General features: G+C 41.2%; 2 protein-coding genes and 2 pseudogenes across 5 annotated transcripts; 2 read left to right on the forward strand and 2 right to left on the reverse strand.

Moving 5' to 3' along the window:
• Positions 1-107,848: 107,848 nt before the first annotated feature.
• RNF144B (ring finger protein 144B) lies at positions 107,849-236,487 on the reverse strand. Of its 4 annotated transcripts, none has more exons than XM_054721436.1 (9): positions 236,421-236,487; positions 184,402-184,556; positions 169,925-170,125; positions 138,076-138,180; positions 126,141-126,201; positions 118,610-118,814; positions 116,563-116,707; positions 109,520-109,609; positions 107,849-108,363 (listed from the first exon to the last, which is right to left on the reverse strand). In XM_054721436.1, exons 3-9 carry the CDS (start codon positions 170,087-170,089, stop codon positions 108,223-108,225), a joined length of 912 nt encoding a protein of 303 aa, XP_054577411.1. In that variant the 5' UTR covers positions 170,090-170,125; positions 184,402-184,556; positions 236,421-236,487; the 3' UTR covers positions 107,849-108,222. The 4 variants fall into 4 exon arrangements, with proteins under 4 accessions (XP_054577411.1, XP_054577412.1, XP_028008145.2 ...); XM_054721437.1 differs by lacking the exon at positions 236,421-236,487 and adding an exon at positions 179,304-179,403 and having other exon boundaries at positions 184,402-184,664; XM_028152344.2 differs by lacking the exons at positions 184,402-184,556; positions 236,421-236,487 and adding an exon at positions 166,119-166,318 and having other exon boundaries at positions 169,925-169,982.
• Positions 236,488-238,611: 2,124 nt separating this feature from the next.
• Positions 238,612-239,076, reverse strand: LOC129150324 (40S ribosomal protein S24-like). The gene has a single exon (XM_054721330.1). The coding sequence runs from the start codon at positions 239,074-239,076 to the stop codon at positions 238,612-238,614; it is 465 nt and encodes a 154-aa protein (XP_054577305.1).
• A 10,397-nt stretch (positions 239,077-249,473) lies between these two features.
• LOC129150360 (glyceraldehyde-3-phosphate dehydrogenase-like) lies at positions 249,474-250,879 on the forward strand (annotated as a pseudogene).
• Positions 250,880-254,636: 3,757 nt separating this feature from the next.
• On the forward strand, positions 254,637-255,655 carry LOC103290214 (annexin A2-like; annotated as a pseudogene).
• Positions 255,656-288,358: the final 32,703 nt, after the last annotated feature.

Below are 288,358 nucleotides of genomic sequence, written 5' to 3' on the forward strand. Positions count from 1 at the left end.
TTTATAAAGATTTTTAATGCAATTGCTTCAACAAGCTGGAGGGACATTTAAGACTTGAACAACTCGGTGCATCTGGTTTCATCCCCTGACAGAAGCCCATTTTGACGAAGTGGGAATTAAATTCACAAATGTAAGAAACTAGAATAGTTTATCAAATTTCTTCCTGCTGTTATGAAAAATAATGTTGTGATAGGGAATGAGATTAAATCTCTCAAAAATCAAATTTACCTTTAAAAGAGAGAGAGTGTGTCAGGCTAACTGGTCTACCGGAGGGAACAGAAGTATGAAGTCTAATTCTCAGAAAATGGTTTGCAGAAAGAAGGTCTGATTTTTCATGTCACTGAAAAGGTACTAAAATTAGATAAGCTCCAAGCATTTGAAAATTCTTAGCCTATAGTCTCTTCCCAAATTACAGGCATAATGCATCCAAAAACTCTGGTGGTCAGGTTGACATCATTGGAATAATCTTTGTCTTAGTCAACCTTCATTGAAATTCCACTGGGAACAAAGCCCTGTATATGTTTAATCATGGCTTCTGAATAGTGTCACCATGAATAGGAAGAGCTTTTAGCTAATAGGAAGAAAGTACACCATGTAGGAAGCTAAGTGATTTGAGGAGACTTGACCAGAAACCTCCCTATAATGCCATAAATCTTATTCCATTAATTTCTAGCTATGCCAGTAAATTATTCAATAAGGAAATAAAACATTAATTCTTTATCTCCAGACACTGGTGCATGTGTCTTCCATTAATCTTTCTCTAACTACTATAGCACATACTGACCTCTTCTTTCTCTGAAAATTATTCCTATGGCTGACATAATATAATTGACCCTTCATTCCATTTTTTTGTGATTGTTTATGTAGGTAAATTTTGACTAAAACTAGAGGGTAAATTCTGTAAGCATTAGTTCTAAACATTGGAATAAGACAAAGCAGACACTTAACATTTACTAATTCATTGAGCACAAGGGAATGGAAATTTTAATGGAAGGATTAAAGAGAAGGAAATAATGAAATGCAAAGCACGGAGCATGTTGATGAAGGGGAAGCCTTCATGAAGCATTACAGCAATGGATTTTGGGCAGACAGAAATTTACAAGGAATACTGGACACCTGGGAGAAGGGAAGGTAGAAGTAGCAATAAATAGAGGAAGACATGAGAAATGTTGATTGGTGTGTCTAACTATTTGTATGAACTTAACTAAACTCTGAATTGAAAGTCATCCTCTCCAATATCCTCCTGCATAGCTCCAGGAGGAAGAAATATAGCAATCAAAGAAAGAAAAACATAGGGTCAACCACAGGGGTTAATGTAATGACAGTTGTCAAAGGCAAATTACTCTTTTATCCCAGGAAGGAGTATAGGAATATACCAAAGACAAATACAATTTGTCCAATAAAATAGAAATCAAACCTTGGTTATATCTTTAGACCACAGAATTGAATGTGTTGTCTTTTCCTCATTTAATTTACTCCATCCTTCATTGTAGCTTCTAGTTTCCAGGTTTAAGAAAGAAAAGTAGCATTTATAATTGGTGTAAAGTGAATATTAAAAATGGCGGCAGAGTAGGTAGATGCTGCATGGACATGCTCCCAGGAACAAGCTGGAATTACAACTGAAATATGGAAAGGCTTCCTGAATAATCAATGGAAAACTCACAGTAGAGAACCATAATACCCAAGGACCGAAGGTGGAGACCGCACAGAGACTGTTAGGAGGGGCAGAGGCACCAAAGGGCTGGCTGGGCACCCACAGACAGCAACTGAAGTCCTGGAGAGATATCTCAGCTGGGCGGGGGGGAGCAGGGCAGGGACCACTGAGAACTTTGGGGTCTAATCCCCAAGCTGGCCTCCCTAGCAGAGAGCACCAAATCTGAGGAGGGTACCCATATAACATCTAGCTGTGTAAATCATCTGCGTGCTGTCTGCCAGGGAGTGGCAGGTGAAAGTTCGGGCACCCTCTTGAAGGGACAATGCACAAAAATTCCTTGTGGAGCCACCACCTTGTGTTCTGGCAGAGGGAGTGTGAAGTGGACTGGAGGTGTGAGAGCAGAACCCAGGACTGGGGATTCAGGGGATCAAGCTCAGAAGGAAGACACCCCAAGTTTCCTGGGCTGAGTCATTCCCTCATGCAGCAGAGGATATCTTTCCCACATAGACATTTGCCTTGCCTTGAATGAAGACAGTCGATACACCCTATTGGAAAACACCTTGCCCTGAGGTCATTTAAAATATTAAAAGTAAAAATTAGCCTCCAGGCGGAAGCAACTACCTCACCCTGTTAAAAAACTCTTGCTATACCTAAGGACGATGGTCTGGAAACAATTCAGGTCAGAATCTGATTAGTCTGTAGACAGAGGCGGTCTCTGGAGGCTTTGAGTCTTTGCTTGATCCAATTAGTCAGTAACATCCTTTAACACTATCCTACACTAGAGATTGAAAAGTGTAGAGGATCTACCTAAAACATACTCACAAACCCAAACAGACAACCAAAATGAGGAGGCAAAGAAACAACCCCCAAATGAAAGAACTAGAAAATTCTCCAGAAGAAGAGATAAATGAAGAAGAGATAAGAAATTTATCTGAAACAGAGTTCAGAGTAATGATGGTAAAAATGCTCAACAATATGAAAAAAGATATATTAACTATGAAAAAAGAATAGTCTGAGATAAAGAATGACATAACACAAAGAACACATTGGAAGGAATACACAGCAGATTAGGGGAACTGAGGATGGAATCAGTGAATTAGAAGACAGGGTTGAAAATATCACTCAATCAGAGAACCAAAAAGAAAAAACAATTTAAAAACAGGAGGACAGCTTAAGGGAGTTGTGGGACAATGTGAAATGTAACATATTAGAATAGCAGGTGTGCCAGAAGAGGCAGAAAGGGAGAAAGGAATAGAGAAGGTGTTTGAAGAAATAATGGTAGAAAACATCCCTAACCTGGTAAAGGAAAAAGTCACACAAGTTCAGGAGGCACAGAGAACCCCAAACAAGAATAACCCAAACAGATCCATGCCCAGATACATCATAATTAAAATGCCAAAATTTAAAGACAAAGAGAGAATCTTAAAGACAGAAAGAGAAAAGAAAACTGCTCCCTGCAAAGGAGTTCCCATAAGGCTAACACCTTATTTCTCATCAGAAACTCTACAGGGCAGAAGGGAATGGCATGAAGTACTCAAAGTAATGGAAATCAAGGATCTGAGACCAAGATTACTATATCCAACAAGGCTGTCTTCCAAAATAGATGGTCAAATTAAAGAGCTTCCCAGACCAAAAAAAAAAAAAAAAGGCTAAAGGAGTACATCACTACCAAGCCAGAATTACAAGAAATGCTAAAGGGATTGCTATAAGGGATTGCTGAGAAGAAACAGAGAGAGAAACCTAGCCATACAGAATTACAATGGCTATAAATAAGTATCTCTCAATAATAATCTTAAATGTATATGGATTAAATGCGCCAATCAAAAAGTGTAGGGTAGCTAAATGGATACAAAAACATGACTCAACTATATCCTGTCTACAAGAGACCCACCTCAAAACAAAAGACACACACAGGATGAAAGTGAAGGGATGAAAAAAATTTTTCAATGCAAATGGAAAAGAAAAAAAGCTGGAGTAGCAATACTTATATCTGACAAAATAGACTTTAAAATGAAGGTCATAAATGGGGGGGGGGTGGGAGGGTAATGGGAGAATAAGTACACATATGTAATATCTTAATCAATAAAGAAATTTTAAAAAAATAAATAAATAAATAAATAAAATGAAGGCCATGACAAGAGATAACAAAGGTCACTACATAATACTAAAGGGATCAATCCAACAAGAGGATATAACCCTGGTAAACATATATGCATCCAATATAGGTGCACCTAAATATATTTTAAAAAATCTTCTAGAGGACTTTAACAGAGAGATTGACAACAATACAGTCATAATAGGGGACTTTAACACTCCTCTGACTTCACTCGACAGATCTTCAAGACAAAAACTTAACAAGGAAACAGAGACTCTAAAGGACACATTGGATTAGATTAATTTAATAGACATTTATAGAACATTTCACCCTAGTGCAGCAGAATATACATTCTTCTCAAGTGCACATGGATCATTCACAAAGATAGACCACATGTTAGGACACAAAACAACTCTTCACACGTTCAAGAAGATAGTAATCATATCAAGCATCTTGTCAGATCACAGTGGAATGAAATTAGAAATGAACTACAGTAAAAATATTCAAACACATGGAGGCTAAATAGTATGTTATTAAACAATGAATGGGTTACCAAGGAGATCAAGAAAGAAATAAAAAACTTCCTGGAAACAAATGAAAATGAACACAAAGCAACCCAAAATCTCTGGGACACAGCAGAAGCAATTCTGAGAGGGAAATTCATAGCACTACAGGCATACCTCAAAAAACAAGAAAAGCCCTGACCAGTTTGGCTCAATGGATAGAGCATTGGCCTGTGGACTGAAGGGTCCCAGGTTCAATTCTGGTTAAGGGCATGTACCTTGGTTGTGGGCACATCCCCAGTGAGGGGTATGCAGGAGGCAGATTATCAATGTTTCTCTCTCATCGATGTGTCTAACCCTCTATCCCTCTCCCTTTCCTCTCTGTAAAAAATCAATAAAATATGTTTTTTTAAAAAAAAAAAGAAAAATCAGTAATAAACTATATAACCCTACAACTTAATGAACTAGAAAGAGAACAACAAGAAAATCCCAGAGTAAGTAGAAGGAAGGAAATAATAAAGATTAGAGCAGAAATAAATAAAATAGAGACTAATAAAACAATACAAAAAAAATCAATGAAACCAAGAGTTGGTTCTTTGAAAGGATAAACAAAATTGATAAACCATTAGCCAGACTTATAAAGAAACAAACAGAGAGGACCCAAATAAATAAAATCAGAAACGAAAGTGGAGAAGTAACACTGACACCACAGAAATACAAAGGATTGTAAGAAAATACTATGAACAACTATATGCCAACAAGTGGAACAATGTGGATGAAATAGACAAATTCCTAGAAAAATACAATCTCCCAAAACTGAATCAGGAAGAATCAAAAAACCTGAATAGTCCTATAATAAATGATGAAATAATCAAAAAACTCACAAAACAGAAGTCCAGGTCTGGATGGCTTCACAGGAGAGTTTTTCCAAACATTCAAAGAAGAACTAACACCTATACTCCTCAAACTATTTCAAAAAATCCAAAAGGAAGGAACACTTCTAAACTCTTTTTATGAGGCCAACATTATCCTAATTCCAAATCCAGAAAAAGACACTACAAAGAAAGAGAATTACAGGTGAATATCCCTGATAAACATGGATGCTAAAATAATCAACAAAATATTAGCAAATTGTATCCAGAAATATATTAAAAAGATCATACACCATGATTAAGTGGGATTTATTCCACAGAGGCAAGGCTGGTACAACATTCAGAAATCAATAAACATGATACATCACATAAACAAATTGAAAGACAAAAATCATATAATCATATCAATAGAAGCAGAAAAAGCATTCAGCAAAATCCAACTCCCATTTCTGATAAAAACTCTCAGCAAAGTTGGAATAGAGAAAGCATATCTCAACATGATAAAGGCCATATATGACAAATCTACAGCCAACATCATACTCAATGGGCAAAAACTAAAACCATTTCTCCTAAGAACAGGAACAAGACAGGGATGCCCACTTTCACCACTCCTGTTAGACATAGTACTGGAAGTGCTAGCCATAGTGATTAGACAAGAAGAAGAAATAAAAGGCATCCAAATTGGAAAAGAAGTAGTAAAACTGTCATTATTTGCAGATGATATGATATTGTACATAGAAAAACCGAAAGACTCCATCAAAAAACTACTAGATTGAATAAATGAATTCAGCAATGTAGCAGGATACAAAATTAGCACCCAGAAATCTATGCCTTTTTTATACACCAACAAGAAGCCCAGTGCACAGATTCATGCATGGGGGTAAGGGGGTCCCTCAGCCTGGCCTGCACCCTCTCACAATCTGGGATGTAGCAGTGCACCAAGCAGCAGACAGTGAGGGAGGAGCCTGAGCCAGGGCCAGGGGCCATGCTGCTCGTGCTCAGCCCAGCCCACTGCTCCTGCCGCCACCACTCGGTAGCACTGCTGCAAAGTAGGGAGAGGCTCTCACCACCACAGTTGCATTCGGCAGCCATGAGTTCAGCTTCTGGTTGAGCAGCGCTCCCCCTGTGGGAGCACACTCACCACCAGGGGGCAGCTCCTACATTGAGTGTCTGCCCCTTGGTGGCCAGTGAACATCATAGAGACTGGTCAACCAGTCGTTCTGCTAGTTCTGGTCATTAAGTCTTAATGGTTGCTTAAGCTTTGATATATATAGACTAGAGGCCTGATGCACAAAATTTGTGCACTTGGGGGGGTCCCTCAGTCCAGCCTGTGCCCTCTTGCAGTCTGTGAGCCCTCAGGAGATATCTGACTGATATCAGTCGGACATCCTTAGCCACTGCGCTCGCCAGCCATGAGCCCAGCTTCTGGCTGATCGGCGCACCCCCTGTGGGAGCACAGTGACCACCAGGGGGAAGCTCCTACATTGAGTATCTGCCCCCTGGTGGTCTGTGTGCATCATAGCGACCAGTTGTTCTGCCGTTGGGCCGAAACCGGCTCTCCGACATCCCCCAAGGGGTCCCAGATTGTAAGAGGGTGCAGGCCAGGCCAAGGGACCCCACTGGTGCACAACTGAGGCTGGGGAGGGATTTAGGAGGTTGGCCAGCAAGGGAGGGACTGCGGGAGGGCTCCAGTGTGTGTCCAGCCCATCTCAGTCCCAATCGGCCGGACCCCAGCAGCAAGCTAACCTACCGGTCAGAGCTTCTGCCCCCTGGTGGTCAGTGCACATCATAGCGACTGGTTGACTATCTGCCACCTGGTGGTCAGCGCAAGTCATAGCAAACAGTTGAGTGGCCTTAGCATATCATTAGTATATTACGCTTTGATTGGTTGAACAGATGACCAGACACTTAGCATATTAGGCTTTTATTATATAGGATAATGAACTCACAGGAAGAGAAACTAAAAAAACAATCCTATTTACCACTGCACCAAAAAGATGAAGATACCTAGGAATAAACTTAACTAAGGAAGTAAAAGACCTGTACTCAGAAAACTATAGGACGTTGAAAAAAGAGATAGAGGAAGACAAACAAATGGAAGAATATACCATGTTCATGGTATAATCAACATCATTTAAAAGTCCATACTACCCAAAGCAATCTATAGATTCAATGCACTCCCTATTAAGATACCAATGAAATATTTCACAGACCTAGAACAAACTCTCCAAAAATTCATATGGAATAAAAAAAAGACCCCAAATAGCTGCATCAATCCTGAGAAAGAAGAACAAAGTTGGAGGGATCTCAATACCAGATATCAAGCTATATTACAAAGCCACTGTTCTCAAAACTGCCTGGTATTGGCATAAGAACAGATATATAGACCAATGGAACTGAACCAAGAACCCAGAAATTGACCCAAGCCTTTAATAAATGATGCTGGGAAAATTGGTCAGATATATGCAAAAAAAAAAAAAAGAAATGAAACTAGACCACCAACTTACACCATACACAAAAATAAAGTCAAAATGGTTAAAGGACTTAAATGTAAGATGGGAAAACCATAAAAATCTTAGAAGAATCCATAGGCAGCACAATATCAGACATATGTCGTAGCAATAACTTAACCGATACAGTTCCTAGGGCAATGGAAACTAAAAAGAAAATAAACAAGTAGGACTACATCAAAATAAAAAGCTGCACAGCAAAAGAAACCATAAACAAAACAAGAAAGCCCACTGCATGGGAGAATATATTTGCCAATGTTATCGCCGATAAGGTTTTAATCTCCAAAATTTATAGGGAACTCATACAACTTAACAAAAGGAAAATAAACAACCCAATCAAAAAAAATGGGCAAAGGACCTAAACAGACACTTTTCAAAAGAGGACATAAAGAAGGCCAAGAGACATCTGAAAACATGCTCAAAGTCACTAATCATCTGAGAGATGCAAATCAAAACAACAATGAGGTACCATCTCATACCTGTCAGATTGGCTATCATCAACAAATCAAAAAATGACAAGTTGCTGACGAGGATTCAGAGAAAAAGGAACCATCTTGCACTGCTGGTGGTAATGCAGACTGGTGCAACCACTGTGGAAAACAGTATGGAGTTTCCTCAAAAAGTTAAAAATGGAACTTCCATTTTACCCAGTGATCCCACTTCTAGGAATATATCCCAGGAAATCAGAAACACCAATCAGAAAGGATATATGCACCCCTATGTTTATAGCAGCATAATTTTTAATAGCAATTAGGCTGTTTCCAAATCAGCCTAAGTGCCCATCAGTAGATGAGTGCATTAGAAAACTGTGGTACATCTACACAATGGAATACTACGCTGCTGTGAAAAAAAAAAAAAAACTCTTACCATTTGCAACATCATGGATGGAACTGGAGAGCATTATACTAAGCAAAGTAAGCCAGTCAGAGAAAGATAAATATCACATGATCTCACTCATTTGTGGAATATAATGAAAAACATAAACTGATGAACAAAAATAGAGACAGAGGGAAAAAAATTAAATATAATTTGCAGATTTTTAATATTTTCTGTAACTTTTGTGATATCATACTATGTTAGTACAGTTTTGGTAATATTATTATACTTAACCTTTTTTTCTTGAAATATTAATGTTTATTGCATGTAATGTTATTATATTTAAAATCATTTTTCTTGACATATTAATGTTTATTGTACGTAACATTATTATATTTAAAATTGTTTTTTCTTGAAATTTAAAAAAAGCAAAGAAAAACAAAAACAAATGGTGTAATGTGAAATTTCATTATATACACACACACACACACACATACACACACACACACCCACAGCAGGTCTTCAAATAACATTTTTTCATTCAACATCATTTTGTTATAACATTGATGAGATGCTGTATGAATTTAAGTCTTTATATCAATTAGCCTATGGTAAAATTGGTTTCATTATATGTTGTTTCAATTAAAGTCACAGGACTTAACAAAGATATTGAGGACTTACTGTGTATGTGTTTATAGCAAATCATTCTCCATTTTCAAGATTTTTTAATCACATAACATTAATATCACTTCTGTTAAGTGAGCAAAAATGCTAAGGAGCAGACAAGTTAGACCATATGGAAAACAATTTTCATTCATAAAAAGCCTAATCATTACAAGGAACACATTAGAAGATAGATGTATTATGAAAGCTCCAGATGACTTTAATTTGTCCTCTCTAAGCCTCTTATTGGCTTTCAAGGGGAAAAGGCAGTCCATGATAAAGCTTTTAAAATTGAATAATGCTAAATTCTGTTTGACAACTCTATACTTAATATTTAGAAATTCTGAGTTGCATTGCTGAAAGGTGGTGGAAAACAAATATGAAGCAGGTAATCAAAGGTAAATAACGGGCAAGCCTGGTTTCTTTTATTCAGTTTCACCAATGTCTCTAGATGTTTTTCTAATTTAAAAAATGTATCTAACTGGTTACACCGGAGCTGGGGAAAGGAGGAGAAAGAGACCTGTGATCTACTAAATCTACACTCAGAAAAATGAAAGTGTATCTCTCTACTTTCCAAAATGGTGCCTACTCTCTGTTTACTTTTTCTCCTATTCATTTAATCAATATAAAAATTATTGCATATCTGACATAGGTAATGGAATCTGAATTACACAATGAACCTAAAGGAGCTTATCCTATCTAATAAAAGAGTAATATGCAAATTAACCATCACTCTGCGACAAAAATGGCGGCGCCCATAGCAGACGCTGGTGGCATCTCCACGTGGAGGGAGGGGAGGGGCATGTGGGGACGTGAGCCCAGCCAGGGGCGACGCGGGCTCAGCGTCCATGCCCCGGCAGCTCCGTGTGAAGGGAGGAGAGGGGCCTGTGGAGACGCGAGCCCAGCCACCATGCCCCAGTGGCTCCACACGGAGGAAGAGGAGGGGCCTCTGGGGATGCAAGCCCGGCGTCCCCGCACCAGCCGTGCGGAGAGAGGGGAGGACCCAGAAAAATGGATCTTTCCAGTTCCTGATGCTGACAGAGCCCTATGGGTGCCGGGGTCCTCCGCCTGAAGCCCCCAGTCGCAGCCCAGCAGCCCCAGTCGCTGACTGGAAGCCCCCTGCCCACAGTGCAGATGCGGCCAGTGTGGCGCCGTGGCAGGGGGTGTCTGGCGGGCACGCTACAGACATCAAATCACTGCCGCCGCGGCCGCCCCCTCCCTGCGCACTTGCAAGTAGTATGGTCCAAGGGGGCGACTCCTGAGGCGCGGCTCCCATGGCAGCTGATGCACACCATGCTGGGCAGGGAAGCCAGACCTGAGAGCCCAAGCCCCCAAGTACCCAAGCTGCCAGGCGTCGTGGGCCAGGCCCCTGAGGAGGCCCCAGTACAAGCATCTTCCCAGAGGCTGCACGGAAGGAGGGGAGGAGCCTCTGGCTAGAGGCCGGGGTGAGTGATGCTGGCATCGTTGCAGGCCAGGCTGAGGGACACCCCCACACACACACCCCTGTGCACTGGGCCTCTAGTAATCAGATAAAGGAGAGATTCTGAAAATAATCTATATATAAAAAACCCTAATATGCAAATAGACCAAACGGAGGAACAACCAAACAACCATTCGCTATGACATTCACTGACCACCAGGGGGCATGCGTGAAACATGGCAGTCGGCAGCAGGCGTCAGAGCACAGAACATGGTGGGTGTTTGGCCGTGGCAGGATGGTGAAGCAGGTGAGCGGGGGCGCCAGACCAAGGTGGGGTACCAGTCACTGTTATCAGGGTGAGCCTCTGGTGGTTACTGAAAATTCTTTGCTCCTATGTGCCATGGTCCCGCCAGGCACAGGACTGCCAGTAGAGAGGGGACCAGGGGCTGTGGCAGGAGGGGCCAAGCAGGGGCACGGAGGATGGGCTGAGACCCACCCCTGTGCCCACCACAGCCCCCGTGGCCCACAGTTCCTTTCAAGGTGCACAAATTCATGCACTGGGCCCCTAGTTATAATATAATTGAAGGTGGTAAACACAGGAAGAGCAAGGCAAGAACAGTACTGAGTGTAGTTTGAGGAAGTACTATCCAGGGCTCCAGACTAAAGTATGAATATTTGTTTCACCGTATGGGTTGCCCTCAGTTTAATTATTTGGCAACTATCTTGCAGTTTTTCTCTTTACCCCATATTCTGCCATCCTCTGAATGACTTTGCTATCTTCAGAGCCAATCCAACTTTAGAAACTTCCTCTTCAATTTCATTTTGGCTACCCTCCTCTGTAACTGATAGAACTCAAAACTGTCCCATCTCTGAAACTACTCATTAATATAATCCCTGACCACAGACTACTATCATTCCAGCCGACACACTCAGTTACTCCCAACACACATATTCGCCAGTCCTATTAAAACCTCCCGGGCACTCACTGCTTTACTTTGTCCTTTTCCACCCCTTCCGGGCATCTTTCCTTCCTTTTTCATCTAAGAGTCTGTGATTTATAATCTCAACTCTCTTGCTAATCTTTTTTTCCATCTTTATTGAGATATAATTGATATATAATATTGTGTAAATTTGAGGCATGTAATGTGATGATTTGACACACATGTATATTGCGAAATGATTAGCACAATAGGGTTAGTTAACCCCTCCATCATCTCACATAATTACTGTGTGTGTGTGTGTGTGTGTGTGTGTGTGTGTGTGTGTGTGTGTGGTGGGAACATTTAAGATCTACTCTCTTAACAACTCTCAGTATATAATACAGTATTATTCACTATAGTCAACTTGTGGTACATTAGATCTCAGAACTTACTCATTTTATAACTATAATTTTATATCCTTTAACCAACAGCTCCCCATATTCCTCCCCACCACCTCTCCCCCCAGACCCTGTAACCATCATTTTACTCTCTGTTTCTATGAGTTCGGCTTTTTTAGATTCCATATATAAGTGATATCATACAATACTTGTCCCTCTTTCTAATCTTCAGGAACTTCCTTGCCTCTCTATCTTTTAGTTACAACTGATAACAAAATTCCAACATTAGATAAATTCCAGTATTCCCACATTTCAGTGGATGCCTCATAAGTTGATAAGTATTATCAGAGGAATTCATCCAGGCTGACTAGAACCAACCATATCAATAACTTCTCTTGACACTTCAAATCTGCCCCAAAATATTATCATCCCTATCACCAAACTTTCTCATTCTCCACTTCGATTTCAAAGTTTCTCAAGTATCCACAACACTCCACCACCACAATCTTTCCTCTATCATATAGAAGAATAAAAAAATATTTGATTATTTAAAATATTGCTAAAAAAACTAAATGAAATAATGCCTAAAAAACTAGTGGGAAGTATAAGAACAATGGATTATAAATATCAATGAAAGAAAATTATCAGAAAAAAAACAAATAGAAATTCAGAAGTTGAAAAGAATAGTAACTGAAATGAAAAATTTTCTAGTATAGGCTCTGGCCAGCTCAGGTGGTTGGAGTATCATTCCATACACCATGTAGCTGCAAATGGCAAGATTTCATTTTTATGGCTGAGTAATATTCCATTATATATATATATATATATATATATATACCAAATCTTTTTTACCTGTTTGTCTATCAATGGACACTTAGGTTGCTCTCATATATTGGCTATTGTAAATAATGCTGAATTAACATAGGGGTACATAGAACTTTTCAAATGAGTGTTTTAATTTTCTTTGGATAAATACCCAGATGCACACTATGGTATGTAAATTACATCCTATATAATAGAGAGGTGATATGCAAATTGACCATCACACCCTCACAAGATGGCTGCCTACAACCAGGCCAGCAGGGGGGTTAGTGAGGGATGACCAAATGACTGAATAAGCAGGCTGTGTGGGGCAACCAGGCCAGCAGGGGGGTTAGTGAGGGACGACCAAACTACTGAACAGCAGGCTGCGTAAGGTGACCAGGCTGGTGGGGGGGCAGTTAGGGGCAACCAGGCCAGCAGTGGGGGGGGGGGGTGCAGTTGGGGGCAACCAGGCTGGCAAGGGGGGGGCAGTGAGGGGCAACCAGGCCAGCGGGGGGAGGGGGGCACTTAGGGGCAACCAGGCAGGCAGGCAGGTGAGCAATTAGGAGCAAGCAGTCCAGGATTGTGAGATGGATGTCCGACTGCCAGCTTAGGCCCAATCCCTGGGATCGGGCTTAAACTGCCAGTCAGACATCCCCTGTGGGGTCCCAGTTTGGAGAGGGTGCAGGCTGGGCTGAGGGGACCCCCTGCATGCACGAATTTTGTGCACCAAGCCTCTAGTCTCAATAATAAAGAACTATGCTACTCAGTGATGCCATACCTACATATAAATTGTATGGAGAAACTCTCACAAAGAGATATGTATAAGAATGTTAATTCTTGCACTGTTTGAGAAAAAATAGAAACAAATTGATATTCCATCAATAAGACAATGGGTGAATTATGATCTTATTATACAGTTGAATTCTCTATAGTAGTTTAAATATGTGTTAAGACATATTGAGTGAGAAGTTAGATAAGCATAGAATATATCATTTAATAAAGATGGAAGACAAAGAAACCCTATAAATTATTATTGGCTACACATATAACTATAAAATATCCATGGGAACTAAGACTCCAGATTCAGGCCATTTCAGCATATGGCAGGAGAGAAATAGGATAGTTACAGGGACTTCAACTATTTCTGTAACATTTTAACTTGGAAGGGAGAAGGAAGGAAGTGAGGGAGAAATATCTGAAGCAGACAAGGATAATTTTGTTATATGAATGACCTGAGTCATAAATATATTATTTTTGTTATATTAGTGCCTATACTTTTCTATATGTGTGAAATATTCTATAATAAAATAAAATATATGCTAATCTTTAAACATATATTTATTTCTAGATCCATAGATATAGTTATAACCAAACCCTGAGAAAATGTAATTTGACTTTAACTCACCAGCTCTTCCAAGTGTAGAGATCAGAGAAATTAGAGCTAAAAGGGGCTTACTAAAATAAATAAATAAAAATAAAATAAAAGGAGCTTACTAGTCCACTGGCTTTATCTTGCTAATTAATTTTCTATAGATCTCTATAGAGATTTCCTTTTTATCTTAAGATTTCTTTACTGTTTGAAAAATCAATTTATGAACAAAGTATAAATAATGCAACATAAAATTTTACATAGTCATACTGCAGAGAGATAGCCACTGTTTATATCTGGGTATATATTCTTTCAGTCTTTTTTCTATGAAGACATATATTTTTATATAAAAACTAGAGGCTCGATGCATGAAAATCATGCAAGAATAGGCTTTCCTTCCCCCCGGCTGCTGGCACCAGCTTCCCTTTGTCACCTGGGACCCTGGCTTCCCTCCGGCCGCCAGCAGGCACCAGGGACCTGGGCTTCCCTCACAGCCCTGGCTTCATCCAAAAGGTTGTCCAAAAGGATGCCCAATCTAATTAGCATATTATGCTTTCATTATTATAGATTAGAGGCCCAGTGCATGAAATTCATGCACAGGGGGGTGGTCCCTCAGCCCGGCAGTTGAACATCCCTCTTGCAATCCGGGACCACTGGCTCCTAACTGCTCACCTACCTGCCTGTCTGATTGCCCCTAACCACTCTGCCTGCCTGTCTGATCACCCTTAACCTCTCTGCCTGTCTGCCTGATCTCCCCTAACCACCTCTGCCTGCTGGCCTGATCGCCCCTAACTGCTCTCCCCTGCCAGCCTGATCGCCCCTAACCACTCTCCCCTGCCAGCCTGATTGCCCCTTACTCCTCTCCCCTGCCAGCCTGATCGCCCCTAACTGCTCCCCACTGCCGCCCTGATCACCGCTAACCACCTCTGCCTCAGTCCCCACTACTGTGGCTTTGTCCGGAAGGACGTCCAGTCTATCTGGTCTAATTAGCATATAACCCTTTTATTAGTATAGATGGGGTCATGTTACTCACATGTAAATTCTATGATTATTTGCCTGCTACAAACATCCAATGCCTTTCTAATACCCTCATGTAAAATCTATACCCTTTACCTCAGAGCCTCTAAATGATCTAGGCCTGCTTGCCTCATCTCCTCTCACTCTGCTCCATAACTATTCCATTTAAAGCTCACTATCCTTCTTGTTAGACCAAGCTTGCTTCCAACATAGGACCTTGGTACATCTCTCTCTTCCTAGGATTACCTGGACTATTATTCATCTAATATTCATTCACCTACCTTTCCTACTCTAGATAGAATACATTCCCTGGCCCATTGATATTGGACTTGTCAGCATCATTTGCTTTGGAATTTGCAATGGAATGTTAGCAAACATTTATCTTAAACCACTTAATTTTGAGATGTTTTTGTGCCAGTATTATTATAGCAATAGTTCATGGATATATCCCATTTTTTGCATAATATTCTTGCACTTCATTCAGATTTTGATTCAAGTGTTACCTTCATTGAATCACTTTCTATCCCCTTGGCTTTTCTTTATATTTATCCATAATATTGATCATAATCATATATGTATTTGTTTGCTTGTTGTCTCCCCCTCTGGAATGTAAGCTCATGAGAAAAAGACTTCATATTGTTCATTGCAGACTCTCCAATGCCTAGAACAGTGCATTGTACATTGTAAGTGCTCTAAATAATTTTTTAGTGAGTGAATATTTGGCCCTTCTAGTTGTGAGAAATGTAATATAATGTCTTAATAGACTTTTCCTCAGTTATTCCCATTTCCAGATCGTTAGATATTTAGTTTGCTTCCTACTTTTGCTATTATAAATAACAATATGATGATAAATATCCTAATACATAAATCTGTCAGTATACCACTGATTATCTTCTTAAAATAAATGTCTAAATCAGAGTTTCTGAGCAAATTTGGGATTCTAAATATATTTAAACAAATTTTTCTCTCTAAAGTTTGCATAGAACCTCTGATGAGAGAAAGATTTTCACCAAACTTTTGCCAAAACTTAGTGTTATAATTTTTAATCAATAAAATAGTTGAAAATGCTATGCCATTGTTTTCATTTGCATTCTTTGTATTATTGATGAGATTAAACTTTTTCCACATGTATGACACATTGTTATAAATTCTTCAAGAAATAGGTATTCTATTAGTATGTTAACTTCTTCACTGATACTAGAGAACTCTTTATATTTTTAAGTTATTAAGTTTTGTGAGTTGTCTCAAACATTACAAATATTTTTAAATGTTCTTTTTTCCCCCAGTTTAAGTCATTAAATATAGCTGATACAATGTTGGTTTTTGTAGTCAGGAAAAACTGAATTTGAACCACCAGTCCTGCCATTTCATAACATATGATCTTGACCAACTTATTTATCTTCACAAGATTCCATTTCTCATCTGTAAAATGTGAAGAATAATACCCACTATGTAGGATTGATTTGAAGATTAAGATAAATAACATATATCTAGTCATTTAAGTAAGGTTCCTTGGTCTTAAGCAACATAAACTAATTCTGACTAATTTAAGCAAAACAATGAATGCATTGGAAAGATATTGAGATAGCTCACCAAATTATGGAAGAGGTGAACAATCAGGCCTTAGGAAAGGCAACAACCAGGGTTAGCCCTAGGGGTCAGCAGCAGGAGCCCTTCCATGGACTGCCCTGCTAACGTCCAGCCACATGACTCAGCTCCATCTGCTTTTTTTGTCTCTGGTGTCCACACTCAATATTCAAACTCCTAGTTGAAAGAATTTGACTGGCCTAATCCAGATCATATGCCCCCCTCTATAATAAGAAAGTGGACTTAATTACAGAAAGAAGGGTGGTAGTATGTGAAACACACACACACAAATAACAACAAACGAAGGAGGAAGAGAATGAGGAAGGAAGGGAGAGAAGGATGGAAGAAGAGGGAAAAGGAGAGGAATGGGGAGAGGGAGGGAGGAGAAAGAAAGAAAGAAAGAAAGAAAGAAAGAAAGAAAGAAAGAAAGAAAGAAAGAAAGAAAGAAAGAAAGAAAGGAAAAAGAGAAAGAGAGAGAGAGAGAAAGAAAGAAAGAGAGAGAGAGAGAAAGAAAGAAAGAAAGAAAGAAAGAAAGAAAGAAAGAAAGAAAGAGAGAGAGAGAGAGAGAGAGAGAGAGAAAGGAAGAAAGAAAGAGAGAAAGAGAGAGAGGAAGAAAGAAAGAAAGAAAGAAAGAAAGAAAGAAAGAAAGAAAGAAAGAAAGAAAGAAAGAAAGAGAGAGAGAGAGAAAGGGAGAAAGAAAGAAAGAAAGAAAGAAAGAAAGAAAGAAAGAAAGAAAGAGAGAAAGAAAGAGAGGAAGAAAGAAAGAAAGAAAGAAAGAAAGAAAGAAAGAAAGAAAGAAAGAAAGAAAGAAAGAGAAAGAAAGAAAGAAAGAAAGAAAGAAAGAAAGAAAGAAAGAAAGAAAGAAAGAAAGAAAGAGAAAGAGAAAGGGAGGGAGAAAGGGAAAAAAAGAAAGAGAGAAAAAAAAGGAGGGAGGAATGGAGGAAGGGAGGGAGGTAGGAAGGGAGAGAGGGAAGGAGGGAAGCCAGCTACTCCTGTAAAGTGCCAAGCACTGTATCTGCTCCTTTAGTAAGCTCACGAAAGTAGTATTCATTCATAGTACCATGAGACATTTTTATCTGGAATTCATACATACTTAAAAAAAGAGAGATTTCATTGACATCAGAATCTTAAATAAGTTTCTCAAGGTAAGTTATCTTTTGCTCTTCTTGAACTCATTCCCAAGAGAGCCAGCCCTAGACTCAAACTGAAAATCTCAGCACTTCACAGGTCTCAATGGCTCCTAGTAACCATAAAGAAGCAGTGGGCCTCTTCCTTGACACTGCCTCCCTAGGATACACTAGGCATGGTTAATTGTACACTTGAAGAGAACAGGATCCTGAACGGAACAAGTATGTGAAGAAGATAACCTTTCAAAAGATCCAAAATTTCAAAACCAAAATAGAAATGCCAGAAAATAAGTTTTTAAGTTTATACAATACTAGAGGCCCAGTGCACAAATTCGTGCATGGTTGGGGTCTGGCCAGCTCGAACCCCCCCCCCCCTATTCGGGGCAATCGGGGGGGGGGGGTTGGCCAGGGGGAGGGGCCATGGGCAGTTGGCAGGCTGGCTCTGCCCCCTGGTCGAACTCCCGAACTTCCAGTCAAGGGGACAATTTGAATATTATCCTTTTATTATATAGGATAACCATGATGGAAAAATCCTCCAAAGATAGTTGTATCCTTGGAAGGGACTTAACCCTTCTTGAGACTTAATTTTTAAGTGAAATAAGCCAGTCAGAGAAAGACAAGTACCATATAATTTCATTTATATGTGGAATCTAATGAACAAAATAAACAAAACAAACATATTCAGATACAGAAAACAGACTGACATCTGTCAGAGGAGAAGTAGTTTGGGGGGCTGGGTGAAAAAGGTGAAGGGATTAAGCAAAGGGAAAACAAGAAAGACTCATGGCCACAGACAACAGTATGGTGATTGCCAGAGGGAAGGGGGTCGGGAGAGATAGAAGAAGGTAAAGAGCGATGAATAGTGATGGAAAGAGACTTGACTAGAGGTGGTAAACACACAATACAATATGCAGATGATGTACTGTAGAATTGTATACCTGAAACCTATATAACTTTATTAACCAATGTTACCCCCAATACATTCAATTTAAATTTTTTAAATAAAGATAATGATTGTATATATAAAGTAAAAAATAATAATAAATAAAATTTGAATTATAGACATTAAATTATTCATATGATATAAACATGTTGGAAAATCCTCCAAAGAGATCCATTCTAAAATATCTCTGATTTGGATAAAGTCATAACCCTAAAAGATATTTCCTCAAATTCTCTGGATTAGAGCTGAAGAAATATATATATTGCACTTATCTAACTTTCCTTTTCTTTTTTGGTAGTTAGAGATAATTTTTTCTTCAACCAGGATTAGTAAATAGAATCAATCAGATTCTTAAGGGGAACACTTAGAGGGCTTCAAAATGCACGTAGCAACACTCCTCTCTTTCTAAGGCACACCATCCAGCTAACTTCTGAATGAGGGAGGGCTCCAGCAGGATTGGCATCAGCCCCACCCACCCCTGGAGGAGTCTTGTTATTAAATTATTTTTCAAAGATTCATCTTCCCCTAGTCTTCAGAGGCAGTACAGCTGGGAGTCATTAGCTGTAATCAGTGGGCAGCCAACAAAAAGAGGAAGCAGTGGGGGAATGCTCTGTCTTTCTGTAGCAGCCATCTGGGCAGAGGGAATTTGGTTTTAAACCCTAGGGGGTGGAGGAAGTTATTGGGATCTTGTTATATTTGGACTTGACTTCAGACCCTAAACAAAAGATCTTTTTTCCCCTCGAGCTTTGGCTTCTGGAAATGGGACTAAAAGATAGCAGTGGTAAGCCAGTGGCCATCTCACAGGACATCATGGTCAAAGCAGGCAGACAGTCTGAGTACAAAAGCCAAACGCTAGCTGGTGGGGAGCCTAATTCAAGAGTGTTTGAAAGAACGGAGGAGCTCGCCCTACTGTGAGCAATCTCCTTTTCTCTTTCCTTCCTCCCCATGCTCACAGAGAAAAGCACTCCTCTTCCACTCAGAAAAGAGGATTATGCTTGTCTTTTAACTTCTCCATATTGAGAGACCATTTTTGACCCGTTTCAAAATAAAAGTACCACATTTTTCATTTTATCATGTCTCTCTCTGCTCTGAGGATGTTGGTAATGTGGTGTAAAAAAGAATAACAGCCCTGGCCAGTTTGGCTCAGTGGTTGGAGCGTCAGCCCTCAGACCGAAGGGTCACGGGTTTGACTCCAAGTCAAGGGCATGTACCTATGTTGTGGGTTTTATCCCCAGCCCCAAGTCGGGGTTCTCTCTCTCTCTCTCTCTCTCTCTCTCTCTCTCTCTTCTCTCTCTTCTCTCTCTCTCTCTCTCTCTCTCTCTCTCTCTCTCTCTCTGTTCTCTCTCTCTCTCTCTCTCTCTCTCTCTCTCTCTCTCTCTCTCTCTCTCTCTCTCTCTCTCTCTCTCTCTCGTCTTTCCCTCCAGCCCCCCTTCCACTTTCTCTAAAAATCAATGGAAAAAGTATCCTCGGGTGAGGATTAACAAAACAAAACAAAAACAAAGATTATGAGTACAGTCTGGGCCGGAAGCCTCAGTTTGATCCTGGTTCTGTTGCTAACTGAAGATGCAGCCTTAGCAAATTAGGGCAGCTCCGGCCTCAGCTCCCTCATCTATAAACTGAAAATAATAATGGCTCTTTCGCATAAGTTTGCTAAAGGAATTAGTAATGATGTATATCGGGCGCCTAGTATCCTCTCTAGAACATAGCAGGCAACCAACAATTGCTTACTATTTTTATTTGTGATATTTACACCAAACTTTTAATAAAAGTGGCAAAATAGCACCAAATCTTTTCAGAGGATTTTGAGGCAGTATCTTAACAGAATTAGTTAAACACAGTTCAAACCTCCAAGTCAGAGGTCCCTACCTTGGGGATTTATGGGACCAAACAGCACTATAGATGTGTGTGTGTTTTGGCCTCACAGGGTTTTACATTTTTTAACTTATTTTCAGCAACTTAAAATGCAGATTTCACATTAAAATGTGTATTTCCAGCTTCCCTTGAAAAACTGGAAATTTAGGCGCGCTGGGCCAGCACTTCTGAGTGGCAACAAAGGACAAGGGCTGAATTGGGGCTTTCCCTTTCAGATAGGAAATGTGCTAGTCAGTGTCCCCTCCCTCCGAATGCAGGCTTCTGACCCTACTTCACTAACAGCCTGCCTGGCCCGTGTAGGCATTTGAATCTGATGATACCTTACCTAACTCTCTGCCCCTAAGTACAGATGGTTGAGAATAAGAGAAACGAAAAGGTGCTTCATAGAAGGATGCTGAGTTAGTAGTTGCTGGGCATGGAGTGAGAGGAAGATCATGTCGCATCTTGATTAGTAGGACAAGGGGCACCAGACCCAGCGACTCTTCCAGGAACTGGGAGACTTGTCATTTAAGTTCCACAAGTCTCAAGTCCCTGACATGTAAAGGGCAGCTAATATTTACTCTGACACTTCACAAGGTGGGTATGATAATATAATGCATGTGAGAAAACTGGAAAGTGCGGTGTATAATTATAAGGCAGACTATCAAAGAGAATGGACACCATATTTTAAAGGACAAAAATTATTTTACCAGCCCATCTCCAATATTACATCTTCCTTGGAAATCACACAACTAAAAGGGATCTTTAAAATAGTTTCATCTAGCCCTCAATTCTGCAGATGAGCGATCTGAAATGCAAGAAGCAGCTTTAAGAAGCTGATGATACAATGAAACAAGACCAAAATCTATGAAGAGGGTGCTCACTGAACAGATTCCTAAAACCATGTCAGCCTCTATGAAGGCCAGGGGTAGAAATAACAAATCACCTGAAGGAGATTTTTTTAGGAAGAAAATAACTTAAACTGCTTCTGCCTTGGATTTCAAACTGTAAGGGTAACAGTACCTCCTTGCTCTGGGGAAAGGGCGTAACGGGACGTAGGTACTATAAGCAGACAGAGAGGTCTCCCCTTGTTTGCCGAGTCAGATGGATGGAGTGAGACAATTTGCAGAGAGAAACTTTGAGTCTTCTGAAAAGGGAAAAACTCAACCCAAACTCCCTAAGATTCAGAATAAGGACATTTGTCATGAAGGACCAAAAGGTCCCTTACCTAAGGTTTGCTGGCAAGAAAGGGAAGTCCCAAAGGGGAGCTTACAGGAGAGAAGAAGTGTGGGGTCAAAACAAGTCTAAGAGTCTGGAAAGTATGGGGTGAGCCTGGACATCCTACCATGTCATTTTGGATCTCCCTTAAAACAGATCCAGAGAGGATTAGATAGGCAAGAGATTCATTGGGAGAAATTCTCCTCGAGAATAAAGGGGGAAGGAATAAGAGAAGGAGAGGAGAGTCTTCAGACCATGATACAGGACGGACACTTGTGAAGGGAGAAGGAAGCAAGTGGGATTAAGGTCTGAGGAAGTCTCAGACAGGCTGATAGGGAGCACCTGAGCTAAAGTTGCCTGTTAGAAGCATCTGTGTTAGGCAGAAATGCCCCGGTTCTAATACCCAATCCCCACCCTCATCTCCATCAATCTAAAGGTGAGACTTTGGAGGCTATCAGTCAGCTATGCTCCCCACAGTGTGTTTTCTGGAGGGAGATCTGAGCAGGTCAGCTCTATGCCTGCCATAAACAACCTGGCCGAATGGCATGCTGCCATGCTGGGGGACTCACAGCTTCCACCACCTTATAGACAGCTGGGCCTGCAGAGGGATTAATCCTGAACGCAGAAGGCCCACCAGGCTGAGAAAAGCACTGACTGGGATTTTCTGTCATCTCTCTCCGCCTCTCTTTTAGAAACAAGGCTTGCCTTTTTTTAACTAAATAAAACTTTTGTGAGTTTTTTTTTTAGTTTATTTATTTTTATTAAAATATAGTTGACATACAATATTATATTCATTTCAGGTGTGCAACATAATGATTCAACTTCATATACATTTTGATGTAATCATAGGAAATATATTCAATAATAAACCCCTTTCTTTTCAAACATAGAGAAGGGGGCTATTTGAAAACTCCTAGAGAGAGAGAACAGATTTCCTGATAATAATAATTGGTGAGGTAGGGGTCTGGGGGTAGGTCAAGCAATGAATTCGAAAAATAACATGTGAAGTCAATATATTTGTACCTTGGCTAGGGAACTTAGTTGTATTGATTACATATGGATATAGGAAGTGTTAAATAACAACAGAGAGTTTTTATAGAGTCAATCATTAGCAGAGATAGATAACAGCAGTTAGGATAACTTATACCTGTATAGAACTTTATAGATTACTTTATAGACTTTTACATATATTACATTTTATTAATCCTATGACAACCAGGAAGAGGAAACAATTAAAAAAACAGAAGCCAGTGGAGATTAACACATTTTTCTGAATCCATTATACCCCCCACCCCCACACTCTTCCCAGCCTTTCCATTCCCTAGGTTGACTCCTTAGATTGCCAGGTCAATGCACTTGACAATAAATCATAGGATGTTAAAGGAGGGGACGATCTCATTTGGCTGCAGTGCTCAGGGAAGGCATTCCGGAGCAGGAAATATGGGTCTACCACTTGAATAATGGGTGGGATCAGAGAGGGGGCGGGGGCGGGGAAGAGAATGTTGTCCCTGCTGGGGAATGCAGGATATTGTAAGAGAGCAAACACAACAGCTTGACAGGTACAGAGGAACCTGGAAGATCAGAGCTGGTGAGTTGAGACTGGGGAATGTTACCCTGAAGAAAGAAGTATCAGATTTTGAAGAAGAGGCGATGCCATCAAAGCCATTGACCAGAGCCCTGTGCCTGGTGTTTCAAAGGCAGAGAGAGGGGCCTCGGGATTATGACATTAGTTTACAAAAGGACTGGGACCTGATTATTGTAATGATGAATACAGAAGTGCTGACTGTAAGGAAGTAGAAAATGAGACAATTCCCATCGCAGAAATCACAGAGATGGTTTCCAGAATGAGGGACTCAAGAGACAGGATCAAAGAAACAGATAAGAAATCACTTTAAACAGCTTTTATCGTAAGAATTATATATTCGGATCAATCCTGAGGCAAATGAGGTTAAGAAATGTTTATGTTAGAAGATTTGCATGTAGAACACTGTTTTCCTCTTCTTGGTTTCAGGGCAGCCAGACAGAAGAAATTAAGTGTAATTAAATATAAAAAGTATCAATTAGCACTGATTTTCCCATCTACAGAGAGAAATGACCAGTTGGGAATGAGTGATCTAATCTTTTCTCAGCCTCAAAAGGCACAGAAACCAGTCATCTAATCACATGGGAAGACATCATAGGAAAGTAAAGAGATCCCAATACACAAACAAAATTTTCCCCCCAAAATAGCCCTAGTTCAGCATGTCATTATACTCTCTAAAGGAATAATATTTGATGTCTTGGTAAGTTATACTCACACAAATCTAACAGCCTTGGGGAAGAAGGAATCTCAGTCCTGAGTGACATTTCACCTGCAACACATAAATATTTAAACCTTTACATATCTAACAAAAACAGCATGATTACCTGTCAGAATAAACACATTTAACATCCATTCCCATTTAGATTGCTTTTATCAAGTGGGTTCAAACCAACCACTTCTCCATTCTCAAAATGACTTTATATTTCAGTACTGAGTATAATATTTCTAGATTATAACTTCCTGTTCCTTCTGCAATCATCCATAGTGGGTGCCACCAACAGCTTTACCATTCTGCCTGTCCCATTTCTCTCTGCTCCTTGTTTAATGAGAATCACATCTATGCATCACCAGTCAATGATTTTATGGCATTTTCTAATTGGCATGGTTTCCCTCCACTTTCCCCCGTCCTTAATATCCACCCTCTCCCCCAAAACATACACTTATACATACACAGCCTTTTAGGAACAACCTGAATATAGGACAGGTGCTTTGCCAAAGAGTTATATTGAATTTCACAACATAAAATAAATTTGGTGATTGTTATAATAAGCTGATAAGTCTCCTCAGTCAAGCACTCCCAAACCCTACCCACTCACCCTGATTCTGAGTGCATCTGATTTTACTCAAGTGTACAGACACCTCCAGTCTGAATAATACTCTATTCTTAGGGGATAATTCCTCCCTTAATACCTAGACAAAGCTCCCAGGCCAGAAGTCTAGAGTCTCTCTCAGGATCTGCCCCTGCCTCCCCTGAATCAGTCCACTCACAACCTGCCATCCCCTGCTCCGCTATCCCTGGCTTTTAGGATGGATATCCTCTTGCCAACCACTTCCCCCACAACCATACTGGATACTGTGCTTTTCTGCTTTCCCTGAAGCGGCTCTAACACAAGACTGTGTAGTTGAATTTTACTGACGCTTGAAAGTAACAGAGGACAGTGCAGAGAAGGAAACAACTTCCTTTCAATGTCAGGCAAGGGTAGACATGTATTAGCCATTTTTTACTACAAGAAATTTTTCAGCAGCCATATTCCTCCATAGGCCACATGCAACCTTCTCCATGCTCTTGGGAGCTCTCACTCTTACCCTACCCTCCTCCCATCCCTCCTTCCCTCTCCATTCACTGACCCTATCTCTTTCACTTGATGATGCAGACCAATAAAGCATTATCTTTGTCTCATTTTGATTTCTCTTCAACATGCCCAGGAAGTTTTGTCCTTCTTAATCTAAAGGACTATCCGGGCTTTTTCCAAAGCAACAGAATCACTCCCCTGGGAATAATATATTATGCTATTGCCCTGGAATATGGAAACATAACAAATTTTCATTTGTTAGTAACATTTTCTTGCTCTAGTCATAATGGTTAAATATGTGGAAAGTCTTTTAATTAGGGCACAACTCCCTGAAGCTCACACTGCAGTGTCCAGGGAATGCTCTCCTGCAGTCCTGAAAGATCTGGAACCCAGAGGTAGTCAGGTGGACTAATTTCACCTGCTAGCTGTGGATTGACTTCACCCTGAAACCCATTCACAAGACCACCAACACCACTGATTGTTCCAAGGCAAGTGAAATGTATGTTACTTCCTTGCCAAGCCATCTTTTATTATTCTCCCAGAGGTACCCTGTTCTAACCCTTTGCCAGGCAGTAAGACATCCTTCCCACTACCTGTGGTGGCCTTGCTCTCCAAACAATCCACACCCACCTCTCTTTATTCTCCCACAACCCACGGCCATGAGCTTGCCATTTACATCAGTGTGACCATTATTTGCCATGTCAAAGCTCTCAAAGATTTATGTACCTCCACTTTCCAAAGCTCTCCCTAGGATGTCCTTGCCATCTGAACTTATCAGTCCTCATCTGCTAACCTTGCCCACTTCTCTGTCAGTATTCATCTTTCCTCGCCTAAAGCCTTGTATTAGTTTGCCAGGGTCCAAAATTTAGGTGTCAGCAGGACTTCACTCCGCTGAAGGCTCTCGGGGGAGAATCCTTCCTTGCCTCTTCCAGCTTCTGATGGCTCCAGAAGTTCCAGGTCAGTGGCCACATGATTCCAATCTCTGTATTCATTTTCACACAGTCTTCTATCTTGGTCTCAAATCTCCTTCTGCCTTTTCTCTTATAAGAATCCTTATCTTTGGATTTAATACCCAATCAGATAATCCAAGAGGAGATGCTCTCATCCTGAGATCCTGAATTACATCTGCAACGGCCCTATTTCCAAATAAGGTCATATTCAGATCTGGGGAGGCATTTCCTTTGTAGGTGAGGAAGCCCACCATTCAACCTGCTTCGAGCCCCACAGTTCTAAGAACCTGACGTTTGACTGTGGAGGATGTCCTTCAGAGCCCGTAGGTTCAAGAAGGAGATTCATTGCATGGACTTGAAGGAACTCTGTTCTTTGCCTTGGGCAGGTAAATACTATCTCTCCACCAAGAGAATTGCTGCCAGAGATCCAGTTTCACCTGCTAGAAATCTACAGTGGTGTACGGTGGGGAACGCAATCCATCTCATTTGACTTTTCCATCTCCCGCAGCAGAATGGAAAGTTTAACTTTCTCTTCTCTCTCCTTCCCTGGAATTTGTGCATAATATTGCATGACAGCATTTTCCAAACCATGATCTGAAGAACAGGAAATGTCACTGAGTGTTCCACAGTTTAAATGCTCTGAGTGACCACGCACGCAAGCTTATCAGTGACTCTGAGAAGCTACAGTAAAGTAGACTTTAGTAAAGAAACCTGGTTAACCTCATTTAACCCAATATTTTCAAAACTCTCTTGCTCTTAAAGACCTTTTGTTTTTTAAATATGTATTTTATTGATTTTTTACAGAGAGGAGGTGAGAGGAATAGAGAGTTAGAAACATCGATGAGAGAGAAACATCGACCAGCTGCCTCCTGCACACCCCGCACTGGGGATGTGCCTGCAACCAAGGTACATGCCCTTGACCAGAATCGAACCTGGGACCCTTCAGTCCGCAGGCCCAGGCTCTATCCACTGAGCCAAACCGGTTAGGGCCTTTTTTTTTTTTTTTAACAGAGTATCTTTTAAGATTTCATGGAATGCTAATGTCCTGCAGAACACAATTGGGAAATGTCTTTTGAAAATATTACATAAGCAACAGTAATTGTCTTCTCAAGTCCAACATTAGAATATGCAGCCGTATTTTGTTATCTTGGTATTAAGGAGCTAAAATTAAAGTCTTCTCTGACCACTTTGGGTTTTTCTACTTAGAGCCGAGTACCCTGAATTAGTTGGCACCTGTAAAGGAAGAAGGCACCAAACCAACACAGAATAACCCTCAAGATATTTTTGAAGGGTTATTCTTCCTCTAGCCTCCTCCTGATGCCGGTACCTTGCATGTAATGAGCACTCGCTGGCTGTTCTCTGAGAGCAAAGCCATGCTTGTGATGCTCCTTCTTGTATGAATGTAATGTTTATGTCAGAAGAATAAGCCCTAATTTTTCTTTTATTAAACATAGCAGGACAATATTTCAATGATTATTTATATTTTTATAAATGAGAAACATTGCAAGTTATAAAACATAATTTGCAAGTAAGTTTTCCATGAGTCATTTCAAATTATAGAACTTGATAACTTAAAGCACAGATACCACATATTGTTCAAAAATAGGAACTAACTGTGTGCCAATGAGCCTGATTCTAGGGTGAGGGGAACTACTATCTGAGAAGGTGGCCTGAATGTTGGAATGGACACTGACTCCAAGTCAGAAGACCAGGTTTCAGTTCTACTTGCAAAACTGCAGACAAGACTTTCTGAACTTGGAGTTTCTTTCTTGAGTTTCCAGATACATCAATGGACATACTAATACGGTTAATCCTCATTATTCAAGGATTCTTTACTTACCCACTCACCTGCTCGGTGATATTTATTTGTAACCCTGATATCAGTACCCCTGGTGCTTTTACAGTTATTCACACACATGCACAGGTGACAAGTCATTTGAATTGCCCAACATGTGTGTTCCCAGTGGAGGTGGAACAAGGCAACACTCTGCCTTCTGGTTTCAGGTCTCAGACTATAAACAAGTGTCCTTTCCCAGGTCTGTTTAATACAGCATTTTCACACTTTCTGTGCTTTGTTGGTGATTTTACTGTTTAAAATGGCCCTGAATGTAGTGCTGAAGTGCTGGCTAGTATTTCTGAGCACAGGCTGTGATGTGACTTAATATATGTGTTGGACACATTTTGTTCAGGCATGAGTTATAGTGGTATTGGCCATGAGTTCAACAATATATACTAAATAAGGTATCTTTAAACAGAAACACATATAGGTATTGATTAGGCTAAGTATTGATTAGTTGAAAGTGTTGTGAGCAGAAGCTCTCAGGGACTTCACCGTGTATTTGCCTTAGGAGCAATAGCTGAGTATTTACCAATTCAGGGCAGAAATAGGAGAGCACACGGAAAACGTTAAAGCTTTAAACAATATATTATTATGTTAACTTTAGGTTAATCTTAACAAATGTTCCTGGTAGTAAGACTATTTTAAAATCCTTTGCCTTCAAAATGTAGACTTCGTTTTTATAGGACCAGAAATAGATTAATAAAAATAATGTTTTCACAAAATGCTTCTAATTTAAGCCACAAAGGTAGAAGAAGAAGAAGAAGAAGAAGAAGAAGAAGAAGAAGAAGAAGAAGAAGAAAAACCTAAAACATTTCAAGAAAATTTCGTGTTAGATCTGAATTATAAAAACTTTACAATATATTACAATAGTTATTAAGCACAGAATCTGCATAGCATTTTATAAAGAGAAAAAGATCAAAATTCCCACTAGTCTTAGAAAATTGAATTTGCCTCAGAGAAACAATGGATATATAGCAAAGGAATACTGGGTTTCTGAAGGGTCACTTGGTCCTATGTGCTCAGAAATCTAATCAAATATATAAAACAAAGATAATTCTGATCGGGGTAGAAAGCTATAAGTAAAATCAAGAAGGTACAAAGGTCAAACTAAGAAGTTCACCTGGATATGAGAGAAATAGAGGCAGCCAGGACAGCCCGAAAGGTGCCGAGGCAAAAGCCAGTGAGGGTATTGTACCCATTGGGCACTTGATTGGGCCAGTTTTACCAATGAACCATCAGCTCTATTTTGAAGAATGTGGCTAAAATGTTCCAGGTGTTAGAGTGCCATATTGAATGGTTATATAGCGTCTCCCAATCTATTTTCCCCAACTCCACTAACAACTGATTGAAGGAACTTCAGGTTTTGAAAATCTAATGTGCCTCACTCCCGAGGGTGGGTATGTTGCTATGTAACAAAGAACATGCCAGTTCATCTTCCCCTAGCACTAGGAGCAGCTGGAAGGAAAGAAAAGGAAACCCATTTTAAAACATTTTAAAGCTCCTCTCTATTCCAGACTATGAGACTGCTCTGTTTAGGATCTAAAATATGCTTACTTTAACCCATCTTTGTTGACACAGCCACAAACTTCAGCAAATACTGGAACCAGACTCAACTGGATTTCTTAGAAACTTTCATATGTGAGCAAAATCCCCCTTTGATTTTGCCTAATGTTCATCTGCTATAATTTTTACCACGTTCTAAAAAGGAAATCTTCTAGCATTCTCTATTCTGTATTTTGCAGTAAAAGAAAATGCCAATTGGACAACGCTTATCCATTTCAAGTGATAGCAAATTGTGTCTCTTCATCTTCTCAAGAGCTATTTTCTGATAGTCCTCATGTGTTTCTATATTTTATAAGCAGTCCTTCTAACCTATGGAACTCTCTCTGACTTCCAAAGTACAGTACACATGTAATGAGGATAACGAGACTCACATTTGCAGGGGGGAAAAACAAACAACAAAACAGAAGTCAGTGCTTTAGGTTGGAAGAGCAAGGTTGGGTTCAGAGGACCATCTTTTTTCTCAAAGAGCCGTAAATGTATTCACAGTTGGCTGACTCTCACTGGGAGAAATGTGCTGTCCTGTGTGCAAAGCTGAGGGTTCATGAACCCTGGCCTTTGTCCTCAGACCTGCTCTCTGACCTAGCACCATACAGAGAGCCAGGAGCCTCTTCTTTCTCATGCAGCAACCAGCGATGTAACCTTGGCCCAATCTCTGGTAACTTCTCTGAGATTCAGAATCTTTGTCAGTGAAGTCTGAGTAATACATTCTCTGCCTAAAAGCTTGGAAGTAGACCTTCCCATTTTAGATCTAAGATTCCTAACCATGTTTTCAAGGTTCTAAATGTGAACATTCCTAACACCCCTTCCTTCTCCCTACTCCTCACCCCCGTCCCCCTTGAATGCCATCCTGTCTCTAGTGGGCTGGAGGACTCCTTGACCCCCAGGTATGCCCCTGTACTTACTCATCTCCATGTCCTTGTTCCAGCCTCCTTCTCTGTCTAGATTAACCTCCTTCTACCTATACTAGTCAGACCCATTTCCCTATTCCATGAAGCCTTCCCTGATTTCCTCCAGTAATAAGTTCTTTCTCTCATCCACTCCTTCCTTACAAAACTTTCCACATTTGTTGTGTTATTAGTTATTTACATACAGCCACATATTCTCTATCAGATGTAGGCAGAGACCTCAGTTTACCCATATTTCTATTTCTTCTCCTTTCCAACTAAGGCCCAGACAGTCTTGATTTTTAATAAAGGTTCATTAAATACCTATTAGAATAATAAATGAAGTTTATCAATTTACATCACTGAAAGTTTCTCTTTATATGTAAGTGGTCATAGAAAGGATTGATCATATTTGCTAACTAGCTTGAGATCATTTAAAGTAAAAGAAAACAAATATTCACTATGAAATCAACAGTGTCCTATGATAAGGATAAGTCCAGATACAGGGATATCCAAATTGTGTAGTCTCTTCTAGTCCCTTGATTCTACTGGTGAAAACTTTGGGGAAAAGCAATGAGTGTGTCTTGCAGTGGCTTCTCACATTCATCCCCTGGTGACCCTATTCTTTGGCACAGAGGTTGGCAAACTCATTAGTCAACAGAGCCAAATATCAACAGTACAACGATTGAAATTTCTTTTGAGAGCCAAATTTTTTAAACTTAAACTTCTTCTAATGCCACTTCTTCAAAATAGACTCGCCCAGGCCATGGTATTTTGTGGAAGAGCCACACTCAAGGGGCCAAAGAGTCGCATGTGGCTCGCGAGCCGCAGTTTGCCAACCACAGCCCTAGGCTAAACTTAATCAGCATGGTGCAAGGTGCTCTCCACTTAGAACAGCTGAGACAACCTCGGCCACTTTTGGTACCTGAAACTCCTCTCCCTGGCATTATAATAGAGCACATTCACTACTAGAAGTATTGGGAGGAAGGGAAGGATCTTAAATATGTGACGATATATCAACCTTAAAGTCAGATCAGGGAAGTCATACATTTTAATGGGCCTATATATGAATCCTCAAGTTTTAAAAATTGGTCTCCTTGCACATACGTAATGAAATATTCAAGATACAAGGGCTTCAAAAAGGTGTAGACTCAGGCAACCTAAATCTGAAGCCTAAAGTACACAGCACACGTTCACAATCCTATTCAAGTTCTTTGTGCAAGAGGCATAGCCCAAGAGCCCTCTCTGATCTAGCCCCAGTCACCCCACATTCCTGGGCACCTGCCAGATGGAGCCACTCACCGTTGTCTGGACATAGTGAGCATCTTCTCAGCTTTATGCCTTACGCAGGCCTGGCACCCTGTTTTCTCTTCTCTGCTAGATGAAGCCCTTTATGGCTCTGCTTCAGCTACCTCACTTCTGAGTCCACCCCGGAGTGAGTTATTTGTCCCTACATCTGTGCTCACATACAACTTTAATTAGTACTTAGATATCATGCTTGGTTAGTTGGGTACCCATCCTGAAGGACATCTTTTGTCTCCAGAAATTAACATTGTGCCTGACACATAATTGTCTATTCATACCTGTCCTCCCACTTCCCTGGGATAGCACTGTCACATTGAAGTGTCTGTTCAGCTAAGACTGAAAATTTTGAAAGCCCCCTTTCATCTACATAGGACCATCTAGGTTTTCTCGGTCCATCAGCCAGAAGCCAAGGATTCCAAGGCCTGGCAGGGTCACAAGATGGAAGGAGCCTGAGTTCCTGAGTCACTGCATGGAGGAAAGCCTCCCAAACAACTAGGAATACCCTCATTACATGAGCAAGAAATAAACTTCTATTGTGTTAAGCCACTACAAACTGGGCTTTATTTGTTACAGTTGCTTTACCCTAATACAGATTCTCAAAAATATATATTTTATTTAATAAAATAGTTCTATGGAATGAACTACGTTTAGTCCCTCTAAGGCAGGGGTCCTCAAACTTTTTTAACAGGGGGCCAGTTCACTGTTCCTCAGACCATTGGAGGGCCGGACTATAGTTTAAAAAAAACTATGAACAAATTCCTATGCACACTGCACATATCTTACTTTGAAGTAAAAAAACAAAATGGCAAAAACACCCACATGTGGCCCGCGGGCCGTAGTTTGAGGACGCCTGCTCTAAGGTCTAAGTCATAAAACATAGATAAAGGAGAGGGAAGGAAAAGAAGGATGAAGCAAAGAAAAAAAGGAAAGGAGAAGGAAAGAAAGAAGGAAAGGGAAGAGAAAGAAAGGAGGGAGGGAAAAAGAAAAGATGATATATACAATATATACACCTCAAATGTAAGCTGCCTAAATCCTCACCATCAACTGGGTACCTTAAAGCCAGCTCATTTGTTGATTTTGCTGCTGTATCCATGGTGCCTAACCATTCCCTGAGATACAGTAGGAGGTCAATAAGTATGTGCTGAATTAATTAGTGAATAAAATTATGAATGAATATCATGTATTTGTTTCCTTATAAAATGACCCCAAGAAATCACATCTCCTTAAGCCTACTATATGGTATTTAATCCAGTATTAAATAATATCACTCTTCCAAAAATTTAAGAAGCAACACATAATACTTTAATATGCACCTGAATGCCAATGAACATGAATTCCATGTGCCCCACAGAATTCATGTTTCCTGGAAACTTTTTTCTAAAATAATAGCGTATTTCTTGTTATTAAAGAGCTGAAACTTAATGGTTGGCTCTGAACTTGATAAAAGGCAGAATTTTCCTCCCTTTCTTATACTAATCTCCAACCAAGTTACTTATTATTATAAGAATTTTTAGGAAAAAAACTTCTGAAGATATTTTTGGAAAGGGAGATCAGGGGGAAGTAGAAAGAGAAAAAATAATCCAACTTTAATATCAAGTAAGGGAAGAAGAGACCACATGTGGTGATGAGACCAATTTAATCTACATCCTATGGTCCAATGGTCCAATTATTGCAGTATACATATATAATGCTAAATTTTGCCCAGTCCTGCTAATCAGACAGCAGCTCACTGTGTCTGTTTATCTCTAAGCCATTACCCAGTTGTACAGTAAATCTGCAATTCCAGAGATGGTCTAAAATAGAAACCCATGCTGGCTAAATTTGTTTTGGGACATATCAGGCAACAGCTAGAAATTTTTAAATGACCAACTTGTATTCCGCTGAGGCACTGAATGAATTGATTAGGGAAAAGCTAAAAATTGAATAGTATTTTCTGGAATAGGCTAAGGTTAGTGCTGCCAGTGAAAATATGTAACCACAAAGAGAATAGCTATCAATCAGAGCTGATTTTATAATAGAAATTTGAAAAAATTAGATTAAATCAGGAAAGGGGGAATGTCTTATTTTCCCCTCTATATGCCCCTTTCTGACTAGGTCAATGATATAAAGTTCTCAGGAATATATGCAAATTCCAACCACTAAAATTATAGTAGGAGATAAGTTTTCCCACTGGCCAGAGGTTGTTTCTCAGTTGAGACAACCTCTGATCAGGAGATGGGGACATATACTCTGGAAAGGGCTGACACTCAGTGGACCAATATCGTGTGATTGATTGGTTTCTAATATGGAGTGTGTGGTGCTGCCTTTGAGAAAAGGGCTCTCTTGAGAGACAAGCCCAGCTATTGTTTGGCTGCTCTCATGTTAGCGAGTGCCCTGCGGTAACCCTCGTGCTCTGAAATACTCATATTGGTTATTTCAAAGTTGGGTGCAGAATTGTGCTTTCCCGTGTCTGTCACTAATGACTTGCAGCTGTTGCTAATCTGTGCCTCTGATTTCCTTTGATTACTATGTGTATTGATGCCTGTGGTAAATAGGCATCTGCCAGGTGCCAGCACAATCAGGGGGAAAATATAAAAAGTTCCCTGTTTCAAATTCAATGTGACATTGTGCAAGTTGAGAGGCAGCCATTTAACTATTCAGAGGAAACAGCTTCCTGGGGCACCTCCGGCCTCCTGGCCAGGGACATTCCTCCCATTCTTCCCCCGCCCCCATGAAGCTGATTTTCCTTAGGATTGTTTTGGGACACAAGAAGAAGGTTTCCATACCACATGACATCAGCAGAGCAAAATATCTAAGACGAGTGTGTATGACCCAAGTTTCCAGAGAGCAAGTGTCTCACCCTTTGGCTGATTTAAGCTTTAAAGGACCTCACCTGCCCCATCCAGTTCCCAGAAACTTCTCCATAACAGTGGTCCTGTGTTTCTCCCCTTGAGGAGGCACCTTACTCAGGAAACACCCTGGGCAGTATTTATCACCTTCTCCTACATCTGGAAGGAAACAGCAAGGTGCAGGGTTTCCCTGGAAAGATGCAAAAGTGGTCACGATCCAAAAGCCACAGCTGCAGGTCCAATGAAAGTAGCTTCTCCGGAGCACGTTTTCTTATTTTTTGTTTTTTGGTTCTTAGAGAAGCTACAGACAAAGGTAGAGTTCATCCACTTCTTACTCTTACACAGAAATCTTAGAGAACAACATAGGAGACAGGAAGGAGCCTCTGGTGTCCCTGTGGGGGGGTGTCTCCCTCACGGCTTCCTCCACCCTCCTTTCCCTCATGCAGAGTAAGAGTGCTGTCCCCCTGGACAGCTACAGATGCTGGCTCTTCTCAGGCAAGACAGGGAGCTACTCTGCTTGGCACTGGCATCTCCTCCTCCCACCTGAATGTCATGAAGACAAGAACACTTTGACAGGTTCATCGTCATTTCCTGTTCTAAAGAGAAAATCTTCAGTGTTGATGCCCATTCATTCTTTTATCATTGCTAGAAACAGAGCAATAAGCAGGTTGTTAGTTTGCAAATTTTGGCACCTGAGGGGGTAAGCAAGTGAATCTTAGAATGTTGGGATAAAAGTCCATGAGATTCCAAGATATTTTGAATCTTTCAAAAACATGACATAAAAATGAGCACCTGACAGGTTGTTTTAATCCCTGCTTGGGCAATTTTAAAACCCAGACTGTGGTTTGGATATTGATATAAAAAAAAATCCCAAGAATGTTTGGTCTTCTTCCATCAAACTGGCAGAAAATGTCCGCTCTCAGCATTTAACCCCTAAGACTTCAAAATTCAATCCGTAAAACAGTAGAGACATACTTCGGAGATATGTGGGTTGGGTTCCAGCCCATCACAATTAAGTGAGTATCACAATAAACTGTCGTAATTATTTTGCACATGGTGGAGGGTCCTGCATTCATTTTGTAAAAAACACATCTCTGAAGCACAATAATGTGAAGTACAATAAAATGAAGTCTATCTGGATGCCCCAACAGTAGGTAAATCAGTTTGAAAATAAGTAAAAGAGGATGTCATGTCTAAGTCAGAAGAAATCACTATAAGTAAATGCCTCTTAGCCCAGTGATTAAGGGGAACAGATGTGTCAGAATAATCACCTGGGCATTGACTGTAGGATTCAGAAGGAAACCTCAGGGTCAAGCAAAGTACAAAAATAATAATAAGGGGATATAGGATAATAAATCAGCCAAATTATGAGTCAACATTCCTTGGGTATTCAGACAACAAATACTTCAAAAATATTTCACTACACTGCATTTAATTTTTTTCAAGACAATGATTTAAAAAGAAAATTCTCAGATCCAAACCAGAAGCAGCAAACATCTAAAAGAGTCTTGATAGATTGAAAAGGAAGAGTTTATTGAGATACAGAAAATGTTGGCAAGGAGACTGCTTGAAGGTAAAAACATCAAAGAGATTTGAACCCTTTTAAAGGTTCACAAAGTAAGCAAGAGCATCTCTCACTGACAGAGAACAGATGGAATGAGATGAGGTGTAGAGGTGATCATCTAGAAAAGGTTGGCTAGGGACAGGTATTACTCTCTTAATACCAGTCCACACAGCCACCTCCCCACCATCTCCATTCCCCTAAGAAAAGCGATGTCAGAAATAACATACTCAACTTCACAAAATGCATAACAGAGAAATCCTTGGTTTTCCAGCTTCTTGATGTGACCTTTATAATTACCAGTAATCTTAGTAGCTGGCTTTATGTTGCTATCAACACATCTGAACACACTGTATTCCAGAGAGACCTGTAAAAGGAGCCGTCTTCTGGGGGCTCAGGCAATGAGGTCGAGCAGAATCCTGCGCTGGCAGCAAGAGCTAATTGCAACCTAATAAAGCAACCAGCTGGGTCTTTTGTCTAGCAACCTTCCTACTTCATCCTCAACGAAACTCTCACCCGCCCGGTGACTTGGAGGAATCAGAGAAATCACAAAAGAAATCCACTGAATGTGAACTTGAAGCTGTCACCCTAAGTATCACTTTCATCATTTGGGTAAAGATATGTAAGTGCTTAGTGGTACCAGTTTCACATTTAATTCAGGTCATTAGAATGGCAAATGCCTTTTTTCCAAACATTTACATGGGAGTCTTGTGGCTAGGTTTCTAAACAGTGATACAAGGGGAGTTATCACTGTGAGCTGCTGTGCAAATTAAAATAAAACGTAAGATAATTAAAACATAAGGAGAATTTTGAAAAAATGATGAATATTGTATGTTCCCTTTTAAAGAGTCCTGAAATACATTAGCACATTATGGACTCTGAGGATCAATAAAATTGAACAATTCAATATAGAATTTTCTAAATGTATTTGATGGAAAATTTTTTTATATAGGCAACACCTATAAATACACCAGAAAAAGTATTTCATGGCCATGCAATTTTAACATATTTGTTGGTCTACATCAAAATAGGACATTTTATTATTTACAATGGAGGGAGTACTTTAATGATAGATGTCATATATATAATCTGGTCCATAACCTGGCCATAATACTTAATTAATAAACCTTGGACTGTTCATTTGAAATCCTGTGGCATGATGAGTTCACTTAGGGTCTTTATTTCTTAATTGTTTGTTATATGTTTTGTGGAATATTTCATTTGTATTAATAAAAGTGGGCAATGTTATTATTTTTGCCAAACCCCCCCCCCAAAAAAAAGTGATATCAGGGAAATTCTACAAGTGTTTTTGTAATAGCATTCATACTCTATTCCCCATTCCACCCCAAAAATACCCATGTAAATAGTTAGTAAAATGAATGCTAAAGAAGACCTGTGTGAAAACCATAGAATCTGAGGATTTGTGCTCCTTGTTTTGGAGCTTGTTAAATTTAGTATGAGACAAGATGACTATGCTAATAATTAAAGGCATAACGCTATAGATACTATAAGAGAATAAAAGAGGGTTAATTTCTTTTTATATATATTATTTTACTAGAAGCCCGGTGCATGAAATCGTGCACTGAAGGGGTGTCCCTCAGCCCAGCCTGCACCCTCTCCAATCTGGGACCCCTCAGGGGATGTCCGACTGCCAGTTTAGGCCCGATCCCACAGGCCAGCAGTCGGACATCCCACTCACAATCCTGGACAGCTGGCTTCCAACTGCTCGCCTGCCTGCCAGCCTGATCACCCCCTAACCACTCCCCTGCCAGACTGATCGATGCCTAACTGCTCCCTTGCTGGCCCAATTGCCCCCAACTGCCCTCCCCTGCAGGCCTGGTCCCCCCCAACTGCCCTCCCCTGCAGGCCTGGTTGCCCTCAACTGCCCTCCCCTGCCGGCCTGGTCACCCCTAACTGCTCTCCCCTGCAGGCCTGGTCACCCCCAGCTGCCCTCCCCTGTCGGCCCGGTTGCCCTCCACTGCTGGCCATCTTGTGGTGGCCATCTTGTGACCACGTGGGGGCAGCCATCTTGTGCAAGGGTGTGACGGTCAATTTGCATATTACTGCTTTATTATATAGGATTGATTTCAGAGAGGAAAGGAGAGAGAGAAAGAGAGATATAAAAATCAATGATGAGAGAGAATCACTGATCAGCTGCCTCCTGCACACCCCCTACTGGGAACCAAGCCCGCAACCCAGGCATATGCCCTTGACGGGAATCAAATCTGGGACCCTTCAGTCCACAGGCCAATGTTCTATCCACTGAGCCAAACCAGCTAGGGCAAAGACAATCAATTTCAACTGGTAATATCAGGCAAAGCTTCATGAAATGAATGCCATTTGTGTAGAGCCCTAGAGAATGATTTGATCATTAATAAGTAGAGATGAGGGAAAGAATAGAAAAATATCAAATGACTATTGAGAGATATCCTACCTAATAAAAGGGCAATATGCAAATTAACCATCACTCCATCACAAAGATGGCGGCACCCAGTCCCCTCAGCCTCGCCTGAGTCCTCCAGTCCTGGGGAGGCTGTCGCTGAGCGTGGGCAGTATGAGTGGCCTGGCAGAATGCTTGCTTCATTGCCACGGTGACGGAGGGCCTCTGGGCAGCAGGCGCAGAGTGACCGGGGCAGGACGCTTGCTTCATCGCTGTGGCAACGCCCCAGCTGCAGAGGGCCTCTGGAGGACAGGGGGCTGGCCTGCAGCCTCCGCAGCTGAGCACAGGCCCAGAGAGGAACGGCGGGCCTGCCTCCCGTGCAAGCAGCGTGGGTCCCTCCCGAATCCAGCGGAAGCCACACAGCTCCCATGGAAGCAGCGCAGCTCCAGCGACATGCTGCAGTTCCCGCCGGCTCCCGGGGAAGCGGCGAGCGGCCTACTGTGCGCAATATCGCATCATGGGCTACTAGTCAAGAAATAAAAAAGACAAGATGCATTTGGATTTTTTAGGGTCTTAATTAGTACCTAGGACATTTGAGATGTTAAAATAAATTTAGTAAACAGTGAAGGTCCATGAAGTTTTTGAAAGAAGAAATGCCCCTGAAATGGTTACATCCTGGGAGCAACATTTAGAATGGGGAAAGGGAGCAGTCTAGAGCAACGGTTCTCAAGGTGTGGTCCCCAGGGCAGCAGCAGCTGGGGCCTTGTCAGAAATGCACATTCTTAGACTCAGATAGTGAGGCTCAGGAATTCATGTTTTAACAAATCCTTCAGGAGATTCTGATGCAAGCTCAAGTCTTAGAACGACTGGTCTAAAGACAAGGAAATCAATGAATTACCAGTTACCTGGACAATTAAAGTTCATTTTAATTGTCCAGATAACTGGTAATGAAGACTTAATCCAAGTAAAATAATCACAGTAAGAAAGTAAAGGATAGAACAGATGGGGAATAGGCAGCTGATTTCACCAAATGATCAGTGATCTGAAGGATGCAGATCATCATGTCTCTTCAAATGCTGTCCCTAATTTCCTAGACAGATGACCACTGTTTACTTTTATTCCCCCAGTGTGCAAGTGAATTGTAGAAACACAACTGAAGAACTTCTGAGAACTAGCTAGATATAGAGAGAATTTAAAATAACTCCAAGTTTAAGCCTCAGAATCAGGCAGTTTAAAGAGGTCTTTAACAAAGAGATAAGAAAAGCAGAAGGAGATGCAGATGGAAAATGGAATGGGTCCATGTGTTTAGTTTTTAATTATTTATACCCATATCTAGTGAAAAAATAATTTACAGAAGCTTATAAACATGTATACTACACAGTAAGGTAAAATAGCATAAGATAAAATAAAAATGAGAAAGAAAAAATGAGGCCAGAGAAAAGTAAGTATAGAAAAGGAAAATTATAAGTGAGCCAGGAAAGGGACAGGAATCTACATTTAGGCTTCCTTGTAATCACGACCCTGAAAGATTCACAGGATCAGTGAGAGCAAAGCAAATCAGTTACTTAGGAAAAGCCCATTTCTTCTTTGTACTGAAACGGGGGAGAAATTTCTACCCTAGACCATAAAAAAAAGGATATGTATAATGTAGAAAACAATGTTCTTAATACTACCCTTGGAGACAAATAATTTGGTTTGAGAACATCACATGAATGTGCCCTTAGAACAATGAAGTAAATATTTCCTGCGAAAAGTTGAGAATGTGAAACTCAGGAAGAAAATCAGAAATAAAAATGTGAATGAATTTGGAATTTTTCTACATAAAAGAGCTGCCTGGTGGGTAAATGACAACACAGTAAGAAAAATAGAATTGAAAGGTCCTGTTGCTCTTAGAGTTTAAGTCTATGGTGTAGAAAGCACTGCCTAAATAAAAATATAATATTTTCACTAAGAATGTATATTAATAGGCTTCAAACATGAATGAATTTTAATTGAAAATATAAAATGTTTCCCTCTTAGAAAAAAATAATCACATTTTAAATATATAAAACAGATGAATTATTAACATTCTAAAAGATTCAACATCAAGAGAGCTTTGAGATGGTGGCAAAGTAGACGGATGTTACACTCACCTACTCCCAGGACCAAACTGGAATTATAGCTAAAATATAGAACAATCAGGCTCTGGCTGGGTAGCTCAGTTGGAGTGTTGTCCTGATACACTAAGGTTGTGAGTTCGATCTCCAGTCAGGGCACATACAATCAGCAACCAATGAATACATAAATAAGTGGAACAAATAATCTCTTTCTCTCTTTCTCTCTCTCAAGTTAATGGATAAAAGTATTAAAATATAGAGCTATAAACCTGAACAGCCAACTGGAGACTAGCTGAAGAGCAGTCTTATAACCAATGATTTACAGAAGAAACCACATTGAGACTGATAGGAAGGGTGGAAACACAAAACAGCCTGGCCCTGCTCCCACAGGCAGCTGCTGAGATTCCAGAGGGATATGTCAGCTGCTAAGTTCCTCCCTGAGGGGTGTGAGGTCTCAACCCCAGGCCTTCTCCTTAGCCCAGGGCACCAGAGCTGGAAAGAGGTACCCACATAACATCTGGCTGTGAAAATCAGCGGGAATTCTGTCTGCCAGGGAGAGAAGGAAGTCTGCTAGTGTCACAAGCAACCTCTTAAAGGGTCAATGCACAAAATCTTGTTCACAGTCATTCACCCTGGGCTCGGGCAGAGAGAAGGCAGAGAAGACTAGAGTTGTGTGAGGAAAAACTAGGGTGTGTGGCTCTGAGAAGAGAGCTGAAGGGATAGCCACCCTGATGCCTGTGCTGAGTCACTCTCCCGCACTGCAGATGCCATGTTTTTTGGATGGAGCACTCTCATCCTTGGAGCATCAGCCTGAGGGAAAGCAATAGCCCCGACCACTGGACTCCCTATCACCCTGCAAAGCTTGCTCCCTGATGAGGAGTCAGCTGCCTAGGCTGGGATGTAGAGATTAGGGTAGACTCAGGGATTATCAGTAGTGACTGAGTTTTGTGGCTTTGGGACAAGGACCATTTCCCCACACACACTTTCCTGTGAACCTGACTGGTGCTTCCCCCTTACAGAAGATCCACAAGCTACAAGCTCCCAACTTCTAGTGGTTCCAGCCTACTGAGGTCTGGACAGAATCTGGGACAGACTAAGTTGTGTGGCTCTGGGGTGGGAGCCTACCCAAAGACTGACTGGCATCTCCCCCTCAGGGGAGATCCACTAGTCCCATCCTCCCAACTCCAAGTGGCCCCACTAAGATCGGGCTCCTGGCAGAATTTGGGACAGACTAAATTGTGTGGCTCTAGTGGGGGCGGGGAGGGCATTTCTTCCTCAAACACCCAAGCCGTGCAGAGCCCACCCTTCACATCACCAAATATTGGTCTGTTTGAGCCTGAAAAACTCTGTTGGCCTCACCTTGATACCTCCCCAAGACCCTGACACAACACAAAGGTGTGTAAGCACCCAACAGGTGGCAGTTAGACTTGGTATACCCTGGGACATTTGCTGAGTGGCCTCAGACCCAGAATTAATACCAAGTTTGAACCCATATCAATCTGATGAGCACCATTCACCCCTAACTGGTGACTCACTGGACCACCAGAGGCTCCTTAAGTGACTGAGCCAGCAGGTGAGTCAGGTGAGGGCAGATCTCAGGGTGCCTTAAGACTTTTGCTGACCTGCCCTCGGGCCTTGTGTTGGTAAAAGCCAGCCTGGCCTGGCCGGTTTATCTCAGTGGTTGACCATCAATCCATGAAATAATTCACTGGTTCGATTCCTGATCAAGGCACATGCCCAAGTTGTGGGCTTGACCCGTAGTAGGGGGCATGCAGGAGGCAGCCAATGGATGTTTCTCTGTCATTGATATTTCTATCTCTCTATCCCTCTCTAAAAAAAAAAAAAAAAAAATCCAATAAAAACATATTATTAAAAAAAAAAAATGCTGGCCTAGGTGTGCAGCTTGGTTCTTCTTGAGCACACCCAGGCCCCCAGCAGAAGCATCCACAAACTGTGAATAACTTTATAACTTCAAACAGGTTGCCCATGGCCAATCACCAGCACCATCTGACATTGGCCAGCACTAGAGTTCCTCCCAAGAGGCCACAGAACCAGCACACTCAGTGGCCAGCTTCAGACAACATCAGAGCAGGATCCAATTAGCTTCACAAGTGGCATATCCAAAGAGAGATCTCAGAAGGCACCAGACTGCTGAGGCAAATTCCACTTCATTTAGTCAGCAGTTGCAAAGCAGCTCATATACTATGGTGAAGGTTAATCCTCATAGTCAGCCAGGCTGAGGGTCAACTCCATGCACAAACAGACCAGGAGCAATCAAGACCAAGAGCAAACAGACCAAAAGCAAACAGACTAAGACCCAATTACAACAGAAGGATGCACATAATCCACAAGAGGGATACTGCTGGAGCACCCAGATCAGGTGATTAAGGAGACAGCACCTCTGGGTTCCACAGGAAACCTACTACATAAGATCACCCTAACAAGACTGGGAGTCATAGCAGATCTACCTAATACATAGAAACAAACACAAAAGAGCAGCCAAAGTATGGAAACAAACAAACATACTCCAAGAGGAAAAAAACAAAAACAAAAACAGGAGTAATCTCCAGAAAAAAAGCTAAATGAAATGGGACAATTTATCAGACATAGAGTTCAAAAACAAGATTATAAGGATGCTCAAGGAACTTATTGAGAACTACAACAGCATGAAAAAGGACACAGAAATCATAAAAAATAACCAGTCAGAAGTAAAGAATACAATATCTGAAATGAGGAATATACCAGAAGGAAAAAAAAAACCCAGTAGGTTGGATAAAGCAGAGGACCCAATCAGCAATTTGAAAGAAGTACCAAAAAACACCCAACCAGAACAGCCATATGTTTATATATATATGTAATATATATAATGAGGATAGTCTAAGGGACCTCTGCAACAATAGGAAGCATAACAATCCACATCACAGGGGTAACAGAAGAAGTGAGAGGCCAAGGAATCAAGAACCTGAAATAATGGCTGAAAACTTCCCTAACCTTGTGAAGGAAAAGGACACACAGAGTTTCAGAAAGCAGAAAGCACAAAGAGTTTCAAACAAAATGAATGCAAAGAGGCCCACACTAAGACACATCATAATTAAAATGGCAAAGGTTAAAGACAAAGAGAGAATCTTAAAATCAACAAGAGACAGTCACCTGCAAGGGAGCTCCAATAAGATTGTCAGATGATTTCTCAACAGAAATATTTCAGGCCAGAAGGGATTGGCATGAAATATTCAGAGTGATGAAAAGCAAGGGCCTACAACCAATCAACTCTACCAAGAAAGGCTATCATTCAAAATGTAAGGTGAAATAAAGAACTTCCCAGACAAGAAAAAGCTAAAAATGTTTGTTACCACCAAATCAGTATTACAAGAAAGGTTAAAAGGTTTTCTTTAAGAAGAAGAGAGAGAAAAACAGTTATAAAGAATAAAATGGCAATAAATATGTGCCATCAATAATCACTTAAAATGTAAATGGCTTAAATGCTCCAGTCAAAAGACATGGGGTAGCCCCCACCAGTGTGTTCAGTGGTTAGAGCATCAGCCCATGCACCTAAGGGTCGTGAGTTTGATTCATTGCCAAGGGTGTATACCTGGTTGCAGCATTATTTACAATAGCCAAGTTTTGGAAACAGCCTTAGGTCCCATCATTAGATGAGTGGATAAAAAAGCTGTGGTACATTCACACAATGCAATACTACTCAGCAATAAAAAAGAATGAAATCTTACCTTTTGCGACAGCATGTATGGACCTGTAGAGTATTATGCTCAGTGAAATAAGCCAGTCAGAGAAAGATTAGTACCATATGATTTCACTTATATGTGGAATCTAATGAATAAAATAAATGAACAAATAAAAGAGAAACAAAATTATAGATACAGAAAACAGACTGACAGTTGTCAGAGGAAAGGAGGTTGGAGGGCTGGATGAAAAAGGTGAAGGGACTAAGCAAAGAAATTAAAAACTCAAGGACACAGACAACAGGATGGTGATTACCAGAGGGAAAGAGCAGGGTGGGTGGGAGGTAAAAGAACATAAAGGGGAGATAAATGGTGATGGAAGGAGACTTGATGTGGGGTGGTAAAACACACAATACAATATACAGGTAATGTATTATAAAACTGTACACCTGAAACCCATATATATAATTTTATTAACCAACTAGAGGCCCAATGCACAAAATTCGTGCAGGGGAGGGGGACCCTCAGCCCAGCCTTTGCCCTCTCACAATCCAGGACCCCTCACTCCTAACCACCCACCTGCTCACTCCTTACCACCCACCTGCTTGCTCCTTACCGCTTGGCTGGCCACTCCTTAATGTTGCCATGGAGGCAGGAGAGGCTCCCGCCACTGCCACTGAGCTCACCAGCCATGAGCCCAGCTTCTGGCTGAGCAGCGCTCCCGCTCTGGGAGCACACTGACCACCAGAGGGCAGCTCCTGCATTGAGTGTCTGCCCCCTGGTGATCAGTATGCATCATAATGACCGGTCATTCTGGTTGTTCCACTGTAATGGTTGCTGGGCTTTTATATATAGAGATGTTATACCAATAAGTTCAATGCAAAAATTTTTTAAAGAAAGAATAAAAATAAAGATTCAACATTGAATATCAAGACCAATTTTTACTGACTAGCAATTGCCCTTAGCAAAGTCAATTTATAAAATTTCACTTCTCGCTAATATTTTTTTTAATGTGGCACTTTTTTTTTTACTATATCTTTATTGATTTCAGAGAGGAAAGGAGAGGGAGAGAAAGATAGAAACATCAATGATGAGAGAGAATAATTGATTGGCTGCCTCCTGTACACCCCTTACTGGGGATTGAGCTTGCAACCCAGGCATGTGCCCTTGACCAGAATTGAACCCAGGACCCTTCAGTCCACAGGCCGTCGCTCTATCCACTGAGTCAAACTGGCTAGGGCTTGCTAATATTTTTAAGAACACATCTATTGCATTAGGTGTGGCAAATATATTTTAAATCTATAATCCCAAATATGTGTTGGAAAATAGTTTCTAAAATAAATGTGATATTAGATCAATAAACTCTGTTGGTCAGATTAGTTATTCTGTTATTCCATTTAACAGTAGAACTTTCTTTTTTTAATTAAATTTATTTGGGTGACATTGGTCAACATGAACATATAGGTTACAGGTGTGGATTTGTATCTTACAGTAGAACTTTCTGAAAGGACTATTTCAAAAAAGTAAATATATTCCAAAGGTCAGTGTATGACTTGAGGACTATTTTGGTTGCAATAGTCAAAAACTGATTTAGACTTTAAAAATAATATTTATGCATATATATATATCCTATATAATAAAAGGCTAATATGCAAACTGACCAAATGGTGGAATGATCAGTTGCTATGACACACACTGACAACCAGGGGGCAGACGCTCAACGCAGGAGCTGCACCCTGGTGGTCAGTGCACTCCCACAGGGGGAGCGCCACTCAGCCAGAAGCCCTGAGCCGGAGTCACGGCTGGTGAGCACAGTGGCGGTGGCAGGAGCCTCTCCTACCTCTGCAGCAGCGCTAAGGATGTCCGACTGACAGCTTAGGCCTGCTCCCTGGGAGGCGGGGGGCCCTAAGCCATCCCTCAGACATCCCCTGAGGGCTCCCAGACTGTGAGAGGGCACAGGCCAGGATGAGGGGACCCCCCCCCCCCCGAGTGCATGAATTTCATGCACTGGGCCTCTAGTATATATATAATTGGAATGATATATGAAGTGTCTCACAGATCAAAGGAAATATTGAAGAGTAAGCTCACATGATTGGGACAGCAGGATTTAATGGACAGACTGCCCAGGGTGCAATAATGTCATTAGAATGAATCAGCCTCCAAGTTTTCCACCCTATACCACTTGAATCTAGATCACTCATCCACGGACAGAGATCATTGCTTCACATGCCCATCTCTTGGCTAGAGAAAGGCAGGGCCCTTGATCAGCAGTGCCTCAGGCAGCCCTTTTCACAGAGATGGCAGGTTGTACTATGGCAAAAGATAATGGGCAGGGAAAAAATGTCCACCACATGCAACAAGTATGCATTTCTGATAGGAAAGCTGAAACACACATGGACATTTACATATAACATGAATCTAACCATCATCCAGAGCTAGAGTATTTTCACATTCACATCTCTGAATAAACCAGGCATTTGAATAAACCAGGAATATCTGAAGAAACCAGGCATTTGCTATAGGTTGTAATCAACTCACAAATACTCCTCTTTAGATCAGGAGAATTTTTTTCTAGCAATAAAAATGTGACAGGCCCATTTTGTCTTGTTCTTACATTTCATAAAAACTAAAAGAAAAAAAAAGGGTATTGTTGACCTTATGTTTGAAATAAGCCAACATTATACTAAAATATTAATGCAACCTTAGACAATGTTAATGGAAAATTAAGTCCAAATGCCTTCTGTGCTGTTTAGACAGAGCATTGTTTTGAATTCTGAGTTTTATAATTTAGAAAGGATGAGGCAAATTAAGAGGATGCTCAGAGGACATGTCAGGATAGCAAGGAACCCATCAGAATAATAATGAAGGGAAACAGAACATTTCATATAGAGAGAAGAGGACTTGGGAAGTGAATGACGCTGGTCTTGGATGTAGTATGCTGTATTGCAAAGAAAAACTGAATTCATTCTCCAAAGATCTAGAATGCAGTTCCCACTCTTTTCCTATTTTGCTGTGTGATCCAGAGCAAGTTGCTTACTCTCTCTGGGTCTTGGTCTGCACATCAGTAAGAAGAGACGTTGTGTTGTGGCTAATGGCATGGATTTTAATCAGAAGACCTAGATCCAAATCCCACCTTCCCTGCTTATTGCTAAATGACTTTGGTCTAGTCTCTGTAAATAAAGATGAACTCTCCCTCAGAGTTTATTGTGAGGATTTAAAAAATTAATGTAAGTAAGACACCTGGTACAGTGCCTAATACATAGTAAATTATAAATTTAGAGTATTCAATTACCAACATGTTATAATTGTAACTATTCAGTAATACAATTACATGAAATATTTGGAGTGTCCTTAAGAAAAAAAATAATAAAGCTGTCTGTGGTGTTGTAGGAACAGTGGGTGAAAGTTCTATGTAAATAGATTTTTCTTTAAAGAAATAACTTTTTAGTAACTAGAACTAACAAGAGAAAAAGCTGACTTGGGAGGTAGCAAGGTTCCCAACACTGGAAATACCCAAAAGGGGTAAGATGAATATTAATTGGAGTGCTACAGAAGAGCTTCCTATAGTTTGTCTGAGTGTATAAGGATATAAGGCCCCTTATGAACCCAAAGGTCTGAATTTCAGCTGAGTGCAGTACCAACTACATTCATAGATTATAATTTTAATGTACCACTGCCCTCTAGTGTATAACCTAAGAAGATAAAAATCACAGGTACCAAAAAAAAAAGAAAGAAGAAAGGAAAAAAGCAAATTGCACAAACACCATACAAATTTATTTTAATTGGCAAAAAGTTATCTCTCTAATTGAATAGAACCTTCTTGTTGTCAGATGAGAAAACTGAGGACTAGAAAGCAAAATGATGAGCCAAAAGTAAGCTAAAGAAGGGAGACTAGACTGCTGGCCTACTCACTCGCAGGTCAGGGTTCCCCGTCATATCACGTTCCTGGCACACCAGCACAGAGCCAGATCTTCCCTGGACAGCCAAAAATCTGAGCCGAAAATCCTTGGGTCTGGCCATGTAAAAAGTAAAGTTTCTTCTACCACCATGAGCCCAGCTTGCCTCAATCACAAGCTCAAACCCTTACAACTATTTTGCAGGAGAAAAAAAAAAAAAAACACACCAAAACAATGGTTAATGAGGCCTTGTTGACAAGAACAGTCCGTTATCAGCAAGCTAATGACCACTCAGGCCGCAGCCGGGCTGCCAGCCTACAATTAGGTCTGCAGTGATGTACACACAGAAAGGACTCTAGTTATAATTAAACCTGATCCTATAGTCCAATTGCTCATTAGGAAAGAAAACAAAACAAAACACAGACCCCACAACAAGGTCTAAAACGAAAACTTTGGTACAGGGATGAAATTCTAGACCATTGATTTATTAGTCTATGTCCAAGTACCTGTCTCTGAATGGACACTTAAGCTTATATTCTTATTCAAAATACTTTGTAATGAAGGGGAATATATTTTTATCTTAGAGATTTTTAAAGTTATGACATGTAGCATGGCAATATCTTTTATTTTCTTCATTTTGCTTATCAATACTTTCCAACTGTATCTATGAATATGTATAACTTATATAATTAAACATATTAAGAACATACTGAATCTAGGCAAAATCTCTTTAAGTGATAAAAAATATCTAGTTATTGCCCTAACCGATTTGGCTCAGTGGATAGAGCGTCGGCCTGCAGACTCAAGGGTCCCAGGTTCGATTGCGGTCAAGGGCATGTACCTTGGTTGCAGGCACATACCCAGTGGGGAGTGTGCAGGAGGCAGCTGATTGATGTTTCTCTCTCATCGATGTTTCTCTCTCTATTCCTCTCCCTTCCTCCCTGTAAAAAAACAATAAAATATATATATTTTTAAATATCTAGTTATTAAATACACGAACACATAAAAGAACAAATCTTTCATAATTAGAAGAAAGCAATATGCTCTATTAAACAGCAACGTGATGTAAAAAGACAGCATGGGTTCTGGAGCCAGACAGAACAGAGTTTGCATGGCAGCTTTGCTAGATAACACCTTTGGACAATTGTCTCAAATGTTTAAGAGGACAATTGTGATAAAATGAAAGATCTTATGTAAAGATCTTAGTAGATTGAAAAAAAAAACAGTGATCTATAATTATAGATTTCCTCCTCTTCCCAAAATGCTCCTGTGTTTCCATTTCTTTCTCCCAATAGTATCAAAAGTATATCTAGTCCTGGCCAGTGTGGCTCAGTTGGTTGGGCATGGTCCTATGCATTGAAAGGTCACTAGTTGGATTCCTATCAGGGCACATGCCCAGGGTTTCAGACTAGATTCCTGGTCAGGTTGTGTGTGGGAGGCAACCAATCGAAATTTCTTTCTCACATTGATGTTTCTCTCCCTCTCCTTTCCTCTCTTTCTAAAAATCAATAAAAACATATATTTTTTTAAAAGAACCTACTTAAGCCCAGTCGGTGTGGCTCAGCAGTTGAGCATGGACCCAGAAACCAAGAGGTCGCCGGGTGGATTCCCAGATAGGTGGCATGCAGGAGGCAGCCAATCAATGATGTTTCTCTCTAATCAATATTTCTATCTCTCTATCCCTCTCCCTTACTCTCTAAAAAATAGATGATAGATAGATAGATAGATAGATAGATAGATAATATTTTATTATTTTAAGTGTTTAAAATATTACATATAGTATTACAGTACATATGTCTCCTTTTTTCCCCATTGACCTCCCCTCGGCCACCCTCACCCCTCCTAGTGTCTGTGTCCATTGGTTATGCTTATATGCATGCATACAAGTCCTTTGGTTGATCTCTTACCCCCACCCTCTCCTGCCTTCACACTGAAGTTTGACAGTCTGTTCGATGCTTCTCTGTCTCTGTATCTATTATTTATAAAAGAAACTACTTAGAAGAAAGGGTATGTCTAAATCTAGAAAGACAGATGCCTTACTAAGAAAGACCTACCTATTTAAAGCCTTGGGTTGCTGAGGAAAGTAATAAGAAGACGTGGAGAGGAGGGGGTAGGTGTTGACTGGAAACAAGAGGAGCAGCTTCATTTGATTTTAACTCTCTGGAGTGTTGAGAAGATAGTGGGGAAAAGGAAGAGAGAGTGAAGCTAATGACATTGGAAGAGGCTTGTTTTCTCCATTTCTTCCCATTTAGTGCCCTTCTTTCCTTATTGCCTTTAGGTTTTTTGAGGGAAATACATGACAGTTTCTTACTTATTCCTGCCCATTCACTCTTCATCTGCAACTTCTCCTGACTCCTTAAGAAGCCTGCCTCCTGCTCCCGTGTTTCTGAATCAATCTCCGCCAGCATCTTCTGAAACCATGTGTCATAAATTTTCTTCTCATTACTTTGCACTTTCTCACACATTCCTTCAATCTGTTCGTCTCTATTGGTCTCTTATCCATCTGTCTACAAACATTCTTAGGTTTTCTCAATACTTAATATTCAATCCTGCAAGCTCTTCAATTGCCACATTCTCCTTTCCAGTAATAGAAAGGGGAAGCACTGTGAAGAATATATAATTTTTTTAACTGGTCCTATGCTCGAGGGGCTTATAATTTAGCTGTGAAGACAAGACTGCTATTTCACCAGAAACAACGGTGATCAATAAAAGGCAGTATATAATTAAGTCCTAAATTGTGTTGTCAGGCTCTGAGTTTCTACAGTTTGGGAGATGGAGTGGGCGAGTTCTGCAAGGTGGTGCAGTCAGGGGTGGCTTGAAGGAAGTACCTGACCAGAATACTGCACATAGCAATTAATAAATGTTGGTGACTTTATTTTGATTTAAGATGAAATGTTAGCTAAATCTTGGAAATAATTATCATATGATCATCAATTCTCCCATCCATTCCTTATTCATTGAATTTAAGGTGCATATTATTGTACATTTTAACAACTCTGACACATGCATCTTTTAATTAATAACTAAGCAGGTAGCAAATTAATTGGCAGTGCTTTTCGTTCTTAGTGGTATATAAGATAATGGTATAGCTCACAAATGATGGCTTCCTAGATTCCATAAAATACAATATTCATTGAGCATCTAGTATATTCCATGCTATTATTCTGACCCCCAGGATATGTAAACAACAAATGTAAAGTTTCCCTCTTATGGCACTTGCACTGTGGTGGGGTAGGAGAGATATATAAAAAACAAATGAACAAATATATAACACATTTAAGCTAGGTGCTGTGGTAGAGACTGAGAAAAAAACTGGATTTAAACCTATATCCCAACCTACTGTGTTAGAAAAGAAAATGTATCCAAAATCAAATTTTTAAAAATTCAGATTTTACATAAAGAGAAATTACAATTTTGGAGGAATTGAATAGAATGTGATAATCCTAATATATAAAAACCCTGGGTCCATCACATCCGCAACGACCAGAGGCTCGACCTAATGCCTAGGCTGCGCACACAGCAGGCTCTGGTGGGTGGGGACTTGTGGCAGCAGGGATGGGGGTGGGGTTGGGGGAGGCAGAGCCCGGCTCCCTGTGTGCTGAGGGCCTGGGAGGACCCCACCGACAGAGGTAGTCCCTCCGCCACACTTCCCTCAGTCCCAACAGCCCTGAGGCGCCCTCCCTGACCTGTTTCCTGGCGAGGCCTCTGTGAAGATCCCGCCCTCCAAGCACACCTGGCTCTGGAGGCGGCGGGCAGCCTGGCTCCCTGGGTGCTGAGGGCCTGGGAGGACCCCACTGATAGAGGTAGCACTGGCCGGGAGACGAGGCGGCTGCGGTGGCAGCAGCCCCCGTCTCAGCCGGCCACCCTCCCTCTCGCCCTCACTGCTGGCTGATCCTGGGTGCAGCTTCCTGGCCCAGACGGGGCACGATCGCAGGGACAGCCACCGTGGTAGCCCAGATTGATGTGGAGGGCAGTTGGGGGCAAGGTCAGGCCAGCAGGGGAGGGCAGTTAGGGGCGAGATCAGGCTGGCAGAGGCAGTTAGGGGCGAGATCAGGCTGGCAGGCAGAGAGGTTAGGGGAGATCAGGCAGGCAGGCTGGTGAGTAGTTAGGAGCCAGTGGTACCAGATTGTGAGAGGGAGTTCGGACATCCCCCAAGGGGTCCCCGATTGAAGAGGGTGCAGGCTGGGCTGAGGGACACCCCCCCCCCATGCACGAATTTCATACACCAGGCCACTAGTATAATATAATAATATGAACTGGATATACCAATTGAACTTGCTGATTAATGGAAAGACAATAAACTTGGCAACGCTCTTCAAAGCCATGGGATAGCCTTATCTTATTGCAATATTTTCAATGATTTGGACAAATAAGAAATTACACTATTTTCCAATTTGCAGATGATAAATCTCAGAAGGATAACAAGTACATTAGCTGATGGAGTTAAGATACAAAATGATGATGACAGAAGAAAACAATTGACTAAACCTAACTTAATTAAAAAAAAAAAAAAAAAACAGCAAAGTCCTGCTTTCAGATTAAAATTTTCCTTTGCAAAAGAACAGAATAGGAGATGTATGCTATAACAGTAGTATATATAAACAGATTTGGGAGTTTCTGACAAAATCTACATGAAATAAAAGTTTTGAGGCTAATTTTTTTAACATTGTATGTTAAATAAATCTTGTTCCACTCCTGCTGTTCTGGAGTCAATATTGTATTCAGTTTTGGCTGGCATAATTTAGACAGAAGTTCTTCAGCAAGAATCAATTGACACAGATTTGCTTCAAAGAATCTATGAATCTCATAAAATTGTGTGTAACATTTTGGATTGTGTTTTCCAGGAAAGAACCTATAATTTCCTTAAGATTCTCTAAGTGTTTAGAACCATTGTTTTTAAAGGAATGTCAACAAACTGCTGTGATTCCAAAGAAGAATGACTGGGTAAGATTAAGGATCTGGGGCACAAACCATGTGAGGAAAGGTTGAAATGGATAAGAAGAAACTACTGAATCGGGAGAGATAACTGTCTTTAAATACTTGAAGGATCTTTCTAAAAATTTTTGTATTGTTTTCAGAGAGGAAGGGAGAGAAAGAGAGATTGAAACATCAATGATGGGAGAGAATCATTGACCAGCTGCCTTCTGCATGCCCCCCCCCCACCAGGGATGGAGCCCACAACCTGGGCATGTGCCCTGACCAGGAATAGAACTGTGAGATCCTGGTTCATAGGTCTACGCTCAACCACTGAGCCACACCAGCCAGGCCAGGATAGGATCTTCTTCTTGAAGAGAGCTTGGACCTAGTTGATGTGACTCTGGTCAGCAGAACAAGAATGAAAAAATGAAAGTCAGTAAGGAGTTTCTCACTTTGTAGAATCAGGACTATCTTAAAATGTCATTGGCTGCTCTGTGAGACAGTGAGTTTCTTCCTGGAGATATTCATAGAGATGCAATGATATTGTAAAAATTCTGCATACTCTGTTTCCTTCTTGGAGATTTACAATGTATATCATGCATGTCAACATATTAAAGTCTCTGAGAAAACCTTTGGTAAAGAAGATGAGCATTGCCAGCCCCACCTGACACCTGACACATTTTTAAAAGACAGCTTCTTTAACTTTCACAATAAAAGCTGGAAAATATAGTATGGGTTGAATCCAAGATCTCATAGGTCAGCAAACTTGTTCTACACAGGATCAGACTGTCAATAATTTCATCTTTGTACATCATATGGTCTTTGACACAACTACCCAACTCTGCCATGGTAGCAGAAAGCAGCACATTCAATACCTACACAAATGAGTGGGGCTGAGTTCCTGCAAAACTTCATTTACGGAAGGAAGCAGGACTCGGGCTGATTGGCTTGGGCTGCAGTTTACCAAGTCCCAGACAGATAGCTGCTCCTAGAACTCTAGACTTCTCTCACTCTGAGATCTGAACCTGAAGACCTATTTACCCACAACTATATAAAAGCAACCAACAAACCAAAAAAAAGCAGCAATGTTTATAGTGTACTAGAGGCCTGGTGCACGAAATTCGTGCACTGGAGGGGAGTCCCTCAGCCCAACCTGCTCCTTCTCACAGTCTGGGAGCCCTCAAGGGATGTCCTACTAATGGCTTAGGCCCGCTCCCCTAGGGGGAGCGGACTTAAGCCACAGTCTGGCCTCCTTCTGCCAGAGGCGACTGGCTGATCAGGAGAAGGCAATGCCCCCATCACGCCTCTGCTGCTGCACTGCCAGCTGCGAGGCTGCCTGAGCCTCGGCCTTCACAGCCACTGTGGCTTGCCTGAGACTCACCCAGCCTTCATTGCCTGAGCCTCAGGCCCTCGCAGCAGCAGAGGCCATCGGCAGCTTGCCTGAGCCCCAGGCCGGCCCTGGGCAAGTGGCAGCCACCATGGTGTCCCAATGCTGTAAATCCCCGCCCACCCATGCCTGCTACGCACGTAGCCTGTTGATTGGTCGTTACTGTGATGGCATCTCAACCAATTTGCATATTACCCTATTGTTAGCAGAGGTAAACCCACATAAATTTTTGCTCAAAGACCTAGAATTTACACTCATCTCAACACAGCATGGCCTTCCAGATAGATTCAGAGAATTCTGCACTAAGAACAGGCCTTTTTAAAAACACAGGTAGGAGAGCAAGCAGGTGATTAGTGAGGTCCGTATCCTCAGCCCTGGCTTGTTCCACTGCGGTCAATTACCCAGCTGGTTACAAACGTGTATTTGCACCTGTTCAAGCCTTTAAGTGTGCTGATCTCACATTAATTAAACAACTCCTTAAAAGCAGCTTAAAAACAAATTAGACTCTGCCACCCTGTACCTAGTCCAGCCTTCCCTCTGTGGCCCTTCATCTACAAGGGATCATCTGCAGAGGGTAAAGAGCAGTGTTTCTTTGTAATTAGGGCGGGGCTCATTATTCTGCATCAATTAATGCTGCCACCACTTAGTGAAAACAGTTGTTGGTACACAGTGCAAATTAGTGACTAATTAATAAGGGTTTCTTAGCTAAGCTCCCTCATAAGGTAGAACAGACAGCAGCTACCGTCCACATGGGACCATTGATTGATTTATTAGAAAGAGGATATCAACAGTCTAAAATGAAAGGCAGGAATTAATATTGACCCTCATTTTTCTGAATAGGTTATGAGACAGCAATCTATAGCTAACCAGGAAGTACATCTTCCAAATGTAACATTTTCAAATGAGGTGAGCTGTCAAGGATCTCTGGCCTAGAATCAGCACGAGGGGAGAAACTGGAGCCCTGACAGATGATGGCAGGAGCTTGTCTCAGGAAGGCAGAAAAGGTGAGCCTGTACGTGTAAGACACACAATATACAATAGAGCATAGGGTATTCCACTTAGTAGCTTTAAATGGTATTTCTACAAGGGGCATGGAATAGTTGGTAAAAATAAGAGACTGAGATTTTGGATCTGATTAGTTACAGATCAAGGAAAATGTTCATGTGTCTGTTATAGCAGTGACTGGCATGCGTCAAAACGACCTGCTATATATGAATACATCACTAATACACACGAGCACAGCTTTTCAGCTGATAGTCAATAAAGAAATGTAACGACTTGCACAAGAGGTACTTTTGTGTCTTAATAACCTCATAGATTGCCGTGACTAATTTTTAAGTTTTGAAACTGTGATAGTGGAAAGCAGAGGGATTGTAGCAGGTCTGTCATTCATTCTCTACCTTTACCAGTGGCACCCCCAGAAAATAAAATGAAAAATATATAGTCATAGAGCACATGCTATGTGCCAGCATTGTGCTAAACAGCTGACTGTCTCTTGGGTAGAGGATATACAGTAAGGTTAGCGTAAAAAAAAAAACACAAAACACCAGACTTACATGTGTGTAGTTGCAAAGAGCAACTGAACATCAAGTACAGTACTCTAAATACTGCAATGTAAGTCTCTGTTCCTCCAGACTTCCAGTACCCAGGCTTCAATGTGGACTTTTTTCTACATTATATATCATTTGTACTTCTTTTTTTTTTTTTTTGTACCTCTTAATTCTCTCTTCTGTCCTCTCTTTCTTCATCAGTAATACCTTAATACAGCAATGTTCAACTTTTTTTATCTCATGGTACACATAAACTAATTACTAAAATTCTGTGGCAAACCAAAAAATATTAATTTTTTTGCTGATCTAACAAAAAAATAGGTATAATTTTGCTTCATTCATACCAGATGGCTATTGTTATGTAGGCCGTTGTCATTTTTTATTTGACAAGAGGTCAGTGCTCCAGACTAAATAGTCAGATATTATATGTTTTAGAAATTCAAGAGGAACATTGGTGCACCTCTTGTGACATATGGGTTAAAATCACTGCCTTAGTAACATGCATGTTATGTTATTATTATTTGCCTATTTGGTAATTTTTTAAATGTACGATGTCCAGTTGATAAGGGTATAAGGATACAGGTACACTAATACATTTCCAGCGGAGATGTATATTGGAGAACGATTTGAAAATATATTGAATCAGCATTTCTACCCCTAGGAATTCAGCCTTCAAAAGCACTCTCGTACTATGCAAAGTTTATGAGTGAAACTATGTAAAGAGCACAAATTTCCTTCAATACAAAGATGGTTAAATAAACAAGTTTATTCACACAGTGGAAAACTATGCAACTCTTGGACACAATGATGTACAATTAGATGTGCTCATATAAAAATATGTCCAAGACATATACAGGGTGAGCAAAAGTAGGTTTATAATTGTGAGTATGCAAAACACAGTTAATAAAGCTATTCATAACCTGCATGTCTTTTTTCTTTTTTTTCTATTTTATTTTTTTCCTTTTTTGTCTTTTTTTATGTTTAATAAATCTTTATTGTTCAGATTATTACAGTTGTTACTTTTTTCCCCCCATAGCTCCCCTCCACCCAGTTCCCACCCCACCCTCTGCCCTTACCCACCCACCCCCACTGTCCTCATCCATAGGTGTACGCTTTTTGTACAGTCTCTTCCCACCCCCCCCCCACACCCTCCTTCCCTCTGAGAATTGTCAGTCCACTCCCTTTCTATGCCCCTGATTCTATTATATTCACCAGTTTATTCTGTTCATCAGATTTTTTTATTCACTTGATTTTTAGATTCACTTATTGATAGATATGTATTTGTTGTTCATAATGTTTATCTTTACCTTTTTCTTTTTCTTCCTCTTCTTAAAGAATACTCTTCAGCATTTCATATAATACTAGTTTGGCGGTGATGAACTCCTTTAGCTTTTTCTTATCTGTGAAGCTCTTTATCTGACCTTCAATTCTGAATGATAGCTTTGCTGGGTAGAGTAATCTTGGTTGCAGTTTCTTGCTATTCATCACTTTGAATATTTCTTGCCACTCCCATCTGGCCTGCATAGTTTCTGTTGAGAAATCAGCTGACAATCATATGGGTGCTCCCTTGTAGGTAGGTAACTGTTTTTCTCTTGATGCTTTTAATATTCTCTCCTTATCTTTTGCCCTTGGCATTTTAATTATGATGTGTCTTGGTGTGGTCCTCTTTGGATTCCTTTCGTTTGGGGTTCTCTGTACTTCCTGGACTTGTAAGTCTATTTCTTTCACCAGGTGGGGGAAGTTTTCGGTTATTATTTCTTCAAATAGGTTTTTAATATCTTGCTCTCTCTCTTCTTCTGGCACCCCCATAATTTGGATGTTGGTAAGCTTGAAGTTGTCCCAGAGGCTCCTTACACTATCTTCATATTTTTTTATTCTTTTTTCTTTTTGCTTTTCCAGTTGGGTGTTTTTTGCTTCTTCGTATTTCAAATCTTTGACTTGATTCTTATGATCCTCTAGTCTGCTGTTGGATGTCTGTATATTATTCTTTATTTCAGTCAGTGTATGCTTAATTTCTAGTTGGTCCTTTTTCATATCCTTGAGGGTCTCACTATATTTCTCAGAGGTTTCTAGAAGATTCTTGAATAACCTTATAACCATGGTTTTGAACTCTATATCCAGTATTTTGCTTTCCTCCATTTCTTTCATTTATATCTTTGTCTCCACATTTTGGCTGCTTCCCTGTGTTGATAGAGTGGCTTTGTGTGCTAGGTGTCCTATAGGGCCCAGTGGCTCAGCCTCCCCAATTACCTGAGGTGGACACTCTTGGTGCAACCCTTTGTGGGCTGTGTGCACAGTCTTGTTTTAGTTAAGCTTTGATTGTTGTTGGTATCACTGGGAGGAATTGACCTTTAGGCCAATTGGCTGTGAGGATCAGTTGTGTCTACAATGGGAGAACTTCTGTGCTGGAGACACCCTTATGGGGCAAGACTTGCTTCAGTGGGGCTTTGGTGCTCACTGAGTCTGCCCCCTGAGTGTGTCCCTTATGGATCTGAGGAGTTGTAATCTGGATGGTCCCACTCTGACCTCCGGGTACACTGGCTCTTGGATCTCCAAGGAGGTGCAAATTTAGCCTCTGCCTGAGGCCACCCAGCAGGAGCTACAGAGAGATCTGCAGATTCCTCTTCTCTGTTTGGGGTTTGGAGGTGCCCAGATGAGGCCCAGCTGTGAAGCAATGCAAGCTGCTGTGGAGCCTTGGGCCTTCTTTTGGATGTTCTGGGGCTCTCTGACCCAGCTGCAGTTTGTTAGGTAATTTTAGATTGCAAAGGGCCAGGCCATTCATATGCAAAAGCCTAGGTGCACAGCTGGGGTGGAGTAAATTGGGTGGGGCGGGGTCTCAAGAAATCAACAGAGTGGAGCAAACAGCAATGGCTGACCATCAGCCCTGCCTTAAGAGGCCCCCAGGTCTCAGTGTCCCGCGGTAATTGCTGCAAGCACCTCTGAGAGAAAGTCGCCCTTGTGTTCCGGCCTGATGCCAGACAGTCCAGTTTCCCCCCATATGAGTCTGGGTCCCCAGAGTCTCATCCAGAACTGGAGTTCAGAGCAGTCAGGAGCTTGTGTCTCCCTCCCAATTGAAAAAGACAACCTTGTCCTCAGTTGCCAGTCCCTTTCTGTGCGTGCCTCCATACCTCCGCACTTTACTTCCACACCTCCTCTGAGTCTCAGTGTGCTTTTCTCTTTTCTTCTAGTTGTAGAATTTCCACTCAGCCAGCCTTCTTGTGGTTCTGGATGATGTTTGTTTTGTCTTTTAGTTGTAGTTTTGAAGTGGTTGTGCATGGCGGCAAGTTCAGGTGTTTACCTATGCCGCCATCTTGGTTTCTCCCTCCTGCATGTCTTTTTTTCATATAAACAATTGTAAATCAACTTTTGCGCCATTCTGTATATGGCTAAGTGAAAAGATAAATTGCAAGAGTGTTATTCCAGCCCTGGTCGGGTGGCTCAGTTGGTTGGAGCATCATTCCAAACAACAAAAGTTTACGGGTTCTATTCCCAATCAGGGCACATACCTAGGTTGTGAGTTTGATCCCTGTCGGGGCATGGATGGGAGGCAACTGATTGATGCTTGTCTCTCTCTCTACCTCTCCCTCTCCCTTCATCTCTTTAAAATCAATAAAAATGTCCTTGGGTGAGGACTTTTAAAAAGTGTTATTCTTCCCTAGCTGGTTTGGCTCAGTGGATAGAGCATCAGCCTGTGGACTGAAGGGTCTCAGGCTCCATTCCAGTAAAGGGCACATGCCTGGGTTGCAGGCTCCATTCCCAATAGTTGGCAAGCAGGAGGCAGCCGATCAGTGATTCTCTCTCATCATTGATGTTTCTATCTCTTCCCCTCTCCCTTCCTCTCTGAAATCAATAAAAATACATATTTTTTAAAAAGTGTTATTCTGCTGTAATACAAATAAGGATACTAATTAGCAACAACATGAAACATTAATACATGTTCCAAAAAAAGAAGATATATAAAAATATCTCAAATGATTAAGCATGATTATCTTTGGAGAATGGTAGTATGAAGGACTTCCATTTTTTATGTTATTTACTAAATAAGTTAATATTTGTAAATTCCTAAAACAGAGATTAAACATACTAAGTGTTATATAAGGTTTGTTGAATAAAACAAAAAATATATAACAGTATGAAAAATATATAATAATGTATTATGCTTGTACTAAAAATGAAAAATGTAGATCTCATATTCCTTTGAGTGGTAGACTGACTCTTTTGAATGATTATTTTGAATCTTGCTAGAAATCCTAATTATTGTTTTCAGCTTACCTCTCCATGGGAAACACCACCAAAGTATTAAGAAGGCTTTGCACACCTATACTTTACCCAAGAAATAATAGAACTCCAAGAAATGTTGTGAAAGGCAGTTAACTTATTGTCCTAGGACGTTTGCCACTCACTACTTGAGCCAAATAAAGCAGAGACAGGGTTGAATCATATATGAGTGTTTATTCCAGTACTGCCAGCAGTATGGGGAGAGCAGTCGGTCACCCTGGAAATTCTGCTCTGACCCCCCTCGCCAGTTGGCTGATTATATATGGAGGAAGAGAAGACAGCTAGGTGCAGCTGTGAGCTGCAAGTGTAACATGGAAAGGTGAAGGAACGGTCTGCAGTCCCACCTTCAGGAGCTCCAAGTCTGATAACAAGGTGGCTAATCTTCTATGATATTACAAACAGCTCAGCCTGTTCCTGGGGCCAGAGAATGGGCCAGTGTTCCTGAGAAAATTCTCAGAGGGCAGCAGGGTCCAGGCACAGCAACCAAATCAAAGTATGTCCTTCCTTGTTCTGTTTTCAAAATGGATTTCTCTTCTGAGTAATGGACCCATCAAGGCATCTAATCTTTTTACAGCCTTGTTTCATCTTCCAGTTCCCCAGAGTCTGTAAGATAACTTCTTACCTACAGTTAGTAAGGTGAACAATTATTAAACAACTGTGGCTCTATTCTTATTATGTGCCCTTCCCCACTATCAGTATCAGTGCAATCATCAGCAAAATCAAATATATGTGTATATATACATGAATACTTACATATATATACAAGGTGTGCCAAAACAATGTATACACACCTTAACAGCTGATAGCTCAATTTTGAAAATGAAATGTATTTTAATAAACACTGCCTTTATAATTATTCAAAGTGTGTGTATACATTTTTTGGGACACTATATATATATATATATATATATATATATATATATACACATATGTATACATATATGTACATAACTCATTAAATTTTATACTTTAGATAGGTGTAGTTTATTGCTTGTCAACTATACCTCAAAGAAGCTGTAATAGTAATAAATATATATATATATATATATATATACCCTAATATGCAAATAGACCGAACAGCGGAACAACCAAACAACCAAACAACCAGTTGCTATGACATGCGCTGACCACCAGGGGGCACACGCAGAACATGGCAGTCATGGGCAGCAGGCGGCAGAGTGTGGAACATGGCTGGCATCGTCCGGGGCGAGATGGTGGAGCAGGTGAGCAGGGGTGCCAGACCAAGGCGGGACACAGGTCGCTGTCATCTGGGCAAGCCTCTGATGGTTACTGAAAATTCTTTGCTCCTGCACACCGCAGTCCCGCCTGGCATTTGCACCTGCTGCCGGCACCCGGTGCCAGTCCCGATTGCTCAGTGCCATCAGCGGATGCGAGTGGTGGCTGCCAGCCCAATCGCCCCGGAGGGCTTCTCCACCTCCCCCTGCTCCTGAGGGGCAATTGGGGCTGGCAGCCACCACTTGCACCCACTGATGGCGCCAGCACCGCTCGCACCCACTGACAGCGCTGGCCCCAATTGCTCCGCGCAGTCAACGGGTACAAGTGGGGCCAGCGCTGTCAGCACATAGGAGCAGTGGCAGCCAGAGTGAAGCTGCCGGCAGACAGGGGACCAGGGGCTGCAGCAGGAGGGGCCAGGCAAGGGCGCAGACGATGGACTGAGACCCGCCCCTGTGCCCACCGCAGCCTCTCGGCCCACAGTTCCTTTCAAGGTACACGAATTCGTGTACTGGGCCCCTAGTTAAATAAATAAAATCTATGGGGGGAAAGTGAGTAAGGTAATGTTCCTGCCTTTAAGGAAGACTACAGGTAATGATTTCTCAATGTGCACACCTAAAATTAGAAGTCCTTTTACCCTGAGAGGGGAATGACCTGATTAATAAATAGAGACCTGAACTAGGCCAGAACAATTCACCTTCTTCCAATAACTTGGTATGTTATTTAGGTCTTAATTGTCGCTCTTTCTCAGTTACCTATAGATGTTAGAATTCTGGATGCTTTTATTTTATTTTTTATATTTTTGTTATGTTCCAAGTTTTCCAGAATGACCATATGATCTTTTTATAATAAAGGTATCATTTTTAAAATAAATGTAAAATGAAAAGACTAATTAAAAAGATCTTACAAATACTATCCTATCTAATAAAAGAGTAATATGCAAATTGACTGTCACTCTAAGACACAATATGGCTGCCCCCATGTGGTCAAAGATGGCTGCCCCCATGTGGACACAAGATGGCCGCCACAAGATGGCCTGCAGAGGAGGGCAGTTGTGGGCAGTTAGGGGTGACCAGGCCGGCAGAGGAGGGCAGTTGGAGGAGACCAGGCCAGCAAGGGAGGGCAGTGGGGGGGGACCCAGGCCTGCAGGGGAGGGCAGTTGTGGGCAATTGGGCAAGCAGGGAGGGCAGTTAGGGGTGACCAGGACTGCAGGGGAGGGCAGTTGGGGGGGCCAGGCCTGCAGGGAAGGGCAGTTGAGGGGGACCAGGCCTGCAAGGGAGAGAAGTTGGGGGGAACCAAGCCTGCAGTGGAGGGCAGTTGGGGGAGACCAAGCCAGCAGGGGAGGGCAGTTGGGGGGGACCAAGCCTGCAGTGGAGGGCAGTTGGGAGAGACCAGGCGAGCAGGGGAGGGCAGTTGTGGGGGACCAGGCCTGCAGGGGAGGCCATTTGGGGGGGGGGGGCAGGCCTGCAGGGGAGGGCAGTTGTGGGTGATCAGGCCAGCAGGGTAGGGCAGTTAGGGGTGACTGGGCCAGCAGAGGAGGGCAGTTGGGGGAGACCAGGCCAGCAGGGAAGGGCAGTTGGGGGGGACCAGGCCTGCAAGAGAGGGCAGTTGCGGGGGACCAAGCCTGCAGGGGAGGGCAGTTGGGGGTGACCAAGCCTGCAGGGGAGGGCAGTCGGGGGGGGCCAGGCCTTCAGGGGAGGGCAGTTAGGGGTAACCAGGCCAGCAGGGGAGGGTAGTTAGGAGCAATCGGGCCAGCCGGGGAGCAGTTAGGTGTCGATCAGGCTGGCAGGGGAGTGGTTAGGGGTGATCAGGCTGGCAGGCAGAAGTGGTTAGGGGCAATCAGGTAGAGGCAGGCGAGCAGTTGGGAGCCAGCAGTCCTGGATTGTGAGAGGGATGTCCCAGATTGGAGAGGATGCAGGCTGAGCTGAGGGACACCCCCCCCACCCCCACCCCCACCCCCACCCCGACGCCCCATGCATGAATTTCGTTCACCGGGCCTCTAGTAAAACTTATAAGTTTCAAATGCTTAATAGTTGAATATCGAGAAAAAGTTTGTGCCTAAATATTGACATGGCACTATAGAAAGATTTTAGAAGAAACCATGCTAATCTAGAGGAAAGGGAATGAAGGAGAGCTTAGCATATAATTAATTTTCTTTAATAATGCTCTCAATTCCGCTTTGATACTATTTACCACAAATCCTTGCCTTCTCCTAATATGGCATGATTACCCGGGAATGGAGGTAATGCTGCTGCACCAGAGAAAGTCAAAGCAGCCTCTTTACCAAAGAAACCCAGGGTGCAGCAGGGATTAGTCAAGCAACTGCAGTCTTGGTTATTTGTGCACTATTTTGATGGGCACTGAGGGATGGCAAGGACAGTCTGACCTTCACAGCTGCGGCAGGCAGGCTCTAAAAGCAAGCTGCAGTGCCCTGCTGCTCCCCAGCTCTGGAATGCATGAAAAATCCTCATTAACCTCTTGAAATAATATCACCCTTTGGAGACACTGCTGCTTTATTTTATACTTTCACTACCCAGGTACTGCCTGCAGACACAGCACAAACTTAATCACTCTGAATCAATTCACCTTTGAAGAAAGTTCTGGTTCCATGAGATCCCACAAACCCCTTAAGAAAAAGAGAGACACTGTAGAAAAGAAACGAGGGCAGCCTGCTCCCAACACACAGAGTTGCAGATCCTGAGCTGTTAAAGGTAGGTGGGATCCAGTTACAGCCCCGTGGATCCAGGGATTCCTTCTCTCATTTATATCTGCCTATTCCTGTGAGAATAGTGGGAGCAATACCACTGGCCTCAAGGTAACTAAATAGCCAATTCAAATTTTGAAGACTTAAAATTTTTTTCTCTTTCAAAGAAACACCCATGTTGAAAGTTAGTCTCACCTCTCAACAAATCATTTCACCAACCTTAGTTTGCCTCACCACTTCTAAAATTGAAAAAGAAATTGTACACCTCAAAGTGCTAGAAATTAGGGGATCCATATGCCCTCCTCCCTCACTCTCACTCCTCACTAATTTAACCTAGCTAACAAAGTTCACTAACCCAAATGGCGAGCTTCATTAATGGCTAATATTTAATCTCCTTTCAAAACATCAAATAAAAGCAGAGCACTAAGGCCAATGTACTTCCTTCTTGCATCTTCTCCTTGACATGAAGACAGCCAGACTTGCAGTCAAGGTCACCTTGGTAAATGATGGCAGGTACGGGTAATGAAGCTGGGTCTGATGGCGAATCTGCTAAAGAGTAGGTTCTGTTCAGTCTGCTTTGCTCATAGAGAAAGACAGTGCTAATCTTCTTTGCCCTTACAGATTTGTAAGAAAAGCTGAAAGAGAGATATAATAACTCTATATGGCTCAATAGATTTACATGCATCAATTAGCTATGTATCTTCCTTTTAGGAGGGTGAGCAAGCGATGGTCAGAGAGACAAGAACTATCAAGAACTGAGGTGGTCCTATAAATGACTGGAGGCCTGGTAGAATTGGATATCTTGACACATAAATCATAAAGACCTTGCCTTGCTAAAAAGCTCAAAGAAAACATTTTCAGCAAATGTTAACAGACAACATCAAGTTCAGAAGATGCTAGGGGAGGAGACTTCTCAACTCTCCTCAGTTTCTGACAGGAGATGGGCTCAGGCTGGTGACGATGGTATTCTGCCTGTCCAAGGAGAGATCCTGCCAGGGTGCCAGGAGGCCTGTGACTATGAAATTCTAAGTACTTGCTCTGTGTACCTGTGAGTCTAACATAGGTTAGCTACATCAGCTGAATCTACCATCCAGTTCTAAGTGCGCTGATTAATAACCCCGTTGGGGCCATATTGCTTTACTGCCCAGAGACATTACAATAATAGATGGGCAGAAACATGGCAGGTATGACATGACCAGTCCATGTGATTGCCCAGGCATCTATGAAGTATAAGAAAAACTGAGCATAGTAGACCTAGCCCCAGTTTATTATCCCCATTTTACAGATGAAGGAATTAAGGTGGGGGGGGGGGTGTAAAAAATTATGCAACGTCTTAGTGTGTTGTAGAGCCAAAAACTGAACCCAACTAATAGAGTTCCAAAGTTCCTATCAACCTTTGCACTATGCTGTATTTTAAAACTGCCTATATATGTTTCTAAGGAAAATTACCCAATGCAGATCAAAACAAAGAATGAGCTTTTCTCTGGCTAAATATATATATATATATAGCCTCCATTCATATTGTTACCTAAAGCTATAGACTTAGAATTAAAAAGAGGCTTAACCATCACCTTGTCCAATTTCCAGTCCAGAGCATAAATCCTTTCTATAAAACTCCCTTTCCTAGAACTGCCACAAATACTACAACCAATAAAAGATGGTATTTATGGAGCATATACCCTGTGCATGACTATCCTTCATTTAAGGTATCACATTTAGTCCATATCAGGTAAGAAGCACAGAATTCCCATTTTCAGATTTTAAAAAATTTAAAGCTGAAAGGATAAGTGATTTGCCTAGGTTCACACACCTTGTATTAGCAGAGTTAAGACTGGCTATTAGGAAGGGATGTATGGGTAGAGATCGGGGTTCAAGCCCTTGCTGGGAGAGGCAGGCGTGCGCTGTGCAGGGAGCAGCTGTCACTGGAGCCCTGTGTTGTGACACGTGTGCTCAGCAGGGTTGCTGCTGACATCCTCTGGGCCTTCAGTTTATTCTTTCTGTGCGCTGCCTTTTTGCCTCCTCTCATTATTTAATCTCTCATTATTTATCTTTCTTTTATTTAACAGATATTTAATGAACACACACCATGAGACAGAGACTAATATAAGCACTAAGGATAAAGCAGTAAGTAAAATAGAATTCTTTCTCTCGTGGAGCTTACAGTCCATTGGGGGCAAGAGCAGAAATACACGAGAGAGGCGGGCAGGAGTATGAAGAGAGAGAGAGAAAGAGAGAGAGAGACAGAGGAGAGAGGAGAGAGGGAGAGCGCTAAATATTTCTATCTATCCATCCATCCATCCATCTATCTGTCAGATAGATAACTGATGATGATGATGATGATGATGATGATGATGATGATGATGATAGATAGATGATAGATAGATAGATAGATAGATAGATAGATAGATAGATAGATGATAGATAGATAGATAGATAGATAGATAGATAGATAGATAGATAGATGATAGATAGACCCAGAGAGGGAGAGGAGAAGGGGGAAAGCTTTGGTGATGAGTGTTATGATAATAAAGCAGACTAAGAGGGATTGAGAGTAAAAGTATAGGGAGTGAGGTGGAATCTGATATCAGATGATAAGAAAAGGTTTTGTTAATAGAGTGAACTGCAAACAGAGACTTTAAGTATATATGTTATGTACTTTTGGTTCCTTATATCAGGGAGGGGATGGATTCCATATGTCTGATCTTAACATCCCCAGAGAAGTGCCTACATATCTTCGTTCATTCATTCATTCATTCATTCACTCATTCATTTATCTTGGGGTTTCATTATGCTAGACTTGATGGAAGACACAAAGATGAAGAACAATAATTAGTTGTCTTGAGTTGGGTTCTCTGGCAACTAGACTCTGAGACATATCTGTGTGCAGAAAGAAGTTTTATTGGGGAGTGCTTGGAGAACAAGATTGTAAGAGAGGGAAGGAAGCAGCACTGGGCAGAGAAGCATGTTGACTGGTCTTACAAGGAGTCCTGGAGCTGAGCTGGCTCCACCGAGGCCTCACCAGGACTTTGAATTCCTGTATCACCCAGGCATTGCAAGCAGCCTATCCTCAAGGATAGAGCAAACCTGGCTGGGTTGCTGCTCCCTTCAGCAAAGGGCAATTGAAGGTGAGGTACTCCAATAACAATAGCAGCCAACGCTCATAGCAACTGTGGAAATGAGTGAATGAGGCCTTGGCACCAGGAGGTCTGGGCAGTACACACAACATCTACTGCACCAACTTTGCCCAGTGCTTTCCCAGTAGGCAGTATCATAAGAGGGTTAGGAACATCTTGAGTTAGAGTGCCTGGGTGAATCTTGACTCCACCATTTATCAGTTATATGACTGTGAGCAAGTTATCTAATTTGTTCATGCCTGCATTCCTTGTCTTTAAAATGGTGTCCATTTTCTAGGGATCTCCTCTTCCTCCTCCTCCTCCTCCTCCTCCTCCTCCTCCTCCTCCTCCTCCTCCGTCTTCTTCTTCTTCTTCTTCTTCTTCTTCTTCTTCTTCTTCTTCTTCTTCTTCTTCTTCTTCGTCTTCTTCGTCTTCGTCTTCGTCTTCGTCTTCTTCTTCTTCTTTTTTCAGCCTCACCAGAGGACATGGTTTCATTGATGCTTTAAAGAGAGAGAAAGGGAGAGAGTGAGAGAAAAAAATCAATGTAAGAGAGAAACATCAACTGGTTGCCTCTTGTACATGCCTGACCAGAGATTGAACCCCCCAACCTAATGGTAGGTATGTGCCCTAACTGGAATCGAACCCATAACCTTTCAGTGTATAGGACAATGTTTCAACCAACTGAGCCACAGACCAGGGCTTAGGATTATTCTTAAGATTATATGAGTCAGTGAATGTAAAATACTTAGAAAAGCACCTTGGTAAGCATCAAACAAATAATAGAATGTACATTTTCTCTTTCACTCTTAAAACACTCCCTGTACATATTAGTGCTTCCATTTTAACAAAGAAGTTTAGATCATTCACTAAAGGAGCCTATCTATACTTGCCTATTCAGCCTTTCTTTCTCTTCTCTACTTTATAATGGGTACAGTTTTTAATGGGGCTGGTCTCACCCCTCAAGCTCTGGATTGGCACATGACTTGGGGCCTGGCCAATCAGAGCAGTGCCTTCCAGGTGTGCATCCTGGACCAGCATCCAACCTAAACTGAAATAAGAAAGCTCTCCTGGGGCTTCTGTTCTTTCATGAAAGCTTTTTCACTGAAAATCCTACCTCTAGGATTCTGAAGTTTCTAGGAATCCTCTTTTCTAAAATTTGGAAAGAGCTGGCCTAAAAAATATGTAGCCAACCCAAAAGAAACAATACCTAATGACGTGATTGAGTTCCTGGGTCGTGTTATGCACTGCAACCAATGTTGTGAGTTTTGTAAGAACATGAATCAAGAAATTCCTTTTTTGAGTTGGGTTTGAGATGGACTTTTTCACTGCCAATATTAAGCTAGGTCAGCACAGCTGAGAGCACAACCCCAAGAGAAAAATCAGCAGTACTTTCTCCATTCCTTTCACTCTCCTTCAGGTTGTATTCAGTTTATTTCCTAACCCTGAGGAAGATGGTCCTTAATGTTCCCTTCAAACTTCTTTCATCATCTATACTAATAAAAGAGTAACATGCTTATTAGCCCGGGAGACCTTCCGGACAAAGCCAGGGCCTTGGCCGGCCTGCAAACCACCCCCAAATGGCCCTCAGCCCCTCGCCCAGGCCAGCCATGCCCCCCTGCAGGGACCCTCACCCCAATGGGGGCATGGCCAGCCTGCAAACCACCCCAGGCCCTCGCCCAGGCTGGCACTGCCCCCAGTGGGGACCCCACCCCAATGGTGGCATGGCTGGCCTGCAAACTGCCCCAGGCCTCTCGTCCAGGCCAGCCCCACCCCCCAAGGGGACCCCCACCCTGATCAGGGACCCCCTTCAGGGCAGATCAGCCGGCCCCCACCAATGCACCAGGCCTCTATCTATACTAATAAAAGGGTTATATGCTAATTAGACTGGAAGACCTTCCAGATGTCCTTCTGGACAAAGCCATGGTGGCGGAGCTGAGGCAGAGGTGGTTAGGGGCGAACAGGCCAGCAGGGGGGGGGGGGGGGGCGCGTTGGGGGCAAGCAGGCTGGCAGGGGGCAGTTGAGGGTGATCAGGCCAGCAGGGGGGGGGCAGTTGGGGGTGAGCAGGCTGGCAGGCAGAGTGGTTAGGGGTGATCAGGCAGGCAGGCAGGTGAGCAGTTAGGAACCAGCGGTACTGGATTGCGAGAGGGATGTCCGAGTGGTCCCAGATTGGAGAGGGTGCAGGCCGGGCTGAGGGACAACCTCCTTCCCATGCATGAATTTCGTGCACCAGGCCACTAGTATAATAATATCAGTGTTTCTAAAGGAGTTAGCCTGAACTGGTTTCTCTCCCTAGCCTAGTTCCTTAAGTTCCCCCAACCTCATCCACACATGACTCTGTAGTTCTTAAACTTGAGCATGCATCACAACCACCTGAAGGACTAATTAAAACAGACTACTGATTCCTGCTTTCACCGTTTCCAATTCAGATAGTCTGGGGTGGAGCATGAGACCTTAATTTCTAACAAGTTCCCTGTGCATTACTTGTGAAGCAGGATAGTAAGAAGCTAGGAAAATTCCTGGGTAGTGGAATGGGGAAGCTGTTAAAAATAATTAAACAAGGCCAAACAATCTGAACAACTTATAGACAGCTAGTGAATTGCAAGACCTTATCTTCCCTAACCAAGGACACTTGAGAGCAAATGGTTTATACCTCTCCTCCCTAACCAGAGAATAAACAGGTTGGTCAGGGAGACAAAGAACAGAGGCCCATTTAATGCCATTTGTGCCAGCTAAACCCAAACATGGATGAAGTCAGAGAACAAATAACAAAAACCCAACTGGAGCCATACAGACCCAGAAGCTGACCAGAGAAAATCCCAAACTCCTCGGTACCTAGGCTCATTTTGCTAAATCAACATATTAAAGGACACCCCTGGAAAACTAATGGATATTCTGTTAAGGCCCTCCCCTGAGACCTTCCCTAGAGTTCCTGCCCTCAGAAGAGAGATGAAAACCCTCAAGACAAAGGATACCAGGGCAGGCTCCCTCTGCAGCACGCCCATGCCTTCCCTTGGGCATGAACTTTTACTTTTCTTGTCCTAAACTCTAAGGGCTCCTATGAGACCTGCAACCAGGGGAGCAGCAGGCAGCAGCTGACCCCTGAACCTGTCTCCAAGGCCCCTTTTTCTCTGACTTCCCAGTGAGCTAACAGCAGCCCCACCTTGGCTCCACTTCTTTCCTATAACATTGCTAGAGAGCCAAAGCACAGCACAGCCTAAGCTCACTTCTGTTGCTTCTTTACCCTAAGTCCTTCCTTAGTTTCACTGCTCCAGTTCCAATAAACATACTCTCAAAATCACCTGGACTCCTCTTGTGAAATCCTTCCTGCAGGAAGTCAAGAGCTACAGGCTGGCCTGAGGCAGACCGGCTCCGGCAATCCCTGTCGGGTGACACTTGGATGCTGCTGGTCCAGGACGATACCTTAAGGACCCACTGCATTACTTAACAGAGCTTCTTCATTCCACACTGAAGTGAAGAAATCAATAACCACTCAAACTCATTTTTCAACTTTATAAAGATTATCTCCCAAATGACCCCAATGTGGATTTGATGACTCACAGTTGCCTGCCTGTTTGACACATATAGAGACAGAATGCCAGCTGGATACTTGGTGCAAAAAGCTTGGTTCCATGGGATTTTATGGAATGTCACCCTGAGAAACCCGAGCTGGGCCTTCACTGGTACAGAAATCAAAATACCAATTCTATAGGGGGTGGGGAGAGAGGTGAGATATTGATTTTAAAGTAAATCCTTGAATTGAAATTCCTTTCCCAAGCACAGTATGATGTTGCTATGTGAAACAAACAAAAAAGAATCTTTGCAAATGCTTTTCAACTGCCATTAAACATGCGAAGTGCACTATTCTCCTTTTAACATACATAATTGTCCACCACCGTGAAAACCAATGGACACAGATTCCCTTCCTTTGGAAACTGGAGAAGTTGTGCAAACTCTGTAGTTTTTCATTTTCTCTTCTTACAGGTCAGTTGCTAACTTCAAGATACCAACTCTATTCCTCCATCTTTATCTTCTACATCTTACCCACTAAGTCCAGAAAAATCACTCCTCTTCTTCCTCCCTCTGTTTGTTTTAATTCTTAGAGGAAAAAATGTCCAAATCTGCTAAGTAAAAGCTAGTCTTCAAACAGAAGGAAGCTACACATTTTGATCGACTTAGATATACTAGTATGAATCAGTGCCACCAACATCTCAAATTCTTGGAGACCTTCAAGCTTTTTCTTCTTCATGTTTCTCTAACATTGCATCTGTTCAAACACCTTAGTGACAGCTAAAAATATATTTCTGTTGAATTTTTTATCACCTTTATAATTTTGAATATTTTGGCAGCATTTTTAGTTATTTAAATGATACATTTTGTTATTTAATTAGATCATGGGTTTAATAGATTTCAGAGGATTTATCTGAAATCTATTCATGATTTATAATTTTGTAAATAAAGGACATGAATTTCTGTCTTAACAAAGATCTACAAGCCAATCCATTTCTTGCTCAAGAACTAATTGAGCCCTAACCGGTTTGGCTCAGTGGATAGAGCGTCGGCCTGCAGACTAAAGGGTCCCAGGTTCAATTCTGGTCAAGAGCATGTACTTTGGTTGCGGGCACATCCCCAGTAGGGGGGTGCGCAGGAGGCAGCTGATCGATGTTTCTCTCTCATCAATGTTTCTAACTTTCTATCCATCTCTCTTCCTCTCTGTAAAAAATCAATAAAATATTTAAAAAAAAAAAAGAACTAATTGAATTTCTTAAACCTGTAACACATATTTAACAATAGAGGCCCTTCATCTTGGTCAGCTCATAGATTATCAAGTGGAAACATGTGATTATTTACTTTACAAAATTATTCTTTGCTTTTCGAAAGAATCAACCATAGTTTCCTTTAAGCATTTACTTGTAAAAACATATTTTGACTCACACACATTTTCATGCACACAGCTGTCACTAAAAGCAAATGTAGAAATGAAGTATCATCACTCTTATTTTAGGCCTGTAGACTCAGCCTCATTAGATTGACTCCCATCTCCTAACAGAAAGTCTCAAAACATTTGCCTTCCCATGTGGATGTTAGATTGAGCATTAACAGACACTGCTACAATCCAAGTAGCCAGCTAAACAATGATTAGCCAGGCAAACTCTAGGGCTACAGATGTTTAGTGATCTCTTCCACATAAGGTTACCAAGAGCAAGAATTAAAATGTCTAAAGAGCAAACTGTTTGTTTCCAACGATCTCCTCTATAGCTTATCCTTAGAAGTGAAAGTTGTGTCTCAGGACACTTTATCCCAGTGGAAAACTATTTTAAAATTAGGATGCATGCCTGCCCCAATTTTCACCAAGGGTCCTGACTCTAATCCTAATTCTAGATATTAAGAATGGGGCCTATAAATGGATTTTTAACATTCTCTCTGTTTTATGCCTTAAATGATCTAATCTTTTCATATGCCCTAATTATTCTTTTTTTTTTACTGTATGTAAATTTTATTTTATTTTTTTTATAAATCTTTATTGTTCAGATTATTACAATTGTTCCTCTTTTTTCCCCCATAGCTCCCCTCCACCAGGTTCCTACCCCACCCTCTGCCCTTACCTCCCCACCACTGTCCTCATCCATAGGTATACGCTTTTTGTACAGTCTCTTCCCGCACCCCCCAATCCCCTTTTCCCCCAAGAATTGTCAGTCCACTCCCTTTCTATGCCCCTGATTCTATAATATTCACCAGTTTATTCTGTTCATCAGATTTTTTATTCCCTTGGTTTTTAGATTTACTTGTTGATAGATATGTATTTGTTGTTCATAATTTTTATCTTTACCTTTTTCTTCTTCTTCCTCTTCTTAAAGAATACCTTTCAGCATTTCATATAATTCTGGTTTGGTGATGATGAACTCCTTTAGCTTTTTCTTATCTGTAAAGCTCTTTATCTGACCTTCAATTCTGAATGATAGCTTTTCTGGGTAGAGTAATCTTGGTTGTAGTTTCTTGCTATTCATCACTTTGAATATTTCTTGCCATTCCCGTCTGGCCTGCATAGTTTCTGTTGAGAAATCAGCTGACAATCATGCTGACAATGGATGCTCCTTTGTAGGTAACTAACTGTTTTTCTCTTGCTGCCTTTAATATTCTCTCTTTATCTTTTGCTCTTGGCATTTTAATTATGATGTGTCTTGGTGTGGTTCTTTTTGTTTGGGGTTCTTTGGATTCCTTTTGTTTGGGGTTCTCTGCACTTCCTGGACTTGTAAGTCTATTTCTTTCATCAGGTGGGGGAAGTTTTCGGTCACTATTTCTTCAAATAGGTTTTCAGTATCTTGCTCTCTCTCTTCTTCTGGGACCTCCATAATTCTGATGTTAGTACGCTTGAAATTGTCCCAGAGGCTTCTTACACTATCTTCACTTTTTGGATTCTTTTTGCTTTTTGCTTTTCCGGTTGAGTGTTTTTTGCTCCTTTGTATTCCAAATCTTTGACTTGGTTCTTGCAATCCTCTAGTCTGCTTTTAGGTCTCTGTATAATATTTTTTATTTCAGTCAGTGTATGCTTAATTTCTAGTTGATCCTTTTTCATATCCTCAAGGGTCTCGCTAAATTTATCGGTCTTTTCTAGGAAATTCTTGAAAAACCTTATAACTGTGGTTTTGAACTTTATATCCAGTTGTTTACTTTCCTCCATTTCCTTCCTTTGTGACCTGCCTCTTTGTCTCCACATTTTGGCTGCTTCCCTGAGTTGATGGATTGGCTTTGTGTGCTAGGTGTCCTAGCAGGGCCCAGTGCTCAGCCTCCTCTGTTACCTGAGGTGGACACTCTTGGTGTGCCCCTTTGTGGGCTGTGTGTGCAGTCTTGTTGTAGTTAAGCCTAGATTGTTGTTAGTAAAACTGGGGGGAGTTGACCTCCAGGCCAATTGGCTGTGAGGATCAGCTGTGTCTCCACTAGGAGAGCTTCTGTGCTCAGCTTGGATGGGGTGGAGTCTCAGGGCTGAGCAGACAGCCTTGGTTTCCCATCATCCCCGCCCTACGAGGCCCCTGTGTCTCAGTGTCCCATGGCAATGGCTACACGCACCTCTGAGAGAAGACTGCCCTCGAGTTTCGCCCACTGCCAGACAGTCCAGTTTCTCCCCGAATGAGTCTGGGTACCCAAAGTCTCACCCAGAACTGGATTTCAGTGCAGTCAGGAGGTTTTGTTTCCCTCCTGAATGAGACAGCTAGCCGCGCGCTTGCTGCCCACCCTCTCCGCATGCCGCGAGTAAGCCAGCCACGTATTCAACCACACACTTTCCGCGCGAGTGGGTCTCCGCACCTCTGTCCTCCACAGCTCCTCTGGGTCTCCGTGTCCTTTTATCTTTCCTTCTAGTTGTAGAATTTCCACTCAGCCAGCTTTCCAGTGGTTCTGGACGATGTCTGCTCTGTCTTCCAGTTGCAGTTTTGAAATTGTTGTGCGAGGCAGCAGTATAGGTGTTTACCTATGCCACCATCTTGGTTTCTCCCCCATAATTATTCTTTTAAAACAAAATTCAGCCTTAAATTTCAGAGCTCACTAGCTGAGAAGGCTGCTGGCCAGCAGAGTGTACAGCTTCTTCATCCAGATGCCACTGTGCTGAAACTGCACCATTGGTGCTGGATTGAATGCGTATTGTCTATGCCTTCTGGGCAGCAGGTGTTTGCTAGGCTAGTGGCCTGAGGATGGCCAATTGCGTACCATCCCCAAGGGACTCAGAGTCTGTTAGAGAGATCCCCTCTTTGGGGTTAATTATTGTTCTTTCTATGTAGCCCTGCTTAAAAATGCAACTTCTCCTATAGTATCTTTGGGAGAAGACCAGTTTTAAAGAACACAATTCTCACAAACCTCTAGAAATAAATACAGTGACCCACAGACCCCAGTTTGAGAAAAGCTCAACTCTGATCACATTCAAGACAATTTGCTAACCAAGAGCCACTCACCCACCATCACTTCAATGAGACACTAGATGGCACCAGAAAACTGCCGCATAAGAGTAACTGCACCAGCATCCCCAGCTTACCTCTCCTTCCTCATCAAGGAGTCAGCACTTCATATACAGAGCCTCCACTTTGCCTCATAGCTATCATTTTCCTCAAAGAAGAACAAAAGCGATAAAAATAAACTGATATTCTAACAAAAGAAGCACCCACCATTACCATTGTTAACTGTCTGATTGAATGCCGAGGACCGAGGACCGGCAATGTGGCTGGGGGGCAACTCCTTGATTTTCCAAGCAACTCCAAGTTCTCATTTCCTCCTATACTAGAGTCAGAATTTCATCTCTCTTCCCTGAGAGGAAGGTGAGAGAACCAAATGTCATAATGGGTCGGAAAGCCTTTTGTAAATGATGGTGGGTTTTTCATTAATTAACACACATTTTTCCCTGAAATCAGAGCTTGTCCTCAGGCAACACAGACTGAGGAGGGGAAAGCTGTTTCTCTGGGAAGGCAGAAGGAGCTCTGCCCCGGAATGCAGTGTTTCCACTGAGCTGGGCCAACATACTCAATGGCATACAGTGAGGGAACAGAAGTGCTATTCAGTTTCTGGGCACCGGGGATTTGCTCTCCCCGCTCTCTGGTTAAATTATCACCCTGACTTAATTCCAGTCACAGGCAGAAGCCCACCCCGCCGCTACACACACACACACACACACACACACACACACACACACACACACTCGTTCCTGGTCCTCTCAGCAAACTCCAAGTGAAATGAAGGCTAAGGAAAACGGCGAAATGAAAAGAATCTCTAAAGTCCCCCTCTTCTCCCATATCCTGATTTTAACTTTTCTTCGCTGTCAATCCTGTGCCATCACTTTTATCCAGACTGCCCCCTGTCCGGTAGGGGAATGAACAGAAAAAGGGATAGAGGGCTTAACATGTTTCCTGTTCCAGAAACATCTATATGTTAAATGAAAACGGTAACAAAAGGACAGTGGTTCATCCAAAGAAATAGATCTCTAATGGTTCTATGGGAGGCACTGTGGGGGAAGAGGCATTAAGTGACCAGAAAAGTCAACTCTTGTAGCTTTTAATAGAAGGCCCAGGTACATTTTTCTCCTTCTGCCCTCCCCAACCACCCCCCCCCCAACTTCTTCCCTCTTTTTCCATGCAACTGACCACATTTGAAATGTACCTACTGTTCTCTTTCCTTTGCTCTATGCACCTCAGCAACTACACTTTTAAATTTAGAGGCTCTTTCTAACTGACCCTAAATGCAATGTTAAGGTTGTCTTTCCATTCCTATACACACATACGCAACAGAAATCAAACTAACCACCATGTAAGCACCAGAACGTTGCAATAATACTTTAACTCTTTGTACTATTTTATAGTAGACAAGTGTTTCTATCTAACAGGTAAAAGGAAGAAAATGAGATGCAGTAAATTGCCTGAGGTCCCAGGGCTAATGCAGCAGGATTCATACCTAAATGTAGAACCCTGACTCCAGGCAGCCCCAGGAGTGTTCTGGAAGCTATGGAAGAGGAGCCTGAGGAATAGAATGATGCGCCATGGAAACAACCTAATGCTCCACACCTACACCTCCAGGCCCACAGACTTTCCAGGGGACCAAAGGCAACTCATATCTGCAGCCTGCGCTGGTATCGTCGCTATTATTGGGGATGGGAAAGGAGAGCAGAGATAGAGGTACTATCTCGGCACCTGGTCACTGTTACAACTCTCTGAGTCCCTTAAATACTTAAGACAAATTCTACCATGAGCTGCACGGGACCCAGAGTACCATTCCCATGTCCAAATTCAACCTTGTAGCTTGGATACCTTGAAAAACTGTGAGCTAAGGGAGAAAAGAAGAGCTTTACAAAGCAATCGGGGCAGTAAAACCATGTTCATGATTCCAGATTTCTTGATCCTCTCTGTGGAAAGTGCTGTCTAGGCTATTGTAAAATAGGGGAACCACCACAAACTTTTTGCATTTTTACTGAAACCTTCTACTGTGACTTCACCGTACACCCACCAACACCCTTTCTTCCCATTAGACGGTTCCTACCGAGGCTTCCTCTTTGGCTAACAGCTGAGCTGCGGGGCCCCTCCTGACACACACACAGTAAAGCCTTTGTGTGAGCTGGCGTCCTTCCATGTCTGGAGAGCCTGAGGCCTGGGAAGAGATTCCCAGCCCTAAAATCAGGAGAGAAGCGTCCAGATACCATTCAGTCCTGAGTGTTTCAGCACAGGGAAGGACGGGGATTAAGAAGAATCAAGAGAGCTACTGAGAAGGGCCTCCCATCTTCTGAGGGTGCACGGTAGCCCCTTTAATAACTCTTCACTATCATCTGAGAGTGGGGAAAATGGCCATGGCTCCCCAGGCACATCACTCCCCATGCTACCCTCGGTGATAAATCTCATACCACAGAAGGCATCCGTGGGCAGAAACAGAGAAGGCCTGAAGTGCAGTCAATCAACTTAAAAACATCTCAGGAAGCCTTGTCAGTGCAAAGGTGAGGCTGTGGTTGCTGCCACCCTGGGACTTATCAACAACTGTGGTTGAGAGGTTTCTCTGCAGGGCCTAGCACGGCCCTCTACACCCTTGCTTCCAAAGGCCCAATGGGTACCGGGTATACATAAGCATATTTGTGTATATGTGTGTATGTATATGAACAAGAGGGGTTTGGACTGCCCAGGTCCAGGCATATGGCAGTGTTTTCTCAATAAATACAGTCTGATCTTCCTATCCTCACATGTGGTATCCTCACATGTGGCATTCAACCAAGATGGGATCAAAAACAGTCTTTTTGCATTCCCAACTGTGGGTTAGAAATACTGTTTTCCATCCCAGGTTGGTTGAATCCATGGATACGAAGAACCAACTGTAGTTAAGTCAAAAGTTATATGTGGATTTTCAACATTGTAGGATCAGCACCTCTAAATCCCAAAACTGTTCAAGGGTTCACTGTATATGTTCTGTGTGTATACATACATATATACATATACATATAAAAATACACAGTCCTTCATGCATGTGACTAAATGGGACTACAAAGGAAAAAAATAATATTCTACACTTCTATAAAACTTTCTACCTTTATCAGAAACTTGCATTATTACTATATTGTTTCATTCCTAACTTATATGAGGTAGATTGGACAGATACTATTATCAGTCCTACTTGACAGATGAGAAAATTAAATTTCCAATACATTGTGCTGGTTTAAATCAAAATTAGACTCTGTGTTTAATGACATATCTGTATCACCCTACCTAACAGATATTTCTTAATAATCTATAATAATAAAAGCATAATATGCTAATTAGACCAGACGTCCTTCCAGACGACCTTCCAGATGAAGCCACAGTGGTGGGGGCCAAAGCAGAGGCTGCCGCCAAGGCAACAGGGGCCAAGCCCCTTGCACGAATTTTGTGCATTGGACCTCTAGTTGTAAAATAATTGTACGAAGTGTTCAGTTTGGGTTATAAACTTTCAATGTTTTATAAATTTAAGAATAATTTTTTTTAACCATGCTCTCCCCACTCCAGGTTGTCTTTTATCTCTATAACTAAAATTAAAGTAGGAATGAAGAAAAATTATTTGGAAGCTGCTTATCTTAAAATAGCTATTTGTTCTATTATTCTCAATCCTACCTACATATTAGGAATCAAATGAGTATCTTTTTAAAAATATCAATGCCTGGGCTTCACTCCTGATCAATTGCAGACTGTCTTAGGTTGACAGGGCCAAGTAGTTTTTTAAACTCCATGTAGGTCTTTAATATGCAACCATGGACTTAGATGGTATGGAAGTATACAATGTCATCCAAGTACCACCTGATGCTAGATCACTTTGTACATTTTGTGCATGTACATACACCATTTCTTTAATCCAAATGGCCCCAAGTTTACCAGCTATTCAGGAGTCACCCTTTCCACTAATCCTATATAATAAAAACCTAATATGCTAGGTGTCCAGTCGTCCAGTCGGCCTTCAGCCAATCAAAGCGTAATATGCTAATGATAAGCTAAGGCTGCTCAATCGCTCGCTATGATGTGCACTGACCAACAGGGGGAAGACAGTCGACTGGTCAACCAGTTGCTATGATGTGCACTGACCACAAGGGGGCAGACACTCTGACCAGTAGGTTAGCTTGCTGCTAAGGTCCAGCAGATTGGGACTGAGATATATGGGCTGGACATGCCCTAGAACCCTCCTGCAGTCCCTCTCTGGCTGGCCAACCTCCTGTGTCCCTCCCCGGCCCCGATCGTGCACCAGTGGGGTCCCTCTGCCTGGCCTGAGCCCTCTCGCAATCCAGGACCCCTCAGGAGATGTCGGAGAGCCAGTTTTGGCCCGATCCTGCAGTCCAGGCAGAGGGACCCCACTGGTGCACAAATTCATGCACTGAGCCTCTATTATTCAAATAACATGACTTGAGCCACCATCCAATGTATGGTGAGAATCCAACTACCTCCCAATATTTTTGAGGAGTCCAGGAAGCATGCTCTCTCTCCAAATTCCTGCTGTTGCTGGTTTCTCAGCCCTACTTACCCTTGCTTCTTGCAGATGCTCATCCATTTCTTCATCCCAACTCCTCTCCTTTGGCCACCCAAAACAATTATATCACCACTACTTCAGGCAACAAATTTTGCTAAAGCTTAGGTTTAATTTAATATATAAGAGGACTACAGCTCACAAAGAAAAACATACCATTGGGTATTATGCACCACTGTTCTTGAAGTTTCTCAGTCTTCCACAGGAGATTCCTACTGGCTGTTTTTTGTGTTTGTTTGTTTCTATCTTAGTTGTCAACAATTTCCTATGTTGCTGTTTCCAACTAGACTTTTTCTACCATTCTCCCTTCTCTCAGTGTGCCAGGGGTCCTTCCCACCTACAACCCAAGAAAGCTCACATTCCCTCAATTTTAATACACAAAGCAATTTAACACTTCGGACCCCATCTTCTCTTCTAGATCATTCCAGGAGGTATAACCTTTTTTTTTTCTTTTACCAAAATGGCCCATTCAGGATTTTTCTAAATAAAATATTATTCTTAGGATCTAGTGGAGGCTTTGAAGATACTGGTTTTCTTTGACTTAGCACAGACTGCCAAGTAGACAAGCTTGCAAAACAGAGAATAAAAGAATTCTTTGAGCAACATGCTTTTCAAACATCCCCTTCATCCCCAAATTACAAAATCTTTCTAATTAGTTTTTGGTAGAAGACGGAAGGCAGACTCCTACTTATGACTTTCAGTGTGTTCATTAATAAAACCGGCAATTTTCAACTGTATGTATTAGCATTTCTTGTACTATTTGGCAGAGTATACAACCAAATAAGAATGATTTTAGGGACAGGGTCACTTGCCATGAGGGATGACCTAGAATTTGGGAGCTATAAGAGAACTCAATAAATCATCTGATTCACCTCTTCATGACATTGATAAGAAACCGAGACCCAAGAAGTTGGTATTACTTATTGGGGGATCTTGGCTTCTTAGTGGCACAGCTGAGGCTCCTTGGTCTCCTGGCTTCCTGTTGAAGGACCTTTGTAAACACACAACCTGTCATAAAATATAACCTTAATTAATCTTTATTTTCCCTATTAGAGGAAGAAACCTTATGATGTGAAATTGACTATATTTCAATAACAAGACCATGATGGAGAAGAAATAGGTTTCCTGACAAAATGCCATTTCCTTTCTGGCTACACTGCCCACTTCTCCCTTTCTCCCTAATACTTTGCCCATCCTCCCAACCCCACCCAATGCACATCACAATGCCTGTAGACAGAGCATCTCTTCCTACAACTGCCTGTGAAAACTGCCTAGACAAAGGCAATGTTCCAATCTACCGCAGAATTAATTCATAACAAAATTCAGAGCCCTGAACAAAACATGACCTTAATTTTGTTGACTTAAGAGATTTTACCCCAGCATATTTTCTAAACTTCATCACCTTTAGATCTGCTACTTGCTCTGCTAAAGAGGTGAAATTCTTGCCTACTTTGCCTATTAAACCATGAGCTTATAAAAGTCCCAGCATTTTGCTAAAATCAGGTAATCCTCAAAGGAAGTCTATCTGAAACCACACACAAAAGGCAAAGACTTTCCAAGCTGGGGCATAGTGGACAGGACAGTGAATGGAGTGGGAGTCAGGAGGTCTACATACAAGGCCAGCTCTTCCACTGGCTGATATAAGACACACCCAGTCAGTGGGCATTGCTTTCTTTTCCTGAAATCAAGAACTTTGGACTGCAATCCCTGAAGTTCCTCCATCCACAAGTTTCTATGACTCCATATAATCATATGGATACATTCTGTGATATCCTGAGGGATGTGACTTAGGATGTAACTTGGGTCATCCAGAAGATAGACATACTTTAATGGGCAACCCAGACAATGCATTTTAAGAAACTGAATGTTGCTAAGAAAGATTCATGTTGGAAAAAAAATAGGGTCACCCTACCTGGAGCGTGCTTTACTTGGAAGAAAAGCCTCTGAAGCCCAGTGGCCATGGCTCATTTTTGAGGTTGTGGGATCTTTTTTACCCACAGCCCGAATGCCTTGCCCAGCACAACAGGGGCCTCTGCTGATACTGGCTCAGAGGGCACTCACCCCATCCAACAACCCACAATCTGTTTTCCTTGGGACTTTCTCTATAAACACTTAACTACAGACCAGCCCTGCTTATCTTAAATTGAGTGTAGCAGTCACAGCTCTTGTTAGTACAGAGCCGGGAAAACAAGGAGATAAACAATTCCCAGCTATTTTATTGACGTCTTTCTGGGTCAGGAAGAAGAAGAGAGGAGAAGGCTCTAATGGAAGCTATCATTGAAAATACTGGTGAAAGAACCAAAGGAGGAAAAAAATGCCAATAAATGTTGGCTATCATTAAGTCAGGAATAGGCAGTCAGTTGGGAAGCAACTGAGCAGCTGCCTGTCTACTACCCATATGTTACATTAATTACGAAAGCCAATAGGTAAGTTTTATGATTTGCCTAACAGAGTGCATGTTTCTCAAGCTCATGCATTCAAGAGGCCTTAACACTCAGCACATAATTGGGTGCATGGCCCTATGGCCTCTTTCCAACTTTACTGTCAGAGCTGCCATTTCAAATATGACAGAAATGTTCAAATCAGTATGGCCTTGAAAGAAGCGAACACATCAAATGATAGGAATACAGTATTTAGAATGCATCCTCTCCGTTGCAAAGCTCAAAAGTGGCAGAGGAAATGGAAGCTCTCTTATGCTTTTCTCTTTCTCCCTCTCATCACAGAACTTGAGCATACCAAGTATTATGGACTAAATGTGTGTGTCCCCCAAAAGTTTGTATGTTGAAGCCCTAACCATCAATGAGATGTTATTTGGAGGTGGGGTATTTGAGAGATAATTACGTTTATGTGAAGTGATGAGGGTAGGCTCCCAGGATGGAAGTAGTGTCTTTTTAAGAAGATGAAGAGAGACAAGAGCTCTCTCAAAGAAGAGGGCATGTGACGTGATAGTACCCTACAAGCCAAGAGAAGAAACCTCAGAAGGAAACCTACCTTCCTAGCACCTGGATCTTCAACTTCCCACCCTCCAAAACTGTGGGAAACATTCATTTCTCTTGTTTGAGCCACCCAGTCTACAGTAATTTGTTATGGCAGCCCAAGCTGACTAATACACCCAGACTCAGAACTCACAGTCCTTCAATTAAGTTCCTTACCAAGGCCTTAGATGAGTGATGTAGTGCATGGGGAGTCTTAGAGCCTGAGTTTAATCAATATCACAAAGCAAATCAATAAATAATCCCAAGGGTCTCAGGTTGCTGGGTAGAGTTTTCAGATAAACACACCTCTGCAGCCTCCTTGTTCCTCTCTAAGTTCCAACATAAAGGCTCCTTCGTAGACCACAGGGCAGGTCTGACTCCTCTGACTAATCTGACTATTTTGGTTTTTCTCTCATGATCTGCAGCACACCGTGTAACAATGAGTTATGGGCCATCAAGTACTTTTCACATTTTTGTTCCTTTTTTTTATTTTGCTTCTCCTTGAAGATCAATTTTAAGCACCTAGAGTGCAAAGACCTCATCTCATTTATTTTCAGCCTCCACAAAGCCTGGCACAATATGTATTATATAATAGGGAATCAATATGTATTTGATTTATTGGTCAAATAAAAAGCAACAACTTTGTGATCAGATGAGCAACCATTTGTTACAGGTCCCACCTGTGTCACGGAAAGCTGTCCATGTTTTATGAACAGGATAAAGAGCCGTGCTCTTACTCAGCATCACACCTAATAACAATAATTGCTCGTATGTGTCTAGCACTTTATAGCACACCTTCAAAAAGATGATCCTGCCCTGGCTGAAGTTTCTCAGTGGTAAGAGCTTGCACTGAAGTGTCAGTTTCTATTCCTAGTCAGGATGCATACCCAGATTGTGGGTTAGATCCCCAGTTGGGGCACTTGCAGAAGGCAACTGATTAATGTCTCTCTCTCTCTCTCTCTCTCTCTCTCTCTCTCTCTCTCTCTCTTCTCTTATCTCTCTCTCTCTCCTCTCCTCTCTTCTCCCTTCCTCTCCGTCTGAAACAATGAAAAAATGGCCTCAGGTGAGGATTTCTTTGAAACTGATGCCTGCAGGTTTCTTCTCATAGATCTAGCCAGCATCCTCCTCAGGTGGGAACCGCCCACCTCATCAAAGACCACCTACCTCTCTCCAATCCTCTTACGTGTTTGAGACCACAAAGCGAGCAAAATTTCAATGGTTAATGTAAAAAAGTGCTGTTTTAAAAGTTATATTTCCTCACAGGTGGAGTCATAAGGAAGAATCTCTATACATGACCCAGACAAAGAAATAATTTTTAAAAGCAGGCATGATCAGGTTTCTCCCATTTAAAACTCCCATGAGTGAGGGCTGGCTCCTGGGGATGAGACTACACACAAGTTAGAGTGAAAGGCTCCTGGAGATAGGTGAATAGTTTCACCTATTTCTTTTATGAACAATAGAGCCAGACAGCCTTTATGGGAAAAATAAGTCATAAAAGGGTAACATCCTGTCCTCAGTGAGGAGGGTATATGCAAAAAAGAAAAGAGGTTGTCAAATTTCTGTCCAAAGCTGCCAACAAAATTTTTTGTCCTTGTTTTTTAATTTGATTTAATTTTATTTTTTCCATAACCATTTATCCCCTCTTCCACCATCCTTCCTGCAATCACCACACAGTTGTCTGTGTCCATGAGTTCTCTCTTTTTATTTTTTGCTCAATTCCTGCACACACACCTCACCCCAACCCCTCCACCAGAACTGTCTGCCTGCTCTATCTATGAATCTGGCTCTGTTTTGTTTGGTAGTTCAGTTTGTTCATTAAATTCCACAAATGAGTGAAATCATATGGTATTTGTTTTTCTCTTCTTTTTGTTTTCGTTACACCCAATAAGTGCTTTCACTGTGCAGGCCACCCACATGGGAGGATCAAGACGAGTATTTTTTTTTTTTAATTGAATGAATAGTACAGATTACTTCAGCAGAACAACAGAGCACTTCACACTTAGTAAATGTGAGAATTGCTTCATGAAACTTTTGAAGTTTTATGTATAAAACTGTACTGGGTCTTTCTGTCATATGTATTTCTTGCTACAGCGGTGGACGGAAAGTTGGAGCGTTTGGCCCTGGCAAGGGTGCAGGTGGAGAAGCAGTATTTGCACTTTCTCCTTTCCTGGTATTCGCACAATGAAAGAGCAGCGTTGTTTTCTGATAGAGCAGCCGCCAGGAAGGGTGGCACAGCCCTGGATTCTGGCTGTGAATCACTGCTGCATCATTGTGGAGTAGATGGGCCTGGGGCAAGTTCCTTAACCTGTCCGAGTCTTGGTTTCTTCATCACTCCTTAGGATGACTACCTACTTCATCCAGGACTCCTGAGGACTAAATAAGCTATTGCCTACAAAGTACCTGCAGTGCCCCGTGGATGGAGATATTCAATAAATGTGCCATCCTGCACATTCCCCACCTCCCCCCTCCCCCCACCAACCCTTCTTTTGGGTTTGTGGGATCACTGCTGCATTTTCCCACTTTCCTTAGGCGGGGCTTTGTCGGCCCTGAAAATGTTACCTAACAATCCACAGAGGCAGCTCCCAGAGGCAGTAGGCCAGTGTACCTACTCAAGTTTTCATAAACACATATCTCAAAGAATTTCTGAAATACAAGGACTGTTATTTCTCTTGGCTGGAACAGAGTAGAGGCGTAAGAAAAATGTTTTGTTAAGTGAATGGTTTTAGGACATTCAGGGTCTCAGAAATACCGGCTTCGTAGTTTCAGCAATAAAAGCAGCCTCTGTATCTCCTTCACCTGACTCCACATTCCTGTGATCAGGGGTTTCCACGGCATTCAGGAAGGATTCTCAATAAACATTAACTCAGAAAAAACAGACCAGAAACACCTCACCTTTTCTGGCTTATCTGTTGAATTCTGAAACGTCAGAGCCCTGTGTGTTTCACCTGTAAACTTTTCTAACTATGAAACAGCAACTGTCCCACATTCCAATACCCTGAGGGAAGCAAATTAATCATGGTGTCACCTACCCTGGCAGAGTTTGTGCAAGGACATTTCCTCTCATAACATTCTAGTTCCTCATCGGAAACAATACTCTCTCTCTATTCTCGCTGTCTCTTTCTCTTTCTCTCCATGTCAGTTCTTTCCTGAAACCTTCCCCATGTTTCTGGCCAGAACACTTCTGCTGGTTTTGACATCACCTGCTGTTTTGTTTTGACCTTTCCTGACACATGGGACAATTACTTGAAAAGATGCCCACCTTCCCCCACAGACGGTGAGCAGCTGACAGCGTGGACACGGCGACCCTTCCCTGACCTTCACCTGCTGCACGATGCCCGCCCATCACGAGCATTCAACACAGGTGGTTGAATCGGCTTGAGCAGAGTGCTCCTCGATATGTTGGAAGTCCCAGGGACTCCTTTCTTTGCCATAATATCAAGAGAGAGCATTTGAATAGACAGGAAAGAAACAGAAGGGCCAGAGAAGAAAGGCAGCTGAGAGAAGCCTGAAGAAGCTTTGTCCTGAACCGTCAGGGCTGCGCATCCATCTACGCGCTGCGCTGCCTGCTCGCCTGGAGCTGCACAGCCCATTCAGTTGTGGCTGGGGGACCGGTTTTACCTGGAAAGCAGCTCACTCACGCGGAGCTTGCACAGGCTTCCTGGGTCTCTGAGAATGACACAGCATTTCAATTTAAAATCCTTTTTACCGTCATCTCAAACCATTTTCTAACTAAAGAATGCATCTTTATTGAGTCGTGTGTTCAATTGCCTCCCACGGTAATTCCTGCCTCCCTGGTCTTTGGGGGCAGGCTGAGCTGAGACCCTGAAGAAGGAGAGGGCGCTCTGCAACGCCGTGACGCCCACCCTGCTATCTTGGTAGGCCCACCCTTCCTCTGGTCACTCGCGGGCTGGACCAGTGGCTGCTGCTGTCACCAGTGTAACACACGATGCTCCCCAGGAAGCACGGCTGGGAGCCCTTTTGCAATGGCCGGAACAATGTCTCTGACATATGTTCCCACGGCCGTCACAATGATGAGGCTCCTGTCCATTCTCCTTTTTCTCCTAGCAGGTTTGGAGAATGCTCTCCGTGGGGCCTGGCTGGTCACAGATGGACACAGGGCTCTGGGATGCCCCCTTCCTGTCCTTTACCAGGAGGATGCCTCGGGCATTTGCAGGCAGTGAATCCTTCTGCCAGGCTCTTTACAAAAGCAAAAGAGAGGCATGTGTCCCTTCTGGGCTGAGGGCTGATGGTGGCTTTAACCATGAGAACATGTTCCATTAGCAAGAGCAGCCAGAGGAGATGAGACATAAAGACCAGTCTCCCTGGCAGCGATCCCACCCTGTGGTTATTTGAACGGGCTGTGTAGCCACGGGCTCTGTGGCTGTTCCCGAGTTCCATCCAGTGCTCTGTGCTTCTCAGCAGCAATGGGAACCAGGGCTATAAACTGGTTACAGACCCTTGCAGAGACCTCACCCTGACAGGAGCAACTAGAAACTGTGTGGGCATTGTCACCTCTATTCAGGTTCTCCTCATTCAATCTATATGGAAAATACACAGCACACTTCACACTCCCACATACATGTCCTCAAAAACACAGGCACGGGGATATCTTATTCACCCATCCTAGAGTGTGGGCCTCTATGCACCCAGCTGCTAACATAGCCTTCTGGGCGCTTCACTTTCCCCATGTTCCCATAACCCATCACCCACAGTGGCTTGACTCCACCTAAATGGCTCTCTCGCTCTCTCCACTCCTCCATCCTGCCATTGCTGTACCACATCCACTGGGGATCAATTTTATCAATCCAGGCAATTGTGTTAGACTCGTTGCTTTTCTTCCTGCTTCTCCCTGAACCCCTTTCCACAAAGCTGTCCGGGTAATTTTTGTAACATTCAGGTCTGATCTTATCACTCTCTTGCTCAAAATTCTTCAGCAATGCCCTATCCATCTCAGAGTTAAAAACTGACTCCTCAAGGTGGCTTTGGATTTGGTCCTTCCCTCGCTGTCTATCCACCCTTATATCCCACCTTCTCTCTAGACTCCAGGGACCCTAAATGCCTGTGGACTCAACAAACCCACCAGGCTTCTGCCTGCCTGCAAAGGTGTTCCTTTCCCTAGAATGCATCTGACTCCCGGTTTTCAAGACCCCCAACCATTCAATTGACTTGCCTAATTGCTCTCTGCTTCCCATGCCCAAACCAGCATACATGTTAGTCCATCCTTATCTCTGTTCTGTTTCTTTACTCGGCCAAGTTCAGCAGAAGTTTGAGGAGAAGTTTATTTTCCCCATCACACGATCCCCAAGCAAGAGAACCTTCAGGGGTGCCCCACAGGGTAAATCTGATAGTGAAGATGACCAAGTGGCAGTGAGAACAAAGAGGCAGAGAGGAACTGGGTCGTTAGTAACTTTGAGTGACTGAGTCAAGCCTGTCTGAAGGCCACTCTGCATCTAGACTTTTCAATTTCATCAGCCAAGAAGTACCCTGTATCTTTTAAACCTGTTTGAATTGGATTTTTCCATCTCTTGCTACAGAGAACCTTATCTGATGCAGCTGAAATTAATAGTATTCTCTCTGAAAGAAGCAGTTTTATCATTTAGAGTAAATGATAAAATAATTTTAGAAACCAAAAGGGTTCAGTGAATTCAATATTGAATAGAATGAAGAAGCTTGAATTCTAAATGAAAATTTGCCTGCATATTTTTCTATCTATGCATTGAGTCTATTCCTACCAACTCTTTTTTTTTTTTTTGTTGTTGTTAAGCCTCACCTGAGGATATTTTTTCCATTAATTTTTAGAGAGAGTGGAAGGGAGGGAGAGAGACCGAGAGAGAGAAACGTCGATGTGAAAGAGACACATCGATAGGTTGCCTCCTGCACAGGCCCCAACCAGGGCCGGGGATCAAGTCTGCAACTGAGGTATATGCCCTTGTCCAGAATCGAATCCAGAACTCTTCAGTCTGAGGGCCGATGCTCTATCCACTGAGCAAAACCAGCCAGAGCCAACTTCTTTCTTTTTTTAAAAATTTCTTTATTGATTAAGGTATCACATATTTGTCCTCATCCCCCCATTCCCAGCCCACACCCCTCCCCACAAATGCCCCCACCCCCCTGTTGTCCTTAACCGCTGGTTAGGCTCATATGCTTTCACACAAGTCCTTTGGTTGATCTCTCCCCTTTACCCCCACCCTCCCCTACCCTCCCTCTGAGGCCCGACAGTCTGATCGATGCCTCCTTGTTTCTGGGTCTGTTCTTGTTCATCAGTCTATGTTGTTCATTATTTCCCCTAGATGAGTGAGATCATGTGCTATTAGAAATATACTTATAAGAACCGAAAATGAGACAAGCAATAATGGTTATGCTGACAGGCAAATGAATCAGTCTGTAGTGAGTTTCTTTCTGGGCCAACAGTTCTTTTGAGACCCAATTTCAATGTCACACAGTTCCTTATGTACATGTCAGCCATGACATTTCAGTTCTGGATGGCGGACAAATGGTGGTAATGCTGGTCTGACCCTCTCTGGTTTGGTCCTGGGCAACCTGTAGTGATGCACAGCTGTTAACTGCTAGTATGGCAAGGCAACGTCAGCGTCTTCCATCTCTGGTCTGCTTCTCTTCTGTCTTGATGGCTGGAGTAGTCCTGTCGATTCCTCTCTGTTGCTGGAATCCACATGGTCTCAGAGTTGTTCTTTCTTAATTTAATTTATAACATCATTGATAGTAATAACTTCTGAAAGGATGTCTTAATCTGTTCGGGCTGTTATAACAAAACTAGAGGCACGATGCACGAAATTCATGCAAGAGGCTTGGCCCTCGCAGCCCCAGCTTGGTCCGGAAGGTCGTCCAGAAGGTCGTTCGGCTGTCGGTCTAATTAGCATATTACACTGTTATTATTATAGATACCACAGACTGGGTGGCTTATAAGTGAAGAAATTCATTTCTCACTGTTCTGGAGACTAGAGATCTGAGATCAGGGTTCCAGCATGTTGGGTTCTGGTGAAAGCTCTCTTCCAGATTGCTGAGCTCCAACTTCTCCCTGTGTCCTCACATGGTGGAAGGGGGAAGTTAGCTCTCCAGGGTCACTTTCATAAGGGTACTAATTCCAGTCATGAGTGCAGAGCTCTCAAAGGCCGTGCTTCCTAATACCATCACATTAAGCACTCGTTTTCCAACATACGAATTCCAACGCGCGTACTCACACCATAACAAAAGAGTTCTGCTGTTCCTTCATGATGTGTTCAGCTTTAAAAAAGTATTGAGCACTTACTATGTGCTTGGCAGTGACTATCATATACATAGAAAAACCTAAGACATATTCTAGGCTAGGGTTTGGCAAAGTATAGCTCACTGATCAAATCTGGCCCCATCCCTATGTTTATAAATAAAGTTTTATTGGAACACAGCTGCACACAGTTTTTTGCATACTGTCTATGGCTGCTTTCACAGCAGAGCTGAGTAGCTGCCACAGAGACCATATGGCCTGCAAAGCCCAAAATATTTACTATCTGGCATTTTACAGAAAATGTTTGCCAACCTCTGCTCCAGGCTACTCACCACATCTAAAAATTCTGGTTGCAATAAACCTCCTTCCCTGAAGAGCTGCAGTGAAGTATACTTCACCAACTTTTGTGCAATACAGTCCCAGATATCAAATTACACTCCCTGAAAATAAACATGGAGAAGAAAAAATACTTTTAAACATACACTAAATTGAATACATTTTGAGTTCCCAGAATTAACTGGTACCAAATATGACATGCAGGCCCGGCGAACCACCCTTAGGGTCCTCCTTGGGAGATGGTCAGAATCCACCGCAGCTGGTGTCAATGAAAACCCAAGTGCAGACAATATGACTCCTTAACAAAGAAAGGTTTATTTTTTATCTCCTCCATTCTTTCTCCAGGTGCAGTTTACTTCTCAAACAATAATCTGCTTTCAAGAAACTCTAGCCTAAAACTAGAAGCGAAATATAAACATAGGCCCATTTCTAAATATGAATGCAAAGCTGAAATCAGGTCCCTGGTCTTATTTTTCTACATTGGTTTATGGTGACTCACAGGTAAGCTTCTAACCTACCAGCCCCATTGCCATTGTGCACTAGAGGCTTTCCCCCCGCTCTGTCAGGTACTAGAAGAATCAGCACCATAGTCACTATTGTACAGTGGTGTACAGTGGAGTAGAATAGCACAGACTGTTAAATCCAACAGCTACCTGTGTGAATTTGTTTTGCCACTTATGTACACAATAGAGAACGTATTCATCATCTCTGAACCGGATGCAGAATGCTAACTCTTATTTTCTAATTGTTGGACAGCCGAGTGAGGTATCATGTGAAAGCATCTAATACCATCGCAGGCACAGAGCTGTTTTTCTTTTTTTTTTTTCTTTTTTCTTTTTTTTTTTTAGGAGTATTTTTATTTTTATTTTTTTTAATTTCTTTATTGATTAAGTTATTACATATGTGTCCTTATCCCTCCATTACCCCCCTCCTCCCCCACTCATGCCCTCACCCCCCTATTGTCTGTGTCCATTGGTTAGGCCTATATGCATGCATACAAGTCCTTTGGTTGATCTCTCCCCCTTAATTTATAACATCATTGATAGTAATAACTTCCCTACCTTCCCTACCTTCCCTCTGAGGTTTGACGGTCTGATCGATGTTTCTCTGTCTCTGGGTCTGTTTTTGTTCATCAGTTTATGTTGTTCATTATATGCGGCATTCTTTCCTCCTCCTCTATACCTGAGAAGATGACAAGCACACCCTAGTCTGAACAAGAGAATCATCACCTCCTACAATTTTAAGTCTTTCCTGTGTTAAAAGAAAAACAAAAGTTAAAAGTTGAGAGATACAAAGAGATTTAATTGTGTTCTGGGACGTTCTCCTCTCCCCATTACCTCAACTCCCAACCCCAAGATTAAAGATGAGAATAGGTTTCTATTTGTAAATGAACAGAATGCTGCAGGCATCAATCAGTAGTAACCACTAATGGAAACTTGGCCACTAGTACCCTCTCCAAGGCTGTCTGACACATTTGGATCTAATTGGCAGTCTGCTTCAGAGCAGCCAAAAAATATAGTGTCATACACATTCCAGATCAAAGCGGAGGCAAACTTGCTGGCGGCCCTGGGCTTTGGTTCCCAAAATTAAACAGGCAGGTCTGTGGGTTTTGTTTGGAAACAGGTAAGTACTCACTAGCTTATTTGGAGACCACCTCTATAAGACCCTGATTTACCTAGTTTGGACACCAAATATGAAGGAATAAGAAAAGCTTTCAGGCTAGCTAGCATCTTGGGTGGTCAGAAGGAGAGACCAACTTATTTTAATCCTGCTTCCAAATACGATGGAAATTAATTAATATTCTCTTCTGGGCTTTGATGTAATTAGTGACATGGACTTTTCGGTAAGAGATGTGCCCCAGCCTTAGGCTCAGAAATGTCAACTATACCTAAAACCACTCTTAAATCCATTACTTGCAAGAGAAAACAAACTTTTTTCTTTTAATAAAAACCAACAAAAAGGATGCTCTTTTCTAAGTCCAACACTAACCACCAGAATTTAAATGATCCATGTTCCATTGAACACTGTTCATCTTTTTAGTGTCACAGACCCCTGAAAATGGTGGAAACATCTTTCCAGAAAAATACGTACACAACACAATTTTGCATACAATTTCAGTGTTGACAAACTTCCTGAGGACCTCCCAGGGAACCCGTTGGGCTCTATACTTCCTAGGTTAAAGAGTCTTGTATTAAATCTATTAAATGGAAGGATGAATCATTTACTAAGTGACAGTTTACTTCTATGGGTACATCATTATTTATATCTAACATATACCAGTCATAGCCAATTGCCCATCCTACAAGGACCTCCAGCTCACCAGTCAAAGATTATTATAGTCATCTAATACCTTCCAGATCTCTGAACCCCTTGGAATTTCTGCTATAGAGAACTAGAAGGGCCATGGTACAAATTCCTAATTAATCTTAATATGAAATGATAAGAAGATAATGGAAAGTATTCAGATATGGGACTTATTCATTCACTCAACAAATATTTAATGCACACTTATTATGTGAAAAACACCATTTCAAGGCAGCAGAGTTACCAAATGAACAAAACAGTTATGACATCTGCCTTCGCAGAGCTTACACCTAGGTTCAGAACTCGGCATGTATTTACCATAGCAAATTATCTGAACTTTGTAAGACTCCCTTCTTTCATTAAAAATTATTATACTTTACACCGTGTAAGTAGTGGCAAATACTGTTTTAAATGGTAATGCCAAAGCACCTAGTACATAGTGGACATTCAAATACTATCCATTATAATTTTTATCATCACACTATGGGAAAAATAAAAGTATGTGGCCAGTATTAATTCTTCAGATTATGTATCACTGCTGAAAGATCTTTCAATATCCCTACTGCTACGGGATTCACACATATTACCAGAGAATTCCATAAGCATTGGAGAGAATGCCTAAGAGAAAGTTTGGGCTCAATTCTATGGTTCTGAACCCTCTCCTGCCAGCCTCGGTTGGGTTACTGTTTCTTGAATGTGCTTTCATGTTTAGCATTGGTCATTGTTTAATTGCTCCTTGGTTACAATGGTTCTTTCAGCACCAATGCCACGCTGTTCCTTCTCTAAAGCTGCCATGTTTCCTCTTCTAAGACATCAATAGTTTAGCCCCTAAATTTGTTAAAGAAAAGCCCTTTAATCAAGTTGCCAGCTGCAGATTCTCCACTTCCATCTCTCCATCACTGATGTTAATAGAAGTAAGGACATTACAAAGATTAGAGCAGAAATAAATGAAATAGAGACTAAAAAGACAAGAGAAAAGGTTAGTGAAATTGAGCTATTTAAAAAAAAAAAGATAAGAAAAATGGACAAATCTTTAGCTACTCTTACCAAGAAACAAAGAGAGAGAATACTAATAAATAAAATTAGAAATGAAAGCCAAAACATTACAACTGATATCACACAAATATAAGGGATTATGAGAGACAACTATAAATAATTACACACCAAAAAATTGGACAACCTAGAAAAAAATGGATACATTTCTAGAAACATACAACTACTAAGACTGAATAATGAAGAAGTACAAAAATCTGAATCAGTAATCAAAACCTCCCAATAAAAGGAAGTCCAGGATCAGATGGCTTCACTGGTGAATGCTACTAAACTTTTAAAGAATAATTAATACAGTCCTACTCAAACTCTTCCAAAAAAAAAGCAAAGAGGAAGAAAACTTCCAAATTCGTATTATATGACTAGAATTACCTAGGTACCAAAACCAGACAAGGAGGACACTATAAGAAAATAAAATTACAGCCAATATGACTGATGAACATAAATGTAAAAGTCTTTAAAAACATATTAGCAAACTGAATACAACAATACATTAAAAGGATTATACACCATGATCATGAGATTTATTCCAAGGGTGCAAAGATAGTTCAACATCCATAAATCAATCAAAATGATACACCACATTAACAAAATTAAGGACAAAAATCATGATTATCTCAGAAAACGCATTTGACAAAATCCAACATGAATTCTTAATACAACAAAGTGGGTAAGGAGAAAATGTGCCTCAACATAATAAAGGCCATATATGACATACCCATGTTTAGCATTATATTCAATGATTAAAAGCTAAAAGATTTTTCTTTAAGATCAGGAATAAGACAACACAGTATTGGAAGTCCTAGCCAGAGCAATTGGGCAAGAAAATGAAATAGAAGGTATCCAAGTTAGAAAGAAAAAAGTAAAACTGTCTCTATTTGCAAGTGACTTATTATTTATTTTTTAAAAACCCTGCCAACTCCATCAAAAGCTGTTACAAATAGTCAACATATTCCATAAAGTTGCAAGATACAAAATCAACATGCAGAAATCAGTTGTACTTTTATACACTAATGATTAAATATCTCAAAAAGAAATGAACAATCCCATTCACAATATCATCAAAAGAATAAAATACCTAGGAACCAATTTAACCAAGGAGGTGAAAGATCTGTATACTAAAATCCATAAGACTTTAATAAAAGAAATTGATGAAGACAAATAAATGTCCATGATTATAAGAATTAATATTATTAAAATGTCCACTACCCAAAGCAACTTACAGATTCATGCAATCCCTATTAAAATGCCAATAGCATTTTAAAGAGAAATAAAGAAAAAATGTAAAATTTGTATGGAACCACAAGTCTCCAAATAGCCAAAGCAATCTTGAGAAGGAAAAACAAAGCTAGAGGCATTACACTTCCTGATCAAACTATATATAGCTTTAATAATGAAAACAGTACACTGGCAAAAAAACAGACACATAGATCAATGGAACAGAATAGAGAGCCCAGAAATAAACCTATGCACAATATACACTTTAAAACTGTACAATTTGCCCAGACAGTGTGGTCAGTGGTTAAGTGTCGACCTATGAACCAGGGGGTCACAGTTCAACTCCTGGTCAGGGCACATGCCCGGGTTGTGAGCTCAATCCCCAGTATAATTTTCTCTCATCATTGATATTTCTATCTCTCTCTTCCTCTCCCTTCCTCTCTAAAATCAATAAAAATATATTTTTAAAAAATAAAATGAAATTGTATAATTTTATTTGTCTATTATACCTCAATAAAGCTGAAAAATAAAATAAATAAATAAATAAATAAATAAATAAATAAATAAAATTTGTACCCTTCAGAGAAAATACTTGTTGATGGACTACCTTCAATTTTTTTCCCACAAAGTAATTTCTCAGTACATTCCCAAAAGTAGAGATTGTATGGGCTACATGTGACCCTAATGCAAAAATAAACCCACCTAGAAATTTGTCAGATTTGTAAGGAAAAAGAAAATATACCTATCTAACCACATCCATTGAGTGAAAGTAAAAATCAATATGGTGATTATTTTGTAGAAAAACTAACAATGACAACATTATATATTAAAATTATTTGGATTCTATCAGTTATACTGAAAGGAAAAGTCATAGTTTTAAATGCTTTTATAACTAAACAAGAAAGAATAAAAATCAGTGAAGCATTCAACCCAAGAAGTGAAAAAGGACTATTTTAAAATACTAAGAAAAGCAGAAGAAAAAGTTAATATTTTTTAAATTAATGAATTAGAAAGAAAGCAAAATGAGATTATTAAATCCAAGAGCTCACTCTTTGAAAAGACTAAGAAAACTGACAAATATCTGGCTATTAAGAAACAACTGAGGGAAAACCAGGTAAAAGCATCATCTGAGAATCAGAGATTGTTTTTAATTTTAAAAGACTTCTTTATATGACTCAATTCTTCACCCTCTCAATACAACAAAAGTATTAACAAAACCAATAAAGAAATATTTGCATATACCAATATTTATGGAAGAATTTAGGAAAAATCTCCAAGCTCTTCTTCAAGTTTCACTTTTCCTCCCCAAGTATCAAGTTCAAGCATGCAAGAACTATGGAGGTGCTGAGCTCTCCTTCCACTATTTGTTACAAGGAGGGTCTTGTTGGTTTCTGATCATTACATGCAGCTATTCCTTTTTGTCTCCTAAAATAATGGGTATTGATTAACAGGAGGCCAAATTGCCCAGAATTCTGTATTCCTCTTCTCTCGTCCCTGGTGTCTGTGTTCAGCTGTATTAAGCAGGCCTCCAACAAGTATTGGAGCAAATGGTTTCCATGGGCAAAGGGCAGAATGGGCTAATCATCAGTTATTAAATAGAATCACCGAGTTAAGTGGTATCACTACAAGCTTTAGTTCTTCATATACAAAATGGAAGTATATAACGTAAGATTACATCAGTTTATCTTATTAAAAGACAGAGTGGCAGCTAAGTAAGGGGAAAGACACACCTCGTTTTGCTTTCAAAGGGAATTCCTTTCCAAGCAAATGAAAACAACATGGTCAATTAACTTCCTCAAAGCACTTTCAGAATTCAACTCCTTTTCCGGTCTTTGTTAAGTTGGTTGTGTACTTCAGTGCTCCTGACTCTCTCTCCCCAAAAAAGAAGGTGATTGGGTCAAACGCATTTCTTAAACACTAATGAATTCATTAATATAAGAAACTCTCCTGTGCCCTCTATTTTCATAAGAATTAACTAAAGTTATAAAACCAAGAGAAATACATCTCCCATACAATTTTTCTGCATTCAATCTGCTTCTTTCATCATGCCCTATGAGTAATTGTATTTATTCTCTGCTTTGTTCCAAAAATGTTCTAAGGGTAAGTCCTATAAGTAAGCCTCATAGTAACAAAACCCTTTCTAAGCTGGCTTTGGGTAGACGCTGATCTCAATATGTTTAAGTAAGAAAATAATTGTATAATGGAATACTTTTAGAAAGCACTTATTCTATAACCACCAAAATGCTATCAAATTATATACATGTATGTATGTATGTATGTATTCTTTCTCATTTGCTTCTGCACTCCTCACCCCTCCACCTCCCACCCCACCTTTCTCTGCAGACAGTACTCTGGACCAGGCCTTCATTAAATAATTCACTAGTCCCCTAACTGGTCATACTACTTCAAGCTTTCTCCCTTACAGTTCAGCCAACACACTTCTGTCAGACTAACCTCCTAACCTGTGTCTTTGCACATATCACCCCTCAGACTCAGAACCTTAAATGGCTACCTCCCAGCTCCTGAGCCTGGCAGTCAAGAGTCTTTTTCCTCAACCTTTCCTGGTTCTCCTCTGCCCTGAAGGACTTGGTTTCAGCTCAATTTGGCTATTCCTCACTCCCCAAGCTACCTTGCTCTCATCATGCCCCCTCTCAGTAATGCCTTTGTCTTCTTTGTAATCCCAATCCTAATTATCTTTCTAAGCCCTGATCCAATTACCATCTCTGTAAACCCATGACCAAAAAGTTCTAGCCATGTCTATCCTCCTCCACATCCCACATCCTGGCATGCATCAGGCAGGACCTATAGCCCAGTGTGTTCTTTTTCCTAAACCCAACTAAGCCACTCACTTTAGGCAACTCATTGCCACACATTTGTTTATACAAATAATACGTACTTCGTAATGAGGCTGGAAACCTAATAGACTTGCCTTCCTCAGTGTGTGCAGCTATAGGCCCATGCTTCTTAAACAGGCTTAGGTGCACCCCAGGGATCTACTGTAGGTACTAGAGGAAATAAAATTAATCTTAAGAAACTAAATTTATTTATGTAATTTACAATGTTATCTTTAAAATGAAATGCCCTATAGACTGTGAATGGGTAATATGAAAGGAATACAATCATTTCTGGTTTATTCATCATTTCCATATTAAGATGTAATCAACATAGTTTTTTTATTTACTTATTTATTTACTTATTTATTTATATTTCAGCTTTATTGAGGTATAATTGACAAATAAAATTGTATGATTTTATTTTATTTTTAAATATATTTAAATCTATAGATTGCTTTGAGTAGTATGGACCTTTTAATGATGTTGATTCTATCAGTCCATGAACATGGTATATTCTTCCACTTGTGTATATATTCCCTGTCTCTTTTTTCAACGTCCTGTAGTTTTCTGAGTACAGGTCTTTAGATGAGTGGATTAAAAAACTGTGGTACATCTATACAATGGAATACTATGCAGCTGTAAAAAAGAAAGAACTCTTAACATTTGCAACAGCTGTTGGATGAATCTGGAGAGCATTATACTAAATGAAATAAGTCAGTCAGAGAAAGATAACTATCACATAATCTCACTCATATGTGGAATCTAATGAACAACATAAACTGATGAACAAAATAGATCCAGAGACATAGAAGCAATGAATAGACTGTCAAACCTCAGAGGGAAGGCAAGGGAGGGGAGGGGTGGGAAGTGATCAATGAATTCATATGCATATATGCACAACCCATGGACACAGACAATAGGGTGGTGAAGGTCTGAGATCGGGGGCTGGGAGAGGGGTGAGAGAGGTCAATGGGGGGAAAAGGAGACATATGTAATACTTTCAACAATAAATATTTTTTAAAATGTTTTATGGGTAATAGGAATTAAGACTGAAGATTTTTTTTCAAGTCTTTGTTTTATTTCCTTGGTTATGATATATTTGTGACATTAGACAGGGATACTAGAAGTGAATTTTAGTATGACCACTCAAAATGAAATGCTTCTTCTCTCAAATGTTAAAAGCCCTAAATGGAAACATTTTGTCACAAGTGGAAGCAATTATCTGTAAGTACAATTTATTGTAGGTTTCAAGTAATACATGGAAAAGTAAACACATTTTAGTTCCAAAATCAATTTTTTTTTAATATTTAACCTTTACTTTTTATTTTGCTGTTTTGAAATCCAATAATTTTGTGTTCTACTTTTGAAAATAAAATTTATTAAGTCTGATAATTTCTTTGTACCTAAGTAGATATGCCTATCCATACACTCAACTATTCACACACACAGAGTTATATATGCAAGCCCCCTCAACAACAGGCAGCAACTGGTTAATCAAATCCATTGCATTATTGGTCAACTTGAGTGTGTGTGTGTGTCTATGTACACACACACATATATATATATATAACATACTATATACCATCTATTAACACATATGCATATTACCTTAATTATTACCTTAACTTTGTTTCAACTCACAGAACATGCAATGTGTACCAGAAAAATTAATCAAGAACAAGTAACTGAATGTTAAAAAGACTCCTTAGACTGACACATTCAGAATAGTCCATTGTGTGCTTCAAATAAGGATGCTGAGGTTCTGATGTTTTTAATATAAGTACTAGAGGACATGTCCCTGGAAATTCCCCAAGCAACTTTTGTTGTAAATTTTTTTCAACCATCAAGAACTATAAATAAACCATGAAGTTCAACTATTGTTCTTGGAATTTGTTTATTTTAAGTAAACCGGTAATATATTTCACATGCTTCTGGAATTATCCATAATTTAGCAAATGGAAGCTTCTTCTGGCAATTACCAATTTCTCACCTAATAAGAATTTCCCTTGTGCTAACTATTCTTATGGACTGGGTCACATTGTGGGTGCTGGTTATCTTTGCCATCTTACACAAAAAGTTAGATTTGCATTGGACCCAGAAAAGAATCACTTCCAATTTTCTAGATGAGAAAACTGAGACAGAGGTTAATTGTCCAAAGCCACGAGGGACTAGTAGAGTTCTCACACTACCTCTGGTCTTCCATTTCTAGTCAGAGGAATAGCCATTCTAGTCCCAAACCACTAAAGCATCGGTGAGGGTCTGTATTCCTGCACTGGGGCAGGAAAGGGGAGGAGGTGATGACCTTGACTTTTGATGCAGGTCCCTCATAACAGGCAGCAACTGGTTCACTCCATTGCTTTATTGGTCAGAAACACCAATAAGTGGAAACACCATCCTGTACTTTATTTTTATTTAGTTATTTTTAAATATATTTTTTATTGATTTCAGAGAGGAAGGAAGAGATAGAAACATCAATGATGAGAGAGAACCATTGATTGGCTGCCTCCTGCACGCCCCACCCTGGGGATCCAGCCCACAACCTAGGCATGTGCCCTGACTGGGAATTGAACTGTGACTTCCTGGTTCATAGGTCCACGCTCAACCACTGAGCCAAGCTGGCTGGGCCATCTTGTACTTTTAAAAAGCTATTGAAAGGAGTTGTCCTTCCTGAAATCACCACGAGATTCAATCTGATTCTCAATCTTCTGAAAGTTTGTTTTTTAAAAAAAAGATCAGCTCTTCATAAAGTATATAATCATCCAATCACTAGGTTGTACATGTGAAATTAATGTTGTATGTCAACTACAATTGAAAAATAAATTTAAAAAAATACTAGAATGTTTTTAAATTTAAAAAATGAGATCAGGCTTTCTTCTAAGTCCATTTGGGAAAATCTGTCTCCTATGAAGACCAAGCGGATCTCCCATGAATGCCAGCCAGAAGCAGGGTTGCTGCTAACACCTTGGCCATGCCAGGTTCAACTGAAACTTTATATCAAAGGTTCCCTTATAGGAAGCTCAATATTGCTCTTCCTTCTTCCCTGAGTTTGTGTTTTCTTCTACATGATACTATCATGTCTGCAAACTGTTAGTTTCACAGGGCAAGGAAACAGAACAGCAAAAAGTTACATTTCCTGTTGAAATGACAAACGTAAACATGTTCCCATTAGCCACTATAAATTTAAAATAATAGAGGTCAGAGAGATGTGGCAGAAGAGGAAGTCAAAGATATCTTAAGTATGAGAAGGACTTGACATGGCTTACGGATGTAGGGGGCCACATGGAGGGTGGAAGAAGGAATTAAATTCTGCCCACAACCAGTGAGCTTGGATGAGAACCTGAGCCCAAATGAGAATATACCTGGCCAACGCCTGGATCTTTAGCCCCGTGAGACCCTGAGCAGAGAGCCCAGCCAAATGATGCCAAACTTCCGATGTACAGAAGCTGAGGCTAATATAAATGTTTTGTTTTAAGTCACTTCAAAAATTTTTAAAACAATGCTCAGAGGTCCTGAGCTGGCTCATGCATCACGTAGGTTCAAATTCTAGCTTTTCCGCCAACCCACTGTATGACCTGATGCCATGTCACCTACCACTGAATGTTATCTCCCATCGTAAAATGGGGAAAGGGCACATTAACATCTACTCTCTAGAGTAATATGAAGAGCAAAATGAAATGTGAAAGTAAATGGCATCATGTAAATGCAAGTTTTATGTAAACCTCTGCCTCCCTCCAAATACTGTGTTGATATGAATTCTGCATTTTTCTCTCCATTTATCCTCCATTTTAATTGAGCATAAAATTAGCTAAATGTTTATTTGTGAAATACTTCTTCATGAAAAAAGCAACATAAACCTAGAAAGGTAACTTACTTACTGAGGTCATTCCTGCCTCAACACACTTTTACTAGTTTGAAATCTATTAGCCTCCTCGTCTCCTTTGGGATTGGTGTCTGGCTGAAAACTCAGCACCCACACTCACAGCCACAGCATGCACAGCACAATACCCTACAGTACTGCAATGGCTCCCTCTCCTCCCACCTCCTAACAAACAACACTTAGAAGTACTTTGACATTCATGATCTCATCCACTACTCCTAAGCCAGAGCTAAGATGGATGAAATGATTCTGTATGATAAATGGTTGGCCCTGGATCACACACCAGTCAAGAGCAAAGGCAGGCCTGGAACTTATTGCAAGCTGGGTGTCTGTCACCCCTACCCCACCCCACCTGTATTAACAGAGGGCAGAGAGAACAGAAGACGCTGCCTACTTGTTCTGTACCCAGGACACCAGATTTGCCAACCCTCTCCCAACACTCTGTTCACGTGCCCTTGTGGTGCCAAAGTCCCAGGGCCCGGCTGGAATTCAGGACACATGATGCAGGGTGGTGTGTGGATTTCTGGACTTGTTTGCTTTCAGTTAAACAAACTGACTTAGATACAAAAAATAAGTCCAGGTTGATCAATCATCAGAAGTCTCACAACTCACCTCAAGAAAACCTTCATGTTCATTTTATGTGAATGTGTTCAATAGCATGAAAGTTAACTACCCATCCACTCCTCCAAAAAGGACATATATCCTTGAATCATGCCAGGTCACTAAGGAACTACAAAATAAAATGGCTATTAGAATTAATTTCCTTCTCATAAAACCTAAACTCTAGTTTTAATATACAAAATAGGAAAACTGATAAACTTATAATGATAAACTGAAAAACATAAAAGCAGAAAATGGAATTCAAAGTACAACCTCTTTTTGCGTATCAGAATTTCATTATTTAGAGCCTCATTTCTTGCTGTTGAAACTGTCAGTCGATTGATGTGATGATAGGCTAGAAATACACTTTAGAGTACAAGCTGGTAACATTAATAGGAGACTTTGGATCTGCATTAACAATTGCTGCATTGTAAACATTAAAAGGAACCTGTGAGAATGTACTTTGTATTTGTGTGGAAGAGGCAAACATTTTGGCATTTGAAGTAAGTAGAATTCTATTTTCAATATTGGCAAGTCAGATACACACCATGTAGTCATTTAATGAATCACCTTCCATCTCCTGCCCTTCTCCAGCTGAACCCCAGGGAGTGACTGGGCTTGATCTCAGGGGGTGGCCATCTGCCCTAGGCACTTTGTCAGATACATCAAAACACAAAGTGACTATTCAAAATAATAAATTATTCTCTTACATATACCTCCACGGATGCAAATAATTGAGAGGGAAGTACATTCTCTTGGGATTCATAGATAAGCGAGTGAAGGCCAGCTCAGAATTACTGACGAATGAAAGAGCATTAGAGTACTGTCAAGGAGTCTGGCATTCTTTTTCTGGCTGCCACTCATCATAGTGTGACCCTTGGCAAGACATGAATACAAAACCATTGCTTTCTCTCTGAAATGGGCCTGCTCCATTTATCTCATAGGATTGTTCTCCAAGTTCTTTACAAAGCATATGTAAAATATATTAAAAGCATTACCATTACTATTAAATTATTTAAAGACCATTTTTTTCATAATGTAAATTTGTAAACTATCTTTAGGGCCTAAAAAATACCTCTTAGATCTATTATCTAACAAGTAGAAATAACAGAATGACAGAAAATCCTAATTATAATTTTTCAAATTCATTAGATTCATAATTTGCATTGCAATGAGTCTGCTGGTTAGATGTTGATTAAAATCACTGCTGTATAAAGTGATTCATTCAATAATTCTTTGGGAATGAAAAATTCAAGTTTAGGAAACAATAAGCACACTTTAAAAATGAAATAATGTTGACATTCTAGGAGATGATTAAGCAAATTAAAAAACCATAACCCAAAATGTTTTCAAGTGATGTTACTGATTCCCTCAAAACTAAAGGATTAGAAAATAGAATTTCAATTTATAAGTCAATTATAAACCTTTGTACTCAGGTATATTAGAAGCACAGAATATTCAATAAAAAGGCACTGAGGCCAGTATACGAATGTGAGCTTTCAGTTTTATAAGAACACAAGTTCTAGTTGTTAACCAACTCCTGGCACTCAACTTTCAGGGAGTCCTGCCTTGAATACTAATCAAAGGGAAATAACCTTAAATTAACACTATAATGTAAATCCTTTTTTTAAAAAACCATAACAAGGAAACACATTCCTCTAATAAACTTGTGGAAGATTAGAACTGACTGTAGAGAGCATGTAGTCCAACCCTTGTTTTACAGAACTAATGACTTTGATGCCTGGCAGCACTTTTTACTAGAATGATCAAAGACCTCAATTATTGCTTATTTCTCTGGATAATGATTAATGCTTGTGCACTGGCAGTGTGGAATATCACACATACTAGTACAACAAGTCTGCAGCAAGTGAAGGTGTTACATTTGCTCCCATTTCTCCTAAGAAACAGGGCTGCAAGAGTCACTTTTGTAAATGGTATTGCAGAGCCTAGGATTTAATAGTGACGTGGCTGGCATTTTAGATGATAAAATTAAACATGTCTAAAAACATGCAGCACAACAAGAGTTAACACACTTGATTTCCTGCTCCACATTTATTGGGGCTAGAGAGACTAAAACAGCTATTTTCCTCTCAAATCATTGGGGAAATATAATGACAGCAATTTCTTAAATACATAACAAAACTTTCTGGGTTATGAATCAACAGAGATGTAATAGCCTATAGATATCAATTGTGATAGCGTTTTAAAATATCATTTATCTAAGGCATTCTGAAATTGTCTCTGAAGCTACACATATATACATGATTCTATACACATAAAGGCATCCATTCATGAACAGAAAGTCTTTTAGAAGCACTGTGTAGGAAAGGTTAAAATAATACATACATGTTTAGATTCTGAATAATTTATAAGAGTCAATTTTGGGTTCCAAGAAGCAGTGATTTACATTTAAATAAGCACTTAGATTTTTCAGACTTGGATAGGTAAAATTTTTGTGATGCAGGCTACAAGAAAATTCAAAATCATTCCTTTTTCAAAGACCTCCTTCAAAAGAGAGACTTCAAGTCCAGAACAAATATGAACCAGAAGGATGCCTAAGATTCTAAAATGTCCTTCCATATGAATTTCCTCCTCATCTCCCTACCTAAGAAAAAGAGAATTCCTAGAAGGGGCAATGGCTAGATGTTATGCCATTACAACCAATAGTGTTTCTGGATGGGTAAGTTCTTGCATCCAATTTTGGTGAAGGATTTTTAAATTTCTATTTCAAATGGACTCTACAACTCCAAACACAAAAATATTTTGCTACAACATCCAAGCATGATCATGCAAACCCAGATTTCTTCCTAATACAGAATGAGAACCACTAGGGAAGGATAAAGCTGACAAAGGGAGGAGACAAGGTTGAACCCTTTCACTGGCAATTATCCAAAACGACAACATCAGTCTAGGTTATCAAAGTTGTCAGCTCTCTCTTTTATAAACAAACGAGAGGCCCGGTGCATGAAATTCGTGCATGGGGAGTGGGGGAGGGGGTGTCCCTCAGTCCAGCCTGCACCCTCTCCAATCTGGGATTCCTCAAAGGATGTCTGACTGCCCTCCTCTGCCGGCCTGGTCACCCCTAACTAACTGCCCTCCCCTGCTGGCCTGATTGCCCACAACTGCCCTCCCCTGCTGGCCTGATCACCCACAACTGCCTTTCCCTGCAGTCCATCTTGTGGTGGCCATCTTGTGTCCACATGGGGGCAGCCATCTTTGACCACATGGGGGCAGCCATCTTTGACCACATGGGGGTGACCATCTTGCATGTTGGAGTGATGGTCAATTTGCATATTACTCTTTTATTAGATAGGATTCTTTTGATTGGCTTACATCTCAACCCTGATGCACCAGATATACTTAGATTTCACCTACCAATCTGTTCCTGTTGATCCTGACAATGTCACACAGGCCAATTCTCTTAGCTATTAAGGGAAGAAGTCACCGTTTCCCAAGGACTTTTCAACATTTAAAAACTTAAGTCCAGTTATTTCAAGTCTGACAAACAATCCCATTCCTTATTCCCCCCTCACCTACACACACAAAAGAGCGAATTCTGCTATAATAGTATCTCTGTGAGACCATTCCTTCCATTTTTTCCAAGGAAATAACATAGATATTTTCTTCCACTTTCACTCCAAATTCAGGAGCTCTACCTTTAATAACAGTCTTTTGGGTTACTTAAAATCAGCCCATTTTAAGATTCTTTGTGGAAACAAGCCTGAAGAGTTTACTGAGTAGTACCCTGCCACTACTGACATTCTTGACACAAAAATTCAATTTCAGTTGAGTCCCTGTGATTCCCCTGAGCAGTTATAAATGCCTTTTACTATAATGAGGCAGTGTAAAACAAAGCAAATTATTCAAATATATATATATATATACATTTATACTAATATGAAATACATTGATAGAAGAGACCATTGATTTTTTTCTGAAGTGTTTTGAGTTTTAAAGGAAAATAAAGACACTTAATATTGAGAATTTTCTAATAAATGATTAAAAATGTTTTTGGTTGGCTGCCATTCAAAAGTTTTCCCAGCGTTCTCATTGATGTTCTATACAAACTGTAAATAAAAATATACATGACCAAAAGTACTATATGTATATATACATACATATATACATAGTATGTGTGAATTAAAGTTCCTTAAATATACACATCCCCACTTGGGATACATTCCATTACATAGGCAATAATAGGTCCAGGATAGCAGCAATTTAATAATGTAGTTACCCAGTTACTCAGAACATATCATAGGTCCTGATAGTTCCTGACATGGCTTCAAAGAGAGCTCTCCACTGTCATTAATACAGTTCTCATGAGGCACCAGGCTACATTGCTGATGGCAATTATGTCATCCTGTCACTGGAGAAAAGTTATCGTCCTTCAAAACCCGTTTATTCAAAATCTGACTATGGTATAATGGGAAAAACAAGTCATTTTATTTCTTACATATTTGGGTTGTTTTATCAGTGCCTTGTACATACAGAAAAGTATTCAGATTGCCTTAACAGATACTAAACCCAGCTGAGAAGACAGCTGTTCTGAACTGTGTTTGAAAATACAGAAATAACCTGGCCAGTGTGGCTCAATTGGTTCGAGCATCATCCCATACACCGAAAGGTCACAGGTTCAATTCCCAATCAGGGTACATATCTAGGTTGTGGGTTCGATCCCTGGTCAGGGTGAGTACTGGAGGCAACTGATGGATGTTTCTCTCTCTTTCTCTCAAAAAAAAAAAAAAAGGTAAATAACATGATTATCAATCAGTATTTTTACAAACTGAGATTGCATGATGTCATATTGTTTTTAAAAGAGTTATGTTTATGAGTCTATACTTGAGTAAGTTAAGAACTTGCAACCAAAATTTACATATATAATATGCAAAAAATCTTTAGGTTGCTTTATATTAAACAATATTAGTCACAGAAGAAAATACAGAATGGCTTTTACATAAACATTTGTGTGTTGTACTATGGTGTGTAATAATACACACCATTATTTTATGTATCTATCCAGGCATGCCCAGTGGACAGAAATTCTAGGTGGGAAGCAAGTTATATGGGTTCTAGATACATATGGACTTTAATACTCATATTTGGTGTGTACTTTTAGGCCTAATTCTAAATTTTTGGGTGTATGAACACAGAGCTCAAGAAAGGGCCCTACTATCTATGATGCAGGTTTTGAATCTCTGCCACTCCACCCAAATACTTCATGTAAAACAAGCTTGTAGACAGCAGCCACTGGCTCTATGAGAAGAGTTTATCACCTTAAAAAAGTTATACTTGCCAAGAAGGAGAGACTAAATTAGACCATATTGTTTTATAGGCTGAAACCCTTTTACTGGGAAGGGACAACTTCCTCTGCACAGCAGTTTCTCCTGCTTGAAGCTGAGATCACACAGGGAGAAACCTATTGTATTTCTGCCAAGTGACTGTGGGAATGCTGGGAAAGCACGCCCAGTAGCTGGCAGAGGCAGAGCCACCTTATCACCTCCTGAGATAAGCAGCCTGCTTTATCACTCTTACGAGAATTTCCCCCGAAATAGTCTCATCCACGGGTTTTCCCCCACGTTTCCCTTGGTAGTCAAATCAACACAGAACAGACTCTAGCTTCTCAATTATCATGTATGTTGCCAACCATGACAACACCTTTATTATATTGAATTGTTCATTCAGGCTCCTTGAATTTGGCTGGAAGTTGAACAGTCCCATGGGATCCTTCAGGTGATAAAATGATGCTGTGTTAGTTCCTTCCCAAGAACCCGAAGCTCCTGACATGCTCCACAGATACAACCTGGACTGCAGAGCCCGATTCTCTTTACACAGGAACACACACACCAGTGCTTGGCCTTTTCTGACGCCACAGGTGGGCAGGCAAGTTCAAAGTCTGGACACAGAGGCACTTCCAAAATTTGGCAAGAAAAAGGAGGCGAGTTCACCATGTGGGGCTTTATCACTGTGCTATGTGGCACGCGGACACAAACAGAGATCTTTAGGTTGTGGATGGGTCATGCTTTTTCTTCTTTCCCCGGCAGCACTTGCAGACACAACAGATTATACAGGGGGAAGCCAGGAGTAGCAAGGGTGAAGTCACCAAGGCAATGATGCCTAACCCCACAAGAATCCCAACCACCTGGAAATTTAAAGAAAGAAAAATATTTTAGCAGTTGAATCTTCCTTTATGTATACTACACCATCAGCTATGGATTCAAAATTCCCCTTGAAACCCTAATCCCCAATATAATGATGTTTGGAAATGGGGTTTGTTGGGAGGAAATTAGGACATGAGGGTGGAGCCCTCATGAAGGGATTAGTGCCCTGAGAAGAAGGGACACCAGACAGCTGGCTTCCTCTCTCTTCACCCTCTGCCATGTGAGAACACAATGAGAAGATGGCCATCTGTAAACCAACAAGAGAGTCCTCACCAGAACCCAACCCGAACCCTGCTGGCACCCTGACCTTGAACTTCCAGTCTCCAGACCCATGAGAAATAAATTCCCGTTGTTTAAGCCACCCAGTCTATAGTAATTTGTTATAGCAGCCTGAACTGACTAAGACGCCAACTCAGACACATAAAACAGTCACAATTATGAAACATTTTAGCCAGTCCCCAGCAGTGGTCTGAACTGAATAATTCAGGAAGATACCAGACACTAAATCAAAGGTGAGAAGAACAAACCAAATGCTAAGTCAGGCTCTGGCACGAGCTTAGTATAATCATGAAATGTTGGTGTTGGCTCTCTCTCTACCTGAGTTTCCTCAACAGCCTCCTAGGGATGTTAATAATGATTACTAGCCTATTAACACTGGCTCCTTCAAAAGAAGCATAGCCTTTAATAAATATGAAACACTATTAAAAATAAACCAGGGCTCCTTTTGAACCTGTCACATAATCACACAATGGCATGTACAGAGGGATCTAAGCCCCTGCAGGGGCTCGTCAGGTTTAGAGCACTGCCTTTCATAGCAAATGCCCCAGGAAGGGCTGTGGGAAAGTCATCCCACCATCTTTTTCAGGAGGAAAGAGCATCTGCCCTCATTCCACAAGTCACTGTTATTTACTTGGCTGCTCTGGTGCCCTGCTGCTCCACTTATCTTTAAGAGTATTGTGCTCATGAATTAACTCCAGGCAGTTGGTCCATTACTTTTCCCTAACCCTGCCCCAGAATTCCCCAGACACTCCTGGGCTAGAATGGGTAAGCAGCAGTAAAGTGGGGAGGATGAGCAGGCAGGTTTTCTAAGCCACTGTGAGTCTGGTGTATCTCATGCTCCTTTTAAGGTCAGGGTACCTGTGTTCGGTTCCATATCACTGAGGCTCTTGAATGGCCAAGCTTATTCCTACATGGCCCTTTGTCATAATGTCTGAGGAAAATGTCGTTCTGTGAAACAAAGAGAAAGGTTTCAGTAAGCATGTAATTTTGAATTGAGCGATAGATACTAACCACATCAGATCACCTTAGTGGAAGCAAAAGCTCTTTCTGGTACTATTAATAATGGCCTCTAGGAATTCCAAGCCCATGATTTTTAGACTCTATTTCAGTAGTTTTATATATCACCAAGTGAAAACAGAGGATAATCAATGAGACTCTTGACTGAGTCTAATAGAGATTAATGGCCCGACCAATTATCATCAAAAGGTAGCTCCATCAGAGGTGTGATAGGAAATGAGTGAGGCAGCTCAAAGATGGTTGTAGTAAACAAGGTGATAAAATGCCAGTGGTTGAGATGGAGAAGAGGAAAATACAATCATGAGATATTAAGATGGGTAACTAACTAGTGGGGAAATAGAAATCGCAGATGAGGGGAAAGTCACTGGGTAGAAGGTAGTGGCTTTGTTGAGAGAAACACCATAAAGATGGGTTTTGTTGGGAGGCGATGACCACAGTTTGGACATGTTGAACTTGAGAGATACTTGAGACATCCAAGCAGCACTGATGAAAAGGCAGTTGGTTACACAGATGTAAACTTGGGGGCGAAGACTTGGGAATCAGTGTACATGGGGTAGGAAAAACCACACAAGTAAATGAGATTACCCAGGGAGAGTGCAGACTGAGAGGCAAGCAGGCTGTTGAACACAACCATATAAGAATGGATCAAGATATATCCTAAGAAACTGGGAACACCAATCAGAAAGGATATATGCACCCCTATGTTCATAGCAGCACAATTTACAATAGCTAAGATCTGGAAACAGCCTAGATGCCCATCAGCAGATGACTGTATGAGAAAACTGTGGTACATCTACACAATGGAATACTACGCTGCCATAAAAAAGAAGGAATGCTTACCATTTGCCGCAACCTGGATGGAATTGGAGAACATTATGCTGAGTGAAATAAGCCAGTCAATGAAAGGAAAATAGCACATGATCTCACTCATTTATGGATAATAAAGAACATTATAAACTTGAACAAAAAGATAGATACAGAGGCAGTAAAGCATCAAACAGTCTGTCAAATTACAGCAGGAAGGTTAGGGAGAGGTGGGGAAGATAAGAGATCAACCGAAGGACTTGTATGCATGCATATAAACATAACCAATGGACGCAAAACTCTGGGGGGCGAGGGCATATATGGGAGTGGGGTGGGGGGGGGCAATGGTAAGATATGTACACATGTAATACCTTAATAAAAAAAAAGAAAAAAAAAAGAATGGATCAAGAAAAAGCCTGGAAAAGAAACTGAGAAGAGGCCAGAAATGTAGAAGGGAACCTGAAGGGGTGGAATCACTGAAACGGAGGTGGCCAAGATGTCAAAGGCAGCAGAGAATCGAGGTAAGATGAGGACTGAAGTGTTCCTTGGATTTTACCCAAAAGCAGTCACTCGAAGCCTCGGAAGAACACAGTCGGGGTGTGACTAAGTGGCAATCTGAGCTCGGCAATGACTGGAGGTAAGTAAGTGTCAACAGCTTGAGGTGAGTGTGCTTTATTGGCTGCTGAAGGGACAAGAGAAACAGAATGGCTGTAAGGGAAAGATGTAGACTTGAGAAGAGTGTTACATACCCATTTTTAAATGGGACACAGTTGAGTGCATGGATAATTTAGAGACTGGAGAGTGGAGAGTGGATGCTGAAGTTGGGAGGAGAGAGAAAACATAACTGAAGGGGACAAGTCGCCAAGGTATCCAAAGCAGATTAAGAATACCTCATCCTCCCACTGTGGACTGGAACTATCTCAACTAAATTTTTTAGATCTAATTCATACATATTTGAGTAAAAGACTTTTTTTTCACATTCTCTTGATGTTAAAATTTAACCAGCATCAACAACATGCTAGAATAGAAGAGCGAGTATGTTCAAAGATCAATAGACTATAACTTTTAAACACTATCTCAAAGCCAGCATAATTAAGAGCTTTGATTGTGAATTTATCTTTTTTAAGCAATTAGATATTTTTAATAAAGTAATCTACTATACATCTTCCTCTCACTGTGTTTTCTTTTTCTTTTTTTGCCTCTTTTCTCTTCATTAGCTGCCAGAATGTGCTTTCATAAAGGCTCAGTAGTGGCAAAAGACAGAAAATTCATCTGGGATTTAACTACTGTGACTGACACATTCTTCTGATTAATAACACTTGTCTGATGCTTTTTGTTAGTTTCCTTTAAGCTTCACAGATCCCCTGAGAGGGAGCCACTATTATTCCTCTATTTCTATTTTTTGTTAATCCTCACCCAAGGATACTGTTTTCATTGATTTTTTTCCCATTACTTTTTTTTTTATTGTCTAAAGTTTTACATATGTCTCCTTTTCCCCCAATTGACCCCCTCCCCCTCCAGCCATTCCCACCCCAGGCAAGCCCCCACCACCCCAGGGTCTGTGTACAATGGTTATGCTAATATGCATTCACACAAGTCCTTTGGTTGCTCTCTAACCACCACCACCCCCTGCCCTCTACCATTTGTCTCTGGATCTATTCTTGTTCATTAAATTATGTTGATCATTATATCCCACATATGAGTGAGATCATGTGATATTTATCTTTCATTGATTTTTAGAGAGTGAAAGGGAGGAAGGGAGGAAGAGAGAAATATGGATGTGAGAGAGACACATCAATTGGTTGCTTCCCACATGTGTCCCAATCGGAGCCAGGGATTGAACCTGCAACCCAGGTATGTGCTGTTGACCGGGAAATGAAATGGTGATCCCCTGGCGGGCAGGCCGATACTCCAACCACTGAATCACACTGGCCAGGGCTATTATTCCTCTTTTAAGATGCAGTCATTGTGCCTAGTCACCTGGTGGGAAGGGGTCAAGTACAGTGCTCCTCTACCCCACCAAGGTGCCCCAGACCTTCTAAGACGTCAGTGGGCTGATCTGACGAGCTAATTGATGGTGGCAAATGCCATACGCAACCTTTCCTGAGGCCATAGGAGAGCTTCCTGCAGCTGAGGTTTGTGTGGGGTGTTGTCTAGGTGGACACCACTCAAAGTGTGGTCCTCACTCCATCAGCTTCACTGTCTTAGAAACACAGGTTCCCAGGGCCCACTGCAGACTTCTGAAGTGGGGCATGGTATCTATGCTTTAACATACCTTCCATGTGTTTCTGATGTTCACTGTAATTTTAGAACCATTACTTTATAAAATATAGTTTAGAATGGCATTTCTCAACCTGTGTTCCATAGGAAAGTAGTGTCCTGAGATCCAGTGGTGGTTCTGGGTGTTCCCTGGCAAGGTCAAGTAAGTTTTGGGGAAAGCTGCATCGAGAAGGGGTAGAGTGTATGTTAGTGTGTCTGTGGAACCTGTTTATTTAACCTAGCCAGTCCCAAACACATTAGATTATAGATATTTTGGGGGGCAAGTTCCCTTGCGAAAGTTTCTAGGAGCTACTGGTCTAGGCTGAAGTGACCTTAGGGACAGCTCAAGGACACCCTTCCCTCCCTGTGAGCAATTAGAAGGCGGCAGTGTTAGTACTCAACTTTTACAGTCACGTCTGCCATGAAGCTTTGATGAAGTTTTAAGGTGACACCAGCAAGTACAACCAAGTAGATACCAAACTCGCTGAAACACATATTATATGAAATAAGTACTTTTAATTCTAGAGTTAGAATAAAAATTACTGTGTCTTCTTAAATGAGATTGTTTTCAGAATAGCATTACAATTACCTTACAGAGCACTTGATAAAGTGTTAAGGGCACATAAGAATGACACATATATTCATGGATTTTCAGTCACTGTGAGATTTTGACCTTTTTCATTTTCCAGTTTGGGACTCCTCCCCCCCACCCATCCCCCCCATATCTGAAATGATTGTAAAACAGTTTTTTGTGGGAGTTTTAAAAACTCTAACAAAATATTTTTGGTGCATTATAAAGCCCCATCCACAGAAGTATATATGAAAGCACACAAAACGCTACAGGTTTCACTGATTTTGGTGCTACTATTAAGTTATTCAATTTTTGCTTGTCTAATGATTAACCATTTTTAAAGTTTGTACATAAGTAACAAAGTATTCCTTTTAAGATTCATAAAGGGAAAATTGTAGGACATTCAGAGGTGAAGAATTAGGATTCTGTCTTTTGTATGTTTCTCATCTGTATTCACTTCCTGCACTGGCTTTTGTACTTGAGCGTTTTTTTCTTTACAAATGCTCTCTCACCACTCTGAAGTCTGCTGACTGTACCTCTTGAACGTGCTTATGATATTTTGCTCATTATGGAAAAAGGAAAATTTTGTAAGTTTGTGCTCTGCTAACTGTAGATATTTATTACTCTATGAGTTACCTATTTTTGTAACCACTGTGGTCTATCATATCTTACTAATGGTAAAAGGGAGGGAGCTACCAGAAGAGGAGCTTAATTTGCACAATTTCAGCCAATCTGTGAATGTAAAAACTACACTGTTGCTCTGCTATAACCCAATCTACTATAATGTGGAGAAATTATCTATCTTGAAATTCATCCTAGCAGGTGGAGTTGAGCTAAACTCCTTCTGGTTTTCCTTTGAACTCTTTAACTATAACAAGGCCCCATGGCATCGGCCCAAGGAGTGGTGAAATGCCAATGTTTTTCCATTAATTCTAATATAAGAGTTTAGTTTTTTCCATTAATTCTAATATAAAAGGTTTTTTTACTTACATGTACATTTGTTTACACACTATAGGTGGGTATCATTGAAAAGCTTGGTTTAATACACATTTAACCCCCCCCCCCCTCAAAGAAGGAACACAGATTTATGTAGTGACAGGAATACTTCATCCTCTGAAACAGCAGGGATGAGGATCAAGGCAGGAACACCCTCAATGCCTGAGAAAAACTCAAAATCACTTTGTTTGGTGTCTGTCTAGGGACTGGATTTTGGACAATCACCCTTCTCCTAAACCTATGCTCTACAACTTCCCTATAAACAAGGATCAACACCACATCTGACATGGAACACTTGTCTACAGAAAAACATCGTTACCAACAAGGCAATGCCGCTGGCTAAAACCGAGAAAATGAGGTCACAGAGAACAATGACCAGAAAACAATGCTGTGTATCCAGCCACCTGGCATCTGGGCCGTTTCGTCTCTGAGTCCTGGGACAGTCAAGTGATGGAACAGTGTGTTCTTGCAACATTTCGGCCAAAGGATGGAGAGATCTGGCGCACACATTTACTCCCTTATATTCTGGCTTCCTAAAGAGAACCTCATGGGCTCAGCCTGCTTGTGGATCTGAACCCAATTAATATTCTGGTGAAACATGGAGGAAAACAAACAAAAAAAGACTTCTCCCATTTGTAAAGCATCAAATCCTCTTCTAGAATAGCACTCCTCTGGATTTATGAGAGGTCTCCACTATCAAACTTAATGGTAATTCAAGGAGTATAATAGAATTTTTTTAAAAGAATGAAAACATTTCTCTCAACCTGAACTGCTAAGCTTCTAGAGACTAAGATATCAATTTTCTTCTCCCCAATTTATACCTCTTCTTGAAACACTGACATGAAACTAATTAAGATTCTTATTCATTGATGTCATCCTAAACAACTTACCAAATTTTCAGTTAAAAACCAGGCACATGGGGTCTAGCATGCATCCTGTATCAACTGCACACTCATTCTGTAACTGCGTATGATACTAAAGCACTACATGACTCGCTTGTTGAATTGAAGCAAACTGAACAATTAATATGGACAACTGGTAAAAGAATGGCCACCCACCCATGACTGAGGGCTTATACTGATAGGGACATATTTTATAGGTCCAAATTGCCCAAATTGGGAATACCTGTAAACAACTTAGGCTTTAAAACACTATAATTGAAAACAGTAGAATGAATTCTCAGCAATCCTTTACACCATCTTTTAACTCTGAGGTTACCATTAGCCTTAGCACAGAACTGAATGAAACTCCACCTGAATTTGAGAAGACATGCTTCATGAATGGTTAGGAAAAAGAACAATGAGACCAAACCTCTTTGTCTAGAAGGGAACCATGACAAAACAGTAGCAATACCTCTGTCATGCCAATGAATGAGACAGTTACTTGAGAGACACCGTTGATTTGAGTGGCTTTTTTCTTTAAATTCAAAAAGAGGAAAACAACCTAATGGCAGTAGGCAGCACAAGGGCGCCCCTAAAGATGCCTATGGCATTTCCCCGGAACTTGTGAAAATGTTACCTTACATGGCAAAAGGGATCTTTCAAGTGTGTTTAAATTAACACCTTGACATAGGGGAGATTATCCTGTAGTGTCCAGATGGACCCAATCTAATCTCACTGGTCCTTAACGGTAGAGAAGCTCTCCCAGCTGTGGTCAGAGGGAATGACTCCGAAAGCTATGACTATAAAATAAGGGTCAGAGGGATGTGATGTTGCAGCCTGGGAAGATAGAGAAAGAGGCCACGAGCGAAGGAAGGCAGGCAGCCTCGAGGAGCTGGACGAGGCCAAGAGATGGATTCTCCCCTAGAGCCTACAGAAGGAATGCAGCCCCGAGGACACCTTGGTCTTAACCCAGTGAGACCCACATTCGACTTCTAATGTTCAAAGCTAAAGATAAGAAATTTGTGTCATTTTCAGCCAAAATTTTGTGGTAATTTTTTTTTAAATAGCAACATAAAACGAATACACGAACAGTCCTTTACATAATAGAATGAAACAATGCCCCCAAAGCAGGAAATGTCCCTAAAACAAAAGCTTGCCTTTTAAAGCAAAGGTGACATACCCAAGGTAATCAAAGAGAGGCTTTATGGATATCTAAAGTAGCAGGCTCAGGAAGTCTCATTAAGAAAAATAAATTTTGGGGCAGGACAAAAGCAGGCTCAATATTTTGAAAGGAAAGGCTGTAGGACACTGGCTGTTGCGCAGGTACAGTATGGAGAAAGATGCTGGGAGAGAGTCTTCCACGTGGAACTTACATCCAGGTTCTGCAGACAGTACCAGCAAAACGTGTGCTTGCAGTTCTTGCACATCATCTGAGCACAGCCTTCGTTGCGTTCGATATAAACCCGGCAAAATGGGCACTGCTTAATGGGGGCGTCTGCATCTGTCCCAAAGAGGGCCCTAAAACACAGCGGATGAGAAATTATTGGGTGGGAATGGAGAATGCTGCCTGATATTTTTAAAAAGTCAGTACCACAAAGGTGTACAGTAACCAGACCCATGGTAAGAATAAGCTAAATATAATGGATAAATAATGCCCTTCAAACTCAATTTTATGGCCAGCAATTGGATCTCCTAAGGCTCCTGATGTTTAGGTAGTGAACTCTTTGTTATCTGTGCTTAATTCACCCCCAAGGAAAAGGGTGGGGGTAAAAATAGGTGTGACAGAAATTATTAGTTGTTCAGATAACCCAAAACAAAACAAAAATACCTTAATTCATTTACTAGTATCTTTGGCTTTGAGTGGATTATATCGTCGTATTTTCCACAACTGATTTAATTCATTGTTTTTGCTCAATTAGTATTTCATTCTCTGAGCACACACTGAATAAAAAGTGCAAGAAGTCTGCTACACAGCAGAAAAACTAGCTCAGGATCTGACGGGGCATAGATAATCCATCTAATAAGCTGTTTAAATAAACAAATGAAAGAGACTGTGGGGAGTCAATAATCAATACTTTAAAGTAAATGCCCAATGTCATTGAAAAGACCTGCTCCAAACAGACGGATAGGCCAATACAGGGTCACAGCTCAGAGGGACATAGAAAAGAAGGGGGGGGAGGGAGGGTGGCAGGGAAGGCTAGATGAGCCATAGCACTGGGCAGCACTTCAGCTACTGTTCATCAAAACCCACACCCAGCCCAGAGACACCCACGTCACAGTGTTATAACAACTGTGACAGAATTTGGTACTCACAATAACCTCATAGAGCAGTGGAACAGTTACTATTTTAATTATCTCCCCCTTTTTTTTTTTCAAATAGAGAAACATCCCATAGGGTCTGAGTGTTTTGCATGAGGTCACACGGATGCCAAGTGACAATGTCAGAACTCAGTCCTTCTCCCTCTGGGATCTTTACATTGTCCTGTGACACCCGGGACCTCACGGTGGTGGCAGTGAAAATGGAGGAGGCACCGGCGGAAAGGGCACATGCCTGCCCTGTGTACTGGATCTGTTTTCCCTCTTGATTCCTTTGGTCTGAGATTCAAGCACAGTATCACAGCCAGGTAGCACTGCTGTCCCTGAAGAATGGCTCCCCGCATTCTCAGGGCGCCGAGGGCTAAGCCAACCGGACTGCAACACTGGCATTTCTGTTCTTGCGGGTGCAGAACAGCCATAGCCTCGAGCAAAGCAAGGGATCAAACACAAAGGCCTCTCACTCCGGGCCCTGTGGCTGCCATAAAACCCTCCCTACCGAAAGGCACAGATTTAATTGCGTCTCATCCTAGCAGAATCTCAGCCTCGGCGCCACCTTTTCAAAGCATCAAGTGTTGAGAGATAAGCTCTTTCCCTCTAGCACCTTCGAATTGAGCACGGTACTGTGCTGACAGCTGTTTCTGCCGCTGTGTTCTCCCGGATGTGATTGGCACACCTCAGGAGCTGGCAATTTAGTTAGGGGAGAAGGTAATTTCTGCACACTTTGCAATCAGGAAGAATGAGGTATGCCCATCGCTGGCGGCTCTGACATCAAGCAAATGGCTGTGGACAAGCTAAGACTTCCAACTGAGAACCAGTGGACCATATGACTAACTACAGGGAAATCAAAACTCATACAAACTCTAATTTCAGCAGTATCTGAAAGATGCTCCGGGGTAAATAACTAAAATCCCTCTAGAAATGCTTTTGTGGGTTAGTCTTTGTTAACAACTTACCAGTCTTGAGACACTTCTCAGAAAGTGTTGCAGGCAAATAATGAATCTCTAAGTTCCATCACAAGATAACTCCTTCCCCAAGCAACATATTTGGTGTTTCTGAGAAAACCAGTGAATAATCCCAAATACCACTTTTTTTTTTTTTCCTTACCCGTGCTCTGTTGGCAAGACGACAGGCTGACTGTCTCTACAGGAGACCTCGGCGTGCCAAGCATCCTTGCAACATGAGCAGAACTTCAGGTGGCAGGAAGGGCACTCCACCAGCACAGGCTGTCCTGGGTCACCTGACACAACGGGGCACACAGTCTGACAGTCTGCGACGGGGCACCACGTTCGGTAGGGGTCCAGGTGAACTTCTGAAGCATAAAGAAAGGGAATGTGATGGTCTATCTGTCTTGCATTCAAACTCAAGGCTTTCTCCCCTTCACTTATTCTCGCTTACAAGCTCACATTTATGGAAGCTTAGTACAACCAAGGGCAGTGATTTCTTCACAATGGATCCAAACCTAAAAGGTCAGTCAGCCTTGCCACAATTCCCAGAGTAGGTGCTAATGAAATAGGTCACCATCGCCCTTATCTATATATATAAAAGCCTAAGCGACCATTACAACAGAATGACCAGAACAACCGGTCGCTATGATGTGCACTGACCACCAGGGAGCAGACACTCAACGCAGGAGCTGCCTCCAGCCTGCAGGCCCCGATCGCCGATGGGGCCTGCCAGCCAACCTCCCAGTCTCTCCCCCGAGCCGGCAGGTACCAACCACCCAATTGGGAACAGGCCCGGGCTGGGACAGGGAACCAGGGGTGGATGGAGGCGGACACGGGCAGCAAGAGAAGGGGGGGGAGGAGGCAGGTAACCTGATTGGTCCTGATCACCAGCCAGGCCTAGGGACCCCACCCATGCAGGAATTTTGTGCACTGGGCCTCTAGTAAACAGATAAATAGTGTTGTCATTAACCAAAATTTGCAACTGTTGGACTATTTCCTACCTTTCAGCACTCAAAATAATAAAAACTCTCAAGTATTGTCTACAATTAATTTGGGTACTATCTTGGAGGAAATTGGACATGAAGAACCTACTAAAGCAAAAGAAAAAAATTCATAAAAGATTCTGTCGTTTCAGGCACTCAGAATAGGTAGTGAGGTTTCCTCTGCTGTTTAGAGAGAAATTAAAGAATAAGGAGTAATCACATAATTTAGGGACCAAATGATGACTTAGCCAAAAGGTCTGATTGGCTGTCAACTTGAAATTTCTTGCTGCCCTACCAATATATCACTTAGAGAAAATTTGTAAAAGTCCCACATACTCTAAAAACCAAAGGTAGGGACTTTCACAGACTAAAAAATGATAGTTTTGTCAGGTACCTCATCGGTTAGATCCATAAGTCATGCAGGAAAGAAGACTGGGTTGGGGGATGGATGACTGTCTCTCTATTCAAATGTTTACAAACATTTGTTCAGCTTTTCATTTTTTATACAATAACAGACTTCATGTTCTTGTTATATAACATGAACTTCAGGGAACATACCACATGAAAAATTATGTTATTTGAAGGGTAGAATAGCCTCTCTTTTTCTGAACCAGTGTACAAGGTGGGACAAAAGTAGGTTTATAGTTGTGAGTATGAGGACCACGGAGTTTATTCTTGTGTTATTTGCTATTATATGATTTTCCATATGAACAATTATAAATCTACTTTTGCCCCATCCTGTATTTTGCAAATTTTGAACTTATGAGATTCTAGTTTTAAATCTCCTAAGGACTGTGATTCTTGAAAATTTCCACCCAGGAGGCAAAGAAACCCAAAGGGAGATGCAAAAAGAAAATGAAACTATTAAGTATGAGCTTGGCTTTAAAGGTAATAATTTTACAAATTCAGTATCAGAGGGAAAAAGTCCAGTCAACACTGTCACCATTAATGTCTCGCCTAGAAAATGCAACAATTGGATCTATGCTTATTACAGGTTTTCATCAAAAAGAGCATCCTTAAACGTATTTTCTTATTTAATTCTGAGGGACAGGGATTGGAGCTTGATGGGCCAAATATAATCAGAAATAGGAAACCTATGATTCATAGATCCTCAGACCCCAAGAGAGATGGCCCGTCTAAGATCCCTAAAATTTTGGGACAGGCTGGTTAGAAAACCAAGGGGATAATGACACACAGACGTTCCAAGGTCTTACCTTGTATTTCCATACCATTTATATTTTCATCCAAACTCTTATAACTGTTTCATAAATACTAAGCCCAAAGAAATGCAGGCTGGTATATAACTTAGAGCTAAGGACTCCCAGATCAAATATCCACTCACCATCCATTTTAAATAATAGGTCTTTTCAAGTCTGATGACAGAACCATGAATAAGCAGCCAACCTACACATGGTTTTGATCTGAAAGCTTTCCAATTTTTACCCAAATAATACAAAAGAAAAGAGATTTACATATGTAATAAAGCATCCCAACTTGACAAGGAGCTAAGTGAGCAGAGGGAGAGTCACAGTTGATTACTTGGGAATAGTAGATAAGGGCCTGATCACAGATTATGATGATAAGGCCTAAGCAAGATGAGGAGCCCTTGAAGGGAGAGCCATGATAAGATTCCCATTTGTAGAAGATTACTCTGGCTACTGTAGGAAGAATAGGTGCTAATGGCACAAAGTGGCAACAGAGAGATCTATTATGAGGCTATAGTAGTCATATAACCTAAGGTGATACACTGGATTATATAAAACACTCTTTATTACTATTAGGATAAATTCAATTCTACCTCCTGGCTTTTGGCCTAGGAAGCAGTAATTATGCAGAGAAACAAAATGCACCCTATCCAAAATATTGAAGGTCTAGTTTCTTCCCCCTTCAAATTTCTTTTCCAGAGCTGGCAAAAAAAAGTGAACTAATGAATATTCAACTAATTTCTTCTGCACTGGCAGTGATGAACACTTCATGTTGCTCTGAGAAGGAGAAATGTTCAGAAATCTAGAAAGAGAGAAACCAGGAGTCTGCGTAAATCAGCCTCTAACTAACAGTGCCCTAAACACTTTAATATGAACACGATTTCAAAGTGATTAGTTGTAACATATTTACCGTCAGAGATGGACAAATTCACAGACTTGCACTGGCGTGCACTTATGAAAATGACAATGGATTACTGAGGTAAAGCCCCATGACTGTTTGATCTTAAGACTCTGCTTGTTCATGCAATTTTTGCAAGGCAGGAAATGCTATTTAAACTGCTTTCTACTTCTGTATTCTGACAATTATTGGGAAGTAGAAACAGACTAAGAAAATAAAACTGCCATGAGACCTAAAGACCATATCTGACATCAATAACCATTTTCACTTTTCAAAAATTGAACTCAGGGCCCTTTGGTTTTCCCACCCGAACTGTACCACATATGTAGTTTGTTTCTTACTCTGTAGTATATTCTCTCAATTCACATGAGTAGTTTCTCTGGCATCCTCTACATTTGTGAGGCTGTGCCCATAAAGACATCACATGAGTTCTTATTATTGCGGGGAACACCATGCCCCAAAGCTAATTTAATTACCAGCTGAAATAAATAAAACTGTTTTAATTTTATGACCCACTGCATTTTTAATTATGCCAAAGTTAATTTGCTTTCTGATATCTCATAGAAAAAGGTTTTCTGAAGATAGTTAAAAATGCAATTGAATTAAACTGATCAGAATTAACATCTGCTCCAGGAAATACCCTCAAGCAGAGGTGGCCATCAGCACAGGGGTTGCTCTCAAGATAGTTGAAGACAACCACAGAATTTCAAACCTGGAAACAACTTTTTAGGTTACCTAGTACCCACAGAAGTTAGGAGTTTGTGTAATGGGGTTAATGAGTATATGATGGGGTCAGGCCTTATTTAACTCCTAGAATACCATTAACTATAATCATGCTACTAAATAGATTTTCATTTCCACTATCACCATGGGAACATTTTCTCTTCTAAGCAGCAACTTTGAATGCTTTCTCTCAAGTCATGATCTCCTTGGAGGTGGTCAGGGAAAGGGAATTCATGATTATAGTAAGTGTATACTGTAAGGAGAAAATGAATATGACAAGGTAGTGTAAAGGAATTAGCACTGATTATCAAATTTCTATACAACTCTCTAGAATCTAGGACGACGAGAAAGGAAACAGGCTGGAAAAAAATTGGGACTAAGTTGAAAAGAAAACAGAAGTAAAATTATTAATTACATTATATACTCAGCCTAAGGTATGATTCTGGAAGATGCTTTCTTATTTTAGTTCAGAAAACTGGGGGAAAGGGAAGATTTAGTGGTGGTAGTGATTAATAACGACAACAATAACAATAGCTGTGATAATTTACTGAATGCACACTGTGACCCACACACAATATTTACTTATTATCTACAACAGCCCTAGGGTAATCATTCCCTTTTATCCCCATCGTATAGGTGAGGAGATAGAAGTGTGCACAGGAAGTGGCACTTAACCATGTGCCTCTCCTTCGAGACCCCTTTAGAAACCTCATCCTACATGCAGATAAATGTCTTTGCTGGAGATAATTTAGATTTTTCCAAAGAAAACTGAAACATCGAGAGGGTGCTATGTTAGACTTACAACTGATCAACAAGGAAGAGCTGGATGGTAAAGTAGAGGAAGCGTGAAGCTGAGAAAGTGTTATCACCAGAAAGCACAAAATAGCTGAGGAAGGAAACCCTAGACTTAATCATTCACTTACCACAAAACACCAGAAAGGCAGGCTCAGAAAGAAAACACACACACACACACACACACACACACACACACACACAATAAGAACAGGCTTGTGATTAGAAACTATAAAAATGAAGATGACTAATGAGAGATGGGAGGTGTTAAAAAAACAAAACACTGAACTAATGATAAGGTCATTAAGTGTCACAGTCTTTAAAAAAAAAAAAAAAAGCCCTAGAAGGCATCAAATAACCACACAGGGACCTCTGGTAAGACAAAACCTTACTCCTCAGGCACAAAAGATGGGGTGGGAGCATTTCACCAAGGACAAATAAAAGAGTGAGATGAAACCTGAAGAGCCATATCATAAATGTTATGACTTAAAATGAAAGGAGGCTTGTGAAAAAATGCTGAGAACAAGAGGGCTTTCAAGGAAAGATGAAAGCAGCCTCTGGAACTGCACTTAGTACTTAGTGCATAATAGATGCTCACTACATAAAAATGTAGGTGACTATGTGAGTGAATATGATAGGATTAGCAGATAACAGGAAAACAAATTCTTATTTTACTTTACTTTTTTTTATAAAGAACAATCTGGCGCTTAAAATATTTGTTTCTAACCACTATATGAAAATACAACTAGCCAAGAATAGACACCTTAACCTATCAGGGAACTAAAGGAACTTGCAGTTATAGTAAGTAAAACAGGGTCACAAAAATAGAAACGGTCCTTAAGGACTAGAGATGGATAATGGATAATCAACCCAATTTCTGAAAAAAATTATTTTGAAAGGGTAGATTCTGGAAGCAAGAGTAAAGCAAACTTCTAGCATTAATCATCAGACATGTGCTTTGAGAAGCAGTAGAAAGTAAAGTAGTAAAAAAAAAAAAAAAAAAAAGTAAAGCAGTAATCACTAGCACATGCCAAATTCAGTCCCTAATATTGGAAGACTGATACAGAAAGGGAAAGCCACAAACACAGCAACAGCCAATGGAAAGTCACGGATGGATACAAAGTAGATTCACAGAATAACCAATCAGTTCCAAATGGTGTTTCTCTGCTTTGTATAAACAGAGGTGATTTGGACCCATTCAACAGATTTTCTTCCTCACAAAGACTTAGTCAAGTGTAAAGTAAAGTAGAGGACAGTTAAAATACAGGATGATGCCTGGCGGTGTAGCTCAGTGGTTGAGTGTTGACCTATGAACAGGAGGTCAGTTTAGATTCTGGGTTCAGGCACATGCCTGGGTTGTGGGCTTGCTCCCCAGTAAGGGGCATGCAGGAGGCAGCCAATCAATGATTTTCTTTCATCGCTGATGTTTCTATTTCTCTCTCTCCCTCTCCCCACCTCTCTGAAATTAATAAAAATATATTTTAAAAAAAAAGAAAGAAACAGGATGACAAACTAAAAACTAAGAAAAGAACTTGGTATGCAATACAGGTGGCCCTCGTGCAATGCCCTCATTTCATCACAAGATGGCTGCCCCCACGTTGTCACAAGATGGCCACCCCCAAGTCATCACAAGATGGCTGCCACAAGATGGCTGCCACAAGATGGCTGGCAGGGGAGGGCAGTTGGGGGTGATCGGGCTGGCAGGGGAGTGGTTAGGCATCAATCAGGCCGGCAGGGGAGCAGTTAGGGGGTGATCAGGCTGGCAGGCAGAAGTGGTTAGGGGCAATCAGGCAAGCAGGCAGGTGAGTGGTTAGGAGCCAACAGTCCTGGATTGTGAGAGGGATGTCCAACTGCTGGTTTAGGCCCGATCCCCAGGCCTAAACCAGCAGTCGGACATCCCCTGAGGGGTCCCGGATTGGAGAGGGTGCAGGATGGGCTGAGGGACAACCCCCCCACCCCTGTACATGAATTTCGTGCACCGGGCCTCTAGTAATTTTTATAATCAAGACCTCAAAATTGCCTAGCTGATAAATCTTGCATTTGAGGTGAATATGAAGTATATTATGTAACAATGACACATGTACATCTTAGAAAGAGTACCCCAATCAAATAAACTTCATTGTGTAGCACTGAATTAACTTAAATTTACTTAAAATGTCTATTTTCTAACATAATTATTCCTCCTTGTTTACATTTTAGGGGCATACTAATTAGCTAAAATGATTTCTTATAAATACACAAATGGATGAAATAGTAAATTTTATGTTAGACATATTTTACCTCAATAAAAAACTATAGAATTTTTAAAAGTTTTATAGGTGAGGAAGCTTAGACACCATCTATGTGATCCTAGGCAAATTTCAATCTCTTCAATTGTAAGTTTCTGTATCTATAAAATAGGAATAATAAAATCAATTGTCAATGCATGGGAATCTCTAATGGGGCATCTGCCTAGAACTTGTGAAAAAAAAATAAATTCCATGTATGAGTAAAACTATGTGATCCTCTTAAAATGCCTCAAAGCAGAGATGTGCAAGAGCACCTATAAAAGACAGTCTGGCTACAAAGCCTGCCCAACTTGATTGTAACCAGACTGAATACATTATCATATCTAATGAAGAAATAAGCCAATCACAAGTAGGGATGAACACTACAAGAGCATCCAAAAGTCCCAGTCACTAAGCAAAGTCTGTTGACACCTATCCATGCACTTTCTGGGGAAAAGTGAGTCTTGGCCAATGATTCTTCATGTGTGCCTCACGTATGGGAAGGTTATTACTGCTGTAAAGATGGATATGGCTGTGAAATGCATATTACCCCCTCTCCTTTCATCTCTCTCTAAAATCAATAAAAACATATCTTTAAAAACCAATATAAGGAAAGTTCTATTTCCTGCTGGTCTGTATTTTCTCTGGCTGTGGCTAAGAAAGTTGAAGTTGTACATTGCAATTACAGTTTTCCCCTTTCCAAGTATCCTCATGGCTTTGTTGACAGCCCGCAGCTGCCTTAGCCTTCCATGCAGGTTAGTGGAAAGATGACAGATGTAAAACCACATTTACCATCGGGATGAAAAGAAGAGTGCATACATACCTCGTTCAAATTTTAACCGCTGATAAAGCTGAAATTGATCCACAGGTACCAAACAGGCAATCTGAAACCAGACACATTACAAAGATGAGATTTCAGTCATCGCAGAGGCCCAAATTGCCAGCCTTATGATTTCTCCTTGTTTGGCTTACTGTATTATCTCTATACAAGTTGTTTGCAAATGTCTTTGGCGCAGTAACACAAGCAGCAATCCCTGCATCATCCCCAACCATCTGCCATGGCTAGGAGTCGCTCAAGGCACCAGTTACAGAACTGACTGATCACCTTCCATTCTTCAGTCAGCAGCTACTAAGACCAAACAACGAAATCTTTAGACTTCCCAAATTAGTTGTGTGCATATGTGAAAGGTGCTCTTTTTCTCTCTACATTCATTTAAGAAATTTTTAAAAGATTATAGTTCTAGCTTTAGAATCCTTAAATACTAAAGTCAGGTAGATAGTGCAGGAATAGTGCCTTCTCAGCAACGTACAAAGCGCTTCTCCTGACAAAAATCATCTCAAGAGGCCCTTGATTATCATGCACTGCCACCATGCCCTGGTAGAAAAAGAAAAGCCTAAGGTGTTTCTTGTGGCTAGGCTCCCATTACCACTTCCGACAGCAATGTGGACCAAAGGTTCGTAAGTAAGGATTCATAGCTAACCAAATGGCATTGCAGATTAGTCACTTTTAAGTTGCATTTCAAAGTCAGATGCAGGCAAAGCTAACTGCTCTTAATCTGGCATTCTAAAAAATAATAATACCATTGATGTCAACACGTCAATATTCTGATATGGCTTAAAATATTTATAACTGAAAAAAATCCAAGAACTTGATACAGGACACACCTTGGCAATTCTGACGCTAAAGCACTGCATATTTTTGGTATAAAACATATGTTGGCGAAAGGTGTTGCAACTAATGGAAAGAAGTGTGCTTTGAGAAAAGTGGAGTAAAAAAAAAAATGAGGCTGCTAAAATTGTACTGAACCAATATAATACATTTAAAAAGGCATTCAAAGTTGAATTCTCCTCCTCACAAAAATAAACAACACATTTGTTTATTTTGTAAATGACTCAACCTTAGTTAAATATATGAAGAGACACAAAACAGGTAAGTTCTGTCTTCTCCATTTTAAGTAAAGCAAAGTAAAACATAAATTTAATTTCATGATAACCTTTTGCTCCATTCGGGGTGGGGGGGCGGGGGGGAATGTTGCATTTTCATCTGGCACCTTAAGTAAAACCTCCTTAGCAATCACTAAAAAATTATGGTTAACTTTATGTTATGAGTATTTTACCATATATTTTGTTAAAGTATGGTTACATGTTTATTCTACTGAAAGCCTGTTTTGTTTCAACTGTTTTAATACTACCTGGACATCTTTCCTAAAAGACAAAGGCACCTCAAATAAAATGCATTTGGAGACAGAAGTTGCAAGCAAGTGAAAGCGTGGGAGGCATTAAGGAGTCAGAGTTTAGTTACTGACTTAGTCAATGATTCATTTTAGGTGGAGGACAAATAATCTAACACTACTTTAACTTTTGAGCCAAGGTAACTGGGAGATGATATCATCTGGGCCCAAGAGACCTTAGTGATAGTCTGTAAATCTATTTTTAAACCCCTCCTCCCGCCCCCCCCAAAAAAAAGTGATTTGAGGTTTTTTATTCTATGGGACAGTTCTACACTCTTCTTACACCTTCTAAAACTGTTTCTGGACTGATGAAGACTTTCTTCAAACCCCTCAAAATCAACCCTTAAAAATGCTTATTTTTTCAATGACAAGCAATCTATATAACAACTAAGTCAAATACAGTTTATAAAATACAAAGCAAATAGGAGGAGATAAATATTTTAAATACAGAAGGAATGCTAATGGGAACAATGACCGAAATCAATGCAGTAAAAAGTCAACAACAGTAGAGCTGGATGTTTAATGTTATGTTAGAAAGGCAAATTTCACCAGAGGACGTATTACTGCCAGCAGGAAAGTCAGAGGTCTCTAATATTTTTTTGTCTTTCACTCTACTTTGAATCTCCTATTTATTATTTTTTTAGGTTCAAGGTTTGTATGGAATTAAGCCTTAATAAGGTAAATGAATTTTTCTATTGACATCTGTGATCACAAAACGTCAGGCCTATCACTTTTCACTATGTTTGATACTTCTGGAATAAAGATAAGCCCCAACACACACCATTCTCTCCCCACCCCTGCCACTTAGACGTGCATCTTCTCCCGGGACTTGTTGACAGTCTATTATGGGTAAAACACTGGCTGGAAGCCTGGGGATGCAAATGAACAAGCCACATAGAAGCTGTCCTCAAAGGACTTAAATTACTGGGGGGGGGGGGGGAGAGAAGAGGGGGGGAGATAAATAAGTGAAAGATCTACTCCTTGATCTTATCATTTATTATATTTCACAAATAAGAGCTAATTTTCTGAAATGTTTCTATCACACTTTTGGCTTTAGATGAGAGAAAGCTGGATTAGATTTAAAAAAGAAAAAAAAAAAGATGATGATTCAAAGTATTGAATTCCCATTCCCTTGCCATTTGGAACGAAGCTGCTATTACTCAAGGTCTGTCACAATTATAAAACTGAAATGTTTTAGTATGGCTATTGAAGGCTCCATCAGGCAACAGGTTAAAGGGGTACTCCTTTTTTAAAAATATTTATTTTTTTATTGATTTCAGAGAGAAAGGGAGAGGGAGAGAGAGACAGAAACATCAATGATAAGAGAGATAATCATTGATCGGCTGCCTTCTGCACGCCCCCTACTGGGGATCGAGCCCACAACCGGGCATGTGCCCTTGACTGGAATCGAACCTTCAGTCCACAGGCCGAAGCTCTATCCACTGAGCCAAACTAGCTAGGGTGGGCTACTCCTTTAAAAAAAATTTTTTTAAAGGAATCACAAAGCCTCTAAAATTAATTGTAAAAGGGAAAATCCTAGCGAATAAGAGATTATAAAAGGTATCTAATGGAAAAGGACTTGTGTGCTTGCATATGAGCCTAACCAATGATCACGGCCAACAGGGGGATGGGGGCATGTGTGGGGGGGGGGGGGTTTGGGATGGGAATGGGGGGCGGTTGATGACAAATATGTGATACCTTAATCAATAAAGTAATTTAAAAAAAGGTATCTAATGGTATAGAATTATTCTTTTCCTGCCAACCAAGAAATTCTAAATCACTCAAAATTCATACCAGGACATTCCTTTTTAACTTTTTTATTTTGAAATAATTTTAGGCTCACAAAAAGTTGTGACAACTATATAGAGTTCCTAAAGGCCATTCCCCCAACTTCTCCTAATGTTAACACCTTACATAACCATGGTTAATTATTAAAATAATAAAATTTTCATTGATACAAAATAATTAAACAATCTGCAGGCCTTATTCAAATTTCACAAACTGACCCACAATGTCTTTTTTTTCTTTTTCTTTTTTTCAGTCCAGATCCAATTCAGGACATCACCTTGCATTCGGTTCCCTTGTCTCCTCAGCCTTCTCTAATCTGGGGCAGTTCCTCAGTTTGTATGTCTGTATTTGTCTTTCATGACCTTGACATGTTTAAAGAGTCCAGGCCAGTTATTTTGTACACTGCTCTCCCATTTGGCTTTGTCTGATGTTTTCTCATGATTAAGTCAAGACTGTGCATTTTTGGAAGAACATCACAGAAGTAATATTGGGCCATCAGGAGGTAAATGAGGACAACCTGTCTCATTACTGGTGATATTAACTTTCTAACTTGGTCAAGGTAGCATCTGCCAGGTTGCTCCACTCTTTGTAACCTCATAGGGAGACTAGAGGCCCTCATCCTGGCCTGTGGGGATCGGGCCAAAACCGACTCCCCAACATCCCTTGAGGGGTCCTGGATTGTGAGAGGGTGGTTCTCGGGTGATGCACCCCAGAATCAGGCTCCCTCCTCTCTGGTTCCGGGTGTGTCACCCAAGAACCGCCGCTGCCAAGTGACTGCAGCTCAGCAGCTCCTGCATTGAGCATCTGCCTCCTGGTGGTCAGTGCACATCATAGCTACTGGCTAGTCGGCCGGTCGCTTAGGCTTTTATATATAGAGATATTTTGAGATGCTGCAAATATCATGTTTCTCATCATACCTCTGCCCACTAATTTTGTATCTATCAAAAAGTCTTACCTACTATAACACGTTAAGCGCCCAGCCTGTTTTGTCTTCCAGATGGAAAGTATAGTGTCAGTCACCAGTGACTGACTGGGCGCTTAATGTGATAATTATTACTGTGCTTATTTGCTTAATGATGATTTCTATATCCATCTCTATTTGTTCACTAGAATTCTGCTGTAAGGAAGAAATATTGGTAAATACAACATATATTTTCTTTTAATGAAATGGTTAAAACACAGAAGCTAGGGAAAGCTAGGAGAAGGTAAAAAAGCCCAGACTTTACTTAGGTTTGGCCCTTTAAATCATACCTCTGCTGCAGTTGCTTTTAAAAATTAAAAAACCAGGCTGAACATGAAACACAACGGATCACTATATCTAGAGATGGAATTGACTTCTTGTATATCATTACCAATCTTGAGGTGCTATGACTTGCAAAAATACTGGCAAGAGAAACAGCTCTAGTCTAAAGGATAAGTGTCTTATCACAATAATACAGAAACTAAGAATGTTTCCTATCTCAACCCAGAAAATAACTATTTCCTAACAGAAAAAGAAAAACGGCCCATTTACCATTCACCTGAGTAAACCAAGCTCATCTCTTTACCTATATATCAGTACTATGTTTCAAATCCTGGATGAAGAAACAAGAGGCATCATTGAGAGCCAGATGGCAGGGCCCAGTGGGAAAGTGAAGGGTGGGGAAGTCCTGGAATTCCAGGGCCAGGAATTTTTTTCACAGTTTCCTGCAGAGGGTGGGTTTGCTGCTCTCTTTTCACCCCTTCTGCCGAGGCTTCAGTCCCGCTTCCCACATCACTGCCTGCCTTTTCCCTCAGCTCACCTAGGCTAAAAGGGACATGCCCATGTGCACATCCCTGGGACACATTCGACCCATTGATGCTTATCTTCTTACATCTGCCCTTAGTTAAAAAAGAAGCTTAGAAACACCATTCTCCACTTATATGCAGCTTTTAAACAAAATTTTTTAAATGTTCTAGAACCAATTTCAACTAAGATCCCAAAGCTATCTATTGATCCTGGCACTGCAGATTCCTCTATCCTTCTCCACTTCAAAGTTTTACTCTTCTCCAGCCAACGTGTACTGCAGCCAAAGGTCATTATTATAGACAGACTTAACCCCATCCCCTTCAGATCCTGAACCTCAGTAACAGGGATACGGCCACTTGCCTGGGCACCCTCCTCTTTCCTCCGCCCCAGTTCTACACTGTGATAATAAGAGATGGCAAGTGCAGGCAGTGCCAATGGGTGATTTGGGGGGACCATTCGGATCTCTAATTCCAGCAGCCACCCTCAATGAGCATGCAATATGAGTAAAAACTGTGTTTAATTTACAAATGTAGCCTTAAATTCCCTAGCACTGTACCCCCACCCCAACCATCCCCTATCCTAGCCTTCCAGAGTGCCCCACCCTAAGTCCCTTCCTACCGAATTCTGGAGCCCCCATTCTTGGCGAGAGCAGCTTTCCTTCCTCTGGTGCCTGCTGTGCCACCAGCAGTAAAAGGCAGGCTGGTCACTCAGGGTCCTGAGCTTGAAAGGAGGATTGGTGGGTGAGAAGCTGTTCCCGGCCATCCACCGCCGGCTGACAGTGAGGAGTTCTATCCTTCAGGCCATGCCATGGTAGGTACTACTCAAATGAGTTATGTGCTCGCCGCTCAAATTCACATGGTCCAGACCAATGGCCCAGGCTCTCCCAGCAAGTGATGATACGTTACTTTCCTAAGACTGTAAGGGAACTGCTTAAAGTAGTCATCGCCTCTTTCACAAGGCTACTGACTTCGAGCAAAGGTCTTGCCTGAATGCAGTGATGCTGTCAGAACAATCTGTGTCCTGCCTTTCATAATTCCACGTTGGACAAGATCCCTGGATCAAGTATATCAGAAATGCCCTGCAGAGCTACAGCTGAACGTACCAGATGACACGAGGAAGGCAGGCTTTGCTTTTCCCTGCGTCCCGTGGAGCAGCTCCAGGGGCACGAGTCCTCCAGTGGCAGGACCTCCCCGCAGCTCCCAACACACTGAAGAGGAAGCTGCCTTTTCTACCATTTCCTGCATAAGCAAGGAGTTCTGCAACCGGGCATTAAACGCTTTGCTGATGAAGCTGTTCCTGATAAATGAGGCAGAGCCCCAGCTGAGCCAATTTGAAAGTATTAAGAAGGCAGGCAGGACCTAAAGCCTGCAGGAGGCAGACAGACCGAGCACAGCCAATGGTGTGAACTAGATCCATGCAGGGAAGCATTTGAAGGAAAGAGCTTAAATTCCTGTGTCCTTTGGAGATGAAGAAATGTTATACTTACAAGCATTTTCTAAGACAATAAATAATGAAGAACCATGTCTTGTAATATAAATAGCAGCAGGACAAAGGGAGCTTAAGCCTTAGCCAGAATTATTTTTAACAAGCAAAGTATATTTACGTATTACCTGTATAATTCAACATTTTTTAAAGGCAGAACATGTAGTCATGGAGGTACAATCCAGTCAAGCATAATGTGGATTTGCCCCCTTGTGATGTATTCAATAATATTTATATTAATGCATTAAGCGCCCAGCCTGTTTTGTCTTCCAGACGGAAAGTATAGTGTCAGTCACCAGTGACTGGGTGCTTAACGTGTTAAGAGCTCTATCCTATATAATAAAAGCCTAATATGCTAAGTGTCTGGTCATCCGTTCAACCAATCAAAGCATAATATGCTAATGATATGCTAAGGCTGCTCAACCACTTGCTATGACGTGCACTGACCACCAGTGGGCAGACAGTCGACTGGTCAACCAGTCACTATGATATGCACTGACCACCAGGGGGCAGACACTCCAACCAGTAGGTTAGCTTGCTGCTGAGGTCCAGCAGATTGGGACTGAGCTAGATGGGCCGCACACGCCCTGGAGCCCTCCCACAGTCCTTTCCCAGCTGGCCAACCTCCTGCATCCCTCCCCAGCCCCGATCATGCACCAGTGGGGTCCCTTGGCCTGGCCTGCGCCCTCTCACAATCCAGGACCCCTTGGGGGATGTCGGAGAGCCGGTTTTGGCCCAATCCCACAGGCCAGGCCGAGGGATCCCTACTGGTGCACGAATGCACCAGGCCTCTAGTATTATAATAATAACTATATATGAGGAAAGGATCTAAAGGAAGTCAGAAAGGAAGGCAGTACAGTCCAAGTTCATGTGTGCATGTGGTATTTGCTTTGAAAGGAGTAGTCCCATATAAACTAATGAAGCTACCAATATCTCCAACATAACTTTCTATTCATTTCTCAATTCAAAATCAAAGACAATCACCACCACCACCATCACTCTTTTTTTTTTTTTACTCTGAAAATACAATTGTGGCAAGTTAACCCTACCAGACCGCTGTACCGATTTTTCGGTAATTTCCGAATCTGCCGCTATACCGCTATACCTAATTTTCGGTACTTTGTCTAGTACGTGAAAAAAATGCATCACAAACTAAAAATAACCAACCAGTCGTGGTCAAACCTCATGGTTAGCCATTGCAAATGTCTGCCCCCATGTGTTTGAATTGACTTTGTGTGGTTTAACGTGAAAAAATTCTGAAAATTCAACATTTGAGCCTAGATGAGGGGATGATCCCGACAAAATACCGCTTGGCCATCAAGCAGTATATCAAGGATAAGCCCACAAAGTGGGGCATCAAGTCTTTCCTTCTCTGAGAAGGTGAGGGTGGCTACATTTTGAATGCAGAAATCTACACTGGTGCTGCACCAATGCCTATAAAAGACATGGGCGCAGTAGGAAATACAGTCGTTCATCTCCTGACCTCATGTGCAATGGAAAATAAGTCTCATGTGCTTGTCATGGACCGGTTCTAGAACTCTGTAACCCTTGCTAAATATGCACTGTCAGAATTACACACAGGAATTGTGGGAACCCTGCAGCAAAACAGGAAGCAGTTTCCTAAGTCGCTGAAAAGTGTAAAAAAACTTGCTAGGGGTGACAGTCACTATCTATGTCAAGAAAGTGTAACATGTTTAGTTTGGCAGGATGGAAAGCCCATCACATTTATTTCGAACTACCACGATCCAGCCCAAAATGTAGTAATAAACAGAAGAAATAAAGATGGCAGTGTGCAAGAAATACAGATGCCACAGCTGGTGAAGGACTATAATAAATATATGGGTGGCTGTGACAAAAATGACCTTCACCGGTCTCGTCGTCATTACCGCTGGCCCCGGTGGCTTTTCATAAAATTTTTTATGTGGGCCAGTTATAATTCTTATATCTTGTATGCTTCAAAGCAGCAAGCTGCTTCAAAAAAGCCAGTTTATTTCACCAGATGTATTCAGAAACAGTGTCTGCAACTTATTGGTGGATACAGGACATCAGCCCACCGCCACCCACAAAAGGAACCCTGCCCTCAACGGATGACCCCAGGCAATCATTTTCCAGAGATTCCCCCTGGGACATCGTCTAATCATATCTGTGTTGTGTGCATGGGAAAGCACTCCAGGTACAACAAGCAAAATCCTGGAGTGTCTTACAAAGACAATCCATGCAAGAAGGTGAAGAGCAACAGCTGGTGCTCACTTTGCAAGAAGTACCTCTGTGTAAAACAAAGCTCATCCTGCTGGGTGGATTGGTACACAAAGGTGGAATATTGGCGCTAGATGAAAGGTAGACCTATTTTCCACAATGTCTCCAAGTTCCATCTTATTCTAACCACTTGTTTGCATGTAACCAACATTTTTCTATATCATGTTGGTTTTTTCTCTTTAATGCTCAGGAGCCCAGGTATAGGGGACGGTTAGGTTCAGGGCCTCAGGTCTGGTAGGGTTAATTAAGAACATGATTACCATACATACATTCCTGCCCATCTTCAGCCATGCTCTTAGCAAGACCAATAAGTACAGAAAGGTCAATTCACACCCTCAGGTCCACGTTACTAATCGAATGGGAAACAGACTTTAATAAATACCATACTTTCATTTACAATGTTTTTGTTTTGTTTTTTCAAATATCCTTTTGTAATTTTTAAGAGCCACCATGGATGGGTTTGTTTGGTTTTAACAGAGCCTAAAAGTAAAATTGTTTTTAGAGTAAAGCTGGGTAAATGGAATCAGAGCTAGGAAAGCGTGAATGAGAATGGGTCCAGTGGGGAAAGGGTAAGGATTAAAAAGTAGAAGACAACCGCAGGGAAACGTGGAAGAAAACGTCTATACTAAGAAAATCAGAAAAGGGACTAAGCTTTGTTCTAGAGAACTGTGAGATAAATGACGGCCTTTACTCACATTAGCCCTGACATTTGATATCCAAAGTGTTGATGGCTGATGGTTATTAGCCATATAAAAATCTAGAACAACACTATGCAATTGAACTTTCTGCTATGATGAAAATGTTCTGTTCTTTGCTGTCCAATCTGGTAGTCACGAGCCACATGTGGCTACTGAGCTCTTGGAATGTGATTAGTACAACCAAAAGAATGCATTTTTTTATGTTATCTAATTTTAATTAATTTCATTGTAAATAGCCACTTGAAGCCAGTGGATCAGACAGCACAGGTGTAGAATATAAGACTGTGATTCATTTCAAAGGCTTGTTTTGAAGCTTCACCAAACCATTCATTTCATTTATATTTAATAGATTTTGCATACATGAATTAAGTAAAATTTCATATGAAACACAGCTCTTGCTGCCTGCTCCATGTCATGCTTTTCACTTTTGTAATCAGTTAAACAGCTCTCTGCTGGGTCAGAAGCTATCATGAGCATAAACGGCACTGGGCCTGTCTCACTCACCTCTCTCTCCTGGCATGTACCAGGCACACTGTGCAAGCTTAATAAACACTTGCTCACTACTGGCCAAACATCAGAGAAGTCAAAAAGGAAGCATCTTTCTTGGAAGGATTAGGCATAGAAAGATGATCTGGAATACCTGGATCTCATTTTAAAAACTATTTGCAGGTTGCATACTAGTGTACTCTTGGTAACTAACCTAATCTTTCTCCACTTTAACTTTGTTCTGCCCATTATTCACACAAAAGTAAGCAATATTTCTTACTAGACTTTTACATATTCAATATTACATTTTTATTTTTTTAAAATGATTATTTCATGATTTTCTTAAAATAAGTCACTTCTAAACCATTATGTATTCTTTTTATTCTTCCCTAAAAAACACTTAAAGCTCACTTGTACCACTTTTGCTGATATTCCATAAGCTGAACACAGGACCTCCAGAGGTAAACTGATTAGAAGTGGTCTATAACATCTTTCTGACTGCTATTCTTACAAAGCAAAAAATTATATGTAAGAGTATATGTATTTATAAACAAAACATGTATATACACACATGCACATATACACACTCACACATCCACTCATATATACATATATAGCAACACACACACATGCACTATTCAGCTTCCAATGATCAAGTCCTTTATCATATACTAGAGGCCTAGAGCATGAAAATTCATGCACTGGAAGAGGGATCCCTCAGCCCAGACTGCCCCCTCTCACAGTCCGGGATTCCTCGGGGGCAGGAGGCGACCTGGCAATCAGGGGAAGGCGATGCACCCATCACACTTCTGCTGCTGCCACTGCCGGCAGTGTGAGCCTTGGCCGGCCCTGGTTACCTGAGCCTTGGGCAGCTGGGCAGCCACCATCCAAGACTTGCCTGCACCTCAAACTGGCCCTCGGTGGCTGGAGGTCTGAGGAAACTGGGGGACTCTGGAGGCAGGCGCGAGGAGTGGCCAGATCTGCCTGGAGGCAGGCCTGGCTGTGCCTGCGGCCCCAGCAGGGCTGAAGGGACTGGGCGCCACCATCTTTGAGGGCGTGGCAGCAATTAACATATCCCCTCCTTATTGGCTGTGGGTGCTGCCATCTTTGTGAGGGAGTGATGTTCAATTAGCATAGTCCCTCTTTATTAGATAGGATGCTATTATCTACCTAGCTCTACTCTTAGAGCCCTATAATTGTCGTGGTCAGAAGAACTGCATTAGATTTCTAGCTCTTCTACTTTTTTGGATATGTATGCACTTTTGGGCAAATTACTTAAACCCTCTGGGCCTAAGTTTCACCAGTTTGTTGAAAAGATTAGATAGTATACTGGCTATGAAAGCACCAGAAGAGTCCCTAATGAACAGCAGGTGTGCCGTGTTTGCTGAATGAATAACTTATTTCATCGGTTTCTTGGGACCTCTTTGAGACGCTTACCAACTCCCTACAAATGGATAAGAGTTGGTTATCTTCTCACTTACAGTGAACAGGCTATGGAGATTAAAGGCAGATTTAAGGGCAAGTTATTTATCAGGGACTGAAGAAACAAAGGAAAGGGATCTATCACAGTCTTAAGAAAATGGTGGGAGAACTCACAGAAAAAAGGAAGAAAGTCTGATGCCTGATAAAGATGAAATGAAAGGCCTTTCTCTGCTCTTTAAAGATGGTTCAGCTCAGGCTACCTTCCAGTTTATTGTCTGTGACTGTGGCTAACCCGCTGTCCGTTTATCTTCCAAGTATGAAAGATCACAAGACCACTCACTATTCAGCCTCCGAACCTCACATTTGGTAAATTTGATTTCTACACCTTTGCCTACCTGTTCTAGAGCTTCTTAAACTCTCAGAGAGCATTTATAAATAGAATTGAGGTAAACAGCAGCTTTAACAGTTTGTACAAAGAATCCAAAGGTGTGTAGCAATAAAGTACTTCTTTAAAAAGTTCACCTCTGTCATTTGTTTCTAGACTCTCTGTTAGGGAAGTACATAGAGTCAAGATCCTAGGAAATAAAGTCAAGATGAAAGAGGGAAAATCATGGCACTCATCCATACCTCAGCTTCCTGCAGGATCCCGTGGTTTAGGCACACCATGTCAGGGCAAGTGATGGGAGACCCACATCCGTCTCGGATTGCCAGCTGCATGTACTGTTTCAGGCACTGGAAGTTAAGACGAAAAAAGACAGACAATTACCTGCCGCATTACAGTAGCACAAAGGTTACAAAACCACCATGGCCTCTCTTCTTCCTTACTTGGCAGTCCTGGGGCTCTTGTACTCAGAAAACATAAGTTATCACAAGTGTGAATGCTAAGAGCCATCACTTTGGAAAGAATGCAGAGACCGGCAATTTGGTGTGACATCATCCTAAGAAAATTGAGTTTATTCAAGGCAGCAAATTCCTGTAGGCTCACATTTTACCCACCATAGATAGGGAAAAGCTTTCCTTCTTTCTTTTTTTTTTTTTTTTTTTTTTTTTTTACTTATTTGACTTCCCAGTTTAATTTTTACCTAGTGGTCCTCTCCCTCAAAGTTTGCCCAGAAATAGAACTGTGACCCTTGTGCTGAGCTAGCCAAACAGAAACAAAATGAAATTAAGTCAATGACTTATCCAGAACACCCTTAACAGCAAATACACCTGAAAAAGATCGTGTAAAAGACAATTTGGGAGACAACTATGGGCCTTGGTGAATACTATGGTGAGGAGGTTTGAGTACAACCTGGTTAAGGAAGAATTTAATAGGAAAACAGAAACCCAGAGGAGAAGGGAAGGGAAGGGAGGGGAGGGGAGGGTTGGGGAGAGGAAGGGAGAAGGGAGAGAAGAGAAGGGAAGAGGAAGAATACCAAGGACAACTTGATCTACTCATTGCCTGTTGCACCTGGATCTTGGGCAGTGGATGGAGATGTGAGTCAGACTAAGAAGGTAGGAGAGGGACTGATATAGCATTGTGGAAATCTCAATAACTCCTCCCTGCTCCCTCTCAACCCACCCTACATACCCACAGGAAATTGAAGGCCATAGTTTCAGAAGATAATGTTCTTAAGAAATCTGTAAGTTGGCTTCTCAATTTCTAGTAATTTGCTCATAATTGGTCAGCTCTTTGATATAAGCATGATGGGAAAAGACACCCCCAAAATATATAAGCTATTCAATGAATTAAGACTCTTACAAAGTGATCATCTATATATATAAAAGCCTAAGTGGACAACCAAGCGACCGGTAGACCAGTCGACCGGCTGGTAGCTATGACGCACACTGACCACCAGGGGGCAGATACTCAATGAAAGAGCTGCTCCCTGGTGGTCAGTGCGCTCCCACAGTGGGAGCACCGCTCAGCTAACAGACAGGCTCCAGATGCTGGGCTCACGGCTGGTGAGCACAGCTGCAGTGGTGCAAGCCTCTCCCGCAGCCACCCACCCTGCGCACCCGAGCAGCTGCAGGCACAGCAGGACCAGGATGAGCAGAAGCAGTGCGGCACCCAGCCTGGGCTCAGGCTCCTCCCCAGCCAGCTGCCTGACACTTCACGCACTACTTTGTGCTGTGTGGGATCGATGCAGACAGCGGGCTGGAGCCTACGAGCTGGCAGGTAAGGCCGGGCTGCGGAGATGTGGCAGTGCACTGATCCCCGCAGGCCAGGTCGAGGGACCCTACTGGTGCACAAATCCATGCACTGGGACTCTAGTTATTTAAAATTCAACTTGGATCTTTCAAAATTACACATTTATGTATCAACCTGTTACATTAAAAATATTGTTATTGCACCAACCTTTTATAAAAGCTTAACTACTAAATAAATTTTATGGTTAGAATGCTGATGATATAATTATGAAACCTAATCCTTTCATTGACCATCTTTATTCATTTTCTCCATCTGAAATTAAAATTCACATCACGATTGTATTTCAGAAAAATAATCATGTATTTATCTGACTGAAATTACTGTTTACAATGTACTGATGAATCAATGACTAGGGCAAATCATTTAAACCAGATTTGCATCTCTTTTAGTAGTTAATAACTCCCTTCTCCAAGGAGTCAAGTTTTTTCTATGATGCTCATCACTGGGGAAAAAAAAAAAAAAAAAAAACTCACTGGAAAATAACCTAAATATCCAAAATAATCTAAATAGCCAAGAACACATAAATAAATTATGCTAAATTCATACAAGGAAAGGTGAAGAATCACAAAAAATATTTTCAAATTCATTTCCCCTTATATTACAAATTTGTGAAGTTGAATCTAAGCTTTCCCAAGAGTTTACAATGAATGTTCTATTTGCTAATATAATGTTCTTAGGTGCACTGTAACCACAATACATAAAACCAATAAATTTTCAAGGTTCCCACAAATACTCTCCTGGCCACAATATTACATGACCCATGATTTTAGGAGAGAGGTTAGAGCTGTATACAACCAATGACAGGATGTAATTATATGAATTCCATTTACCCTGTTGTTAAATGCTAAGAAACAGTGGTTCGAGAAAGAGATTTGTTAAGTACTGGTTGCTAAGTAATGCTCTAGTGCAGGCACTTGACACTCCATCACTAGGGCCTGCATTTCTATTCTAAGGCAAAGAGGGAAAACAACCAACTCTAGTTAATGCTTCTTATTAAATTTTCAAGTACCTTAGGTTCATGATATATCTTCTATTAGCTTGCACTAAAAATTTGATCTTGAACTCCCCCTTTCTTCTTCAAAACCTCTGGCTAAAGCACAAAAAAACTGAAAACATACCCATGAACCCCTGTGCATGTTACACAAACCAAACAATTCCAGAAGAGACTGGCATCTAGCTTGTAAATAAACACAGAGGAACACAGAAAGAGAAAAGGAAAAACAATCATCATTTAGTTGCATTGAAAAAAATTATATTCCAATAAACAATAGCATTAAACAAATGTCTAAATATGTAATTTTCATAACAGCTAACAAATTCTACGAGAAGTGTTTCAAATAGAACATCTCAAATATCCTGATGACCAAAAAAAGAAAGAAAAAAACTTGTCTTTTATATTGTCAACATTTCACTTAATTAGTTTGATAGAACATAACATTATTTAGCCAGCGTCCTCAAACTACGGCCCGGGGGCCACATGTGGGTGTTTTTGCCGTTTTGTTTTTTTACTTCAAAATAAGATATGTGCAGTGTGCATAGGAATTTGTTCATAGTTTTTTTTAAACTATAGTCCCGCCCTCCAACTGTCTGAGGGACAGTGCACTGGCCCCCTGTTTAAAAAGTTTGAGGACCCCTGATTTAGGCCATGAGGTGCCATGTATAATAAAGATTATTCCTCAAAATCATTCCACAACCCTCAAGGATTCAAAGGAGATCTAACCAAGAATTTAACATCAAACACCCAGTGAGCCAGATGACTTGTATTATCTCTTCCAGCCCTGAGAGCCTATGAATTATGTACAGTGGGACCTTCCCAAAAAGTGGTTTCTCCTAGACCCCTTTCAGGGGCATATTTTTCAATGTACCAAAAAGCATTCTTTTTTTAAAAAAAGAATATGTTTTTATTGATTTGAGAGAGAGAGGAAGGGAGAGGGAGAGAGAGAAAAACATCGATGTGAGAGAGAAACCTCAATCGACTGCCTTCCAAACGCACCCTGAAGGAAGAATGAACCCACAACCTGGGCATGTGTCCTGACTGGGAATCAAACCAGCAACTTTCCAGTACATAAGACAATGCTCCATCAACTGAGCCACACCAGTTAGAGCCCAAAGAGCTTTCTTCATAGGTGTACTCATCTATTAGCTGGACAAGGCAAAAAGGGCTACAACATTTAGACAAAGAGATTCACCCAAAGTAATATACGTAGGTACATATATATTTACTCTAAAGTTGCTCATTCTCTGTCACTAGATTTTATACCTTTCTTTAAAATTTTCTCTAAGAACAAAAGCATTACAATGAATAGTGAAGGGAAGTGGAGTCTAACAATTAAGATTGAAGTACAAACTCTAAAGTTTCTTCAGCATCTTGGGCAAGTCATTAACATCTCTAGCTACAACATTTTTCAATTATAAAATGGGACAATACCACTTGCCGGGACTACTCTTACAGAAATAGTCCTTCGTGAGGGTAAATACATGAAAACACCATGAAAAGTAAAAAGAGGTATGCAAACATCCTACATAATAAAAGGGTAGTATGCAAATTGTCCCCTTGACCAGAGTTCTTCCAGGAGTTTTATCAGGGAGCAGGCCAGCCATGGGAAGGGAGGGAGGCCCCAGCCAGCAGCTGCTAGGGACCCTACCAGTGCACAAATTTCATGCACTGGGTCTCTAGTAAAGTATAATTGGAGAATAGAATAGATGTATCTGAATTACAGGTAGGCATCCTATATAATAAAGAGGTCATATGCAAATTGACCCTCACATCACAAGATGGCCACCCCCACATCGCCACAAGATGGGCACCCCCATGACATCACAAGATGGCCACCACTTGCCCCCACATTGTCACAAGATGGCTGGCAGGGGAGGGCAGTTGGGGGCAATCAGGCCTGCAGGGGAGGGCAGTTGGGGGCAACCAGGCCTGCAAGGGAGGGCAGTTGGGGGTGATCGGGCCGGCAGGGGAGCAGTTAGGTGTCAATCATGCCACCAGGGGAACGCGGTTAAGGGACTATCAGCCTGGCAGACAGAGTGGTTAGGGGCTTTCAGGCAGTCAGGGAGGCAAGTGGTTGGGAGCCAGCAGTCCCGGATTGTGAGAGGGATGTCCGACTGTCAGTTTAGGCCTGATCCCAAAACCGGCAGTCAGACATCCCCCGAGGGTCCCAGATTGGAGAGGGTGCAGCCTGGGCTGAGGGACAACACCCCACCCTGCAGTGCATGAATTTTGTGCACCAGGCATCTAGTGCAGAAATAAAAGTCCCCAAATAATGCCACCCCCAGAGGTTAGTTTCATGATGGTGGGGTGGGGAGGTGAGAGGAGAATATCTATTGATGGAAGGAAGGAGGTAATGTATACTATTAGCTGAAAGTTTAAATTGATCTTGGATCCTTCTAGATGCAGATGCTGGGGTTGTGAGGTCCAAGAAGGACTGGCAGACCAGCTGGATTGAAGCTGAGTTGGCGCACTACTGACCTTGGGTTTCTCATGCCTCACTCAGCCATAGATGGGAAGGAAGGTGGTGAGGGGAAAAGTACCTTGGGTATAAAAGTTCACTTTTTATCATTCCTGGAACAATGCTATACACTAAAATAAATATTTAACAAAACGCATACTAACATTTCTCTGCTTCAGTACACAATTACATCATAATGTCTCAAGAGTGTTCTAAATAACATCTTATATTTAGGCCAATACTCTGTTTATTCCAGTTCAGACTATTATCTCTACACATGATCCAAAAATAAAGTCTTTGTTGGAAGCTGTTGAGTTAAATTATTAATAAACTCAAGATGGTGTATCTCTCACAATTCAAAAGCCTTTTAACAAAGCAATCCGGTTTGAAATGTATAAAAGTTTGAAAATTTTCAAAGAAATCAATAATCTATAGCTAGACAACTTGTTTCCTGGTATAGTATTGTCCTAAAAAATTTTATAAAACCACTTGCAGAAACCTTGGCTCTTCACAAATATATTAACTAGTGACGGGCATCACCTTCCTACTCCTTTGCCAACCACATAGGACATCAGAGGACTGACAAGAAAACCTGGCACCGGATGATTAAAGAGAAGTCCCAAATCAAACAACAAGCCATAAGTACAGTTAAAAAAAAAGACCAGAATTTTACAATCTTCATCCTTAAGCATCTCGTATTCAGAAAACCTTCCTTGTCTCGTTCCTCAGTCTGGCACAATGCCCAGCCCATCGGCTCTCACAGCACAGTACTTTTCAAACTGGGTGCAAAGGTGTATTCTTGGGAGCCCGTGAGCTCTCCATCACAAGGTTTTTATCCATTTTATGCTTGTTTAATAATATTAATAAAAGTATACTTTGAACCATCTCAAGAAAAACACCATTTCTATTCCATTTCAATACTTCTTCAAGTCCTCACTGCTTTGCCAGATAAGAATGCTCTCATTGTCACGGGCAGATGAAAAAGCTATGGAAGTATCTGGACCCAGTGAAAGCTGTACACATCAAGATTCTTAGTGATTCCAACATAGAAGAGTGGTCAGATCATTGAATTGCCCTTTGTTCACTGGAACACACCAAACACAGAGCTTAACTGTAAAAAGTGCTTTAGTGGAAACTACTAGTAAACATCATCTGTCACATTAATGTTAACTTAAATTTTGTTGGTCTATAATTTTAGTTAATATGCAGCTTATATATTTATTCTGATGTTCTCATTTAAAAGACATAAGTCTAAATGTACTTGTACCTTGTATTATGTTTGTATAAGTTTAAGTGAGACTATAACAAAAGTCATTTATAGTAGCTCAGTATTGGAGTTTCAGTTCTTTTTCCCTTCAAAAGGAAACCCTGTAAATCCATCAAAAGGAGGAGAACGCTGTGATTCTCAGTGGCAATACAGCTTGTTATATGACATTTTCCCTTAGGGACTTACCAGAATATCAGACTACCCAACGAGAATTTTATAAACAGTACAAACACACACCCCTCTCCCTCTTCTCCAGAGAATTGGCTCTTCCTCCCTACTTCCCAATATTTCCGTCCCCAACTTAGGTAGTAACACCAGATGTTAACAATTGAATGATGTCATACATGTCAACAATGCAGCGCTTATCACCCTGCCCTGCAGGGGACTCTGGAACTAGGCGATCTCCCCAATAGCCCAGGGGTTCAGGGTCTGGATCATATCTCATTCCTCTTTATATTCCCTAGAAACATCTATCACAGGATCTGGCACACGGCAGACACTCAGACATCTGTGGGAGTTGGAAGGCTGACTCTACCACCTACCAGCTCTGTGGAAAACTTCTTCAGCTCCAATCTCTGAGACATATAAACCCAAACCACCTGCATCCTTCCTCCCTTTCCTCCTGACACACAGGAGCCAACTCTGCCTTCGAGGGCCAACTCCACTATTCTCCAGTTCCTATTTCTTCCTGCCTTCCAGAATATTTACCCTATTGATTATCCATTTTCTTTCTTATGTATTGAAATTTCCCCAACTCTATCGGTCCTTCTTCAGCAGTTAAACATGTCCAAAACTATTCTAGTCTAAGAAAAATAATAAAACAGCCCTCCCTTACTCCCTTTCCTGGCTAGATACTGACTTTTCATTCCTCTCCTCTTCACATTTAAAACAGTTGTCTGCCCTCACTTCCCTCACTCCTTCACCAACGCCATCACAACTTAACTGATGTGGCTGTCCAAAGCTGCCAGTGACCTCCATGCCACTGAATCCAATACACATGTTCTTCCTTCCTGACCGCTCAGCCGTAAGACACACTTACTCCACTTTCTTGAAATTGTCTCTTCCCTCCCCTTCAGAATTCCACACTTCTCTGATTTTCATTCTATGCTTCCTCTCTGCCATTCCTTCTCAACCTTTTTCATTTTTCTCTACAAGGTTTTTCAATGCCGAAATGGCAGGATGGTATCTAAACTCTCTTCTCCCTTTGCATTTTTTGGTCACCTCATTAACCACACATAACCACTTCCCTGCTCTGCTCTATAATCCAGAGACTATATTTCCCTGATTCCAGGAAGACTTGGCCAATGGGAAGCACAAATTGAACCAATTACCTAGTTGCTTAGCAAAAGAAAACACACACAAACACACACACACACACACACACACACAAACAAATAAAAAACTTAACTGAATTAACATCTTTAATTCTTATTTTCCTCAACCAAAGCTCCACAACCGAAACATGCCCCAAATCTAACCACTCCTCACCACTCCCATTGCAATTCAAATATCACCACCTATTTCAAGGACCCCTACAATAGCTTCCTCACTGGTCTCTTGGCTTCTATTCCACACAGCAGCCAGGGTGCTCTTTATATACATCTTTTAAAAATATAAAGCATGTACAGTCAGTGTGGCTCAGTTGGTTGAGCATCGTCCTATGGATGAGGAGGTCATGGTTTGATTCCCCAACAAGGCACATGCCTGGGTTGCAGGCTTGATCCCCAGTGGGGGGACGTGCAGGAAGCAGCAAATTGATGTTACTCTCTCATCGATGTTTCTATCTTTCTCCCACTCCCTTCCTCTCTCTGAAATCAATAAAAACATATTAAATATATATGTAAATCATATCTTATTCTTCTGCTCAAAACCTCCAATAAATGTGCATCTCATTTATTTTTTAAAAAGCTTTTCTTTGTAATGTATTTTTATTGATTTCAGAGAAGAGAGAGGGAGAGAGAGAGAAAAACATCAATGACGAGAGGGAATCATTGATTGGCTGCCTCCTGCATGCCCCTTATAGGGGATTGAGGCCGCAACCCGGGCATGTGCCCTTGGCCAGAATCGAACCTGGGGCCCTTCAGTTCACAGGCTGACACTCTATCCACTGAGCCAAACCAGCTAGGGCAAATGTGCATCTCATTTAGATTGCCTCTCAGACTCCTTTATCATGGCTCATAAGGTCCTAAATTTTCTACCAGCTACTGCTGTGAGTCCATTTCTACCACATTCTTTCTTACTCTGGGAATATGAGCCTTCTTGCTATTTCTTCAATATGTCAAACTTGCTCCTGTCGCAAGGCCTTTCTTGTGCCATTTCCCTTCCCTGGAATGCTCTTTCCCTAGATGACTCAATCCCACTTTATTCAGGGCTCTATTCAATGACCTCCTTAGATAGGCCTTCCCTGGCTAAACAGGCCAGCCTTCCCTCCCCTATCAGGCCTCCTTACCTGGTTGTATTTTTCTTCATAGCACTTACCACTACCTAATATTACTTATATATTGCCTGCTGCCACAATAAGGTTCAGCTATAAGCACAGGGATCTTGCCTGTGCCCTCTCACAGTCCGGGATCCCAGAAAACCATGTAGAAAGTTCTACAAAATGTATTATTGTTAGTACTAGAGGCCCAGTGCAAGGCGGGGAGGGGTCCCCTCAGCCTGGCCTGCACCCTCTCGCAGTCCAGAACCCCTTGGGAGATGCAGCAGTGCGCTAAGCAGCAGGAGGCCTTGGAGGATCTCGAATCGGGGCTGGGCACCATGCCGCTCACACTCATCCTGGCCCACTGCGCCTGCTGCCACGGAGTCGGGAAAGGGTCCCACCATGGCAGCTGCACTCACCAGCCATGAGCCCGGCTTCTGGCTGAGCAGCGCGCCCCCTGTGGGATCGTACTGATCACTAGGGGGCAGCTCCTGCATTGAGCGTCTGCCCCCTGGTGGTAAGTGCACATCAAAGCAACCTGTCATGCTGGTCATACTGCCATAATGGTTGCTTAGGCTTTTATTATATAGACTAGAGGCCTGGTGCACGAAATTCATGCACTTGGGGGGGTCCCTCAGCCCGGCCTGTGCCCTCTCACAGTCTGGGACCCCTCAGGGGATGTTCACCTGCTGGCTTAGGCCTGATTCCCCCAGGGATCAGGCCTAAGCCAGCAGTCGGACATCCCTCTTGCAGTCCAGGGCTCTCTCAATCCAGGACCCCTCGCTCCTTACCACCTGCCTGCAGCGGAGGCAGGAGAGGCTCCTGCCACCACCACTGCACTCACCAGCCATGAGCCCGGTTTCTGGCTGAGCAGCGCTCCCCCTGTGTGAGCACACTGACCACCAGAGGGCAGCTCCTGAGTTGAGCATCTGCCCCCTGTTGGTCAGTGCGCATCACAGCGACCAGTTGTTCTGCCGGTTGTTCCGCCAGGGTTTTATTATATGGGATAGGTAGCTAGTTAGTATTAATAAAGGGAGTAAGTGAAATCAGATATTAAGCCTAATAAACGAGGGAGGTAAATCAGACATTAAGCCTGACTCACTAGGAAGTTATACGGTTCCCTAGGGGACTGCCTAGGAGACTTAATCCCCGAAGCTGTCTCCCCAAGGGACAACCCACCAATATCCACGATTACAGAGGGACAGGTAAAACAATAAAGGGGACATTCCTCTGCTGGGCGCCTATGCAATAGGAGCCAGGATGGCGACCATAAAGGGACGGTAGTTAGCCTGGGGAAAAAGACCAAATTGTACTGGGGGTGGGCCCAGTACAAACCTGGGAAGAACTGGGAATGAGACTGGTCAGTTTGAAAGCCCCGGGTAATATAATCAAAGCCTAACAAAGGCCTCTTGCTGGGTAGCCTGGGTTTGCCTGCTAGTTAGCTGCAGCCACGCTGGCTCCTAGCGCAGGCCCAAGCATGAGCCTCGGTACAGAAGCACAGCACCAGGCGGAGAGCAGCCAGGAACAGGGACTAAGCCAGCCGGATGGACTAAGCTTTGGCACCAACACCCAGGGACAGGGAGTCTGAGATTTTACAGGACTCCAGGCCGGCTCTCTCTGGGCAGAGAATTCTCTGGGCAGGTCTGTATTCTGGGAAAGTCCAGAGGGGAGAGATAACGGTCTTAGCAAATGGAATGTGGCCTAAGCGAAAGGGAACATCTGTTGTGAAGTGGCCCAAAGGCCAGTTCCCAGGAGAGGGGTATCATTTCAACTATTTGATCAGACCTAACAACTGGCTCTTCTTCTGGGCTTGGTGAAGGGCAAGGCTGGGCTTCTTCCACAGTGGGTCAGAGCCGAGCCACCTGGCCGTGATGAGACACAGGGAACCTGGGGGCAGTCAAATATAAATCTTACCACTACATCTTATCCTCCATGTGTGGGCCCCTGGAAATGCTTCTCTCGTGACTCTGTGGACGGACCCCATTTCTAGGGGCAACATTACTGAATGACTTAATAGATCCCCAAGTCCTATCAATCCCTTTCCTAGTGATCAGGACTGTTCATCTCCATCTCCTCTGCCATGACTCTAGGCTTTCTGCGCTTTAGCCCATCACTGGTCTTCCTGTATGTGTTTTTACCTCTTTCTAATTAATTCTGCCCACTGCAGGCAAAAGAAATTTTTAAAAATCTAAGTCTGATCCCTACTCTCACCTGCTTAAAACCCTTCCATAATTGTAAACACTCTTTATTTCTCCTTTGTAGTACTTATTATAATTAAGGATTAAAAAACTAGGTGCATATAATTTCACTGTTCACTCATTCCACCTGTCAACATTACCAGAAATTTCAACCTTTAGATTTAATTAAAACCTTGTCACTGGAATGCTCCAGTCTCCATTCACATGTAATTATAGCACGAGGATTTTAATACAGGTTAGATAGGCCAGTTCCCTAGCAGAGGGCAGTGTTTAAAAAAAAAATAATAAATGGCAAACAGATGTTTTTATGAGAAGAAACACTGGAAACTATGGGACACTATTGGGAAGGGCAACTGTGATATTGTGAGTTATAATTAGAAATACATATTTGGTCTTTGTCCCATTTTTAGCATGAAGTTTCTAAAACGCTTGGAATTTCCTAAGTGGTGAAAGATATAGAGTGTCTTTTGTTATGTTAAGTTACTTTTGAAATGCCCCAGGTCACCAAAATAAGGGCTGGTTGCCAGGGGAACCAACCTTATCATTAGAGGGTTAGAATTTTCAGTCCCATCCTTGGAATGCCTGGGAGGGGAGAAGGGCTGGAGGTTGACCTGTTCACCATTAGACACTGATTTAATCACTCATGTCTATGTAATAAAACCTCCATAAAAACCCGAAGGGATGGGGCTCAGTGAGCTTCCTAGTTGGTGAATACATGGAAATTTCAGGAGAGTGACTCATCTGAGAGGGAATAGAAGCTCCATACCTTTCCTCATACCTTGCCCTATGTATCTCTCCCATTTGGATATTCCTGAGTTATATACTTTTATAATAAACCAATAATCTACTATGTGTAATGTTTCTCTGAGTTCTTGTAAGCTGCTCTAGCAAATTAATTGAACCCAAAGAGGGGGGTTCAATGTATTGGAGCCTCTAATTTATAGCCCATTGATCAGAAGCTCAGGCAACAACCTGGGCTTATGACTGGTATTGGAAGTGGGGAGGGAGCAGAGTCTTGGAGGACTGAACCCTTAACCTGTGGAGTCTAATGCTATCTCCAGACAGATGATGTCAAAATTGAGTTGAATTCTTGGACATACTACTGAAAGGAATTTTAGAGACAGGACAGGCAATTAGAAAATAAGGGGGAGTGGAGGTGGGAGTGGGGGGGGGCATGAGAGAGGAATGCATAGGTGATGGGAGGAGACAGCTCCAAGCCTGATGGCTTATCTTACATTCACTGAGGATGGAGGAATGTTACAAGACAAGGGGAGAAAAAAGAGGAAGTACCAGGTGAGCTTGAACTTTGAAACTGATACCCAGCAGCAAAGTAGCCAATTAGGAGAGCATGTGGGACATAAATTAAGCAAGGGTCCAATTAGAAAGTGAGATGGACAAAGAACTCCCAGCATTTATAAACTGGTAGACAAAGATACTCAAGGGACTGGACAGGTGTGTGTTTTTTTTCCCATTAGAGAGAGAGAGAGAGAGAGAGAGAGAGAGAGAGAGCAGATTTTTACTGATTTGGGGGCGTTTGTATATGCTTACAATAAATTTTTATACTTCTGCCTAAAAATCTTTTAGTCCAAGGAATTTTATTCTTCAAACTTCATAGGACAAGAACCCACAAGGAGAATCCGAGAGCTTGCCATTCCACGTTAACACTACTGGTGTCTGAGAATTGATTGGTGGTATGAGGGGAAGCTCCCCTCCACAAATACACATGTTTGAAAAGAGTACAGAAACCCAAAAGAGAAGCCTTAAGGGAAGGCCCTGGGCAAAAGGAAGAGGGATATTTCAACTAGAGAGTAGTGAACTTCAAAGATAACATTTATTTGCCTTACCTACAATTCTTAAATTTTAAAGTCCATTCAACTCACTTTAGGATCCTGTTAAAAATGCAGATTCTAATTCAGTAGATCTGAGTAGGGGCTGAGATCTTGACTTCCTCTTAAGCTCCCAGTTCTTGTTCATGCTGCTGGTACACTTACCATACTTTTCAGTAGCAAGGTCTAGGACAAAGACTCTCAACACTGGATAATTAATAGAGTCATCTGAGGAGCTTTCCCAAAGCCCAAAGCCTAGGTGACACCACAGATCAATTAATTCGGAATTTCTGCCCTGGCCTCTGTAGCTCAATGGTTGGAGCATTGGCCTGCACACCAAAGGAGTCTCGGGTTCAATTCCGGGTCAAGGGCATGTACCTTAGTTGCAGATTCATTCCCCAGCCCCACTCGGGGTATGTGTGGGAGGCAACCAATTGATATATTCTCTTACATCAATGTTTCTCTCTCTCTCTTTCTCTCCATTCCTCCTCTTCCTCCCCCTCCAATGGGAAAAAATATCCTGGGGTGAGGATAAAAAGGCCAGACATCAGTATTTTATATACATGTGTATGTATGTATGTATGTATGTATGTATATATGTGTGTATATATATATATGTATGTATATATATGTTTGTATATATATATATATAACAGTTTTATTGAGCTATAATTCACATACTATATAATTCACCCATTTAAAGTATACATGTCAATTATTTTTAGTATATTTACCGAGCTATGCTACTATCACACACATCAATTTTAGAACATTTCATAATCCCCAAAGAAACCCCATGCTCAATAATAGTTACTCCCTATTTCCCCTCCAAACCTTCCCTCCTCCCCAAGATCTAGGCAACCACCAGTCTACTTTCTGTCTCTATGGATTTGCCTATTCTGGACATTTCATATAATTGAATTTGTGACTTGCCTCTTTCATTAAGTATAATGTTTTCAAGGTTTATTCATGTTACAGGATGTATAAGTATTTCTTTTTATTGCTGAATAATATATTTACTTATACTATATTTTATTTATCCATTCATCAGTTAATGAACATTTGAGTTATTTCCATTTTTGTTATTATATTTCATGTAGATATGTTTTCCTTTCTCTTAGGTATATACTTATACTTGGAGTTGATGTGGTATATAACTATTTGTCTTTTGAAGAACTGCTAGACTATTTTCCAAAGCAGCTGCAGCATTTTACATTCCCACCAGCAGTGTATGAGGGTTCCAATTTCTTCAGATCCTCACCAAAACATGTTATTGTCTATCTTTTTTATTTTAGCCAATCCTAATGGTATCTCATTAGGGTTTTGCTTTGTATTTTCCTGATGGTTAAGTATTTTGAGCATCTTTTCATGTATTCATGGGTCACTTACATATCTTCTTTGGAGAAATGTATATTCAGATCCTTTACCCATTTTTAATTGGGTTATGTTTTTATTATTGTAAAAGCTCAGACTTATAAGAGCTCTTTATATATTCTACATATGTCCCTTATCAGATAATAATGCACAAATATTCTCTCATTCTGTGGATTATCTTTTCACTTTCTTAATGGTGTCCATTGAAGTATAAAGGTTTTTCATTTTGATGATGTCCAATTTATTTTTTTGTTATTGTTGTTCATGCTTTGTGTAAGCCAAGGTCATGAAGTTTTTTTCTATTTCTTATATTTTCTTCTAAGAGTTTTATAGTTTTAGCTCTCACAGGTAGGTCTATAATCCATTTTGAGTTAATGTTCCATGGTGTGAGTAATCAGTCCAACTTCATTCTTTTGCAAATGGATATCCATTTGTCCCAGAACCATTTATTGAAAAAATATTTTTTCTCCTTTGAATTGTCTTAGCATCCTTGATAAAAATTAAGTGACAATAAACATGGGAATTTATTTCTGGACTCTCAATTCTACTTCACTGATCTACCTGTCTATCCTTATGATAGTATCACACAGGCTTTATTATTATAGAGCTATGGTAAGTTTGAAATCAGAAAGCAAGTTCTCCAACTTTGTTCTTTTTCAAGATTTCTTTGGCTTTTCTAGGTCCCTCAAATTTCCATATGAATTTTAGGATCAGTTTGTCAATTCCTACAAAAATGATAGTTGGAATTTTCATAGAAATTGTGTTAAATCTATACATCCATTTGGGAAACATTGTCATTTAAACAACATTAAATCTTATAATCCATAAATATGAGGTATCTTTCTAGTTAGTCCTCTTGAATTTCTTTCAACAATGTTTTATAGTTCTCAGAGTTTAAGCTTCGCACTTCTTTTGTTAAATTTATTCATAAGTATTTTATTCTTTTTTATATTACTATAAATGGAATTGTCCTAATGGTATTACCATGTTACTCTTTGCTAGTGTACAGGAATTTAATTGATTTTTGTATATTGATTTTGTATTCTGCAACCTCGTTGAACTAGCATCAGTATTTTTAAACTCTCAAAATGATTTCAAAGTGCAACCAAGTCTGAGAATCATTAGTTCAATACCATTAGTTCGCTCAAGTCTAATCAAGGGAAATATGTCCATCATCACTGCCCTTATGTCATTTTGTAATATTCAGAGGTATAATGTCCATAGGAACAAAATAGGGCTGTTACTTTTTCTGGATAAGGGTAGTAGATCCACCTTGTAAGTTTGAGATTAGTCAGTCAATATGTGAAATTAAATCTGGGCCCCACTCAAAAGTACTCCAGTTCCCACCAAGCAAGAGTTATCAAACACTTTTATCTTTATCTCAAGTGATCATGAAACATCTAAATTAAGAAATTCAGTGACAGAAATAGTTGTGAAGAGAAACCCACTGGAAATGCTGCAGCCTTGTCCAGTCCTCACAATGAAGCCAATTAAATCTGCTACACTGGAAGGACACTTCAATCATAGCAGGGAGCAGGCATTAGCATTGGAAAGATCTGCTTCCAACATAAGAGTTACTGAATTCAATCACTCCTCAACTGACCTTTCAGAGGCTTTTCCTTTTGTCCCACCTCTGCTGCCTTTCATGGACTCTGCAATTCTTAATTCTTATACAATTCCAAAGAGATCCAACTGTGCCAGATGCTATCTTACAACACAGTATACCCAGAAAAACAACTGATGGTTCCAGAAGAAAAAAAAACAAGAAGGCTTGCCAAGTTTACATCCTTCCATTTCCTCCAAAGAAACATTAGACCTCAGAACTGCCAGCCTTCAGTTGGCCCCCAGACCCCATCCAACAGGCCCAGGATAGGCAATGAGAGTAAGCACACACCAGATTAAATGTCGGCAAATCCCACTAAGCTCATTTGTCACTTTCTTCCTCCTCTTCCTCCTGTGTACCTAAGGAGTCCTTATTTGAACTTTCAGGCAGCTCTTCTGATTCTTAGAACACACATAAGGTTTCAGCAGTAAGAAAGGAACAAACCACAAACACCAAATTAATAAAGGGTCAAGAAACTCCTTCAGCCATGACGTAGGATTATACAAATTATCTGCATAAAATATGATCATTCAACCAATCCGAGCAAACACACTGGAGAATGTAGTACTTAACATTTTACTAGAGAAATCACTGAGTATTAAAACTATACCACTTAAAGGATAAAAGGATAAATGGATGGGCAGATGTATGATAAGGCAAGTAGAGTAAAAATTAATGTTAGAATCTAAGAGGAGGTAAAAATATAGTCATTGTTAAAATTCTTTCACCTTTGTTGAATTTTGAAAAAAAAATGTCATAAACAGTTGTACAATTTTTTAAAGCTAAAAAGAAAAAAATTACACCATTCACCAAATCTCAGATTTTAATGTTTCTTAAAGCAGGAATTATCTGTATTATATTTTATATAAAACCCCAATATCTGTATTACTATATAAACTAGAGTTTAAATAAATTATATTGAAATAAAATCTTATTAATAAAATCTTATTAATTAAAATTAATGGTAGCAATATTGATAGATGATTATCTAAATTTTTGAAACTGTAAAGAACATGTACACTGTATAAATGAGAGAATGAAGCTAACTCATCATTAATTGCCTTGTTTCCTACAGAGTATAACCTATAAAGCCAGCATGAAAAATAGCTCACATTAATAACAACTGACAATAGTGATGCTGTTTGTTTCCTCAGGAGGATATTGTCTTCATGGATGATGGTTAAGAACCAAGTATTATCAGTTTAGAATAGATGTAAGCCTTAAGCAAACTTCCTCCTTGGCTATATTTATAAAAGAGAACTTATTACATTTAAGAAATGTGAGCCCAGCTAGTGTGGCCCAGTGACTGAGCATCAATCTATGAACCAAGAGGTCATAGTTCGATTCCCAGTCCAGACACATGCCTGGATTGTGGGCTCGATCCCCAGGGGGGCGTGTAGGAGGCAGCTGATCAATGATTCTCTCTCATCATTGATGTTTCTATCTCTCTCTCCCTCTCCTTTCCTCTCTGAAATCAATAAAAAAATATTTTTTAAAAGAAATGTGAACTCTGAAAAAGTAGAAAGGGTTAAATAATAATGAACAGTGAGTACAATGAATATGAGCAATCTTGTTCTATTCCAAATTAATTTGAAATTATTTTATTTGATTATTCCATTGCAAAATCAGAATATCTTCCTATTTATAATTTAGATGGAACACAATTCCTCACTTCATAATTTTCCCCCAACACTTTATACTGAAAAAATGTAAATGTTTTTGAAATTTTCTAAAAAAGCAAGTTTCTAGACTGCTCTTAATTTCCTTGTTAAAATCTAACCTAACTACTGCCCTTGAACTTCTACTTTCCAAATGTTTAGAGTTAGCACCATACTCTAGAAAATTAGACTATCAAGGCAAACATCTTAAGTCAAAGCCACAGACCAACTGCTACAGAAATGTGTGCCGGTGGCCACTGAAGAGACAGAAGGGGCATATGTATTTCCAAGCACGTGGTAGTGAATAATTGGCATGTGCCTCACCAATACAGTTCTCTGCAAATACCTTAAACCAGTGCATCTCCTGAAAGGTTAACTGAAACAGAGTTTCTAATTCAGTAGGTCTAGGGTGGGCTGGTTTGAGGACCACACTTTGAGAGCCATTATATTAGAGGCAGGGGAAAGGAGGAGATGACAGAGAGAGAATATTTGTCAAGCTCCTATGATAGCTATGGTGTGTGTATTAAAATTATCTCATTTAATCCTCATAGCAATTCTGAGGCAGGTATTATCCTCATTTCCTATTAAGCAGTTCAGTAATTTATCCTAAGTTCCCACAACTAGCAAACATAGGAGTTTTAATTTTTTTTTTAATATATTTTATTGATTTCTTACAGAGAGGAAGAGAGAGGGATAGAGAGTTAGAAACATCAATGAGAGAGAAACATTGATCAGCTGCCTCCTGCACACCCCCTACTGGGGATGTGCCCGCAACCAATGTACATGCCCTTGACTGGAATCGAACCTGGGACCCTTCAGTCCGCAGACCGACGCTCTATCCACTGAGCCAAACCAGCCAGGGCCAAACATAGGAGTTTTAAACCAAGGTCTCATTGAGACACAACCTTTGCTTGCTTTCTCACTATTTCAGAATGATTTCCATGTTACCAGAACTAAAGCATGACAAAATACTGGAATCTTTCAACTTGAAAATGCTACTTTTTTTTTCCTTCTGAAGGCTATCAACACCATAAACCATAAAGTTTTTCAAAGACTAGACACCATTCCAAAATAAAACAGTCTGTGTTGAACACACTACCTAGGAAAAGCAGATTCTACAGCTATAAAATACTCTTTTCCAGTTGCAGTAACAATCTGTGTGCTTTAGAGTCAGCCATTCAGTAATTACCCTCAGCACACAAGACTCCTTGAAAACAACTTTCAGAGTGAGGTCCTCTTGTGAACACCAGTAACTTCCACACCCATGATGCATGTAGGGGGTGGGAGAATACCAGTCTTTAGACCAGGAGGTCTTGGCTTGAACCTTGACTTCAGTTTCAACATCTGAATATATGTAAGTACACTGGGAGTTTCCCGGTGTGGACAGCTGACCTCTTAATCTCTCAGCCCTTGGTTTTATAAGTAACCTGCCAGAAGTCACACAGTTGAAAGTTCAAAGCACACTGCTCAGTCCCTTCTTGGGGCTATAATTACCAGTATTCAGGTAACATACTCTCTGGTCTCTGGAAAAACCCTTGGATTTTTTAATCAGTTGTTCCTTACATCTTCTTTGTATTGACTAAATGTTTATGCAATTAAAAAACAGTTGTCAACCCTGGCCAGTATGGCTCAGTTGGTTGAGCATCATTCAAAGCAGTGAAAGGTCGCTGGTTCAATTCCTGATCAGGGCCCATGCCCAGGTTACAGGCTCAATTGATGTTTCTCTCTCACATAGATAATCTCTCTCTCTCTCAAAATCAATAAATAAATATATTTTAAAAAATGAAGAGTTGTCAGTTTGTATTACTAGTATATAGGCTATTTTCAAGCTTTAGAAACTACAGGTAGGATTATAAGAACCTAATATGAGGTTCATCCATTGTTCATGCTAACAAATGAAATATAGGGAACACACACTATTTATCATGCAGTACATTATGTATTTTCACAGAGGTTGTTCTTATTTCATCCAAACAACCCTATGATCCAGGAATTAAGAGTATGAATCTTGGCAAGTAACTTAATTCTGAATTGGCTTTTTTGTCTGTAAACTGGAGGGTAAGAGTAAAAGAAAAAATAAGTAGTACTTTTGCATAATACACATTACATAGTAGGTACTCAAATGCCTTACTTGTCCTTCCATTTTTTTTAGTAGATGAACAAATTGAGGATCAAAGAAATTCAATAAAAACCCTGCATTCATGTGTCTAATAACTCACAAATACTTTCCAGAAGTGTCCAACCAAAAGCACCTCCTTATTGGGGATGGGAAATGATGTAAAACCATTGAGGCTTTTAGTTAACACAGATCTATTTATTTCCACGGAAATGAGGCACTGATTCTGTCCAGCCTGATTCCAAGAGGTGTTGTGCATATCTGAATTCCACAACATAACCAATCCTTGATTAACTTGATATTCAAAAAATGGGGTTTTGGAGTTAACTGAATTTTCTAGTCAGCTCACAACCTTTCAGGCTTCCACTTACCTAAATGTTTTTAAGTTCCTTTTCCTATCTGTCATTGAACATAAACTTTGTGACAACACATGTCACACAGCCTTAGGACCACCATTATGAGCATTATTTTTCATTCATTCACTCTCCTATGTGTGATATACTTTTCTAGATGGGGCCCGTTTTTCTAACTTGACAGTACTGTGAATACCAAGGTGTAAAACCAGCTGAAACTATGCTGGCACTGCACGGAGTATATACTGAGTTAGATATAGGTTCATGAGATGAGTTTATTTTGCTACAATTTGCTTCCTCCTTAAAAGAGGAAGTCTGGATTAAGCAATGAGATATGTTCTATTCACATATCAGATTAGAGAAGATGAAAAATTTGCAATTACCCAGAGTGTCCAAGAAGGGGGCTTTCCTACACTGTCGGTGAGGATGCTAACCTGCCACAACAGTGTGGGAGGGCAAACTGGCAACACATATTGTTTTAAAATGCACCTACCTTTTGATTAAACAATTCCACTTCTAGAAATATATCCTAGAGAGATATATTTTCACATTTATATAAGTATAAACATTTTCATCTATAACAGCAAAAACTGGAAACAACCTTGAAGTCCATTTTATTAGGAGGGGCCTAGTTACATAAATGTTGATACAGCCGTACCATAGAATGCTATACAACACTGAAAAGAGAAGGTAGGGAAAGTAGGTCTGTATATGCTTACATAGAAACATGTCCACAATACACTAAGTTTGTAAAACTCAAGTTAAAAAATGGTCTCTATACATAAAGATCTCATTTCTCTCTTAAGTGTTGTGTATGAATACATATCCATCCATATGTTTGTATGTTTATTTATACACAAAGAGTCTGGAAGGGGGTACAGGTGAACTGTTTATATCATCAATCATTTGGAGATTTTTGTTTTATTTTATTTTGTTTTAAAACCAGCATGTATTACAATTATAATTTAAAAAAATAGTCTTTAAAAGGAAGACAGCAAGGAAAAAAGGGATAGGAGGAAGGAAAACAAGTGGGTTTCCCTATACTTCTAATTGAATTCTCTACTCTCATCAGTGAACATGATATTGGTCACCAAATACTTTGTAGTGAGCTACAGTGTCGGTCCAGGTTGGTGGTTAAAGGGAAGAGAGGACTGAGCCATGTAGCCTTTCCTTCCGATGCTTCTGCTGGGAACCTTCATTTGCATATTGTCTTCCTTTTTTTGCCGAGATTAACAGAGGAACTAAAACCCTATGCATCCCACCCTTAAATTACTACACACTTTATAGAAGTAGCTGAAGTTAACTAGAATAGCTATCTGGTTGTGGCACGGCTGTCCCTGACTGTCCCAAGTACTCTTGGAAACTGGCAATTAGGTGAATGATTTGCTTGGGATGGCTGAGTGGGCCTCAGAACATGAACACACAAGGCCAGAAATTGTTACATTAGTAAAAGAGTAACTACCTAGGTCCACTACATTATCTTTAAAATAAGGATATTCTTTAAAGACTGGTTTGGGTCATTATATGGATGAAATGAGTTAAAACACTTAGAATAATACCTCCCACCAAATAAGGTGAATAAATGCTTGTTGCTATTATTTATGACAACAATGATTAGTGATGCCTAACTGTTTTCCTGGGCTTTTCCCAAATAAAATGACTTGATGTCAAAACAAGTAGAATGTAAGGCAATACAGATATTTGTATAAAATCTATTTAATTAGATTTTAAATGCTAATACTTTCAGAGAAGCGATCACTTTACGCCAGGGTAGCCAATGCCACCTGGGTAAGAACGATGTTTGACTTGTTCACCAATAACCCCCTCCCAATTAGTATTCTGCCTGTCAAAATAAGTTCTTGATGAATAATGAATGGTGGCTTGCCTTGACCAGGCAATGAGACATCATCAGGAATTGAGTAGGTGGAATAAAAAGGAAAGAAAACAGGAGCTTTCTAGGAAGAAGGAAAGAAATGGAGGTCTGAGATGCCTCATATAAGAAGTAGCAGAAGATGACCTGGTTAGACAGACAATTCATAGAGGAACTTGAATGCCAGCACTAAGGAATATGATTCAAACAGGAACACATGAATCTTTAATAATAGTAGTGGCATTTTGACAAAAAATATTTTAAGAAATCTGACGTTAGTATCTAAATGGGAAGGAATGAGAAATTGGAGACATGAAAATAATTTAAATACTACAGATCTCAAGATTGCAATCTACCATAACAAATATAGTATATGATGATGAGGGTACTGTTCTTAGAGCTCTCATCACCCCCCTTCCTTCATCCTACTCCAGTTTTCCCCATTTTCAGATCATTCTCCACCCTATGCCAAAGCCATGCTCCTACCCCACTCCCAAATAAAGCCTTCCAGTGGCTCCATAATACTATTTAACATGGCATACAAGACCCTCCATCTAGTCTCTGCCTGACTCTTCAGCCTCATGCCCAAGCACACCCATACTTGCACCAATATGTTCCAGGGATGTCCTCAGTGGGCCTTGGTTACGTGCCTTCACATGTGGCTACCCTTCCTCCCTGTTGCCCTCTTCCTATACATAGCCCACCAACGCCACCATCAAGCAATCTCTATTCATCTTTTGGCCTCAGCCCCTCAGGAAATTTTCCCTGACCTCCTTGAGTCTAATTTAGGTGGGTTCCCACATGCTCCCACAGCACCCACTGCCTCCTCCATCAGAGGGTCTGCTTCCCACATGAGAGCCAGTCTGACTCTATGTTATACACACATAGCACAGTGGCTGGTACATAGTGGTACCAACTGGAAGAGCAAAATCACGACTAAGATGAGAATAGACTTAGAGGGAATTGGAATAAAAGTGCAACTTCAAAAGAATAAGTAGCTAAACCTTGGCGATTCAGTGGATGTAAGGGGAAGTTCTCTCATTGTATGCCCACTTTCCTGCTCTCTGGCTGTGGCCTGCATGCTTGGCCAGCCTATGGCATTCTGATTCATGGTTTCAAGAATTAAAAGTAAGGTATGCTTCCAAAAGAAAAGTCTTCACAATACACAAACACAGTTTACCAACATACCATCTTTTTATAACCTTCTTTGAAAAAAATAAAGTCTTGTTCCTTATTATAGAATCATACCCCTTAGCCTGATACTGAATGCTTTTCTAAGAGAATAGAGAAAAGCCTGAAGTACTTGTTCGACCTATAATCAAAGTCAAGAATGTCGTGCAAATGAATCTCGTTCCAAAAGAATTGTGTCAACAGAAGGGGTGAAGGGGAGAGGAATCAAGTTCTGTTTATTAATATTCCCACACTGGATGGAGCACTGTGGGAGAATTTTTAATAGTAACCTTCTCCTTGCCCTCTAACATAAGATAATCTCAGTTCAAACAATACAGAGCTAATGGGTAGAAAAAAATAGATTTCAACCAATTTTGTTCTAGAGACCAGAAGTAGTACTAATGGGTAGAACTTATAAAGAAATGTTTCAAATGAATGTAGAAGAAAAGATAGCTTAGAATTAGAGTTTCTAATAACTGAATAGCCAGTGTTATGGTATGTCCCAATCCTGGAAGTTTTCAAGCAAAATCTAGATTATTGCACAACTAGTAGAGTGACACATGCTAGCTGTATTCTAGGCACTAAGTGCTGTATATAGATTATCTACTGCAATCTTCTCCATAACCTTATGGAATGATTTATTATCCTTATATTACGTAGAAGAAAATGAAAACTTAGACTACCTGAAGACATTAACAGCTACCACGTTCTGGTCCAACCCACTATCATCTCTGGCCTGAATTACTATATTTACCTTCTAACCAGTCTCCTTGCTTTCATGCTTTTCCCCTTAGTTCATTGGCTATGCATCAGACAGGGTGTTGTGATGGTTTAATTTTAGATGTCACCTTGACCAAGGCACAGGGCACCCAGATATTTGGTTTCACATTATATCTAGTTATGTCTGTGAGGATGTTTCCAGATGAGATTAGCACTTGAATCAACAGGCTGAGTAAAGCAGATTTCTCCCACCCCTCCCCATGTAAGTGGGCCTCACCCAATCAGTTGAGGATATGAATAGAACAAAAAGGCAGAGGAAGGGAGAAGAGAATTCACTCTCTCTGCCTGACTCAATGCATGAGCTGGGACACCGGTCTTCTCCTGCCATCAGACTGGAATTTACACCCGTGGTTCTCATCCTCAGGCCTTAGGACTCAGACTGGAACTATACCATGAGTTCTCCAGAGTCTCCACTTGCAGACGGCAGACTGTGAGCCCTCACCTCCATAACTGTGACCCAACTCCTTTGTGTATATCTCTGTTGGAAATACATATCCTATTGAATCTGTTTCTCTGCAGAATCCATACTAATACAGTGATCCACTAAAAGCAATGTGAGGTCATGTCACTCTGTGGGTCAAAACTCTCCAACGGCTTCTGTTCTCACATCAAACTAAAGCCCGAATCCTTGCCATAGCCCACAAGGTCCTACACTCCAACACCACTACCTCTCTGATTTCATCTCCTACTGCTAACCATGTCCCTGACATACCCACACCCCTTACACACACACTCATTCACACTGGCCTCTTTGCTGTATCTGAACACTGAGCACACTCTCAGCTTAGGACCACCTATTGCTCCCCCCTGCCTAAAACTCTCTGCTCCCAGATATCTATACAGCTTACTCTCCATGTCTTTCAGGTCTCTGCTTAAATAATACCTTATCAGTGAGACATCCCTGACCATCTAACATAAAGTGGAAACCCCCTCTCCTATAGCACTCTTTATGCCCCTCCCTCGTTTTGTTTTTCTTTAGAGCACACGTTGTCTGACTTCTATATTTACTTGTTAATATCTGTGCCTTGCACCAAAATTTGAACTATCTAAAAACCAGGCCTTGATCTAATTGTTCACCACTATATCTTAAGCATTAGAACTATACACTGCCTGATAAATATTTGTTGACTAAATGAAGCCAGGCAACCAGATTTGAGACCCATTCTCTTAAATGCCAAACCATACTGGCATCCAGAAAAATGCCTTCTTTCATTAGGAGGGTGGGGAGACTAGAAGAGTTAAGGCCCCTTCCAAATCTAGGGCTGTGATGCAATGACAAAGTCACTGGCCTTAAGAGCATGGTTTTCTTTTGCTGCTCTTTCCTCTCTTACCACATTTTACCACTTTCCTTGAATAAGTGGTGAGCATTAGGCATGGGTGAGATCATAGGTCCAGGAAGCCAGCTCCTCCTTGAGTCATCTCTAATCCACTTCTCATGCTGTTATAACATGCTCCTATTTCTCAATGCTATCTGACCTGCAGCAGCTCAATCATCAATAAAAAAAATATAGTGTCTAAATTTGTATTTTAAACCAGTGACTCAACTAATAAACAAAAGCTATTATAGCATTATATTAAAACTTTTAACAAGTATGATCATTGGTTAATAAAAGTATATAGGTTTCAGGGGTACAATTCAATAATACATCATCTGTATATTGTATTGTATTGTGTGCTTACCACCTCAAGTGAATAAATTTAATTTAAAAAAAAACAAGTATGATGAGTGATTATAGTGAAGTCATTTACACATAAACCAAGAGAAAGAAGTTCACTGACTCAAGGTTAAACACCCAAGAACAGCACAAGGGTATTATTACCAGAAACCAACAGAATAAGAGAGGGCTTTAAACTGGCAGAATTTACTTCTGTCCACTTAATGATACTAGAAGACATGGGAATGAAGACAGCTGGAGAACGTTAAAGCTTCAGGCAAGATTGGCAGGTCACATGACAGAAGAGGAGACAAAAACTTGTTCTGTGACATTGTGAGAGTAAAATGCTTCATTGTTTCCTGCAGTTACAGGGAGTTATCAATAAAAAAAAAACATACACACAATGATACTAGAATAAACATATCAAGCCAACAAGTAATTATATTATTATATTTTTATTGGGGGTAAACAGCTCTTAAATAAATGGTAGCATGAGACACTTCCATCCAAATCTTTTACATTCATCGGAAATGTGCTCATCCATTCATTTTCAAAGTTATATTTTTCTCCTGTAAATCTTGTTTCAAGATCTTCAATTAAAATACACAACCATTAGTCTCTCTTTGGACAAATCCAACAGAGAAATTTCTCTCTAACTTAATTGCTAGCCTGTAGGTATTTCAGAATAGTAGTAAGGTTGAAATCACCTATATAACTTCCTTTTTATAAAAGTCTAACGAGGAAGCCAGACAAGTTTTTGTAGGATTTTCTCTAAAACATTTTGAGCCCAGTTGGTGTGGCTCAGTGGTTGAGCATTGACCTATGAACTAGGATGTCATGGTTCAATTCCCAGTCAGGGCACATGACCGTGTTACCGGTTCCATCCCCAGTAGGGGGTGTGCAAGAAGCAGCTGGTCAATGATTCTCTCTTGTCATTGATGTTTCTATCTCTCCCTTTCCCTTCCTCACTGAAATCAATAAAGATATATTTAAAAAAAAAACATTTTTAAAAACAGCACAGTCTAGTATCCTGATAGAACATAGGAAAGAAAATAATAACAAAGCCATTTACTAGGGGCCTGGCACTGTGCTAGTTGCTTTACTGGAATTCTTATTTGATCCCTCCTACAACACTCTGAGATAAGTATTATCATCGCCTCCCTCCCTCCATCCTACAGGTGATAAAACTGAGGTTCAGAAAAGCCAGAGATTTTACCTAAAGTCACACACCATTAAATGACCAAGCCTGAACTTGAGCCTGGGTCTTCCTAGCTCGGTATCTGCACTCTTAATCACCAGGCTACACTGGGAGAGAAGATGGAGGGCGAAACAGAAAAGTGGCATTCTTTCTCCTAAAACAGATCAGAATCCAGAAATGAACCATTACAGATTCTCTGCTTCACTTGAAAGTTACCAACCATGTCGGTGCACAGGTATGCACATGGACACACAAATATGTACATGCACGTGCACACACATGTGCACACACACGTGTGTGCACGCACATGCACATACTGCTAATCTTCCCAAACTGAAATGTCTCCCAGGCCATACGTGGGCTTTGCTTAAAGGTCACCCAACAGGCCCAAAGGAAAAGAAGGGCTTAGTCTGAAAACTTTTATATTTCCTCTCACTTTTTTAGACATTGGAAAATCCATTTGGCTCAGAGAAATGAATAGTAAAAGGAGTTCTAACTACTTCGAGCCAACAAAACGTAATGGAAAAAAGGCGAGAATATGGCTGGACTTTATTTTCTTTTTGCTCAGCACATCCTGTCTCTAATCTGAAAGGTAAATAGGCCATGCCCAACATACCAACTCTTTTCAGGTGAAATTATCTAGGTTATAAAAACAAGCAACAACTGTGTTTTCATTATTCTTTAATTCATGGCTGACAAAAATAGCTTCCAAAATAAATCAACGGGGCAAATATTGCTCACAAGGGAGCAAACCCACAAATTTGCCCTCCTTTGATAATTGACTTTTGTGAATTTTTCTTCTTTCACTTGAATTATAATTGTGTGATGTTACCTGAAAAAGTGTGTTGCAGATGCCAGAAGAGGAATTTTTTGAATTTTCATATTTGGGTTATTTAAATCCACAGGGGTGAGAAAGAGAGAGTGTATGTGTTGTGTGTGTGTGAGGGAGAGAGAGAGAGAGAGATGTTTTGCATATCATTAGTTAGTACACTAACATACCTCAGAAATTACAAAAACCTTCCATCAGAAACAAGTGATTTTGCAACACCTCTCTCCATAACTCCCAAATATCAATTTCTTTGGCTCCATAATACACCTATGCCCGGTAACGTCAGTCATGCTAGTGAGAGCTACGCCCATTTTTGTCCTGTAAATTCAGCTTCCCGCGTTTTATACTACACTTTCTTCTGTATATTAAAGCTGAGCAAACAGTTTAACAAAAACCATCTTCACAAATAGAACATGGTAAGTTTCCTTTAAAAAGAAACTCGATATATTGATGGATTACTTAAATGTTTGTCAGATTCCTTTCTCTAGATGTCATTTAAATCAAGAATAATTTAAAGCAGCATTCTTCAGAGCTCTAGTGGTAGGGAAGTTAATAGGTATTCCACTGAAAAAGGTGGTATGATCAAATGGAAATGCTCTGAAAGAAGTTAAACAGGGTCCCCTTGCTTTCCTCTTAACCACAAGATTTCAGAGCCTCTAAAATGCAAATATACAGTAGGTCCCTCCAAGGGAGGTGTAGAGCACATACCATTTTCCAAGTTAATTTGAATATGAAACACTTTCTTCAAGAAGCACCTCAGTTTCACAGAGCTGGAGGTCCATGGAACACTCGGGTTAGGGATGCCTGTTTAAAGGCCAGATCTCCCTAAAGAAAGGGAATGAGCTGACTGGCATCCAGTGGTCAAGTCAGACACTCCACATCTGTCCATTCTGCACTCCCACAGCACACTGATCTTGGAAACAGAAAGAATTTAACCTCACAACAAATGTCCAGGGATACATCTTAGGGAAAACAGGACTAGCATAGAATATATAAAGAGCTTGATTAAATCTATGAAAATATATAAGTATAATACCATATCTAGCAGGAGGACCATTACATTCAGACATTTCCCTGATGAGGGGGATAGAGGGCCTCTCTTAGCAAAACCTTTTTATTTTATTTTTTTAAATATATTTTATTGATTTTTCACAGAGAGAAAGGGAGAGGGATAGAGAGCTAGAAACATCGATGAGAGAGATACATCGACCAGCTGCCTCCTGCACACCCCCCACCGGGGATGTGCCCACAACCAATGTACATGCCCTTGACCGGAATCGAACCTGGGACCTTTCAGTCCGCAGACCGACGCTCTATCCACTGAGCCAAACCAGTTTCGGCCAAAACCTTTTTAAATACATGGTCTTTCTTAGCCAGTATTTGGGAAATGTCATCCAATCATGTTTAAAGTTGGGAATTAGTAGTATATGGCATAAGAAAAAAGTCACAAATTTCTTTTCAGCCCTGAAAATACAAAACACACTTGATAGCTTTAACTTGAGTGCAAATTAATATCTGGGAGGATTAGACACATTTTAAAATATTTTTTAAAAAAGAAAAAGAAAAGCTCCAACAATAAAAAGTTGGAGTTAGTATTTCAGGTGGGTTTGGCATCAATTGCAAATTTACAGACTCTAATGTAGTCAAACACATGCAGCTTACTATTTCGGCAGATCATAGGAAATGGGGTATCAGGAAGCCAGGCAGGGTTAATGTTTATAGGTACAAGAAGTTCCAAAGTTGGAGGGATACCAAAAATACCAAGCCACTGACTTTCTGCGTTTGAGCACTCCCCAACAATAAGGAAGTATGAACCTAGATGACATAATCTAATTGTACCAACTCCTACCTCTGAGTTGCTGAAGGAGAAATGGGAAGTGGTTGTGCCGTTCTTAACTGGGAACTAAGGCCTACTGACACAGTATGTCAGTGTCAGCTTCTGGTGAACATGACATAACAACCTTTGCTTGTTTATGCTTTACCCCATGTTGCTATACAATCTCAAATTCCGCACTAGTACATCTCACAGCAAAAACTGGATTCCATATCCTGCTCTTAAACATCAGTAGTATTTGGTCAAAATTTTCCATCCTGCCTTGAACCAAATGTTGCTTCTGACTCATTTGTTTCAAGGATTAGCAAGGGTCTGAAACATATGTGAAAAAGTCAGAGAAACAATCATTCTGAGGCACAGCATTCAGAAACAAAGCAAGACCAAAGGAAACTAAATCTGCCCTGAGATGACAAGGTCGTTTCCTCACTTCCTATAAAGCAATGCTCATTGACAAGCTCAGAGAGAACCAGCACAAACATCACTTAGTCAGGCCTTCTCCTGCCCCTACCTGAACCGTAACATCCCCTCACCCCGCACTCCTCACCTCTTGCTCAAATTTTTTTCTAAGTCCTTATCACCCAATACTGTAACTTACCTATTCATTATGTTTATTGTTTATTGTACATCTTGCTTTGATAAGAGCAAGGATCAATGCCAGGTTTTGTTTCTTTAACTGATAAATCCTGGTGCCTAGAAGACTTCCTGGCATCCAGGATGCTGCTCACTAAATTTCTGTTGAATGAATGAACAAACAATACCATTCTTAGCCATCTTTGGATTCTGGAGTTCAAAACATAAGAAAAGGATTTCAGTACCTTTCCTTTTTACTAAAGGTCATGCTGAGGCTTCTTCTCCCTACTGTAATCCTCAATTTAAAAAATGTTTTAAGAAAAGTAATATGAACTAGCTTGAAAATGTGCCTTGTTGATTACATTAACAAAGAAATGTGGAATAAATTTTATTTTACCATAACTTGTCTGTTAAAAAAAGAATGCTTAGTAAACATTAATAATAAACATGCCTCTTTTAAAATGATTCTACTTCCTAAATGATTCCTTTCTTTTATTTCCCTTGATTAAACCACTGATCACTGTAACTAACCAATTCAATTCCCTTCACAAGTCAGGGCATTAAACCCTCATTTGTTGGGTGATTACTGTACTGACTGTGTAATAAATATTAACAGCCTGACCATACAAGGCCTACCAAAGCAAAGACAAAGCAAAAACTGACTTTAGGCATCAGACCCTCCCCTGTGCCATGCTGAGATGCCAGCACACTTCTCATCTGACTCTTCACCAACCCATCCTTAGTTTGAAAGTACAGTTAATTCAAATACATACTGGAAAGAGATGTGTACATAAATGGAGGAAAGATTATCTATTTCTGGACCTATGAACACAGGCGCAGAGTAGCTATATCTTACTACTTTTTCATGAAAAATTTATAAAATTTGTTGTCTTAAATTTCCCAATAAAAAAAAAAAAAAGAGTATTGAGGCCAGACGTGGTCCATGGGCATCAGGTTTATCAGGTTTGCAATCTCATGTTAAAGCCTCTGCTTGAAGATCACTGCTACCCGGAAGCCCCTCCATACACCCTGCCCCGAGGGGGTGAGATGGCGTGTCACGTTCAACCATCCCTGATCTCACCAGACTCTAGCAGAGTTCCTTCAATGTGTCCGTCTTCCCTGTGGAAAGTATCTTATTCGTGCCCTAACCAGTTTGGCTCAGTGGGTAGAGCATCGGCCTGGGGACTGGAGGGTCCCAGGTTCGATTCTGGTCAAGGGCATGGACCTTGGTTGCGGGCACATCCCCAGTAGGGGGTGTGCAGAAGGCAGCTGATCGATGTTTCTCTCTCATCACTGTTTCTAACTCTATCCCTCTCTCTTTCTCTCTGTAAACAATCAATAAAACATATATTTTTTTAAAGAAGTATCTTATTCATTTTTATATTCCCAACATTCAGCAGAGTGCCTGGCACACAGCAGAAACTCAAAAATTTTTTGAATAAATCACCTGGGTTCATACTTCTAATAGTCACTTTGAACTCATCAGTCTGTTTCCTAGCTTTATACCTTAACCAACCAATCTTCAGGGAAAAGAAAGGTCACGGGCATTGATACCAAGTGTCAGACTGAAAGGGACAAGCCCACACTTGGACATTTATAGCGCTTCTCTATTATGATAAACAGCGTTTGGCAAATTGTGAAAATAGAAAATAAAAAAAAAAAAGAGTAGATATGACAAAGTAAAACAGTGCATACCATGTGCTTTGTAGGAGATGCTCAAGCAAGTATATGAAAGAAAATTCAGTAAATTACTACCTGATTTCTCCATCACTCAAAATACCCCATGAGCTTCCTCCAGATGATCGTTAGCTGAGGCATGTTAAAAATGCCTCTATTTTGTTTCTTAGCCAGAATTTGAAGAACAGAAAAACTGCCTACTCAACAAATAATTAAATTTTACACACACATTACATACTTCCTAAAAAACAGTAAATACAGAATTTACCATTCAAGGTACTATTTGGAAACAGATCCAAATGTGGAGTTGCTCTCCAAAGTAGGACCATATTGTAGCCATCCTGCTTCTCAGTAAGCCACAGAAATGCATCCTATAACTTTACAGTTCTTCCCTTTGTATATCCTCATGATGAAAGCATCAAGGAAAACTTACAGCTGTGCAAAAGATGCACTGGCATTCCTGGAGTGTGGTCATCTTGTCCAAAGACTGTTCACACAGGCAGAGTTTGCAAGTGACAAGAGGAGCCAGAGCCAGGTCTCCAGGCGTCGGGTTTTCGGCAGTCATGGTGAGATAATGCAGCCTACCAACTGAGCCCATCAGCCTCTCGTCAGCCTCTTCCGTCTCCTCAAATCCCTGCAGAAAGGTGCAAAGCAGAAAATATATCCACTGATACAGCTATCATTTAACCAACACATTTGGGCACCAACAGAGCAAATCTTCACCCTCAATGATCTCTAGGCGTACAGTGAATACATTTCTGAGAACCATGGGCTAGAAAGCTTGCCACCTTGGCAAGGTGCTCCTGAAGTCCTGAAATTTAAGGTGACCTCACGGTCCTGACTCACATCACGTAAACTATGGGCATTAAATGACCACTCTGAGCAAACACTCCATTTAGGAGTCACATCACTACAATCAATTCAATGGATTTCAAAAATACTTAAAAGTAGAATGTCACCCAAAAAGTTAAACAAAGAATTACCATATGATCCAGCAATTCTGCTCCTAGGTGTAAACCCAAAAGAACTGAAAAAGGGGATTCAAACAGATACTTGCACACAAATGTTCACAGCAGCATTTTTCACATTAGCTAAAAGATGGAAATAATCCAAATGTCCACCAATGAATAAATGGAAAACCCAAATATGATCCTATATAATAAAAGCCTAATATGCTAAGTGTCTGGTCGTCCGGTCATCCGTTCAAACAATCAAAGCATAATATGCTAATGATATACTAAGGCTGCTCAACCACTCGCTATGACATGCACTGACCACCAGGAGGCAGACAGTCAACCTGTTGACCAGTCACTATGACATTCACTGACCACCAGGAGACAGATGCTGTGACTGGTAGGTTAGCTTGCTGCTGGGGTCCGGCTGATCGGAACTGAGCGGGACAGGCCGGACATGCCCTGGAGCCCTCCCGCAGTCCCTCCCCAGCTGACCAACCTCCTGCATCCCTCTCCGGCCCCGATCGTGAACCAGTGGGGTCCCTCGGCCTGGCCTGTGCCCTCTCGCAATCCAGGACCCCTCGGGGGATGTCGGAGAGCCCGTTTCGGCCCGATCCCACCGGCCAAGCTGAGGGACCCCACTGGTGCACAAATTCATGCACTGGGCCTCTAGTATAAACATAAAATGGAATATTATTCAGTCTTGAAAAGCACTGAAATTCTGACACATTAATGAACTTTGAAGACATTATGCTAAGTGAAATTAACCAGAGACAAAAGAGCAAATATTATATGACTCCATTTATAGGAAGTACCTAAAACAGTCAAATTCAGAGAAATAGAAAGTAGAACGGTGGTTACCAACAACTGGGGGGAGGAAGAAGTAGAGTTATTATTAAGTGAATACAGAGTTTCTGTCTGTTTAGGATGATAAAAAGTTCTGGAGATGGAGAGTGTGATGATTGCACAACACTGTAAATATACTTAATGCTATAACATGGTATACTTAAAATGGTTGAAATGGTAACTCTTATGTTATGTATATTTTATTCCAATAAAAAAATTTCAGTAAGGTGTATTAGTTGTGTTTCTTCATGTACAATATTTCATTTATCCTTTTGCAATCATGATAATTATTTCCTTCATTTTATAGATGAATTAAGGTCCTAAGAAGTTAAGTAATCTGTCGAAGTCCTCAGAGCTTGTATATGGCAGAGCAAAACTCAAACTTACATCTCTGAGACCAATCCCAGTGCCTAGTCCATTACACCAGAGCTGCCTCAGAAGTGAATAGTATGTGGTAGAATGGAGCAGGAAGAGAGAGAAGTAGAAAGCAGGGGGGTAGGGGGGGATGGGGGGGGAATGGAGGGAGGAAGGGAGGGAGGGAGGGAAAGAGAGAGACATGAAGTTCATGACTACAGCCATCAGAAGTTCATTGAAATTGTACAAAAATAAAATTTGTCTCCACACATAGCATAAGTATAGGAAATGATACTTCTACACTGAAAAGTAAAAGATAACTAAAGTCCTTCCACTAGATTGTTTTATTCAGAATATCTTTTAAAAAGGTAAAATAACTGTAAAAAAATAATCTTCCTGCACATTCATGTTTATATCATATCAAGGAATTTCATGTTCTGATTAAATAAAAGCAAAACCCTAAAGTTCTTACTATTTTAAAAGAGTACAACGAATTATAATAAACTAGAGGCCCGTTGCACAGATTCATTCACATTGAAAGGAAATTAATTAGAAGGTGGCCAGTGGGGTGGGACTGGGCGAGACGGGCCGGATATGCCCTGGAGCCAACCTCCCGCGTCCCTCCCCAGCTGGCTACACCTGGGGCAGCGCCGGGGCTTGAAGGGCATCTGCAGAGTGAGCAGGGTCCCTCTGGTAGGTGGGGGTCTCTCAGCCTGGCCTACAGGGATGGGGCCAAAACCAGCAGTCCGACATCCCCCGAGGGGTCCCGAAGTGTGAGAGGGCACTCTGCAAAGTTGCTGTAACTTGGCAGCTCCTGCGTTGAGCGTCTGCCCCCCCTGGTGGTCAGTGCGCATCATAGCTACCGGTTGGAGAGTTGAAAGATTAGGCTTTTATATATATACTAAAGGCCCAGTGCACAAAATTTGTGCACTGGGGGGGGGGTGTCCCTCAGCCCAACTTGCACCCACTTCAACCTGGGGGTGTCCGACTGCTTGTTTAGGCCCGATCCCACAGGCTGGCAGTCGGACATCCCTCTCATAATCCGAGACTGCTGGCTCCCAACTGCTTGCCCGCCTGCCTGCCTGCCTGATTGCCCCAAACTGTTTCTGCCTGCCAGCCTGATCACCCCCTAACCACTCCCCTGCCAGCCTGATCAACACCTAACTGCTCCCTTGCCAACCCGATTGCCCCTAACTGCCCTCCCCTGCCGGCCTGGTCACCCCTAACTGCCCTCCCCTGCTGGCCTGATCGCCCACAACTGCCCTTCCCTGCCGGCCATCTTGTGGCAGCCATCTTGTGACCACATGGGGGCAGCCATTTGTGCAAGGGCGTGACAGTCAATTTGTATATTACCTCTTTGTTATATAGGATATACAGATTCTGCCATAGCAATAATTGTAAATACACTCTCCCCTATGAGAACCAGACTTTTTCCTCCCAATTCTTTGGCAAAACAAATTACATGTTCAGCATTTACTACATAGCCCTACAGTGCCTTATGTCTCAATATCTATATAATAAAAACCCAGTGGTCATAACACCATAACAACCCAAGACCAGTCACCAGGAGGTGCATGGAGCACCTCTCAGTCCCGTGGCCCACAGGCTCCAATCGCAACAAGGCGGGCAGCAGGTGGGCGTGGCCGCACAGCGAAGAGGGCACTGGGCATGGGTGCCGGGCGGGCAGGGGCGGGGAGCGCAGTGCGGGTCCCCAGGTGGCCAGCAGAGGTGCTCCCGCTGCGTGGGGAGGGGTGGGGGCGCACGTGGCAGGCAGCAGAGGGGAGGCGGCATGCAGGGGAAGGGCGCGAGCTGGGAGAGGAATTGAGGCAGAAGGTAAAAGCTGTTACTAAGGGAAAGAGCCAAACGGTTTGGAGCAGCCAATGGCTCAGACACTCAACACTGGGGAGAGAGGAATGGGGACCAACCAGGCACAAATGAGCTCACAAGGCCGCGCGGTGGCAACTAGGTCTGGGGTCCCGGCCTTCCCCCACCTCCCCACCCCTGGGACACCAGCAGCATCGGGCAGAGCGTCGTGGGGCGCCAGCAGCGTCCACGGAGCATGCGAGGCTTCGCGGGGCAGCAGACATGGCCCTGATGGCAGGCTAGGCCTAGGGGGCCCTACAGGCACACAATTTAATTGTGCGCTGGGCCTCTATATAGGTATAACATATTAAAACAATGAAAGGGAAAACAAATTGGATCAGTTGGAAATACATAATCTATGATATCTAACTGTACTGACTTTCTTAATGTCATAACAGAAATAGTTAACAATTACTAACTCTAGTACTCAAGGTTTTTCCCCTATTCCCTGAGTGGCAATAGATGTCTTGATTAAAAATAAACAGGATGCTAATCAATGATTGGGAAAGACCCAATAAGGTTCAGGACACAGTGTTCTTATTAGATTAACTATGAATGGGTTATCACCTAAGGGCAAACAAAATTCAAATCAACCTGTATATCAAATTCAGGATTTTGAAGTTTAAAAAAAAATCTCTCTTTAGGGTCAGTTAGGGGTTAAAATGAATGATGTTACCTCTTCCCCGTTTATGCTTAGAAAACTATCACCCATTTGTTTCTCCGAGACTCCCCACAGCACACAGAGGCTCATGAGTCTCCCTCAACTGCTGTTTTCTCATCTGTTTCCCTAACACTGTTCACACAAAATATTCTAAATTATCTTTCCCACCCCCCCAAAAAAAAGGACAAATCCCAAGTCAAACAACAAGAAATGTAGCCTGTAAATGCTTCCTGAGGGGAAGATGGGAAATGACACAGGCCGGAACCATCCCACACTACAATGTCAATTACACTTCTTCGCCCATCTGAGGAAAGCTGTTGTGAAGAGATAAGTCCTGTTGTTTCGGTCTAACAAGAGATGAAGGTATTCTTTAAGAAAACCAATTACTTCTCAGTCTCAACCTACATTATTTTTTTAGAAGGAGACGTTAAACAGGCCAAATTTTTAATGTTCTCAAAAAACAAAGTCATAATTTTAGAAGATATAACTTAGAAATAGTTTTCTTTGGAAGGCAGAACTAGAAATTGTGTTAATCGAGGTCATCTGAAACATAATCTTATCTCTTACTATATACTTAAGTTGTTACTCCTTAGTTTGTGAGTTACATGCCTATAGCATAAAATCAAAGTTATAAAAATATAAATATATCCATCATCTCCAAAAGTTACCTCCTGCCCTTTTTATTTATCACTAGCGTTCCCGTTGCAGGAAAAATCCTGCAATAGGATTTCCTGCTGCACTCTACCCCGCCCGGCCCGCTCTCCTTCCTTCTCCCCCGGCCCCGCCTCCACTCCTCCCTTCTCCTCCGGCCCACCTTCTCCACCAGCCTGCCTGCTTTTCCCTTCTCCCCCGGCCCCGCCTCCGCTCCTCCCTTCTCCCCCGGCCCACCTTCTCTGCCAGCCCGCCTGCTTTTCCCTTCTCCCCTGGCCCTGCCTCCGCTCCTCCCTTCTCCTCCCCCTGGCTTGCTTGCTTCTCCGCAGCTTTGCTCCCTTCTGCAGCTCTTGGCTTCTTTCTACGCTGTCTTGGTATGCAAATTAGCCGCCATCTTTGTTGTGGTAATTTGCATATTTGTCCTGATTGGTTGGTTGGTGTGGCTTGGCTGGTGGGCGTGGCTTGGCGTAGCGAAGGTGCGGTCAATTTGCATATTTGTCCATTATTATATAGGATTATTGTGTGTGTGTGTGTGTGTGTCTGTGTGATGAGAACACAGAACATCAGATCTACTCCCTTCACAAATTTTTCAGTATACAATACAGTATACTACAGGCATCATGATGTTCCACAGATGAATACTTATCTCCAAACTCATCAAGTTGCATACATTAATATGTATAGCTTTTTGTGTGTCAATCAGACCTCAATAAAATGGTTTAAAATATATATAAATTTTAAAAATATTTGTATACATAAAAATATTTTTGACAAAAACTTTTTATAGAGACCTGTTTTGTTTAAAAATAGGAAAAGGGGAGGGGAGGGGGAGGGGAGGGGAGGGGAGGAGAGGGGAGGGGAGGGAAGGGAAGGGAAGGGAAAGGAAGGAATTCAAAGCATTCCAGTCTGGGCAGTACCTGTGACTCAGTGAGAGAGAAGAAAGAATCACACACTTCAACTTTTTAAGATGTGAACAATCCAAAATAATTCTTCAAAAAGAAGTGATTTATTTTACTGTGTACAATAACACAAATTCCCTAAAATGGTGGCTTTCAAATGTCTTTAAAGCGATGGAATTTTATGACAACAAAATCATAAGTGAACCACCACTGTATAAAAGAGATAAGGGAGACGCGTGCTGGTTGCAGCAATGCTGGGAGGCCAGGCCAGGTCCCTTTGACCTTTCCCTCAGCAGCCCCCAGGCACCATCGCAGAAGCTGAAGGCTTCACCATGCAGTTTGAAAAACAGACTTTTGGTTTTCACTTTGGGTAAAACCAATAGTGAATATGTTAAAAATGAATGACACAGGGTGGGTACTTCATAAAAAAAAAAAAAAAAGAGTATCAAATAAGAAACCCTTCCACCATTGATTTATTAGAAAGCAAGCTCTTCAAGCAATACTCAGGAGAATCCTGATTTCTCTAATGAATTATCCCACACTTAAGATGTTTGAGAATGGCTGGCTCCACAGTGTCCTAGTGTTTCTTCATTTACTGGTATATCCTGTTGGATTCACCAGTCTCCACAACAGGAAACCACCAATAGTAGAAACTCACCAGTAGTAGAAACACTACTAGTAAATGGCATGAGATTCAGAGGAGGTGCCCAGGAAGACTGGCAACACACTCACAATCCCTCCTGACCCTTTCATTAGACCACATGCTCATAGATACACTGACAATTCACCACTGCCCTCCAGTTTGCAAGAAAAGTCTTCTTTCTAGAGAGCCCACAACTCAATCTTGTTCAACTTATTTTGCTTCATACTTCACATTTCACTTACAATAAGAAAGTCACTTGAATGTTCTATTCTCCTGCTTGATTTAAAACAGTAACTATTATAACTATTTTTACCATTATTACTAACTAGAGGCCCGGTGCACGAATTCTGCACAGGTGGGGTCCCTCTGGGTGGCCTGCAGGGATCGGGCGAAACCCACAGTCCAACACCACCTGCAGCTCCTACCTGCCACTCCTGCTCATCCAGGCCCTACTGTGCCTGCTGTGGGCTCGCACCCAATCAGTCAGATAGGGAGAGGCTGGCACTGCCACAGCAGCACTTGCCAGCCATAAGCCCTGCATCTGGTGCCCTCCCAAAGGGAGTGGCCTGCGGGATCTGGCCAAAACCGGCTCTCCAACATCCCCCGAGATTGCGAGAGGGTAAAGGCCAGGCTGAGGGACCTCACCGGTGCACGATCATGCCGGGGAGGGACCATGGGAGGGCTCCAGGGCGTGTCCGGACCATCTCGCTCAGTCCTGATCGGCCAGACCCCAGCAGCAAGCTAACCTACCAGTTGGAGAATCTGCCCCCTGATGGTCAGTGCACGTCATAGCAACTGATCAACTGTCTGCCCCCTGGTGGTCAATGCACAGCATAGCAACTGGTTGACCAGTTGACTGTCTGCCACTTGGTGGTCAGTGCACTTCATAGCAAGTGGTTGAGCAGTCTTAGCATATCATTAGCATATTATGCTTTGATTGGTTGTTCAGTTGTTCTGTCATTTGGTCTATTTGCATATTACCCTTTTATTATATAGGATGTGATTGAACCTCTTACTGTGTATGACAAACCCAATGAAAAAGAATTTCAGCGAGGAGGGGAGGGGGGAGGGGAGGGGAGGGGGAAAGAAAGATGACAGCTACCTTCAGATTTAAACTTTCTAAAATCAATGATAAGATGGGGGTGGGGTGGTGAGGGGTGGTAAAATTATCACTTGCTTAACTGTAACTAATCACAGAATAGGATAATGGCTGGGGTGTGCATGGAAGGAAAACCACCCTAAAGCATCTGATTTTGCACTAAATTACCAGGCAAGGGGAGACAGCACTTCCATCTACTCTATGAGTGTCTTTTGCTCTAAAGTGTTCATTATATGAGCAGCAAGTACTATCTTGTGGAAAGAACAGGAAAGCCACTTTTTCCCTCATGTATTTTCATTGGAATTGCCAAAGAAAGGAATACTTCAGAAGCGGTGTTGGAAGCATAGGATGTATAAGAAATTTGCCTGAAAAAGCAATCTGCTCCAAAAATGCAAAGGATAGGAGAGCCAACATTTAAAGCATTTTTAACTAATGTATTTATGCCTGTATAACCACCTAAAATCATAGTAGTTATTCCACTGCACAAAAAAATAATTGCAAAGGATAATGTTTTACTAGGATACTTATCTAGTTATTTAGGAAATTTTAAAATATGTTTTTATTGATTTTAGAGAGAGAGGAAGGGAGAGGGAGAAACATTGATCAGCTACCACCTGCATACCCCCTACTGGGGATCAAGCCCACATGCATGTGCATGGGACCACACCCAACCAACTGAGTCACACCAGCCAGGGCTAGTTATTTAGGAATTTTTACACCCTTCTGCAAAACTTTAAAACTTAGATAAATTGATAAAGCATGATTAAAGAGACTAAGAGAAATAGAAAGCTACCAAAATGAATCAACTAGATATTACTGATGTAACAGAATATTAATGTATGTAAAAATCCAGTAGATCTGTGCTCAAATCTTAGTTCCAGACTATGCTATGAAAGCCTAAGAGTTATTCAAGAACAAGGGACAAAACAGAAGGGGAGATACACAAATACTCTCAAAATGTGTACATGCTCATGCAAGATGGAGTCAACCCTGTGAGGTAGCTGGAATAAAATATATGAATGCATGCCTACAAGAGGGAGCTAACAAAGGGAAGTATTTTCAGGAAGGGTAGGTGGTGGGAAGGTACAGTTAAAGAGTTGCCTTCTATCATGAGATTCTCAGGAAGCCAGTATTCTAATAGAGCAATCTAAAGGCCTTGTTAGGAAAGCTCTCCCAATACCAACTAAAAATGACATGCCAGGCAACCAGCTTCCACTCAACACAATCTGAAAATTAGCATTGCATTGACCTTGGCGCTTCTGCCCAATACAGTGATTTATTTAGCTGCTGGTTTGTGTTCTTAATAGAAGCTATTGGTGACTCAGAAACTCACTAGTAGAATGCTGACATTCATCAGCCATTTGCTGACGTGCTACCCTAAATACAATCTGGAATGGAGGGTAGACCAGCAGGCTGGTAGAGTAGCCAGGGCTATAAGTAGTATTGGTATTAAGTGAGACAAGGACTTATGATGGCCTCCATCGTGGCCAGTGTTATGGTTCTACCCCTGGCTTACATCTTTGACCCACTCTCTGGTTATTCAAGGACTAGATGAACCAGTGCACATCCAATAATATCAGAAAAACAGTTCTAGTATCATCAGAACAAAAGGGGACATAGCCTCACTAGTAACTAGAGAAATGCAATTATTCAAGTATATTTTATATCTATTTAATTATTTTTAAAAGAATAATGCTCAAGGCCAATGAGTCGATATATGGCATCACACATAAGACACTTCATCATTATTTAACAAAAAAATAGACCAGAAATTATTCTCTAGACTAAACAAACCCAAGAAATGCTTAATTCTTAGATGTGAAAGAAGTCAATAGTCACCTACTCAGGCTTTGTGAGGTAGCAGCACTGTTGAGAAACACTGTTTATCACCATGCCTCATGTAATAGAAGGGAAATTCTGTTCTCTGCCCCACTGTTTCAAAACTTCGTATAGAGGAAATAAAAAATAAAAAATACTTCAGTCTTTAATTCCTTAGTTTTAACATCTTTGTCTCATCAGTTTTCAGGATGGCAATAAGATTTCACTTTGTAACTTGAAGAGCATTATCTTCTAAAACGGAACTGATATGATAATATATCTCTATTAACTTGTTTTGTGGGTGGAAAGGACAGACACTCCATTAGGATAGGCATCTTAAATATTAGCAATACCTGTTTTCTAGACCAGCAGTTGCCAGTGGGTGGTCCACGGAGGTGGTCTATGAGGTCCGAAAGCTTGGCGACCACTGTTCTAGACAGTCACTTTGCTATTTGAAATCAGGGTATGAATAAAGTCTGTTACAACCATTTTAATAAGATCTAATTTTTTTCCAGCTTTATTGAGATATAATCTATATATATAAAAAGCTAATATGCAAAGTGTCCCCTCGGGAGTTCGACCAGGAGACTGGGAGTTCAATCGCTCACTATGACGTGCACTGACCACCAGGGGGCAGCACGGAACAAGGGAAGGCCCTGGCCAGCAGCCAGCAGCAGGGGAAGGAAGGCCCTGGCTGGCAGCCGGAAGGCCCTGGTCGGCCCTGATTGCTGGCCAGGCCTAGGGACCCTACCTGTGCAAGAATTTCGTGCACCAGGTCGAAATTCTTGCACAGGTACATAACATTGTGTAATCTGAAGGTGTGCAATGTAATGATTTAATATGTATATTTTGTGAAATGACTACCATAATAAAGTTAGTTAACACATCTATCATCACATACTGTTACAATTTTTTAATGGTGAAAATAATAAGATCCAATTTTTTTCCCTACAAAATATACAGGTGAAATATGTGGAAAGAGATATTAGATCATGGACAACAAAGAGCATGACACTGTGATAAGCTAACTCTAAACCCTATAACGTACACAGCATCTGAGATGTCAAGTTTTAACAATGGCAAAATGCTGATCCTTTTTCTGAAAAGCACATTTCTTTTTTCTTGCCTTCTTTTCATGTTCTCATTATCACTACAGAGTAAGGCCCAAGAGGAGGAAATCCGTTCTGAGGTTTCCTAACAATAAAAACATATCAAAGGAGGTAGGAATGAATTTGAAAATCACAAGTCAATGATATTTTTGGCATTGCAATTTTACATCCATCGTGGTAGCTCCCTCCTTGACACCACCATGTGCCCTGCCCACCCCTTTTTCAATCCATGGCTCCCTGGCCGCCCACAATTATTCATACAGCCCTGCTGAATAATTTTCTTCCCCCTGCCTGGCATAACAACAAAGCTCAGGAGCAGGAAGGAATGCCGCTTAAAGGCAGGTCAGACAGTGATGTAATTAACAGATCAAGGAGAAACGTTATTTCAGGCAGGCCCATAGAGCAAGAGAAGGGTTGACGTCTTGGGTCATGACATTACCAGCAAATTACAGTCACCACAGCACAAATCTCTAAATCAAGTTTTTTTTCTCCAAGTGAATAAAAGCATATGTAAATATTAACCTCTCCTGTGAAAGCTGCATATAGAAATTTTAATTAGAAAGAAATTTTAAACCAGTTTGGGAAAGGAATCTCCTCCATCCCACACTAAGTGAAGTGCAGGGTGTGTATTTTTGTATGTCTTTGCCAAATAGGTTTCTTAAGGAACCAATAATACAGGAAATAAAGTCAACCCACAAAGAACCGAATTCCATAGATGTTAGGTGCTGCGGACATAGAGGTGATTAAACCCACTTTCCACTTATAAAGAGTAAGCTTGTTGAGGAGGTTGAAAACAGTTTTATGTAATCATACAGAGGACAATTTGTGGATTTATTGGTTCAGCCACAAGTCCAGCAAAGAGAGAAATGAGATGTCTTGTTCTATCTTTCCAATAAAGACAAAAATCCAGTTGACTAAAGGTCTGGGACTCAAACTCATGATTACAGAGGAATGAGAAACCAATGAGACATGGCTTTACAAGTATGTTCTTTAATATATACTACAAGTCATGTGATCAGGTAGTTCTAGCCATGAATAAGAGAAGTGCTTCTCACTTAGGTTGTGGTGCTTTCAATTCAAGGAAGGGATCTGATCGTAAATGAGAAGTTTCTCATTCCGTGTTGCAAAAGCACTGGCTACGTTTACTCTCTTTAATGCATTGTTTTCCATTTTTAAATAACTACTACAGTATGACTCATTGGATTTAGAAGTAATAATTGACCAAGTAAATAGCAAATGCCAAAGTTAATAAAAATAAAAGTTAGTACAAGACCCCCCATATATATCTAAAAATGAAAAAAACAAATGAAAATAAAAATAAATAGATGTTGTTATGACTCTTCAAATTACCGAATGCTCAGGTAATATCAGAGAAACCATGGTTGAGATGACAAAGTATTTTTTCACGCTCAGGTAAAACAACATGAACTGAGAACTACCACTCTAGTTCAAAGTCACTTCCAAGCTTATGTGAATTCCTTCAGGCCAGAGGCCACATCTTACACATCTTTATATCCTCAGCACCTAGCATACACCTGGCAAACAGTAGGCACTCGATACTACAGCAGATAAGTGTTCTGAATGTACATGGGAGAAAGAAAATATTAAAGGCCTGGTTCTCATCTCTACTCACTTCCAGGAATTCAAACACTGAAAATATTGATAATTTACTGTAGCTAAGGGACTTCTGTATATTCAGGCAGGCATCCCTGAGAGAAAGTCTGAGCACTCAGGAGCCGTGACTGCAGGTACCTACTCAGCACAGCCCAAAGTGGAAAGCGTGACTTGCCGGGCAGCTTGGCCTCTTTCCCATCTCCAAAATAATCAATTGCACAAAGTAAGGTTAGCCCCAAAACCATTTGGACTTTGTCTCTCCATCAACATCTGGGTTCAGCATGATTCCTGACCTCTACTTCAAACTGGAGATTTCAAACACTGCACACCTCACTTAACAAGAAAGTAATGTCATTAGTCAAGGCCAGGGGCAACACACAAGCCAGAAATTAGTAGAAACACTACCTAGAAATGATTCTGGTGCCCTCGGAAATGTTCCTAAACATCTAAAATATTGACACTACTTTTCAGGAGGAAAAATGTAAATATACTTTCTCAGATTAAATGTATTCATATTATTAGAGAGAAAGCTCGTTTCCAGGAAGCTAAATGGTCTTACTATAAAGACAAAATAAGCTTTTTTTTTTTTTTTCTTTCCAGATAGAGCATAACTTCTCTCTCCGCTGTAGAGTTTGGCTGAGAAAACTTGGCCATAATCTGGGAGACCCAAAAACTAATTTTTTTTTTAAAAGACATGTCTTAAACTGACCTAGTTTGGAAGCCTGGATGCCTTTAAATTGCCAATGAACTGAAGCCATTCATGAGAATGAGGCTTTTGAGTGCTGAGAATGTTCTTGGGGCTCGGCACAAAGATATTTGGCAGAGATGACTGTAAATATTTGTAAAACTCTGGGTTTAGACAGAGTTTGACCACATTTAAGCCTTACTTCCAGCACAGTAGTAGTGTAGGAGCAAGTTATCTAGGGTGATTGGTTTGGGGGACTTTTTGGTTGAGTTTTTTATTTGTTTGTTTTAAAATAAAAAGCCAAGCAACCCAATTCAGCAACTCAATACTTTTTTTACATTCTCTATACAAGTTTGCCGGTCAATTAGTCAGAGGCTACTTTTTAAAACAGGTTTCTTTTTTTTTTTTCTTCCCTTTCCTATTGTTCGCAGGTTATGCCACTACAAAGAATAAAATACCAGTCACAGGTGTGCAAGAGGAAGGAGGAGTTGGAAGAAAATGTGGCCTTGGATTTCCTAACACAATTCTCTCCAAATGGCTTTGTGGATCGGCTATAGCTATCATTCTTTTTCTCCCTCCCGCCCCCTTCTCCTCATGAAGATAGGGCTGGGAAGGGAGGACAGAGGAAGGAGGAGGAGGAACCAGCAGAGGAATCTGAGGTGAAAAGCACCAGGGATCAAGAGGCTCAGCGCAGTGAAAGCTGCAGCAGCCTGATACTCTAATTAGCCAGCAACTCAGTGAAGACTGGCTGGGTTTCTTCATCCTCTTACCCACACCCTAAAAACTGAGTCACCTCCAAGTTCATGTATTTCGCTTCTGCTTAGACACCCCCAATCTGCTGCTTCAGAAATGTTAAGATACATTTTTCTTTAATTCATACCTGGCTAAATTCAAATACACATCCAGACGTGCCAAGTGAGAAGGACCGGGAGAGTCCTGTTAGGAGCCCCAGCTAATGTTTTGATAAGATCCATGTGCGGCAGAAAAGAAGACAGTGAGTGACTCTAGTGGGTGCATGAAGACGGAGAACATTTTCCCCGAAAGAATTCATTTCTGAGAAATCTGAATGTGAGGAGTATATGCATCAGGAGTAGACTTAACAGCAGAATCACTGAAACTCACAACAAAAGCAAAAGGTACCCTGGAAAAAGCTAAGCTAAAATACCTTTTCTCTGCTGAAACAGCAGGAGCTGGTTTCATTTTAACTTAAATTTGAGCACAGCAGTATAAGATCGGAGTTTCGCTTTGTTTTATCAGCAATTACCTGACAAAACAATCAGCAGGATGTATGGCCAAGAACCCATAGATAATGTAACAGCTTATTAATATCTATGTGTGTCAACATATCGCTGTGCATTTCCAAGTAACAGAAGGTAAACAGCTGAGGTTCTGTACGCCAACTTCTGGTCTCCCTTTTAAGACATCGGGAGGTCTGATCTAACCTTGAATTTTCCAATACACTCGGTGGACTGTCTCAGTACAAATTAAACTAGCTTCTTTCTACCTTTACAACGGCATCTATTTTTTAAAAGTTAACAGGTGTTTAAAAGGCATTCAGAATGCATTCAGCTCCGTAGGGTTGAAGCACGAGACCCGGGACAGAAAGCTAAAACCCGTGGTATCCCAGTTGCCTTGCCCTTTTCCCTTTTCTTAGCCCACCACCACCACCCGGGTCTTGCAACGCCTGCAGCTTTTGCAAAGCCTGCTCAGCCTACCTGGCCGAAGAGCTCGGGTCCTCCGCCGCCGGGCTTCTCCGCAGCCTCCAGCTCGCACACCCGCACACCCGGAGGAGGAGCCGTTTCGTTCCCTCCCTCGTCCTCGGGGCTCTGCAGCTGACAGCTTTGCGCTCCGCAGGACTCGGCTCCCGGACCTACGGGGCCGGAGGGGGAGGACCTATCACCAAGCGCCTCCCGCCTGGGGAGCTGCAGCGGTGCCCCGGAGCCTTGCAGAGCGTGGGGCGCAGCTCGCCAGCGGCAGCAGCAGCAGCAGCGCCGGGAGCCGGGCGTTTATTTATACAGGAAGCTCAGGCGCGGCACTTCCTACTTCCCATCAGAGCCGCACTTCAACTGCAGGTGATGGTCTTAACCCTGTCCCAACCGCCCCGGAGCTGCGCGGCACTGCCGTCTCCCGCCGCCGGCTCCCCCAGACAGGACCTCCCTCCTGTCGTCTGGGACGGCTGCCGCGGAGACCCGGAGCAGGGCGCCGCGCAGCAGCCCCTGGTGTCCTTCCTCCTGCCCAGACAGGCCACCTTTGGCCTGGAGAGCTTGCTGCTTCTCTACAGTGGGTCCTCCACGGGCACCTTGGTCTCCCTGCTTCCCAGCTCTTGTTAAACGTTTTTCTCCTACTTCCAACAGCCCAGACCTGCCTTCCCACCTCGCCAGAAAACTGTTTTTAGAAATGCTTTCCATGCACATCTCATCAAGTATACCTTGTACCTAGTTATTAAAATAGTATTGACTGTATTCCCAATGCTGTACTTTACTTCCCCATGGCTGTTCTGTAACAATCAATTTGTACCCCTAAGCCCTTCACCCTTTTCACCCATCCCCCCAAACCACCTCCCATCTGGCAACCTTCAAAATGTTCTTTGCATCTGAGTCTGTTTCTGTGCTGCCTGTTCGCTTTGTTTGTTTTTTAGATTCAATGGTTGATAGATATGTATTTATTGCCATTTTATTGTTCATATATTTTTTTTTATCTTTTTGTCTTCTTTTCCTTAAAGAAGACCCTTTAACATTTCATGTAATACTGGTTGGTGGTGATGAACTCCTTGAACCTGATTTGTCCTTTTGTGTCGAATGGTAAAATGAAAACGCAGGCAAATGAAATCAAGACCGTCTTAGTTTACCTCATAAAATACTGGCACACTTTTATAAAACAATGATTTTGCTTGACATGCTTTGTCAACAAATTATGTGGGAACACTTAGTAACCTAACAGGTTGTACTCTCAACCAAAGAAAATGTAACCCAGTGATCTGGAAGCTGTGGGGAACTATGACTGCCTTCCTTACTCTGAAACCTTAGACGCTTCATTTGTCGAATGTTTACAACAGAGTATACCCTTGCTCCCCACACCCTCCAGAGGTCGAAATCACAGTCCCAAAATCTGTGGCAGTTTAGAAAAATCTTTACTCTGATACAAGAATCATTCTGTGCTCACTCTGCAACCTCCTTTTGCAGCTGCCCTCAGGAATGCGCTTCCTGCAAGGAAGGGACTCTCGAACCCTCGTGGAAGGGATCCGAGCGTGCGGTGAAGGAAGAGCATATAGCAAACTGCTTCCCAACTTCCTCCACGTTGAAGAAAACCTCCAGGTCAAAGCCAGGTGCTGAAGAACACCGTGTACCTACGGGTGCGGTGGGAGGACCCCTCCACTAGTGGGGGAGGGAAGGGAACGTGGACAAGGGAAATAAGACAGTAAGAGAATTCACAATGGGGACACAAAGTAATAGAACCAGAGGACATTTGAGTTTGAAAAGTTCCCCTAGCTAGTTTAGTCCAAATGCTTAATTTTAATAATGAGGAAACTGAGGTCCAGGGAGATTTAAGTTGTTGGCCTGAACCAGATAGGGCAGTGGTCGGCAAACTCATTAGTCCACAGAGCCCAATATCAACAGTACAACGATTGAAATTTCTTTTGAGAGCCCAATTTTTTAAACTTAAACTTCTTCTAACGCCACTACTTCAAAAAAATAGACTCTCCCAGGCCGTGGTATTTTGTGCAAGAGCCACACTCAAGGGGCCAAAGAGCCGCATGTGGCTCGCGAGCCGCAGTTTGCCGACCACGGAGATAGGGAGCAGGGCTGGAACGAGACTAAGTCTGTCTTAGATGAAAAAGGTACATGCTAAATGAAAACCACCCCCACATATGTCTAACTTCAAATTTAGCAGTAGCAGGTTCTGAGATCACCAATCTCAGCGTATTTTCTTGGTGTAGTGAACATCGTTGAAGGGATCAAGAAAGGTAATAAAGCACCTTCTACGACGTAGGTTTATTCATTAGTGTTGATGCAAAAAGTTTGGCACCTTAAACCAAAGTTCAACACAGAGTCCACTTTTGAAATTACCATGCAATTGAGTTATAATCTCTTATCAACAGGATAAGGGAAGAAGCTGCTGCCAATATGAATGAAAACATAGGTTAAGCAACAATCAGGCTGCCTGCTGTTGTCAATAGCTGGGGGGGGGGGGGCGAGAAAAAATATATACTGTATAATTAAAAGAACATCAGCATTATTATCAAACATGCAAGTGAATAAAAACTGCACTCAACTTTTAGTTGGACTATCTAAGCATGTAGAACACTACAGTACTGTGTGGACAATGCTTTCCTATCCACCCAACGAGTCCACTGTGTGCATCATTCATTCCCTCAAGCATTTTATTATCTCCTCCCAGAAAAGCTGGTAGAAGCTTGGAAAACAAAGATAAGTTGGATATAGTCCTATCCTCAGTCCTGGAAAGGAGTCAGACGAGCAAATCAATTCTCAGGGTATTCTGATGAGTGATATGATAGACTTAGACATGACGTGCCCAGGGAATTCAGAGAAAAATAATTTAACTTAAGGAAAGGGATTGATGAAAAGGATAAAGGAAGGTATCCCTGAGAAAGCAACTTAAAGCTGAGTCCTCAAGTAGTTGATTGGGGAAGGTGGAGAAAGGTGCAGCAGTCAGAGGGAGCAGCCAACGCAAAGGCCTAGAGACGTGAGACTTCAGGCGATGCTTTTTATAATTCAGACAGAATGGGTGCGTTCGGAATAAAAGAATGAGGGCCTCAACTAACAGAAGTGACAACTGGCATGAAAAAGAAGGGAACAGATGGAGAGAGATTTCAGAAACAGAATTCATAGGACCTGATAGATCTAACTGGATGTGGGAGACAGGGGAGAGAGGAGAGCCCAGGCCGCTGGTGCCACTAATTGAGATTGGGAATAAAGGCAGAGCAGTAAGGAAAATGATGACGATTCCATTTTAATTGTCCAGATCCTGAGGTGCCTTCGGGACATAGTGGGAGATCTGTCTAGTAGGCTGGCAGCAGGGAGAAATCAGGGGTAGAGAATCTTTTAGAAATCACCATCATTTCGGTTGTGGCCATGGATGAGATGACCAAGAGCTGAAATCAAAAGGTGGCATGCTGTTGAGAGAACAGACTCTGAGCCCATACAAACTCTATTCATTATATAAGTTTAAACAAGTTTTAACATACCCCAAATTCAGTTTTCTCATCTGTAAAATAGGAATGATGATATTCATCTCACAGGTTATTGTGAGGTTAAATGAGAGGTTGTACATTAGCTAGCACAGTGCCGATGGCACTAAGTCTGGAATTGTACAGTACACAACCTGCTCAGCTGTACAGCATGGCCCTGTCCTGCTACACAATATGAACTCAGTCAATGTCAGTCATATAAGGAAGGAAGGAAAAGAAATGGATCATAAAAGAGAACCAAAGGAGTACCAGTGTTTAAAGGGTAAATAAAGAGGATCCCTCAAATAAATCTAAGAAGGAACTGCTTCTTTTAGGCTGGAAACATAAATGTAACATTTGATATCCCAGACTGAGAAGTAGATTCCAACCACTGCAATCCATAAAAGTGTTTTTTATATTTCTAAGCAATAAGAGATATAATATTACAAATTTTCACCAGAGATTACAGTCACCTTGACCATTGTAATAGAGAATAATTTCCTAATTAGAATTACAGAGCTTCCTAAAGAAAAGGCAAACAAAGTCTTGACATGAATGGTAAGTAATCCAAACTGTAGGAATTATATTAACTTGTAATGTACCTAAATTTATATAGAGCAAAACCAAAATAAACCCAAAGCATACTTAAATTTTTTCCTGCATTTGAGGCAAAACTATACAGAAATATATTTACTAGATTGCTAGGTATCTATGTATAAAATACTTATATAATAATAAATGCCATAGTAGATAACAGGTAATAGATATATACTATAAAATGTACTCTAGTCCTACATAAGAAGAGAATCAAGAAGTGAAATTTCTTCTTTGGAAAAGTTTTCTCTTTAACAAAGAAAATTCAAGGTTCATTCTTGTGCTATTAAAACTAACCTTCTAATCTACCTTGATATGTAAGCTATGTAACTTAGATGCGACACCTCAGTTTTATCCCATGTTAAAAAATTTATGGTTTTTTTGATGATTTTAATGATTTGTTCAGTTTCAAGAAATCATATGACAGAACACAAGTATTGGGAAACCTGCTCTGCAATAGGTGCAATTCTCTCTTTACTGGAAAAAAATTTAAGGCAAAGGTCGTGGTGCTCTGCCACTGACAGTGTGGTGATTTCTCACTTCCAAACAGCTGCAATTTAATTTGCTTTTTTCTGTTGCATCTTATACATTCAATTCAACCTTTATCGAGGGTACTGAGTATAGAACTAAGAGAAAGACATAACACAAAACGAGACTAAGAACATTGTACAATAATGTGATAGCAACTATGCCAGAGATACGCTCAGGCTGGCATGGGAGGCAAACTACATGGAAAGTCAAAATATGACTCAAAAATTATCACCCTGTTACCTCAGACTTGATAACAAAAGCTTTCGAAAAGCTGGGGACATGTCATTTGGTTCTATTTCATACATACAAGAGCATCTCCACATTTCACAGCGCGAGTCAAAACCAGCTGGACCCCCACAGGAAAAACCTGACCAGAACAGTCACGGGCCACACCAGATGTTCTGGTCAACAACAGGCCACATAGGGGACTGTGGTCTCATAGATTATAATGGGGCTGAATTGAAAACAATAAATGAACAAAAAAGACAAAAGAAACAAACAAAAAATAGACACAAACAACAGTATGAGTGTTACCAAGGAAAAAGGGGTTGGGAGCGGTAGTAAAAGGCTAAAGGGGGTCAAATATATGGTAAGGGAAGGAGAACTGACTTTGGGTGGTAAAGACACAATGCAATATACAGATGGTGTACTATAGAATGGTAAAATTAGAACCTATAGAATTTTATTAACCAGTGTCACCCCCAATAAATTTAATTTTTAAAAAGCACATCTGTTAAATGCTACATTAGGAAAAACTGAAATGCATGTAATACTTATTTTAAGTGACCTTTATTTTAACTGGTGACAAATAAGTTTAAAGGAAAATTGAAATCGAGAAACTCTACAGTATATATGCTTCAAAAAAATAATGGAGCTAAAAAATTCCTATTGCCTTGTAACATCATAGCACAACATAGTTCTCGTGTTTGTGGTGATGCTGGTATAAACACACCTACTGCACTGCCAATTGTATAAAAGCATAATACATACAATGATGTACAGTACATATTTTAATAATGATAACAAATGACTATGTTACTGCTTTATGTATTTACTATACTATACTTTTTATTTTATTTTTTATATTTTTATTGATTTCAGAGAGGAAGGGAGAAGGAGAGAGAGATAGAAACATCAATGATGAGAGAAAATCATTGATTGGCTGCCTCCTGCATGCCCCCTACTGGGGATCGAGCCTGCAACCCGGGCATGTGCCCTTGGCCAGAATCAAATCTGGGACCCTTCAGTCCACAGGCTGATGCTCTATCCACTGAGCCAAACCAGCTAGGGCTATACTTTTTATTGTTATCTAAGAGTGCACTCTTTCTGCTTATAAAAAAAAAAAAAAGGCTGCTGTAAAATTATGTCATGTTATAACGGCAGCAGCCTCATACCTCTTGAGTTTACCCCATCTCTTGATTGCAATGTTTTCTCTTGTGCTTGATTTAATCTCATGCTGTTTTTTACAGTAACATGCTGTACAGGCTTGTAGCCTCAGACAAAGGTGTGCAGTAGGCTATACCATCTAGGTTTAAGTGAACTCTGTGGTGTTGGCACAACAATGAAATCACCTAAAGACACTTTTCTCAGATGCCCATCATTGAGCAGCGCATGGCTGTAATCTCAAACTGCCATTGCCATTCTGCCACATGAGAACCCATCATGACCCCGGAGGAGGAGCTGAACGAGAGAGCAAGATTCCAAAGGATTCAGTTGTTCGAGACTTTTAACATCCCCCCTTCAACACCACTAGCCAGCTGGGGGTATGAGCCCAATGAGGAACATGAACCTCAGCACTCTTGTTCATCACCTAACTCCACAAAAAGTGACTGCGTCAGCCCTGAATTAAGATTCTCCACTAGAAAGTCAGATGAAATAGTCTTGGGAATCCTTATGTTTGCAAAGTTTGCATTAATCCTCCTACTAATGTTATTACCATCTCTTCTAAATCCTGTATGTCAGACAATCAATGAAAAAACACCTCCAACCATGTTCCCATAGTTGTCATCCCAGACAGTGTACTGACTGGTGTGCAGGGCACAGAGAGCTCAGTACTGTGCCTCCATAGCCTACTTGACACAGAGGATTCGCCTGAAGTAGAAGTCAAACTATTTCTTGGCTTAAATCATGAGGAACTTCATTCTTCAAATTAAGATTCCACTCTACAGGGACCAAATCACTCATAGGTGGGAATAGTCTAGATGTTAATTTTCCAGTAGAACTTTAACGCCACCTTAAAAGCCTGTTTTCTCTATAACACAGATGTCTGATTCCCTTCTTTTCCTGCTTTCTCCTTTTTACTTTTCTCGTCCCTCTTCCTGCAAAATAGTGAGTTATAAAGTCCCCAGTGAAATCAGGAGCCAGATAGAAATAACAAACCCTATCGTCTGCAACATAACAGGGAAAAAATTAAGGACATGGATGGAGAAAAACAAGGACCTTGAGAGGGAGAGATCCTATTCTGTATTCTACAAGGGAAAAAAAAAAAAAAGAAACCTACACTGGGAAAGTCTATTTCCCTTCCTCATGTACCACTTTTCATGTGAAGTCCTCCGCATCCTCCTCTGAATGTCTTAAGAGGGTTGGTTCAGCATAACTCCCCACAGCACATTCCACATACAGCCCTCACAAGGAGCAGGGCAGAGGCTTAGCTAGATATTCACATTGTAGCAAAAAGCATAGACTGTTCAACAATGGGGAATCGCCAACAAAAGGGATTCTCAGAGAGATCTTTCTTACAAGTGAGTGATCCTTACGTGGCCTTGGAGAAGAATCATACTTGATTAAAAATATGAAGACCAGTTTAAATAAGCGGTAATTGCAGTCACGTGATATGTCTTGGCAAAATCTGTTTCTCCAAGGGCCTCACAATAATTTTTAAACACACTATGCCTGAGCCACATGACTATATTTATCTCCTGGAAGTCACTGTGTCACTGGTTGCATGTAATTAATGATCTCGTAAGGCCAGTACTGAAGAATAAGTCACTGCCCAGAGTCACATCTTTTCAGATATGTAGGCCTTTCCTCCCTCCTCTATCTCAGCTCTCTCTTTATTCCTCCACTTTGGCACCTACGGAGCACTCTATTTGCATGCCTGTCTCCCTCACTAGTCTGTGAGAGGAGTGTCATAATATTTCTTTTTCACTTTCCGCTCACATCAGCCCTTCACTCACCCATGAACCAAAGTTAACAGCCTGTGGTGTCTTCTAAGTATTTTTCTCTGTGTTCATTTAGTCATGCTGATGTATGCCCCCCCCCCCACACACACACACACCATTTATCTTAGCTCTGTGAATTGTCTTTTCATATTCTTTGTCCATTGTGCTTTAGTATACCTTATATTTTTCTTATTTATAAGAGCTATTTATAAATATGAACACTTGGCTGAAATATACTTTACAAAGACTATTCCACACATAGCTGATGTCTGCTGACTCATTTATGTTACTACTATAGCCCTGGTGCACGAATTCGTGCATGGGTGGGGTCCCTCGGCATGGCCTGCAGGGATTGAGCCAAAACCAGCATCCTAATGTCGCCTGCCTCTCCTGCCTGCTGCTCCCGCTCATCCCAGCCCCTGCTGCGTCTGCCACAGGCTCACGCCCAGTCAGTCCTGATCGGGAGAGGCTCACACCACACCACCACAGCAACGCTCACCAGCTATGAGCCCTGCATCTGGTGCCCGTCCTGAGGAGGTGAGGGGGGCCCGGGCACGATCAGTCCTCCAGGCGGGTGGTGGGACGCCCTTGCCAGCTGGGATCCGGGTCCATCCCTTTGACATTCGCGCCAGTTTTCAGGAGCCACCTGGCAGCCACTTTTATATCATTTATTCCTTGTGGAGCATCTAGGGAGGGGAAGTGACCGTGGTGCAGGAGGCCGACTTCCAGGAGGCTGGCAGCATTGTCGGGATCGTGCCAGCTGCGCTAGTCCATCAGTGCCTGGCCCATTCTCTGGAGATTGGACTTGCAGGACTACTGAGAGAGTGAGTGGCTGCCACCGGGCTGGTGGGCCGCAGGAACAGGTTGGTCAGCTGAGCGGCACGCCCGCTGTGGGAGCGCACTGACCACCAGGGGGCACCTCCTGTGTTGAGCATCTGCCCCCTGGTGGTCAGTGTGCATCATAGCAACCAGTCAACGGGTCATTCGGTCATTCGGTCGCTTAGGCTTTTATATATAGAGACTAGAGGCCCAGTGCACGAAATTTGTGCATGGGGGGAGGTGTCCCTCAGCCTGGCCTGCACCCTCTCCAATCTGGGACCCCTCAGGGGATGTCTGGCAGTCAGATATCCCTCTCGTAATCTGGGACCGCTGGCTCCTAACCGCTTGCCTGCCTGCCTGATCACCCAAACCGCCTCTGCCTGCCAGCCTGATGCCCCTAACTGCTCCTGTGCCAGCCTGATCACCCCCTAACTGCTCCCCTGCCGGCTGAATGCCCCCAACTGCCCTCCCCTGCCGGCCTGATCACCCCTAACTTCCCTCCCCTTCCAGCCTGATCACCCCTAACTGCTCTCCCCTGCTGACCTGATTGCCCCTAACTGCCTCTGCCTCAGCCCCTGCCACCGTGGCTTTGTCAGGAAGGATGTCCGGAAGATGTCTGATCTAATTAGCATATTACCCTTTAATTAGTATAGATTTCCATAAAATGGTTTTTGGTTATATGTGTTATGATAGCCCTTCTTTTCCATATGTAGCTTCTAGGGTTTCCAGTCTTCAGAAGAATTCCCAAGCTTCAGATTGTACATGTGTGCTTTCTTAGATATTCTTGTGACATGTTAATTGTTATAGTATTTTTATATTTAATCTACTAAGGAACTGTATTTAAGTGGTATATAATGAGTCCTGTTGTATTTTAACCAGATAGGGAATTACCTATAACAGAACACTTTATTAAGTAACCCAAGATTTTTTCACTGAATTGAACTGTAGCATGTATCAAATATTCAGTTTTCTGTATTTTAATTATCTATTCTGACTGATATATTTCTGAATCTACTCTGTTCCAATGATCTATCTGTCAATTCCTAGGTCACTACTGTGTTGATTATAGTGACTTTACAGTATTCTTGTTTTTCATATTTTCCTTGGGTATTATAGGGTATTTATTTATCAATATAAAACTTTAAGGTCATTTTATGCAATTTTTTAAAAACCCATGTTTCTAAATAATAACTCGCCTAATCAAATGACCTGATCTTGTGAGATCTAATCCCACCTGGCATCATACAATTGATGAGGGCATCACAGAGGTTATTCTGGCTAATAACCTAAGTGATTTTTTAAATTGGCACAAAATTCAAAAGTAACATATAACTTGTCAACCTTTTTAAATTCATCTTCTTCCCTTTGTGCTTTGCATCTAAATTCCAGACACACTAAACTATCAGGCATCCAAGTTTCTCATTGATAAATTCCCCTGGTTCTCCATTTGCCCAGGCCATTCTTCCTCACCCTTTTCACCTAACGAGGAGTTGCTCAGTCCCCAGAATGTAACTCAAAGTATATCTTTTCTGGGACAACCCCACTCTACTTTCTTCCTCTGTCACATTAAGGTGAGATAACCCCCTCTGGTCTTCCTCCCTTATAAAATGCTCTTACCCTATTATAGCACTCAATCCTTCATTCAGCAAATTTTTATTAAGCTCATATTTCCTACCAGGTTCTTTATTCAATGCTGGGAATACAAAGATAAATAAAACACAAGACTTCAAGTGGAACAGGAAAAGAAAGACATGTAAGTCAGAGCAGTGCTGGACCTGATCCAGGACTGCAGTTTTGTGAGCCCCGCCTGGCAGGGAGGGGAGAGTTTAATGGCTAGAAGTGTGAGAAGCCAATGGGGAAGAGGCTGGGCAAAGGAACTGCGTGAGCAAAGGTGAAGAGATGGACAGCAGGTAGACTTTGTTGGTGGCAGAAAACATACATGTTTTAATCAAGGCATTCTATTTAAAAGATAAACTTTAAAACTACTCGTTTACAAACTTTTCCAAGCTAAAATAAATTTGTTACTTAAATCCTAAAAAAAAAAAAAAAAAGCAAAAGATAATCACAGAAAGTCAACCCTAACCTTATTCCTAATTGTCAGTAATATCCAGTGCTTTCATTAGAGATATATGAGTACTTTCAGATTTTATTTAAAGACAGAAAGAGGATTTTGTAACTGCTCTGATGAGCATTAGTGAAAAAAGGTAAATAGTTCAGTCATGTGAGACCTGAGAAATGAGGAGAGACTCATTCACCTTCCCAGGTAAGTGTGAGAACAAATCAAGACAAATGATAGCCGCTTTGGTGCGAGGCCTCTGGGCCATTCTATAGGGATTAGGTCTTCCTTTCCTATGACCTAATACATACACACAGGCTAATGCTGGCTGAAGCTCTCCTACTCAGTGTTTGTATGGAAAATTGCCAATCCAACTGTATCCCCTTTGACCAACAGAGAAAAAACTGTTCAGAGTGACCAATGTTATTGCATGTTGTTACTTACACATTCTGAAAAAACGAAAACAAAATCCAATCTTTTCAGCCTACAGTTTTTAAATATCTTCCCTCAGGACCTGGACAACATAGACGTTGCAGAGCCTACCTCAGGATATAAAAACTGCAGATGAGAAACTGCAGATACCATCATCCTCAAAAGAATGCTGCAACCTGGGGCAGCTGGCTGCCCAGCTCATGCTGATTGTTTTGGTTCAACAGTTCAGATTGCTCGAGATGTTCCTTTGATAGCATATCAGTTTATGCCTCTTACCAGAAAGCACACCGACTCCACAGTAAACGTCATGAATGAGCAAGGTGGAGACATTCTGAGCCTCATCATGACCTGAATGACGCTATGCTTCATTTTATACCACATTCCAAAAATCAAGTGGAGGACGACATGACAAAGGCATGACTATTATTACCACTATTCTGCAAGAACTGAGTAAAAGGTATTGAGCACAATACTCCAGGTTTACAATAAGTAAATCTGTAAGTGAAATATTCCTTGTTCATTATAAATTATGTTGCCATAGAGGAAGGTTTGTTTTAACCTCTGAAAACTAATCAAAATCTATGTTACTATAGCAATGCTACCTCATCTGGGTACTTCCACAAACATCATCTCATTGAATGCTCAGAACAACCTTCCAATCGGAGTTTTATCATTCTGTTTTTATAGATGAAAAAACTGAGCCCTGAAAAATGAACTCTCTCTCTCCTGAGGCCACACAGGCGGTTACCACACAGCTTGGACTAGAACCTACTAACCATGCCCGGTGACTTTCTGCTAGAGCACCCATGCCTCCTGAAATAAAGTTATACGTGAAATCAAGCTCTCCTTTTTCTCACATCAGACCTTTTTTGGAAGGACAAAAATAGAAGGTTGGTGCAAAACTTTTAATTCTATTTTTAAACCTCTACTCAGGGCAAAAGGCCAGGTGTTAGGCCAAAATATATTAGACACCATTCCTACCTTAGCATAGTCAAATCTTGACCAAGAAGAAAAATATAAAATATACATTGGGAAGAGAATCCAACAAGTGTGAGTTCATTAGTTGTCAGCAATGGCCTTCAATAAGAAGGAAGGGGCAAGTTTCCTGGAAGAGTCAACAGGCAAAAAGAGTGACTCAAAGACTATTTTAGTACCAGATCTTATTTCAACCTTGTTGTCCATCTGTTTGCTGAGAATGTAAAGTTGTCTCATCCAGATCAGCAAAGGAGACGGAATCATCCACTAAAGCCATGTATACAGGGGCTGCGATTATATGACACAGCCACGCATTTAGAGGCCAGGACACACCTTCCTGTTACCTGTCTGGACTGCTACAGTGATGGCACCTCACCTCAGGAAGGTTAAGTTCAGGGATTCAGCGAAACTAATGGGTAATGCTGTAAAATTCTTTATTCATTTACTGCAAGCTAATCTAGGAGAAAGAACAACTCAAAGAACTGCATGCAAGAAAACAACAGTTAATAAATATTTTAAATGCAGGCAGGCATTGACTAACCAATGACAATGCCTATTTATCAAATGTTGCAGCCAGTCATTCTTCCCTCCCAACTCCTCCTCTCCAGACTCCCCTATCTTTCCTATGGGATTCACTAAGGGCATCAAGCTCACTACTCTACTCTAGCCTGCCCTTCCTTTTGTGGCATCTTGTACCCATGCATCTTTCATTACCTGGAGCCCACACCCATCACTCACCTGCACACCATTCTTCCTACCTCCTTTGGAGTGAGAGAAAATGGAGCTTCCAGAGAGTATCAAACTTAGAGACGTTCAGTGGGATTAGTATTCAGGAAGCTAATGAATTAGGGCTTTAGGCACAGAAGAGACCAGACCCCAATTTTAAGGGCAAGAAAATGTCAAGATTATAATTACCAACATTTCTTCTATGTTGCAGGACAAATGGTCATTTGCAGTTTGGCTAGAAACCTAAACTAGCCAGTATAATATTGTTTCCATAGGAAAATTAGTTCCAAATTCTAAACAACTGCAAGCAAACTTTTGGAACACTTAATGTTCATAAGTTTGGGCCACTTACAAAAGAAAGTAACAACATGACCTTTTTCCTTAAGTTTCTTTCTCTTTACGGCTGCAGAAGAATACAAAAAATACACATGTCTATAATGGGGCGCTGAGCTTTGACCTTCTTCCTCAGAAGCTGCTTCAATTGAAAAGGATGTTGATGACCCCCATTGGTTCCTAAGAGACCAGAGGTACATGCATTCTTCCCGTTATGCCCAAGGAGAGTGACTGGGCCCACTTCTGGATAAGCAGTGACTATTGGGAAAAGAACTCTCAGCATTATAATAAAGAGATAGAAAGGACAACAGGTGGGGGCGGGTTTTATTCACTTTATATTTGCAAAGGGCGTCAGTGGATTTGCTGCTACAGTAGCCCAAGGCAAAAGATGAACTGTCAGGAGGCAGGAGGCAGGAGGCAGGTGGTTTCTTCTGAGCAGATATTGTAAAGCATATTCGTGTGTGTGTGTGTGTGTGTGTGTGTGTGTGTGTAAAGACAATTGAGCTTTAAGGAGTAAGACTGGAGGGACAATGACAATGTACTTCAAAAAGGGAAAATCGGTCAGAAGACAACATACTAGACAAGCCTGTTCTAGTCTTGTTTTCAGTTCAAAGAGCTATAATCATAGGTCAAACCTAGAAGGAAATCCTTAGACATCTCCATGTCACAATTAGAATACCAAGAATGTAGTCAAACCAGATGAGTAAGAAAAGAAGAGTCCGACATCCTACCAGCAAAGGACAGTGCCTCCAAATCCCATGGCAGCCATGGTTAGACAGTAATTCCGCCTCCTTAGCGGAAGCTGACTGGACCCAGAATGGATGTTTGTCTGAAACAGAGCCAATCAGATTTTCTACCAGGAATTTGGAATTGGGATTTAGGGACAGCTAATCTCTGCGCTTGGTTGAAGCTGTGCAGCAGCCATATTCCATCATCTATAGGAGCGGCAGAAAAAGGCAGAGAGAGGATAGCAGAGCCAGTGTGCAAGAGAAAAGGCGAGATAAGAGTCAGAGAAAGAGAATGATAGTTCAACAGTTCTCAGTTGCAGTTCCTTCCAGAAGCCACTTGGCATTCCTATATTTGAGCTCCTCCAGACACTTCTTGTCTTTATAAAAAGTTTTTGTGACAGCCAGTTCCAATTGATTTCAGTTATTTGAAATCAGAAGTAACTTGATTAAACCACATTACCGTAAAGTAAATCAACATCATGCCATACAAACAGAGCATAGACTTTTGACTCTGCCAATGCTGTGTTCAAATCTCAGCTCCCCTGTCTCCCTTGTCTCATCTAGAGTAAGTTTCCTTATTTCTCTGGGCCTTGGTCCCCTCACTTACAAAATGCAGACAATAATTGCCATGTATAATTATTGTGAAAATCAGAAAAATATGGAGAGTGCTTCTGGCACACAGCAAGCACAAATCAAATGGTAAGTCCTAGTAGAGTTCTTTGGAGCAGTAGTCATGGTAGCCCTGGTGGGATCACCATGGATATCTCAGTAGAAGGGTTCTACCTAAAACCAGAACTTATGAATACAGAAATATTTTTCTTAAATTCTATACTTTACAAAATAATCAACTCAAGTTTCTTTAATGAGATACTCTAGTATATGCAAAATATGACTTGACTTTAAAATACTTTCTAATACAGCATCTACTGCAGATTACTTCCGTATTTGCGGGGAAAGTCCTAGGGAAATCCCAGTCGCCACTCTGCCCAGAGGACCACTTCTTTATCAACTCGTCTTTCTCCTCCATCCATTTACACATGAGAGCCATGGTTCTAATCCTTGTGGAGATCACAGATACTTGGAGCTCATGCTTTGGATAAAAGTATGAGCTCTCATTTCAGAAAATTTACATATAACATAATTTTGCACATTTTCCAGTGTGCATGGTGCAGCTGAATCTCATCCATGAATCCCCAAGGACTGAACAGTCCAATAAACTTCTTTACTTGGCAGTTCCTTAAATAAGTCTATGTGTCAGAATGTTCCCCTAGGTGTGATCACAGACAAGAGATAACCTGCATCAAACTTCCTACCCCAGGCCAATATCCCTACTGAAATGCAATGCAGTAGGTATGCACTTGTCTGGGAGGGGAACTTGCATATCTCCCATACCAAAATATGAATGAGGACAGAATATGTGTCTTTTTTTCCTAAGATTATGTTCCATACAGTAAATAGTCAACAAATGATAAATAAATAAACATGTAATATTTTGTAAGTACAAATTATGATTTATGCTTGTCTTTTTCTTGGGAAATTCAAGGTAATGTACAGTCAATAAAAGGATTTTAATCCATTTCAGGGCACCACCACCCCCCCCCAAAAATAATTTCCATAACAGCCTTATCAGAACTGGAGGAAGTCTCTGCTTGGTCAATTCTAAAGAATTAAATTTGTTGGCACTGACTTCTATACAATGCACGATTTCTGGTCTTCTTTGGTTCTCTTCTACTATAAGACATTTCTAAAATATATTCCACCATACACTCAAACATGTGAGCACTCTCCCTCACATTAAAAAAAAAAGTGTCAGCCTGGCTGGTGTGGCTCAGTGGTTGAGCATTGACCCATGAACCAGGAGATGGAGGTTCCATTCCTGATCAGGGCACATGCCCAGGTTGCGGGCTTGATCCCCAGTAGAGGGCATGCAGGAGGCAGCCAATTGATGATTCTCTCTCATCATTGATGTTTATATCTATCTCTCTCTCTTTCTCTCTTCCTCTCTCTGAAATCAATAAAAACATTTTTTTAAAGCAAGTGTCAGATTTCCATGGAATTGAGTTATACCACAATTAGCCAAAATAAATTCACTTGTTATTTCTTTATATATGTAAGGATAGTAGTAGTGAAAAAGAGAATTAGAGTATAGAAACACTTTGAGGCATATATAATGAATATCTTCAATAAGATTTTGAATGAATAGCTAACCAAAAAAACAAAGTTGAAACAAAGATAGATATACCAAGAGCAAACTCCAATCTTACCTCTATATTATTACTGCCATAATTCATTCATAGGTAATCTAAATGCCACCTTCTTACTCAGACATACTTTTATTTGTTTATTCAAAAAATCCTATATAATAAAAGCCTAATATGTTAAGTGTCTGACAGTCAACTGTTCAACCAATCAAAGTGTAATATGCTAATGATATGCTAAGCCACTCAACCACTCGCTATGATGTGCATTGACCACCAGGGGGCAGATGCTCCATCCAGTAGGTTAGCTTGCTGCTAAAGTCTGGCCCATCAGGACTGAGCGAAATGGGCTGGACATGCCCTAGAGCCCTCCCACGGTCCCTCCCCAGCTGGCCAACCTCCCGAGTCTCTCCCTAGCCCCAATCATGCACTGGTGGGGTCCCTCGGCCTGGCCTGTACCCTCTCTCACAATCCGGGACCCCTCGGGGATGTTGGAGAGCCAGTTTCGGCCAGATTCCACAGGCCAGGACAAGGGACCCCACCGGTGCACGAATTCATGCACTGGGCCTCTAGTATTAAATAAATCCTTATTATGTGCCAGGCACAGTGCTAGACCCTAGGGGTACAAAGGTAAACAAGAAAGCTAGGTGCCTGACCTCACAATGATTGTCTTTCCTTTCTAGCAGGAAAGACAATTTTTTAAAAGTGATAATAATAAAGTGGTGCTAAGAGATGCACAGGTGCTATGGAAACACTTGGCTGGAGCCCAAACTTAGTCTAATCTAGAGCAATGATTTCCAAGTGTGGTCCCTACACCAGCAGCATCAATGTTACCTTGTGGTTTTAGCAAGCCCTCCAGCTGATTCTGATTCACACTCCATCCCAGTGCTATTAAATTGGATCACAGATGTTTTAAAGTGTCCCTATCTGATTCCACTGTGGAATCAAGGACTGGTAACTACTAGTCCACAGGGTGGGAAAAGACCTGTGTAAGCGACATTTAAGCTAAGACCTGGATGAATAGGAGTCAGAAAATAAATAGGAAAAAAGGAGTTTCAAAGCAGAGAAAACTGGGTGTTTAAAGGGCAAAGGGCAGAAACGCATAGTGCATTTGAAGGATTTACAGAATTCAGTAGGGATGGATTATAGAAAGGTTGAGGGAGAGTGCTTTGAGATCAGAGTGAAGGAATTTGATGAGATGATAAGAAGGAATCCATAAACTTAAGATTTGAACTAAAAGACCATGGGAAGCCTTTTTAAGCAACTTGACATTACCAGGTCTTTGTTTAAATATCACCCTGGCTGCAGCGTTGAACTAGGTTGACTAGAAGCAAAATTTAATCAGGTGCTTCTAGGTAAGACTGTCTCACTAATACAAGTGAGAAACGATGCTGGTGGTAGCAATGGGGGGAGGGGAGGAAACAGCTTCACACATTACTTAAAAGCCAGAATTGATAAGACTAGGGCAGTGGTCGGCAAACTCATTAGTCAACAGAGCCAAATATCAACAGTACAATGATTGAAATTTCTTTTGAGAGCCAAATTTTTTTAACTTAAACTTCTTCTAACGCCACTTCTTCAAAATAGACTCGCCCAGGCCGTGGTATTTTGTGGAAGAGCCACACTCAAGGGGCCAAAGAGCCGCATGTGGCTCGCGAGCCGCAGTTTGCCGACCACGGGACTAGGGCATTAGGAAGACGTAGATGTGAGAGGTCAAGAACTCAGTGTTTACTTCCATGTTTCTGGGAAGAGCAATGGGGTGGACAAACGAAAGTTCAGATTTCAGCAGACTGAATTCCAAGTCGGCTATACAAGTGAAAATGTCGAGTAGGCTCTTTAATAACAGATCTGAGAAAATATTTACTTAGGAGTCGTCTTGCTTGTTCGTGGTCATTGAAGTCATGAATGGGAATGATATAACCTAAGTAATTCAAGTTTAAGACAAAGAGAGCTTAGAACCTATCCCCTTAGGAACAATAATGAATAGAACAGAAAGCGATACAACAAAAGAGATAGCAAAGAATTAAAAAAAGAGATGACCAGAGAGTTAGGAGGGAAACCAAGGCACCAAGTGAATGAGGCTCACGAAAGCCAAAGTAGGAGAATGCTGTGGGAAGCAAAGAGAACACTACAGATTCAAATGCTGGTAAAAGTTCAAACAAGGTAAAGAACAAACAGGTCCGCTGAATTGATGATACTAGAGGTCAATGATGACTTGAACAAGAGAAGCTTCAGAAAGTAGAAGAGATAAATGGCAGTTTGGAATGGGCTGAAAAGTAAGCTGGAGGTAAGGAAATGGAGATGGCAGGTGGACCACATGGTCAAGAAATTTGATTATAAAAATGAGAAGATAGAGTGGTATCTAGAGAGGGATGTGGAATTAATCCAATACATTTTTTAATGCAGCCTTATGAGAAAATGTAAAAGGTAGAGAAGATCATGGAGAATGACGGGATAAATTATAGTACAGACCATTGAAAAGATGGGAAGAAACTGGACCATAAGTCCAAGAGGAGAATTTGCCCTACCAGGTGAGACTGCAGTGGGGCACATGCATCTATATGTACTTTCATTTCGGTGTCTTCATTAGGAGAGAGATTACAAACCTGGACTATTTGCAAATACCATTGTTATACTTACTATGGGAGCTGCTCAGAATGAGTCTTATTTGGAGCATTTCAGTGTATCAGTGAGCTCCAATACACATTCTCACACAAGTTCCTGAGAATATTAGAGCTGCTGCCCTGGTCAGACCAACTATATGGTAACTGACTTGTCTCTGTTTGCTTGGGACTTTCCTTGTTTCAGCACTAAAATACCTGTGTCCCAGGAAACCCCCTCATGCACAGCAACCCGGAACAAGTGATCACACTGGATCTGGCTCTAATACAGCCCCTTTGAATGTTAGCAATATGTTATTTTTTCTATATTTTTCTATAAATGAGTCATGATAACCCTCTCACACAAATTATGAAACTTAACTTACTTATTTTTTTAACCCAAACTAAATCTTGGAGTTCGCTGCTTACAGGGTAAAGTAGTATTCCTTTTTATTCCTTTTATGGAACTGGGAGAGATGATGCTAATGACATGATTCATTTGTTCTATTTCCAACCTCATTCTATAAATCCTGGAATGTCATGGTATGCAAGTCCTGCTTATGGATTTGTTGAAATGTTTTGCATAATGATTATTCAATATAAAGTACAGAAATATTGAATCTGTAACAGAAAAAAATATTTTATTCAGCTCTTAATAATTCAAAATGTTCCTTGTTTTGCTAACTGGATTACTTTATAGAAATAAGTTCCATTACAAACACAAATGTTCAAATGTGAGAATGATTCAGCATTTCATTAGAATACACAACATAATCTAGAAGTAACCTAAAAGTAGGCTACTAATAAACCTAATGATTTAGGAGATTTAAGGAGGAGCCAAGCAAAAAACTGAGTTAAATTGGTATAGTTTAATTTTTAAATAATTAGCTTAAATAAGGTGCTTTTACAAATATAAATGGCTAAATGACAATCTAAGTAAATTTCACCACAAAATAGCCATCTGAGTAGAAAAATATGTACAAAAGTTAGTGCTTTTTGGGTGGTAATTATAATTATTGTGGTGATCATTTCATAATGTATACAAATATGAAATTGTTATGTTGTATACCTAAAACTAATGTAATGCTATAGGTCAATTATACCTCAAAGAATGTTAGTGCTTTTCAGAAGTACTAATGTATTGATATTTCTAAAGTAGTATATTTTTTCTCTAGCTTTATTATCATTGACATTTAATATTGTGTAAGTTTAAGGTGTACACATGTTGATTTGATACACTTATATATTGCAAAATGACCACAATCATACTGTGGCTGATACCTCATCACTTCACATAACTACCGTTTCTTTTTTGCAATGAAAAGATTTAAAATTTACTCTTTTAGCAACTTTCAAGTATATAATACAATATTGTTAACCTCCTGCTGTATATTAGATCCCCAAATTTATTCATCTTACAACTGAAAGTTTGTAACCTTTTACCGATACCACCTCATTTCCCCCACCCTCCAGCCTGGTAACCTGGTAACCACCATTCTACTGTTTCTATGAGTTCAGCTTTTTCAGATTCCACATACAAGTGAGATCATACAATATTTGTCTTTCTCTTCTGACTTACTTCACTAAGAACAATGCCTTCAAGATCCATCCATGTTGTCACAAATATCAGGATTTCCCTTCTTTCTCATGCTGAATAATATCCCCGTGTGTGTGTGTGTGTGTGTGTGTGTGTGTGTGTGTGTGTGTGTGTGTGAGGTATATTTTTTATTCTTTTATCTGTTGATAGACTCTTAAGTTGTTTTCATATCTTGGCTACTGTAATGATCATGAAAGTACAGATATCTCTTCAATACCCTGTTTTCATTTCCTTTTCACATATACCCAGAAGTGGGATTTCTGGATCATAGGGTAGTTCTATTTTTAAATTTTTAAAAAATCTTTATTGTTGAAAGTATTACATATGTCCCCCTTTCCCTCCCATTGACCCCTTCTAGCCCGCCCCCACCACCCATCCAGGCCTTCACCACCCCATTGTCAGTGTCCATGGGTTATGCATATATGCATACAAGTTCCTTGGTTCATCTCTTTCCACCCACCCACCCACCCCCGCCTTCCCTCTGAGATTCCACAGTCTGTTTCATGCTTCTATATCTCTGGATCTAATTTGTTCATCAGTTTCTTTTGTTCATTAGATTCCACATATGAGTTAGATCATATTATATTTATCTTTCTCTGACTGGCTTATTTCACTTAGCATAATACGCTCCAGGTCCCTCCATGATGTCTCAAAGGGTAAGAAATCCTTTTTTTACTGCTGTATAGTATTTCATGGTGTAAATGTACCACAGCTTTTTTATCCATTCATCTACTGATGGGCACTTGGGCTGTTTCCAGATCTTAGCTATTGTAAATCGTGCTTCTATGAACATAGGAGTGCATACATTCTTTCAGATTGGTGTTTGGAGTTTCTTAGGATATATTCCCAGAAGTGGGATCACTGGGTCAAATGGAAGTTCCATATTTAATTTTTTGGGGAACCTATATTATTTTCCATAGTGGCTGCACCAAGTTACATTTCCACCTACAGTGAACAAAAATTCCCTTTCTCCACATCCTTGCCAACACTTGTTATTTCTTGTCTTTTTTTTATAATAGTCATTCTAACAAGTGTGAGGTGATATCTCATTATAATTTTGATTTGAGTTTCCTTGATGATTGGTGATATTGAGCATCTTTTCATGTGCCTGCTGGTCATTTGTTAAGTCTTCTTTAAAAAAAAAAAAAGTCTATTCAGTTCCCCTGCCCATTTTTAATTGGATTTTTTGGGAGTTTTGCTCAGTTGTATGAGATATATATATATCTTGGGTATTAACCCCATACCAAATACAGTATTTGCAAATACTTTCTCCCATTCCATAGGTTGCCTTTCATTTGGTTTATTGTTTCTTTTTGCTGCACAGCTTTCTAATTTGATGTAGTCTCACTAATTTTTGCTTTTGCTGCTTGTGCTTTTGGTGGCATATCTAAAAAAGCATTGCCAACACCACTGTCAAGGAGCCTTTCCCCTGTGGCTTTTTGTTTGTTTTGTTTTGTTTTGTTTTTTATTTGTTTGTCTGTTTGTTGGGGGGGGTTAGTTTTATGGTTTTAGATCTTATGTTTAAGTCTTTAATTCATTTCACTGCATGATCCAAGATACCTGCTGAAACTCCAGCCATCACAGTCAAGATTATAAGAAGGAGGAAATGAGAAAAGAGCAAAAGAATGTGTGCCCCTCCTTTTCAACAGCAATTCTGGAATTTCTCAACTACTTCTACTTACGTGTTATTGGCTGAAACTTAATCATGTAGGCATACCTGGATGTAATGTAGATGGGAAGTGTAGTTTTAACTGGGCTGAAGTTCTGGCTAAAGGAAAAGTTGAAAATGGAATTCAGGAAGGCAACTGGTAATCTCTGCCACAGATGAAGAAATCAGCAACAAAGCTCAGGCTCTCTCTGTTCCATCTTGCTCTCTTCCTTTGAATCGACCTCATTGTTGTACAGTGTCCCAAATTGTTACTGGCCTTACAAGACAAGTATGACAGGAAACACGGAGTTCTAAAACTTGACACCATTATCTTCTGCCATGGTTGAATAAACTGAAGACAGCAAACCACATGCACTAGCCAGATCTGTTATCTTTAAAGTCACAATGAGCTCAGCTTCAAAGACTACCGTAGGCTTAGAATCAAGGGATATTCATTCAGTACACAATATCCATACCCCTTCTGGGCAAGGTATGCATAAAGCCAGGTCTTTTGTTAACAGAACCCTAAGCTAAGAACGGAGACAGAGATTCTTCTACATCACACTGAGTAGCAGGTATACAAAGAGGAAGTCTCCATTGCAATATAAATCACACAACTTGCTTACATATTTGACCCTCAGGCTATTTTTATAGATTTTGTATGTGATCAAGCAGCTAGAGCAAGATGCTTTCCAATAATGGACAGAACTATCTTGCACAGAAAGTAGATTACTACAAACTCCTTATTTTAGTGTTCCACTAGCTTCTTTATGAATTTTGCCCTGAAACTTCTCTCACTCCTCCCATACTCATTTAGGCACCCAATTATCTCATGCTGCCCCACCTCCAACTGAAGGTATCTCAAACCATCCTAGAGGAGGTACCATATTTTCTCATGGCAATGATCACAGAGTTAGTTAAGATAAACTAAATACATAACCATTTATTGCCCCTTCTAGGTAATGCCTGGTGACAATGTATAAGACTCCCTGAATGAGTGTTATAGGCTCAATAGTGTCTCCCCAAAATTCATAAGTTGAAGCCCTAACCCCAGTACTTCAGAACGTGAATGTGTTTAAAGACCAGGTCTTTAAAGAGGCAATTCAGTTAAAATGGGATCCTTAGGGTGGGTCCTAATCCAATAATAATGGTGTCCTTATAAGAAGAAGAGATTAGAACACAAGTCCAGAACGGAGACCATCTGAGGACGCAGGAAGAAGACAGCCCTCAACAAGTCAAGGAGAGAGGCCTCAAAAGAATTCAACCCTGCTGACACCTTGATCTCTGACTTCCAGCCTCTAGGACTGTGAGAAAATAAATTTATGTTGTTGAAGCCACCCAATCTGTGATACTTTGTCATAGCAGCTCTAGAAAACTAATGCAAGGAGTAACTAAGTATTTCAAATGGCACCAATTTAGAATTGGTGGGAAGCTCCACTGAAATCATACCAGTTAAACAGTTACCACCTTTGCATGCAGGCAGACCTAGACCCAAGTTAATAGCCAAAGTCGTATATTTCTAATGGACATAAAAAAAATCTGTAATTTGAGTGACAAAAGAAAGTAGCATCGAATTATAACCGAAACATAAAATAGGCATTCGTGAGTCCATACGGATATAAATAAATGATGGGGAATTGACCAGACAGAAGAATCCCAAGTGTTCTTAAGTGTGGACAATACAGTGACTTCCTTCTAAAGCAGTGGTTCTCAACCTTTTTAATGCCGCGACCCTTTAATACGGTTCCTCATGTTGTGGTGACCCCCAATCATAAAATTATTTTCATTGCTACTTCAGAACTGTAATTTTGCTACTGTTAATGAATCATAATGTAAATATCTGTGTTTTCCGATGGTCTTAGGCTCTACAGCAGCGGTTCTCAACCTGTGGGTCGCGACCCACAGGTTGAGAACCGCTAGCAGGGCCACCTATCGGAAAACACAGATATTTACATTACGATTCATAACGGTAGCAAAATTACAGTTCTGAAGTAGCAACGAAAGTAATTTTATGGTTGGGGGTCACCACAACATGAGGAACCGTATTAAAGGGTCGCGGCATTAAAAGGGTTGAGAACCACTGTTCTAAAGAGTACTGTAGGGAAAGTGGAAAAACCTGACCAATACTCCTCAGCCAGGTGATCAAGGCCAACTTCAACAGAGTCAAGTCATGCTTATAGTCTGCACTCTTGACACGATGTTTTACTTCTGTGGTTGTCCTCCTGAAAACCTAAAATCCCAGCCTAATCATGAAAAAAAACATCAGACAAACCCCAATTGAAGGACAGTCTCAAAATGCCTGACACGTATTCCTCAGAACTGTCAGGTCCTCAAAAACATGAAAAGTCTGAGAAACCTAGCCAAGAGGACCCCACGGAGAGATGATGACTAAACATAATGTGGTATTGTAGACAGGATCCTAGGAAAGAAAAAGGACCCTGGATAGAAACTAAGAAAGTCTGAACAAAGTATGGGCTTTAATTAATTTAAAAGTGATTATAACAATCTATATAATTTGTATCATATAAATTACACATCTGTGCAAATGTATCCTATATAATTTCAACAAGTAAGGCTCCTCCCTTCACCACTGCAAAGACCCTCAGCAGCTGCTGAGGTCCTAGCTGGCTGCCAAGCAGCTGGATGAAGCATGCTCACACAGCTGGAGAGGAGGAGAGGTCATGGTAGTGCACAAGCCAGAATGGAAATGAGCCTCGTACAGTTATCTGAGGCAACTTGCAACGGGCACCAGTGCTGAAATTAAAAGACAGTGCACAACAAAAGGGAGGTCACCTGAAACAGGCCAACTGGCCGCCCATTCAGTGACATTCCCTTGGTGAATTCACCTCTGCTCAGGGTCAGCTCTCAGCCTTACAGGTTCAGCAACTTCTTCATTAGTATCTTGAAGTTAATCATTCTCATGGATGCTGACTCATATTACCTAAGCATCAGTGAGTACACGATATAGGAAAACAGAAAGCCACATTGTCAGGCAAACCCATCACACTAGGCTTGGTGGGGTGAGGCCTGAGTGTCCGAATTTCTAACAAACTCTCTGGTGATGCTAATCCTGCTGGCCCATGGACCACACTTTATATAGCAAAGGTCTGGACAAGGTACATGGAAACCAAGCTATCAAGTTTATTGGTGAGCTGAATGTGAACTAGGTCACGGGAGAGGTTGACTGCCTGTTTAATGCCATCCAGTGCTCATTGCCTGATGCACCCATCTCCCACTACTAGCACTCAGTGGTGGTGGCATCCTTGGCAGTTCACCCTTTACCCTGGACCGGCCTCCCATGGGTGCTGCCAAAATGCAGCTCCAGAGACCCTTCTTTTTTAATTTTTTTTTACTTATCCATTTTAGAGAGAGAAAGAAAGGGAAAGAGAGAGAAAGAGAGAAACATCAATTTGTTGTTTCACCTATCTATGTATTCATTGGCTGATTCTTGCATGTCCCCTGACCAGGGATCGAACCCACAACATTGGCGAATCGGGACAACACTCTAACCAACTGAGCTACCCAGCCAGGGCAGAGACTCTTCTTATGATGCTTCCACACTTAATCTCCTCCCACCTCCAGTGGGAGTAACAGATTCTTTAAAACACACACACCAAAAAAAATGCCTTCAATTAGTTTATGAGCTGGTTTTGCTGACCAGGGAGTCATTCCCTCCATGAAGCCCTGATAAATCTCTGCACTGACCTAGTGCATATAAATGTTCTAGATTAGCTCTCTAAAAAAAAATTGTTATCTTCCCTTAGTCTTAATAGAAAAGGGAAAAACACTGCATTTACATTGTTGCTGCAGTAAAGAGGACTCTCATTCCTAAACTGTTTATGGAGCCCCAACTGAGTGCCAAACACGTGTTAGGCGTGGGGATGCAGTGGTGAGCAAAAGCAGACAGGGCTAAGCCCTGATGCAAAGGGGCCATTGGAAAAGAGCAGCATGCGGTCTGTCTTCAGAATGGCTACGTAAACACTTACTCCTGTAACGTCTGTTTTCTCCTTCTAGTCAGTTTCACCTTTTTCAAACCTTTGTTGTAACAGCCCTGAGAACACAGGCACCCTATGCTGAACTACAAAACCTGCTCAACCAGTCAATTTAGTTCTACAGCACATTTCCCTGGTTTCATCATCTGATCGGTTCTGTTCACGTGGCTGTGCAAAAACCCCAAAATAACTCCCAGAAAATTCTTCTGGGTCAAATCAAACCATATTAAAAATTAGACCACGGTCTAGAAACCCTATACCCATCAAACGAGAGCGAGTGATGCATTTACAAACAGCACATGAATAAGCATGTTTCTAACAGACTGGTTGAGCAGGAAAGGAAATCATGATTTTGTTTCATTCACTCAGCTACTTTCACACATGCCCACTAAGGGAGAACGTGGTTCAATGGATAGTTCTCAAAGTCTAGCATGCAGCCCTAGCTGGTTTGGCTCAGTGGGTAGAGCGCCAGCCTGTGGATTGAAGGGTCCCAGGTTCAGTTCTGGTCAAGGGCACATGCCGAGGTTGTGGGCTCGATCCCCAGTAGAGGGCGTGGAGGAGGCAGCTGATCAATGTTTCTCATCATTGATGTTTCTCTCTCCCTCTTCCTTCCTCTCTGAAATCAATAATTTTTTTTTAAAAAGTCTATCATACAGAAGAATCACCTGGAAGAGTCTATTTAGAATGCACATTCCAGGGTCTCACTCCCCTAACACACACTCCACCCCCTACTACCAGATAGTGGGATTCAGCAGGCTGGGGCTGGGACTTATTACTCTGCATTTTTAACACAGACCCCAACTGATTCTGAGAAATACTGACTTAATTCTGATTCTATTTTAATGGATTTCAACTTCAGCTCACATTACATTTCCGTGAGAAGCATTAAAAAATAAAGAGTCCTCATGCCCGTACACCAAGATCTTAAAACAATCAAGTCAGAACATCCAGTGCATGCAGCCAGGGCCGCAGTGTTTCTTCAAGTTTCCTGAGTGATGGAGTGTTTCGTGTTTCCAGGTGGTACTATTTGTCTGGGTTGTTAGCCATCTCTAAGGTCCTCCCTGATTCTGTTCGGTAGTTCTGCCTGGGGCAAGGTTTTAGAGTTTGTGTGTCTAACCCAGTGATGGGCAACCTTTTGAGCTTGGTGTGTCAAAGTTCGCCAAAAAACTGAGCATAACTCGGGTAGTGTGTCTCTTTGAGGAAAAAAACATTATTTCGCAATATTTATAGTTTAAATAACATAAATGTTTCATCCTCGGCATGCGGCCACCTCAGCGGCCTCGTGTCATCAAAAATGGCACTGACACGCGTGTCAGAGGTTCGCCATCACTGGTCTAACAAGTGCCCCTGGTGATTCTTACAATGGCATTTGAGAGATGTGTCTGTCTCACTGAGTCAGAAACTCTCATCCCCAGCAAGGCTCCTCCCATGACCTTTTCACTCCAGTTTTGGAGCCCCCATTCCATGCATTATGTACCAGGCACATGGTCTTTACCGGTACCTAATGTAATACCTAATTTAATGTTCACAGCCACGTTATGAATAAAGACTCTTATTGCTAACTCCATCGATAAAGAAGCAGAGGCACAGAGGTTAAGCAAATTGCCTATTAGCCATAGTCACTGAGATGATGAATTTGGACCCTAACAGTGGGACCAATCACACGATAGTGGTGCTCACCAAACGTAAGTTGAAGAGCCTGCCTACACATTGCTCGCCGCCAGAAAAGGAATACAGCAAGGATCAAGGAAGCTAATGTTTATTGTATCCCTACCATGTTACCAAGTGCTAGGCTGGGGGCTTTATGTGTATGATTTCATCTAATCCAAAATCAGATATAATCCAAATTGTCATGGACACGCTATACTGCCTTCCTCAGTGATGAAAAGAGTTAACAGTGGTAGAGCATTGTGGAAAATAAAATAAAATAAATTAGCCAAAGAAACCTTCCAAGCGGATTTGGCAGGCTGGATGCTGAAGAGCCAGTTATGGGGATGCGTGTTGGGGAGAAAGGAGGCGGAGTGGAGAGTGCCTGGGGCTGGCTGTGGAAGGATTTTTGAAGGAGGGGGAGCCATGGAGATCTTAACTCAGAAAAAGGCCTGGGCTCCCCGAGGTCTCAGGAAGAGACAGGAGTTTGATTCAGACATAGTGCTTCTCAGGGCAAATCTTAACACGTCAGGACAAATGGCAGAGGCCCACCCCCTCTGAGGAGTGACATGATGTGACACTACCTTTAAAGACAAGCCAACATCTCCCACTTCTGCAGAAAAACAAAGCCACTCCTTTTGTCCTGCCCTAGGCTTTTCCCTGAACAGTGGTAAGAAGGGAGAAGTGGGTTGCAAATCCAATGCCTTGCATTCCAAGGACCTTAAGCATTTGGCAAATGGCCAAGAGAGACTGCCTGTGTTTTGGGGAGAAGCAATGGGGACTGGCTGCTAAGCATCACCTTTTCCCCATCTCGAACTGTTCAGAGCATCCGTCTAAGAAGAGCCACGAGGAAATGCGCCTTGCCTCCCGGGTACCAGAGGTCTACTGCTATTTGCCAGGTCACAGGGCACAGTAAGCCTTAATAACATGGAAGTTCTATGCTGACCAGCTGAGGAAAGGGTCGAAGAGAAACCAGGGACTAAGATACACAGACAGAGAGGTTGAAAGGGGAGGTCTAGACTTGCTGGCAAAGAACCTGCCCCAACAGCATAACCGTCCAGGATTAACAGTGCTGATCCCAGAATATGAGCTATTCAGTCTTCCCATGTGGACTGCGGGCTGCTCTATGCCCAAAGGCATTCACTGGAACTGAAAGGCAGGAAAAATTATGCAAGTGAATCCCACTCTTAACTGAAGCAGGGTGGGAAAGCGAGGATTTCTATGAGAGATGTGTTCCCACACAAGACCAAGAACAGGTGAGTTAGGTATGTGAGAGCTGCAGGATCACAGGAGTGAGGAGAGTAGATAAGGAGGCAAAGTGTAATAAAGTCTAAAAGAAGGGTCAATGCACAAAAGGAAACACATGCAATGATTTTCCCTGAAGGCAATCCTGTATAATAAAGAGGTAATATGCAAATTAGCCCTCACGCCCTCACAAGATGGCTGCCTACAACCAGGCCAGCAGGGGGGTTAGTGAGGGACGACCAAACGACTGAACAAGCAGGCTGCGTGGGGCAACCAGGCCAGCAAGGGGGGGGGGGACAGTTGGGGGCAACCAGGCCAGCAGGAGGGGCAGTTGGGGGTGAACAGGCCGGCAGGAGGGCAGTAAGAGGCAACCAGGCCGGTGGGGGGAGGGCAGTTAGGCATGACCAGGCTGGCAGGGGGAGCAGTGAGGGGCAACTAGGCCAGTGGGGGTGGGGGCAGTTGGGGGCAATCAGGCCAGCAGGGGGGGGGGGGAGGAGTTGGGGACAACCTGGCCAGCAGCAGGGGGCAGTTAGGGATGACCAGGCTGGCAGGGGAGGGCAGTTAGGGGCTACCAGGCAGGCAGGCAGGTGAGCGATTAGGAACCAGCGGTCCAGGATTGTGAGAAGGATGTCTGACTGCCAGTTTAGGCCCGATCCCCAGGACTGATGAGGGTGCAGGCTGGGCTGAGGGGACCCCCCCCCCCTCGCCCCCATGCACAAATTTTGTGCACCGGGCCTCTAGTAAATAATAAGACTAAGTAAATACTTAAAATCATTCTATACTTCCTTTATTGTGCTCCTGCCATGATTTATCAGCAAATTTGACAAAACAAGCATTACCAAAAAAAAAAAAAAAAAGTCTGATTATAGCTGATTGAAGAGTTTATTATTTTTAAAATCTTCAACTATGTGTTTTGTTCCCCGTGGGCATCTAGGGCTGAGTAGACCACATAAATCAGGCCAACCAGAATGAATAGGTCGAGGTTTTTCACTTCTTCCATCCAAGATATAATAGCTGACAGCATTTATAATTTAACATTGCTCCAAGGCAGACTGTACTCACATTTCCCACCTTTAATACATTCCATTTAAACCCATAGCTATTGTTTTCCCTTTGTACATTATAAAGTCATAATCTCCTTGATGTGCTACACCGATAATGACTTCTCTGGTGGCAAACAATGCAATACCTGCTTGCAGCCCTCTGAACCTTGAAAGCAAGCAATACCACCAAATGCACAGCACCTTCCCAGGCATACCAAATCAAAAACAAGCCTATTGTTTCTAAGAATTATTTGATGTATGTCCATGAGCAACAAACCTCTAAAAAATGTTTTTGAAAACACCTATTGTATTAAGGAAATCAACCTTTCCCCAAATTCGACAAATCCCTATAAGAGCAAATAGCACTCGGTACTTTGCAGATCTTGTCTATGTCTCTCACTTAACTGTAACCGTCACAGGCAGGGACTTTGTCTAGTTTTTCACCCACTGAGTCTAATATACTACATGGAACATAACAAATGCTTCATAAACATTGGTTAGAAGAATTGGAGTTGCCTAAGGTAAAAAGAAAACAAAATTATGTGCATTTATTAAATATACTTGGCTAAAACCATAAAAAATAAAAGAATTGAGTTTGATCAGGTTCTCAAGCAACACCTACAGATTCTTCTATATTTACATTCATCTGGCACTTACACACCTTATTTGATTGAAAGGAAGACAAATAGGCCCAGCTGGTGTGGCTCAGTGGTTGAGCACTGACCTATGAATCAGGAGGTCACAGTTCAAATTCCCGGTCAGCACACATTCCTGGGTTGCCGGCTCGATCCCTAGTGTGGGGTGTGCAGGAGGCAGCTGATCAATGATTCTCTCTCATCATTGATGTTTCTACATCTCCCTTCCTCTCTGAAATCAATTAAAAAATATATTAAAAAAACACACACAAAAAAAAAAAACACACAGCCCTAGCCGGTTTGGCTCAGTGGATAGAGCGTGGGCCTGCAGACTAAAGGGTCCCAGGTTCGATTCTGGCCAAGGGCACATGCCCGGGTTGTGGGCTCGATCCCCAATAGGGGGCATGCAGGAGGCAGCCAATCAATGATTCTCTTGCATCACTGATGTTTCTATCTCTCTATCCCTCTCCCTTCCTCTCTGAAATCAATAAAGAAATATATTTTTTTAAAAAAACAAAAACATAGGAGATCTATCTCAATGACACTCATCTAGTAACCCCCAGAATGTGGTATTAGAATTCTTTTTGAGCATCACTGTAACTTCACATACTAACTGTGGTTTCCTAGGAAATGTTTTGACCTTTCTAAGACTCATTTTCCTCATCTGTATAATGGGATTACCTTAAAAGCTTCCTATGAGATCTAATATGGTGATAATAGCTAACATTAATAGAGAACTTATTTGCAAGAAACTGCACTAAATTTATATATATATATATATATATATATATATATATATATATATATATATAAAATCTCATTTAGTCCTCAGAACAAGCCTATGATTATTCCCTCCATTCTTCAGATGAAGAAATAAAGGCATTTAGACATTTGGCTACTTGCCTAAAGGTCATACAGGTCACAAGTACCAAAACCAAGACTGAAATGCAGGTAGTCTGACTCCAAAGCTAGTGCCCCCAACCTCTGTGCTATATTTGCATCTATGGGCCTAGATTATCTCTAGGCACAGGGGGAAAAAAAGTGATAATATCCTTGCCTTCTAGGATAACTAGTTTTCTGTGGTACAGAAGGGACTCTTTTAACTTAATACACCCTATGTATTCCTTGAATTTTATATTTTATGAATATATTCCCTATTCAGGAAAATAATATACTAAAGAAAAGTTTCTCAAAAACTGAATTGCTATAAGAGTTGACAAAATCAACAACAATGCTAATTTTTATGTAAAGAGTTAGGGGGGTTGTCATTTCCACTATTTAGCACTAAAAGCATTACAAAATACTAGAGGCCCAGTGCACAAAATTCATGCATGGGAGGGGCGGGGTTTCAACTCAGCCCAGCCTGCACCCTTTCCAATCCAGGACCCCTCGGGGGATGTCCGACTGCCGGGGATCAGGCCTAAACCGGCAGTCGGACATCCCTCTCACAATCCAGGACCACTGGCTCCTAACTGCTCACCTGCCTGCCTGCCTGATTGCCCCTAACTGCCTCCCCTGCCAACCTGGTCACTCCCAACTGCACCCCCTGCCGGCCTGGTCACCCCACGCAGCCTGCTATTTAGTCATCTCTCACTAACCCCCCTGCTGGCCTGGTCGCCCCTCTCAGCCTGCTGTTCAGTCGTTACTGTGACGGCGTCCTGGACAATTTGCATATCCCTCTATTATTAGTATAGATCAGTGGTCAGCAAACCACGGCTCGCAAGCCACATGCGGCTCTTTGGCCCCTTGAGTGTGGCTCTTCCATAAAAATACCACGTGCGGGCACGCAAGTACAGTGCGATTGAAACTTCGTGGCCCATGTGCAGAAGTTGGTTTTTGGCCTGGGCGTGTCTATTTTGAAGAAGTGGCGTTAGAACACTCAAGGGGCCAAAGAGCTGCATGTGGCTCGTGAGCCGTGGTTTGCCGACCACTGGTATAGATTATTATGACACAAAAGCCTACCCATCCAGGTGTCCGTTTAATATATGCTGAAATTTCTAATATAATCGTCACATTAGTTCTTTTCCACACTTATAAAAATTTCCTTGACTGTGCCAGGAGTGTGCCCAACTCAGGGCCTTTGCACTTGCTGTTTCCCCTGTCAGGAGCCTTCCTCCCCGATTCATCCAAAGGCTCCTCCTTCACCTACCTCCTTTGGGTCTATGCTTACATGTCATCTTTTCAAGCACACTCTAAAAGCCCGCAGTCCTTTCTCTTTCTCCGTAGCAGATATTCCCATCTGGTAGCACACGAGGTTGTTACTTGTTTACTTGTAGGATCTGTCTACTTACCCCGGTCCCTTAGAGGGCTAGCTCCACGAGCTCCAGAACGTTTGTCTCTTCCGTTCACTGCTGTGTCCCTGCCCCGAGTAGAGTGGGCCCTCATTTAATTGTTGAACAAGTGAATTGACTGTGGCCTATGAAATCCTAAATTGACATTTTAAAATTTTTAATTTAATATGTATCCTATTTATTTCACAGGGCCTGCTTTAGGAAAGAATGTGGAGTGACCTATATAGTATTTTCAGGAAGAGAGAAAATCCATTTGTTAAAGTGTCACAGTAAGTAAAAGTCAACCTTTACGAACTCGTTCTTTGACGTTCCTCTTCTGAAAATGTTTTCAATTGCAAGAAGGGGTGTGTTACAGCAGGCTTGCTCATTTGACCTGAGCTGGTGAAGTAGAAAGACAATGGAAGTTGAATTCAGACTGTGGGTTTCCCTGTCATCATACCCAATGAGTTTATATATATATATATATATAAATATATAAATATATATAATTAATTGATTTCAGAGAGGAAGGAAGAGAAGAGAGAGAAAGAAACATCGATGATGAGAGAATCATTGATTGGCTGCCTCCTGCACACCCCCTACTGGGGATTGAGCCATAACCTGGGCATATGCCCCTGACCAGAATCAAACCCAGGACCCTTCAGTCTGCAGGCTGATGCTCTATCCACTGAGCCAAACCGGCTAGGGCCCCAGCGAACTATTTAACCTTCCTATACCTCAGTTTCCTACCCTATAAACCAGGGGTCCTCAAACTTTTTAAACAAGGGGCCAGTTCACTGTCCCTCAGACCGTTGGAGGGCCGGACTATAGTTTAAAAAAAAAAAACTATGAACAAATTCCTATGCACACTGCACATATCTTATTTTGAAGTAAAAAAACAAAACGGCAAAAACACGCGCATGTGGCCCACGGGCCATAGTTTGAGGACGCCTGCATAAACAGTTGATAATTATAACTTGCTGAACTTTATAAACATGTTGTGAGACTTACATTGATTTAAGAATGAGTGATGCACTTGGTAAACTGGTAAAATGTAATTATATGCTAACTAATTGTAAGCTCTTGGAAGGACTAACATAAATGTTTCTCTCAAAGTTACCACCACAAAATCTAGTAAAAATACAGTGAAATTTAAAGATTAGAAGAGAAAGTCAAATTTGTTATAAAGTATAAACTCAAAAGGTCACTTAAAAAATGAATGCCAGGCCTGACTAGTGTGGCTCAGTGGTTGAGCATCGACCTATGAACCAGCAGGTCATGGTTCGATTCCCAGGCAGGGCATATGCCTGGGTAGTGAGCTCAATCCCCAGTGTGGGTTGTGCAGGAGACAGCCAATCAATTATTCTCTCTTATCATTGATGTTTCTATCTCTCCCTCGCTCTTCCACTCTGAAATCAATAAAAATATTTTTTTTTAAATGAATGCCAGTTTACTTGAGCTTTACATTTTTAAGCTTTGTGAGGCAAATTAGTAACAAACCTACAGAAAACAGTGTGGTTTGGCTGCCAGTAGACACAGTCTAAGAATTTTCAGAGAGAAAGGAAAGTTTTTAACAGCACATTCCATTAGAGCAAAGCACAACTCTGAGAAGCCACCCAGAAAAATTCAACTGAAAACAAGCATTTATTTAACTTCCAAGAAGCAGTAGTGACTTGCTGGTTGGTAAGAGGGGGTGGGGGTGGAGAGAATGAGTGCAAAATCAAAATTCTCCTGCTGCCTTTTCTTCCCATTTATAAGTTTAAGCAACAATCTTCTAGAGGCCAGTGAACCTTCACTTAAAGGGTATGGAGTAATTGACAGGAGTGACTGACAGGTGTTCAACAGTCATTCAATCATTAGGATTTGCATTACAAATCCAAGCACACAGGACAGAGCAAATCAGAGGCCTGGTCCAAATCCCTTTCTTTTATAAGAAAGGAACAGACGCATAAGGCAAACTAAGGGGTTTTCCCAGCTCTCGTATTCATTCATCAAAAATAGACACCAGAGTCTAAGTGTTTCATTTAATGTGGAAATTACTTTTTTAAGGAAAAAATAAATTTTGTCCTTAGCCCAAAGAAATTAAACACATTGGATTAATAAATAGTCCAGATCACTGTCTTGGGTTGTGGTTTTTTTTTTTTTTATCAAAGGCTATTAAAGCGCCTTAATATTTCAATTGGGGTTTTGCATATAAGGGAAAGTAATAGCCTTTTTCTCCCTCTCAAGTTGAAAATCCTGAGACTTATCATTTTAACCTATATTCAAGCTATAATTGTCTGCCTGTCTTGGGGTAATCAGAAGACCTATATATGTAAACAGCAGAGACTCATCCAAAATATTTCCTTACCATTATTATAACCATACATAAAATCACCCCCGTATTCATGAGGCAAACTTTGGCCCTCTTTCAGAGAGATGCTCCTGCCTACAGCTGAATGCATCATCCCTTTAACCTTCCAATTATTCAGGGATCAGCATCACATCTACTGGAAGAGACGCCAATAAATTCAAAGGGAGATGATTTAAGATTAATAAAACAACTACACAAAGCAAATAATAAAACTACCATCCTGACTAATCATTTCCAAATGTCTGGGTACCATTTTCAATCGAAAGACTTTTCCTATTAACTCTAAGGAAAACCTGTGCTTTGTATCAGCTATCCAGGCAGAAACTCACACGTAAGAATGAGGCTTCAGAGAAGCCGAGAATGGTCTAAGTATCACAATTACACCTGCCAACTAATGGAGCCCACTATGTGCTAAGCATTACTACCATGTGTTATTCCATCTAATCCAAATTAACAGTCCTGCCAATTGGAATGACCCCTGTTTTTGAGATGGGAAAACAAAGTCCCATAGAGGTCAGTCATTTGCCCAAGTTCACCTAGCTAGTAGATTAAGGAGCCAGGATTTATCATTATTCTAATGCGGAAGTCAGAATTCCTTCTCCAGAAATACCATGTGACCTTCCCCAACTAGCCTGCGATTCACACCATTGTTTGCTCTCTTTAACTGTCTTCAGGATATGTCTTTGTTTTATCTGAGAGAGTGACATCCTCTTTGGCTGGTGGACAAGCATATATGATTAACAATTACTGTCATCCAACAAAAAGTAGAGTCCGGCTGAAACCGGTTTGGCTCAGTGGATAGAGCGTCGGCCTGCGAACTCAAGGGTCCAGGGTTCGATTCCGGTCAAGGCATGTACCTTGGTTGCGGGCACATCCCCAGTAGGAGGTGTGCAAGAGGCAGCTGATCGATGTTTCTGGCTCTCTATCCCTCTCTCTTCCTCTCTGTAAAAAATCAATAAAATATATTAAAAAAAAAAAAAAAAAAAGTAGAGTCCGTGGGAAGAGGCCAAAGCATGGGAAGGGTTCACCTGTGTCAAACAAAGAAACAAAGTGGAGAGAATTAAGGGCTGGTGAGTGCAGAGGGGCTGCTGGCTGGCCACTGACAGTATAATAGCGATATCCAGAGGGCAAGCCACCCCATTATAGGTATATTTTTCATATTCTGAACTAATAAAATGAATTACAGAGAAGTTTGGCCCAAACCATTCTATTAAAAGAGCTCTTCTGCCAAAACCGGTGTGGCTCAGTGGATAGAGTGTCGGCCTGCAGACTCAAGGGTCCCAGGTTCGATTCCGGTCAAGGGCATGTGCCTTGGTTGCGGGCACATCCCCGGTGGGGGGTATGCAGGAGGCAGCTGATCGATGTTTCTCTCTCATCGATGTTTCTAGCTCTCTATCCCTCTCTCTTCCTCTCTGTAAAAAATCAATAAAATATATTAAAAGAGCTCTTCTGAAAACTCACAAATGAATATATCTAGACCTGTGGCTATGAAAAAACTAAAAGAACTTGCTGCTACTCCTTAAGAACAGCAAGGGGCATTCAGAAATGTTGATTGTTAACCTTGTGTGAGGAGCTCATTCACTTAACTAACATATTCAAGCACACAGTATATGCCTGTTCCCAGATATGATTTCCATTTACCACATCCCCAGGCTGCATCGGGAACTCAGAAATGTCTTCATCTTTAGCTTGAATGGTTCATTAACTGTCTTTGGCAGGGGACTTTTGGCATTTTTTATTCTAGCTGGGTAAGGAAGTTGGCCTGTGATGTCAGAGTTACAAGAAACACAGTCTGTAAGACAAGGGAGGCCCTGGAGGCTGAAATAAAGTTGTTTCAGGGCTGAAATGAGCCATGTCTCTCTTAATCAGAGCAAGAAGTGGCGTGGGTGGAAGAAGCATCAAGCAGCTAATGTTCTTTGTTCAGAACACAGAATATACCTTTACTAGAGGCCCAGTGCATGAATTTGTGCACCAGTGGGGTCCCTTGGCCTAGCCTGCGGGATTGGGCTGAAACCAGCTCTCTGACATCCCCTGAGGGGTCCCAGATTGCAAGAGGGCACAGGCCAGGCTGAGGAACCCCACCAGTGCACGATCAGGGCTGGGGAAGGATGCGGGAGGTTGGCCAGCCAGGGAGGGACCGGGGGAGGGCTCCAAGGTGTGTCCAGCCTATCTCACTCAGTCCTGATCTGCCAGACTTCAGCAGCAAGCTAACCTACCAGTTGGGTAGGAGAGTCTGCCCCTTGGTCGTGAGTGCACATCATAGCAAGCGGTTGAGCAGCCTTAGAATATCATTAGCATATTACACTTTGATTGGTTGAATGGCCAACCGGTCAACCGGACACTTAGCATATTAGACTTTTATTATATAGGATGGGTACTTTATGCTTCTCTTTTAAGAGAAAAAGAGGGGGAGGCAATTGGGTTATCAGCATGCTAAAAAGAAAACAGGTAACTTGTATTATGTTCTAAAGAATATATTTTAAATATCTCTGTTTTCCAAATATTCTAACTGCATACAAGTTTTTCAGGAACATGTTGTTACGAAAGCTGTGTATGCTTATTTGACTAAGTATGGAGTACAAGGGGCATTATTGGAGATGATAAAGTTTAAATGGAAATTATTCTGGAATTAATGACATACCTAGCAAATATGACCTGGAATAAATTATCTACCACCCTTCTCTTTATGACAAAACTATTTTTGGTTATAAATATAAAAGGGAACAAATAATAACAATGAGCAGAAAAGAAGAATAAGCAGAGATGCTTTTATTTTACTTAATTATGTAATCATGCCAACAACAAAAAAAGATAAAGGATAAAAATGAAAAGAAAGATTACCATTCAAAATAGGGAAAACTTGGGGTGGTGAACACACTATACAACATACAGATGATGTATTATAGAATTGTACACCTGGAACCTATATAATTTTATTAACCAATGTCACCCAAATAAATTCAATTTTTTAAAAAGGGAGAAAAGTAATGGACCAATACCCTTTAATTACTTTAATGTACTTTGGGGATAAAGAGAGAAAAATTTATATATTGGCCTATTACAATAACTGAATAAGCTAATTTCAATAAAAAGGAACTATCTGAAAAAGTTACTATTTATGATAACAACTAAATCATACTGATGTAATATTGTACTTTCTTGTTCCTTCTTTAGTTTTAAAACAAACAATAATTTAAAAAGAAAAAATAAATTTTAATGATGTTATCCAAATTCAATAAAATGTCATATGTAAACTACAACTTATACGTACAAATAAAAATTGTACCCCTTGCAATTTTCATTCTGTTGCACTGTTTCAAATTTTAAACATCAAAAAACTCCATATGGTCACAAATTTTAAACACACAAAAAACTCCATGGTCAGAATTGAAGGAAGTAGATTTCTTCATCTAAACAATCACTGTGCTCATTGTTTACTTCAAATCTACAATTTGAATACAGAAATGTACAGTTCCATGGGGGTCAGAGACTCAAACTACACCTAAAGTGAGCTCAAACAATTCTGAACCTCTAGGAACTGACTCTCAACATGAATGTGTGTGGATCACTCATAGGGGGAAAGCCAGACACCATGATGATTAGCCCTGAGGAGAGGCCCACATTGCTAGGAACTGAGGCCTCCAACCAACAGCCTTCAAATGACTGAGGCTGCAGCCTCATCAGAGGCTGAGCCAGAACTGTGGTCCTAAAGCTACTCCCAGATGCTGAGCCTCAGATATCGTGAGAAAAAAAATGCTTATGACACCCCAATAAATTTATAAGACACCCCAAAAAAATTTATATGACACCCCAATAAATTTGTTAAAAGTGAATGTACTGGAGACAACCAAGATGGTGACATAGGTAAACACCTGAACTTGCTGCCACACACAACCATATCAAAAAACTACAACTAAAAGACAAAACAAATATCATCCAGAACCACAGGAGGCTGGCTGAGTGGAAATTCTACAACTAGAAGGAAAGAGAAAAGCACATTGAGTCCGGTAGGAGGTGTGGAGGTGTGGAAGTGTGGAGGTATGAAGGCGCATGCAAAAGGGGCTGGCAACTGGGTACACTGTTGTCTTTTTCAATCAGGAGGGAGATACAAGCTCCCAACTGCTCTGAACTACAGTTCCGGGTGAGACTCTGGGGACCCAGACTCATACGGAGAGAAACTGGACTGTCTGGCATCAGGCCGGAACGTGAGGGCGGCTTTCTCTCAGAGGTGCTTGCAGTGATCATTGTTCCTGCATGGTGCCGTGGGACACAGAGACCCAGGGGCCTCTTCAGGGCAGGGCTGACAGGCAGCCATTGCTGTTTGCTCTGCCCTGGTGATTCCCTGAGACCCCGCCCCACCCAAGCTGTATGCAAATGCTTTTGCATATGAATGGCCTGGCCCTTTGCAATCTAAAACCTAACAAACTGCAGCTGGGTCAGAGAGCCCCAAAGCTTCCAAAAGAAGGCCCAAGGCTCCACAGCAGCTTGCATTGCTTCACAGCTGGGCCTCATCTAGGCACCTCCAAACCCCAAACAAAGAGGAGGAATCCGCAGATCTCTCTGTAGCTCCTGCTGGGTGGCCTCAGGCAGTGGCTGACGTTGCACCTCCTTGGAGATCCAAGAGCTAGTGTACCCAGTGGTCAGAGTGAAACCATCCAGATTACAACTCGTCACATCCATAAGAGACACACTCAGGGGGCAGACTCAGTGAGCACCAAAGCCCCACTGAAGCAAGTCCTGCCCCATAAGGGTGTCTCCAGCACAGAAGTTCTCCCAATGTAGACACAACTGGTCCTCACAGCCAATTAGCCTGGAGGTCAATTCCTCCCAGTGATACCAACAGCAATCAAGGCTCAACTACAACAAGACTGTGCACACAGCCCACAAAGGGGTGCACCAAGAGTGTCCACCTCAGGTAACTGGGGAGGCTGAGCCACTGGGCCATATAGGACACCTAGCACACAAAGCCACTCTATCAACACAAGGAAGCAGCCAAAATGCAGAGACAAAGAAACAGGTCACAAATGAAAGAAATAGAGAAAAGCAAACTACTGGATATAGAGTTTAAAATCACGGTTATAAGGTTACTCAAAAATCTTCTAGAAACCTCCGAGAAATATAGTGAGATCCTCGAGGATATGAAAAAGGACCAACTAGAAATTAAGCATACACTGACTGAAATAAAGAATAATATACAGAGATCCAACAGCAGACTAGAGGATCGCAAGAATCAAGTCAAAGATTTGAAATACAAAGAAGCAAAAAACACCTAACCGGAAAAGCAAAAAGAAAAAGGAACCCAAAAATATGAAGATTGTGTAAGGAGCCTCTGGGACAACATCTGAATTATAGGGGTGCCAGAAGAAGAGAGAGAGCAAGATATTGAAAACCAATTTGAAGAAATAATGACAGAAAACTTCCCCTACCTGGTGAAAGAAATAGACCTACAAGTCCAGGAAGCACAGAGAATTCCAAACAAGAGGAATCCAAAGAGGACCACACCAAGACACATCGTAATTAAAATGCCAAGAGCAAAAGACAAAGAGAGAATATTACAAGCAGCAAGAGAAAAACAGTTAGTTACCTACAAGGGAGTACCCATACAACTGTCAGCTGATTTCTCAACAGAAACTATGCAGGCCATAAGGGAGTGGCAAGAAATATTCAAATTGATGAATAGCAAGAACCTACAACCAAGATTACTCTACCCAGCAAAGCTATCATTTAGAATTGAAGGGCAGATAAAGAGCTTCACAGATAAGAAAAAGCTAAAGGAGTTCATCACTGCCAAACCAGTATTATATGAAATGCTGAAAGGTATTCTTTAAGAAAAGGAAGAAGAAGAAAAAGGTAAAGATAAAAATTATGAACAACAAAGTGACAACAAATACACATCTATCAACAAGTGAATCTAAAAAGCAAGTGAATAAATAATCTGATGAACAGAATAAACTGGTGAATATAATAGAATCAGGGACATAGAAAGGGAGTGGACTGACAATTCTCAGGGGGAAGGGGTTGTGGGGAGTGCGGGAAGAGACTGGACCAAAATCGTACACCTATGGAGGAGGACAGTGGCGGGGGGTAAGGGCAGGGGGTGGGGTGGGAACTGGGTGGAGGGGAGCTATGGGGGGAAAAAAAGAGGAACAACTGTAATAATCTGAACAATAAAGATTTATTTTTTTAAAAAGTGAATGTACTAGTATATAGCTCAGTTTAAGTGATTCTCCAAATTAACTTCCATATAGAAACAATGTGTATAAGTAACACAAATGTGCTAATTTATAGCTTACATATATATTACAAAAACTCAACAGTAACCACAGCAGGACTTAGAACTTAGGCCAACAAAGGAGTTTTTTCAGGGAAGAGTATTTTATCATTGACATTTGTTTAGAATTGTCATCCCACGGTGATATTAAAAAGCAGGCCAACACTTACTGCTTTTGTTTTCATTGGGTTCACCCATGACAGGCCACTTGGGTCATGGCCAGGAAGAAAGGCATTTTAAGTCAATTCTTGAATAAAATAGGAAATATAGGCTCACTGAATGGAGAGTAAAAAATTATAACAGGTAGAAGAACATATATTTAAACTATCCCACCCTCTCAAGAATACCAAAGTACTTGAGAAGAATCTATACTTCAACTGCAATCTATGTAACAGATGTGGCCATTACATAAAAATTTTATATATAAGAATGGCTCAAACATAGATATTTTTTCATATTTCAAGATGCAACTGTCAGTGTTATTTTTGACTGCCACCATACATGGAATAACTTATTCCGATTTTCTTAAAAAAAGGGAGACTGAAGGACACAAAAGTAAACCTGTGCCTCAAGAGAGGCTACAAATAAAGAGATACCCCGATTGACAGGTTAAAATCTCAAACAGTCTCACCAGGAAAGCCATGACACCTGAGCACAATTCCTAAACTTGTATCTAAGTCTGTATTCCCTACTGTCACCTTGGCAATCTTGCCTTCATTCCAGTAGGCTGAACCACATGGCTGTTCATATCCCAAAGAACAGCCAATCCGCGTGTAAAACCTCGGGAAACCTGACATCTGTTGGCAGCTGAATCACACCACATGGTTCATCTGCATTAACAACTGCAGTCCTGAGCGGCCTCAAATGAGATGTGCAGCCTGGTGCTAAGCCAAGATTGGGGCCCTGGAATAAAAAAAACACAAGGCTATACAATGAGACACCTCACAGACTTAGCTAGCAGTCCTGTGAGCCCCAAATATTCTGCATGGCCACCTGTGTTCTATACAGGTATTTGATTTAATTAAATCCGTTCTATTTAAAACCCAAGCAATAGTTACCTCTGTACCTGTACTAGACAGAGGGGGGTTGGGGACTGGGAGGAGGGAAGTAAGTATGAATGAAACAACGCCTGTTTCAAAAGGCTCTCAGTCCAAAAGGGAGCCCGCAGGGTCCCTGAGCTAAAGGTGACAACAGAATAGAAGCCCTGGTACAAAGAAGAAAGAGTGTCTGGAGGACCAGGGAAGGTAATAAAGAGGTAGGTTTAAAGGACAAACAGGAGTTCACCAGGCACGAGGCAGGAAAATTGCCCGCAGTTGCATCAGTACTTGTGAATGGCATGTCAATTTACCTTGTACATGAGTACCTCTAATACTGAAGACAAGACCCATCATTCTTATTTCAACTAGACCAGTGGTCGGCAAACTCATTAGTCAACAGAGCCCAATACCAACAGTACGATTGAAATTTCTTTTGAGAGCCAAATTTTTTAACCTCAAACTTCTTCTAACGCCACTTCTTCAAAATAGACTCGCCCAGGCCGTGGTATTTTGCGGAAGAGCCACACTCAAGGGGCCAAAGAGCCGCCTGTGGCTCGCGAACCGCAGTTTGCCGACCACGGAACTAGACAGACACAAAGAAATTTGTAATATCTACTTCTCTTGGTACACGCATGACAAAATATTTGTGAATCAATACATTTATGAATAAACAACTCATTTACAGAGGACTTACCTTGTGCTAGGTATCACAATAGGTATGTTAGTCCCACAACATCCCCTAAACATTATGTATATTATTATCTTTACAGATGAAAACCCCTCAGTTAGATCAAGGTCACCTAGTCAATGGCTGAGCCAGATTTTGAACCAGGTTTATCTAATACCAATGGTTCTCGTCTTCATCGCCACGCCCGAGTTCCTCTTTTATACATCATATACGTATCTAAACCAATTCCTTGTTCTCTGTTCTTTAAGAATCTCCAGGTTGGCAAAGTCCTGTTCTCCTTTTGCTCTCCTATGGAACTGGCAGTTTCCCTCTCACAATTGCTTCAGCTGAAGCCCCTCCTTTCAGCACTAACCAGATCATACATCAGATGTTGCACTTGTATGGGGAAGTGGAAGAGAGTTGAGTTTGCAGGACGTGGAGCTTTTTTAGCCTGGGGAGTCCCTACTTCCAAAGCCCCCCATTTTCTGAGTAGCAGAAGGAATAGAAACTGCAGCTGAAATGACTCAAGAAGGAACTTGAGATAATTGAATACCTCTGTGTGCTTCATTCCACTTGAAATTTTCCCAATGCACATACAGTATGAAAACACTGCAGAACTAGATGGACCCAGTGAGCTAAACCCAAAGAAAATGTCTTTCCAAAGCTCAGAGGGCATGCAAATATTACCACTTTTTTAGTGCTTGTATTTTTTTTTTAACGAAAGGGGACAGGGGAGGGGAAAGAGTCCACCCAAAAACAAAGACCCACTGAAATGCTAAGGTCAGAAGGAGAATCCCACCCTTGCAACTCTTCCTCTGAGCTGATTAAGACTCACCCCTGGTTTCCCAGCCCTAATTGTCTTCCACTACATCTGACCCTTGAACAACACGGGTTTGAACTGTGCAGGTCCACTTACACATGGATTTTTTTCAATAAATATTTTCTCTTTCTTATGATTTTCCTAATAACATTTTCTTTTCTCTAGCTTATTTGTTGTAAAAAATACAGTACATAATGCAAAATATGTGTTAATCGACTGTTTATGTTATGGTAAGGCTTAACTGTAGGCTATTAGCATTTAAGTTTTGGGGGAGTCAAAAGTTAGATGTGAATTTTTGACTGTGTGGGAGGTCAGAGCTCCTAACCCCCATGTTGTTCGAGGGTTAACTGTACTTACAAAAGAAAATAGTACATGGTGGTCCACTTCATTTCCCCATCATCTGAAACAGCTCCTAAACAACTAACTCTAGGACCTTTGCATGTGGCACAATTTTCTTGCTTTTTAAGGAAATTAAATCAAATTGTGGTTGGAAAAAGAACTAGCTAAGCATTCTTTTAAAAGTTCAGAACAGCCTAAATTACGGGCTTGGACACACAAGAAAAAGAAAGTTTTGTTTTGTTTTAATCCGATTTTAAACTGAATTAGTTGAGGCTGCTGAAAAGATGAACTATATAATTACAGCCATCTACGCAGATAATACAGCCACAGTAAAGGAACAATCAGACTCAAGGACAGAGACCAAAAACCTTCTTTCCTATCTTCTCCACTGAAGTCATTTTTCTTTTCGGTAACAGAAAGAAGAAACATAAATATTATATTGCATATTTAATGTGCAAAAACCTCCTAACATTAAATAACTTTAAAATATTTCTTATAAAATATAAATTGTCACTTCTTATCAAATAAATGTATCCTTTTATGGAGGAGGAGGAGGAAGTATTCCTTAGCAGTGGTTCTCAACCTTTCTAATGCCGCGCCCTTTAATACAGTTCCTCATGTTGTGGTGACCCCCAACCATAAAATTATCTTCGTTGCTACTTCATGACTGTAATTTTGCTACTGTTATGAATTGTAATGTAAATATCTGTGTTTTCTGATGGTCTTAGGCTCTACAGCAGTGGTTCTCAACCTCTGATGGTCTTAGGCGACCCTGCTAGCGGTTCTCAACCTGTGGGTCACGAGCCTAAGACCATCAGAAAACACAGGTATTTACATTACGATCCATAACAGTAGCAAAATTACAGTTATGAAGTAGCAACGAAAGTAATTTTATGGTTGGGGGTCACCACAACATGAGGAACTGTATTAAAGGGTCGCGGCATTAGAAAGGTTGAGAACCACTTCCTTAAAGGGTTACTAAATAAATGTATTTACATTTAACATAGGTTTCACATGCATAAACAGTCAGGCGCCATTTAACGACAGGGATGTAACCTGAGAAATGCATTGTTAAGTGTTTTCGTTGTGTGAATATCAGAGAGTGCATTTACACAGATGGTATAGCCTACCACACACCTCAACTGTATGGTGCAGCCTCTTGTCCTAGGCTACAAGACTGTACAGCATGTTACGGTACAAAACAACATGAGGTTAAATCAAGCACAAGAGAAAATAATGCATTCAAGAGACTCGGGAAAGATGTATGCGGCAGCTGCTGCTAACGTAACACAACATACTGTTTTACAGCAAACTTTTTTTATAAGTAGAAAGAGTACACTGTAAAATAGTGATAAAAATATAGTATAGTAAATACATAAACCAGTAGCAGTCATTATCATGATCAAGTAGTATGTACTGTACCTAATTGTATGTGCTATACTTTTATACAACTGGCAGCACATGGGTTTGTTTACAACAGCATCACCACAAACACGTGAGGAATGCAACGCACACCATGTTACCATGGCTCTGACATCAGTAGGCAATGGGAATTCTTCAGCTACACTATAATCCTACGGAACCGCTGGAGGAGATGCAGCCCACCATTGACTGAAGCATCGTTATGCAGCACATGACTACTAAATCAATAACACTTGTAATACACGTAACAGGAAGGGATTGATACTGCCTTAACAATCATTCCTATTGAAACGTCCTGAATATTAAAATAAGTTTTAAGCAATGACAGCTTGTTATTAAACATTTTTAAAAAGCCATGTTTAATCGGATTACTATTCCCATTTAATCTTTAGGACTGAAGAGAATCTCAAAATGTACTGACTATTGGGGAAGGGATACAAAAATCAAATTTCCACAGGACAAAAGAGTCCTTTTACTATGTCATACCAGCAGATATTTGGCATAACTGAGCAAGTGCTAGAAACAAGAAAGCCACGCTGCCATGCGTTTGAACATTAACTTAGAAATGTCTCTCCAATGTTCACCCCTAACATCAAGATAATATCAGTATCAAAACGCAATGAGAACATACATTTTTTTAAGTGATTTGTTTAAATGTTTTCATTGAAACTGAAACACAAAAAGCAATGCCAGCAACTGCAGTACACAGTGAATATCACTTTAAGGAACAAATGTCTAACTTGTTTAACCAGGAACCAGATTTCAGAGATAGTGAGAGAAAGCCAGATCCAGCGATGCATGTTTAAGCACTTAAGGAGGGTGATTAAAGCAACAAGATTAAATTGGTATGTTAAGTCCGGCCGGTGTGGCTCAGTGGTTGAGCGTCTACCTATGAACCAGGAGGTCATGGTTTGATTCCCGGTCAGGGCACATGCCCGGGTTGTGGGCTCAATCCCCAGTAGGGGGCATGTAGGAGGCAGCCAATCAATGTTCTCTCTCATCATTGATGATCTCTCTCTCCCTCTCCCTTCCTCTCTGAAATTAATTAAAATATATATATACTAGTAGCCTGTTTGCACGAAGATTCGTGCAATAGACCTTCATTCACCTGGCTTCCTGTACCAGTTTTCTACCGGCGCCTGGGACCCAGGCCTTGGCTGTGGCCACCGCCTCTGCCTTCTTTCAGGGTCGGGGCTTGGCCCCGGGCGGTGGCCTTGGGCTCGGCCACACCCAACATCCCTGCTAAGGATCGAAGGAGCCGACCCCCAGTGGTTTCCTGTGATCCGTGCAGGCTCCCCTCTGGTGCCCAAGGCCGGGAAAGCCTCCGCCCGAGGCTTTCCCGGCCTTGGGCTCTGCCACACCCCAACGTCCCTGCAATTAAAATATATATTTGTCTATTATAAGGTAATATATTTTAAAAAATAACACATTTAATATGAAAATGCAACATGAAGGACATGTTAAAGACTTGACAATAAATTTTAACTTGGTCCTCACACACATTAGGTGTAAGACCAGGGTGTTTATAACAGCAGCAATCTGCCGTTCAAATACTAAGCAGGCAGCATTGTTCCCGGTGGCTTAAAAAATGAGAAAGAGCTTAAGCAAGGAATTTGCAAGTGCAAAAAAAAAAATGTGGTAAGGAGCTAGAAAATGAGACATGGAAAAATTGAAAGTACTGAAGGTAATTCACTTACCAGGAAATGATATAAAAATAATCAACTCATTCAATGAAAACATAATGCAGAATTAGGTCAGCAACACTGAAAACATAATACAGAATTAGGTCAACAACACAGACCTAGAAACCTCCTTCCTGTCTCCGGACTCCGCACGTACTTCATTGGGTCACTGCTGCCTACCTTTCCACCGACCAAGCCAGTGTTCAGCTACGAAAGAACAACTCTGAGTTGAAAGGAGGCCCGTCCTCCTCCGAGTGTCAACGTGCGTAAGCCCACGTGGAAGCCTTTACAGAGTCATGGCCACGAGATCTGAGAGCTGGAAGTGGACGTGTGAGCACAGCTGAAAAGAACATAAACTGTCTCCACAAAGAACTTCTGTCTCCTACTGCTTGACCCAGAGTCAGCGCTGGAAACTTCTTCGTGGCTCCATCACCAGAAAGTCGGGAAAGGGAGGAGGGGAGGAGGCTGCAAAATACAGCCCTCCCCATTCCCTTTCAAGACTCCAGGTGGGCTGGGGCCCTTAGATGTTTGAAATGACGGCTTCTGGGTGGGCACGGAGGTGTCCCACCGGGTCCCTGCTAAGACTGGCAAGAGCAAGACCGGCTCCCCTGCCCTTCTCCTCTGGATTCCAGGTTCCTCTCTCTCCCTCCTTCTCCCCAGGAGCCCGGAGCTCAGATGATACCCGAACAAGCTGCCATGCATATGCTCCAAAGCCTGCACCTCACGCTACTCGGCACTCCAACCCCAGAATTCCCACTTGCTTAGTTCACCTGGGAGTGCTGGAGAATGATCTGATGACACGGAGTCACATTAAAATGTGAATAATCGACAGGCCTTCTTCCCACCTCAACTCCGCCCTCTCCCTCGCTGTCAAATCAAGTCAATCTCCCAGGCCCTGTATTTTAGGTAATATGGAGAAGGAATCTGGGGATAGGTTGGGGGTGAGAAGTTTGTTTTTCTGTTGCCCCATCAATCACAACACTTGGAAAATGACAAGGCAGCAGCCAGGTGGCAACTCGGAGCTTCTTCGAGGGCAGAAGAACTACACCCCTGCCCTGCTTCCTCCCACCACCAGGCACGGAGGGCCAGCCCAGACCACCTCATGCCATCTCCTCTCCAGTCTTGTACTTTAACAAAGAAATGGAAATCTAACACATGCTATGACCTAGATCAGTGGTCGGCAAACTCATTAGTCAACAGAGCCAAATATCAACAGTACAACAATTGAAATTTCTTTTGAGAGCCAAATTTTTTTAACTTAAACTTCTTCTAACGCCACTTCTTCAAAATAGACTCGCCCAGGCCATGGTATTTTGTGGAAGAGCCACACTCAAGGGGCCAAAGAGCCGCATGTAGCTCTCGAGCCACAGTTTGCCGACCACGGACTTAGATGAACCCTGATGAGCGACATAGATGAGCACATTATGCTAAATGAAAGAAGCCAGCTACAATAGGACAGATACTGTATGATTCCACTTATAGCAGTACCTAGTACAGGCAAATTCGCTGAGAAAGAAACTAAAATAGAGGTTACCAGGGGCTGGGGGAAGGGGACTGGGGAGTTTCTATTTGAAATGAGGAAAAAGTTCTAGAAAACAGGCATACCTCAGAGATATTGCAGGTTTGGTTCCATACCACCGCAATAAAACAAGTCATAATTCTTTTTGCTGGTGGATGGTCTTGCCTTCAATTTGTAAAAACTGCAGCATCTGTGATGCACAATAAAGAGAAATGCAATAAAACAAGGCGTGCCTGTAGATGGTGGTGATGGTTGCACGACGTTGCGAGTGTACTAATGCCACTGAATTGTACACTTAAAAACGGTCAGCTTTATTTTATGTATATTTAGCCACCACAATTTCAAAAGTTACAACAAAACAAATACAAAAGAGAAAAATTAGCAAAGGGAGACAAGCTCACACACAGCTCCCCCACCTCCCACCTCACCCATCCCTCCCTGACACCAGCTTTAGTCCTGGCACTTCAGTGTCTGTCTGTCTTCTCTGGTTAGGGTCCCACCCAAGGAGGTCCGGCTCCCAGAGCAGACAGACAGAGAGGCTCGACTGTTCCTGGTTTGCTGTTCCTGGTTTGCATTTTACCTATTCTCTCAGGAAGTGGACCCCATTCCTGTTCCCCTTGCTCTCCTATGCTATCCCTGCGCCAGACTCCCAAGGGTTGGTTAGTGGGTGGCCTTGAATCCATATTCATTATTTTCAGGTAAACCTCGATGTGACCCAGGTCAATCCATTCCTGCTTTCAGTAGACTCCACCGGACCCTTGGGAGCTGGATGGATGCATCAAATTATTGAGCGAGCCACTAGGAAAAAATATGGAGTTTTCCCTCTCCCCTTCTTTACCATGTGCTTAGTATCTTTGTAACACAAATAGTTATTCATTCATTAGATATGATTCACTAATTATTATGCCATGCCGCTGTGTTGTACAGCATAGTGGTTAAGAGCATATGACTGAAGACAGACTTCTATGCACTAGTGTGTGACCCTGGGCAGTCTTCTCAACTCCCAGGGCCTCAGTTTCCTCATCCATAAAGTGGAGATAAAACTCATCCCTCTCTCATAGGATTCTGATGTCCATTAAATGTGTTACACCTAAAAGGTCTAGGAAAAAACACCTAACATGTACTGAGCATTCAAAGTGTTGTTCCTCTGGTTATTGGAGTCGGTCTAATACCCTCAGTCTGACGTGTGACATTGTGTGTTCCCAATGTTTGACACTCGTGACCCCACAAGACAATGACTTTACTTTTTCCTTTATAATTCTCTCTATGGTTTTTTCACCACTTGTACTTCAGAGGCCCAAATGCCAGCCAGCCAGCCATCTGGCACATGCTAATCCAACCACAGTTCTCCACCTCATTAGAATTCTCAAGAAAAATACTCTTTTTTTAAAACTGTAGGATCCAAACCTGTAAGCAGAGGGGAAGAGAGATGAGGGGCAACATTGGAAACTCTGGTCTAGCTATTCCTATCTCCATCCCCTAGACTTCCCAATTATGTGAATTCACAAATTCCTTTTTTTTTTTTTTTTTGCATAGGCTATTTCAGTCACTTGCAACTAAGAGAGTCTTGACTGATAATCTTGAAAATGATGTCACTGAAAACAATAGTGGAAATATTAATACCCATTCGATCTCTCTCTTCCCCCAGTGTTTTTTCTGACATATTTTTTTTAAATCTTCCCCTGAGGATATTTTCATTGATTTGAGAGAGGAAGAGGGAGAGGGAGGGAAGGAGGGAGGGAAGGAGGAAGGGAGGAAAGGAGGGAGGGAGGGACAGACAATGATGTGAGAAAGAAACACCTATCAGTCTATCAGTTGCCTCCTGTATGGGCATCCCACAACCTAACTATGTGCCCTTGACTGGAAGTCATACCCACAACCTTTTTGGCGTACAGGATGACACTCAACCAACTGAGCCACTTGCCCAGGCTGTTTCTGACATGCTTTTAAAGAATAATAAACTTAATTTGTAGCTAAATGACTGAGAAAATCATTGCACGCTGAAGATTCTCTAAGGAACAACAATAACAAAAACAGAATTCACTATCTTGAATTCAAGCCAGCCTGTTCATCAAAGACTCTATGAAGCATTAAAAGAGCCTTCCACACTCATTTCGGCAACTGTAGCACCGGCGCAATGAGGCACTCACTACAGAGTTGATAATAGATGGGTCGACTCTTCCTGACACCGACGTCCTTAGGCTTCTGCTTGTGGTCTCCTTGCAGACTTGCCTACTTGCACCCCCTGCCCAAGTCCCCTGGAGTGAGACCCATCAGGACCCCTGTCTTACACCCTGCATTTTGCTGTAGCCTCTGTGTCCTTTCCTCCCCTACCGCGGCCTGCTGCTCCCAAGACTCAGTTTAGACAGTATGAGTCATGAAGAAATTATCAAGATATGGACATTCCCTTTGGGATCTCCTTAATTTTGATTTTCACTATTAAGTGTGGAGAGACTTCAAGATGTAAAACAAGTTATCATCCAAGAGTTACTAACTGTAATGAATGGACACTTGAAGTATGAACATACAGAGGTACACCTGCAGACACAGATATGCAAATACATGCACACAGGTGCACACAGACCCATAAACACACAAAGACATGCAAAAGATGACTAAAAAAATCTTACAAATTTAGAAACACGCTAAGAATCACTTTTTATGTGTGTATATAAGACAGGAGTCATACAATTCCACCAGCCAAATTATTTTCCTTCCAACAGAGATGCATGTTGCTAACATTTCATTTTTCCATGCAAAGCATACATCATTCAACAATGTGTTTGTTTCATAAGGAAACTCAGTTAACAATGTCAGAGCATTCTTCAGGAGTTAAAAAACTGTGTAGCAACAGTATTAAATCAAACACCAGATCACTGAACATGCTGGCTTCAATTATACGAGGGCAGATGGGGCTTACATCTATCTGGCAAATGTTTTTCTCATTTGTTTTCATAACATCAGAAATAGACTAATTAGACTTCATTTTAAATCTCACATAATTTTTATCTAGTCTCACTTTCTATCTTGTCTGAATCGTAGCCAGAAAGTCAATGAAATATAAACATTTGACCACCATTTTTGCTTCAAGGGAAGTGTGAGGTTGAGCAGCAGTGCCTGTGTGTGTATTTTCTAGTAACTAACAAAAGCTACCTGTTTCTAATGCACAGCGAGCCACTGTAAGGAATTTGGTGGGAACCATCTACCTGTCCTCTTTCCTGATCCAGTCGTCACAGTTTCTCTGGTTTCATAACTGGAGTTGAAGATAATCTCTAGACATGACACCTATATGCAAATATAGATTAAAAACTAATCAAAGTTAAATATAAAGCTCAGGATTGGAGAATTTCAGACTTAAAAAAGACTTGGCAGTCATTTAGTTCAACCCCAACACTTTATTAACAAACATATCCAGAAAGATTATAAGATTTGCCCAAAGTCACAGAGGTGGGAATAGAACCGCAGGCGCTAGCTCAGATGTCAGGTCAAACATTTTCTTCCACTCTTTATACCATTTCCCTAAAGACTAGAGCACTTGCCTTAATAATCTACTCTTACTTGTCAACACTTATGATAAGAACAGTGGGTGCCACATGTATGTAAATGTCACCCCAATAAATTCAATGAAAGAAATAGGATTATCATAACCTTTAGCATGGGGTAGTATGGAAACAAGCAAAACATTTGTATTAAATTTGTTCATGTTCTTAGAATATCAAAATCACCTGATATGAATTTACTATTTACTATTTTATCATCATTTTAAAGGTTTATACACTATTCACTATAGAAATTTAGTAACATAAATTTGGTACTGTTACCTTGTGTAAATTAAAGCAGAATTCTTACAGTCTAAAGCGCCCTCTAGTGTTCCTATGTAAAAACTTCTTTTCAGATAAAGTGTCATCCTTTCTAATTATGGCTAAAGGGTCCTTTTTGCCCTGGGCAGTCCTGGTTTATTTAGGTCTATGCTTGCCATCCTGTTTGGTTTAACATTTGCCTTGGTATTTTCACTTTAATAGAGAAATACCATTAATAGTTGCATTAAAAGAAGCTGGGGTTGGTTGAGTAGTTCTCCACTTTGTATTTCCAAGCTTCCTTCGTAGTCTTGTCCAGTACTGTAAGCACATGAGCAGTGCTATGGACTGAATGTTTGGGTCCCCCCTAAAAGTTACATGTTGAAGCCCTAATTCCCAATATGGTGGTATCTGGAGGTGGGGCTTTGGAGAGGTAATGAGGTTTAGTTGAGGTCATGAGGATGGAGCCCGCACAATGGGATTAGAGCCCTTATAAGAGCAAGAAATCAGAGCTGCTGCTTCCCCCGCCCCCAACCACACACACACACACACACACACACACACACACACGCACTCACACACACATTGAGGAAAGGCCAGGTGTGACATAACAAGAAGATGGCCATCTGCAAATCAGGAAGTGGGCTCTCACAAGACACTGAATCTGCCAGCACCTTGATTTTGACCTTACAAGACTCCAGAGGTATGTTGTTTAAGCCACCCAGCTATGATACTTGGTTATCACAGCATGCACTAAGACAAGCAGCAGAGAGGTCACTCTAAGAGAGGATAACCAGCAATGACCCATTTCTATTTTCCCCAATCCTTTCCAAACACAATGGAACTACTGCTTCCTTTTCAAGAGAGCAGGGCATTTGCTTACAAAAAAAATGCACTCAAGCAGGAGCTGCCAGGGACAGCAAACCCCTCCAGCCTCTGAGAGAATACCCTGATGCCCTGTGCCCTTGGGTTTACCAGTGAGGCACGCCATGCCCATGCTCAGGCCTACAGGAGGTATGGAACTGCAAAGGCACAGCTGGTGGGGTGAGTGGGAAAGGTGGATTAGAATATTCAAGATGTTTTCAGGGGAAAGAGGCCATGAGTGCTGCCTTAGAAGCATCTAGAGACCAATCTAAACACTTTTAACATAATGATTTGGTCATTTCTTGTATGCTGCATATCTACAATAACTAACTATATTATTATTTGGTGAATAATAATAACGTGATGTCTTTTATTTTGCAATAAGCTAAAAAATGGAAGTTCACATTTAGTAAAACATTAAGTGCTGCATTTCCAATTCCCAAGTAAGTTGATGAATGTGAAGTTGCACAAAATGTCAGCATTTGCCAACCCTCAGAGCCATAAGGGACAAAGTGGTATCAATTACCGAGTGAAAACCCCAACACACAGATCTGCTGAAGAAGCATGAGAATGGACAACCAAATGAGTTGCTATTTTGAGAACCCTGGACTTGACGTTTATGATTTATCACATGCCGCTGTAGAGGTGCTTACATAGCATCTACAGCCAGTGATTGCTCTTCTAAATTGACTTGGCCATTTTTTTCCACACAGAAGTTATTAGTTTATTAATCCTTTCACGAAAAAACTGCACAATCACCACATAAAGTCACGGAAGAATTTTTACTCCTCTGTTGTCCCATCTCCAGCTCACTTTTGCCAGCACCAACATTGACCTGTGCAGTCCCCCCCGACTGCCTTCGTTCTGTTCTGCATTTCTTTTGCTGTTTTCTTGAAGTGGTCTTCTTCTCATACAGGCCATGTCTTGCATGTCTGTGTTTGGGTTCATTTTTCTTTGTGTAATCCAAGGAATCATACATCATGCCACAGCCAGTGGTCTTGCCACCACCAAAATGGGTTCTGAATCCAAACACAGAGCTGACAGCAGGTGTGGTCTTACATGTACTGGCTAGTTTTTCCAGAATTTCTGCCTTAGGTGCTATGGCCTTCCCAGGGGGAAGGACACCAATGATCATTTGTTTCCACTGAAGTAGTCTGCTGGTCATGAACTTCCTGGTCTGGGTAGTGACTGTGTTGTTCATGATGAAGGCAGATCTTCAGGCAGCCAGGGCAGAAAACAACTTTGCCGATTTTTTATTTCAGGTTTTAGTGTTCGTGTACAAAAAGTGAAGCAAAAACTATAATGTGTTTTGGTAATGAAAACAGAAATGTAGTCTGTTTAAGCTGAAACACCTGACATCATTGTGAATCTTCCCATAAGTCTGGTTTAAAATATTAACTACAAATACTGTGATCATGCTGTATAAGCTTGGCAGAACATTGTGTATGTTACTAATTTAAGATGTCTAATTTTAAAATTAAAATATGAAGCAGAAATGTAATTGGAGTTGGTTAAAGTGTAAATGTAAGTCATAATTTCACTTTAAAAAGTTGCATTATATACCAATTGAAATAGAAGCTGTATTTGTTAAAATTTACAAATTTTGAATATGTCAAGTATTAAACTACAAAATTTTTGTAATGAAGCTGATGTTGAACTAAAAACAAACAAACACTGCCGAAACCGGTTTGGCTCAGTGGATAGAGCGTCAGCCTGCGAACTGAAAGGTTCCAGGTTCGATTCCGGTCAAGGGCATGTACCTTGGTTGTGGGCACGTCCCCAGTAGGGGGTGTGCAAGAGGCAGCTGATCGATGTTTCTCTCTCATAGATGTTTCTAACTCTCTATCCCTCTCTCTTTCTCTCTGTAAAAAACCAATAAAAATAAAAAAATAAAATAAAAACAAACAGACAAAAATCATGTCAGCATGGCCACACTAGACTGCTCTCTTAGCTGTCCATCATTAGTTGGGACTACTTAGTAAATCAATGTGTCCTATCAGTGGTATCGAACTTTTTCATAAATGGGTCCTCTAGATTTGGGGTGCATTTATTCAATAGCGGTTAGAAAAAAAAAAATGTTGATTGGCAAAGGATCTTATTGTTGTTTTTCTCCAGCAGGTGAAAATCATAACAACATCATGCAATGCAGGAAGCAGTTGCTAAGCAACCATTTCAGTGTCTTAAAAAAAATCCAAACAAATCTTCCTTTTAGATGTCTGAAGCATGTGAAAAATTAGATAAACTCTCCATATAACTTTAAGGAAAGTCATACAACTTACAAAAATTACGTTATTCTTTTTCCCCGATAGCAGTTAGAAATTTTAATTAAAAAACTTAAGGAGCACCAGAAATCTTCAGCTTTTGAGGCTTTGGAGAATTACAACTGTTGAAAAGCAAAGCTTGCAAAAGGGAAGACACTGAAGCATCCCAACTCTAGCAGAGTGAATAAATTAAATGGCAGACATCAAGTCATGTTTGAGGTTTAATATTGCTCTTTGGAATACTAATATATCCACTTGTGAGGAGAAACTTTTATAATGCCCAATGGAATGGAACAAAATTAGGAGTGCCTTTGATTTCGTAGCATCCCAGTGGGGGAAACATCAAAAGAATCACATCTGGAGAGAATTTATTTGATGAAATTTGTCTTCTAGAAATGTTTGTCAAGGAAATGTACTCTGGAGGCCAAAAAAGGGGGTATCAAGGATTATATTTAAGCTTCTTATACATTTTAATACAAAAATATTATAATTGAGAATATTCTTCATTTCACAGAATTCACTCAGTTCTTGTAGAGAGATTTTGTTTCTCAAGTAAAAATACTATGGTTTACAGAGACAAGTTAATTGAAGGTGTCAATTTCAATTTTATTTAGACATTATGAAAATTAAAAATAATATGCCAATATCAGAAAAAAGGCATTTCTTCAGAAAAATGCCAGTGATGTAGTAGTAGAGCCAGATATAACGAACAAGCTGATTAAGTATGTAAATATTTAACAAAAATAATCATTCTATTTATTTTTAATATATTTATATTGTCAAATAATACAATATAAAGGTTGTATTTTTTAAAAGCCTTCATTTTATTTTATTTTATTTTTTTTATTTTTTTAAGTATTTGTTATTGCCCAGCTGGAGTGGCTCAGAGGTTGAGCATAGACCTATAACCAGAAGGTTGCAGTTCGATTCCCAGTCAGGGCACATGCCTGGATTGCAGGCTTGATCCCCAGGGTGGCGTGTGCAGGAGGGAGCTGATCAATGATTCTCTCTTGGGTTGTGAGGACCTAAGGGTGTGGGGGAGACAGAAGTGGGCTGGAAGAGGTTAATGGGGGGAAAAGGAGGACCTATGTAATACTTTCAACAATAAAGATTTTTTTTTAATTATTCTCTCTCATCATTGATGTTCCTATCTCTCCCTCTCCCTTCCTTTCTGAAATCAATAAAAGTATATTTTAAATAAATAAATAAAATATTTGTTATTGATTTTTAAAAATATATTTTTATTGATTTCAGAGAGGAAAGGAGAGGGAGAGGTAAAAACATCAATGATGAAAAAGAATCATTGATTGGCTGCCTCCTGCACGCCCCACACTACGGATCGAGCCCGCAACCCGGGCATGTGCCCTGACCAGGAATCAAACTGGCCACCTTTTGGTGCACAACCAATGCTCAACCAACTGGGCCACACCAGCCACAGCAATATAAACATTTTCTTTCTTTTTTTTTATTTTGCTTTAATGTACATTTTTTTTTTTAAGAATTTCATTTCTAAAAGGTTTACCTACAAATATTCTGTAGACTTACCCATATAATAAAACTAAATTTTTAGTATATAAATTTTTAAATTATATAATATGTATCATTTTAGTACTTTATTTCCTTTCTGAAAGTGTACTGGTTTGGACAAATAGCTACCATTCACCAAGAGTTTACTCTTTATCAGGAACTGTGCTCAAATTGCTTTATCAATTTAATCTTGACACATAACCTAAAGGGTAGGAATTATTACCTTCATTTTATCTGACAATAAGTGGCAGAGTGAGGATGTGCACCCAGTCATCATGTTTTGCTACCTCTCTCCCTACATTACAGGACACACTACTGGCCCACCACAGAGACGATGTGCTTCCAGTTAATGACCATGAATTTGGCTGCATCATGACTTCTGAACCCACTGACCCCTTGGCCAATGCAGTATATTCTTAGAATAGCTGGCACATTTCAGGGCCAGACTACAGCTGCAAACCTGAGCAATTAAGTGCCTGCCAAAGGACCTGGGAGAATCACATTAACCTATGTCTTTCAAGGCACGGGTCACTTTTGCATGTGTAATCTCTGGTTCTGAAAAAAAAAAATTTTTTTTTCATTCAGTGGTATCCTATACACAAGGATGATCCATAATGGAGAGCTCTTACATGAATGTGAATTAAATAATACAGTAATGTGCCACATAACAACTTTTGGGTCAACAGCAGACCAAATATACATTGGTGGTCCCATAAAACTATAATGGAGCTGAAAATGTCCTGTTACCTAGTGACATTGTAACTATCGTAATTAACATCACAATGCTACCTGCTTACAAATAAATATATGACAAAATAAGAAGCAAACCACCATGGGGATAGTATTTCTGAAAAGAGTGACACCTCCTCAAGAAGAGCCTCAGGCAGGTCCTTCAGGAGGGGCTCCAGAAGAAGGCACTGTTATCATAGATGACAGCTCCGTGCGTGTCACTGTACTGAAGAACTCCCACTGGGACAAGACGTGGAGATGGAAGACAGTGATATCGATGATCCTGACCCTGTGTGGGCCTGGGCTAATATGTGTGCTTGTGTCTTAGTTTTTAACAAAAAAAGTTTTTAAAATGTAATTTTAAAAATAGATAAAAACTTGTAGAACAAGGATATAAAGAAAATATTTCTGTACCGCTGTACAATGTGTTTGTATTTTAAGCTAAGTGTTATTACAAAATAGTTGACATTTTTTTAAAAACTAAAAACTTTACAAAGTGAAAAGGTTATAGTAAGCTAAGGTGAATTTACTAATGAAGAAATAAATTTTTTCAAGAAAAACAATTTTAAATATAATAATATTACATGCAATAACATTAATATAATATTACCAAAATAGTACTAACATAGTATAATATCACAAAAGTTGTAGAAAATATTAAAATTCTGCAATTAACAGGATTAGTTCTATTATAGTCTAAATTTTTTTTTCCTCTGGCTCTATTTTTATTCATCAGTTTATGTTGTTCATTATATTCCACTAATGAGTGAGATCATGTGATATTTATCTTTCTCAGACTGGCTTATTTCACGTGGTATAATGCTCTCCAGGTCCATCCATGCTGTTACAAATGGTAAGAGTTCCTTCTTTTTTACAGCAGCGTAGTATTCCATTGTGTAGATGTACCACTGTTTTTTAATCCACTCACCTGCTGATGGGCACTTAAGTTGTTTCCAAATCTTAGCTATTGTAAATTTTGCTGCTATGAACATAAGGGTGCATATATTCTTTCTGATTGGTGTCTCTGAGTTCTTGGGATATAGTCCTAGAAGTGGGATCACTCGGTCAAATGGCAGTTCCATTTTTAATTTTTTGAGGAAACTCCATACTGTTTTCCACAGTGGCTGCACCAGTCTGCATTCACAGAAGCAGTGCACGAGGGTTCCTTTTTCTCTGCATCCTCACCAGCACTTGTCATTTGTTGATTTGTTGATGATAGCCATTCTGACAGGTGAGAGATGGTATCTCATTGTTGTTTTGATTTGTATCTCTAGGGTGATTAGTGACTTTGAGCATGTTTTCATATGTCTCTTGGCCTTCTGTATGCCCTCTTTCAAAGAGTGTCTATTTAGGTCCTTTGCCCATTTTTTTTATTGGACTGTTTATCTTCCTTTGGTTAAATTGTATGACTTCCCTGTAAATTTTGGAGATTAAACCCTTATCAGAGATAACATTGGCAAATATGTTCTCCCATGCAGTGGGCCTTCTTGTTGTTTTGTTGATGGTTTCTTTTGCTGTGCAGAAGCTTTTTATTTTGATGAAGTCCCATTTCTTTATTTTCTCTTTAGTTTCCATTGCCCTAGGAGCTGTATCAGTAAAGATATTGCTACGACGTATGTCTGATATTTTGCTGCCTATGGATTCTTCTAAGATTTTTATGGTTTCCCATCTTACGTTTAAGTACTTTATCCATTTTGAGTTTATTTTTGTATATGGTGTGAGTTGGTGATCTAGTTTCAATTCTTTGCATGTATCTGTTCAATTTTCCCAATACCATTTAGTATTGAAGGGACTATCTTGACTCCATTGTATGCTCTTGTCTCCTTTGTCAAATATTAATTGAGCATAATGGCTTGGGTTCTCTGTTCTGTTCCATTGGTCTGTATGTCTGTTCTTGTGCCAGTACCAGGCAGTTTTGAGAACAATGGCTTTGTAATATAGCTTGATACCTGCTATTGTGAACCCTTCAACTTTGTTCTTTTTCTCAGGATTGCTGCTGCTATTCAGGGTCTTCTTTTATTCCATATGAATTTTTGGAGAGTTTGTTCTAGGTCTGTGAAATATTCCATTGGTATCTTAATGGGGATTGCATGAAATCTATAGATTGCTTTGGGTAGTATGGACATTTTAATGATGTTGATTCTACCAATCCATGAACACTGTATACAGTATTCTTCCATTTGTTTGTCTTCCTCTGTTTTTTTTCAATGTTGTAGTTTTTTGAGTCCATGTCTTTTACCTCCTTAGTTAAGTTTATTCCTAGATATTTTAATTATTTGGTGCAATGGTAAATGGGATTTTTTTTTTTTTTAGTTTTTCTTTCTGTGAGTTCATTATTGGTGTATAAAAAAGCCATATAAAAAAGGTGGGGGGAAAAGCCATATATTTCTGAGTGTTAATTTTGTATTCTGCTACATTGCCAAATTCATTTATTAAGTCTAGTAGTTTTTTGATGGAGTCTTTGGGGTTTTCTATGTACAATATCATGTCATCAGCAAATAATGACAGTTTTATTTCTTCGTTTCCAATTTGTATGCCTTTTATTTCTTCTTCTTGTCTGATCGCTATGACTAGCACTTCTAGTACTATGTAGAACAGGAGTGGTAAAAGTGGGCATCCTGTCTTGTTCCTCTTCTTAGGGGAAATGGTTTTTTAGTTTTTGCCCACTGAGTATGATGTTGGCTTTAAGTTTGCCATATATGGCCTTTATCATGTTGAGATATGCTCTCTTTATTCCCACTTTGCTGAGAGTTTTTATCAAGAATGGGTGTTGGATTTTGTTGAATGCTTTTTCTGCATCTATTGATATGATCATGTGATTTTTGTCTTTCAGTTTGTTTACATGATGTATCACGTTTATTAATTTGCAAATATTGTACCAGCCTTGCATCTCTGGAATAAATCCCACTTGATCATGGTGTATGATCTTTTTAATATATTGCTGGATGCGATTTGCTAATGTTTTGTTGAGGATTTCAGCATCTATGTTCCTCAGGGATATTGGCCTGTAGTTCTCTTTCTTTGTAGTGTCTTTATCTGGTTTTGGAATTAGGATAATGCTGGCCACATAAAAGGAGTTTGGAAATGTTCCTTCCTCTTGGATTTTCTGAAATACTTTGAGGAGTATAGGTGTTAGTTCTTCTTTGAATGTTTGGTAAAATTCCCCTATGAAACCATCAGGGCTTTTGTTTGGTGGGAGTTTTTTTTATTATTGCTTCTATTTCATCAGTTGTTATTGGCCTATTCAGATTTTTTTATTCTTCCTGATTCAGTTTTGGATGACTGTATTTTTCTAGGAATTTGTCTATTTCATCCACATTGTCCAGCTTGTTGGCATATAGTTGTTCATAGTATTTTCTTACAATCCTTTGTATTTCTGTGGTGTCAGTGATTACTTCTCCACTTTCATTTCTGAATTTATTTATTTGGGTACTCTCTCTTTGTTTCTTGATTAGTCTGGCTAATGATGTATCAATTTTGTTTATCCTTTCAAAGAACCAGCTCTTGGTTTCATTGATTTTTTATATTTTTTTTAGTGTCTATGTTATTTATTTCTGCTGTAATCTTTATTATTTCCTTCCTTCTACTTACTCTGGGCTTTTCTTATTGTTCTCTTTCCAATTCTTTACTTTGTAGGGTTAAATAGTTTATTGCTAATTTTTCTTGTTTTTTGAGGTATGCCTGTAGTACTATAAACTTCCCTCTCAGGACTGCTTTTGCTGTGTCCCTGAGATTTTGTATTATTGTGTGTTCATTTTCATTTGTTTCCAGGAAGTTTTTGATTTCTTTCTTGATCTCTCTGGTAACCCATTCATTGTTTAATAACATGCTATTTAGCCTTCATGTGTTTGAATGTTTTTGGGTGTTTTTACTGTAGTTGATTTTTAATTTCATTCCACTGTGATCTGAGAAGATGCTTGATGTGATTTCAATCTTCTTGAACTTGTAGAGACTTGTTTTATGTCCTAACATGTGGTCTATCTTTGTGAATGAACTGTGTGCACTTGAGAAGAATGTATATTCTGCTGCATTGGAGTGAAATGTTCTATAAATGTCTATTAAATTCATCTGATCCAATGTGTCCTGTAGAGTCTCTGTTTCCTTGTTAAGTTTTTGTCTGGAAGATCTATCCAATGAAGTCAGAGGGGAATTAAAGTCCCCTACTATGACTGTATTGTTGTCGATCTCTCTATTAATGTCCTCTAGAAGGTTTTTTTTAAATATATTTAGGTCCCCCTATATTGGGTGCATTTATGTTTACCAAAGTTATATCCTCTTGTTGGATCGATCCCTTTAGTATTATGTAGTGACCTTTGTTGTCTCTTGTGATGGCCTTCATTTTAAAGTCTATTTTGTCGGATATGAGTATTGCTACTCCAGCTTTTTTCTTTTCCATTTGCATGGGAAATTATTTTCCATCCTTTCACTCTCATCCTGTGTGTGTCTTTTGTTTTGAGTTGGGTCTCTTGTAGATAGCATATAGTTGGATCATATTTTTGTATCCATTCAGCTACCCTAAGACTTTTGATTGGAGTATTTAATCCATTTACATTTAGGGTTATTGATAGGTACTTATTTATTGCCATTTTAATTCTGTATGGCTATGTTTCTCACTGTTCCTTCTCATTACAGCAACCCCTTTAGCATTTCTTGTAATGCTGGCTTGGTGGTGATGTGTTTCCTTAGCCTGGTCTTCTTGTGCAGGACATACTAAGAGAATCGGAAACCAGTTTGCCAGCGTTAGCTGATCACCCACATTACTGTTTTAATACTGAATTTGAATAATCTATACTAGAAGAAGGATTTTTTCTTTTTTCTTTTTTTCCTGATAGAGCAAATATTGGCAAATTTGACAGGATTTGGGATAGAGGAGCATTTGTTGCTATTAACCCAGGTGATCATAAACGGTTAATTTGGTTTCTTTATTTATGTTGGCTTGCTTTTCATTTCTTATCTCTGCTTCATTTATCTCTTCTTCTGGTGATCTCTGCTGGGGATTAGATCCCAGAGTTCTCAGTGGCAACCCCCCTCAGCTGAGATATCTCTCTGGGACTTTAGTTGCTATCTGTGGGTGCCTGACCAGCCCTTTTGCGCCTCTGTCCCTCGTACCAGTCTCTATGCAGTCTCCACTTTTGGTCCTTGGGTATCAGGGTTCTTTCCTACAAATTTTCCATTGATTATTCAGGAAGTTTTTCTGTATTTTCGTTGTAATACCAGTTTGTTCCTGGGAGCATATCTGTGCAGCATCCACTTACTCTGCTTCCATTTTTAATCTCCCCAGAAAAAAAAAATTATTTTACAAATTTAGTGTAGCCTAGTGTACAGTGTTTATAAAGTCTATGGTGTTGTACAGTAATGTCCCAGGCCTTAATATTCACTCACTACTATCTCATTGACTCTCCCAGAGCAACTTCCAGTCCTGCAAGCTTTATTCATAATAAGTGCCCTCTACATGTGTACCATTTTTTATCTTTTATATTATATTTTTAGTGAACTTTTTCTATGTTTAGATACATTCAGATACACAAATACTTTTCATTGTTTCAACTGCCTATAGTATTCAGTACAGTAACATGCTGTATAGGTTTGTAGCCTGGGTGCAATAGCCTATACCATATAGTCTAGGTATGAAGTAGGCTATACCATCCAGGTTTGTACACTATATGATTTTCATGCAATGATGAAATCCCCTAATGATGCATTTCTTAGAATGTATCCCCATTGTTAAGTATTTAACCTCAGACTTCACCTTTGCTAAAACTACAAGTTCTTTATAAGAACCTGGCTATCCTATAATAATATAAAAGACTGGAGGCCTGGTGCATGAATTTGTGCACAGGTGAGGTCCTGAGTGGGGCAGGGGATGGGGGAGGGGCCAGGATGCGCCCTCCAGGCAGGCGGTCGGATGCCCTTGCTGGCCCGGGATCTGGATCCATCCCGCTGACGTTTGTGCTGGTTGTCGGAAGTCACCTGGCAGCCGCTTTTATATCCTTTCTTCCTTGCTGAGCATCTAGGGAGGGGAAGTGGCCTCAGGCACCACAGCCAGAAGGCCAGCAGTGCTGTACCTTCGGTGCCTGGACCATTCTCCAGAGATTGGACCTGCAGGACTACTGAGGGAGTGAGTGGCTGCCACCAGGCTGGTGGGCCGCTGGGATGGGTTGGTCAGCTGAGCACGCTCCCTCTGTGGGAGCACACTGACCACCAGGGGAAAGCTCCTGTGTTGAGCGTCTGCCCCCTGGTGGTCAGTGCACATCATAGCAACTGGTCAACCAGTCGCTCTGGTCATTCTGTCACTTAGGTTTTATATATATAGATGGTACAGAAAGTAACAATAGAAGTATAATTATAGCCCTGACCAATGTGGCTCGGTTGGGCATCATCCTGTGCACTGAAAGGCTGCTAGTTCGATTCCCAGTCAGGGCACATGACTGGGTTGTAGGCTTAATCCTCAACAGGGGGCGTGCAGGAGGCAGCTGACTGATCAATGTTTCCTTCTTGCATAGATGTTTCTCTCTCTCCCTCTCCCTTCCCCTCTCTCTAAAAATCAATTTTAAATAAAATTTTAAATATAATTACAAGTGTAGTCACTAAACTCAGCACTTGGTACATATTCTGCTGCCTGTAAGTGTCACTATCGAGACTGGAAACTCTTAAAATATGATCATGTTAACCTAGATACTTATTTTTCTGGTGCTTTTACTATGTTTTATTGTTTCAATCATGGTTTAGATGTACGAAAGTTTTCCCTTTTAAGAAAATTACAGATGTTATTTAGTAGGCAATTAACAATATGTACTACCAGATAATGAAAATATACACCAAGATATTACAGATTCAGTTCCAGACCACCACAATAAAGTGAGTATCACAATAAAGCAAGTTGTAATAATTTTGCTAGTCAAGTGTCTTGCTTTCAATTTTTAAAAAGCACAACATCTGTGAAGCACAATAAAATGATGTATGCATGCCTGTATAAAATACAGGGTTTTTTTCCCTTGGTTTCAGTTATCCAAAGTCAATCTCAGGCTCTCTGCTCCTCCAGTTCATCAGACAGCCTCTCCTCCTGCTCAGTGCAGACACAATGGTGAAGGTCAGCGTGAACAGATTTGGACGTATTGGGCGCCTGATCACCAGGGCTGCTTTTAACTCTGGCAAAGTGGATATTGTCACCATCAATGACCCCTTCATTGACCTCAACTACATGCTCTACATCAGGCGTCCTCAAACTACGGCCCGCGGGCCACATGGGGGTGTGTTTGCCGTTTTGTTTTTTTACTTCAAAATAAGATATATGCAGTGTGCATAGGAATTTGCTCATAATTTTTTTTAAACTATAGTCCGGCCCTCCAACCGTCTGAGGGACAGTGAACTGGCCCCCTGTTTAAAAAGTTTGAGGACCCCTGCTCTACATGTTCCAGTATGATTCTACTCATGGCAAGTTCAAAGGCACAGTCAAGGCTGAGAACAGAAAGCTTGTCATCAATGGAAAGTCAATCTCCATCTTCAAATGGGGTGATGCTGGTGCTGAGTATGTTGTGGAGTCCACTGGTGTCTTCACTACCACGGATAAGGCTGGGGTTCATTTGAAGGGCGGAGCCAAGAGAGTCATCATCTTTGCCCCTTCTGCAGATGTCCCCAAGTTTGTGATGGGTGTGAACCATGACAAGTATGACAACTCCCTCAAGATTGTCAGCAATGCCTCCTGACCCCTCGCCAAGGTCATCCTTGACAACTTTGGCATCATGAAGGGACTCATGACCACAGTCTATGCCAGTGATGGTGAACCTATGACACACGTGTCAGCACTGACATGCATAGCCATTTCTGATGACACGCGGCCGCTCAGGCGGCCGCATGCCGAGGATGAAACATTTGCTGCTCCTGAGGATGAAACATTTATGAAATAATGTTTTTTCCTCAAAGTGACACACTACCCGAGTCATGCTCAGTTTTTTGGCGAAGTCTGACACACCAAGCTCAAAAGGTTGCCCATCACTGGCTCTATGCCATCACAGCCTCCCAGAAGACCATTGATGGCCCCTCTGGGAAGCTATGGCGTGATGGTCGAGGGACTGCCAAGAAGATCATCCCTGCTTCTACTGATGCTGCCAAGGCTGTGGACAAGGTCATCCCTGAGCTGAATGGGAAGCTCACTGGCATGGCCTTTCATGCTCCCACCCCCAGTGTGTCAGTTATGGATCTGACCTGCCGCCTGGAGAAAGCTGCCAAATACAATGACATCAAGAAGGTAATGAAGCCGGCATCAGAAAGCCCCCTCAAGGGCATCCTGGACTATACTGAGGACCAGGCTGTCTCCTGCGACTTTAACAGTGACACCCACTCCTCCACCTTCAATGCTGGGGCTGGCATTGCCCTCAATGACCATTTTGTCAAGCTCATTTCCTGGTATGACAATGAATTTGGCTATAGCAACAGGGTGGTGGACCTTATGGCCCACATGGCCTCCCAGGAGTAAGAGCCCCCTGGACCACCAGCCCCAGCAAGAGGAAGAGAGGCCCTCAGCTGCTGGGGAGTCCTTGCCCCAAATTGATCCCCCAACACACTGAGAATCTCCTGACCACTACAGTTTCCATCCCCGACCCCCTGAAGAAGGGGAGGGGCTTAGGCAGCCCTACCTTGTCGTGCACCATCAATAAAGTTCACTTACCCAGCCAAAAAAACAAAGTCAACCTCAGGCCAAAAATATTAAATGTCCCCAACCATTGACATTGTTCGCTCCTGACAGTTAGCGATCGACATCATCAAGCTCAGTTATCCAAGAACACTCAAAGCAGAAGACCCTCCTTCTGATGTATCATCAGGTCAGTAGTAGCCTAACACTGCGTCATTTTTCTATTTATTAGTTGTTTTGTAATCTCTTACTTTGCTTAACTTAAAAATGAAACTTTATTATAGGTATGTACATATAGGAAAAACATAGTATATAAAGGGTTCGATACTATTTGTGGCTTCAGGCATCTGCCAGGGGCCTTGGAACATATCCCCTATGAATAAAGGAAGGACTATTATTCCTGTTAAGTGAATTAAACCAAGAAATTTATTTTAACTACCAAGGATAATATATTAAAATATATGGTTTGTTTTAGATAGAGTATTCCCCAAAGGGATTTGGTTTGATGTGAGACTTTGCAAATAGTTTATTAGGAAGGTTCAGGCATTAGTGGTATGGGAGCAGCAGGAAAGACAGGACAGTTCATAAGGCTGGGTTTTAGCCACAACTAGAACTTAACTCCACAGGCCTTACAATCATCCCACCCAAAGAGGGAGGGAGCTGGAGCAATTACACCCTAACTCCCACCAGCCATTGACTGAGTGCTGGGGGTTTCTGTTAATTCCCTAGAATTTCCAGATAGTAGAAGTTGGAAGTCTAAAGCCAATAAAATGATATGATCTTTAAGTGGGCAGAGCACTGACAGTACAAATATATCAATATATTCTTACATCAAGTGATTATGCAAATAACATGCTAACTGCCTGCCCCCCTTCCACATCAAAACAAATGGTCAAAATCTAGCAGTGAGGGTTTAAATAATTATAGCCAAGAAAAATAGTTCTAAGTTTAAATATCCTTTCCCAAACAAAAATTCCTAGAACATCAAATAATATCATTATACAAAAACAACAGAAATAAAGACTTAATGTAAACTTCTATTGGGCTTTGGGTTGCAGACTATTTTGAGGGGGGAAAAAATCTATGAAATTGGCCCTTCTAAAATATAACAAGGATTTCCAACACAGATCCCAACACAGTGTCAACAAATGGTTTATTGAATGAGCTGGAGGTGAATATAAACAACTAGAAACACAATTCCTTTGTATATTTCAATACTTCAAAAAAGCGAAGAACTTGCCCATGGACCCCTAACTGATTCAATTTCTTAAGAGAAAAATCACACTGAGACTCAGAGGAGCTGCAGAAGTACAGTGTGGAGGTACGGAGGCGTAAGCGTGTGGAAAAGGGCTGGCAACTGAGGTCGGGGTTGTCTTTTTCAATCAGGAGGGAGACACAAGCTCCTGACTGCTCTGAACTCCAGTTTCGGGTGAGACTCTGGGGACCCAGACTCATATGGGGGGAAACTGGACTGTCTGGCATTGGGCTGGAACACAAGGGCGGCTTTCTCTCAGAGGTGCTTGCAGCGATTACCACGGGACACTGAGACCTGGGGGCCTCTAAGGGCAGGGCTGAAGGTCAGACATTGCTGTTTGCTTCGCCCTGTTGATTCCCTGAGACCCCGCCCCACCCAATTTACAACCCGACCCCAGCTGTGCACAGAGGCTTTTGCATATGAATGGCCTGGCCCTTTGCAATCTAAAATTACCTAACAAACTGCAGCTGAGTCAGTGATACCCAGAACTTCCAAAAGAAGGCCCAAGGCTCCACAGCAGGTTGCATTGCTTCACTACTGGGCCTCATCTGGGCACCTTCAAACCCCAAACAAAGAAGAGGAATCTGCAGATCTATCCATAGCTCCTGCTGGGTGGCCTCAGGCAGAGGCTAAATTTGCACCTCCTTGGAGATCCAAGAGCCAGTGTACCCAGTGGTCAGAGTGGGACCATCCAGATCACAACTCCTCAGATCCATAAGGGACACACTCAGGGGGCAGACTCAGTGAGCACCAAAGCCCCAATGAAGCAAGTACTGCCCCATAAGAGTGTCTCCAGCACAGAAGTTCTCCCACTGTAGACACAACTGATCCTCACAGCCAATTAGCCTGGAGGTCAATTCCTCCCAGTGATACCAACAACAATCAAGGCTTAACTACAACAAGACTGTGCACACAGCCCACAAAGGGGTACACCAAGAGTGTCCACCTCAGGTAATTGGGGAGGCTGAGCCATTGGGCCCTATAGGACACCTAGCACACAAAGCCACTCTATCAACACAGGGAATCAGCCAAAATGCAGAGACAAAGAAACAGGTCACAAATGAAGGAAATGGAGGAAAACACACTACTGGATATAGAGTTTAAAACCACGGTTATAAGGTTATTCAAGAATCTTCTAGAAACCACTGATAAATTTAGTAAGACCCTCGGGGATATGAAAAAGACCAACTATAAATTAAGCATACACTGACTGAAATAAAGAATAATATACAGAGATCCAACAGCAGACTAGAGGATCGCAAGAATCAAGTCAAAGATTTGAAATACGAAGAAGCAAAAAAACACCCAACCGAAAAAGCAAAAAGAAAAAAGAATCCAAAAATATGAAGATAGTGTAAGGAGCCTCTGGGACAAATTCAAGCATACCAACATCAGAATGATGGGGATGCCAGAAGAAGAGAGAGAGCAGGATATTGAAAACCTATTTGAAGAAATAATGACAGAAAACTTCCCCCACCTGGTGAGAGAAATAGACTTACAAGTCCAGGAAGCACAGAGAACCCCAAACAAAAGGAATCCAAAGAGTACCACACCAAGACACATCATAATTAAAATGCCAAGAGCAAAAGACAAAGAGAGAATATTAAAAGCAGCAAGAGAAAAACAGTTAGTTACCTACAAAGGAGCACCTATACGATTGTCAACTGATTTCTCAACAGAAACTATGCAGGCCATAAGGGAGTGGCAAGAAATATTCAAAGTGATGAATAGCAAGAACCTACAACCAAGATTACTCTACCCAGCAAAGCTATCATTCAGAATTGAAGGTCAGATAAAGAGCTTCACAGATAAGAAAAAGCTAAAGGAGTTCATCACCGCCAAACCAGTATTATATGAAATGCTGAAGGGTATTCATTAAGAGGAAGAAGAAGAAAAGGGTAAAGATAAAAATTATGAACAACAAATACATATCTACCAACAAGTGAATCTAAAAATCAAGTGAATAAAAAATCTGATGAACAGAATAAACTGGTGAATATAATAGAATCAGGGGCATAGAAAGGGAGTGGACTGACAATTCTCAGGGGGAAGGAGGTGTGGGAAGAGACTGGACCAAAATCGTACACCTATGGATGAGGACAGTGGGGGCGTTAAGGGAAGAGGGTGGGGTGGGAACCAGGTGGAAGGGAGCTATGGGGGGAAAAAGAGGAACAACTGTAATAATCTGAACAATAAAGATATATTAAACATAAAAATATATATATATATGTTGGAGAATAGCATTGTTGCATGTCTCCCTTCTGAAGTCTAATACCCCACCCCCCTTTTCTCCTTTTTCCAAAAATGTCTTATAGGCGCTCAGCATCTGGGGATGCTCACAGCTTTCCCTGCCTAGCCCAGCTTCTTTAAAAATGTTTACTGTTCAAGAAATCCTGTGAAAGCTCAGCTTGGAGGGTGATCACTCTACACCTGTAAGTTTGTATGGGTCAGTCAAAGTCTACCCCAACTTTGAAGCCCAGCGGGATGCTTTGAACATTGAAATGGCCGTCAAGACCAAAGGTGTGGATGATGTCACCAATGTCAACATTTTGTCCAACCACAGCAATGAACTGAGACAGGATATTGCCTTCACCTACCAGAGGACCAAAAAGTAACTTTCATCAGCACTAAAGTCAGCTTTGTCCAGCCACCTACCTGGAGACCATGATTCTGGGCCTCTCGAAAACACGCGCTCAGTACGATGCTTCCGAGCTGAAGGCCTCCATGGAGGGGCTGGGGACTGATGAGGACTCTCTCACTGAGATCATCTGCTCAAGGACCAACCAGGAGCTATGGGAAATTAACACAGTCTACAAGACTGGTCTGGAGAAGGACATTATTTCCGACACATCTGGTGACTCCTACCAGCTGATGGTTATCCTCACAAAGGGTAAAAGAGCAGAAGGTGGCTCCATCATCGATTATGAACTGATTGATCAAGATGTCCAGGATCTCTTTGATGCTGGGGTGAAGAGGAAAGAAACTGATGTTCCCAAGTGGATCAGCATCATGACCAAGCAGAGCGTGTCACCTCCAGAAAGTATTTGACAAGTACAAGAGCTGCAGCCCTTATGACATGTTGGAGAGCATCAAGAAGGAAGTCAAGGGAAGCCTGGAAAATGCTGTCCTGAACCTAGTCCAGTGTATCCGGAACAAGCCTCTGTATTTTGCTGACCTACTGTATGACTCCATGAAGGGCGAGAGGACATGTAATAAGCTGATCAGAATCGTGATCTCCTACAGTGAAGTGGACATGTTGAAGATCAGGTCTGAATTCAAGAGAAAGTTCAGCAAGTCTCTGTATTATTACATCCAGCAAGACACCAACGGTGACAACCAGAAGGCACTGCTCTACCTGTGTGGCGGGAGTGACTGAGGCCTGCGGTGGCTCCAGCGTCCTCCCATGTCCATCCTGTGAGAATGAAAGCATTGCCTGCCCCAATCTTATTTCAGTTGCCTAAGCATTCCCTGGCTTTTAGCTGAAGAAATAAACATTCCAAGAGTTGGAAGTGAAATCTATGATGTGAAACACTTCGCCTCTTGTGTACTGTGTTGTAAACAGATGAATAAATTGAATTTTTTAGAACAAAATAAATGTCTTATACGTATACCCACTGTTGCCTCACTGTCTTTGGAATTTTCATGCCTATGTGAATTCCCCATCTGCATATATTAAAACTTTATTTTCTCCTGTTAATCTGTCTCTGTTAATGTGATTATTAGCTCAGCTAGAACTTAGAAGGTGGGAGGAAAAGTATTAATATTTTTAGCCCCCACAGTTTGGGGAGCCAGCCAGGAGAATTCACTGGCTGGGACAGGGCTAGCCCCCTGGACTGCTGCAGCTGAGAGATCGTGGGCCTCTGACCACGGCCTGCAGAGGTGGTAAGCATTTTACCCTGTCAGCCTCTCTGGTCTCTTGTCCTCAGGGTTTGGTGGAAGTTGGAAGTGGTAAGTCCTTTTCTCTCTTCTAAAATTAGATTGGCAGGAGAAAATATTTGTGAAACTGGTTTCTTGGGCAAATGTGACTGTTGAAAATGTGACTTGTTTTGAGTACTCTTGTACTGATCCAGTTCCTTCCAGAGATGGTCTATTATCTCCACCAGCTGGATGATACCTATTGTTTGTTTTGAAAACATACTGATTTTACTTGAGTCTCCAAAGCACTGGCCATCTGCGGCTGCCCCAAGCTCAGGCAGATGAGCATTCTGAGAGCTGCTGAAAAGAATATAGTTTTCTCCAGAGGGCAGATGGCAAGCCTACGATCTGTTGAAGAATGTTTCACCTAGTTTTCACCTCTGTATATAACTCACCAATTTTACATCTATTCCCCCTCCAGAAAAATGACAAGCATTCCATGGTCACTTCCTGGGTGGATATTAAAGAGTATTGGAAATAGCACATGCAGCTGTTAGCTTCTACAAATACACAATCAAAGGCATTTAAATGCCCAGTCTGCAATGCTGGCAGCGAAAGACAAGAATAACAGTTACTTTTTTTTAACCAAAGATAAATGCCAGATTATGCCTGAAAAAGGCAGGATCAGCCTAATTCCTAGGTGGAGAAGAATAGCACCAATGTCAACAGGAGAAAATGGTCTTTGGGAAGATGCACAGACACAACTAATTAAAGGCCTTTTAAGCCGAAACCGGTTTGGCTCAGTGGATAGAGCACCAGCCTGCGGACTGAAGGTCCCAGGTTCGATTCCGGTCAAGGGCATGTACCTTGGTTGCGGGCACACCCCAGTAGGGGGTGTGCAAGAGGCAACTGATCGATGTTTCTCTATCATCGATGTTTCTAACTCTCTATTTCTCTTCCTCTCTGTAAAAAATCAATAAAATATATATATAAAAAAAAGGCCTTTTAAGAGAAAAATAACTTGGTTTTGTTAAATTTGGAGAGAAAAATACTGGCCTCAATTGCTTTTTAAAATTAAGAACATGATTTTGGGAGAAACCAAGATGGCGGCATAGGTGAAACACCTAACCTGCAGCTGGGCACAACAATTTCAAAGGCACAACTAGAGGTCAGAACGGACATCGTCCAGAACCACAGGAGAGCTGGCGGACTGAAATGCCCACAGCTTGGGGGAAGGAGAGGGCCACGGGGACAATCGGGGGAGCCGTAAAAGCCTGAGGTATGGAGAAACTGGCGGAGACACGAGCGCGCGCGCCTGCGGGGTGGATGGAGCCGGAGAGGAGGGGGCGGCTGACGGCCTGGCCGGTGTTCACTGGCAGGAAGGAGATAAAGGCTCCGGAGTGCGCTAAGCGCCGGCTCCGACTGCACTGAGCGCCAGTTCCGGGCGAAACCCTGGGAAGCCAGGCGCAGGCTGGGGGAATGAATCTGGGCTGTGGGGCGCAGGCACAGAGGAGCGGGGGAAGGCAGAGCTCCAGAGGCGCGCACGGGAAGGGGCGCAAAGGACGGACTGTTGCCTGCGCCACTGAACTGCCCTAGCGGGAAGGAGACATAAGCTCAGGACCGTGCTGAACCCCAGTTCCGACTGCACTGAACCCCAGTTCCGGGCAAAACCCTGGGAAGCCAGGCACACGCTGGGGGAATGAATTTGGGCTGTGGTGGCGGAGGCACAGAGAAGCGGTGGCTCCAGACGCGCGCACTGGAAGGTGCGCAGAGGACGGACTTTTGCCTGCGCCACTGGGTGGCCCTGCTGGGAAGGAGACAGGGACGCCAGACTGCGCTGAGACCCAGTTCCAACTGCACTGAAACCCAGATCCAGGCGAGAATCTGGGAGTCCAGATTCATTAGGGGAGGGACTGGACTGTTTGGCAGTGGGCGAAATTCCAGGGTGCGTTTCTCTCAGAGGTGTTTGCAAGGAATACAGAGGGACACAGACACAGGAGCCTCATAGGGCGGGGCTGACAGGAAGCCAAGGTTGTAGGCTCCACCCTGTAGCTCCGCCCCAGCCAAGCTGAGCAGAAGCTTTTTCCTGCTGAGTGCCTCAGGTAGTGGCTGACCCACACTGCATTGGAGACCCAGAAACGAGGGCATCTAGTGGTTGGTGGGAGATGACACCAGATTTCAATCACTTGCATAAGGGAGGCATTCTAGAGGCAGACTCAGTGAGCGCCAAGGCATTGCTGCATCAAGACCCGGCCCACAAACATGTCTCCTGCACAGCAACTCTTCCTATATGGACAAAGAGGGTCCTCACGGCCAATTGGCCTGGAGGACAATTCCTCCCAGTGACACCAACAACAATCAAGACTTAACTGTACAAAGGAGGACCAAGATGGAGACATAGGGCGGCAGCCTGATCGTTGCCTACCACAACAATATTGAGACTACGACGGGAGAGCAGAGCAGACACCAGCCAGAAAGACCGGGGGGCTGGCTGAGCAGATGCTCTACAACTAGAATAAAAGAGAGGGGTACGCAGGATGATGCTGATGCCGGTGACCCAAAGTCCACACTTTAAGAACTATGGCTCAGGCGACACAATGGTGGCCTGGAACGTACTCGGCGCAGTTCCCCCGGCGGTCTCCGGCTGAGGGGACGGACGGCTCTACTCGCTGCCGAGCACGGACAGACGAGCCCCTGGGAGACATGGGGTGGGAGACTCCGTGCTTGCTGACCTCCGAGTCCTTCAAGAATCTCAATGCCCCGAAGTGGCCAGGTGCGCACGCTCAGCGACTGGCCACCGTTGCAGACCCAAGGGCCGACGCAGCGACACCGGACCAGCCCACCGCCGGGCACCGGGCACACCGGAGCCTTGCCGAGCCCGCCGCCCAACGAGTTCTGCGGCAGCCGCCCTGGAGCTCTGAGAAAATGACCGAAGGAATTGCTGAGAGGGAATTGACCAACAGGAATTGGGATCAAGAAGACGAAACCCCGCTGAGACCCGAGTCCAGGCGAGCCTGCGAGCCTCTGGGCTCAGATGTGGTCACACGCCTCTGGGTCTAGGTGAGGCCTCACGCCCCTGGGTTTGGGTGAGGCCACACGCCCCTGGGTCCAGGTGAAGCTGGATTCTGGGTTCGGGTGAGGCCATGTGCCCCTGGGTCCGGGCGAATCTGAACCCTGGGTCCGGGTGAGGCCGTGGGACCCTGGATCCGGGTAAGGCTGGGTCCCGAGTACGGGTGAGGCCGTGAGCCCCTGGATCCGGGTGAGACCACGCGACCAGGGGTCTGAGAGAGGTAACGTGCCCCTGGGTCCGGGTGGCTTCGTGCACCTAGGTCCAGGTGAGGCCACGTGCCCCTGGGTCTGAGAGAGGCCACGCACCCCTAGGTCCGGGCGAGACCATGTGTCCCTGGATCCGGGTGGGGCCTCGTGCACCTAGCCCCGGGTGAGGCCACGTGCCCCTGGGACTGGGGGAGGCCAGGCGTCCCTGGGTCCGGGTGAGACCGTGTATCCCTGGATCCGGGTGAGACCTCGTGCACCTAGGCATGGGTGAGGTCACGTGCCCCGGGGTCTGAGAGGCCAAGCGTCCCTGGGTCCGGGTGAGACCATGTGTCCCTGGATCCGGGTGAGGCCTCGTGCACCTAGGCCCGGGTGAGCCCAAGTGGCCCTGGGTCTGGAAGAGGCCAAGCGTCCCTGGGTCCGGGTGAGACCATGTGTCCCTGGATCCGGGTGAGGCCTCGTGCACCTAGGCCCGGGTGAGGCCACGTGCCCCTGGGTCTGGGAGAGGCCAAGCGTCCCTGGGTCCGGGTGAGACCATGTGTCCCAGGATCCGGGTGAGGCCTCGTGCACCTAGGCCCGGGTGAGCCCAAGTGGCCCTGGGTCTGGGAGAGGCCAAGCGTCCCTGGGTCCGGGTGAGACCATGTGTCCCTGGATCCGGGTGAGGCCGCGTGCACCTAGGCCCGGGTGAGCCCAAGTGGCCCTGGGTCTGGGAGAGGCCAAGCGTCCCTGGGTCCGGGTGCGACCATGTGTCCCTGGATCTGGGTGAGGCCTCGTGCACCTAGGCCCGGGTGAGCCCAAGTGGCCCTGGGTCTGGGAGAGGCCAAGCGTCCCTCGGTCCGGGTGAGACCATGTGTCCCTGGATCCGGTGAGGCCTCGTGCACCTAGGCCCGGGTGAGCCCAAGTGGCCCTGGGTCTGGGAGAGGCCAAGCATCCCTGGGTCCGGGTGAGACCATGTGTCCCTGGATCCGGGTGAGGCCGCGTGCACCTAGGCCCGGGTGAGCCCAAGTGGCCCTGGGTCTGGGAGAGGCCAAGCGTCCCTGGGTCCGGGTGCGACCATGGGTCCCTGGATCCGGATGAGGCCTCGTGCACCTAGGCCCGGGTGAGCCCAAGTGGCCCTGGGTCTGGGAGAGGCCAAGCGTCCCTCGGTCCGGGTGAGACCATGTGTCCCTGGATCCGGGTGAGGCCTCGTGCACCTAGGCCCAGGTGAGCCCAAGTGGCCCTGGGTCTGGGAGAGGCCAAGCATCCCTGGGTCCGGGTGAGACCATGTGTCCCTGGATCCGGGTGAGGCTGCGTGCACCTAGGCCCGGGTGAGCCCAAGTGGCCCTGGGTTTGGGAGAGGCCAAGCGTCCCTGGGTCCGGGTGCGACCATGTGTCCCTGGATCCGGTGAGGCCTCGTGCACCTAGGCCCGGGTGAGCCCAAGTGGCCCTGGGTCTGGGAGAGGCCAAGCGTCCCTGGGTCCGGGTGAGACCATGTGTCCATGGATCCGGGTGAGGCCTCGTACACCTAGGCCCGGGTGAGCCCAAGTGGCCCTGGGTCTGGGAGAGGCCAAGCGTCCCTGGGTCCGGGTACGACCATGTGTCCCTGGATCCGGATGAGGCCTTGTGCACCTAGGCCCGGGTGAGGCCACGTGCCCCTGGGTCTGGGAGAGGCTAAGCGTCCCTGGGTACGGGTGAAGCCAGATCCTGGGTCCGGGTGAGGCCGTGCGCCCCTGGATCCATCCGGGTGAGGCTGGGTCCCAGGCCCGGGTGAGACCACGCGCCCCTTGGGTATGGGTGAGGCCACGTGCCCCTTAGTCCGGGTGACGCCGTGCCCCTGGGTTCGGCCGAGACCAAACCAGAGGGAGTCAGACCTCCATTACCACCATTTGTCCACCATCCAGAGCTGAGAGGTCAGTGCTGACATGTACACATAAGGAACTACTGGACATTGAAATTGGGTCTCAAAGGAACTGTTGGTCCAGGGGGAAGCTCGCTACAGATGATTCATTTGCCTGTCAGCATAACTATTATTGCTTGTCTCACATTCAGTTCTTATTAGTATATATCTAGTGACATATGATCTCGCTCACTAGGGGAAATGATGAACAACATAGACTGAGGAACAAGAACAGAACCAGAAGCAAGGAGGCATCGATCGGACTATCGGGCCTCAGAGGGAGGATAGGGGAGGGTAGGGGGAGGGTGGGGGGAGGGGGAGAGTTCAACCAAAGGACCTGTATGCATGCATATAAGCCTATCCAACGGTTAAGTTCAACAGGGGATTGGGGCATGCGTGGGGAGAGGGGTGGGATGGGAATGGGGGGATGAGGACAAATGTGACACCTTAATCAATAAATAAATTAAAAAAAAAAAAGAACATGATTTTGTGGATAAAGAAGTGGTGCATATACACAATGGAATATGACTCAGCCATAAAAAATAATTAAATCTTGCTATCTGCAGCAACATGGATGGACCTATTGTGCTGAGTGAAATAAGTCAGATTATTTTACTTTATGTGGAATCTAAAAAATAAAATAAATGAACAAGTAGAACAGAAATAAACTCATAGGAAACATTTTCACAGATGCCAAATAAGAGGAAGTTTGGGGGGCTGGGTAAAAATGGTGAGGGGATTAAGAAGCACAAATTGGTAGTTACAGAATAGTCAGGGGGATGTAAAGTACAGCATAGGGAATATAGTCAATAATATTTTTAAAGCCAATAAAATATAAAAAAAATAAAACTAAGGACAAGATTTTAAGTATATACAACAAAATGTTAGCTCTGGTTTTCTCTGGGTGATGGAATTTCAGTGACTTTTCAATTCCTTCCTACATACTTGTTACTTAATTTTATGACATGGATATGTACTTCTTTTATCTAATTTTTTTAATTTATTGATTTCAGAGAGACAGAGAGAAAGCAAAATAAACATTAATTTGTTGTTCCACTTAGGCATTTATTGGTTGATTCTTTTCTTAATATAATTTTTATTGATTTTAGAGAGAGGAAGGGAGATGGAGACATAAATAGAAACATCAATTGGCTGCCTTCTGCACGCCCCATATTGGGGAATCAAGCCTGCAACCCAGGCATGCTCCCTGACCAGGAATTGTACCAGCAACCACTTTGTGCAGGGGTCAATGCTCAACCACTGAGCCATACTGGCCCAGCAATTGGTTGATTCTTGTATGTGTCCTGACCAGGAATTGAACCCACAACCTTGGTGATGTACTACCTTTATAATCAAAGTAAACTGGATAAGCTATTTGACTTTGAAAAAATGAGGGAAAGACAAAATAAGTAGAGAAAATTTATAAAAAGAAAAGAGAGTACAGTGGCTTTGTAGAATAACTTGAAATCTGGTATTGTGATTCCTCCAACTTTGTTTTTCTTTCTCAAGATTGCTGCAGCTATTCGGGGTCTTTTAGGATTCTATATAAATTTTTGGAGAATTTGTTCTAGCTCTGTGAAATATATGGTTGGTATTTTAATGGGATTGCATTGAATCTATAGATTGCCTTGGGTAGTATGGACATTTTAATGATGTTGATTCTATCAATCCATGAGCATGGTATATTCTTCCACTTGCATATATCTTCCTCTATCTCTTTTTTCAATGTCTTGTAGTTTTCCAAATACAGGTTTATTCCTAAGTATCTAAATTTTTTTGTTGCAATGGTAAGTGGGTTGTTTGTTTGGTTTCCCTTTCTGAGAGCTCATTATTGGTGTATAAAAATGCCATAGATTTCTGGGTATTAATTTTATATCCTGCTATGTTGCCAAATTCATTGTGCTCAAAACAGCCTGGTACTGGCACAAGAACAGGTATGTAGACCAATGGAACAGAACAGAGAACCCAGAAATCGACACAAGTCATTATGCTCATTTAATATTTGACAAAGGAGGCAAGAGCATACAATAGAGTCAAGACAGTCTCTTCAATAAATGGTGTTGGGAAAATTGGACAGATACATGCAAAAAAAAAAAAAAGAAACTAGACCACCAACTTACACCATATACAAAAATAAACTCAAAATGGATAAAGGACTTAAATGTAAGTAGTGAAACCATAAAAATCCTAGAATAAACCATTGGCAGCAAACTCTCAGACATCTCTCATAGCGACATGTTTATGAATACATCTCCTAGGACAAGGGAAATAAAGGAAAAAATAAATAAATTGGACTACATCAAAATAAAGAGCTTCTGCACAGCAAAAGAAACCATCAACAAAATAACAAAAGAGTGACCACTCCATGGGAGAACATATTTGCCAATGATACATCCAATAAGGGGTTAAACTCCAAATCTACAGGGAACTCATACAACTTAACAAAAAGAAGATAAACAACCCAGTTAAAAATGGGCAAAGGACTTCAATAGACACTTCTCCAAAATGGACATACAGAAGGCCAAAAGACATATGAAACAGTGCTCAAAGTCACTGATCATCCAAGAGATGCAAATCAATGACAATGAGGTACTACCTCACACCTGTAAGAATGGCTGTCATTAACAAATCAACAAACGACAATTGTTGGTGAGGATGTGGAGAAAAGGGAACTCCCGTGCACTGCCGAGAATGCGGACTGGTGCAGCCTCTGTGGAAAACAGTTTGGAGTTTCCTCAAAAAATTAAAAATGGAACTGCCATTTGACCCAGTGATCCCACTTCTAGGAATATATCCCAAGAACTCAGAAACACCCATCAGAAAGAATATATGCAAACCTATGTTCATAGCAGTACAATTTACAATAGATAAGAATTAGAAACAGCCTAAGTGCCCATCAGCAGATGAGTGGATTAAAAAACTATGGTACATCTATACAATGGAATACTATGCAGCTATAAAAAAAGAAGGAGCTCTTACCATTTGAAACAGCATGGATGGACCTAGAGAGCATTATGCTAAGCGAAATAAGCCAGTCAGAGAAAGATAAGTATCACATGATCTCATTCATATGTGGAATCTAATGACCAACATAAACTGATGAACAAAAATAGACCCAGAGACATATAAGCATCGAACAGACTGTCAATCTCAGAGGGAAGGTAGGGGAGGGTGGAGAAGGGGAAGAGATCAACCAATGAACTCATATGCGTATATGCATAACCCAAGGACACAGACAGGGGGTGGTGAAGGCTTTAAGGGAGGTGGGGGGTGGGACAGGACAATGGAGACATGTAATACTTTCAACAATAAAGATTTATTTTTAAAAAAGAAAAGAGGGAATGGTGAAAAGAGAATATAAACTCATTCCTTCATTCAATCATTTGACAAAGAAGTCTTTAGTAAGACACCATGCTAGAGCACAATAATTATAGATTGTGGTTGTTGTTATGGAAACAAATAAAGGGTTTAGACAAGGGGCAGAGAGTACTATGCATAAAGTGGACAGAGAAAGCCTGTCTAAAGAAAAACTTAAGCTAAGCTCCCAAAGAATCAAAGCTAACCCTACGAAAATGGTGGGGAAACAGTATGTGCTAAGGCCCTGATGCAGGAAAACCTTGGTGACTTCTAGCTGACCCCTACAGCTAGAATTCAGAAAGAGGCTCAGTGGGATAGAGATGGGGAGAGGAAGGTGGGAAGAGGGGGGAAGGAGAAGGTGGTTAGAGAGATAAGCATGTGCCAATTCCAAAGCCCAAAATAAGGAATCTGTATTTTAATCTCAATACAATGGAAGCCATTAAAGGACTTTAAGCAGGGGAGAGGTCACGTGATTTACATTTCAAGTTGATTGCGCTCACTGCCCAGTGGACTGAGTGGAGAAGAGGAGCTGGTTGTTGTTGTAGTTATAGTAGTACTCCTGCCACTTTCACCCCTGCATTTGCAGACCCCCAAAATCCCTGCAGCCTTAGATCCTACCTGCCTGGCACACTGCCCCACGTTAAGTCATTAGCCATTTTTAGTTGTTCATTCAGCTCCCAGTCATCCCTGCAACCTTCACCCCCAAAACCATAAACCCATCCAAATCAATGCCCCCCACTCTCTAGCGATCCTTCCACACAGACCTCACTGCTCTTGCTCTACAGCTTCCATCTGCAGCCTTCGAGGGCAAGCATGTCAAACTCATGGCCCGCGGGCCGCATGTGGCCTACAACCAGTATTTGTGCAGCCCAGTCAATATAATGGTATGTAAGAAACATTTTAATAAAAACTTGTAACTTAATTTTTACAATATCCTGTTGTACATAATTATTAATAACAAACTACAACGTTCGCTAATGACTGATTACTATAATCGTGTTGCATTCATTTCCCTTACACGCCTTACGCGCAGGCACAACATTTCTCTCCACTAATACTAGCAGCGAATATTTTAGCAGCCGATTGCCACGTCATTAGTCTTGGACTCACTTGTTTGGTGTGTACAACAGGAAATATTTCGCTTTTGGAGAACAAGAAAAATAGGTTTATTTGCGTAACGCTTATTAATTTGTGCAGTTATTCAGTGTCTGGTAGGTTAATGTTCAAGAAAAAATATTAATTTTTATTAAAATGTTCTATTATTTTATCTTAACAAGTACTCATTTATTTCAGCCCTTTGTATTCAGCATGTCTCTATCGAAATAAACTTACGTTTCTATGAAAATTGAAGCTTTTGTTTTTTTTTGCGGCCCACATAAACGTAAACCTTGTTTATTTGGCCCGTGTTAGCCTTTGAGTTTGACATGCTTGCTCTGGGGATTAAGCCTGAGTCCCATAACCACCCTCTCCTTTATTCCTCTCCTTACCTCCTACTTCAAACGCATGCCACCTTCTGTGTTCCTGGTCCTAAGTGTCACTATGTTTTCTTTGCAAACTATTTTATTTCATTGAATTGTAAAATGCCTGCAGTTGAAAAGGACTTTAGAGACTGCCGGGTTCAACCTGCAGGTTTTTATGACAAGGAAGCAGGCCTGGCATGATTAGAAGGTCTCAAAAGTTAGAATGCCTGACTTTCCATTTAGAGTTTCTTGCATAATTTTAAAGCAATTCTTTTTAAAGTACACTTACAAAGTGCTTCATGTTTTACAAACCGCTTCTATACACCATCTCACAGAATCACTCATTGCAGGTAGCAGGTATAATGAAGCTGAGAAAGCAGAGGGCTGAGAAAGTGGCTAAGCCAGGCTTGGACAGATCTCTTCAGGCTCCAAGTACAGCAGGCATAAACTACAAAAATGTCCCCATAGCCCAGCCAGCCTGGCTCAGTGGTTGAGCATCAACCTGTGAACCAGGAAGACCTTGTTCGAATCCTGGCCAGGATACATGCCTGGGTTACAGGCTCGATCCCCAGTGTGGGGCCTGCAGGAGGCAGGCAATCAATGACTCTCATCATTGATGTTTCTATCTCTCTCTCTCCCTCTCACTCCCTCGCTGATATGAATAAAAATACTTTTTTAAATGTCCCTATAAGCTAGATGAAGTTAGTCCAGGGGCATTAAAGTCACAGGTTTCCTATTTCTGCCCATTATTATTGGTTAATTATACCTTTGTATAATACCTGTGTATTAGTTTTACATTCCTTCTGAAGATCGAATTGTTTACTGTAGTTTAGGAGGGACTTTATCCAATACTGGGGGTTTACTGGAATGAGGGTGAGGGCTTCTGGGCAGGAGAGGAATTTTAAAGAACAAAAAAAATGAAGGAAAGGAATGCAAACTTTGCTAAGTTTATGATTTGACCTAGGGCTGGATGTGGATGCAGACCCAGTGCCATCTGGCAAATACCACTGTCTGAAGATGCTTTCTAAAACTGGTTTTATTTTTAAGTAAAAGTTAACACAGCACAATGCCAATATAGAATAAGAATGGTTTCATGGAGTTCATTATTAAAATATTTGTACTTGTTTTGGGTTTGGTGTGTTGTTTTTTTTTTGAGAGGGGGGGAGGCAAAAGTTATACTCAGAAACTGAGTGTGTCTTTGCCATCCATTTATTTAGCAGAGGCTCATGGTGGAAATTATAATAATTTCACAAGCCAATAGCATACAAGATAACGTATCTTACTAAGCCAAATAAAGAAGTAACATACTCCAAATAAATGACATATTAATCACACTATTGTTTCAGGCAAGAGGAGATGAGAGAAATAAAGTCCAAATTTAATACCTTTTTAAACTCAGGACAATCGATGATTAACCAAGAGCTGATTTCCAACTGTCAGGGCAGAAGTAAAAGTCCCTAGTTGCTAGAGCATGTTGCTAGGGAATGAAGACTCTAATGTTGGTAGGAGGTCTGATCTCTTTCACAGGGCCATGTGTGGTTTGTCACCACTGTCTGAGGAGTGTCTTGTCAAGAGGTATCCAGAGAGTTTTTAGGTTAAGTCACCTCACCCAAACCAAAACTCTCCAATAGTCCTCACAAACTCTCAATATTTGTAGTTTAAATGTCCCCTTGCCTTAGTTACTCCTCCACGGGTTCTCTATTAATAAGCTGCTGACTGCTTATCAGAGAGCAGAAGTAGAATGATGACATCCTGGTGTGACTTACTTCATACTTGTATCAAAGCAAATTTTTTTGTCTTTGCCCTAAATAAATGGATTAAAACAATTTGAGTCATTAACAAATGAGTTTGAAACAATATTAAACCAATACACAGAACTATATACAAATTGGATTATTTGTACTATATTTTTTTCAGCACATTTGAGCTTCAGAGTTTCAAATCCAATGTCAAAAAAATTCTAAGTGACAAAACAAAAAATTTGTCCTTGGTTGCTTTGCAGGATATGAAAAAGATTGCTGCTTCGGAGTAAGTATATTTTGGAACGCATTGCAATTAGTTCTATTCTTGTTCTGAAAGTGGATAGGGGTGAGGGGCCCCACATAAATGACACTCAGCGGCAGCAGCTGATGCAAGCTGGGCACCCAATACTCACACAGGAGAAATGGCTCACTCTTGCCCTCAGAGCCCAACAGAGGCAGGCTAGCAGAACATTTACATAAGAATTGGTGCTTCCTTGCTCTTTAATTTGCTTTTACTTTGAAGTGGGCAAACTTTTTTTTTTTCCAAATGTCAAACCCATCTCCTTATGGTATTTAGGGACAGTTACTTAAGTGTGTTGTGAAACCTCTCAAGTGTGAATGAAAAAAATCTGCACTTAACTCAAAGGTCAAGTAAGTAAGAATATAGCTCATTCCCTTTGTGAACAGTTGCTGAGCTAAGAAGAATCTTATGGCCCTAACCAGTTTGGCTCAGTGGATAGAGTCGGCCTGAGGACTCAAGGGTCCCAGGTTCTATTCCGCTCAAGGGTATGTACCTTGGTTGCTGGCACATCCCCAGTGGGGGGTGTGCAGGAGGCAGCTGATTGATGTTTTTCTCTCATCAATGCTTCTAACTCTCTCTCCCTCTCCCTTCCTCTCTGTAAAAAGTCAATAAAATATATTTTTTAAAAAGGAAGAAGAATCTTATGGGTCTTTTAAGTGAAAGCACAGAGTGATGTCATTATTGGGACTTTCTTAATATTATTCATTGGACTTGGAGAAATGGCTATGATAAAAAATCAAGCAAACAACACTACTTGTTTTTAATTTTGTTTTGTTTTTGTCAAAGATACAACTGTATTTCAGCACAAAGACCTAGAAGCAGAAACAAGGATGGGAGCAACACACATAATCCAGAAGTCAGGAAATTCTTCATGGCATGTGTAGGAAAAGTAGTCTCATATGTACAGTTTTTCAACCTCTGCTCCCCACTTAATGCGGACAGATCACGAGAATTCTCACTTCATATTACACAGTGTTTTACAAAGTATCATACTTTAAAAAGATATTAGATTGTAAGAACATGTAATAAATAACTTCAAAATGCAATGGGTATTTAATTTTAAAGTGTGCCTTTAACATTTATGTAAAACGTTTTTTGTACTCGTTCAATAGAAACTTACCTGGCCACTGGGTAAAGCTAGCAATAAAACTACTGGTCCGCAATGTGTTAAGAATGGGGTCAAAACACTACCTGAGACCAAGAGATAAAGAGCCCTCAAGGTCCAGGCTGGGCTTATCACCCAGTGTGGGAATATCTTTCCCTGCTTCAGGCTCAATGTGTACACCTTGGTTCTGCGTGCGTGTGTGTGTGTGTGTGTGTGTGTGTGTGTGTGTGTCAATAGCCCTCAGGCACACCCCCAGTTTAGGAGTGCTTGTAAGGCCAACTGCACCCACTGGCCATGGGAGACAGACTCCCACTACTTGCTCTGTCTCTTTTTTATTTTTATTTTTATTTTTTACTTTTTTTATTGAATTTATTGGGGTGACATTAGGCTAAGAAAGAATGTCTAAAATAGCAAGTGTTCTACTGAAAATAGTCATGTAAATGCACGTCTCTCTCATATCATCGAATCTGAACACATTTCAGGACATCCTCTGTGTTACTGCATTCCATCGGGTTCACACTCCTCACCAATTAAGCCACCCAAGTTGTGACATGTGGAATCTGGCTTAGCTCAGTGGAGTGCTGTGAGCCTGGTGGCATAGAGGAGTCAATAAAATACCTCACCCTGCATACCTCTCATACCTATCCAGAGACCCCGAGACTGTGGTTCACAAATATACAGGAAGCTCACAGTGCGCTACCTCAGCCTGGGGGCTTACGCATTCCTCAGCATTAACTGACATCTGGAGGCACCGTCACCCTTCTAACACTGTGCTCCACTGTGAGCAGCCAATGTTTAAGATTAGGTAACATGACTAGGTGAAGATGATAAAACGGTATTGCTAAGATCATCCTTTTCCAACTTTTTAAAGCACTGAACGGCGCTTTTGTACACAGGATTTTAAGTTCTATGAATTCTTGGAACTGAGTAATGGTTGTATTTGTGTTGTTTTCATTTCTTTGGATCATTACACTGAAACTGTCTTTATATTTAAGCTTTGGATGAAAGCAGAAAATAAAAATAATGTTATAGAAATACTAAATAAGTAACAGTACTAAAATGTCACGTGTCTACTTTCTTAAAAATCAAGTTTTACATTGAAAGCATTTTATTTGCCACTGAATTCGCATAAGGTGCTGGGAGTTCAGTGCAATAAGCTTGTATTTTTAGGCAGTTTTTGATTCTTAGATGTATATTTTACAGCTAAGAAGAATGACAATCATTATGGATAACTTTCTCCATCATTAATATATGCCAAAGTAAAAGAATTCATGCCCTGGCCAGGTGGCTCAGTTGGTTGGAGCATCATCCTGTACACCATCAGGTTGGGGGTTCAATTCTGGTCAGGGCACATACCTAGCTTGTGGGTTTGATTCCCAGTCAGGAAGCATATGGGAGTAAACTGATTGATGTTTCTCACATCAATGTCTGTCTGTCTGTCTGTCTGTCTGTCTCTCTCTCTCTCTCTCTCTCTAAAAATCAATAAAAACACATCCTCAGGTGAGAATTAGAAAAAAAAAGAATACATGCTACAATACAACTATATTAAACTCCAATACAAAAAATATTAAGTAAAAATAAACAATTCAGAACACTGTCTGTATAAAAGCAAACAACTGAACTGGCTTTCATAAATTACTTAGTCCCTTTACCAACCCATTAGGTAGCAATGAAATTAATATACCTTCAATGGGCACCTACCAAGTAGGGGCTATGGCTCTGTGGCCAGCTTACTTTTGGCTCTGAGAAAGCAGAAATCAAAAGCCAGAGCGAGAAACCTGTGACAACGCATCTGCCATTAAATAGGCACATGGCAACTGATCCTAAAGGCTTTGTCACTTGAGCCTTCCACCCAAATTCACTGCAAACAAAACATCCTGAGGATTGTATAGCTGAACCTTTAAGTGCAGCCACCACTTCACTTCCACCAAAAGGACAGGGTGATGCTGAGCCTGCCAATACTTTCCCAAGGCCTCAGAACTCAGGAAGAGTATGGCAAGTTTAGACAAAGTTGGCCAATCCATGATAAAGTGTCAAAGATGTTGGCATCCACATCTCTTTAAGAAATTGGAGAGATATAAAAAAAAACAAGTTAAATAAAACAACACAGTTCCACTATATCCGTAGGAAACTTTTTTGAAATGGCAAAGTAAAAAAAAAAAAAAAGTTCTTAAATACAAGAAAAATACTTTTAAATGTCAGAAAACCTGGGGTGGGGGGGATATATATAAATATATACATAGGTAGATATAGATATAGATAGATATAGATATAGATATAGATATAGATATAGATATAGATATAGATATAGATATAGATATAGATATAGATATATAGATATAGATATAGATATTATTATTTTTGTTAATCCTCACCCACCCAAGAATATTTTTTCCATTGATTTTTAGAAAGAGTGGAAGGGAGCAAGGGAGGGAGGGGGGAAGAGAGAGAAAGACACAGAGAGAGAAACATCGATGTGAGAGACACATTAATTGGTTGCCTCCCACATGTACCCCAATAGGGCCAGGGATGGAATGTGCAACCCAGAAACAGGCCCTTGACCAGGAATTGAACCCATGACCCTTCAGTGAGCGGGCTGATGTTCCAGGGCTGAAAACTATTTTTTTTAAAACTATGGATAGCACTTACAAAAGAAATCAGACTCTGAAAGTACAGAATATCATGTTCTGGGACAGTTCAAGTTTTAGATGACTTAAGTATCACTTATTCCTTGAACTGTTATACTAACACATACTTCGACTGGGTTCTTACATTTTAAAACTATGTTTAAGATCCCCATCCCAAAAATAGCTAGCAGCATGTGACTCTGATTTCCTGGAATTACAGATCAACAGGGCTAGGAAGATATTCAAGATGATTTGTTTCAACACCTATTTATAGATGTGTGTCCTGAGACCCAGACAGCATGAAGGTCATACCGTGGAATATGCAAACTACAACCCCGATTTCTTGATTCTTAGTTTAATTTACGGAATCTTGCTTGTGATTTATAATGACAATAGTTCAAAAAATGCTGAGATTGGTTGCAGCAGTCATTCCATGCATAGTTTGTCAAGATAATGATACAGAAACAAACCCCCTCTCCCCAAATATTCTCAAACTCTCAATAAGAAAAATAAAAAAACACCACTTATCACTCTTTTTGCCCTAAACTGTCAAATGTGTTACCTAAATTCTTCATTTTTCTTTAATCCTACAATCTAAATTAGAAACATTTTCTTCCATAAAACACCTGGTCATCAGTTTTGTAACCTGAGGTTACAGATAAGCCCCAAATTTCAGTGGCTTAAGACAAAAAGGGTTTCTCATTCATGGTCAGCAGGGGGCACTGCATGTCACTATAGTCCAGGAACATAGGCCAATGGAGTAGCTACCATAGACAGATCCCCACAGGGTCTCATATCATATATAGGATTAAACACTCCCCTTCAGAAGTGACACAAAATTATGCTCAAAAATCATTGATCAAACTGTTCACGTGGTCAGGATAGCCAGAAATATATGAAGAATAGCATTATTGCATACCCTATATTTCTGAAACATGAAAAACTGGATATTGACCTTCTTTGATTAAGTACCTAATTTTTTTTTATCATAAGCAGAAAGAAGCAAAAAAGAATGTCACTAAGAATTAAGAACCTTCATCAATAGCCTTTGTTCAACCACTAGATAGCCAAATACCCTGGCAAGATTTCTCATTTGTCAATAACAGGTGAGAGCCCAACCGGCGTGGCTCAGTGACTGAGCATCAACCTATGAACCAGGAGGTTGTGGTTCAATTCCCCGTCAGGGCACATGCCCGGGTTGCAGGCCCAATACCCAGTAGGGGGCGTGTAGGAGTCAGCCAATGATTCTCTCTCATCATTGATGCTTCTCTCTCTCTCCCTCTCTCAAATCAATAAAAAAAATATATTAATAAAAAAAATACAGATGAGAAAGGATGACTAGTTCTAAGGTCCCATCTAGTCTTATAAAACCTATAATACTAATTTACTGAGTTTCTGAGGTCTTCTCATTGGTTGCATTAGCAATGATAAAATATGGATATAACCTCTTGAAAATGCAACATTCAAATATGGAAATCTTACTCTCAAAAAGTCATGTGTGTGTGTGTGTGTGTGTGTGTGTGTGCGCGCGCGCGCGCGCGCGCGTGCATGTATGTGCTTTTTTTGTTATTTTGGTTTGTTTTATTTTTTCCAAATAGTCATAGAAGTAGAAAATTTTACTTTGTCCAAAGAATTATGGCATATAGCATGCATAGGGCTTGTTCGAAAGAATTCTACAGCAATATCCAGGAGTAGTTTCTCTAATCAAAGAAAAAGTCTTCTGTTCATTCTGGACCTATGTTTTATAGCTTAGGTGTACAATCATTTATTTCCCTCTGCTTACTAGTATATTATAGGGTTGAGAATTCTACAAGGCAATAATGTAACATTATACTTTCTCTTACAGGGATCAGCCCATGACATTTTACCTGAACTAAGGTCATTTTGTTCAACCAGTTGAAGAGAATGGACATTCATATTTACTCCTGATCATTAAGAATAATCGTAATAGAAAAAAATATTTTTACATACTATGGAATAAGAACAGTATAAGCTCCTCTTTGAGAAAGGAAAATGTGAAACTAGAAATATGCCTCCCTTTGAAAAGCAAACTTGTTTTAATAAAAGGTAGATCATAAAGCAAATCACTTGAACCCAAAACACTTTATTTGGCCTATATGTTACTAAATATCTTGATCTGTGCTATTAAATAAACTGAATTTGGGGTCTCTTGGGGCTAATGAATGAAGAGTCCTGGTTAGCTATTGGTCAACTATGGTGAATGGTCTCAACTAAGGTTAAAATTAACTATGCTCTTTTCTCTTTCACAAATGATAGATTCCGCCTTGGGTTTCTTTTCCAACTGTCCAATGTAAGGAAAAGACACTCCTGCTTTCCTGCTGTCTCCTCATTTACCCATCTAAAAAAAGTAAACTTTTATATAGGTATAAACCTCAAGAATTGTGAAATCATGTTCAAAGTCATTAAACATGACCAGAGTTGGAGATGATGCCAAGTCATAAATCACTTCAGAAATATATGAATGTAAAATAAACTTAGTGAGTTTTAAAAAGTTATTTTCCAGCTTTGAGCTAAGTCTTGGCCCCACAGACACTGTACAAACTTCAGTGTGGCTTCAGCATTGAACCAAACAGCTCTGTCTGCTCTCTCCCTGCTGCAGCTGTTTGCAACTAACTTGAATTATTATCATTACAGAGCTCCTCGCAATTTCTGAACCCAAAACACAGTGCAGAGCATTGTTCATTCATCTACATTATAAAAAAACAAGAGATTTGTATTGAAAATAAAGATTTACCTACAGCTCCAAGTCATTAAATCAGAAACTAAACTGAAAGTTGATGGTGGTGAAATATGAGCTCAGAAAGAACTAGAGAAACAGAATCATTGAGGTTCAAATTTTCTAACTACCCAAGTTAACCAAGGCAATCTTAAATTGGAAGCATTTTTGTGCCTTTCAAGAAAACGCTTTCATCTATACAATTTTAAGGAGTTGCACTAGAAATTATTCTAAACCACACCAGATTACCTAGGAAACTTTCCCAAACACACATACCCTTCCACACCCCAAACCTACTAAATCAGAAGGCAGTATGTATATTTTGAAAACGTTCCACAAAAGGCTTCTGTTATATACCTTAGTTTGTATATTCTACTCTCTGAAGGCCCGTCTGGTTCTCAGAGCTACATTAATAAATGGAGCGAATGAGAAAAGAGCTCTACAAGCAATAATGATTTATTGATTACATGGTGGCATCGTGGTGAAAGAAGAACTGCACGTGGTTTTCATCTTGTGGTACAGCTGTTGATTCAGCTTTAATATTAGATTTGCATTTCACACATAATCTTGTATAGAGAAGGGAGATGAATATGCATTGGCCCAAGTTCAAATGATTTCTTCTTCATTAGTATCTGGGTAACTAAACTTGCAAGTAGTTACTAAACTTAAATCTTTTGAGCCTCGGTTTTGTCAAGCATAAAATGAGAATAAAAGTCCCTCTGTCTCAGAGGGAGGGTAGGGGAGGGTTGGGGTAAAGGGGAGAGATCAACCAAGGACTTGTGTGCAAGCATATGCGCCTGGGGACAACAGGGGGGTGGGGGACAACAGGGGGGTGGGGGCATTTGTGGGGAGGGGTGTGGGATGGGAATGGGGGGATGAGGACAAATATGTGATACCTTAATCAATAAAGAAATTTTTAAAAAAAGAATAAATAATGATAAGTTACCAGAATACTTGAGGAAACGAAAAGATCTTGAAGAGGAAAAAGTTGCAAATTACAATAAAATTATGTTGTAACAAAGCAAATAAAAGCTTTTATCCCTAAAAAAAAAAAAAAAAAAAGTCCCTCTGTCACCTGCTCACAGCACCTCATGCAGAGGTTGACCAAAAAAAAAAAAAAAAAGGTTCTGGGTAAATGTTACTACCAAACCCACCAACTTCCTCCTGCTTCTGCCTCCTCACTTCTCTAAAGATAAGCCTTTTCCTATGTTTTAAAAGGCTGTTCTCATTATAAAACCAATAAAACACTTTGATTTAAAAAGAGAACTATGAAGTCTTAATTATTCACACCAGTGATGCAAAGGTATGTCACAGATAGATGAAATCGTATACTCAATCTACAAACCTCAGTTTATTTATTACTATTTCCTAAACCACACACCTCACTATAGTCATTTCTATCTCCAGGACAAATCCTCCACCTTTCCAAATACGGCAGGTCCTGGAATAACGCCATTCGAAGTTGTTTCATTATAACATTGAAGAATTGCATAGGAACTTAACTCTTGTTTATACCAATCACCTATGGCAGCGATTTGCAACCTTTTTCATCTCATGGCACATATAAACTAATCACTAAAATTCTGTAGCACACCAAAATATATATATTTGCTGATCTAACAAAAAAAAGATAGGAATAATTTTGATTCATTCACACCAGACAGCTACTGTTGGCTGTTGTCATTTTTTTAATTTGACAAGCTAAGGGAAAAAGAGGTAAGTGTCCCCTACTAAATAGTCAGGTACTGCATGTTTTAAAAATTCCTGCAGCACACCAGTTGAAAATCGCTGATTTAAGGTAAAACTGGTTTCTTTAAGTTGCAGAACCTATGGAGAATGTTAAGTGAAGATTTACTGTATAAGGCCCTGGGCAAGTCACTTTATCTTGTGGGCTTTCCTTATGTAAAGTACTTTTGCTAACATCTTCACCATTCACCATCTGGTTCACAGGTTGTCGTGAGATCCAAATGAGAATGTACATCAAGTTTATTTAATGTATATTTAATACTAGAGGCTCGGTGCACGAATTTGTGCATGGGAGGGGTCCGGCCAGCCCGCCCCATGGGGGCTGATCAGGGTGGAGCTGGCCAGGGGGAGGGGCTGTAGGAAGTTGGGGGGGGAGCGATTGGAGCCCCAATCGGGCCAGTTGACCGCCGCAGTGCACATCATAGCGACTGGTCATTCTGGTCGTACTGGTCATTCTGTCGTTCTGTTGTTCCAATTGCTTGGCTTTTATATATATAGATCAGTGATCACCAACCTTTCGGACCTCACGGACCACCAGTGGTCAGTGGACCACTGGTTGGTGACCGCTGCTCCAAAGTTTTCCTTAAACCAACGGTTGCCAACCTTTCGGACCTCACAGACCACCAGTGGTCCACGGACCACCAGTTGGTGACCACTGATATAGATATGCAAATATAAGGGGCTGTAGCAACTCTTAGCCTTTCACCAGGCTTCCTAAATGTGACAAATTTGACTTCCTTTTACTCTCATTTTCTTTCTTCATTCCCATATTGTAAGAGAGATGGTAAAGACAAAAACAACCAAATGTGAAGAAGTATATTTACCTGATGAATATGTTGATTTGGAACCATAATATCATATACAAGTTCCAACCTCAATAATGGATATCCTATTTGTTTGTCATATATGCATTTCACTTTAGTAAAACACATACTGAGGCTTTTTTTTATTTCCTATGCCTCCCTAATGTATTCTCTGATGTGTTCTGTGGAATCATAATTAAATATATATATTTAAGACTTCATACTTTAAATGTTTTCCAATAGTTGAAAAACAATAAGAAAAATAAATAGCAAAGGTGAAATTTTCTAAAATGAGCACATTTTAATATAGGGGCCAAGCATACCAGAATTACTAAAGATAGCAGAGAATATTGTGGCCCAGAAATACCTAACATATTTTAAGATTTGCCCACTTAGGCTTGGTTGATTTGGGGATGCCTCCTTAGATTCTTGTATCACCTGACATGTCATGGCACACATCTATTTTTTAATTAAAAGAAATAATGAATTTTCACAATAATTTTGCAAAATCCTTTAAAACTGAGGGTGCATGAAACCAGAGTAGACAGTGATTATGTTGCCAAAAGAGGGTGTGGTCCCCGAGTTTCCACTGACGCCTCTGCAAGGCCTCTTCAGGCACTTAACATTTCTGTTGTGTCTGAGTTGACTTTTACCATATCCTAGCAATGAAACTCACTCAGCTCACTTAATGTCTGTTGCCTAAAGCTCAGATCCCATGGCTAGCATCAGACCTAGGTTCCACAATAACTTCTTTCAACCAATGATTTTACAAATCTTGATTCCAGCATGCATCAAGTAATAAAATCGTACATTTAATTTAATTTACTGCTCTATTAGTCATTTCTATTTTTATTTATACTTCAAAATGTTTTACTTATGTGCATTTTGAGCAATTTTGGAATCGAATATGCTACATCTTTGCTGTATGGGATGATGCTCCAACCAACTGAGTCACCCGACCAGGGAAGTACCTAATTTTTAATTGCACAATTTCAGTAGGACATTAAAGAGAAGTCTAAATAAATGTTGAGGTAATGTCATATTCATAGAAAGATTCAATATCATAAATACATAAATTTTCTCCAAATTAATCTATATACTCACTGTCATTCCAATAAAAAATAAAATAAAATTTGGGGCTGGGAAAGTTACAAAATGCATTAAGGACTTCTAGTCAATAAGGCATGTTGAGCTGACTTGGGAGCCCTCCATTCCCATGCCTTGCCACCCTATCCTATACCCTTCTCTGCTAGCAAATAAGCTCTACATAAAATATAACAAATTATTTTTAAATACATAGCTGGAATGAAAGCAAGAAAGGAAAATCTCCCAGAAACAAAAAAGAAACTCTAAACCCACAATGGTGATTAGGAATTGAAGACCTAGTGTAATATAAGAATAGGATATTCATTTTGGAGTGAAGTTGATCCGCCATGTGGAAATAAGCACCTTACATAAAGTCAGAAGGGATGCAGTACAAAAGCATGCCACTGGCCCTGGGCTAGAGATACAAAAAGAGACACTCATGAGAAATTAGAGACTTAAGTCTGTTCAAGGCACGGGAAGAAGTTCAAATGCACTCTAACTACACAGGATTGGAAACCAGCTCCCAAACTGAGGAAACATGCAGACCTCAACAAATGAAATGGATACATAGAATTCAAATGCTGAACTTCCAGTGAAAGATAAGACACATGAGCAAGCAAACCATCATGAAAAAGATAAAATTAGTGGATGAATCAAAAAGGAGAATTCACTGCACCTAAAGTCCAGATAATAGAGCAGTCTTAAGAATTTTAATATTTTTAAGGTATTTGAAAAGATAAAAGATGGAATACAACATATGCATCAAGACCAAGACATTATAAAAGAACAAGGAGAATTCAAAAAGAACCACTTTGCTTTATGATATTGCTTATGTATAGTGTTAGGTATGAATAGTTTTAGATCAAGAATTTTTTTGAGCCAAGTAAAATGAAGGACAACCATGTTTTATGATTTTAAGAAAAAACTGCACACATATACACATATGGGTGTGTTCACTCTTCTTTTCCAATTTGTTCTCTAAACCTTTCTTATACAACTTGTACGTATTTGTGTGTGGCAGTGCTAGGAGATGTGTGTTTAGTTCCAATTAGCCTAGTTGCAGATTCCTCAAAGATGTCCTATGTCAAGTTTTCTGTCATTGTAATATTTTTTAAGAACAACAGAATTTAAAATATTGCTATTGAAAAAACAGACCAATTTAATGGACTGTATTTGTTGTTTAAGAATTTTCTTCTCATTTTCCCCTGGTGAACACACTAGTTCTCCATGTCATTGATGTTGGGCTTGGCCATTGACTTCCAGCTATGAGTAGAGGCTTTAGGAAGCATTGCAAGTCTCAGTCAACCGCCTTGAACACATTAAAAAAAAAAGAGGAAAGAGTCATAAGGATAGAATAAGAATGTCCAGCATATGCTTGTAATAACTCTGAGAGTATAGACTATAGAAAATGGGGAATGTATTAGTTTTCAGCAGTCATGAAATAGCTTACCACAAATTTAGCAACTGCTCTAGGGACCTAGTCGTGTGGCCTTCTCCCAACATGGCAGCTTGCTTCTTCAACATCAGCAGGTGAATCTCTCTCCAGTCTTTTTTGGGGTTTTTTTGTAATGTTTTTATTGATTTCAGAGAGAGGAAGGGAGAGGGAGAGACAGATAAAAACATCCATGATGAGAGAGAATCACTGATCGGCTGCCTCCTGCTTGCCCCCTACTGGGCATCGAGCCCACAACCCAGGCATATTCCCTGAAGGGGAGTTAAACCATGACCTCCTGGTTCATGGGTCAACACTCAGCCACTGAGCCACAATGGCCAGGCTCTCCAGTCTTATATAATGTAATGTCATCATGGGAGTATCTTATTCCATCATCTTCACAGACTCTAGCCACACTCAAAGGAAAGGAATTTACAGGGCTGTACACCAAGGGGCAGAATCTTGAGGACATCTTAAAATTTTGCCTACCATCAGGAAATAGCATTTTTAGAAGATATAACATGACCAACCTGGCTAGATAGCTGAGTTGGTTAGAGCATCATCCTGATATGCTAAAGTTGTGGGTTCAATCCCCAGTTAGGGCACATATAAGAGTGAACTAATGAATGCATAAATAAGTGGAACAACAAATTGATGTTTCTCTCTCTCCCTTCTTTTCTCTCTCTCTAAAAATAATAATAAAAAGAAGATATAATATGTCCCAGGTCACACCACTTCTATTACTTTTGCTCATTACTACTCTACAGGAAGTCCACATAGTATTTTTAACAGGGCACTAGAGCAACACATAATTGCCCTCGGGATCCTAGGGGCATAACAGGGTTTCCTCACAAGCATGTCAAACTCGGCCGCAAGTTTGACATGCTTGCTCTAGAGCCATAGAGGACTGACTGGAGACCCCATGCCAAGTCATCACCTTTCTTCCATCTTTCAGGTCAATCTAATATCCTACCTCTGGATCCAAAATTCCACTTCTATGGAATAAACTGCAGTTGTTCTCTGTGAACATAAATACTTTATGTGTGTCTCAATGTATTTTTCAACTTGTCTTTTCAACCTTTAAGAACACATTAGTAGAAATGTTATTTAGACTGTTTCCTCATCACTCTTTTACTATTAAAAGACTTTGATTGAATAACATTGCAAATTCTGGAAGATAACATGAAAGCTAATAATTTAAAGCTCTTTTAAAAGTCCCCAAAGCTGATATGAGAAATCCATTAGCATTGTGTTTATTCTAGAGTTATGGGCTGTGGGCATCATCTTTATTGTTTTATAGGAACACATACTTTTAAAAATTGATCGATGACAGACTACAAATGGTAAACAATTAATCTTAGCTGTTTTTGTTTCTGTGATTTTCTGGAAACAGAAGGTGGAAAATGTCTTATACGCTTATGACACAAAGACAATATCGCAGCTCATTTCCCCAGCTGTGGAACAGATTGCAAACCTCGTTGTTAAATTACCTAGTGTATAGTTTAATTGATTAATTAAGATTCTGCTAGCATCATTTTAAGATATGAAAATAGTTGTGACATTTCTGTGAATATAATAAGTTTAATTCCTATAATAACCATCTCTGCCCTTCCCTTCTATCCTCTTGTCAATCACATAGCACTGAAAAACTGTAGGTGGTTTTGCATGTGTGACCCTCATAATGAACAAGCAAGACTCCTGGAACATAATCAGAAAGTTACTTTATCTATTTCCTCCATTGCCTCTTTAAGTTTATGGTGTGGGGATGGTTCTTTCCTTGTCCTTGGATGAAATTCAGAATAGTTGTCATGACTTCTAGTCACTCTTAAATAATGAAAATATTCCAAGTCAGTCTAAGTCCAAAACTCAATCCCAATTCTGTCATTAATGTGGTCGACCTAATACAGCCCTCAAACTCTTTCAACTGCACGTAAAGTTAAACTTGTCCCTCCTGCAGCTATGGCCTGCTGAGCACTGGCCACTTGTACTGGGGAAAGATTCCTCTCTCTTTAGCCAAATTGCTAATGTGGGTTATCCCACTTTCTGATACAAAGTGCAGATGAGAGAGGGGGAAGAAGGGGCAGCAGCAATGTTTTCCCATGACTAAGACAGATATAATGACCTAATGCTGGTGATCTATGACCTTGATGGGCATTTAAATCTTACTTTTTCTCTCGAGCCAAGGGTGGGATGGTGATGAGGGGAACAGGGTATGGAGAAGTAGAGAGTCTCCACTCCACCCCCATCAGGAGATCGTCCACCTACAGATGGGAAGGTATTTGCAGAAGGTTACTCACAGCTCTTCCCTCAGTTTACTTTGCTAGGGTCCAGGTGGCCCTTTACACATGACCTGAGATGACCCCCGGCTAGCTCACTATACACTGTGGTCTACCTTTGGTCCTCTGTGCTATCAAAGTCTGGAGCAATGCAACTATATCTCTTTTGATCCACCATAGAGGACCTGGCCAGCCAGTCTCTGTCCTTTAGACTTCTCAAGCATCAATCTCTGATTCACTGTGCCTCTGAGTCTGGAGGGCATACACATTAAGCACTTCAAATGGTCTACATTAAACCCCTTCCTCCAGGCTTAAGATGAAGGGGCAAGTGCCTCACACCTCTCTCTCATGGTGGCCAGGAGGGAACACGCAAATCCACTACCAACTCTAACTACTGTCTTGTAATGGTTATTTTCTTAGTCTCTCCAGCCTGTTTTATTTCCTTTTTTAATTAATTTATTTATGTTTAGATAGAGAGGAAGAGACAGCAACATCGATCTGAGAAACACATCAGCTGCCTCCTGCACGCCCCCTACTGGGGATCAAGCCCACAACCCAGGCACGTGCCATGCCCAGGAATCGAACCGGGACCTCTTGGCCCATGGGACAATGCTCAATCCAGTGAGCCACACCAGCCGGGCATCTCCAGCCTGTTTTATCAGCTGGAGGTGACAGATGAGCTATACTGGTTCTCCTGTACTTCTTTTCCAGTCTGCATTGTAGAATTACACCTGACTTTGGAATGTGGCCTCTACTGTCTCCAGCCACAGCTAAAACTGAAAACTAAGAAGGTTCCATTTTAACATCCTGTTACATGTGTACTCATATTTCTATCAATTGGTTCATTTTTTAATTTTTTCCAGTAGAAAATACAGGTTCAGTTGGTTCACAAACTCCTGCAAGCAGGGTTTGAACTCCCCAGGGTTAAGTAATTGCAGAACTGAGGTTTAAACACCAACCATGAGGGATGAAATGACAATGGCTGAGGAGATGGGTGTTGGGGTGAGGTGAGGGCCTAGTCAGGAGCAAGAGTCAAAGATACAGTCTGAGTTCCCAACCTAGGAAGCCCCCTGCACACTGAACAGAGTCCATGAGTATTTATTCTCCCAGCCCTGCTCCTCCTCTATGACAGCACCCTGGGAGTATCTTAGATACCTCACTGTCTCTCACCTGCCAGATCCAGTCCGTCACCAAGTCCTATTAATGCTAAGACATTATAAAATGTCCTTCCTACCCTGCCCCTCCTCCCACCTCCTCTGCCAGTTTTCATGTAGGTCCTCATTAACTCTTACCTATGTTTGTTTGTGTGTGTGTGTGTGTGTGTGTGTGTGTGTGTGTGTGTGTTTTCTTACCTATGGTTTTAAGATAGGAGAGTGGAACATAACTATATGCTAATGGAGGAGTCTATAGAGAAGAATAGATTGAAAATATTTGAGAGAAAAGACTTCTGGTGGAGCCAGACCCTTAAAGGAGAAGGAGAGATGGAAACTTAAACTCAGGAAAAAAGACAAATCTTGGACAGGAAAAGAAAAGCTTCACTATGTGAGATACTGACTATCTCATAAAGCTAAATTTATTCAGCTTTTTAATGTTAGTATTTTCTTTTCTTTTTTTCTGAAACAAGTTACGAATAGATGGTAGTATTTTGTTGTTATTAATCCTCACCCGAGGTTTGTTTCTTTCCCCATTGATCTTTTTTTTTTTTAGAGGGAGTGGAAGGGAAGAGGGGCAGGAAAGAGGGGAGAGAGAGAGAGAGAGAAAACAACAATGTGAGAGAGATACATCAATAGGTTGCCTACCGCACAAGTCCCATCTAGGGCCTGGCATCAAACCTACAACCCAGATACATGCCCTTCACCGGGAATTGAATCTGAGATTCTCCGGTCCCTGGCTGACACTCTAACCACTAACCAGGGCAAGATGATAGTATTTTTAATGTCCTTATTTGAAAAAAAAAAAATTTTAACTTGACAAATTTTTAGTCTCTAAATATTTTTATTTTACTTTGCTATTTCTTCAAGTCCAAATCCAATTCTGCAATCTTGAGTATCTGCCTACTACTGACTTATCTCTCTCCTATCTTTACCCTTTCTCCTAAGGGCTAAACTTTTTTATTGGCTGTTTATACTTTCCTGTCTCCTTCACTCTCATTAATCATTCCACTGCAGTCTTCCTTCTGGCTGCAGTTTCTTCTAAAAATGCCTGTGGCTGAGGTCACATGATTCTAATCGCCAAACCCAGTGGTAACTTCCAAACCCAATGGTAACCTCCAAACCCAATGGTAACTTCGTTGTCCCCATGATACTAACGATAGTTCCTTTCATCTTAAATTTCTAAATTCCCTGTGATTCTCCTGTTACTCTCTCCTGATCTTTGTCCTTCATTCCGGCCACTCCTTATCATTCTCCTTTTGTGGGCTTTTCCTCTGTGTCCCGAGTTTCATTGTTGAAGGCCTTGCTCTACCCTTTCCAGGGGCCATCTCATCTCTGCCTTCTACCACCGTCTGTGTTCTAACAACTCCTATATAATTATCTCATGAAAGGTGTATCACTCTATGAGATAAATATTACCTTTTCCCGGTGAAGGAAACGAGGATAAGAAAACCAAATTAAAGTAATTTGCAAAGTTTCCATTATTAGCACTAAGGAATGCATTTAACCCACAACCTTCCCAATCCGAAGCCATGGCCCTTTGATTCAAAAGCAATAGTGTTAAGGATAGCCGAAACCGGTTTGGCTCAGTGGATAGAGCATCGGCCTGTGGACTGAAAGGTCCCAGGTTCGATTCTGGTCAAGGGCATGTACCTTGGTTGCGGGCACATTCCCAGTGGAGGGTGTGCAGGAGGCAACTGATTGATGTTTCTCTCTCATCGATGTTTCTGGCTCTCTATCCCTCTCTCTTCCTCTCTGTAAAAAATCAATAAAATATATTTTTTTAAAAATAGTGTTAAGGATAAAATAAGGGAATGTAAAAACTGAGATAAAGGTGTCTATTTTAATGTATTTTTGGCCTTGTATAATGAAGAACACTTTGTAAAGAGCCAAAGTTCCCTTCTTTAATACCATCTGACTCTTGCTCTCTCCCTTTACTCTGAGGTAGTCAAGTAAACCACAGCACATTTCAACATTTTCCGTATCCTTTCCCTGGCCATGGATTCAGCCAGGTCCACACATGTGTACAGGACACATCTTAACTCCTGATTTTGGATTAATAGGGATTACTTCTCCAAGGTAGAAAAAAAAATACTATATATATGAAGAGACTGTATTTCAAAAGGAGACCCTTCTAATAAATTACCATAGATAGTAATTATTTGTACTCAAATAAAGTTGCTGCACAGTAGCAATTTTTATGGATTTTCTATTTAGTGGATTCAACAAAAAGCAAAAAAAAAACAAACATCATCACTATGAAGCCAAAGGAGGCAGTCATAAATCAGGAAGGATCTGAGATTAGGAAGGACAACTTGGATACTAAAAATGTCATTGCTACATAAAAAGTTGCAATAGAGACAGTGAGTAACAGATTGGAAACGACTGGAAATCTAATCAAAGAATATGATAAGCTTAAGAAATTCTGCTAACATTCAGAAAAACAGCAAAAAGGCTACATTTATAAATTAAAAGGAGATTAATACATAAGTGTATGCATAATTGCAAAAAGAAAATACCAATAAAGAATAATCAGAAAAAAATAATTGAATGTTGAGATAAAAAAAGATTTGTCTTCAAATCAAAACTACTCTCAAAGAGTGCCACGAAAAATTAATAAAACAGATTATCACCATGATATAGTCTGGTTAAAAAACGTTAGTGTTAGAGAAAACAAAACAATGTTTAAAGCATTCAGACAAAAAAAAAAAAAAACAGGTTACCTACAAAAACTACTTCTTTTCTGCAACCCTAATGCTAGAATTCAGTCAAGCAATATGACTGTGAGCTAAGCATTTCATATAAAGCAAGAAAAACAGAAAAGTATTCTCATCTATATAAAGCTTCCTGAAAACAATTTCTTAAAAACATTCTCAGGTCTACATTGCCTCCTAAAAAATTACTAGAATACATACTTAAATGTGTTGTGATATGAATTTAAGATTGAAGGAATTGTACTGTTATTAAGCTGGTATAAACAGTAGAACAACTTAAACAGAGTTAAGTCTAAATAAACTTGATCAATGTGGGCATGACCCTTAAATGTGAAAAGTAGTTCTTTAAATATAAAATAAATTATTTCAGCATTTATTAATAATAATAACTTTGATTTTAATAATCCTAGATTATATCAACAAAAAACTAGGAAACAAAGGAGCTGGAGAGAGATGGTAAAAGTGTCAAATTTCTCATCTTTACAGAAAGGAAGGTCATAAATACCATTTCTTCCTTGCACTGATTAGGGAAGATAAGCATAACTAGCTAGATAGATACACACACACAAACAAAAACCTTAAATGCAGCAATTGTTGGATTTTTAAAATATAATTCACACCTTTCAATCTATTGGAAAAAAAGTGAATAAAATATAGCACAGATAGCTAAGAAAAATGTTGAATAGTATGGGCAATTCTTATAACATTGTTAATATTTTTAAGAAAAAGAATGCATAGAAAAAAATCTTAATATTGTAACAATAAAATTCATACACATAAATGCCTACATGCATAGTTAAAAAACTGGAAAAGTTACGCCAAAATGTCAGATGTGATTGGGTGGTAGGAATAGAGGTGATTCTGATATTTTCCTTTACACTCCTCTGTATTTTCCAAAACCAAAATGTAAAATTAGTCAATTGTCACACATGCTCTTTAATTTTTCATAAACCTACTTATAAACATAAATATACTTATATGCAAATGTATATGAAAATCCAAACATTCTTATCTCTTCCTGCTGATATTGTTTCTCAGAAAACATTTAAATAATTATAAAGTATTGAAGTATACTAATGGAGAGTATTATTTTAAAAAGAAAAAAGTCTAGACTAATTAATTTTATGGGTAAGAAGTATTAAGTTATGATAACTTACTTGAAATTCCTTTTCTTTTAAACATTTTTTTCAATTACAGTTTACATTTAATATTATTTTCTATTACTTTGAGGTGTACAGCATAGTGGTTAGACAATCATATACTTTACAAAACATTCCCGATATTTCCAGTACCCACCTGGCATCATACATAGTTATTACAATACTAGAGGCCCAGTGCATGAATTAGTGCACAGGTAGGGTCCTTCAGCCTGGCTAGAGATTGGGGCTGATTGGGACCAGCCAGCCAGGGGGGGAGGGACTGTGGGAGGTTGGCCAACCGTGGGAGGCTGGCTGTGGGAGTGCACTGACCACTAGGGGACAGTTCCTCCATTGAGTGTCTGCCCCCTGCTGGTTAGTGTGTGTCATAGCTACCAGCTGGTCAACGGGTCATAACAGTTGCTTAGGCTTTTATATACATAGATTAGTGACTGTATTTCCTACATTGTACTTTAAACCCATGACTACTTTATAATTTTTTAATCCCTTCACCTTCCCTCCCTCCCCCAGCTCCCCAAACTTCTCCCCTCTGTTCTCTATATCTTTGAGTCTGTTTCTATTTATTTTGTTCATTTATAAATCAGAATTTCTTGAGGCACTTTTATCCTCTCCAGGGCTGAGGTGAGGAATGGAGCAAACATTGCCCGAGTTGCTCACAGATACATTCCCAAACTGCAGACTAAAAAACTGGGCTTTGCCAAGGGTGTGGCCAGGGACAATTAACTGTTGTATGTACTAGACCTGGCAGTGGAGTCTTTCAAAGAATTGAGAAAGATTTTCTATGAACCAACTAATTCAGAGAATAACCTCTGCCTTTGGGGATATGAAAGAAACTGCAATGGATAATGGTGATAAAAGAGGAAGAGAGCCTTTTACAGGTGCAAAGACTCTCTCTTGGGGTAGAATCTTCAAGGAGACAACTCTTTACCTTTTGATGTAAGGCTTACTGTCAATCTAAAGCCAGAAGAAGCTGATTAAAATATAAGAAACTAAAGGTAAAACATCTACTGCTAAATAGTTATATTTGTTTCAGATTCAGTAAGTAATATTCTTTATAGGGCAACGACTCTCTACCCTATCATACTAAAGTTCATTTTTTAATGAATATTTTGTAAGTTACCCCTTTACTACCTAGAAGTGAAATTCATAGAAAATATAGCCTAATTACATAATAGTACATACTTTCTAAACCAAACAAATATAACATCCTAACTATAATATAAAGAAGACATAAAAGAAAGTAAATTTAATAAAGTAATACGCATTTTAACTTACACCTCCTCTGACAGGATGACACTGTTAAAGAGGATTTTTAAAAAGCCTTGAAGGAATTGGTACCATGCATTGGAGAATCACTTGTAGAGAGCAATTGAGAGTGTGG

This window comes from Eptesicus fuscus, chromosome 9 (genome assembly GCF_027574615.1).
Source record: "Eptesicus fuscus isolate TK198812 chromosome 9, DD_ASM_mEF_20220401, whole genome shotgun sequence".
In the NCBI taxonomy this organism is placed as follows: domain Eukaryota; kingdom Metazoa; phylum Chordata; class Mammalia; order Chiroptera; family Vespertilionidae; genus Eptesicus; species Eptesicus fuscus.

What these genes read in the sequence shown, in the direction of transcription:
- RNF144B (XM_054721436.1), bottom strand. Translation starts at nt 170,089, where the DNA reads ATGGGCTCAGTTGGTAGGCTGCATTATCTCACCATGACTGCCGAAAAC. An exon ending in GGATCCTGCAGGAAGCTGAG is followed by an intron (nt 126,202 to 138,075) that starts GTATGGATGAGT and finishes GTCTGGTTTCAG; the next exon opens with ATTGCCTGTTTGGTACCTGT. An exon ending in ACTGTCTGCAGAACCTGGAT is followed by an intron (nt 109,610 to 116,562) that starts GTAAGTTCCACG and finishes TTTGTTTCACAG; the next exon opens with AACGACATTTTCCTCAGACA.
- LOC129150324 (XM_054721330.1), bottom strand. Translation starts at nt 239,076, where the DNA reads ATGAACAACACAGTCACTACCCAGACCAGGAAGTTCATGACCAGCAGA.